Source organism: Notolabrus celidotus, chromosome 7, assembly GCF_009762535.1.
Source record: "Notolabrus celidotus isolate fNotCel1 chromosome 7, fNotCel1.pri, whole genome shotgun sequence".
NCBI classification, from domain to species: domain Eukaryota; kingdom Metazoa; phylum Chordata; class Actinopteri; order Labriformes; family Labridae; genus Notolabrus; species Notolabrus celidotus.
The window spans coordinates 27,419,259-27,703,424 of record NC_048278.1 but is presented as its reverse complement, the minus strand read 5'-3'; the positions used below and the strand labels follow the sequence as shown (position 1 = coordinate 27,703,424).

General features: G+C 40.5%; 8 protein-coding genes across 15 annotated transcripts in view; 2 read left to right on the top strand and 6 right to left on the bottom strand.

The window, feature by feature from the left end:
- radil (Ras association and DIL domains) overlaps window positions 1–12,158 on the bottom strand; it is a 32,241-nt gene extending 20,083 nt beyond the window's left edge. For 6 of the 8 annotated variants that reach the window (XR_004631895.1, XR_004631896.1, XR_004631897.1 and 3 more), the window contains exons 1-9: window positions 11,796–12,158; window positions 8,383–8,488; window positions 8,261–8,279; window positions 8,038–8,155; window positions 6,563–7,067; window positions 2,865–2,980; window positions 2,564–2,743; window positions 1,443–2,169; window positions 703–833 (exon numbers count right to left, since the gene is read on the bottom strand). Coding sequence is in view for 4 of the 8 variants with exons in the window: in XM_034688288.1 (XP_034544179.1) it covers window positions 703–833; window positions 1,443–2,169; window positions 2,564–2,743; window positions 2,865–2,980; window positions 6,563–7,067; window positions 8,038–8,155; window positions 8,261–8,271 (1,788 nt within the window). In the remaining 4 variants the exon portion in view is untranslated. The remainder of the gene's footprint in view (window positions 1–702; window positions 834–1,442; window positions 2,170–2,563; window positions 2,744–2,864; window positions 2,981–6,562; window positions 7,068–8,037; window positions 8,156–8,260; window positions 8,280–8,382; window positions 8,489–11,795) is intronic. The other 2 variants (XR_004631898.1, XM_034688290.1) reach the window with 1 other exon arrangement.
- Window positions 12,159–14,526: 2,368 nt separating this feature from the next.
- LOC117815338 (monocyte to macrophage differentiation factor 2-like) lies at window positions 14,527–26,929 on the bottom strand. Its single transcript, XM_034686991.1, has 7 exons — window positions 26,493–26,929; window positions 22,199–22,280; window positions 21,728–21,888; window positions 21,009–21,083; window positions 20,809–20,910; window positions 19,664–19,733; window positions 14,527–19,562 (listed from the first exon to the last, which is right to left on the bottom strand). The coding sequence occupies exons 1-7, from the start codon at window positions 26,504–26,506 to the stop codon at window positions 19,359–19,361; spliced, it is 708 nt and encodes a 235-aa protein (XP_034542882.1). The 5' UTR covers window positions 26,507–26,929; the 3' UTR covers window positions 14,527–19,358.
- Window positions 26,930–30,518: 3,589 nt separating this feature from the next.
- LOC117816320 (actin-related protein 2/3 complex subunit 1B-A-like) lies at window positions 30,519–38,142 on the bottom strand. The gene is given in 11 exon segments (XM_034688527.1): window positions 30,519–31,055; window positions 31,197–31,287; window positions 31,842–32,041; window positions 33,931–34,006; window positions 34,087–34,223; window positions 34,225–34,324; window positions 34,717–34,824; window positions 34,938–35,160; window positions 36,144–36,248; window positions 37,154–37,297; window positions 37,944–38,142. Coding segments are annotated over 10 exon segments (1,143 nt in total). The 5' UTR covers window positions 37,218–37,297; window positions 37,944–38,142; the 3' UTR covers window positions 30,519–31,016.
- A 3,990-nt stretch (window positions 38,143–42,132) lies between these two features.
- On the bottom strand, window positions 42,133–51,444 carry LOC117815575 (actin-related protein 2/3 complex subunit 1A-B-like). Its single transcript, XM_034687371.1, is given in 17 exon segments — window positions 42,133–42,139; window positions 42,258–42,347; window positions 43,859–43,943; window positions 43,946–43,981; window positions 43,984–44,050; window positions 44,154–44,186; window positions 44,188–44,230; window positions 46,191–46,257; window positions 46,260–46,297; window positions 46,398–46,462; window positions 46,464–46,506; window positions 46,668–46,778; window positions 47,376–47,598; window positions 47,857–47,940; window positions 47,943–47,960; window positions 50,370–50,463; window positions 51,072–51,444. Coding segments are annotated over 16 exon segments (1,074 nt in total). The 5' UTR covers window positions 50,434–50,463; window positions 51,072–51,444.
- A 1,536-nt stretch (window positions 51,445–52,980) lies between these two features.
- On the top strand, window positions 52,981–54,236 carry LOC117815669 (lipopolysaccharide-induced tumor necrosis factor-alpha factor homolog). Its single transcript, XM_034687519.1, has 4 exons — window positions 52,981–53,145; window positions 53,228–53,350; window positions 53,800–53,968; window positions 54,089–54,236. The coding sequence occupies exons 1-4, from the start codon at window positions 53,085–53,087 to the stop codon at window positions 54,123–54,125; spliced, it is 390 nt and encodes a 129-aa protein (XP_034543410.1). The 5' UTR covers window positions 52,981–53,084; the 3' UTR covers window positions 54,126–54,236.
- Window positions 54,237–57,924: 3,688 nt separating this feature from the next.
- On the bottom strand, window positions 57,925–69,268 carry abcg2b (ATP-binding cassette, sub-family G (WHITE), member 2b). The gene is made up of 16 exons (XM_034687305.1): window positions 68,582–69,268; window positions 64,924–65,078; window positions 64,243–64,302; window positions 64,034–64,151; window positions 63,798–63,953; window positions 62,645–62,802; window positions 62,202–62,353; window positions 61,800–61,892; window positions 61,048–61,196; window positions 60,601–60,752; window positions 59,996–60,085; window positions 59,204–59,328; window positions 58,645–58,799; window positions 58,444–58,533; window positions 58,270–58,322; window positions 57,925–58,189 (listed from the first exon to the last, which is right to left on the bottom strand). Exons 2-16 carry the CDS (start codon window positions 65,073–65,075, stop codon window positions 58,042–58,044), a joined length of 1,851 nt encoding a protein of 616 aa, XP_034543196.1. The 5' UTR covers window positions 65,076–65,078; window positions 68,582–69,268; the 3' UTR covers window positions 57,925–58,041.
- On the top strand, window positions 68,686–74,831 carry zgc:77849 (UPF0472 protein C16orf72 homolog). Its single transcript, XM_034687306.1, has 4 exons — window positions 68,686–69,126; window positions 71,629–71,709; window positions 72,660–72,935; window positions 73,034–74,831. Exons 1-4 carry the CDS (start codon window positions 68,931–68,933, stop codon window positions 73,270–73,272), a joined length of 792 nt encoding a protein of 263 aa, XP_034543197.1. The 5' UTR covers window positions 68,686–68,930; the 3' UTR covers window positions 73,273–74,831.
- Window positions 74,832–128,723: 53,892 nt separating this feature from the next.
- On the bottom strand, window positions 128,724–277,611 carry grin2ab (glutamate receptor, ionotropic, N-methyl D-aspartate 2A, b). The gene is made up of 25 exons (XM_034686835.1): window positions 277,480–277,611; window positions 275,295–275,400; window positions 264,348–264,443; window positions 263,836–263,853; window positions 262,532–262,709; window positions 256,748–257,254; window positions 255,708–255,914; window positions 233,963–234,187; window positions 233,703–233,861; window positions 170,102–170,268; window positions 169,852–169,986; window positions 169,670–169,769; window positions 166,551–166,756; window positions 159,235–159,349; window positions 158,912–159,114; window positions 152,646–152,814; window positions 149,728–149,881; window positions 148,179–148,304; window positions 142,705–142,934; window positions 141,819–141,979; window positions 139,053–139,240; window positions 137,963–138,201; window positions 134,569–134,752; window positions 133,377–134,199; window positions 128,724–133,275 (listed from the first exon to the last, which is right to left on the bottom strand). The coding sequence occupies exons 6-25, from the start codon at window positions 256,763–256,765 to the stop codon at window positions 132,276–132,278; spliced, it is 4,809 nt and encodes a 1,602-aa protein (XP_034542726.1). The 5' UTR covers window positions 256,766–257,254; window positions 262,532–262,709; window positions 263,836–263,853; window positions 264,348–264,443; window positions 275,295–275,400; window positions 277,480–277,611; the 3' UTR covers window positions 128,724–132,275.
- Between the last annotated feature and the right edge of the window lie 6,555 nt (window positions 277,612–284,166).

Here is a 284,166-nt window from a genome sequence, read left to right as displayed (position 1 = left end):
TTATTTTATTTTATTTTTTGAGTCGTTTTGAGTTTAGGTTATTTTATTGTCATTTTTAATTTAGTGTATGTAACAATATGGGGAACAAAATGCAGTTTTCTGGAAAGTTGAAATTGTTTTCCATGCAATAAAATAATAAAAAAAATAAAAAATAAAAAATAAAACATCCCCTTTTTTTCTAAAAGGTTGCCCTAATACCCTGCTGGAATTTTTCAACATTTTTTTTAATGTTGTTGCTTCAAAAATAATATAGATTCTAATATTAAAGACTCAGGAGTGAGCTCATAATCAGTATTTTTCAATAATACTTCATTTTTCAAGACAACTAATTAGTACAATTGTTTTAACTTAATATTTTGTCAAGTTGTTTCAGATGTTTAGAACCTTAATCTTGAAAGTTGTTCCACAGTGTAAGAAGCTGTGATGGAGAGAAGTTATTTATTATTCAGAAAGAATACCTTCTCACCAGTTCTCATGTGTTATAGAGCACAAAACATGTGATATGCAGCCCTGTTTAACTATTCACCTGACCTGACACGGCTGAACAGTTTCTCTCCACAGGAGGTCAACTTAAGTAGACGACAAAGTACCTCAGGACAGACAGAACTAGACACACAGTCAGACAGACAGACAGACGAATGGAAGGATGGATGGAAGGACAGACAGAGACATACAGGCATGAACAGACAGGCAGAGACTGACCCATGCAATGGTCTGGATTCGTCGAACAATCTTGAGCAGCAGCTTTCCAAAATTCCCAGGTGGGAAGGCCGAGGCAGAGTGTTGAATACACAGACACAGCAGGTAGGCAGGCGTCAGCTTATGGTCGTCCCCTACAAGAGAGTTTGAAGTTCACATAAAGTTCAGATCACAATATGCATGATATAAGCATCTCATTTACCTAAAGAGATATTTATTGTTTCATGCAGGTCATAGAATTAAAAAAAAAACACTTTCAAGAACAAATGTGACGTGAACTACGTTTGACTGAGGAGCATAAAACGCTTAACAGGGAGGAATGTGGATGAAGCAGAAGACCAGGGACACTGGTTCCTGAGAGAGATGTTGTTTTTTAACACTGTGTTTATCTTTTGACAAGAAATAAAAACAATGGGAAAAATCCTAAGCAAAGAGTCCTGTTTCTCTTAAGAGTTGCATTGTTAAATATTCCTGAATCATTTTTTCCTTATTTCCTTTTTCAATCAAAACAAACCACTAATCAGACACTCCCAAATCCCTGGGCAATGAAATGTACCAATGTGTTAGTCTGTGTTTACTGACAATGATATTCTAACCCTCCTCTTGTTGCTTTGTATTTAATATTCACTGCTCTTCATTGTTTTGTTGACATATTATTGGATGACAATAGATCCGCTGAAATATAAACAATGATTTATTATACAAATGACATCCTCTGGTGAACTGTCAATCAGAGCACATACCTCCTGGTTCGATGAGAGACACAATCCGGTTCAACAACTGGTCTTCATGGGTTTGATCAAAGTCAAGCTGTAGCCTTCTTTTCTGACCTCCTCTTCCTCCTCCTCCTCCTCCTCCTCCTCCTCCTCCTCCTCCTCCTCCTCCTCCTCCTCCTCCACCTCCACCCTCCCCTCCCGACAAACTCAGGGGCCCTGCTGCTGCCGTCCCCCCGCTGCGAGGTTTCACCAGGTGAGGTTTGAAGCTGCGTCTTACTGCTGGAACACTCGACACCTGGGCTGCTCTGTCTTTCAGCACAGAACCACACATCTTACAAGTCTGAGCCCCGCTCTCTCCCTCCTCCGCCCCAATGTCGTACAGCTGCCCCAGGGAGCGGAGGCGTGCCAGGGTCTGAGCAGGAAGAGGCTTAGCGCCCGTTGGGTCCTTATACAGAAAGATGTAATGCGCTCCGAAGGATAGGAGGTCACCGTGTCGCAGCGTGGTGGAGCGCTCGCAGCGGGAGAAGTTCACTAGAACCGTGGCATGGAGAACTGGCTCAACGGCGACACAAAACCGCTGGCTCTCCTCTTCTCCTTTGTTGTTGTTGGCATGACGGCGGGGTGCGGGGACTCGGCGCAGGCGGCAGTGGAGGGGCAGGATGTCGGGAGAAAAAAGGCAGATGTTGGGGCGAGCTGACGGGGTCTCCTGACCAACTGTGTGCTGCTCTCTGTTCAGCAGGTACACCAAACAGTCCTGCAGCACACACAACAATAAATATCACAAAATCAGTTTAACCAAAAGCCACCATGACAACAAATATATTCCTGGAGTGGTGAAAGAATAACAAAAATATGTTGCTAACTTTACGTAAACTCTCTCTCAAGTGGAAACAAAAACTAGGAAAGTAAAGTAAATGTTGGTACCCAGGCTGCATCATTTTTCTCAGAGCCATCTTAAACCAAAGTAACTGTTGTACCCATGTCCTAGATTAGCTCTGAGCAATAAAACATAAAACATCTGTTTTATAAAGTCCTTGTTGTTTCTGCATTATGCCTTAATCTCTTAAAAACATGATGAAAGCTGAAGTTGAAAAAACATCCTCCATGTGTTGGGAAATGGAAACACCTGAGCAGTTTGTTATCATTACCTGTCGATTGTATCCCTGTAGCAGCAGGAGGTGTGGAGACTGGTACAGCGAGTGCCTCACCCCTCCTCCCTGACTGCTCTCCTCTTTCCTCCTGCAGCCTGAGGCTGCCTCACGTTCTCGTGCCCTTAAGGGTCCTGGCAGAGTGGAGTAATAGCGCTTTGGTTCGTCCCCTATTCCCAGCTGCAGAGCGACACACACACATGCACAGACACACAAGAATTGAGGATTTAAGACAAGATGATATCAGGTCCATGAATAATAATAAGCCATTATCCTGAAAGGCTTCAGTGCAAGGTCCCACCTGGTTGAGGCTGGTCTCGCTGAGGCTGCGGCAGAAGGATGAGTTGCTGGACCGGGGCAGGGTCAGTGTCCCTTTCGCCCTGTTCCTCTGGAGCTTACGAGCCTGAGCATTAATGTCTACAGGGAGGAAGAGTAGGAACACGAAGAAAAGCAAGGAGGGGGAGAGAAGGGCAAGAGGGAGAACAGGAGGAGAATATAAAATAGGAAAAGGCAGAGGAAGGGAGAGAGAGAAGTTGAGGACACATGAGAAAAGAGAATGAGTGCAAAATAAGAGGACAGTGTACTTCAGTGTTACATGCACATTGTTGACATGTATGTTTGACTTGTGAGTGGACACACTTCTCAGGCTGCAGTGACACAAAGTGCGGGACAGTCATGTGTGAGCTGAGTGGAAACAGAACCAGTCAGATGAGGTAGATGTTGCTGGATGGAGCAGCACAATGTGGCCGACAACAGAGAACCTGATGACCGAGCAGCTCCTCATGCGATGGCTCACACAGATTTTTACAAACACACACTCACACGGGTTGAATCACTAGCAAATGGGAGTGGCGCTGGTGACAACGCAGGTAGAGGTGGTCTCCATGGAATGACTTGACAAGCCACCCTACCTGAAGCCAGTCCCCACCTTTAGAGCTGGACTGTACCGCTCGACCACAGCGCAGAGGGGAGCTCCTGTGTTTGCCCAGCCCGGACCGACCCATTAGAGCCGCCAGGAATTGGGAGGTTTTGGGCCCTACAGCAGGGTGGGAGGGGTTATGAAGGGGAGAAAACAACCCCTCACCAAAACACCAAGCACAGAAAAACCCCGTATACACGTTACAGCCGCCCACCATACATGCACTATGGAGTTAAAAGAGTCTTTGGTGCTTTTAGTGAGTTACATCAGCAGTTAGTAAAAGGAGATACACAGTTAAAGGTATGAGGTTCATACCAAACTTATTTGGTATTTAAGATTGAAACCAGCAGAAGAAGAAATATAGACAGGATCGTTGAAGGTTAAAAGAACATTTAATTTAGCCGTGATGCATTCATGCCAGTGAAGAAAATCCTCACATACCTTTAAAATGCCATCTCAAAAAGTGTGTGTAATAAAACTCACATCTTACACATGTGCATGCACGCTCACACATACGCAGGGGAGGAAGAAAAGAGCGGAGGTAAAAGACAGAGAATAAAGAGAAACAGGAAGGGGCTCCAGGGTGTGTGAGTTTTCTAAACACTACAACACAAAAGAGAAAAGGTTAGTGTGGAAATGAAAATATGTGTATTAATATGCATTAGTTAATAAATCAGTTTAAACCCTGAGGGCATTCTTCACTGTGATTATATTTTTGTTTGTGTTTTCAGAAGCTGTGAAAAAGAGGTCGGAGCAGCAGTGGAAGTATAACTGGAACGTCTCTTAGTGCAATAAGGAATCTATATGTTTCTTATTAAAAACAAATACAATAAAACAAAATCAACCATTTATCAATCCTATAAATAAGTCCACATAAAAGCATCAGAGGGGCACACTAGACATGTTGCTTGTCCTTAAAATGAGCACAGCCTTGAGTTTGACATATTCAGTCCCTATCTGGGAGTTTTGGTTTTGGATTTTTGCCAGATGATATTTGGAAGAGGAAGGTGGGGAAACATTTGCTCCACCTCTGTCTTGATTCACAGATTGTCAATGTGCTGGCATATAAATGAAAAGGCTGCAATGCCCTTGAGTTAGTTGAGGTAAGCCCTCTTCGCTTTCTGGCAATTTTACTCTAAATGAGATCATTTACAAAATGAACATCACGCTGTACCAAAAAGCCATTGAGACCTTAAACCCCATTGGGGAATGTTTACAGAGGCAATAAATCAGGTGAGAAGTAGGAGCATTTACTCATAGACTTCTACAGGATACTTCTACAGAGCTTCAAACTGCTGGCTATTAACATGTAGCTTTAAAGCAGTGCCAATTATCTGTATTGTGTATTAGTTTTAAGTTATGTTTGATAGAAACTACAGCAGCCTTTGAAAAGACCCACAAGATAGTGGAAAAGGGCCTCAAAGGGAATATACTCCCCAAAAAGGAAGGACCACACTGCATATAAATCGGCACTTGCCAAGATTCTAATTCTTAGATTGAGACATGTTAGATGATGATATAGATTTGCTCAAATTAAGTATACAAAATAAATAAATGAGATTTTCTTGCTTATATTCAGTAAATTTCACTTATAACTGTGCTGTAAGAAGTTTGTTTTCAAGTAGTTTGAGCTAAAAATCAGCATATTCTACTTATTTCAACCCTTTTAATACTTTTCAGAGCATGCTTATTTCTATTTTTAACCATCTCATTTTAAGATTTCTTATCAAGTTAAATTAACTTGCTGCATGGACAGATCATTTCCCTAGTTTTAAGAAATATTCACCTTGAATAAAGTTGTTTTACCCTATATTTAAGCTACCTTTTTTTGCAGTGCTGTTGTTTCAGAAAAACCAAAAAGCAGTTAAAATCCCTATCATGCTCACTAACATTATATTATCAGTTATTCAAGTTGGTTAACATTGTGTTGTGCAAAGTTCAAAGCATGTAAATCTTCTGTTTTGTGCCTCAATAATAAAAACAGTGTTGACTGACTCTAGCTACCACAGAGGTTGACATAGCAACCAGTCAACCGCGGCATGCTTTCATGAGAAATGTTGGAGAGGCTCTGAGGCTGAAAATAGTTGCTCTGTCTCTCTGAACACTATTGTTGTGCACTAACTGGGTGTTTATTATTAAGGTCCTCCTCACAGCGATGGATGGGGTTAGTGAGTGTGACTTTTCATCAATCAGTAAAACATCAGTAAAACAGTGGTCCAAAACAACACACACGTCCTCACACAGAGAACAAAGATTCTTATAACTGCAGTGCAGATATTTAGTCACAGTGTATGTTTAAAAACTATCATTTGAAATCTGAGAGATAAAGTGAAACTTTGATATACCCTAAGAGTGCACAGTTCAGTCGTGCCCACACAGGTACGATGGTAGGAAAATGATATCTCCTCACTGTAGTAGAAATGTGTCATTCATAAAACCAGTAGGTGTCCACTCGTCTACACAAAGGATTCAGCTTTCACTCAATCAATTGACCAGCAATCCATGCATTTCCACTGTGTGTGTGTGTGTGTGTGTGTGTGTGTGTGTGTGTGTGTGTGTGTGTGTGTGTGTGTATTTGTGCTTCTTTACGTGCTCAATTGCACATGCAAGAGTGTGTATCTATTCTAAAACTCGAATAAAACCCAGTCTTCACAGGATAGCACTTCCACATTTAAATACACGGGTAATCATCCAGGAACAATGCCTTCTCTGCAGGATAATAACTGTGACTGAAGCTCTTGCTCTGCATGTGCACACACACACACACACACACACACACACACACACACACACACACACACACACACACACACACACACACACACACACACACACACACACACACACACACACACACACTGACACAGACACAGACACAGACACAGACACAGACACACACACACACACACACACACAGTCTCACAGACACACTGCAGAGGAGGTAACGAGCTGTGCTTTTCTGCTGAGTTTGACATGTCAAGAAAGGAAGGGAATTAGACCAGCTGCTGTGTATGCATGTAGTTGTCTATCTATTTGTGTGTGTGCGTGTGTATGTGCATGTGTGTGTGTGTCTTCCTCACCAGCAGTGATGGTATCCTTTTCCTTGGCGTTGAGTTCCTCCACCTCTGCTCTCCTTCGCAGCTCAAATCTGCGAGCGTGTCCTTCTCGAGGTTTCCACAGCTCTTGGAGCAACAGCGGCTTTTCATTGTCCCCCAGCGCACGCAAACACTCAGTTCGCCATCCCACTCCTCCGATCCCATCTAGCCCCTCAAAACGTCCAATCACGTCACACAGGACGTAAGAGTGGGCAGCATTCTTGTTGAGCGAGTATCGCTCGAGAGCCTCTTTGACCAGTTCCTGAGCACTGGAGCGCGGCGTGGCCAGGACGCTCTTGTAGTTGGCACCGGCACAAATTTCATCTCCAAAAATCTTCAGCACTCCGGGGGCCGAGCTCTGTGTGGAGAGCTCAGCTGGATCATCTGCTGGCCGCTCTGGGGGTTCAGTCGTTGACCGCCGGTCCCCACGAGTGTTTGTTCCAGTTTCTACAGGGACCCGGTCTCTGTAACTCAGAGTGCGGTAGAGGACCTGATGGACAGACAAACAACACTGAACTCATTGTAGGGCCACTTTATCACAGACTTTAAGGAGAGAAGGTTTCTTGCATTTAATATTTAAGAGAGAATTTAACAAAATCTCCATATATCTGCCTTTGAAGCACCATGCCTTACAGATTTTTTTATGTTGTTGTTTGCAGAAGTATTTAAGACTTCTGCCACCACCTCGTGGGTGAACAGACCTTTGTTTGTGTTGCTCAAAGCAATACTAAGTCCTATTTAAACAGGACTAAGAATATGCAGCAATGTAGCACAGCATTAGAGGCCGCATTTAGCCACAAAGGAGCTTATAGCTTCATGTGAAAAATGTGTGAAAATGTTAATATGTTGATGCTTTGAGAGAGTAAGACCATATTTCCTTAGTAAGTTGACGTTTCGTCATGCTAGCTTATGCTGATTATAAGCCTACATTTCATGTACAGATGAGGTTGATGAAAGTTTAACCAACGCATTGTTTAAATATAAAAACTGACTTGACAGTTCTTCATTTAAATATCACTGTGAGCACCACATCTCAAAGTAACCCGCCCAATAGTTGATGATATTTGACTCCAAACCACAAAAATGAATCTTATGGAGGCTGTGGCTAACACGTCACAGGCTCATACAAATTATTGTTATTCATCCTCTTCAATGTTTGTAAAAAAGTTGCTAGTTATTAATAGCTACTGCAGCTATTAATTTAAAAAAAAAGGGGTGCCTTAGAAAATTTGAAGCTACACGGGACACTTCATCTTAACTTTCACATTTAGTGTGAGCCTGAAATTAAACAAGTACATATTTTACCACACAACAAATTTAGCGAGTATTCAAAACCAGGTATTTCTTTTTTTTAAATAAAGAAAATAAAAAATAAAAATTCCTGAGTGTCTGTGTTTACATCTCTTTGCATCAACTGTTCAGACAAAAATATCTGTGTGTGTGTGTGTGTGTGTGTGTACCTGTGTGAAGGTCCTGCTCTGGCGTTTTAGGCGGCTCTTGGAGGGGAGGGACATACTAGCCCCAGAGGAAGAGCCGTAGAACATGATGCTGCTGTTGTTGACTTCACAAACTCCACAACTGGTGAATGAAGAATTCATACATGTTCTTCATTAGAATACACACTGACATGGAAAAAAAGAGTCCATGCATGATGATGAACACACAGATGCATCTTAGACTTACTTTGGAAACATTTGCAGATCTGAAAGGTAAAGAAAATCTCTACTAAATGTATGATGTATGTATACAACCAAAAAACAGACAATGAAAACCACCAAAACTGTTTATTTGCATCAGTCAAGTACCTGTTGGTAGATATCGTCACTCAAATGAGCAGCAGCAGCAGCAGCAGGTCAGAGTTTACAGCTGAGGGTCAGATGCTTTCATTTTATGTCACCGTCACCTTCTACACTGAAAAAAGCAAGAAAAAAAATGATGTTAAAGTCTGATGTAGAACTCAGCAAGGATTCTTTAGTTTCTGTGTAACCTGAGGGGCACTTTTAATCCAGATCTTTTCAGGGTTTCACATGATACTGCTTACTACTTAGTCAAGTACAGGTGTTTAAAGAATGTTTTTTTAAATTGCTCTTGTATTTAAAGGGTCTCTTGGTGTCAGAGCAAGTATCAGGAAAGAAAAAGGAGTATTGGAACATCTCTATTACCAGACATTTCAGACGGATACACTTTTTGAAATCTAAGCTCAGCATTACAGCTACTCTGCCTACTCTCCAATTGCCAGTTGGTTGCAATAATAATTTTACCGAAGCAAATAAGAAATGATCCTACTTTACAGTTAATTTCTTATATGAGTAAACACTGTCCTGATAGGTTGATTACTTAAGATATTGCCTCATGTCTTCTACACACTGCAAGACGTTCCTTCTGTAAATTATAGTGAACTGTACAGTGAAGCAGTGTAGGCCTCGCTGCTCGTCTACACTGTGATTGTGATGTCCATGGAGGTAACACAGCCTCCATATTAGGGTTGCACTACTAATATGGCAGTCATCATCATTATTGCAATACAAGTGTTTTGGAGTCAGGAGGATCATGTTGCAGAGGGACAGCAATAGGAGAAGACTTAAAGTTAATGTGCACTCTTTAATATTAGGTCAAACAATACACTTGATATTGTTACTGCAATACTGGACATCCTAATGCTATATTTTTCTTATACTGCAAATGCCTGATATGTACATAAAGACACAGCATTTATCCGGTCTGAATTCCTATGTTTTTACATAACAGAGATATTCTTACGGAGCATATTTTTCACATTATACACTACCAGTCAAAAGTTTGGCGACACCTTCTCATTCAAGGGTTTCTATTTATTTTAATTATTTGAAACACTGTAGATTAATACCAAATACATCAAAACTATGAAAGAATATATATGGAATTATTTGTTGAACAAAAAAAAGGGTTAAACAAACTAGAATATGTTTTATATTTTAGATTCTTTAAAGTAGCCCCCTTTTTCCTTCATGACAGCTTTGCACACTCTTGGTATTCTCTCAGTCTGCTTCATGAAGTGGTCTCCTGGAATGGTTTCTAATTAACATGAGCCTTGTCAAGAGTTCATTTGTAGAATGAATTGCCTTCTTAATGTGTTAGAGACCATCAGTTGTGAGCACAACTGTATATTTCCCATTGCATTGAATTATAAATCACTAGAAACAGAGTCAAAGGCTACTGAATTGTGCTTATTGTCTGTACCAAAATATTTAGCCAAATTTCCGTTTTCTGTTTTAAAAAAATCTGTCCAATTTGATTTAATATATATTTGTATGCTCCAAAATGATAGACAGAATGGTCCTTAACTTTAACCTCATAATTTACCCAAATCTCATGCTTAACAGGATTGAAACAAATTGGGAGTAGTGATTTATTTACATTAATGAAACGTGTACTTTTCAGTAAACTTGGATAAGAAGACATTAACACACTTAAAAAAGCTAGAACCAAATGTTATTATCGCTGTCATTATTATCTCAATTATTATTTTGTTATAATTGTTTATTTCTTTTTCATTTCTTTATTTTATTTACTTTACTTATATATATATTTTTGCATCTGGTCCTTTCTCTTGGCTTAAATGGATGTTCCTTAAATTGCAATTTTAAAGAAGGGACAGTTGATTTATATTACTGAAAAAGAAAAGTGATTTTAGAATTTAGATATTTGGATATATATTTTCATAAAGGTAAATTCTCACTAGATGTTTTAACGACATCCTATTATCAGTCACTCCATCTTATCAATTGATTTGAAAGTTGTTTTTTTGTTATTTCTTTTGCTTAATACATATTTTGTTTTAAAAAAGAAAGACAATTTCACGTTTTTAAGATGTATTGAAGAGTGTTATAATGATAAGATATCTCAATAAAAAGAGAATTACAACAAAAAGAAAATGCAAAAAAAAAAAGAAGAAGCTAGAACCAACACAGTTTTTGCAATTTTGGTTCATAAATGACTTGAACAATTAATTGCCTGTCACCTTTGTGTCAGTCTATTAACTGATTACCGGTCTAATAAACCTCTCTCCTGTCTAATATTTCAAGGTTTTGTATCTCTTGCAAGAGCATTAACACTCTTTCTAATGTAATATTGAACTCCAAGTGATACACGCAACACATCCCAATGTCTGGCTGCATCCAGGTCATGCACCATATCTACATAATCAGGTGTGTTACTTGCTCATGTCCCTGCAGAAGGTGAGTCACGCTTCACTACTGGTATTGGATGAATTACTTGACTGGTGAGGAGCTTTCATGCAGGAAACACCGGAAACCATCAGCTAAACATTTGAGGCAGCACATTAGACAGCAGATGAAAGCAGCACTTCGTGCAGAATGCAGCTTGTGCAGTTGTCCATTTATACAGTGTATATTATTTTTTGTTCAGCTATAAATAATTGGCAGGCAGCCTAAAAGGTGTTGTTGTAGCTGACTCTGCAGCCACTGGTTGGATAACGTGACTATTTTAAATGCCTGCTAATCCACAGTAATCTGGCTACTTGGCCGCAGTTAACTCAATCCTGGGGCCATCAAACCGCACATATACACACACAGACAGCAAGAAACTGAGAAACAGAACAGAGGCCTACATTTTGCATTACTGGGTTGTGTTTTGTGACCCAGGAGGTAGTGTCACAATTCATGTCACACAGACTGCAACTTCTCCAGCACCTCTATCACTGCTGTCTGTCCTTGTGTTAGACTAGAAGAAGGTCAGGAGAAACGACTGCACCTGAAAACACTTCACAGCTACAGTATCTACATAATGTGGGACAGAACTTGTGACTGCTGCTGTGGCTTCATTCGGTGCCAGTCCGTCTGTTTACGGCTTTGGGCTCACTGGTCGTCAGTAGCAACCGCCGGAGCAACAAAAGGCAGGAGAAAATCCTCAGAAATTAATCCGATGATGAGTCTCGAGGCTCGGCACTAACACACCGGCCTCAGGTGCGCCTAATGATTGGAGTCGAGCTCGTGACACACTGATGAAAGCAATTAGCGTGAACACTGTTTAAACAACACTCAACAACAATAAAATAAATAAATTGAATAAATTAATTAAATAAATTAGCTGGTTTTAATTATAAAGGTGATAACACATGTGATGTAAAAAAATATAGGTCCCTGGAAAGTTGAGGTGTGATTCCAGCAGTGACAAGCCCAGTCCCCTGAGGGCTCTCCTGGGTGTCTGTTGTACTCACGCTGCCTGCAATGCGTGGCTCCATAGTGCTGCTGGGGAATCCTTGCTTTCTGTCTCATTCCCTCTCTCCCTTTGCAAGATAGAAAATCCCAAGAAAAATGTGAGGGGGAAAAACAACCCAGCAGCTCGATCTGTTCCGAGCGACACCCAGCCATCCAGGGCTCCCCACCCACATCCCCCAAAAACAGCCCCTTAACTTGGACGACAGCCAACCGCTGAGGGCTCCTGTTTCTGTGCGCACATCTCCGCCGAGTGTCCAGCAATGCCCGCTGCTGCCTCGGGCAACCGCATTCCCACATCCACAGCGGTTCACTGCCAGAAGCCGAGCCGCGACGGAAACACCCGAGTCCTCTGCGCTGCCTCACCTCGGCGCACCTGCTCTGGCTCTGAGTGTGCGTAGATGCTGCCGACTGGTGGACACCAGCGTTAACAGCCCAACCTAGAGCTAATGGCAAGGTGGTGATTTTCTTTTTTTTATTTAATAAAACTGTAAAATATTATTGGTTCCTGCTGAATGAAACACCTACTTTTGAGCATAGCTGGCTTATCCTAAAAAACAACATGATTGAATATTAGTATATTCAGCAAACTATGAGAAGACATTATCTCAAAATGCTCAAATTAAACTTTGTAATCTTATTTCAAGTACAAGATGGTCTTAAACTTAAACTTACGACCTACCAGCTGAAATAGGGCGTGCTACCTCTGTTCTTAATTTTAAATCACTTCTTAAAACTTTTTTTTTTTTTTTTTAAAAGGCCTTAATAACTTTGTAACATGTTATTATGCCCTGGACATCTTTTTATGTGTTCTCATACTCTGGAGCTCCTTTGTTTATACGTATGTACTGTATGTACTGTATGTACTGTATGTACTGTATGTATGTATGTATGTCTGTATGTCAATATGTCTGTCTGTATGTATGTACATGTGTATACATGTGCATGTCTATGTATGTGTGTATGTATATATGTATGTATGTATATGTATGTGCATGTGTGTACATATGTATATGTATATGTGTATATGTGTATGAAAAAAGGGTTGGGATTATATTTGTTATTATTATTGTTTACTTTCTGTGAAACACTTTGTAACTCTGTTTAAAAAAGTGCTATATAAATAAAGTTTATTATTATTATTATTATTATTATTAAACTTAGAGAAGTGCCGCTATAAAACAACTCAAATTAAGGTGAATATATCTCAAATGAAGAATTTGACATGAAATGTATTAGTGCAAAAATCTTTTTTTCGAGTGAACAAATACTAATTGTTAACATTCCTGGCTTATTCAGAGACACTAAGCATTACAATACTGCTAAAGTATTGCTTAAAATAAGTTTTCCCTGATAATTTTAAGATCAGAGTTTTCTAAATATTCCGCCTTATTTTTATAGAAATCTTACCAAGCGTATTTTCACCTGTTCTACTGGCAGATTGTTTTGCTTATTTCAAGGTAAAAGTTTTTTTTCTTGTTTTTGGAGGGGCATTTTTCCAGTGTGGGCAAGTAACACACCAGATTATGTAGATATGGTGCATGACCTGGATGCAGCCAGACATTATGCTGTGTTGCGTGTATCACATGGAGTTCAATATTACATTAGAAAGAGTCTTAATGTTGATGTCGTACACATAAATCTGAAGAGTTCATTTGCAAAGACAGATAACTCACTAACAAACCATAAAAAAAATGTTTCAACATTTTTTTTCTATTAGGATACCAGCTTTAGGTATTATCAATCAATTGAAGTTGGGTGGCTTTGACTAAGACACAATTTCATTATTAATTTGAGGTATCTTAAAAATGTAACTTCATTAAAATTCTATATTAAAAAAAAAAATTGTTTTTTGAAAAATTTTAAATACGGAAATATCTGTTTTTGCAAATGAACTCTTCATATTTCATTAAAGGTTTATTGAAGATGGTATTATGTAATAGTTTGATTATAACTTCTTCATTCATCACAGTTAGTTATTATTTAAAGATACTATATTTCTTCAATATTCAAGGGTTGATAAAATTATTTAGTTTATTTTAATTTATGTTTAAAAAATAACTTATATTTTATAACATAAAAAGCGTATAAAATGTAGTAAAAAAAAAGAATCCCATTAATGTAGAACATGAAAATACTTTGATGCTCTCAATGTAGCAGATCACCCTCTAAATTGAGCTTAAAAATAGAATACAGAGCTTTCAAATGTATCTCCTTAACTTAAAGCTGCTGTTGGTAGGAATGGTGTAAAAAACATTACTTTTTTTCTGCTGGGTTTGGAGAAAAGGTCATAATACCCAGCAGTACTCATCGGTAAGTGGAGTACTTTGAGACTATTGCAAAATCTCTGCGTTTTCCAATGCCTTTGTATCAAGCAATGTTAATATTACCCTCGTTCCCGTTATGACGGACCAATCAGAGCTAATCTCCAATCCTCTGTCCTGATTGGTTAAGGGGTGGCCCCCATTACATCCTCTGATTGGTTATTAGTCCGGCACTATCATGACTGCACACGCAGATCTGTGTTGGGGGGGTAAGAGGAAATCTGGTTGGGAGGGATAGTGTTGACATTCTAAGTCCCTCTCTCTGAACAGATGTTTACTCTGTGACTACCAACAGCAGCTTTAAGGTCTAGTTAGCAAAAACTGCAGCAGTTTTATCTGCAACAGCTGCTGTTGGCAAAAAGTTGGTTTTCCAAAGAGGTGAAACAATATCAAATGTTGACTCAAGGAATAAACTGCATGAAAAACTTTTTATTACAAGAGAAATAGAAAAGATAAAAGCATTGTTGGCATCATATAGGCTTGTCACAGCACAAAAGCACCACAGACACATACAACCCAATTTGAAAAGTAGAGAGAGAAAGAATGAGATATAATATAATCAGTCTCTTACGATCTGAAAGAAAACACCAGCAGCACTGAGAACAGAGTCAGCAGCTCCACAATCACAGAGTGTCTAGAAACAATGTACAGAGGGTCCATGAAGACATCATGGAGAGTTTATAAATCTCTATACAAAGTCAGGTGGGCACTGTATGAGACAGATATAATAATCAAGACAAGACAGACACACATCAAATAATCAAATACTTCATCTCACCTCCGTGTGTGGAGAGTGAAAAAATACTGGCAATGATAGGCTATTATCCCTCCGAGTAAACACTCCAGAATTTTGTTTCTCAGAGGCTCAAGTAAACCGAGTACAAATATTAAAAAGTACTCTTAGATTTGAGAATAAATATGAAGAGTTTGATTTGAAATGGACATATCTACAGTGATAAATGCCATCTCCAGGCAGCTTTAACATTTTTTTTCACATTAAATTACTCTTTGATGACTGAAAGAACTGAAGATCATAAGATAAAATAACACAATATTGTTTTAAGTAAAATAATATATATCAATAGTTCTAATATTCCCCGGTTCTTTTTGATTCTAATGTTTGCTGACTGAATGTCACAAAAGGAATGAAGAATAAATTGGTTCATTTTTTATGTCAGTGTTATTTTCTACTTGGTCCCTACATAGTGAGGATGGTGCATTCATAAGCTGGTTGATAAACTGTTACTGCAAAATTGTTCATTAGTTTATTAATTAGGTTTAAAATCAAAGACCTTTTCAGGGGCAGTCAGGCAACAAACGAGACAGTTCCTACAAATCTGCTCCTTTCTTTAAAACTGTAGACTTGTTCCATAATACTTTATTTTATACCTCATATCAGTGTTATACCTCTGACAAAAAGGGTAGTGTTGTATTTCCCATCTCTCTGCTCACTTGTGTTTTTCTGCTATATATTATGAAATACTGGACAATTTGGCTATAGTTTGGATGCAAATTTAAATGTTTTATTTTCATTTTAGAGCAAATTTAGTTCAATAGTTCATAATAATAATCCACGGAGACGTCGTGTGCTGTCATATCTCTAATTGTTTGTGTAAATCCCATATTAAATTGAATATTAAACTGACTTAAAGCTTCTCTTTATTTTGTAAATATCACCCATAAGTAAAGCTCAAAGACATTTATGTCTGCTGCTCTAATTGAAAATGAGAGTAAGCAAATAAAGCTGTAAGGAGTGGTGTCAGCATTAAAGAAAGAAGCTATTTGATCATTTTAGTTGCTGCAGACAGCACTAAAACATCGGTTCAGCTTTAGTGGTCCTTGAATGTGGCTTCACAGGCATTTAAGCCCAAATGATCCAAATCCTGAGAGACAGCCAGCAGAGAGATGTCCAAAAGGAAGAGAGGTTTTTCACACTTTTTTTAACACCTGTAATTAAACTGAGAAGGTACAACCTTTTGGTCCTTTAGCCTTATTAATCACTCTATAAAAGCTTGTCCAGTATATCGTGTGCTATCGCATACAGCTTAACACTTAAGAGTACATATATATTTCAAATATACTTTGTATGTGTTCAAGGTACATGCGTAATGTGTAAACATAGACTCAGCCGATTACAGGCTTTGGATTCATGGGAGTCAGATAGTAGAGCACACTCACACTCACACACACACTCACTCACACACACATACACCTGAGATGCCTTAATATTGGGCCAGATTGTTCAACAATACTATAGCTTCAGTTTCCTTTCAAGTGTGAGATGCCTATGGTAGTAGTGTGCTATCAGTAATGACGGTAGGTCTGGCAGTGCTGAATCAGACAGTGGTTCTCCCCTCTGTAGCTTTAATAAAACTAGCAAATGGGTCCCATTCACCAAATTCAAATGGCCGCATTTTCCCTTTGAGGTCAAGCTCAAGGTGGGGAGCTTAAATACTGTTTTAATCGGGTGACCATATGTCCCGGTGTGACCAGGACCGTCTTGTTTTCAAGCTCTGTTTCCAGAGTCCCAACAAATACCTACATAACACTTATATGTCCTGGTTTTGAACAATCCCTGTACTGGTTTCAACCAAATGAAATACCAAAAAAAGCACCAAGCTTGCAACACTGATTTGACTGTATGCCAATCAATGTCATCGCCAAGGCTGTTGATGTTAAAACCAATAGAAAAACATCCCTAATACACTCCGAGTCAAAGTTCAATACTGACTTGTTTGTACTTGTGTTAATCAATTACAGCATGCAGCTGTTGCTTAGCCAGTCCAGCTTATCATACTGACCATGGGAACCCGCTGCAAGCAGCCTGGACCAGGACCTGCTGCGTAACATCAGGGAGGCGAGCTGTCATGCTGAAAATGGGGTGAGCGTTTTGCTAAGAGCTTCAGGATGCAACTCTCTTAAAGCTCTTTTGAAAACGTTTGCGTCAGTGGCACTTTGAATGGTGTTGAAAGGTGAACTGATAAAATGTCAAATTCTACTATGAGCTCATTCCTGTGGGTTTGCAACAAAATGAAAGCATCCCTATTTAGAGGTTTGAAAACATGGTCACCCTGTTGTATGAGGTTGTGCTGCTGTGTTCGAAGCTCCAAATCACCACAAGTCTCTTCTCAATTGATCAACAACGCACACAACTTATAGTTAAAATGATGAGGGCCATCTGACCATATTTCAAGAAGAAAAAGTCTTGATGACCTATAAGTTACTGTCAGTAGACAGTTAACATTAGCATTAACCTACTTTCAACTTATATTACAAGAAGCTATAAGTAGTTCATTGTCATTTATGCTAGCGTCATGTTTGCTAGCAGTTGGTTAATGCCTGTTAGTTGTAATGGCCTGGTTGTACTCACCTAATGAGTCAATAATGGAGCAATACTTAAGTATCTGACATAAAACAAGTCAAGGAGAAATCTATGTTGTTTCAGAGACTCAGGGACATTGAGATAGAGACCCCTTTCCTGTTTTGTGACTTGCAGGGACAAGTTTTTGCGACCCTTAAGTCAGCAGAGCTGAAGGACAGTACAATAAAAGACCAGATGTTAAGATAAGTTTGTGCTCTGTAGTTGGCTATGCCACTGGCTCTCAGACCTATAAAGGGTATTGGTCAACAGCCTTCTGGGAGTCAGCTGATTTGCAGAGCCGTTCTCCCAAGCATTCTGCGATGCTTGTTCGATACTGGTTTTGATTCTTGTAATAAACGTATTACTATGCAAGCAAGCCAGTGTCACGAAGATTCCTTCTGCATCTACACATCACGGGCGGTCAAGATACGACAACACCCAGCCAGATTCCCATTGTAATTTCTCTTTTCAGTTGCAAATTAATAAAGAAGTGGTGAAATGTTAATAACCTGACAGATTTGTTTATATTTTGTATCATTTGAAGCCTTGACCTCAACAGACGAACTTTAAAACTGTATTTGAGCTTCCCACCCTACGAGGGAAAGACTGCCATGTGAACATTGTGAATTCATTTTATGAATAAGTTGAAGATAGCTGACACATTCAGCTCATTAGAAGAAAATATGGATGAATCAACATATACTCCAAATCACTGATAAATATATACTGTATAAATTGTTCTGATGACATCTTCACTCACTAAAACTATAATCACCTACAGTAAACTATTCAAATTCAGCGTGATAAACTACACTGCAGAGCCTGCTAAATGTGGAAGCACACAGGTAAATTCTCCATGTCTAAAACCATGAATATCTGTATGTTCAACATAAAAAGATCTTTCTACAGTCATGCTTGTTTGAAAATCACAGTAAATTACCGACTGAAGCAACTGCTGTTTAACCAGTGTCCTACAGTGAATAAAGCACAACTAATAACAATAATAGTAATTAAACTATCTAGCGCTCTGAGTTAGTTACTGCTGCTGCAACTTCTGATATATAGTCAAACTAAAACAAAACACTCTATTTATTATGATAATTCTATTTAAAATAATGTCCTTAAAGAAATAATGATAGTAAAGTCTGCTGATTCAAACATTGGCCTTTTCTCAACAATGAGACAATGCCTTCAATTCAGCTTCTTGACATTGAATCTGGATGTGCAACACAGACATAGAAACCTCCAAGAATACATGTCTAACCCCTGATCATTTAAATCAAACCAAAGTTACCTGCAAAAATCACTTAAAACTGAACTGAACTGGACCAATAAACAAACTGTTCCAATTCACAGGCTGTCTCCTTTGAAGAGTTCATGCAGGGTTCTTATCTTCGTGTAAAGCTTCCTTCAAATACAGACATAGCTTTTGACACATTTTGCCAAAACAACTTGTGTAATTATCCCCAGTATTTTACAAGTCATGCTAGGAAACTGCTTAATGGTGCCTTCAAATATGTTCATCAGCTCATAAAGTCAGAAATCATCTTCAAACACATCCTATTCACCAGGTAAGTGAGGTTACGTCACCAACAGTCACACATTTCCACTTCATTTATACAGCCTGTGCTGTTGTTACATCTTTGTGGACTAATTCAGTGCAACTTCTGGTGATGAGACTGGCTTTATGAGCTGAGAATGATTACCTGAATGCACCTTTGCGTTTTATTACTGAGGCTTTACTGTGAGTATATTTTGAGTAGGAGGGTTGAGCTATTTACTTTCCAAAGAAGACAGCCCCCGTACCAGGACACAGCTCACATCATCCCCTTAGAGTTGCTCCAATACAAGAGTTACTTCCTGTGAGGTCAGCTGTGATGTCATCTGGAGGTCTGGACCTCATTGGGTGGCAGGGCATAGAGGTATTTCCAGATGGCGTAGTAGTGTATGGAAGCTCCCATCGCAACAAACAGGTGCCAGATAGCATGAGCAAAGGGGACGATACCATCACTTTTGAAAAAGATCATCCCCATACAGTAACAGGCTCCGCCCAACAGCAGCTCACACAACCCCGCCTGCTCCGGCTGAGAAGAGACAGAAATGTAATTATGTTAAAGAGACATTACAATCAGGAAATGGTGAAACTAAGGCAGAGACTGCTAGTGAGACTACATGAGCAGCTCACCATGGAGAGGATGACCATGGCAGGAAAAACTCCCATCACCGTGTAGCAGATCAACTCCATGATCTTATACCTGTTACAAAGAAAGGTTTCTTCGTGAAGGATCATTTTTAGGTTTGTGACACTCTTATCACATACAAGCCTTTTCTGAGCTTTCTACCAGGGACGGCTTTCACTGAGTTCTCACATGCTCTCACTGGTGTGATGCTGCATACCTCTCTCTCTCTATCTCTGTCCTCCTCTTCATTGATTCTATGTTAGACTCTGCGTAGGAGGATTCTCACCTATGACGCTTTATGTTTTAAACAGTGAGACATTCTGCTTTAGTGGACATACTTTTTACACTTGTCCCTACACTGATGCTGACCTTGGTATCAGCTAAACACTCCTAATCCGTATTGGATGCTGAGTTATTTTTTAGGACGATGGCGTTGGCACCCCAGGTTCCTCCCTCTTCATGATTACCTTTTCTTTCAAACTTTTTGTCTTTCTTTTTGTCTTTCTTGCTCCCCTTTGTATGTGTATGTAGCTTGACAAAATCTGTTTAAAATTTTCCTCATGTGCTTTGCCAAATTAATGTGCAGTGCTAACAATACTCTGCTACTTCCATTGTGATGTGAAGGCAATCAGGTTTTAACAGGAAACTGGAGGATAAGGCCAACGAGTGCTACCAAAACTTCTTTATCAGTGAATCAAGCTTTTTTTCTGCTCTCCAAGTCAAGAGGGAGCTTTGTTATTTCACATGAATATCATCTTTTGTATTACATATTTAAAAAAGCTTCTAAAGGAAGAGTAACTTAGTAAACAGGGAAACATGTTCTATCTTGTTAAGAAATTAAAATAGATTTTGAACTGGTGCTTGAATCTTGAAGGATTAAGGTGAGGAACATGCACTCTTCTTAAAAATGCACACACAGACAGGTTTGAGTATTTCAAAAACAAGGAAAAGGGGAAGCAAGTTTTCCACAGTAAGCTACAAAAAAATCCTTGTGTGTAAGTCGCATGATGTCACCTGAGTATTATAGTTATGCTGTGATAAGCTCAAAAAAACTTTTAAGAGGACTTTTGAGCAAAAAGAAATGGTCTTTGAATTAGAATAACAATTAGAGGATCAGAACAACACTATTAGAAGTAATCCATGAACTGACCTCTCATGGAAGAAGAAGACATATGTGGTTCCAAACGAGGCCATGACCCAAACCAACCACCGCATGTGACACGCCCAAGGACCCAGCTCCCGCAGGTTCAGCCTGGTGAGGCACGTTCAGGAAAAATTATTACATAAACAGTTTACAGACACTTCCCTCACAAATGTGTACACACAGATTACACAGGTTAGTAGGCTAACCATGGAGCATAAGAGGCAGCGATGAAGAAGTAGATCACCATCCTGTCACACATGTGGAAACAGTGCTCCACAGACCTGGAGAGAGACAGAAACAGCTTCATGACAATGCTGATGAAACATTTGAATCAGCTTCATTTGCAAAGTATCCCTGCAGTTTTACTCTGGGCTAAACTTAAGCGTAGAGCATTAAACATGCTATATATGTATCTGCAGATACAAATGCATATTAAGAATAGTAATAATAAAACACAAAGCTTGAAGACAGAGAAACATCAGTGCATGGGTCAGGAGTGCAGAGAATGTTGATCCTACATAACAGGTAGCTTTATATACATGAGGTAGATGACAGTATTTACAACACTGTGTATAACTTCACAGCTGTGAGGATTTTTAACATGATCAGAACCTGGTTTGTCCAAATAATGAGGACAAGTAACATGATGTACAGGTACAGAGAATGCGTCTGTTCTTGGGTTATTGTACATGGATTTTCATACAGTTTATAAATGCAGTTTAAGTGTGTTTAAAATCAGTAAAAGAAAAATGGAATGTAGTGATTCTTGTTTGTTCCACTGTGAATCTGTGAGACGAAGAAAACATGCAAAAGAGTGTTCCAGTGCTCCTTTTTTTTCACACTGAAAAAAGAAGCCATGCAGTCCTCTTTTACACTCGAACCATATCCATCATCTGCAAATCATTAAAGAGACGTCACTGTTTACCGTAGGTGGCTCTTCTTCCAGGCCACAGTGTGGAACAGGGTGGAGATGATGAAGAGCGAGCTGAGCCCCGCCCCGTACACCCAGGCCGACAGCCGCTCCCATTGGTCCTCCGACTGGAAGTGCAACACTGAGCTGCCCAGCAGACTAGGGATTATCCATAACTAAAAGAATCCATGACATTAATGAAACATGAGACGCAGATAAGAGGAGGAAAAAAAAACAGAGAGAAGCTTGGGGATAAATTGAGATCTAGTGCAGGATGTAGGTGTAGATTAAAACACACTGATGTGGAGGTGTAGCTTTTTTTTTATCTGTTATGTAATACTGCTGGTTTTATTTTCAGTGTCATTTAGCCTGTGTGAGTACTGATCACCCTCTGTGGTCTGTGCTTCTGAATGTGTGTGTGTGTGTGTGTGTGTGTGTGTGTGTGTGTGTGTGTGTGTGTGTGTGTGTGTGTGTGTTTGCATTTACCGCATGCGTGGCACAATTGGCAGCATGCTCATAATCTGTGGGCTGGTATCTCTTGTTAGGAGGAACACGGTTGTTCATAAACCTGCAAAGACAAACAGTAAAAGAGCATGTTTGAGTTGAAACACCTTGATGCATGTTAAAGATCAGCGCTATGAGACGCTACAAAGCAACATCTGGCAACATGCAGAGAGAGCTTTTATTGATAACAGCTCCAAAAAATCACCTCAAACATCTTTAGCATTTGTATCCATTTGTATCTCAGCGCTGCTCAAAAAATTCCACCCCATCCCTTCCTCTCGCTTAGCAACGCTAGATCATGCTTCAACTTGTTGCCATGACTGCTGTTGCCTGGTAACAGAGGGGTAACCACGGACCGACTGAAGCGGGAGGTTTCTCCTGATGATCTTTTTAATAAACAATTCACATGTGCGGATATTCCTGCAACCACACACACACACACACACACACACACACACACACAAAAGCGCACACATATAGAAAGTCAAATCTCTTCCTTTGAACACGAAACAAACACGGCGCCGCTCAGGAGGTCGCACTCCATCAGTGATGTCACTGTTGTTATGGAAACCTCCGAGCAGGGGGATTGTCTTTTTTTTTTTTTTTCCTTCTCCACACCAGAAAACTCCTCTTTTCTTTCATCTCTCTCTCCTCGTCTCTTCCATCTCCCTCGGCTGCTCCCCGGCCATGTCTCCTTCCTTTCTGCTGCCCGATGATTAAATTAACATGCAGGAACGCAAATGGACAAAGACGTCTATGCAGACACACACACACACAAGCACACACACATACATCCACCAAGGAACCACAACCCCTCCCTGTTCTTATGCTTCATCTTCAGGAGGCAGATTTCATAAGAGACCTAGATTTAAAGATGTCTCTGTGTCTTCCTCCAACACACACACATACACATACACACACACACACAAACGTTCTGAGAATGGTGGATGCCATCAAAGGGAACACCCCCCATTAAAACATTTCAGGACGATCAAGCCTGAAGATGTTTTACCCAACGTTAGAAACAGCAAAGATCCTCAGTTACGCCATCGTTCATGTTTCTGTGTACACTAAACTGAGCATTTACGAGCCATCTCCCGAGGGAAAAAGAGACTGCCTACAGGAAACATTTCACTTGTAGTGTTGTGATGTTAGTCTTGAATTTGTCTTATTTCTATCTCTGTGTCGTTGTGCAACAGAGTGAAACAGAAGAACACGATGTTTCCCTCCTACACATCAGCTGATTCCAACCTGTTTAATCATTTAAATCCCACTGCTGATCCACGAGGTGAAGCTACACTCTGGGCAAAAGAAAGCTGAAGAATCATGTAAATATCTCTCTACAAATTATTCAATGAATTGTGCTTGTGCTGTTTTTAGAGTGACACTCATTCAGAGTTAATAATACTAACTGACCCAGCTCAGAAACACTTCGTCCTGTCCCAAATAAAGAGACTTGCTTGCCTTCTATCCAACTCTGTCCTCACACTGTCTGTCTGCCTGACTCCCCCTTTGATGTGTGTGTGTGCATGTGTGTGTGTATCAGTGCCAGGCCCAGCAGGCTTGGCCGGGTCATTAATGACTTTATCAAGCTGGCTGATAATTAGCAGGCCAGAGGCCAGGCAGGCAGAGACACACTAAGTGGACAGAGAGGAGCAGAGCTGCGGAAACATCATGAGAACTCGTCTCATATGACGGCAGATCGGACAGAAGGAACCTCCCTCCTTCACTCGTCTTATTGAACCATGAAGACCACAACCCAGAGCACTTAATGCTGAACATTCAATTAATATCACAGCACTTTTTTTATGGACAAGCAAGCCCTGATCTCTGTGTAAGTGTTTCAAATGAATACGGGTAGGAGCAATTAGTAAGACAGGTAACAGAAAAGGAATCTGTAACAGTTTCAACCATCAAGTAATCATGTGTGAAGCAAAGATGCAAAATGTTCTCTGATTCCAGCCACTAAGATGTAAGCTTTGCTGGTTTTCTCTTTATTATGTTACTTTAGGTCAAATATGTTTGGGTTAAAGACAAAACCAGCAACATGTTGATGTCCTGCTGTGTTCTAAGATATATTTACACGTAATTTGTATCATCTACTATTTTAAAAGACTGCACAATTCATTGATTCAAGGAGGTGTAATGTGAAAGGGAAATAAAATTAAATAACTAAGCCTCTGTAAAAAAAAGAAAGCAATGATCTCAAAATACAACGTTATTACAAAACTACAGCCTTCAAGTAACCAATAAGCAAATAATATAAAAAGATACTTTGGAGTACAAGTGAGGATATGAATGAGATTAATTAAATCCTAGCTCTCTGTAGCAGGAGACTGTATTGCATGTTTGATCGTGCAGTCAAGAGGTGTAATGTAAAAACAATCATGTAATATCTTAGGAAAGGTTTAATCGTTGTTTGACAACATGTATGAAAAAAATATGTTAAACAGATCTCTTTTAGGGACAGGAGATGTCAATCTTTTGATTTAGAAAATGGCAGAATTTGAGGAATACTAAATTAGACTATGAGGGAAAAAAAAGTCTACATGAGCTTACCTATGAAGAGCTTTGATCAAAGAGTTTTTGACATATCATAATGGAATTACTCTAACAATAATTAAATCCAGATGTATTTCCTTTAAACAACTTTTGATCATTTAATCAATGAATTGTTGTAAATCTAACTATCAGTATGAATAAAACAGATGCCCACACAAAACGAGAATTTTCATATTTTAGGAAAAGCAAAGAAAGCTACCACCCTCCTTTTTTCTGGGATGATCTTGTAAACAAGTTAAAATATGAAAGAAGTGTACTCATGCACAAAACCCCTCACATTTTATAATATTAAACTTCAATGGGGACATTTGCCTGCAGTGTTAGTTTGCAGAAAAACAGCTTTATACACCTAATTGTTTACATATGTGATTTTATGAATTAACTTAAGGGACTATTTTTGATGTGTACACAACACTTTAAAACCATCAGCATAATTCTCTGCATACAGTTGAACATGTTTCAATTATTCATAGAATGTTTTCTGTCATTTTTCATGCATAACTATTTGCCTTTGGTACCATTGAAGGAGCGTTTTTCTGCTCTTTTTGGTTCTCATGTATTAACCCTCCTGTTATTTTTGTTTCTCTGGAACAGCAATAATGTTCCTGGGTCAATTTGACCCGGGGCATATTCAATTATCCAAAAGTGTCATAACTCCAAAAAATCCCAATAAACATTTGTTTTAATCTAATTTTCAACTCCATTACTAACCATTTAAATCAAGATTTGGTCCATTGGTGTTCTTAAATTCTCACAGATCATGGTTTAATGAGGATAACTCGCTCGTTTTTCAGGAAAGTTCATGTTAAAACTTATTTTAATGTACATTGAAAAGCCCTAAATATAAATACAATAGTTTTAAATGACATAGATTGTTGTTTATTTTAATTTAATTTTTGATTTTATTTTGTATGAAGTGATGATGATAAATTAACATGACTCCTGTTCTGTCACATGCTGCCCAGATTTTTATGCTGCATTTACCTGATTTGGAACACATATATTGCCTAAAGTAGACTTTTAAAAGGGTCAGTTTGACCCGCAACACAACAGGAGGGTTAATGGAAAGTGTGTCTGTTTGGGCTTTGCTGGTTGGAAAAACAAAAGCATCTAAATGTGTCAGTCTGAGTTCAGGGGGAAGTTGTGTGGAACACTGTGTACTGTTTCCTTACACCTTAAAGAGGAAACAATTAAAGTTTAAGCTTGCAAATTGATTGTTTCACCTTTAAGATCGAATGCAAAAAGCAATCAGCAAAAACACAAAAACAACTAATAATCAATTTCAATCATATAGCTTGCTGAGGTCGACTCTTTTAACACATACATAAAAACTCAATAACAGCCTGGACCCTAAAAACCCTGAGGGCTTTCATTCATACAACTTAAACACTCAGAGAGAGGATTAGTGTTTAAATGTGGCCTGACAGAGAGGACAGCAATGATGATGATGGTGGTGATGATGGTGATGATGATGGTGGTGAGGAGGAGGAGGATGGAAGTGGCAGGTGTGTGTGTTATTAATAAGGCTTGTCAGGCAAATGAACCCTGAGCTACACGAGTATTACATCATCAGACAGGGGGAAAATGAAAGTGGAGCTGAGTTACTCCTCGAATCATCATTAAAAACCACTACCATCCATGCATTTATTTAATCTCTGCTTCTGAGTCATGAATCATCATCAGTATTAGACTGGCATAAAATGGTGTCACCTACCTTACAAGATTCATTTACAGTGGGAATCAGCAACAGTTGACAGCAGACAGACAGTGTATGGCCAAAGCCTGAATCCCCCCCTTGACTGCTGAGCGATTAACCGATAATTATTCGATCAGGTCGTCTCTAATGGAACGCTACGAACATCGTCGTCGTCTTATCCTCATCTCAAGCAGCATTGGGAGACGGATTCATCCCGACCCAGCTGCCTCCAGAGGCTCCAGTCCGGAAGTGTGGGCGTCGGGGACGGTCTCTCTGAGGGGGGACAGCCGGTTTATCCTGCACGGTGGTGGTCTCTCTCTCTCTCTCTCTCTCTCTCTCTCTCTCTCTCTCTCTCTCTCTCTCTCTCTCTCACCTCATCACGACTCGGTGAGGAAGGTTGTTTTTCTTCACTGAAAGCTGCCACAGCGTTTTTTCCTGAGCACAGATCCGCTTCTGAGGGGGGATCTCTTTCAGTGTGTGTCTCTGGTGGTGGTGCAGTTTTTGGGGTCTGCCTCTAGGTGGAGGTGGAGATGCAGGCGTGGAGTTTGAGGTTGTTAGATGGTTTTAATGTGGTGTAGGGGGTTTTATGTTTTATTGAGAGACTCAGCTGGAAAATTAACAATACATGAAGGAGCAGCAGCTGTGTGCATGAAGAACAAGGCTCTGCAGTATCCTCTGCTCTGGAGAATCTTTGTCAAGTTTATAAATAACCCCGGATGATATCATAGTGATGTCATCAGAGGTGGTCTTATTTGTACCAAGAAAATAAATTTGCCTGGGTTGGGAGTGGAGCTTTATAGCAGGGGTGTGTCTTAAGGGGCAAGGGGTGGCATAAGTCCCCCTTTAAACTCTGATTAGCCACCCCAGGTGCCACTCCAAAATCCTCAACTGTGATTGGCTCTTCGCCTTGACAGAGGCGGGGCTTCTGTTTAATTCACCTATTTGGGCTATGTTGCATAAAGTAGCTATAATTGAATTTACATTTCCATTATGCCAATTGTCTGCGGTGTTTTTTGTACTTAAACATGTAGTCTAGTACAGCAAACAACTTATTTTAAAATCATGTAAGAACCAAGCCAAGAGAAATGTGGATGTGTGTTGTATGTGTATATATGTATGTCTATATATATTTCTGCATATATGTATAGACTTTTTTATTATCATTATTATTAGTTGTAACACTTTCACTTGAATCATTATTTTAAAATGTATTATTATTATTATTATTATTATTATTTTTATTTTTTTTCTATTGATTTATTATTGTTATTATTTGTTTTTATGTTAAAGCTGGAGTCACAAGTGTGGTCATTGTTATTTGTAATGTTGTCTGTTTGACATCAGAAAGTATGTTGTCTGTCACACTCCATCATCTCTTCTCGTACTGACTCTCTGACTGCTGATGACACTATAATGCATATTAAATTATATTATTCAATTATCTTTGTTATATTATATTAAGTTGTACTACATTATCATTGTTTACTGCAACGTACGTTCATATTGTACACCCATATTTATTATATTGCTTAATCTGTCATTACCGAACCACTATCACACCATGTCAACCTGTCACTACTGAATCATTTTTAATACTGCCTGTAATTACTTATATTTAATCCATTGTTACATTTGTATTTATCAAAATTCCATTTGTAACATTTGTATATATCTAAATTGTATTCTATCTTTATTTATATATTTCAATTTTACTTATTTTATTTTACTAATTGAAACTTTTTCTTGATTGCACTTATGTCTGGGTTAATGCAACAACTTAATTTCCCACCCGGGGATCAATAATAAGTAATATCTTATCTCTTATCTTAATGCAGCTATTATTTTTTCTAATATCTCTAATTGTATTTTTTTTAACATTGTCTTAGGTCAACAGGATTTGTGTATATATTTTTTATCTAATCATATACGTACGTATACGTATCTTATACCATTATTGTATAATCCTGTGAATGCCAATAAAAAATGAAATTAAAAATTTTAAATTAAAAAAAAGAACCAAGCCAAGAAGAGTTAAATGTTGCCTCTATGTTGAGTTACTTTTGCAGGAATATAACATATGCATGATACATAAATGTTGGTCATCAAAGTAGATTTGATCAGGGAAGATAGAAGGGTTAGAGGGACAGTTGGACTAGCAGTCTAAGGGTGCGCCCCATATACTGAGGCTATAGCCCTCGTCACAGAGTTCACAGGTTCAATCCCAGCCTCGACCATTTACTGCATGTCCTCCCCCTCTCACTACTCCCCACATTTCCTGTCTCTCTACAGCTGTCCTATCCATTAAAAGGTGAAAAAGCCCCAAAAAATATAATGAAAGAAAAAGATAGAAGGGGTAATAGATGCTATTCCTCACTCAGTGCCCCAGTTTCACCACTACAGTCAGAAGAGTCTGGATCTGTCCCTGGTCAAGAGATGCAGGTGCATGCACATACGCATTAGTTTTTACAATTTAGTGAGTTTGGAAATTGTTCTCTCAGCTCTCTCTCTTGTATGTATGTAAGCTTTAAATTATAATGTTACAACATGGAGGCTATCAAGATGGTGATCAATTGCTTTGCTCAGGGTAGACAACACTTCTCTAGCATTCTCCAGTTTTTGTTTTTGTTTGGCTATGTGGTTATATCTGAGACTTGCTGCTACACCAGTTGCATACTTAACCACAACAAACCCATATACAGTATTGCTTAATCTCGCTTGTCATTAGGGTAAATGCAGAAGGCTTTTCCAACCAATCTAGGTCAATCTATGTGGACAGCAAACCAAGGATTAAAACCATATCACAGTGTTGATGTGATAAGTCTATGTACAAAAGTCAATGTTACTTTCATCTGCCATGGTTGTGCATTTCATGACTTCACAGTGTCAGTGCTGAAGAGGGCGATCAGAGTATTTCTGTTGGTGAGAGACAAATTTTGTTGAGCGTTCTGACAATACACTACAGCAAGATCAGCCGTGGATTGTTTCAGAGGTTTGTATTTGTCGATATAATCTCAGAGGGCCAAATATGCTCCTTTTTGTTCTGCTTATTTTGGAATGCCTACCATGTAGAGTGGGCTGTATCTTTCAGGTCCAACAGCAGCAAATATTGATTTCTGAGCTGTGTGTTCAGTGTGTATATTTGTTGAAAAATGTGTTATTTAAAGAGAAAAAATGTTTAAAGCTGATGACAGGAGTTCAGATTACACCACGAGAATCTAACCCATCTGATTAATTTGATAAGCCAATATGGGGCGCAGCTTGTAAAGTTGTGCACACTGGAAATAACAGCAACAATTCTCCACATTTAGCTCAGAAAAAGGCATAACAATGTAGAGTGAATTTTTAAAAGTCACTTTTTTTTTTATCACATTTAGAGAAATATTTGTGATCTTCTTCACAAATTTAATTTTGTTGTGAGAAATATATTAAGTTAAAATTTTGTTAAAATCCAAATGCTAAATATAAATCTAAATGTTAAATATAAATCTAAATGTTCAACAATAAATCTCAATGTTAAATGCTAAATATAAATGTTAAATGTTGCTCTGCAATCCTAATATTTAGCTGATATGCAAATTCACACTGGCGCTTATCAGCTAAATATTTAGGATTGTGGAGCAACATTTAACATTTATATTTAACATTTAACATTTAACATTTAACATTTAATATTTATATTTATATTTAACATTTAGATTTATATTCAGCATTTGGATTTAACTATGATTTTAACATAATATATTTTTCACTAGAAAATTAAATGTGAAGAAGATCACAAATATTCCTCTAAATGTGATTTTTTTTAAAAAGTGACTTCGAAAAATTCACTCTACTTTTTTATGACGTTTTGCAGCTAAATGTGGAGAAATGTTGCTGTTATTTTCGGTGTGCACAACTTTACAAACAGCGCCCCATAAGCCAATAAAATGATATGAAATTTGCTTTCTCTTGAATCTTTTCTTATTTAACTAATTTATTTAACTTCTCTATTCTCTTCCCACCGGACAGTCTCATTCCTATTTAAAAGAAAGTTCAAACGTCAGGCTCATTTCACTCCTGTATTCAAAACTTCTTAAAACCATTAACTTTGGCCTCGAGTTAATCTGACATCACATGAACATTCACAATGTTAATGAATTAGGCATTATTAATCTCTGCAACAGCAATTGTTTATTAAATGCATATTATGACCAGCATAAGCTTTAAAAAAAAATAAAAAATACTGTAGCTTTTCATCATGAATGATATAAAATTCCAGCTTTAAGCATTCAGCTCAGACTGAGCTCTTTGTGATTAAACTAATCTAACTCATTAAGTACCGTTTGAAGACTGTGGTCACTCACTCTGTTTACAGTGCTGGCTTTAAGCAGCTCAACAAAGAGCTTCAGAGGGATTACAAACATCCACTGACCTGAGTCTGATTATTTAACTTGAATATAAAAAATAGAGCCAAGAAGCTTTTTGTAATAAGGCAGCAGTTTCCTTCATATCTCCAGAAGCGCGTATACTTTGGGCGGAGTGATGTCGACTTCATTTTACACATCAGACTATCTTCAAGTTCTTCATTGAAGACTCCAGACTCTGGAATAAGAAAGTGAAATAATCAAAAGCAATGTTTGTATTGTGTTTGGGAACATTTCACAACATTACATAACTAATATCCACCCACATCAGTGTGGCTCGTATCAAGTGTTTACTTTAGTGGGTTTGTCTGTGTGTTACCTTGACATCCCAGAGACCCATTCCTCCATCCATGCCGGTGGTGCAGAACTTGGTGCACTGGTTTCTTCCTCCTTCCAGCACTGAGATTTGGCTGAAATGTATTGTTTTAAACAAATTATCATTCTGTGCACAATCAAATGTGTTTTAATTCCATGTTTAATAGAGATGCAACCAATTCCTAAGTCAAATACGAATGGTTAAGTTAACTATTAACTATGTTAATTGTGTTTCTGCGTTATTGAGGGGATAATTCCAGGTTCTCTGACCAGTAGGTGTCATGAAATTAAATGCTGTTTGACTGAGATGACCTCCAAACTCCAGATTGTACAAGATTTTCAGATTGAAGCTTCTCTACCTTGTTCCCATCTTCTGGTACTGTCTATTACTTACTGTTGTCTTAGTATGATTCCTCAGAAGAAGATGTGGATTCCCCGAGTTTTGGCTCCTTATTTAGTCTTTTACATGCTTTTTTATGACCCGATTAGTTAATTAATCTCTATCTCTGCCTTTAATACCTCTATTTAAACAAATGGTTCTGAAAGATAGTAGTAGTAGTTGTTTTCTTCTCTAACCAAATAAATAGACAGAAGTCCAATGAATAGTTACATGCTAACTAGACTCCAACATGCATCTCTTCCCTCCTACCTGATGCTGTTCTTGTGCAGGCTATTCAGGTCCTTCTCGGTACCCTGGGTCTCTGAGGCCCGACGGTCCAGGTTCTGGAATCGTTCCCTGGCACTGATTCCTTTCTGAGCCGCCTGCTTAGGAACATCCAGTTTGCCACCAAATGTCAGGCTGCCTTTAGCACTATCATACACGAACAGCACCGGGTAACAGTCATGGCCCTGGAGGAACAGAAACACATGAAGATGCAGTCAAAAAAACCTTCCTTATTAGAGCTACAGTGATGACCTGTGGTTTATTTCTTTATAATATTAAGATATGGATAGAAAGCTCAAAGACAACACAAATTAAAAAGGAGGATATTATTTTGATGACAAGTATTTCTTACAAGTGTCCCTGAGAGTTGCAATGACTTTTATTTGCTGCCACTAGCAGGTGCAGAGTTGAACTGCAAAATACCACACAAAGTGGCCTCAAAGCCCAGACTGTATAAAACATTATTAATAGCCAGTCAATGCTTTAAAACAAGACCACATTAGGTTTTAAAGGAGAAATAAATTATTCTATAAATAAAAAAGTTTAAGCTACTGTGGGGAACTTTCACTTCGTGTTGATTTTGGTCACTCTGTTGACAAAGCGGTACGCCATACCTCTTTAATTTCATTCTGTACATGTATAAGTCAAGTGTCTTCACCTAAAACTAATTATTTTTCTGTTTAACAGTCAAATGCTGCATCCTTGAAAAATCTTTGCTGTGAAAAAATGTAAAAATGATTTTCTGCAGCTTTAATCTGCCTCATCTGACACCTACCCCGTGGCAGCAGTTACAGGCACTAGATAGAAACCATAAATCTTGTCGCTGAGGTTCTCATTTGTTTTTGTAGCTCATAAAGTGGCATCAGTTTTAATTTTAGTCTGAATCATAACTACTTAAAAACTCCTCACTGGAGCTTTAAACTAATAAGAAATACCATACTTGGTGTGGAAATACAACTTGCTAATGTTAGGATATGTTAGCTATCCTTAGTTGACACACTTTTCATTTATATTTCATTTTTTAGTTATATATTGTTTTGGCCATTTTTGCCTTTAATTGACAGGACAGTTGAAGCAAGACAGGCCAACAGCATCCCTATTTTTATTTTTAAACATCATTACATTTACCCTCCTGTTATGTTTGTTTCTTAGGGACAGCAATAATGTTCCTGGGTCAACTGGACCCGGGGCATATTTAATGATCCAAAAGTGTCCGAACTCAAAAAATCCCAATAAACATTTTTTAAATCTCCTTATTAACTCCATTACTAACCATTTAATCAATATTTAGTGCAATATGTTTTTTATTTCTCACAGATAATAGTTCAATGAGGATAACTCACTCATTTATTTAAGGAAAATTCACTTTAAAACTTTTTTTTAATGTACATTGAAAAGCCGTAAATATAATAAGATAGTTTTACATGACATAGATTTTTGTGATAGTGATTTTGTGATTTGACATTTTGAAATTGTTTTAATGCAGTGCAAATGAACATATTTCAAATGTGTGAAAGGAGCCATTTTCACTGTATATGTTGTTTCATAGCGAAATAATACTTCTAACAATTTCTTTTAGATTTTGAACTTGAAATGGGTCAATTCGACCCGCAACATAGCAGGAGGGTGAGTAGGTTGCTCATTTTTTTTCTTTTTGTTTTACTTTTCCTTAAAATTTTAGCAAGAAAAGTAACAAATACACTTTTTTTTTCAAAGAGCAATAAGTAAACATTTTGTGTAAAAAAGTTTGTTATCAAGGTTCTGCATTGTTATTAACATTAAGTCGATATCTGACACAACATGTGGCAGAAAGAAATAAAGGGGGAGATGCCACAGATACACATATACCTACTGAATGAGTCAGAGTTTACATGGTGTCTCAGAGCAGCAGCGCTTTGGTTGTATACATTGAAGGCTCTTGAATAAATATTATTACATTCTTAGATTTGGTTCTCTTGTAAAAGGGATTTAAGTCCATCAGACACACACAAAACAAATCAGAGTAAAAGTAAATATATTAATTAAACATGTAACCTTGTTCAGAATAAACACTTTATATGTCTTGAGTACTTACAGCTGCAACTATGCTGTTCTCAGTGATGAAGGTGACACACAGCAAAGGAAGCGTCTCAGAGCTCAGACTGTTCACCCTGTGGAGTCATCAAAAGGTCAGACTGCACATCCACAACACACACACTTACACATGTACATAGCCCCACTCCTCTCTTACGTGCTGGTCTTGCCTCCCTCTGCGACCGACACTGTGGAGTCATGGGAGGTCCAGGCCAGGCGATTCCCAGAGTGAGAGAAACACACGCTGTGCACCCAACCACCCGCCTCCGCCTGATGTCTGATCAGTAGCCGCAGAACCGCCAGACTCAAACAACATCTCACCAAACGGCATCTTGCTGCCCCATGGAGTGGGTCCAGGTTTCTCCTCCACCTCTTTGATGTAAGCAGAGAACACCCTGTGAAGAATGTAAAGAAGACATAAGGAGGGGAGAGTAGGAAAGAGAGGGATGGTGTTTGATCTGTACTTAGATTGCAGTTTATGTTCATCCATTTGTTCATTTCCACACATGTGCCCCCACAGTATTATATTCTGTATCTATACTTTCACATCTGTTCTCCTTATTGTCTTTTTTAACTTGTGTTTTTACTGTATACTATTTTTACAATGTTTTGAACCTTTGCACTTGTTATCTAGACTATATCTTGTCCTGTTAGGTATATATTCTTACAGACGTGTATTAAAGCAGCTTTAGATATAAGTTATGAAAACCAGCACCTACTTTGATATAATTCATGTGTATGTGACAAAAAAAGACCATGATTCTGTGATATTTTGATTCTCTAATACCTGCATTTGAAGTCACATGACCCAGCAGCCAGGAGGACATTGTTGGGATGCCAGTCCAGACTCAGGATGGTGGAGCGGATCGGCTTCTTGATGTGCTTACACACCCACCTTAAGGCAAAAACACAGCACAATGAAATTACCAAGTGTGTTGTTTATGATAATCATATGCAGCCTGTCTTTTGTGCTAATTAGTGGCAGGAAGTCGTCCTCTAAAGACTCACCAGTCGTTCTCTTGCTCAAAGTAGCAGATGGAGATGAGGCGAGAGCCGCTGCCTACGGCAAACTTGTTCTCTCGTGGCGACCACTTCACACAGCGAGCAGCTCGGTTGATCCTGAGGATGACCAGGGTGGGCTTCCATGCACCTTCTTTCAGGGTCCACACGTAGGCATTTCGGTCTGCTCCACAAGTCACTATACGGTTACTGTCTGTGGCCCAGTCAATACCTGCAGGTTAAAGAAACTTGTTTAAATATTCATCTCTGTGCAGCATCTTGCTGTACAGTTCAGATTATTTATAGTCATGCCACAAGTTTCTGATAATATCTATTAATCAATCAATCAATCAATCAATCAATCAATCAATCAATCAATCAATCAATCAATCAATCAATCAATCAATCAATCAATCAAGCTTTATTTATATAGCACCTTTCATACAAATCAAATGAAACCCAAAGTGCTTTACAGGGATTGAAAAACAAGAAAGGAGCTGAAATAAAACAATGGCAAGACATATTAGGGGAAAATAATAATAATAATGATAATAATAATAATAATAATAATAATAATAATAATGATAATAATAATAATAATAATAATAATAATAATAATAATAATAATAATAATAATTATTATTATTATTATTATATATAATAAATATATATAATAATTATATATAATAATAATAATAATAATAATAATAATAATTATTATTATTATTATATATAATAATTATATATAATAATTATATATAATAATAATAATAATAATAATAATAATAATAATAATAATAATAATTAATAATAATAATATAAAATGTATTGTCACTTACCTCCTCTGAAACATTCCATTGACTGTGTTTGTGTATTAGTTTATATTTTTATTGTTATGCTGCTGAACTGAATTGCCCTTCTGAGATAACATTCTTTGACTCTTTAATTTATCAATGAAGACGGATGTAAAAGCCTATTGTTGAGTTGCACTTTGATGCCTCAGAGTTGTTGTTTGCAGAACTTCAAATAAGCTGGTTGGTAGTTTTGTAACCTTGAGACACAGCTAGACGAACTGTATCCCTCTTCTTTTAGTCTTTGTGCTAACCAGCTACTGGCCCCAGCTGCATACTTACCATACAGAGAGACAGAACTATGATATTTCTCATCTAACTTCTTTTTTGTCACTGTGTCTGTGAATGTGTGGTTGTGTCTCACCTGTCACCTGTCCATTGTGCTCCTTCAACTCATGGATCTTGTTCCACTTGGTGCCATCCTTCTTGTAGATGTGGACCTCATGGTTGTTGGGGCACATGGCGATTTCTGGAGCACAGAACCCAATTTAAATCCAACAGGCATCAAGAGAAAACACAAAAAAATCATTTAAACTCATGATCAGGAAATAGATCGGTGTGAGGACGGAGTGACTGAAGTGAATGTAAGTTTATGTCAGGTCAGAACACAGAGCAGCTGACAGAGTGAGTGAGAACAGGGAAAACTAGAGAAATACAGTATGTATCAGCCCGAAGGCAACACACACGCACACACAAACACATGGTATCTTTAAATAGACAATGTGCGACCTTCCTTCCCATGGTGTTGTAGCGAACCCTGCACATGTTTTAGTCAGCAGATGAGTCAGAATCAGTGTGTGTGTTAGTGTGTGTAAGTGTGTGTGTGTGTGTGTCTGTGTGTGTGTGTGTGTGTGTGTGTGTGTGTGTGTGTGTGTGTGTGTGTGTGTGTGTGTGTGTGTGTGTGTGTGTGTGTGTGTGTGTGCAACAGTGGGGCTGCTTCACTGTGCATTTTTGTTCAGCCTGCAAGCGGAGCAAACTTAAGTGTACAGCTTGCAACTTCAGTGAAACTACAACTGTGTGACTCAATGACTCGGCCACAGCCGCCTGTTACATCCGCTCTGCCCAGAAACTGAAGCTCTGATCAACACAGCCAAATAAGGCCTCAGTTTCCTGCATCTAACAGAGCACAAGAGCTTCTCTGAAAGGCCCCCAGACATCGCCTGCACTGTTACAGGAAACAGGAAATACCTTCAACCACCTGGGAGCCAATCACAAACCTCCAGCTATTATGGCACTTGTACTTTGGCGCTGATGCTCAGTGTAGCAAGATGTTCCATGATGTGTGTGATCTAAACAGTTAATAGAAGAAGTGACTGAAAGCAACTAAAACAGAAGTCCTGAGCAGCCAATCAGAAGGTGGCGGAGCAGACTCACGGGTCCGATCTTTGTTCCAGGCATGGCAGCTAATTGGTTCCAGCAGGAAGCTATGGTACGCCATGACCAATCAGAAGTTAGTACAAGGACCAGGAAGTGGTGTGAGGAACCAGTGGCTGGTGGGCTGAGAAATAACAGTCAGCTCTGAAAAAGAGAAGTAGCAAAAGTGATGAGGAAGAAGCAGAAAAGCAAAGATAATACGCAACAAAGATACAAACTATGATTACATTTAAAGATTACAGTTTTTAAGATTCAGTCACGGGTGGGCCCGTTATTTTAAGCCGTTCAAGAAGTTGATGAGGAAGAAGCAGAAAAGCAAAGATAATACGCAACAAAGATACAAACTATGATTACATTTAAAGATTACAGTTTTTAAGATTCAGTCACGGGTGGGCCCGTTATTTTAAGCCGTTCAAGAAGTTACTAATTAAGTTTGACTTTATATGCACAGACAAACACAGAACTTTTCTCTCTAAAGTTGTGTTAATAAAATCCAGACTTTCAGAGGAATGAGAGGAATGATGCAGTTCAAGGGTAACACACATGCCTCCCCCCAAACAAACTTTACAGCGAGAGCACACACCCAGGGAGAGAAGAAAAACATCTCCATCACAGTCACAAATAACCTCACATAGCATCCTCTCTCTCCTCTCTGAGTAAGTTTGTTTGGGGTTGAAAGTGCCTGTTGCACACTTTCAGCTTCTCCCTGGAACTCACAAAGTGTGTGTGAGTGTGTGCGTCATGTCTGAGCAAACTCAGTCAACTGTTAAATATTTTCTGGGCTACTTACCCTGAGGGCTGGACAGAGATGAATGTGAGAGTAGCTGCTTTGACAGAAAGATAGAGAGAATGAGAGAGAGAGAGAGAGAGAGACAAAGGGAGAGGCAGAGGAAGGTGGCAGATCAGACAAAGATGATGGTGGTGGTGTTCAGCTCGCGGACTCTGGCCAGTCAACGCGAACGCCAACGACAGAGTGAGCTCAGGAAGACAGAGGCTGAGCTGAAGAGAGGGAGGAGAGGTCAGAGGGGGAGGAGGAGGAGGAGGGTACAGTGAGGAGTATGAACGGAGAAACACAGGAAGTCTGTGCCGCTTTAGTCTGAAGGCAGAAAAAAAATCCAGGGTGTAATGTTTCAAAATGTGAAAGAACCGGGGGAAACTTTTCACTTTTTACAGAAACAAAGGGGAAAAGAGGTGAAGGTTTTTCTCTTTGCACAAGCTAAAGGAGAGAGAGGGAGGAGCATGGACACAATACAATGATCTGAAAAAAGGCGGAGGTAGAAGCTCAGGGGGAGAAAAAAAAACTGTGAAGCATGAAAGACAGGAAAAAGGGGAGGGACTTCAGGCCACTTCTGCATAAAGAAAGAGGAACAAGGACAAGAGAGGGGGGAAGAAAAGTGAGCAGTAGAGGAGAGGAAGGGAGTTGGAAAAAGAGTATTCATTATTTATCTTCCAGTCTTTTATTTACTCAGCTCTCAGCATTTCAGATATCCAAACTCCAAACTCCCCACGAAGTTTCCCTCACACGTTTTCTTGAACTGTAAAATGAGAACTGCCTGTTGTTTGAAGTTGGACTCTTTTCTTACTTTTTCAATTCTTATTTGGTGAGAAAGATTACAGGAGTGACATAATGAAAACCTAAAACTACTGCTTCAAATGAAACTCCATGTTTGTGTCATGTGAATAGGAAGGTTCTGAAGTCATCACAGTATTTTCAATGAGGAAGTAAAGGAACTTGGACGACTCAGCGTGGCCTTAATTCAAAGGACCATAAAAAGGCCTCAAATCTCTTTTTAAAAAAAGTTTAATTTGGGGTTTTGATGCCTTTACTTAGAGATAGGACTTATATGGAGAACAGAAGACAACTGAGAGGAGAGAGTGAGAAATAATGTACAGCAGAGGGCCACCTGCCTCGAGAAACGCTTCCTCTTTACATGGGGTGCAGGATTTCACCTAAAAAAAAGCACTGGTGCCCCAAATGTTTCATTTTGTTGAAGTATTAAAAAAAAAAAATCTTTAACATCCAGAGAGAGCATCCCAGTAATTTCTATAAATAATTGTATCTGTTTATGGAATAATAATAATAATAATGATGATGATAAGAAGAAGAAGAAGAAGAAGAAGAAGAAGAAGAAGAAGAAGAAGAAGAAGAATAAGAAGAAGAAGAAGAAGAAGAAGAAGAAGAAGAAGAAGAAGAAGAAGAAGAAGAAGAAGAAGAAGAAGAAGAAGAAGAATTGATAGGACTTAAATAATTCTTTACATGAAGGGCAAAAAATATAAAGAAAATAAAAAACTGAGATGGGGAGGGAGTAGACACAAAATGAATTTTAAGTCAATGAAAAAACATATGTCTGAAACTTGTTGCAAAGGAGTAGGTGTCAGACGAGGTGATTTACTGCATGCTGCAAAGACTATAAAAACCTTTCTGGACCAAAGTCTTCAGTGAGTGACACCTCTGTCTGAGTCAGTGAAGCACATGTGCAGGTAGAAATATCAGCAAAAAGATAAAAGAGACCACTTTGTCCACAGGGAGCACCAACATTTACAAAAACTGAAAGTTCCTCACAGGAGCTTTAATCAAACAGAGTTGCTTTATGTATGAGCTTATGTTTTAGTAACTTATAGACACTAATTTTGTTTTTGAGAACCACTCTGGTCCAAATTGAATTATCTTACAAACTATGAAACAGACTGAAACTGGCACTTTGTGCACATAAATGGTCCTGAAGGAACAGATTCATCCAGACTTTTCTTGTATCCTGATCTGGTCTGTAATAGTTTGGTTTTGAATTACTGCTGAAGTAATGCCTTTCACATTATATTTTTTACTGAAAGGTGGTGGTACTCATTGAACCTGTTAAACATCACCATGCTACCACTGTCACTGTGAGCATGTTAGCATGCTGACATTAGTAACTGAGTTTCATTCATTCTTATAACAGTTTTATTTATTCATTTATTTAGTTTATTATCTGGCCCAAATTTTAGTCACTTTTATTTTATTTATTTTTTCAAGTATAGCATGTTATTTTCTTTTAGTGGTTTAATATTATTTTGTTTTATTGTCTTAGAAATGTATTTTATTTTGGTGAGTTTAATTTCCTGTGTTGAGTTTTAACATCTTATTTTACCTCCAGTGATTCCTCATCAAGACATCATGAGAGCGTTTCCTCAGTTAGTTCAGCAACTTCTTTTTATTTTTCATTTATTTTATTTTTATTGTTTTTTTTTGTGATCAGTTTTTTATTATAATTTTTTATATATATTACAAAAGAGAAATCCAAAAACAAAGTTTACACAGACAACAAAAAGAAAAGTACAGGAGAGAGGGATCATGTCCATTGCCGATTTCAGATGAAGGATAAGGGATTGTTTTTATTATTATTATTGTTGCATATATTGTGTTCTTGACCTTAGGATTGTGGGGTGGGTTTGGGGTTGGGGCTGGGGTTGGAATTAGGATGGGGGGGGGGGGGGGGGGGGGGGGGGGTCTTTTTTTATATATATTTTTCTTAATTTATTTTACTTTAAGCTGTTTTTATGTACAGCACTTTGTGTTACAATGTAATTGTATGAAAGGCGCTTTAAAAATAAAGTCTGATTGATGATTGATATTATTTCCTTCAAAGCATGTACATATCCAGCTACAGCCTCAGAGCTCTGTGTGTGGTTGAAAACACTGTGCTGTTTAAAAGGCAACAGAAAACAATGAAAGAAAATTCAGCTGCAGCACAGAGGAGTGAAAATATGAGTCTGGAGCAGCACTGACATTTTAAGGGTCTCTTCTTCAGCTACTTCCTTGTGTACTTAAGCTAGAGTGTACTTAGCCCAGTCAGTAACAGATGCAGTTAGGTCTTTGAAGAATCACAGGGTTGTTATCTCTAGAGCCCTTGACCACTGGCACAAGTGGTCGTTTTCCTCCAGTGTTAGAGAAACTGAACCATTCCAGGAGACACTCTGAATTTAAGAGCAATCAAATCTGCAGCTGATGTAAACTACTTCCTGCCCAAGAAGTAGATTTAAGCACTCAAACAAACAAAAAAAAACCACTAAAAAAAAATAAAAAAAAACTTACTTCACATACACTCGAGGTCCGGAGTTAAGCTTTTTGTGAGTCAAAGGCAAAGGAAGAGAGCAGACGGGGAGCTTGAGTACTGTAAATGTATTTATCTTTATTTCATGTCTACCTCATGATCAGTTACATAGAAATCCTCCATCTTGTGTGGTTTTAGTGAAGTAGCTACAGAGCCTAGTGCTGCACAGCCGTGACTCCGCACAGAGTTTAGACAGCTGCTTTCTCTCTCCACCATCAGATCCTGTTCAGCTCCCTACAGCTAACCAGCAACATGAGCTCAGAATATCAAAGAACCTGGTCCAAACCTCAACATGGTTTCACCTGCAGGAGAATAAACTCCGGGGAGAGAAAAACATCACGTCCTCCGATCTTCTAAACATTAATATTCAGGGATCATGTTAGGGTAATCTGTGGTGAGATACAGTCGGATTTTTGGATAAAACGCACCTTTTAGTGTTCAACTTTTGGTACAGGAGGTTAGAGAACATAAAAACACACATTTCACTTCACGTTTTAATACGTGTCAGAGGACCTTCCCACTTTGACACCCTGGTTAACCTTCATTTAAAAACAAACAAAAAAAAATCAACAGTGATGTCACACGTCAGCTCAGAGTGTATGTGTGTATGAGTGTGTGCGTGTTGTTACTTTAGTGTGTATTTGAGAGTGCTTTTTTTTTTTTTTTTTTTAACACACCCACAAGAGTGTGTTATGGTTGATCAGTGCTTCAGCAGACGCTCGATAAGGTGGTCAAGTATGTGTGTTACTGGCTGCGTCGCAGGAGCAGAGCGGAGGGGGGTCAGGAGGGAGGAAGGGGGTCGGGGCAAGGGGGCGAAGTGAGGCACGCAGCGTCTTCATTCATTCACAAGATTTCTTAACATGATGCGGCGACCCTGGATAGAAGCTTCTAGACTCTGTGGAGGACAGACAGAGAGGAGAAATCTAGCTGAGAGATTAATCTTGGAGAGGCTTTATGATTTGTGTGTGTGTGTGTGTGAGTGTGAGTGAGTGTGAGTGTGTGCAACTTTATACCTGAAGCCCAAAATGGTCATTGCTCCGTCACATGCCTGTGGTGCAGAACTGCGACAATCCCTTTTGTCTCCTTCATAGATAGACACTTGGCTGAGGAGCAGACAGTTTGAAAAGGGATGTTTTAATATTTATATCACTATGATGCAATTCATAATATATATCTAGTGGTAAATAAATATCCTGATCCTCGGGAACTTTTGGGAAATTAATGGACAAGTTACAAAATCTGAAACATGATGTTCTTAAACTGAATTATTTACACGCATTAATCCTGTGAAAAAGCTGCACGGCTGTTTGTGCCTGTGTACTAGCTATATTCAGAAAAGCTAAGCAGCAGCTGCCTGTAGCTTCAGAACTGCAGAACAGGCATCATGAGTGATTACAAGGAAACACTGTTAAAATATTTAAAAAAACATCTGAACATTTCCAAAAATAATATTACATATACAAGAATGAATACAACCAGTAGTAAAGCAGTTTCAGTACATTTTTTTTATTTAAAAAAAACAAAACAGTGGTGGACAGTAACAAGTAAATATACTTGAGTACTGTACTTAAGTACATTTTTTGAGTATCTGTACTTTACCTGAGTATTATCTTTTGGGGGGAACTTATTACTTTTACTCCACTACATTCTACCAATGCTCTAGTTACTCACTACTGTTGCTTTGCAGTCAGCTCATGAAATTCCTTCTCTTTTCTGAAATCTGTTTGTGTAGTTCTGTTTGTCTCAGTGGTTTAGCTGTACCTGCATATTATGCGTCTCCACGGTTGAATGTGGAGCAAACACAGAGCAATTTTTACTCAGATCATGCAGTTCATTTAGAGTTGGTAATGATGGCTTTAATTCTCACCTGAGCCACCCATGGCTATATCTTCAGCCCGTGTTAGAGGGTTTTTGAAATGAAGAATGATACGTATGGTTTGAAATGTTCTCCCTGTTTCCCACTTCTGCCCAACCTACAAACATTCACAGTCCAACCTGAGGAAAGTGTGTTGAGCTACATAACATTTGTTTCATTCCAGAGAACATTTCAAATAAGTTGTCTGTGTTTGGAGTAACTTAGTGTCTGTTTTTATTCTATGGTATAGTTTTTTAGAGATTTCAAGTAATGGTTTCTAGATAGAACATAATATAATCAAATGTTTCTCCTATGTATTCTTAACTGCACTCATGCTTTGTGAAAATTCAACGTTTTGAGATTTTTTTTAAGAAGTACTTTGAATACTTAAGTATTTTTTAAAAGCAAGTAACTCCACTACTTTAACTCAAGTAATAATTTGACAGAACAACTTTCACTTGTATTGGAGTAATATTTGACCTGGAGTATCTATACTTGACTTAAGTAATGACGGACGTGTACTTTGTCCACCACTGTTAAAAAGTACTTTGGTGCGCATTAGTTGTCTGCATTGTTTTTTTTTCCTCATTTAAGATAAGACTGTTGTTTCAGGACAATATCACCATAGAACTTCTCATATTATGTATTCAAGCGAATACTTTTATTAGACAAAACAGATCTATATAAGGGGTTACAACACACAATAAATATCAATGCAGTGTCTCTATTCAGACACTTATCCTAGTCATAGGGACTTACGTGATGCTGTTCTGGTGCAGTGTGTCCAGGGCAGTGGTGCGGTCCTCGGTGGTGGCTCTCTTGTCCATGTTCCTGAAGCGCTCATAGCCGAGATGTTCCTCTGGATACTCTGCTTGGGGAGGCGAGCTTTGACACGAATGTCAGTGTTCCACCGTCGTCGCAACGGAACAGCATGGGGCAACAGTCGTGGCCCTGAAGATGCGGACAGGGAGTTTATGTTTGCATTTCTATTCATCACTGTCTGTATACATACGTGTGCATGAAAATAAGTCAAAGTGGTAATGTTTATTCTTACCGCAGCTACTAGACTGTTCTCTGAAACGAAAATGGACACTGAGGAGAGGAAGGAACTCCGTCTTCAGCTGTGAAGGACTGAACACACACACAAACACAACTTAGTCATATGGTTGTGATTTACTTTTCCGTTTTGAAATTGTACCGAAAAAGACTGAATAGACAGCATCCTATAAGATACTTGGTGTTTGCTTTTCCACTGAAATTACAGCCGTTCTGTGACCAAACAAAGGGTCTTTAAAAGCTTGCAGCGTGCGCATGTTTCCAGTGAGAAACTCGTTCCAATCACCGCCTCTGCATTTATGTCACCTGCAGTTTGTTGACAACAGCATGTCATATGTAAGTGTAGCTTTGGATCCGGCTCACATGGTGTTTACCTCTACACCTTACTGCCACAATGAGCACAGTATCAGATTACATGAGTTTTTTGAAGGACCAAAAGTACAATGAACACACCTTAAAGAAAACATCTATACATACTTGTTTTGTGTAAATGTGATGGATTGCTTTTTATCATGATGATGCGTGGGAGATTTAATTTTATGTAAACAGGTTACTCATATTCGAGGATGGACTTGCAATTTAACCTACTTCTCATTTCTCCTCTGTTAATTTGACAGATAATCTCTTCATCCTATCCCATGGTTTATAAGGATTAACCACTCATTTTGTATTAGTTGTTGCAAAGGCAAAAAGCTGCCTGGTCCAGTCTTTAAGATCTGAAATTGTTTGTATTGACGAGCGAAATTTGAGAGTTACTAAAAATTACAATGTTTTGGACATTACTGTTTATATAGCAAACATCATCTCACTATAACTGGCAATTTTTAGTTTGATTAAGTATATCACTACTTAAACCCAATGCAGGACGAGAACGCAACGTCTAAATTGTATACATTTTTAAAGAATAAAATTTTGCTATTTAAATTTTGTTTAGCATCAAACTATATCTTCTAACTTGCTTCATGCAGTTGGTAGAAAAAATGAACTAAACACATTAATTTGAATTTTCAAGGTTGTTTTGTGGTTTTAGATTCTATCTGAGAAGCACTGGGGAGCAGTTTTACTAACTGGTTGCCTGATTTTCTTTTTTAAACCTCCTGTTATGTTCGTTCTTAGGGACAGCAATAATGTTCCTTGGTCAACTTGACAAAGGAGCATATTTAATGATCCAAAGTGACAGAACTTTAAAAAATCCCAATAAACATTTTTAAAATCTCATTTTTAACTCCATTAAACCATTTAAATCAATAGTGCATTGGTTTTCTTTTAATCCCCCAAGATCATGGTCAATGAGGATAACTCACTCGTTTTTTATTAAATTCATGTTAAAACTTTTTTAATGTACATTTGAAAGACCTAAATATAAATACAATAGTTTTACATGACATAGATTTTTTTTAAATTTTATTTTACATTTTTAAATTTTTTTTTTAATGTAGTGATGTTGATAAATTAACACAAGACACCTCTTCTGTCATGTGTTGCCCAGATTTGTATGCTGTATTTAGCTGGCATATATAACCTAAAATGGAAGGAACCTCTGAATACCAGTAGCCTTCAGTGGGTTAACATATGAAAAGGTTGATACAAGAATGAACCTAAAACCCGTCTGCTTTTGCCTTTGATAAGAGAGTGGATGGAGTTGTACATTTTAGGAAGAGAAAGTGGGTGTGACATGCACCAAAGGGCTAAGGGTCATCAGAAGCCCAGTGCGACGACTGAGCATGGGGGACACACTCTAATCGTTGAGCTACACCTGCACATAAGACCTTTCTATGGAAATATCCACTGATCCACAAGTGGCAGGAACACAAGTAATGATGGAATGCAATATCTATTTGATTTGCAAATGTTTTATAAAAGGAAGAAAATGCCCTCTCTGTAGTTGTTAAGCCTCAAAGATGAACACCATTTGTTTTGGAGAGTGGTGGAGAATGTAAACGTAACATTAGTGTGTTTAGAAAAACAAACTCCACCCTTGTAACCCGCTGGCGACATATTAATGAGAGTCCTCTGTGCATAGACATGAACATACCTGGCAGTCTTAGAGCTGTCCACCACAGTGACAGTGCTGTCATGGCTGACCCAGGCCAGGCGGTTCCAGAGGCTGAGAAAGAGACTGAGTGGACCCATCCCCTCCACCTAACAAACACAAAGTTCATAAAAAAGGAAGATGTGGTTAGGCCAGAGGGACACTGTATGAAAGAGCACTTCTACCGTCACACACAAAAGACACAGATACAGACCCGCTCCTCCAAATTCTGCTAACACAGCCCCAAATGGCATCTTGCTGCCCCAGGGTGTGGGGGCCTGGTTTCTCTCTCACCTCCTTAATGTAGGCTGAGAACACCCTGGAGGCCAGGAGGGGGAGGGGTGGGGAGAGGAAGAGCATACATTATAAAAATGAGAAAGGGAATAAAAAAAGGAGGGAAGATGATAGAAGGTTTTCAGTCCCTAAATTCTTCTCTTATGCTCATCAACAATCTTTCATTTGATTCACTGTTAATGACACTTACCTGCACTAAAGTCACAGGATCCAGCAGCCAGCAGGATGTTTGTTGGGATGCCAGTCCAGACTGAGGTGGTGGAGCGGATTGGCTTCTTGATGTGCTTGCTCACCCACCTGAACATTCAAAAAAAATAACACCCACGGATGTCTTTAGGATCTAAAAATTTTAAAAACTTCTGCTACCTCTCCAAGTACAAATGAATTACACTGATGCTCCAAAATATATTTGTTTGTTTCAAACGGGAGACAGCAGACGTTGTTAAGAGTAGTTCATCAAAACTAACCTGTTTTATTGTCTATTCTCAGATTAACACACATGACCAAATCAAACCAATGAGATGTAGAAATAAATGATTAAGAGACTTCTGTAAAACAGAGAAAATAATAAATGGGCCAGGTAAAAAAAGACTTATTGTCTCAGTAGCTGCACTGAGTCTTTATTCGGTCATTTGGGGAAAAAAAAGTAAATGTTTTAAACCAGGTGACAAAGAAACTTTGGGGTTGGCACTGTGTCCCAAAGTAATAGATAAGTAGTTACATGGACAAAAATAACTTTACAAATACAACTAAAAGAGTGTAAATAAACTGATTAATACTCCCCTTACACACCCCTAAGTAAAACAATCAGAAACAACAACATGGTCTTTATAATGTGACTACTGTTGTATTAATCACAATTTTCAAGATTTAATATTGTCCAGAAAGTCTCACCAGTCATTCTCAGACTCAAAGTAGCAGACAGAGATGAGCCGAGCACCGCTGCCGACTGCAAACTTGTTCTCGAGTGGAGACCACTTGACGAAGGTGGCGGCTCGGTTGATCCTGAGGATGACCAGTGTGGGCTTCCATACGCCCTCTTTCTGGGACCACACATAGGCGTTACGGTCGGCTCCACATGTCACTATACGGTCACTTTTGGGAGCCCAGTCAATACCTAGAAACACACACAAGAACACAAACTCACTGAGGGACTTGTACTGCGTGTACAAGAACAAGAAGATTATTGGAAACCACTGTTTCACAAAATAATGATGTATTCAGAATGATGTGTGTACTAAATGTGTATCAACTGAGAACAATGTTGTTGTTGTTGTTTTAGACAAGCTTGTTTTGTATGCATCAGGGTTAGTCATAGGAACACACAGGACTGACAACACATTATTCACGAATGAAAAACTGTGCAAGAAAGTACCTGTTATGTGTCCATTGTGCTCCTTCAGCTCGTGAGTCTTAACCCACTGGTTTCCACTTTTCTTGTAGATATGGACTTCATGGTATTAGGACTGATGGCAATTTCTGAAGGAAGAATGGATTCAAAAACAGCAGGTCAACAGCAGGTCAGTGTGTGTACATTATAAACACACAAGACTTGTTTTTGTATCTACGCAAGAGCTGAACTAATCAGAATTAGAATCGGCCAAGTGTGTGTGCACATACAAGCCAAACAAGGAATTTGACTATGTTATTTGTACTGTACAGACAAACAAATATTCAAACTAAGATCAACACATGGACAAGTAGGACAAACGCTTTAACTTAACTATTATAGATACACTTCTTTAATAGATATTGTTCAGAAAAGAAAAAACTTGATAATCCTGCAAAGGTGCTGAAATAAATCTTGTAATCGAACAGGTTGCTTTATGTACAAGAGGTAGATGGTTGTAGTATTATTATCCTTCTATGTGGTTATAAACTACACATGAGAAAGTGGGTAATTTTGGTTGTTATACTTGGACTGTTCCTGACACTGTGACTGAATGAAAGTGCATCCATGTGAAGTCTAAATTCAAATTCATCAATCTTCAAAATAAAAGGCGGAACAATCTAATTGTGTCTGACATTGCACTGCTGTTTGCATTATAATCATCTTTTGTTATTTGTTTTCAAAGGCATCAGATGTAAGTCACAACCTACAAAACCAAAAAAGTCCATCAGAATCAAGACTATTACATAGAATTCATTTTAACGTCTGAAACTTGCTGTAAAGGAGTAGGTGTCAGACGAGGTGATTGCCCGTTGCAAAGACTTTTCAAAAACATTTCTGGACTAAAGATTCTCAGTGAGTGACACTTCTGACTGCGTCAATGAAGCACATGTAGAGGTAGAAATATCAGCAAAAAGATAAAAGAGACCACTTTGTCCAAAGGGGAGTGCCAACATTTACACAAACTAAAAGATCCTCACAGGAGCTTTGATCAAACAGAGTTGCTTTATGTATGAGCTTGTGTTTTAGTAACTTATAGACACTAACTTTATTTTTGAGGATCACTCTGTTATAAATGAATTATCTTACAAACTATGAAACAGACTGAAACTGGCACTCTGCACATAAATGTCCTGAAGGAACAGATTAATCCAGCCTTTTCTTGTATCCTGATCTGGTCTCTAATATACGGTGGCCCTGAAGGACGGAACACATTTACAAAAGATGAAACACTTTTACCATTTCTGAACCAAATTAACATTTCATTTTTACAGAAAGGGAATGTACCAAATACCGGAAGTTATCCGGAAGTGATCGAGTGAGGGGTCATTTAGTTTGTTTTGATGGAGAGAAACCAAACGGAGATGGACATGGTTTACATATTAGGACATCCTCGGGTCTCAGAGAGAGGCGTCAGACCTCAGATGAAAAAGCATCATGTCTCCGGAAATCTTGATAAGATCCTCAGGTGATAAAAACTTGGTAACAGTGTTTTGCTCAGGGTTTCCACTCTTTTTCCATTTCATCATTTTCCAGGAGATTTCTAGGACATTTTCAGTGTTGATCAAGCTGGTATGACAGTCTAAATTTAGTTCCTAATTTAGTTCCTAAATAGTCTAATATGTTCCTCTCAGTGGAAGTCAACATTGAAGACATGCAGTTTATGGCTATCGATGAAATCATCTCTTACATGCTTAAAAATTATGACAAATTGATTACAGAATAATGCAACCACAGATGTACAGCACTTCACTTTATTAGTGCAACCAAGCAACAATAATGGGCAACTCTCATCTCAGTTTTCTCTCTTCTCAAAAAATATAAAATTAGCTAAGTAAAAAACAAAAGAGCCAGCAAAGGACTCTGGAAGCTGCCTTAGTGAAATAGATAAATACTAATAATAATCAGAGGATCAGTGCATAAATTGGCCTAAATAGATCTGAATGACAAAATGGACACAAATGTTGAATGGGGATGATTTTTTTTTAACCTTGTTAGATCGCACACCTGTCATGTTGGAATAATCTTCCAGGACATTTACTTTTTTTCTCCCATTTTCCAGGTGTTTTGCCAGTACTGGAAAACTGGTCAACTTCCAGGTTTTCCAGTTTTTCCAGGACACGTGGGAACCTGTTTGCTGATGTAATTTAGTTTTATAAAATGTAAAAAAATTTCCAAAATGTAAATTTGTCTCCAACTTTGTAAAAGTGTTTCATCTTTTATACATTTGTTTTGTCCTTCAGGGCCACCGTACTAATAGTTTGGTTTTAAATTCCAGCTAAAGTAATGCCTTTCACATTATTTTACAGTACTTAAGTACATTTACTCTGTACTGTCCACCACTGCTGACACTGCACTGCTGTTTGCATTATAATCATCTTTTGTTATTTGTTTTCAGAGGCATCAGCTGTAACCAATCACATATAATCGACACTGATGTTTATAATACAAGTTGGTGATTATTTTATTCAAATGAGGAGGGAACATTTGAGCCTTACGTGTCCTGTCGCGGTTCCACGCGTGGCAGGTGATGGGTTCCAACAGAAACTGATGAAGGGACATGTTGTCTGGGTGTGGTCCTTAAGTGGAACTCTGCGAACAAGTCCACACCAAACTTAGTTTAGCAGCTAGTAGCGACACACTGAACTGAACTTTGCTCCTGTCGGCTGTAAACTGCACAAACGAAGGCATAAAAATAGGATGATAAATAACTCTTATACAGGTTAGCTGTTCGATTCAGCACAATGATACTCGAGAGGTCCATTTCTAGACTGAAGTTCATGGAAAAACATGTGAAAGCTTCTTTAATTAGCTAATGTTAATGATGTTAGCTAAATAAAATGACCAAGCTAGCGTTAGCCACCTTACTATCACAATGTATTATTAATAAAGGCATGTTTCATCAAATACTTTGAAGCCCTTTAACGAGTTTACTTGCTTAGCTGGTTACATAATAATATCATGACTTTGTTAGTTCTCACAAACACGGTTCTACTACCGACCCTAGCAAGAGAACCACACCGAGCTAACACTCACAGGTCGCCGGTTTTCTGCAGGCCTGGTGGACTCACTGTAATTTGTACATTTAACAGCTAGGCACACATTTACTACTAGGCCCCCTTTTCTACATCAGCCCCCGGTTCCCTAACGAAGAGATGCCTTTACTAGCTGCTCCACAAGCCGCCCTGATGCTAACTCACCTCGTCAGTCCGGTCTTCGAGTCTGCTCTCTCGTTAGCCGGTTTAGCTGTGTTAAGCTAGCAGGGAAAAAGGTTAGATTAGGAATGGACCTGAATTCGCGGACTCTGGGCAGTCGACACGAATTCGTCCGGGAGTGATGAGGAATGTCAAGACGGCCAGTACGGACACGACCCGGGAGATCGGCAGCTAACTCAGCGGAGAAACCCGTGGAGGATGCCTGGCTGACAGCTAGCTTAGCATCATCACGCTATAGCTGATACATTCAAGTGAAAATCCACATCGAAGTCTCCAGAGTCAAAGTACGACCAAAGAGCTCCTCTAGTGGATCAAATGGAAACACAGAAAAGAAGCACAACCTGTTCTGATATACAAACACTCCCCTCTAGTGCATTGTTTACACTAAATCAGCAGGCAGCTCAAGGAAGAGGATTAGGGCCACTAAAAACAAAATTATATGTTGTATTATTCCGAATCAACAGAATTCTGAATTTAATCCACTGAAAAAAAAATTAAGGTCCAATATATTTAATTAATGTTATTATTCTGAAGAAAAAGTCAGAATTCTGAGATTAATGTCAGAATTCTGACTTTAATCTCAGAATTCTGACTTTAATCCCCTGAAAAAAAAACAATTAAGGTCAAATATATTTTATTATTGATATTATTCTGAGAAAAAAAAGTCAGAATTCTGACTTTGACTTTAATCTGATAATTCTGACCTTTTTGCTCAAGTCAGAATGCTGAATTTAATCTCATAATTCTGATTTTTTTCTCATAATTCTGACTTTTTCTCATAATTCTGATTTAAATCTCAGAATTCTGACTTAAATCTCTGAATTCTGACTTTAATCCACTTATTATTATGGGAAAAAAAGTCAGAATTCTGAGATTAAAGTCAGAATTCTGACTTTGACTTTAATCACAGAATTCTAACTTTTTTTTCTCAGAATTGTGACTTTAATCTCAGAATTCTTACTTTAATCTGAAAATTCTGACTCTTCTCAGAACAAAAATATAAAAAAAATATATTGGACCTAATTTTTTTTTTTCAGTGGCCCTAATCCTCTTCCATAGCAGTGGCTTGGGCTGTCATAGTGGTCATTTTCTGTAAACTGAGACGAGGGAAGGGCCCCAGATTCCGAGAGGCCCTGAAGGCCACACCTTCCCGGTGTTTTTATTGCTAGTTTTGTTTGACATTATGGGAAATTGCACTGCTAAAGAGAGTACAATAGCTTTAGTCATGGGGCCACTGCTGGATGACTCAATGAAGACATACAAGTCGGCTAGTTTAATTGGAAGTGGCAAGGATTTTATTTTTCAAGACGGATGTTGTAAAAGTTGAAATTTGCCAAATGCGGTCTTAATAAGAATAACATCTTTAGCAAGTCAGGCACTATATCAATAACACACACCTACTTAGGAAAAAACAGAGTGTGATGGGTTCAAATGGAGGAGCAGGGAACAACACATGTTATCTTTCTCCATAACTCATTATGCCGAACCTCACCATCTGTGCAGAAGGGAAAACACAGTGAGAAAATATTAAGATATCAGATATTACGATAGGTCAAGAACATACACAAACACTGCCTTATTCTAGGCACCGTCTTATTCAATTCAAGATCATTTCCAAACGTCTCATCATAGTGAAGAAGCCACTTTCTAACTCAATTTGAGAATAGGATATTCCACAATCTTTCAGATATTTTGCATTCAAAACCAGAGATCTGGAGTCTTATTATAGCATGCAAAACATCTCCATTATTTCAGCTGCACATTAATGTGGCAATCGTGTGCGACTCTTAAAAGACATCTAAATCTGGTCTGCATCACTTCAAAGATCATCCAGCCATTGATTCATGGGTAATATGTCCTTAAACCAATCAGAGAAGAGGGCAATTATTTTCTCTGCATTGCACCTGGGGGACCCTTCAGGTAAAGTGCTGCAGGCTGCAAACGTCAAAACACACTGGTACTCATTTGTCTGTGAAACGCTGCAAACCAAACTGTGAAATGGAGTCATTATCAAAAGCGGATGAGCCATTTCCTACACCACCACCTTACTTCTTACCAGGTAAAATCCTCTCTCAGACTGTTACTTTTACATGTCAGTTTTCCCCTTTACAAATAAACATCTGTGTTTTCTTTTTCCCCAGATGACAGCCAGACAGGCCAAGATGTCAGAATGTACCACATTCACTCACCTTTCACTCCTCCACCACCTCCCTCCTTCTCATTTTCTCCTGGAGTTGGCTGTTCCTCCCAAAATTACCCACAAGGTATGTGCTCACTTCACCCCTCCATTTTGAATGTTTGGTGGGCATGAAGTTCCCATTTTCTTAAATAAAAATAAAACAATTCTGTAAAAGCCATTTCAGTGTCTGTTGTTGAGTTTCCTGTCAACAGGTAGGGTTGCATTGTCCAAAACTATGATTTAAAAGAGATGATTTTGTTCTCAACTATACATTTTCTCTACGCCGGGCTGGAATTACAGGTGACAAATGAAACACTTTATTCAGGATCATGTTGAATAAATGTTTTCTTTGCTTACTTCTATGTACAAATTAAAGTTATAAGTTCTGGGTTTTATTGCTTTTCTAATCCAAATTATTCAAAAGTTTCTGATTATATACTGTCACAGACTTTAAAACTGTATTGGTTAATCGTGTATTTAATATGTAGCCTGAAAATAAGTGCATCTTTTCATCCTCCCTTGTCTTCTCTCTAGAGTCTGATCCATCTACTCCCAGGCCCAAGTTTGTGAGCTATGAAACTCAGTTGTATCGCTACCCGGCTCAGTCAACCTGCCCCTCTTGTCAGGCTCAGGTCACCACACAGGTCACCTACCAAGTCGGCACACACGCGTGGCTCATGTGTCTGGTGTTTGTGTTATGCGGGTGAGAACAAACTCATTTGAACTGCTCCCTGTGTTTAATCTAATTACCCAGCATCAAATACACACACTCACGCACACACACATTCGAAAGGCAAATACTGTCGTTATTTGTGTCTCACAGGTTGCTGTTTGGATGCTGCCTGATACCATTTTTGTGAACCATTTAAGGACGCCTTTCATACCTGTCCTCGCTGTCGCCGGGTCCTTTATGTACACAAGAAGACTGTGCTGTGAATAAACACTCCCAAGCTGTAATGCCTTTAGGTCAATCTAATGTGTCGTCTTATCAGAGCAAAAGATCAAACGGCTTAATGCAATAACATGCATACTGTGTTTAAAAGTCAGTCAGGATGACTTAAATACACAGATTAATATGTTTACATGTATAATATATGAAGATAAACTTGTTATTCACAGAAATGTCACAGATTTTTTAATCTATTTTAATAATGTTTTATAAGGAAACCTTTCAAATAAATGTTTTTCTGAAGCAATCTCTGTTATTAAACTCTGTTTTTTAAAAAAGAGGTTAAAACAAAAGGAATCCTAATGAGCTTGGACATGTGCAAATTTGGGATTTTGCTCCAAACTATTATGGCATTAAGCTAATTTTACAAAACAGTGTTGCCAAGTGAAGGGTAATGTTAGTCCCTGCATGCTACACAAGTATAACATTTGCATTTTTTCTCTTCCCTCTTAACTATAAAAAGATGTTTTACATTTAAATGCTTTTAAACCTTTTTCTCAATTCATCGGGGCTTCTTTTTTGCAATGTTGTCTTTGCATTTCTTCATTCCATTATATGCACAGATTCAGATCTTTATTTTAAATTGAGAATAGAATCAAACTAGAACAAATGAATGCTAAATAAAACAATACATGCAGTTTTATGCATGCTTGATTCTGTTTAGAGACCGTAGTAGTTTTGTAGAGTATCAATGTGTGTTTGACCATAAAGAGAACATTTTAAGGTTAATTTGCAGGATATTTACTTTGGATGAAGATCATGAGATGAAGGCTGTTGGAAAAGCTAGTAACTGACATTCAATCATTCATCACACTATGATACATCAGATCAAGAATGATCCGTCATGCTTTATGTTAGACTTGGTTTCCAACTGTTAAATCATTTCCTTAAGTCCTTGGTGCAGACACTGATTCTCACCTGACTTTCTCTCTAGTCATGATTACACCCTGCGTGGATTAAGCTTGCATGTGCACTTGCACTGGGAGTCATGAGGATTAGAAATGTAAGTTTATTTTAGATCTTTGAGCCCTCAGATCTTGAGGTCGTACACGCCTTTCCCAGAGTGCTAGGCCCCGCCCTCCCGCCTCTCAGGTATAAGCTTTCTGCTACTCCAAGGTAGTCGAGCACCAGTGGATACCAGCAGAGACGTACAGCTGACCCCTGCATGGAGGAGGATGCACCAGAGGACCTCTACTCCCTCAGTGAATCGATTTCCTCCTTAGTGCCCTTTTCTTCTCTATTCTTTCAACATTTTGAGAGCAAAACAGAGCTTCTTTCCTATTTGATCCTGTGTGTTGCCAAAATGCCGTTCATCCCACCTGTGTCGATTGCTCGCTCTGTGTCAGGACTGACGAACAGGGAGAAACATATCAACACCTCTTTGTCCACGAGTACTCTAGGAAAAACAAAGATCCAAAGAGACGAGAAAGGCAGCTCTGTGAAGGAGAGGCTGGCTTCAAACTTAAAGCAGCTGGGGAAGAAGAGTCAACCCAGGAGCCATCTGCAAACATCCAAAGGAGTGTCAGGAGCAGAACTGTATGTAAAGAGAAGAGACAGACTGTTTCCTTCATCACAAACAGACAGTGTCCCTGCCTCCAGCTCAGGGGAATCCCTCTCTAAGCCCCAGCAGCACAGACACACAAGCCAGAGCTCTCTAAAGAGTGAACCAGAGGTGAAGACCAGGGTCAGGCACCAGGAGGAGGCATGCTTCACACTGACCCTCACACCTGAAGCCGTCCTGCTGCTGCAGAGGAGGAACAGCGAGAGACGTCAAAATCCAGCCTCCAGAAATGCTGGAAGTGTTTCTGGAAGCGCCTCAGAGACGAGACGCAGGAGGGAAAACGTCACTAAAAGGCATCAGCAGGCCACGCAGAGACACTCCACTCCAAACAACAGAGTGGAAACTAAAACAACAGTGATGCAGAGCTGGCAGACATCAGCTCATTTGTGAAAATCTCTCAGCTGAACGAGAAACACAAGTATGATGATGTGGAATATGAGGAAGAGGATAACTATGGTGTGGATGAGCGAGTGGTGCTGAAGTGTACTGAGTGGCTTCGTGGGCTGGAAAACTCACCAGTGACAGTGGGAAACGGTCTGAGTAAGAGTGTAGGGGTGAAAAGTTTCTGATGAAGGGATGACTTGTACTATTTATATTTTCCAAAACGAGGTTGAGATACAGTTTCTGTGTTTGCTAGGTGCTGTTTGAAGATGTGCTTGTTTTAATTTTCCCATGATGCTCTGTGTTTCTCTTTTAAATGCTTTTTAAGAATCATCTGAATTGACCCTTGAATTTAAAAAAGGTTAATGGAACGAGAGTTTGGCAAGTTTTTATCCCACATGCTCCAGTCAAAAGGGAAGCAAAAATGATATCTGCACATTTTGAACCATGTTTTGTAAGGAGGTTATATTTTTTTAAATACGGTTTAAATTTGAGCTTCACAGCTTGGTGGATTATATGCAAAATATTTCAATTATTCATTTCCAAGTCACATTTTTCACAATGCTCAGCTGGTTTAAGGAACTACTGCAACATATCATGAGTGACTTTGTCAGAACCTATTTATTCTCTGATTTCTATCAAGGTGGGATGAGAGAGGTTTCCAACAATCTGACACTAGAAAGCGTGTGCTGATAAAAGATGTACAAAGATGACTTTTTTTTTTTGCTGATTACACAAAAATGCACCAGAAAAAAACAACGTGCTGCTGATTGTGCTGCTGATAGTGCAGACACAGAGCTTAACAACCGCAGCTCTGTGATGTGCTGTTCAGGGTCTCCTGAGGCATTTTTTTTACAAACATCCCTATACACTTGACTTCTTGTTGTTTAACTTAACATCCTTGTCAGTGTCAATTTGCTTGAAAAATGAACGATGTAAATAAAAGGTGAACATTACTTGTATGCAAAGCTCTGCAGCAAAGATTTTAGCAAACTGAGACATAACTTTATTTTGAGCTCCGAAAAGGATCCTAAAGTTACCAAACTTCCAAATATGGGCAATCTCTGGGGTTAATGTGTGCATAAATGCTGCACAGGGCATATTGAATATTCCTTTTAAATACAAGGATCCAGACATAATGATCAATAACCTGATCATGGTATGAATATTTTAATCATTATCAAAACCACATAGCTGAAAACAATTAGCTAGTACAGCAATATACAAGCAGTCTAAATATATTGGAACAAGATGATTCTTAATGCCCTGTAATCAAGTTCAAAGCATGGTTTACAGCAGAACTTTATGTCAATAAAGCATGATTTTTTTCTGTGAATCTTGCCTAAAGTTTGTAAAAAATAAATATATGTGACAGTAAAACCACAAAGTGAATTCTTTCACTGTTTCTACAAAGTGTAAATAAAAAGTGGTAATCTGTTATCTGTTGCATGTTTGATTTACTTAAACATCCCTGATAAAATGTGGATTGTGCTCATCTTTTCTACTCTGTAGCTCAGTTAACTCAGTGTAAAGAGCTTATTGAGGACTTAGACATCGGCTTGGCGGTTGTCGTACATTCCCCTCGTGCACACACCAGGTGTGCTTAGTGGGAGGTAATCCACCAGGGCCTCGAATGTTACAACACGTGTGTTTGTTTATGTGTGAGAGAGATAGAGAGACAGATAAAGGTTATTTGACATGAAACTGTAAATCAAATATTCATAAAGGAGAGCTTATACCACGTGGTGCACACATATAAAAGAACAAATCGCCTCTTGTGTTTTATTCCCCTAAATGATGGTATATGTTTCATTTGAGGCTTGTTAAATAAATAAGATAAACACACACTGTTTGGCTCATGGATACAGAAACAGATGTATGTGCCTCACTTCCAGCGGTTGATTCGGCGCAGCTGCACATAGGACAGCATCATGCAGCTCAATATGATTCCCAGCAGAGCCACCTGGTTCCTCCAGAAGCCCCATGTGGAGTAGTCAATCTTCTGGATTTGCAGGAACTCCTCCCCTGGGATGCTGCAGCACAGATGAGAGAGACTCAGTATGTGTGTGTTTCTGTACTAAAACGAGTAGCTGTGTCATGGCTCTGCACTCACGCAACGTCGCCACTGTAGAACAGCTGTCCTGTAAACTCGTTGATGAACGTAGCCTGAAGGAGAAACAGATTGAGCTTAACAACCTCCTAACAATGGAAAAGAAGAGGATTTTCTCACTCTCACAACCACACCCTCTCTCTCTCTCTCTCTCTCTCTCTCTTTTCCATATCTTACATCCAATCCATATTTGAAAATACTGATCCATTTCAGCCATGAGAGCCAGCTCAGCATGACGTTGAGATTGACGAGAAAACCACCAAAGACCTAAATGAAGAGAGAAAGATGGGTAAAAAAAGCCTACTCTATAATGTATATTTCAGGTGTTTACATCATGATCTGCATCCTCTATATTTAATATATGTCCTGGCATCTCACCATCATGAAGACAAATGGTAGAGCGATGAGGATGTTAGCCATGGCGAATGAAGACACACTGGCTGAGACGAGGAAGGCCAACCCGACTCCTGCCAGGCTGACCAGAGACATGGTGAGGGCAAAACACATGAAGGCCGTAAAGGCAGGCTTCAACCCTGAAAGATGGAGACAGATGGATGACAACAGAAAGACTCTTCACAAAAAGAGGACGTGTTGCTTTAAAAAGTTGCTCCTGGTGGGGTCAGGCATGGCAGAGAGGTCAAATGAGAGACTGCAGACAAAAAGTGATCAACAGCAGGAGCATACATTTGTAAAGACATCCAAACTGGACTCAAGCAGCTTCTTGTCATCTAGACTTTACGTCTCAAAACTGAGACCCCCTAGGGATGAAACCAAGCCTCTCCAGAAAGCATCGCACACTGTGCTGCTTTGTCACTTTCAGTCATTTGAGGAAAAAAGACAAAAGCATACCAGAGATAATAGTGAGTCTGCTCCTCTAAATGAAACAGTGTGAGGTGTGTTTGTGGTGCGTAAGTGCTCGTGTGTCTGTGATAATTACCCATCATGTAGTAGGCAATGGCTGAAAACACAAAGATTGGGATGATGCGGTTGGGGATGAGGTCAGCAAAGATCTTTGACAGGAAGTAGACAGAGGTGCGGTAATAACCACTGGAGTTCTCGTGACTACAACAAACAAAGAAAATACTCTTCAGAAACACATAAACATAAAGGTTTGCAGTATTTAATGACATCTATAAAATAAAGATCATATTAATATCACACTTGTGAGCTACTAACATACATTTAAGGTGCATAAAAATCACAATTTACAGTTACTATATGGATAATTCTTACATGCATAGTCTCTTTAGCTACGGTCTAATAAACAGCTGCTTCATCAGCTGTACAACGCACACTGTTGCACTGGTTGACACTGTTAATGTTGCCTCAGTCCTTCACACATATCCTGCTGTTTTAACTTCACACTAGAGCTTATTATGTGGATCTCTTGGGACTGAAAATAGTCCAGACAGAAACTCCTCAATGCTCAGTTTTTCAAGGAATATTTGTATCCCTTTCTGGGGAAATAAAAACAAACAAAAAAACCAATCTTTTTTGTTAGTTTGCTTGTTATTGTTGTTTTTCTCTTTTTTTGGTGGGGGGGTATGTCAATTGTGAGTAAAAAGTTAATACAATAAATAAATAATAATAAATAAATAAATAAATAAATAATATAAAAGAGAGAGGGATACAAATTGATATATGTAATCTATGTAAAAATGGAAAACCGTCTCATCATGTACCTGCTGCATTTCAACACGCACTCAAACAGCTGTTATCTTTCACTCACATGAAGATCGCTCGTTCGTTGATAAAGAGTTCAACTGCAGAGAGATTTCCAAACACCATGTTTATGATAAGGAAGAAGAACGCTCCACTCCTGTAGTCGAGAGGGAGAGAGATAATGATCAATATACTGTATCTGTTGGATGCTTGAGCTGAAAATGTCAGCACATGTCACCCTGACCTCAGTCTCACACCCATACACTTGCACGTATAATTACATCACTGAAGTTGTTCCCTTATCTTGACATCATGGTTTCTTATCTCAATCATTTAGAGCTTTGCAAACTGCAACACACCTGAGCACTTTGTGATCTTTAAAAAGGTACGTATTTTTACTCCTTCCTTCAAGATTTTATTCTTGCAGTCTTTGCTATAGAAGAGATATTCTCAATTTCTGTCTCATCACATTTTCCTGCCTAACCTATGAAATAATATCCCAAACAGTACCTTACACACATCAAAAGAGAAACCTGAGCAAATGTCTCCTTTTAACTGTTGTTGTTTAGTTTGGATCAGCTTAGAAAGGGTGAAATTAGGTAGGTAAGAACTGCAGAGATGGAGTTAAAGCAGAGTTGAAACAAGGTAGGTTGTATGTTCTGTGTAATCTACCTGTTCTGTAAAGCCTCGGGCAGCGTTAATGGCATTTGGTAATAAATGAGTCCCACTAGAATTGCGAAGAAGATGTTAAGAGCCAACTGGGCGTAAGAGGTCTGAGGGTTCCTCAGACTGTTCCTCACCGTCCTGCCACACACCACCCGCAGCTGTCACACACACAGACACACACGTGCACACAAAAACAGAACCGCACACACACATAGACAGAGGGAAATTAGTTTTTTTTTATGAGCCTGATGTCAGATACACACAGGGTTCATTCAGCAGGCATCCAAGCAGAAGTCATAAAAGCTGGCTGGCACCGTCATTAAACCCTCAGACACAACATCATAAAGTCACTTCAATTTCCATCGAGCACAAAATCAGTAAGAACTGAGACTTTGATTCCCTAACATGGATAATCATTGAATTATTATGCAATGATTCGCAGAGACAGCTGACCTGATAGAGAAAGGATGTGGCATAGTCAGCTGCCTTGCCTTGACATTTGGCCCCCTCGGTAATCTGGTTCACATGGTCCAACTCCTCCAGTGTAGTCTGGCACATTTTGGACTGGCGGTACATGCTTGCCAGCGGGTTTTTGCTCTCCTCTGTGGAAGCAGATGGGAGCAATTAGACATTGTCTTAATATAGATAAGAATATTTAATCATCCTTTTCTGTTCTCTATTACTCAGGGTATATGATTAAAAATTAAAAACATTATCAGAACATCCAAGCATACATTTATCTTCATTTTTTTAGTGTTAAGTGGTGTGCCATTTCCCGCAAAGACATTGTTTTATTGACGTCCCGTCAGTGTGGTCATTACTGGGAGGTTTCCTGGCCATCCACTAAGACCTCCGAAAGTCATGCAAGTAGTGGAGGTTCTTCAAGGAAGAGTTATAACAAAAAATCTAAGACAATGGCTTCATACATACATATAATGGTACCTTGATCAACATTTCAGAGCAAAAAAAAAGTATTCTTTGTGTAGTATTCAATTATCCATATTTCAACATATGGCTGATAAATTGTAGTCATTATTTTTTTAGGAATAGTTGCTGAGATGTTGTCAAAGTAAATATAGAAGCTATATGTCTAAATATGTTTAATCCTCTGAACTGTTTGAGCTAAATATGACTTTGATACCTTGATGTTCTCTTACGCTGTTGGTTCTTATACCTAGGTTGTGTGAATGATTCTTAAGGGTTACCTGCAGCAAATGGTTCTAATGTGGACTTTGCTTCTCCATTTGTGATGTCCATATAGAAATCAGCAGGATTGTCGAAGGACTCAATTTGGTAGCCTGTAAAAAAACATGAATACATGGAACTTTTTAAAACTTGTCATCTGTGAAATCAAACTAAATCGTGGTGTGACAGTTAAAAAGTTGAACAGAACATTAGTAAACAAGCCTCGTTCATCTTTTGCATTTTTATTTCACATTAGCTGGTAGGATACTTTGAATGCATATCAAAACAGGAGCTAGATGAAGTTATCTCACTGTCAGGCTGTCTAAAGAAAATATAATATCTCTCCCTTCTCTTTGTTAGGATTCATTATATTTTAATAAAGCACATGAAGGTATTTTCCTTATCACAGTAAACACACATACCAAGGTTTGTGAAGTACTCTAGTGCCTGGCCTGCTGCTCCTGCGTACACGACCTCTCCTTTATGCATCAGGCTCAGATGGTCAAACTGTCTGAAGATGGAGTAGCGTGGCTGGTGGATGGAGAAGATCACAGTCTTACCTCTTCTGGACAGCCTGAACACACACACACAATAAAGTATTTTCACATACACATGGTTATGGTAAACACAAACACAACAGTAAACGCTGAAGATGCTGCTGATTAGCAAGGCAATAGTAATAGTGATGCTGCTTGGCGCTTCACTAAAATAAGTAGAGGTTAATTAAAGCTGACAGTCAGCAGTGCATTGCCCGCTGTCTTACCCCGCCATCTTCTGCAGCAGTGCATGCTTCAGTTGTTTCATTTGTGCCTTATGTGTGAGTCTGTGCTGCCTAATGTGGGATTAAATAGTAAAAGAGTTGTACTTGTGCAGCAGCCCGATGATGCAGTTTGCAGTGTTAGAATCCAGGCCAGTGGTTGGCTCGTCCAGGAACAGCAGAGAAGGAGAGGTGATGAGCTCCATCCCGATGCTGCACCGTTTCCTCTCACCTCCAGATACACCACGCAGGAACTCTGTTCCAATCTGCCAAACACAAACACACACGCAGAGAAATATTGTTTCCAAGCTGATCATAGCTTTACATACTCTCTGTTGGCAATCTTTCAAGTTTGTTTTTTACTGAGAGGACAGAGGATAGAGTCAGGAACAGGGGAGGTGAGTTGAGACTGGGCCACTGTTTTAAGAGTTGAGCCTGAGAACATGGGGTGTCATTTTTCCAATGGGCCAAACCAGAACCCTTTTTTCTTTTGTCACTTGATATATTTTTGTATTCATGGATTTGAATGTTGTTTGTACTTGAGTCTACGTGCATGTGTTTTCTATATGTTTTAAGGTTAAAACTGAGAACATAATTATAGAGTACTAAATGACAAAACATGAAAAGAAATTGAAATAGAAACAGTTTTCTTCTCAAAGTCTTTTCTCAGTTTTTGAGATATGCTTTTCTGAGGTTGAATAGAGGCCATCCATGTCTTGTTTAGAAAGTAAATGGTTATATAAAGATGATTTACCTGAAGATTAGTTAGATGCTTTTGGATTCTAGCCAATACCGAAAATATTGAACATTTCCCAAAAAGGGATAGCAATGAATTTACACAATTAAACACAAACATTTCATCAATATCTCTCTCCAAATTTGAATTAATATTATACTTATTTACACATGAACAAAATGTAATGGAATTTTTTAAAAGGTATGCTAATAAAAGTCTGTCATTACTGAAATAAGAGGGTAGACATGTATTTAATATCCATTTAATTTTATAAAACACTTTTAAGTTAACATTTTCCAACATATTTTGGAGTTAATTTTATGCAACTTATTCTGCTTACACCTGAGACAGCTCTAATGATGTAACTCTAGGACTACTGAAAGACTTCTTTGGAGCTCTGCTGTAATGTGTGAAATTAGCAGTTTTTTGGTTTGTGTGTGTGTGTGTGTGTGTGTGTGTGTGTGTGTGTGTGTGTGTGTGTGTGTGTGTGTGTGTGTGTGTGTGTGTGTGTGTGTGTGTTTGTACCTTGGTGTCTGCACAGTCTGTGAGGCCCAGTTCCTGTATGATGGCATCCACTCGGCTGTTTTTATCAAAAGAGGTGTGGAGTTTTGGGTTGAGACGCAGGTTGGCACTGAACAGTAGGTTCTCCCTCACACTAAGGGTGCCCATTAAGATATCATCCTTGAAGCAGATGTGATAAGAGACATGAGGAATACAAAGTACAATGATGTCAAAGAATGTGCATTTGTTTGTGTTTGTACCTGGACCACGTAGGCAGAGCTGAGTCTCAGTTCAGATGTGACAACTTTCCCGTCCACTAAGACTTGTCCCTGTTTTAGCCCTGCAGGGTTTTTCCTGCCTGCTATCACATCCAGCAGTCTGACAGATGCAGAAAGAGGAAACATTCATGTAGTGTTTTATTTTTAATCTGTGGAAAAAATACCTGTGTGTTTAAATGAAAGTCTCTTACGATGTTTTACCGCTGCCAGTGGCACCCATGATAGCATTCATCCCAGGTCTCATGATGCCGCTGCAACAAGCAATCACATCATGTCAAGACCAATTTTTACAGAACATGCTCTAAAGTAATGAAACAATCTAGTCAGAAAACCTGGTCTCCCTTACACTGCAGTTCTACAAGTGAAAGAAAACAATATCACATTCTCATGTTTTTGCTTTGAAACTGAAAAGTACAAATTTCAGGCTGCTAAATTCCTCTGTGTGGATACATGAATCTCAGATAACCTCATAAAAATATCCATATCTCTCTTTCTGGCAAAAACTGTATCTATTGAGGTCTTGATGCCTTTTCAATCTGTTTTAAGCTTTGATTAAATTATTTACATGTATGCTACATTTCATTAGGTTTAGTATTTGATTCCTGTTGGAATATATTTGATTCAGATATCTGGATTATCTACTTTTATCTAAGATTGCCCTGAAAAACAACAGCCTATTTTTCACCGTTTTTTAAAATTTATTTACAGTATATATAGATAAATAAGTTAAATGAATGGAGCCACAAACTTAGACCTGTTTGGTTTGTTATTGTCAGATAAATTTAATAAAATAATGATAACTTTTAAAAAGGCAAGCAAAAATTAGTCACCTGAAATTCTATACACACTCACAAGTAAAAATCATATCCTACCTCACATCTTTGAGGATGTATTTTTCAGGACCTCTTTTGCAGCATAATCTCGTCTCCTGGACGCTATAGTGCAGGTTACTGAATGTGACAGTTGGTCCACGTTCCTGGAAACACTCCTCGACATCTTCAACAACCTGCTCCTTTTCAGCCATCTTCTAGATCAGCAAAGTTACCAGAGAGGAAATCAGAGACAGAGAGAGGTGTTCAAAGAGAGAGGGTTCAGTCTAACACGGTCACCTGTGCAGTCTGTTGAAGAGAGACAGGTAAGGGAGATTACAACCAGTAATATTTTAAAACGGACTTATTGATCTTTGGACCCCCCCCCAATCTGAAGCCCAAAGCACCTCCTGTGTTCTATAGATAGTGTAACATTGAACTTTCACCCGAGCGTCTTAACTGCAGCAGTAACTCTATACAGACACATTACAGATTATGTGGTAATACTTCATAATAATATATAATTATACAACTGACTATACTGCAACTTACGTAATCCATGTGAAATTCATTCTTACATTAACAGTGAATGTTAATTTTTCTAAATGCATACCATGCTTAGCTTGTCCTTAAAGATAAGATCACGTGAGAAAAGATAAACATTGTAAATCTAACAAAGGGGTCCTACCTCCTCTCAGAAGTCATAAGTAGAGGAGAGGTTGGTAGAGCTTTACAATCAATAAGAAATAAGCTAAAGATTTAAGTTTTTACCTTTCAAAATGTGAAACAATACATTACTCAAATTCAAGAAGAATTAAGCAATATGAGGCACCACTGCAGACAAAAAGGGCCTAACCCTTCTATTATTCTTGGGGTCAATTAGACCCCATTCAATTATTAACGTCTCTAAATGAATGACTAACATGATTTTTTTGGCTTCATATTTCATGACTTTTCCGATTTAATGGGGACAACTGAGAAAAAATAAAATTAAAATGTTGCTATGTTCCAATTTCCTATAAAAAAAATTACGCATTGGTGTTCCTTGGGGTCACTTTGACCCCAGGCTGTTTTAGCTGTATATATAACATAAGAAATATCAGCATTTTACACACATTTGTTTTGGTTGTTTTGGATGATATTGAGGTCACTATAACCAAGGACACTCACTTCCACATGTGACAGCAGGAGCTGGGATCGAACTGCCAACCTTTAGATTGAGATACAATATTTCCAGCCACCATGTCTCTAAAGACATCCAATGATGTGTCCTATGTCATATGTTTTGATAACATAGAAACAACTCTGTATATTCTGTATTATTTATATTATTTAATTTACTGCTAAAGCACTTCTGGTTAGATGCAATCTATATGTCATTGCTTGTACCTGTGACATGCCCAATGACAATAAGTTGAATCTAATCTTATCTAATCTAATCTAACATGTAACAGCCTCAAAAAGTTTTTTTATTTTTAATTATATTTTTATGTTTATTTGTATGCCTTGTACAAAGAGAGCACAGTTTACCAAAGTCAAATTCCTTGTGTGTTCAAGCATACCTGGCCAATAAAGCTGATTCTGATTCTGATTCTGATTCTGAAGTAAGCAGACAAAAAGTGCCCAAAAGTCCATACAAGGTACTCAACTCAACTCAACTCAACTTTATTTATATAGCACCTTTCATACATATGAACATGCAGCCCAAAGTGCTTCACAGAACAACAGAGACAGCAATGGTCAAACTAAAATAGGCATTTTTATATATAAAATACTTAAAAATAAGATAAAATAAAATCAACACAGTAAAATTAATAAAATGAGTAAGAGTGGAAAGAAAAGTTTAAAATAATCAATCAATCAATCAATCAATCAATCAATCAATCAATCAATCAATCAATCAAGCTTTACTTATATAGCACCTTTCATACAAATCAAATGCAACCCAAAGTGCTTTACAGTGATTGAAAAACAAGAAAGAAGCAGAAATAAAACAAAGGCAAGACATATTAGGGGACAATAAATAGAAATTATACAAATTAAAAATAGGAACAACATAAAATAAAATAAAATAAAATAAAATAGAGACCAATGCACACCAAAAATAAAATATGTGTGATTAAAATAAGTTAAAGCATCAAAATTAAAAATACAAATAGTTAAAATAAGTAGATTTAAAAAAAGGGTAAGGATAAGAGTTTGAAAAATAAAACTAAGGCTAAAAATATCAATAAAACTGAGTAGATAAATAAAAATTAAATAAATGAATTAATTAATACATAAAATAGAATATGAAAACAGTTAAAATTACTAAAATAATAAAGCAACATTTAAATCAATATTATAGTAAAAGGTAGGTAATAAAATTGTTAAAGGTGACATATCATGCAAAATTGACTTTTTAATGGTTCTTTACCTGAAATATGTGTCCCTGGCATGTCTACAAACCCCCCAAGAATGAAAAAAATCCATTCTGCCCCTGTTTTGATTTCTACACCTTTCTGTAAATGTGTGTGAAACGAGCCGTTTCAGACTTCCGTGTTTTTGTTACGTAACAACAATATCCGGTCTGTCACGGAGTCAGAGCTCGGAGCTTGTTCAGCCCATAGACTGTATAAAATAATACTGAATCCCTCCCCCGTTTTTCATTACCTGCACAAATATGTGCCAACAAGGAGCTCAGGAGGGAGGCATGCTAGTTGTAGGCTTTCTTAATAAACGCAAAGGTCGGTTTTACTCCCCACGTCTGCAGATTTGAAGATATAGTGGATGATTTTTATTTGTCATGGATAAGTGCTAGCGCTAATTAGCATAGCCACATAGCTATATGTTCATAGCTGTAGCTGTAGCTGTAGCTGTGTACCAAGACACACGTCGACATACTGACAAATAAAACAACAAGAAACACTAAATCTGTGACCAATCCTTCATAAAAGGTCCCGCTGCCTTTCTGGCAGAGGTCGGGTTTACTCCCCACGTCTGCAGATTTGAAGATCTAGTGGATGATTTATCATGGATAAGTGCTAGCGCTAGTTAGCATAGCCACATAGCTACATGCTCGTAGCTGTGTACCAAGACACACGTCTACATACTGATAAATAAAACAACAAGAAACACTAAATCTATGACCAATCCTTCAGAAAGGTCCTGCTACAGGCGCCTCTCCGTCAGGATCAGATTCAGAGGGTTGAAGTAACGCGATCTCTGAGCAGCCGTGTATATTTAGCCAACATGTAAACATTAGATCAACGTGCTGGAGAGCCGAGGCACATCCACTTCCGGAGGGGGCGTGGTCAGAGGGAAAACAGAGTGTTCTGATGAGGAATGAAGAAAAGGACTTTTCAGGCATGCCAAAATCTGATTTCAAAGTGTTTTTTTGAGCATAAACTTTAAATACATGTTTTTGGGACCTCTTAGACCAATATATATTGATGAAAAAAGCATGATATGTCCCCTTTAAACCCTACATAAAAGCCAGACTGAATAAATACGTTTTTAATACGTTTAAAATAAGGTAGCGTTGACAAGATCAGATGAATACAATAAATAAAAAGATAATTAAATGATAAAATAAGATAAATAAATGATTAAAATAATGATGCAAGTCCATGCAGTCCTCTTGCTCACATCCCCATGGTCATGGCGCCCCCTGCCGGACGTAGGGCTGAATTGCCTGCAGGAAGGAATTTCCTGGGTGGGATCAACGTTGTTTTTCTCTGACCTTTTCTCTGTATTGCCGTTGTCCAATCAGGCTTCGTGTTCAGCATTGATAAACGCCTACAGAACGCGCTGCAGCCAATCACTTTCCAGAGAAGCGACAGTGGGCGTGGCCATTGCGAGAAATTCTTCGGTGTTGTCATCGCGTTCTTTAGTTTGGTGTGCTTTACACAGGGCGTGTAGGCGGAATTTAAAATATACACAATGCGTCTCTAACAGCAGTTTGTTTTCTCGTTTCTGTACATTGTTAGGGTCGTGTTAAGTATTTCTCTTATGTGATACGGAAGATAGGTACCTTCGAAGATTAAACAATCCGACATTTTACACGAGCTCTTTAGCTTCTTTCGTTAGCTATGGAGGAGAGGAAGGAGGAGGGAGAAGCGGAGATCCAAGAGCACGGCCCCGAACACTGGTTCTCCAAGTGGGAACGGCAGTGCTTAGCAGAGGCTGAACAGGGGGATCAAACCGAGGAAGAGACGGAACAAAGCCAGCAGAAGCTGTGGCACCTCTTTCAGAACTCAGCCACGGCGGTAGCACAGCTCTACAAAGGTCTGTACCAAGTTCTGGCTAGCTAACTGTCAGTGCTAATGTAAGCTAATCCAAGAGAGACACAAAGGGCACTCGCTAGGCTAACAGCAGTGACTATCCTCGGCCTCCCCTGCATTGTGGTCTTTTTACACGGCTGTACTGGGTGAAACTAGGATGTGTATTCTTTTAATTTTGATTATGATATATTTTGAATCCATTCTCGATTTCGTGACCCCGTTTTCTAGCAAACCGATGGATGCTAACATTAGCAGCCGGTGTTTCGGTTCTAGAAGTGACCCTGTTAAAAGGCGACCTCCAGCTAAATCTGTTTTAGTAACAAAAGCTGTTGAAGCAGTAAAAATAGACAAAGTGTGCGCGTTTAGCTGTAATTTTCAATGTAAGGTCATGTTATATTCACCCCACATGTTTTTTAGTGAGTGAAACTAAACATCCATAACAGTTGGAACAACGCTAACCACTGACATGTCGTCAGTTAACAGGGTCACTCTTCAGACTGAAACACCGGTCACAGTATCAGAATGTGGGGCAGGAGAATGTGGATCACAGTGGCCTGAGCCGTGTGAGGTCCTCCAGGGCTAAACGGATTGATACACAGCTGAGCCCAGTGGCGTCCAAAACACAATCTTGACATAACAGCATCTTTTTTTTTTAATTATTCCAGCTCATTTATCCTGTTTATTGTGGCAGACCCGGTGTTTTAGAGCTAAATGTTTGTGTCCACCCCGTTCACAGTTACCTAGCCAGTCAAAATGGCGTTACACAGGGAGGAGATAGTCGACTGAATACAACCCGTTTGTTGACGGTCAAATGCATCGAGAGTTCACTGTCGCAGTTGTGTTGTAGTTGTTGAAATACCTTCCTAACGTAGAAGGAGAGGGCACTAACTCAGGGGTTTTGATGATGACTGCATTGTTGTAAATATTAGGAACAAAATGGCGAAAGGATTGATGTCAAAATGATCTTAAAGTGTTGTTCTGACCTGCTCAGTGTTTGCACCTAAGAAAGGTACTTTATTGATCCCCAGGGAGGAAATTCAATCTCCCCTAACATAGAAATTCTCTTGTAAATAACAATGGCGGACAAAGTACACAGCTTCATTACTTAAGTCAAAGTATAGATACTTCAGGTCAAATATTACTCCAATACGAGTAGCGGAGTACTTGCTTTTAGAAATACTCAAGTGTTCAAAGTACTTATTTAAAAATCTAAAAAACCTTGTATTTTCTCAATACAAAAGTGCAGTAAAGAATACATAGGAGTACATTCTGTTACATCATGTCTATTTAGAAACCATTACTTGAAATCTCTAAAAACTATACCATAGAATAAAAACAGCAACTAAGTTACTCCAAGCACAGACAACTTAGTTTGAAATGTTGAAATGTTCAATCTGGAATGAAACAAATGTTACGTAGCTCAAGAAGCTTTCTCAGGTTGAACAGGGAGAACATTTCAAACAATACGTATCATTCTTCATTTCAAAAACCTCTAACTGGGGCTGAAGATGTGGACATGGGTGCTCAGGTGGAGAATTATAGACATCATTACCACCTCTACATGAACTGCCTGATCTGAGTGAAATCTGCTGTGTTTACTCCACGTTCAACCATGGAGACGCACGATATACAAGTATGACTAAACCACTGAGACAAACAGATCTACACAAACACATTTTACTGTCTTATGGATCAGATTTCAGAAAAGAGAAGGAAATGCATGAGCTGACTTAAAAAGTAGGGAGTAACTAGAGCATTGATAGAAATGTAGGGGAGTAAAAAAAGTACAATAATTGTCTTCTGTAAAGTAGAGATACTCCAAAAATGTACTTAAGTACAGTACTCAAGTAACTTTACAGTGTTACTGTCCACCACTGGTAAATAACAGGAATTCCTGTAAACTTCTGCTATTACCACACACGCACACACACACACCTTGCAACTGTGTAGTACACTGGGCCCCATTTTATACTGTGTGTTTTTAATGGAGATGACATCGTTGATCAGCAAGTGATTGTTACAAAGACAGTTTTAGAGCTGACATATATATTGCACAATGTTCTCCAGCGACTCGTCAAATGAAGTCACTGATCATCACTGATTATCCTGCTTGGTATGGTCGGTGTTGAACCCTATCGTCTCTGTATGTTCTGACATGAACAAAGCTTCCTCTTCCTTTAATGTTGTACTAGTGACTCACTGAAAGGGTAAACTGTAAACACAACCCCTGCAGCGAGGATGTTAAGACATGATTGGTGGTAGAGAGAAGACATTTGTTGTAACATTTGAGTGTTAAACCCATAACTTTACACTAGTTAACACTCTTCTTCATAAGCTTTATTTCCTGAACATCTCAGCTGTGCCAAAGTGCTCGTCTTGGAGACCTTGACAGTTTTGTTTTTCCCCTCGATGTTTTCACCTGCCAACCTTTTGTTATTTTGTTTGCTCTATTTCAAGTTCACTCAAGACGGTTTATCTGACTAACTTTTCTAAACTTGATTTTCAGACAGAGTATGCCAGCAGCAAGGTCTCTCTCTCTGGGTGCCCTTCCAGAATGCAGCAACAGCAGTCACTAACCTGTACAAAGGTAAGTTTTGTCACTCTGACTGTTACCTTAAAGTAGGGATGTAACGATACACTCAACCCACGATTTGATTCGAATCCCGATTTTTGGTTCACGATGCGATTCGAATCCCGATTCTCTAACGATTTTCAAGAAAACTGGACTGAACTCAAAATTTAAATAACTATTATTTTATTTCATATTCCAGATACAGTTGCAATATATATTTTTCTCTTATTTATTTGTAAAGAAAGTAATCCTTTTTCATTTTTAAGGTGTGTTGTAACTCAAATAAAACCACTGCACAGTAAAATCACCGTACAAAATACCTCGTTGAGGGGCGCTGGTGACCTAGCGGTCTAAGCGCCCCACATACAGAGGCTACAGTCCTCGTTGCAGGGGTCGCCGGTTCGATTCCCGGTCAGTCGACCATCTCCTGCATGTCTCCCCCTGCTCTCTACTCCACACATTTCCTGTCTCTCTTCAGCTGTCCTGTTAAATAAAGGCAAAAAGGCCAAAAAATATAACTTAAAAAGCAAAAAGAAACTTGTTAGAAAATTTCAGAACAATTCTAAACAAATGGAAAGTGAACAATTCCTAAATGAAGGTATTAAATATTAAAACAAATAAGGTTAATCTCTTTAAATTAGGGATGTAAATTTCAAGTATTTTCCGTGATCGATCTTTGGGAATGTTAACAATCAATTATCGTTTAATTATTAAAAAAACTTGGACGTTTTCCATGTCAAAAATAACGCCAAAGGCCCCCCCCCCCCATAATTTGGATACAAATTATGTTGAAACAATTTTTTATCCATCTTTATTTGTATCGATTTTTTACCGTCTTGCGATATATCCTTACATCCCTCCCTTAAAGTAAGTTTAACTTGTCCTGAATGTGCTGTACATTACTGTGATAGATGCACATGAACACTGATAGTAATGTAGTCAAATCTGTCTTTGTCTGTCATCAGAGAGTGTAGAGGCTCGCCAACGGAGCTACGACCTGGGCATCCACTTAGGCTACCAGCGCAGGAATAAGGATGTGATTGCATGGGTTAAGAAACGCAGAAGAACTATCAGGCGTGAGGATCTCATCAGTTTCCTGTGTGGCAAAGTTCCTCCTCCACGAACGACTCGTGCACCACCAAGGGTTGCCATGGTGTCTGCTAGCCGCCCTGCACAGCCAGAGACAGGCAGCTCAGTGGAGACTGACCTGCAGCCTTTCAGAGAGGCCATAGCCCTGCACGGTAGGAACAATTTCACATTAAGAGGGAAGCTGCTGGATTATTAAAAAGGGTCGTTTAACAGATTGTAGTGGTTTCATGTGTATACTTCTCCCCTCTAGGTCTTAGTGGTGCCATGGCAAGCATCTCTGTGCGTTCTGGGCCTCCTGGTTCCCCAACTCACCCTGCCCAGCCTCTCAGTCGCCGTAGAAATGGTCTTCACGACGTTGACCTAAACACCTTCATTGCTGAAGAGATGGCACTCCATTTGGATTCCACAGCCAATCGCAAACGAGGCCCTGCCCCCTGTAGTGATGTCATCACAGACTCACCTACGCATAAACGTAACAGGATGCTCTGAACTTTTCAGACACCACTAATCCCTCCTCTGTCCTCTCCCTGGTGGCCGACTGGACAGCTGATGAGGACTGATGCCTTGGCCGACCATTAAAATCTTCCTCCTCTTCATCTTAGTTGCAATGCTACCAATAAAGGAACTCTTCTATTACCAACCCACATACTTCTCCCCTCCTTCATTTTTCTTTTTCCTCTGTTTGTTCCCACAGTCTCTCCAGAGTAGTGTTCTCCTCTTTTGAAGAAAACTTTCTTTCTTAATTATGTGTGGTTGTCCTCAGTAGATCTGACAGCAAAGCGAGCACACGTCACATTTAAAATCCTTAAACTGCAGAATGTTGCTTTTAGTCATGGGTTTATTTTGCCGGGCTCCTTTTTGTGCTTCACAGCCGATAATCAGATGAACCGGGCTGTTGCTTACTGTTTGCAGTTCTCATCCCTCAAGCGTACTACTTCCTCCTCTTCCTCCTCTGTGGAGTGCTGGCCAAACCAGACTGGACTGAAATGCGGACTCCTTGGGAGGCTGAACCACCTTCCTGCTGTGTGGCTCGACTTAAAACGCTTGTCAGCGTGTGTATCTCATTCTGCTGCTGCTCTGTGTGTTCGCGTATCTGACAGCAGAACTGCCACTTACTGTGTTGTTCTTGTCTTTGCCTTTGAGAAAGCTGCTACAGTATCTCTGGTTGTTGTGCAACAGTGAGAGTGGGAGTGTGTGTGTGTGTGAAAGAAAGATTAGGTGTGTGTGTGTGTGTGGATGCAGGGTTCTGGCAAATTCAGCGCCCACTTGACCGAATAACTTCCTGTTTTACTTAAATTCATCCTATTTTTAGATTCTTTAGTTGCTCTTTTCAGCCCAAATCAGGGTTTTATCACAAAGCAGGTCAGTCTAATTTACACACATAATGGTGACGTAACTTTTAGCATTAACTGGCACTTTGAGTCTGGTAATGGATGGAGACTCAATGTATTTTCAACAGATTAGTACCCTTGTTCTGCTTGTTCTGCAGTTTTCTAATTATATTGTTACTCATAGGTATGGTCATGTTTACAGATGATCCAAATATTCACTGTGTCCCTTTTGAGCAACGTACATTACAGACAAACGGCAAAGTACATCTGACTGACTTCTTACATTTTTGCATCAGGATTAACAACAGTGTTTGAAGCTTGCATGTTACCTGTTCTGTTTACACATGGCCCGCTGACAAGAACTCAGAGTTGGACCAGTTAGTTTCTTGTACTTAACAAAAATTAGGATTAACACTTTTAACACTTTTCATTTCAACTTTAAACCTGTTAGATTGAAAGGGGGGGGGGCAGTGTTCTTGAAACAGCAGTGAACATTTGATATTGTCGAGTTGACTCATGGGCCGTGAGGCAACACAGTTAAGCAAGGCTTTGGGCGAGTGTTTTGCAAATTTCACACACTGCTTTGTGATACAATCTTGTGTAATGTGTGTAAATAACATGTAGGTGCTGTTAAATGTGGTACATATTGTAAAAAGAAGTGCAAATCCATTGGGATGTCCATGTACAATTCTGACATTAAAGAAAAATACAAGCGTTTATCTAAGTTGTGTTTGAGTTTTCTTCTGGCTGGGTTTTTGATTTGTTTCACCGCCTGTAAAATGAGTTGGATGAAGAATTACAGAGATTTCAATGAATTACCTCAGGCCTGCGTTAGAGAAGGACAGATTCTGAGTGCAGCGAGTTGGAAAAACCCTGAGTCATTTAGCTTTTATCTCGTTTCAGCCTGTGTCGGTCTCTGTTTCAATCAGTTATCTCTGTCTTTTCTTGAAAGATCATTTGATATTCATTCATTCAGGGGTTGGTACGAGGGCCTGGAGAATAAAAGGCCTACTGAAAGGAGATTGTACTTCTCACATATCAAGGTTTGATTGTGGGAACTCGTCAAATCAATTTTGAGAGAATCCTGTATTTTGCTGTCATCAACACAAGGGGGCGACATAGGCCACATAGTTTTGAATTGTGTTTTCCCATTGACCTCGTGCTGCTGGTGCATTGACAGAGACCCTAATGCAGGGGTTCCCAAAGTGTGGGTCGGGACCCCCTGGGGGGTCGCAAGACACAAATGGGGGGTTGTGAGATGTCTTCCAGAATGTTTTTTTAAATAATTTATCTAAAAATAGTACATTTTACCCATTTATAGTAGCTTGAAAATAGAAAATGTAATGAGTTTTCTGCCTTTCTTTTCGCCAGATGACTCCTAAGTTTAGGGTTAGTGAACAGTTAATTATCAAAAGCATCAGTAGCAGTAGGTTAATTCATAACAGCACAGGAAACACAGCCACATGCTCATATAGGTAGGCTTATTTTCTGCAGACCAGCTAAATGAAGCCACATTAAATCACTTTGAGGGACAGTGGGGATTGCAAGACTTTGGCACCTATATTTTGGGGGTCGTGGGCTGAGAAGTTTGGGAACCCCTGCCCTAATGTCACAGCAGTACACAGATAAAGATTTAACAGGCCAACGAGTTGAGTCAGGTGAGATAACCGCTATATTTAGATAGGACAGTCACGTTATTTGCTCTTCTTACGATGTTGAACTTTCATCTCCTTGTGTTTCTAGACTGAAAAGTAAAAGCATAATTCACACTAAGTGGAACAAACCTGATCTTTAAATAAATAAAATAAAAAATTCAGGGTGCAAAATTTGACCTGCTCGAAGACACCATGATAGAATCATTCAAATTGCTGCCTTTCAGGTGTCATGTGAGTTGCCCCAGTGCCCAAGTGTGCAGAACAGTCACACTGATGAGTAATTACAGGCAGTTATGTACTCCTGTAGTGAGTGGAAACCTTTTTACCTTTTACCACGGGAGAAAATGATTGTGATTATTGCTGACCTTGCTTAAGAGCTCACTCTAAAAGCTTATGACCTCTGCTGAGAAGGTTGTGTTTTCAGTAAGTCAGAGGAAAACGTTCAAAGTACTTTAGAGATGTTGATTTAATTAGCTGAAAATGAAGATTATGAGCAAACAAGAGGCTTTTTTTGCACAAGGTTAGCACATACACCAAAATTAGTTTCTTTTCCACACCTCTCTGTCCAAATAGGCCACAGCCATTTCCACCTACACAGATATTCTCACTGCTTTTTTTTTTTTTACCACTCCTACAAATTACATCCAATCTTTTGACAATTTATGCAAAATTCAACTCACTGCATTTCTGAAAAATGTGATAGCATTTCTCTCACAATGGAAACATGACCATATTCACTTGCCAGCCATGAGTCTGCCTCAGAGTTTAGCATATTCGTCCTGGGATCTAGGGATAATGTTATATGTACTTTTGATGCAGATTAAAGAGCTGCTATAAAAAGAGGATTGTGTAATCTAGGTAGATATCAGAGCGGTCTGAATCCTTCTAGTTTGATTGTGCTTTGATTGAAGGAGAGTTTATGATATATGTATTCCTCAGAAACATCTTTGTTACATTCTTCTAATGAACTGTAAAGTATCCAGTGGAAAAGATTACCCAAAGCACATCTATATCCAAATCCCTCTCACCCCCATTTATCCATATCTATTGGTCACAAAACTGCTGCATCCTTATGGCATCAGGTGGTCTAGTGTTTTAAGCATGTCTCTTGTACAGAGGCCAAAGCCCTCATCGCAGCAGTCACTGGTTCAACTCCCGGCCATGACCCTTTGTAGTCTTCCACCACTCTCTCCTCCTCACATTTCCTGTCTCTCTTCAGCTGTTCTATCTGATAAGGGCAAAAAAAAACCCAAAAAAGCCCCACACAGTTTTAATTTCTGTCATTTGATATTAGAATTAGAAATGTTAATGTTATCAAACACAGAATACTCAGGCGTGTTGCCTGCCCACAGGGCATGGAATTACAAATATTTCTTCAGTGGAAAAAAAAAAACCCTATCCTGTTCTCTTTGAAAGTTACAACTATTCTCCCTTTTGCCTAAAATAATTGTTTTTCTGTTTCTCTTCCTCACCAATCAACTATGATACAATATGATACCATACGAAGTATGACATTATTTACGATAAATACAATGAAATAAGACATAAAACAGTTCTACACTGATCGTAAGAACCGATAAGAAATGACAAGACAGGATTTAATACAATATGATATGAACCAGTAAACACAATACTATATAATATGATAACACTTTACGATGTGACATGTTACGACACGTAACGATATGACAAGTTACGATGCGACATGTTATGATGCAACACGTTTCTATATGACAAGTCGTGATATGACATGTTAGGATATGACACCTTTCGATATGACAGGTTACAATGTGACATTTTGTGACACGTTACGCTGTGACACGTTGAGATATGGCACTTTACGTTACGACACATCGCAATATAACAAGTTAGGATATGACAAGCTGCGATATGACACGTTGCGATGCGACACGTTACAATATGACACGTTACAATGCGACATGTTACGATATGACAAGTTATGATATGACACGTTACGATGTGACACATTACAATTTGAAATGTTACAATATGACACGTTACGATGTGACACGTTACGATATGACACGTTACGATATGACACGTTGCGATTTGACACGTTACGATGTGACACGTTACGATGTGACACGTTACGATGTGACACGTTACGATGTGACACGTTACGATGTGACACGTTACGATATGACACGTTGCGATTTGACACGTTACGATGTGACACGTTGCAATTTCAGACATTACAATTTGAAATGTTACAATATAACACGTTACGATGTGACACGTATAGTGACACGTTACGATGTGACACGTTACGATGTGACACGTTACGATGTGACACGTTACGATGTGACACGTTACGATGTGACACGTTGCGATGTGACACGTTACGATGTGACACGTTACGATGTGACACGTTACGATGTGACACGTTACGATGTGACACGTTACGATGTGACACGTTGCAATTTGACACGTTACGATGTGACACGTTACGATGTGACACGTTACGATGTGACACGTTACGATGTGACACGTTACGATGTGACACTTTATGATGTGACACGTTACGATGTGACACGTTACGATGTGACACTTTATGATGTGACACGTTACGATGTGACACGTTACGATGTGACATGTTATGATATTATATGTTACACTTCATTGTTGGGCAACTATTTTTGGATTGATACGATATCTAGCCACCAGTTGAACATTATTTCTCTACAAATAAAAAACTATGAAACAAACAATATTACTTAGATTTAAGGAAGCTGATTGGTTATTGATATCAGATACATGCATTAACTGGCATACTTGTTGATACCAGGCCCTGCATTAGAGATTATTTGAAACCTGTACTAATACTGGTACTCGTACTGGAACAACCCTAATGAGGACCCTGCAATAATCCAATCTGATGTCCCTTCTTGTATGGCAGAAGTACATTGCAGGTAGTTGGCTTCTCTTTGATCTGACAGCTGGTTTGACCTCTGCTCTTTAAACTAAGCACTGCCCCGCCACAGGTGGTGTTGTAGTGCAGATAATCATAAAAGAGCTGCCAAAGCCTTAAATGTGCTTCAGCAAAGCTAGCAGGTCAGAAGTACGTATGGTTCAACATTTAACCCATCTGAACGCCTCTGTTAGATCCCCTGACTCCAGCAGTCCATCACCACAGAGGAAGATAAAGAGCCCCACTGTCTCTCCGCCACATCCAGCGAGAATGTGTTCCCTCTTCCCTCCGCTATCACTGTACGCCTCCTTTTGTTTCATCATGTATCTGAAGGCTTTTAAAGGCTGCTATTTGATGGAACTTTTTGGAAGAGGAGCAGAGCTGACCGCAAGCTGTTTCACACTTCAAAAGAAGCACTGTGCATGTGTGTGTGAGTGAGTGAGTGTGTGTGTGTGTGTGTGTGTGTGTGTGTGTGTGTGTGTGTGTGTGTGTGTGTGTGTGTGTGTGTGTGTGTGTGTGTGTGTGTGTGTGTGTGTGTGTGTGTGTGTGTGTGTGTGTGTGTGTGAGGGAAAGAGAGAGACAGACAGAGAGAGGAAGGGAGAGAGCGGGTGAAAGAAAGAGACATGAGGAGAAGCAACAAGTGTCTGAATGTTCCAGAAAAACCCCTCGAAGACGGCCATCTGGGCTGCACTGGTATCAGCTCACACACATAGGTGTCTTCTAGGAGGCAGTCTGGTCTGAAGGAGAGAGTTGCTGGTTTTGTGTCTTGTGAACCATTTAACACACAAAGCACTCACACACACACACACACATACACACACACACACACACACACACACACACACACCCAAACGTCACTTCCATCATAGCAATTGTGTTGCCTGCGTTGGCTTGACCATTAGGGAGTCTTCAATGGCAGACAGCTGGCGATCGATGATGCAGTAGTTATCCCTTGTGTGTGTGGCTGTGTGTGTGCACACAGACACACACACACATGATAGCTGATGGTAATTGCTGCACCAGGTTGTGCTAATTGATAGAGGACAGCGTGCTTATACACTCACACACAAACGCACATTAACACATTAGCACATGCACATAAACAGAAGCCAATCAGGCAGGCTGAGAATGTGTCCCTTGAGAGAGAGAGAGAAAGAGAGTGAGGGAATGAGGAGGTGGTGGAGGATACGGGGGAGGAGGAGGAGGAGGAGGAGGAGGAGGAGGAGAGGTTAAACACTCCCCGGAGACGGCTGCTACAAGTCAGGGCTTTTCAGTTTTTTGTGCTCATGAGGGGCTACGGTAGGTGAGGAGTGCGTGGCGTGCATGAAAACACAAGGACTGAGAGATTGACTCCTATTTTTGTGGGCTGCTGTGTTTCTCCTCTCCACCTCCTCCCCCACCTTTTGATCCCAAACATAAACATGCTCACACACACACATCAACACACACCAGATCTTCAGAGCTCCCTGCACACCATCATGTCCCTGTCTTCAACAAATGCCATGAAAAAAACCCAAGAGCTGATCACCATAGCAACACGTTATATATCTTCCAGCAATATTTATCCAACTAGGAGAGGGAGGAGTTGTGGTGGTGGTGGTGGTGGGGGGTGGATGGAGAAGGGCGGTATAGAGGTGGCGGTGGTGGTGGTAATGATGGGGTTGTGTGCGTGTGTGAGGAGGGGGTCGTGATGCAACTCCTCTAAAAAAAAAAAAAAAAAAAAAAAAAGCCCAAACGGTCATTATAACAGAGAGGGTGCAGTTCAGGTGATTGGCCACAGGGCGGCAGCAGCGTCCAGCGCAGGAGGAGAAACAGCAGCATCTTCAGGCATCATCACTTCAGGACCAGTGGCTTTGAGTCATGTGCCACACAGAACTAACAGGCTTCGGGTTTTCATCCCAGAGCAAATATTACACCAGCAGAATATTCCACTTTTTTATCACAAGGTGTGCTGATGAGTGAAATTGGCTTTTTTTTGGCTTTTTTTTTGGCTAGATGAGAAGAGACGTCCAAAAGAAGAGGAAGCAGCCCCAGCGCATCCTTAAGAATACAGTAACACCCATCAGTGGGGATGCTTGGCATGCGTTAAAGGATGTCGGAAATGATTGGAGAATAATAAAATGAATGGAGGGGCTCAAAGAAAGCAGGAATGATTGCAAGGTCCCCCTCCTCCCCAAAGCATGAGGATTAGATGTTTGTGTGCTGCTGGCTGCAGACGGGCTTGGGCTTGATTCTGTATGCGTGTGCACAGTGTGTGTAGTGTGTGTGTGGGTTTATTTTTTGGGCTCAGGAAGCAGGTTAAGCAAGGAGGAGAGAGAGAGAGAGAGAGAGAGAGAGAGAGAGAGAGAGAGAGAGAGAGAGAGAGAGAGGGAGAGAGAGAGAGAGAGAGAGAGAGAGAGAGAAGAAAAGGGGGGAGTGAGGAGGAGGGAACAAGATGAAAGGATGTAGGTGAGTCTAGGAGGAGAGAAGAGGCCTAAATCCTCTATGAGCTGCTATAAGAGAGCAAGGAGAGCAATGATGATGTGAGAAAAAGGGGAAATATAGATGCAGTGTGTGTGTGTGTGTGTTTGTGTGTGTGTGTGTGTGTGTGTGTGTGTGTGTGTGTGTGTGTGTGTGTGTGTGTGTGTGTGTGTGTGTGTGTGTGTGTGTGTGTGTGTGTGACAGCAGAGACGTGTACACAAGAGAAGAAAGGGGGTAAAAAGTGTAAGTGCAGCGCGAGTCTCCCTGCTCACAGGTTTATATAGAAAAACCCAACAGGAGCTGACAAGAGTCTGATAGGATCAGCTCCTCTATGTGTTCACTCACTCATACACACCTACACACTTGCCCTCACACACACACTCACAGTCCCACTTGCCCTCTCTTCAGCACTGCTCCATTTTTCCACTATTCTGTGCATGAAGTGATATTTCGTTTTGGTACATTTTAAATTTTTCAGCAGGCTTTACCTGGTGTGACTCTGTGAGCCATTAGCCGTCGACAGCGCTCTGCTTGAGCACAACCTCTGCGGGTCGATCGCTCCAATCCGCTGATAACTTAAGAATAAGCCTGCAAAACAAAAATACTCTCAGCCGAGTGGTTTCAAGCATCACCTTGTGTGCTCTTCTGAAGGTCAAAGACTTGGACTTATTTACCTCAGGCCTTTCTTTGAGTAGTTTGATTCAGTCTTAATCATTACAGTAATTAAACACAGCTACATTATCAGCACAAACTTCTCAAACACTGATGTGGAATCAGAGCTGAACATGTAGAAAAGCTTTATGTAAAGTTTGTGGAGTGCTGCTCAAATTATCCATTGTTTTTTTTACGTTGTTAGCTGCCAACAAAACTTAAAATTGTTTGCTGTTTTCATGTCAACACCAGGCTTTGCTGTTTCTCCCAGTATTATATCATTGTCTTCTTTTAATCATTCTGGCAGGGGGTATTTTTTGCTCTGTACTGGATAGCCAACAACAGTAGACACATGACAGGAAATGTGGCAGGAGAGAGTGAGACAATGTGCCTAATGGTCGGCGCCCCGGCTCCCACACCGCCAGGACCTGTCATTTTCTATCACTGTAATATCTGTGGGTTTTCTGACCGTCGGTCAAACATGGCATGCCATTTGAAGACTCCACCGCAGGCTCTGGGAAGAGTGATGAGCCTTTTTTAGATTGGTTTTACATTCTATAGATGAACTGATTTATTGACTTACTAATAATTGAAGCCAGTGTTTTGTAATATTCTTTGAAGCTCTGATGAAAAAGGGGGAAGCTGGTTTGGCCTGGCAGTTAAATTGTGCACCCCATGTACAGAGGCTACAGTCTTCAACACGAATGGCCTGAGTTCAATACCAACCTATGGCTCTTTACCGCATGTCGTTTCCCACTCTTTCTCTCAGTGTCATGCTCTATTCACTGTCCTGACCCTCTAAATTAAGGCATACAGAAGCAGAAAAATAGAAAGTAATATAAATAAAACAAAAAGGGGATCCCTAATGGCAATGAAATAAAAAAGGAACCAACCTTACAGATCTGAGCGCAGCAAAGCTTCTTAGACTCTCATCTTGACGTGATAAATCAATCTTGCTTTGGCCACCTGAGGTGAGGTCATGAGCTGAGGATGCACTCTGTTCATGAAACAGATGATGGAATGCACTAAGTTACTTTTTGTTAGCTTCTTTTCTTGAAGATAATGAAAGGACATTGAAAACAGACATCTAAGATTATTTTACTGAGAAGTTTATTTGAAAACAGAACTTACTGTCCCTAAAACAGCAAAAATCACTCCTCATTTTCAGGAATCCTCAGGAATCCAGAGTGGCACACATGCCACAAGTCTTCCAGATAAAGATTGATCTCCTAACACAATCAAATGAAAGTTAACTGCTCCGTCTGTTTCAATGCAAGTACTGCAAATCCTTTTAATCTGGCTCAGACACATTGCTCTGGTTTCATTGCCTACAGCTCTGCTTAAAGCTCCTATGAGGACCTTATGGTTGATTTTGGCGCCCCCCTGTGGACACCTATTTCTGCTAATTTGACCTGTTCATGCATGAAGTAGTGTTACTGATAAGATAGCACCTCACAAGTATCACACGTTGAGAAACTTTGTGGTGGATAATATAAAAAAAAGACTTATCAAGCAGGTGCTTATTGCTTTGACACCTACCCAGCAGCAGCAGACATTAAAGATAAACATGAAGTCTTCACACTGATTATCTCTTTTTACCAATCTGTTTCATAACTACCTAAAACCGTTTTTCCAGGACCTTTAATTCTACTTGACACCTGTAATTGTACTATAAGCTGCTCGCTTGATGACACACAAGTTGTCGCAGCAGTCTTCGTTTCCAATTTGCGCTTTTATAGATAAGACAGCTGAAGAGAGACAGGTAATGCATGGAGCGGAAAGAGGAAAGACATGCAGCAAATAGTTAAGGCTAGGAGTCAAACCTGCGACTACTGGGACGAGGACAATAGCCACTGTATATGGCGTACGATTAGGCTGCTAGGCAATGGCGCCCCTAGGTTTCTAATTCTAACATTATTCTAAAAATTTGTCCAACTTAATTAAAAAAAATTCCAAAGTGGCTCCAAGACAATTTATGATTTTGTGTCATAGCTTACAGCTTAAGTATCCATTGTTCTCTTACTTAAATTGCTGTTCTCTTGACTTACCGGGCATTGCAGTGGAGCACAAAGCTCTGGATAAGATTGTTTTTTGTTTCACCTATCATACCCAGTGAACATTTTTCCATTGAATACACATCTGTGGCCACTGTTGAACAGACATACAAAATGGTTTGAAAAGTGAACGTTTTTGACATCTATGTGAAGACATTGAATAAACGTCTAGACTATATTTATCTGGGAAATTGTCAGATATATCACACATTCACACAAGGTGGTTTTCAAGTGGCATCTCATATAAATTGCTGCTAAAATGGTTGGGTAAGCGGCATCAGGGTCACTGACCAGAGTCTACATGATCGAGGCATTTTCAATCCCACAACCTTAGCCTCACAGCAGGTCTGACACTCATCACAGGTTACCATCCGGTTCCTCCGACTCGCCTATCCTGTCAGGTATCAATCAACTACAACACCTTCCAGGGGTTGTTCTGCTGTCAGGGATACACAGCCTGTGTATATGCAGCCTTTTTACCTTTTTCAAACTGCACAATTTAAATGTCCCTAGACCTTCTTGTGAACAGCCCATAATATGTTACAATTATGGTTTTCCATGACAAATAAGGTACAGTGAAATTATGTCTTTGCATAGATGACATTTAAACTCCCGCTTGGAAATTACTTTGAATACATCAGAATAACCATTTCCATCCATCTCTCACCCCTAATGTATCAAATTGATTAAACTAAATTGTGATTTCTGACACATTGTTATTGTAACTATAATTTAGCCTACAGTGTTGGGCGCCCAGACCTGATCTCACCATGTTCTCAACCAAAATTGAATTGCTAAACTCCTGGTTAGTTCTCTCTGGGTAGGTTGTGATTTACCCAGCCTCGTAGACATTTACACCAGGGAGTGTGAGGCTCATGGACTGCAAATTGTAAAGGAACTCAATCATCCAGATAATGTCTGTTTCTCCCTGGTGCTGTGCCGGAGAATGTGACACCAGGAAACATCTCAGGTAGAACTTCTACCACAGAGTCATCCTGTAAGTGAACACATCCTTTGATCCAACATGCCTTAACATTCAACAATCAAGATGGAAATAATTCTACTCACATATAAATCAACCTTACTGAGTCACCAGGGCCATTCATCACTTACGTCAGTGTATTTTAAACAACACCAACGGTTTGTTTGCTGTGCTGCTGGAGCTTGCTGGAATACATTGTTCTGTGTTTATAGCCTGTGACAAATAAACTTGAGTTTGAACTTAAAAGGACTCGAATATTTCCCCGAGGAGCTGGTGGAGACCAAAACACTCGACTGAAATATTGGACAGAACATTGGACTTGACATTCATCAGGTTGCTAGAAACATGACTGCCAGCTGAATTTGTCAGTATGCATGAAACCAACAGTCTATAGTTTGTACAACACCTAAAGGTAAACACGGGTCCAGCTGGTCTGTGTGCTCGTACTTCAAGGTTAAAGTGTAAATGTGACAATTATTTGATAAAGGGTGTTCCAGGTGATATTTCCCCTACAGGGTAACAATGCAAACGTCTGTGTCAGTACGTCAGTGCTGCGTTCCTGGCTTGTCCCCAAGAGGCCTCAAAATGTGACCACAAACAACCTCAGAAGCTGCTTGTTGACATGAATGTTGAGTGAAGCTGCTCATAGAAAAGAAGCCAGAGTGAGATGAAGAGAATTCAACAGAAAGGTGTGAGCAAAAAAGGTCCAGTGCAGGAGGAGCTTATATTCATGTGTCGGAAAGCATCAGAGAAGTACAAAAAAATCCTTTTGGTGACTCAGGATGAGGAGGCAGATCAGACCCAGCTTTGCTCTGCAGGTACGGGGACCCACTGATCCTGAGCGAGATTACTGTTTTGAAAGTGGGAGGAAAATTTCCAGGAACTCAAAAACCTGCCAGACATATAATTTAGGAGGCAGTGCTCGAGGATTCGAAAGGGTCTGAGTCCATTTTCCCCAGTGCAGGTCAGGAAGAAAGCTTGTTAGCGGAAAGGGCATAATTTTCACTTCAGCTTTGGGGGAGAGATCTACTGGGAACAGCTCAATTTACTACAATTATATTCATCACCAGCAAGAGCCCTGTGCTCTTAATGGGGCATTATTCATGTGCTTAATATACTGCACATACCCTGTGTCTGGCTATTAATATGACATACTGACCTGAACAGTGAACTGAGAGAGGGGGTGGGGGGCACTAACTGCTCTGACTAACACATTATCTGAGGACATGCAGGCTGTTTTGAATTCAAATGGATTTATTCAATTTATCAGGTAAAAAACATTTCATATAAGGGTTTTCTTCTCACTCTTGCTCCATAGGGATATGAAACCATCACGTGGATTCAGGAAGGAAACAATGTTATATGAAAGATGAACAAAGAAAAAGTCTTAAAAAATGTACCAAACAAAACATCAGGACAATATGTTACATTGATGCTGTTAACTCATTACGTTATTCATTCATTAATGAAATTAATAATGAGAGAAAATCCAGACTTGGTTTATCTGTTATTTAGGAACTGACAAAGAGACTGTTTGTTAATGCAAAAAAATATACTTGATTATCTTTGTCCAAATTAACTTTTTTCTCCTTGTTTCAGGACGGTATGTTTTATCCAGCTGCAAACTCATGAAGGTAAATCAAAGAGTTAAATGATGTAAAATCAGGATAACTGTGCCGTCTGTTAACTGGCCAGCATTCTTTGCTTAAGTAACTTTACTGCTCTGTTATAATTGACAAAATAGAACTTTTGAAGTCCAAAAATGGTGATGCCATTATGGAAATGCAGACCCAACCTAACCTTATATCAACCTGAACAAGACAAAAAGGTGCAGCTGAGGCTCCTGGCAAACAGCTACAACAGGCCCTGCCCGTCAATCCAATCGTGCCCCTAATTATGCAAATGTATGTTCAACTCTCAGCCTTGGTAAAATAAAAAATGACCTAATGAGGATTCTGCAGACAGCCTCAAGTGGACATTCAAGGAACTGCAGTTTTTTGCACCTTTGCATTGGCTTCATATTTTCAGCACTGTAGGTTGCCGCTTGGGTTCAGCGTTTAAGTATGTCTGCAGCCGATGAAATGGGCGTTAGTTGATAACGAGCAAGAAATGTTACAACAGCTATAATTATTGCGCTCATAATAGGATCAAATGACAGGAGGAAAATGGTTACTTGTAATAATAAACATAAAAATCTGCTCCTCTCCTCGGCTTGAGGGGCTTATTAGATAGTTTTAGGACATTACTTAGCTGTCCAACCACATCTTTGCTGTTTTGGTTCACTGTCACAGCTCACATAGCATCAGATTCAGCTGCAGCAGAAGGCTATTTTTAGATTAAAATGTCCAAAAAATAAAACAACCTACCTGCTCAGCACCAAATAGCAGACAGGCCAAGTTAGCAGCTAGCTGGTGAATAAGATGGAGCATTTAGCGACCAAATGTAGCCGTTATTTCCCTCAGGGGTCGGTGGAGAACCAAAAGAGCTTAGAGACAGACTTATATTTGCCTGGTATTCAGAAACACAACCCTGAGTTATATGATAATGTAGCTTAGAATTGCTGGACTGGATGTGTAAAATTGCATCTGGTGTTAACAAGTCCACCCTATCAACTCAAAGAGAGGTGATATGAGGTGTTAAGCTTCTGACTAGGGTTGCCAACTGTCCCAGTATTAGCCGGGACATCTCGTATATTGGGCTAAATTGGTTTGTTTCATATGGGACCTCAATTGTCCCGTATATTGACTATTAACTCTTGTAAATAAAGCAGACTTCACTCTACAGATCCTAGATCAGATAAAATGACAGTGGCAGATCATGTGCCAGTCACACTGCCTGTCATCCAATCACAGGCCCCCTCACGCGCATCAGTTGTATACAGCGCAAATGCGCCAAGTCCTGCAAAAAAGTGTGGAGAGGATTTTCTCTCTGATGGCCATTAAATGGTCAGACTCAAGAAACAGATGCAGCACAGAGCTGATCAAAAATGAACTTCAAATATCTGTAAACTGTGACCTGTCATGTAAGGACTTCTCTCTGGCTGTGCAAAAGGACAAAAGACTGCTTGAGTCGTTCAAGAGCAGCAAAAAGTATCCATGGAAAAAGTACATTTGGTGAGTCATACTCCTCTTTTGCATTTAATGTTTCTTTTGCCGTTTTTTAATGTAAACAGCCAAATTGTGGTTTCTTTGAGGTTTATTCATATGAGGATACATAATGATACAGTGAGGATTAAAGAGAGTATACACACTTTCTGCATTTCCAGCTGAATCAGTATATGAATATACGCTGAATTCACACATCATGCTCACACCACCATGGCACTGTGCACCTGTCCCTTATTTAGTAGTGAGAAAGTTGGCAACCCTACTTGGGACTGATGTTTCCAAGTGGTCGAAATAATATTTATTTCACTCAACACAACCCTTGAATTAGTGTTTGCTCATGTGCACTGGCTTCAGTACCAAAGATATAGAGCATTGTGGCTAATATCTGCTGCCTGCAGCTGTTTTTAGAAAGCTAACTCTTAGCTAGCTTATCAGCTGTGATAGATATCCACTGTAATCTATCTGCTGTGATAACTGAATGGCAAAGATAAACTCTCTGTAATGAACTTAGTGGTCTGCTGTGCAGCTGTGAGAGCGACTATAATGTCTGAACCACAGCCTGCAGGGTCTCTCTCTGTCTGTTTCTCTTTCTCTCAGAGACATCTGAGGAGTGGGGAGATTGCCATGGACACTCTATAGAGTTAATTGAGGGGGATAAATGATTTATATGAAATATTGGGGATGACAAGTCTCCTTTTCTCCTCATAGAATTGCACCTGAGGTAAGTGGAAAGTGCGGGGGAGGATGAGATGTATCCTGACACGCTGTTATGCTTAAAGGATAACTTCTGAATTTTTCAGGCCTATCTTTACACAACGCTTATGCTTCAAGAGTATGTATGTTGTAAAGGTTACTTGTCCCTGTAATCATTCTCCCTCCTCATGTTGGCTGATAAGAGTTGTGACTCCAGTTAAGGACAAGGGAGGAGGGACAAAATCTAAAGCCTCTCCACTTTACCAGTCAGAAATTTGAAGTGTCCTTGGGCAAGACACTCAACCCCATATTACCCCTTGAAGGCACATGTGCTTGGTGTGTGTGTGTGTGTGTGTGTGAGAGAGAGAGAGAATGAATATTAAAATAGATCCTAAGGAGAAGGTTGGCACCTTGCAAGGCAGCCTGGGCCATCAATTTATGCAACGGGTGACTGACATGTAGTGTAAAGCACTTTGAGTGCTCTGAAGACTGCAGAGGTGCTATAAAAGTGCAGTCCATTTGTAGGGTGAAGTTCATCAAAAGTTAAGACAAAACTACAGTGTTCCTTCTTTCAATTCAACAGACATTGTTTCATTGCTGAGCTGTTGGTAAAGGATTGTGACATAATCATAATATTATCATTGATTATTGTAGTATACTGCACCTTTAAAGACCAAGATTGCTTGAGCTTACAATACATTTTAATTAAGAAGGAGGACTGTTGAACTTCGATTTGGTTATGATACTTTTTTAAATGTGAGTGGAAAGGACAACTACCAATGGCCAATGAAACCTTGAAACTAAACCACAAGCCAGCAAATTTTAAAATTTTAGGAGGTTTTGTATTTCTGAGTAATTCCTGGAAAATGCTGAAATAACTCACCCTCTGCTAAATGTAAAATTTAGAAATATTACTAATTTTGAGTGCTCAAAAAATTTCATTGTGAGCTGTTGTCAAACTGGATGATGTATATAATTGAAGCAGAAGCTGCGACTCATCCCAGTGAGAAATAGCCAGGATTTCAATGTTGAAACCTGGTCTGGACATCTTAAACCCAATTTCCAATATTTTTGTCTCTGCATAAATATAGTTATAACATCAATTTGTCCATGAACACAGTTTTGTCTTTCAATTTTAATAACTTGTTAATTTGAGCAATGAAAAGAGGGCTGAAATAAGTATTCTTCAAAATTTCAACACATTTGTTAAGGGAGCAGTTAAATCATTCTCCACAGCAATAGAAGAAAAGTGACTGCCTGTGTTCAGGCACCTCAGCTGTGCAACTCCTTCTATGAAGACTGAAAGAGCCCTGGGTGCTTTAAAAATTGGTTAATATGTTACAGCGATGCAAATTGAGCAGATCCGGTGAAAATGATGATTGATGGATTCACATGTCGTGTGTTCCAGTCTTGGTGAACTGGAATCAAGACCACTGTACATCACTTTTTGGAAGGAGACTTTGACACCCTGCTCACCTTCAAAATCCTTTCAGCCACTAGATTAATGACATGTGACTGTTGACAATCACCGTTCATGTATGTAAGATGGATTTTGTTAGGAGCAGATTTCCCAGTTAGAACATACTGTACATATTGAATCCACGTCTAAAAGTAGATGTTGAAAAACTTTCGCTTCTCAACTATTTATGGACATCTTTCAACGGCAGCCATTGACATTTCTTAAACCTCATTTCAGCAGAGAAATGCTCACTGAGATGTGTCATCCTTCATCTTGGGCAGGGGCGCAGTCATGACCTGACATCACTTTGTCAAAGTTCATGAACCTCATCAGAGTGTTTCTGGGGGTTTGGCCTCATCGATTACTGCTCAAAGGAACCAAAGCTTGGCAGGAATATATTATCCAAGGGATTTGCAGCAGCCCCGACTGGGACTCAGAGCAAGGATGATGAAAAAGGTGGAATAAGTGAGGTGCCTTAACTGTAAAAAAAAAAAAAAAAAAAAAACTATGACTATGCTACAACCATAATTTAACTTCAGTGCTTTTTTTTTTTTTTGGTCATCTGACCACTCACAGCCCGATTGCATTACAAGTCACATTCATCCATTCACACCACATTCATACACTGATGGCAGAGGCTGCTGTGTTAGGAGCCCGTCAGTTCTAACTAATCCCATTCACACACTGATCACACAGTCAACGGGACAGTTTGGGGTTAAGTGTCATGCTGTTCACTTCAGCATGTGAACAGCAGGAATGGGGATCGAACCCCCGACCTTCCAACTTGAGAGACGACCTACTCTATCACTGAGCCACAGCCAACGTCTGTCCATATATCATCCACATCCTTACTCTCTGCTTCATGAGGAATGTTAACTGAAACATACATCTGGGGACCTGAAGCAAATGCTGCTGTGAACCTTGAGTGTGGCAACAGTCATGTGCCAAATAATCTGAACAGACCAAAAGCAAGGAGTCTTGATAGGATGAGAAGCAACATGCCATGATCTGAAACCACGGATGGAAAGCGAAGTAACTGAAGAACATGAGATGACGTTCAGAGGAATTTCAAATCAGAGAGACGACTATCTTGAAGCTCATGTATCATTTATCCTCTCTCTTTTAACTCGTCAGCTGACTCTGGATGTTTCACTCTTGTACGTAAACCAATCACATGTTGCAAAGCACTCATCCACACTGCTGTCAATGTTTAAAGCCGTCTCTCTGCTGCTGTCAGACGTCATTTCAGTCAAATCAATGCGACCATCCTCCACCTCCAGGCCTCATCATCATTTGGCGCCCGAGGGTCCTTCAACTGAGATCATGAGAAGTCCTGCTCCCCGTCACATCCATTTAGATCTTCAATGTTGCTCTTCAACCTTTTAGCACCACCACTACCACCACCAGTGTCAAGACCCCATTGACAGGAGATTCTCTTATAACCCACAGCATCAACACTCCCCTAAGACACTGACACCATGAGGAGCAGGTTGCAAATGACTCCACGTATCTTGTTCTTGTTTAGTGTCATGTCAATACAGGTTTGAGCTCTTTGAAACTTCTCTTCCTTGAAGCTACTGCGAAGAATTTTTATTTTGCGCCAATTTTGGAGACCCCTGTGGACATGAAGTGGAGGGATTGTAATCAGCCTGTCTGTCTGTCTTTTAACACAACAACTTTTATTCACTTCAAGGTCCAGCCCACCCTGTAGGGGTTCCTATAATATAACTCAATGCTGTACATCTTAATACATTGCTCTTAGAGTTTGTGATATTTTCTTTTCCATTTATTAGTCCTGAAATACCGCCTTATCCCATTTGGTGTTTGTTGAATGGCAACTCACTATGCCATCGTACATTTTGTAAATGTCTGTTGTAGCCTACAGTGTCTGTGTCTTTCACCCGTCATGCCTGTTTCCTACTCTTTTCTCTTTTCTTGGAATAAATACATCAACGTCAAATAATCCAGACCTCTTTCTGTGCATTGATATTGCTTTTGTAGTTTAATTTTACCTCCTGTTCCCGTTTGGGGTCACAAGGGGCTGGAACCTATCCAAGCTGCCTTGGGGCGGAAGGCAGGGTACACCCTGGTTGCCAACCAACCACAGGGCACACACAGAAAGACAGACAACCATTCACGCACACACTCACACACATGGGCAATTTAGAGTAACCAATGAACCTGATGAGCATGTTTTTGGACTGTGGGAGGGAGTTGGAATACCCAGAGAGAGTACCCACACATGCACAGGGAGAACTTGCAAACTCCACACTGAAAAGCACCTGCCTGACCGAGGACTTGAACCAGTAACCTTCTTGCTGTGAGACAACAGTGCTACCCACTGCACCACCATGCAGCACAGGTTAACTCTTGCTAATTTTGAATTGACGTATAAACAGTTATCAAAATTTTTGATTAACTGTATTCACCTCTTCTGAAAACTCCTCACAGCACAATGAAGTGTTTGAATTTAAATTTGTGAGACACATGTGTTCATTGATTGTACAACTAAGATTAAGTAAAACATCCTCCTTTACTAAAAGTACGACAGCTTTCCAGTTCAGCGTCTACAGAAGCATCACACTAGTAGCAGTGTTACCACTCAAACTTATGGATAAAGGTTGTAGTAATGCTCTTTTTTTTTTAACCAAACAGCTCTTCAGCAGTGTGGCTCCTTTATCAAGCACTGTGGTAGGGTCCACACAAGCTACACGCATCCTCCATTTCTGGAGGTGCAGCACATTGGAGCTTTCTGCCGCACTCTGACATCAAACTGCCAACAATCAGTAAGTAATACTGCCCAAAATGCAGACATGTATTTGTAGTGACAGGGGCACCTCGTTATGATGGTTACATCCTTACCAATCCATCAGCTGATCCCTACCATGTTTCTGCTGTAGGGAAGCAAACAGACAGGCAACTTGAGTTTATCTGATGGAAAAATGGCAGATGGAGAAAACAGAGAAGCACATGACAGTTGTCATGACCGTACCCTAAAAAATACACAATATCAAGTTCTTTGCAACACCAAGAAATATTATTTCAGCTTACAAGACATCCAATGCAAATGTTAGAAAACTAGTTCATGACATATACAGTAATCCCATATATAATACTGATGAAATGAGGCTAGCTATCAAAGCTTAGCGCAGTCTGTAAGTACAAGCTAACAATGATGGGAATGTGGGGGAAAGGGACAACAAACGAAAAGATAAAAAGTCTACATTCAAAAAGTTAACAAGTATTCCATAGTTTGCAGTGTCTACTGGAAGAGAGTGACTTAGTGACCCTAACCCTAGACCCTAACCCTAAACCCTAACCCGAAACTTAAACTCTAATCCAAACCTTAAACCCTAACTCTAATCCAAACCTTAAACCCTAACACTAAACCCTAAACCTAACCCTAAACCCTAAACCTAACCCTAAACCCTAAACCTAATTTTAAACCCTAACCCTAATCTTACACCCTAACCCTAACCCTAACCTTGAACCCTAACACTAACCCTAACCTAACCTTAACCTAAAACCTAGGTATTGTTTGGTCAAAATGACCAACATTATATCAAGGGGTCAAGATGACCCGACATTATATCACAGGGTCAAAATGACCTGACAATATATCGCTGGGTCAAAATGACCCGACAATATATATTGCGAGGTCAAATGGTGAAAGGCAGACAAGAGGTGGATAAAAGGCGGAAGACAGGCACATTTAAGGTGGAAGATATGGGGATTAAAGGTTAGAAAAAGGGTGGATAAAAGGCGGAAGAAAGGCGGATTAAAATTGGCAGTAACGTAGATACAAGGTGGATAAAAAGGAGAAAGATAGGTGGATTAAAAGTGGAAAAAAGTTGGATAAAAGGTGAAAGAAAGACATGTCCAAAGACATGCTCTGAAGAAGCATCCAGTCCTGGTTTTAAAGAGAAGAGATGGATGAGCTCACTGTTGTTATAAGTTCTTGGTACTCTGGAATTGGTCGGGCCTTCAACTTGACCCCTTTGAAGGTCGCTGTTGTCTGATCATCTGCAGAGGGTGATGCTGGAGAGTGGACTTTAATCAAACCCATAGAATGAAATGTTCATGTCTATATTGTCTCCAACACACTGAGTGACTCTGCAGATAGAGCTTTTATCCCAGCCTCCATGGTGACCACCTGACCAGCACTCTGTATTTCACTTTCATCCCCTGTTGTAACTGATAGGTCTTCAATTTTGAAATGTACCTCAACGTCATAAAGTGTCTGATCATAAGTTCCTTCAACAATGGTACAGAGAGAGCCAGAAGCACTAGAGATGTCGACCCCATTCTTGTCACTTAGGGAGCAGTATTTGTAATCTTGTATCTCTGCCTAGTATACCCTAACTGGTGTAACTTGTTACTTGCAGCTGTAAAGCCTCCATGCCAACCTCCAAACCCTGGACTGGATGCAGGACCCCAGACAACTGATGAATGGAAGGGGGTTCACAGCTATGAGCCAGTTCCAACCACAGACTGTATAAATAATGGACGTAGTATTCATGACGTCACCCATCTGTTCCTGAGCGCTGTTTTGAAGCCAATGCAGAACTCAACCAGGCAAAGTGTGACGTAAAGAGACAGAGTTTGAGCCACCCGGGAGTCAAGTCAGTCATGTCCTTATTTGGGCAAAAAATCGTAATCTTAATATCTTCTGAACCGTCACGTTAGAAAAAACTTCACCCCCCTGTACAGTGCGTGCCGATAGAGAGATTAGATACGTAGAGGCAAGCCGTTTTTTGAACCAGGCTGTAAACATGTTTATTAATGCTGCAAAGATCGTCTTTTTTAAATTGGTGTCTGTGTGGTTTCCGTTGTTTCTGCAGCCAGCCTCAAGCGGATTCTCGATGTACTGTATCCCAGCACTTGGTACTTTGGTAATTATTGTGGTGATGTTAATTGTTGATGATGATAATGGAAGGTCTTAAATTGTTTGGTTGCTTCATTGTAGATGTTCCTTATTTTATTAAGAAAAAAACAAAAAAACAAAAAAACATATTTACTTTTGTGCATTGCCTTTACACTGCTTGGCAGTAACTGCACCCAAATTGACTTAAAGGACTTTGTTACTCTAACTGATCTTGTTTCCTCCTGTCTAGATCTTTGCTTGTGTTGTTCTTGTTTTCGTATGTACGTCGCTTTGGATAAAAGCGTCTGCTAAATGACATTGTAACATTGTATTGCAGTTCATAACACTTCCGCATGGGCTTCATAGTTTGAGACCGGAGGTTACCGCTTGGTTCCAACACGAGAGCCTGTTGCTCTTGAAGAAGCTCATCTAATAATAATAATAATAATAATAATAATAATAATAATAATAATAATAATAATAATATATAGATAAATATATATATATATATATATATATATACATACACAAATTTACACAATAAAGGAAACAAAATCAAAATGAAAACAATATAAACTAACAAAGTGGTAAGAAAATAGAAACAATAAAAAATGACAGTGTAATTGGTGTCAGACGAAGTAGACAGTTTTAAACATGTGTTTTGAGTTGTGATTTGAAATGGGGGTAAGAATCAATGTTTCTGAGTTGAGGTGGTAATGAGTTCCAGAGACGGGGAGCAGAGCGGCTGAATGCTTGGCTCCCCATAGTGGTGAGACGGGTGGAGGGGACAGACAGGTGTCTGTTCACAAGCCGTATTTGTGATGGGGACTGCAGCAACCATGCAGCTGCAAGAAGAATGGTGTGAGGTGTATCTCAGCATGCAGAAGTTGCCCAGGCAGTGCATGCAAGAACCCTTTCCATGATGATATAGAGTCTGGAGAAGACCAAGACTCTTGAGATATTTCGCTGTGTTGTTTTTTGACAGTATTGTTTTGTAACTAGTATTTTGAAATAAACAAATAGAGCTACTTTTTAAATGTATATGTAACGTGGCCGTTTTTCCACCATGGAGTGTTTTTTTGTGCAAAATAAATGTTTGCAATGAATTCATAATCCCAAATAACCCCTAGTTTGACACCTCACACGCTGCTGAAGGCAGAATTACACATTTTCAGTTTTTCACCGATAAGGATAAATAGAAGAATTTCACGTTCCAGGTACCCAAACTTCAAACAGCTGTCACGGATTTTGCTACAGGAGTTGAGATTAAACCTTTAATATGTGTTATTAGAGACCTTAAAGAACATGTTTGTAAAGTTTTTTTGGTAAGGGATGTATTCCCAAATTGGCCAAATATGGGATAACTTTCCCTGACTATATGGCTGAATTTTATACAAGTATATACAACTTTAAAATATTTTCATATTTCATAATTTGTCCCTTTGGAAATAGAAACACTGGCTAACTCAATGAAAATGACTTTGTAGCACTGGCAACAGTGGAGGAGGGTTCCAGAATTGCCTTTGAGAACCAGTAGCTGAAATAAAATGTTTCAGACAGACTAAAATTAATATTTTTTTGTGCTCTAAATTGTAAAAGCCTCCTTACTAAACTATCAGAAGAACAAGCCTGAGAATGAGCACAATACCCCTCTTAAGGTAGAAAAGTTTACAATGTACCATATCTGCTGAAATGAAGTGGCCAGCTTTGGTGTTGATATTGTTCATTTATAGATCAGTTACCCAGAACTTAGTTGGTTTAGTTTACAAATGAAATCTGAGTTAGCTGAGTTTTCAAGCCTGAAATGACAAAAAACTGGTTGCTGTGGCTTTACAAGTAGCTAACCCAAGACTGTGTATGCCTAATTTTTGGAAGACTGGTGCAGTAAACAAGCACAGTGTTGGACAGATTCTATTTTTACACCTGTGCACTCCTGGATAATCAAGTCAGAAAGCAACTGTGACTGTCAGGTTGCGGTGTTAGTTTTGGAAAAATAAAAATTGGGTGATGCAGACTCTCCTATCAAAATCTGAGCTACTCTCCCTTTTTTATTCTGCCGAGCACTCTTCTTTCGCTGCACACCTTTGCCTCCAGCCTCCTTAGTAAGGCCTTTCACTGCAGTGCTGTAAATAAAACTACACTCAACTGTTGATCTTCAGACTCAGGAGGAGCTGTGTTGAATCTGTTTCTGACCACAGAGCAGACGACCAACAGTTTTCCCTCACACAGATAACACAGGAGTTCGGGGAATTTGATAATCCTGAGTAAATGTATTTTCTGGATTTAGAAACAGCTTATCCCTGTTTTCCCCGAGGTATCCTGTCAGAGGTACTGCAGGAGTGTGAGGTGGCGCGGTCACTGCTACGAGCCTTAAGTCGTCTCACCGTCACAGACAGAAAGCTGTGCTCACTCTCCTGGCATCAAGTCAACCTAAACCCTGAAATCCCACAGGGGAGCTGGAAGAAGTTGGAGGAAGTTTCCAAGAGGAAGTAGCAAAGTGGCCTCTAACCAGGATAAAGAGGATGGACGGATTCATGTGGAAGTTTTAAGGTTTCAACCAATTTAATCAGTTTTACTTTTTGTGTGAAAAACATGCCAAAAGTGTTCTCAGCACATATAAAGCAGATCTGTACCATACTGCTTTAATCATTTACTGAAACATGAGTACACATGTGGCAACCGTGGAACACTTGATTTAAACAGGCAGATACTATGAGCAGCAAACTCACAGGTGGAAAGCCATCTGTCTCATCTCTAACTCGCAGCTGCTAAGCTTACACATGCAGTTTTTCTTCAACTCGACTGAAATAATTTCAATTAGAGATTCCATCCTTGATCCTATTCAGACCTGTGACCCTCTTTGTAATATCATTTAACCCTATATCACCATGAGAGAGCTGTTGGCAACAACTGCAAGAAGCAACTTCCATCTAACAGGTAGAAACCTGGAGCAGAACCACAGAGAAGAAATCCACACTAGAAACAATGTTTGAAGATGAACTGACACTGCCACAGTAGAGGAATCTCGTCAGGTGAGAGTAATTAGGCACATGGGAAAGAAGGGAGGTGGGGCTTACAATCAAACAGGCGAGAAAACACAAACAGGAAGTAAACCCCCAAGAAGGCATGGTGAGCACCAAAATAAAAGAGGTAATTATAACAGAACACTAAAATAAATGAAACAAGTAATGACATGAATAATGAGACCTCTGTGTGGCAATGATTAAAAATGCTTTACTGTTTCTGCGACTGTACACACACTCTGAAGTGTTTGTATACAGATATTAAACACTTGAATAATAACAGTAATTTCCTGGCAGAGAAGATTTCAGATCAGCTCTTAAATAATGTCTAACCTGTGCTCCGTGTGTTGTTGGTTGGAGTCCACCTTTAATTACTCCACAGGCTTCATCTTTAATGCTCCAACAAAGGCTTTTCTGCCGCGCTGCAGCTTGAATTTTGAATTCAGAATACATAAATGGGTATCACAGTGCGGTCTTACAGCCATGATCTCCTTATTTATAGCTAATGCATCTGACCTCCAATTACATCCAGCTTTCAAAGACAGAGCGCACTAAAAAGTGACCGCTGCTCCTTGACTTTCACACTCTGATGAACATGATCCATAAAGTAAAGTAACACTTTAATATTAGCTTATGTGACTTATCTGTAAATTCTGCATTATTAAATGCAAGCCTCAGCATTAATTAATGTTTGAATAAATGCATGGCACACACACCCATGAGGGTCCATGCTAATTAAGGCGTGTAATGTGTTCACCACATACTTGGCACATGAAAATCTGACTTAGGATCATTAGCTAACACATGTAAGCGACACATTAATTAGCCTGTCGGGTCAAATGAACCCTCAGCAGTTTTTTTTATGATGCTTGAGTCCGAATGAGGACATACGTCTCTAATTTGGCTTAGTTTCAATTAATCATATCTGAAACATAAAACAATTAAAGTCTAATTTAACAATACAATGATTGATACAGACTTAGACTTCAATTTAAGCAGTCTCCTCTAAGACAAAGGCTCACACAAACACACACAGATACACACACACACACACACACACACACACACACACAGTCAACTTCAATCCAACACTTCTTATTTTATGATTATCAATCAAAGTGTAAATAAATTACTAAATGTAAATATAAAAAAATTGACCACCATTTTTCCAAAAGCTCTCCACATTTTATCCTGATATATTGGTCGCACTGGTGCAAAGTATTTAGCTCACTTTTTTTATGACCCAAACATAAACAGTACGTCTTATACACCAAATGTTACGGCACATGGTTGTAGATTCAGAGTGTTTTTCATCCGTGGCAGACATCTTGCTTATTCTTGAAAATACCTCAAAGTGTTCTTCTCTACAATCGTATTTTCAAACCAGAACACAATGAGGTTAAAAGTCGTGATTGGCTCAACCAAGTCAAAAATAGCTGAAAAAGTAAAAAATAAGACTGTGCAGAGACTATAGACATGCACACTGTAGATATTTTGAATCAATCTGTACACGCACTGTAAGTACCAGAGCAGTAAATCTGTCTCAAACAGGGTTAGGGCCCGCAGCAAGCTGTGTGAAGTAAGAACTGGGTGAGGGTTTTTTTTGTTATTATGACCTATCTTTGTGACCTGCTTTTAGAGATTTCCATCTTCAAAAGGAACAAACATGCATGGGGATAAATTCCACAGAGAGGGAGGAAAGTTAGAAAGAAAAGAGAGGCAGACTTTCACACCGAGGGATTTGATGACAATAAGAGAAATACAGAAAAGATTAAATTTTTTGATTTAGCAGTTTTGTACCAAGAGGAAACAAGGAAGTTTGACACGGATGTGGTGTGAAGTGAACCACTCTTATATACGTACTTTAGGTAGTGGCTGAACATCATTATCTGATTTCATAAAATCAGAAAAATAAGAGTCACCTTGTGGTGGTATTCCTCTGTGAAACACTCCCTTTCGCTTTGTCTCTCTAATTGTAGTATTGATTCAAAATATGGCATTACAAAGAAACTACAAATTTAAACATGGTTGCTGATGAAGATCTTTACAGTAACACTAGTTTTAGGTGAGCACCCTGGTAAAGTGTAAACAGTGTTGTATGCAACAAACTTTGAAATATGATCACAATCTTCTGTTTTGACAATACTGGCTTTAAATAACAGACAGAAAAGTGTTTCTGCTGGAAGACTGATCTCACGGAGGAGTTGACCTCTGACTTGACTAGTCAAATTTACGTGGACTATTATTTCATTCTGATTAAAGATATGGCTGTAAGTAGGGTTTTTTGCCCATTTTTTTATCCTTAATAAAATAAGGAAGTCTTGTCAAATTTTAGATATTTTAAATAAAAGTAAATCACAAGAAAATTGGTCTTTTTTTCTGGTTCATATCACAAAAGTAAGAGTAAGTTAAGCCTTTGTTAATTCACAGTGAAACTGAGGCTGTTTCCGAAACAGCCTGCTAAATGCTACCTACTAATGTAGTAAGGAGTAGGTACTGCCTACTACATACTGCGTTTGAATTTAGTGTGTAGTATGACTGTTCTGTTCAATCTGTCATGCAGCATGCTGAGCCAGACGTCGCTGGATTTCCGGTTTTGGAAAGTGCAAGTAAACAATGGCAAAGCTGATATCGAAACTTCTTCTTTAGCATCCACTTATGATTTAAAAAGTTAGGGAGTGGTTTATATGGAATTTAATAATTTTCACAGAACCTAAAAACTGAGTTCCCCTGTCAAAAAAAGAAGAGGAAAGAAAAAGCGGAACGAGCGCTGTGCATTGTGGGAAACAGTGCGCGAGGCAGACTGGTCCGATGCATACTGTGAAAATTCCCCGAATCAGTAGACATCCGGGGAGTTTTGGCATACTGCAGATTTTGCTCTTGTTCACATACTACATACTGAATTTTGGCTAAATAAGACTTTAATGCTAGTATAGTAGGCGGTTTCGAAAAACAGTCTAAGACTCACCCAAGCAACAACCTCTGGTCTCCAGAAATTAAGCCATTACAGGAGAGCTAAAAGCTGCAGTTTCTTCAGTGTTCACTTGAAGCTGGCAGCAAGAGCACTGGAAGCCACATACTCACATATTCAGCCCATAATAAATAAACATGTTCACAGCCTGGTTCAAAATCAATTTTGGTCTAAATAAGCACACTGTACGAGTTTTGCATAATTAGGGGTGTAGCTGACTTGACTAGCAGGAACACTGTAGCTGTTAGCAAGGAGGCTAAAGGCTCACCACAACTCCACCTTTTCGCCTCTTGCCAGGTCAACTAAAAGTTAGGTTGAATCAATATTTCCAATATGGGGACAGCCTTCAGTAGGCCTCAAAGCTCATCTGTTTTATACATTTTATGGACTCACCAGAAACATATGAAAGAGCATGGTATTTAACAAATTTAAATTGATGGCAAAAAGGATTCCACTGAAAGCATGTTAGCCTCTTAAGTCCTGCACTGTACTGTAAACAATGCAACACATGGAGAGGTAAGCCTTGGCTGGAAGGTGTTAATTGCTATATCACTATATAACGGAGCAGCTGGCCACCACTTGGTAAAGGTATACTGTCAACGGATGATAGCTGAAGGATTCTGATATAGAAACTGAACAAATATCTGATGAAATTCCAAAAACTCTCATTGGTGTGTTTAACAAAGCTCAACATAATGACACAAAACACAGTTCAGAAGTTTACAAAAGAGTGTTTTAAACATCCTTTTGTGAGTTTTTGACAGTGGGATAAAGGTCGCTAAATTAGAATAATTTTGTAGCTGAAAACTTTTTTTATATCACAGCAAAAACTTATTCACAGTTCAAAACAAACAGGCTCTTGTGGTGTAAACTATGTGAAAAGCGAAGTCGGTACAGTACTCTGACTGGCAGAAGTAAATTCACTCCTGATGATAAGTTGTGTACACTTATAACAACTGACACAAAAACAGTATCACCTGTGTTACAGTGTTTCATTTTCACGTTCTCTCTTCTTCGTGTTGCTTCCTGACAAAAATCTGCTTTCATGACAAATTGTTGAAACTCGTGTGTGTGTTTTCCCAGTGATATCAACTTATGTTACTCTCAGAGTGTGACAAGTTTGGTCCAACTGTCAGCTCAAGTTAAAGCCTGAACTTCAGACCAGTCTGTGTATGAAAATGTGTGTGTGTGTGCGTGCATAGGCCTTGAGATGCTGACGATGCTGAGTCCACTGGGGTACAGACTCTATTAGGCTTTTTTTAAGAGCTGTCAGATGCACGCAAACAACACTCACATACACATTTACACACAGCGTGAGGACACTGTGCAGGTACAAACTTTCTTAAACAGTGTCTCCCTCTCCATATCCCTGCTGTGGATTCCAAGATGGCCGTCATTGCTGTCATGCTGTAACCGGTCTGTGACTGACCTCTCTTAGATGAAATAAAACCTGACAGATAAAAAAAAGGAGGTGGACAGCTGGGGAGTCAGTGGGGCTCTAATATCTTGTTGAAGTCAAATCTTTGCCCATGTTGTCACACCTCTTACAATTCTAATCTGACGTCTCTCACCATTCACCGTCCTTCTCATTTCCTACCTTTTTTCTCTCTCTCTCTGTTCAGCAGCTTTTCCATCGCTTTCTTCTGCTCTCTACATCTTTTTTCTTTTTCTCTCCTCCTCCTACGCGCACCCCCTCACCTCTTTTCTCTCTCCGTTTGATCAGTGGAGCAGCATCTCAGCAGGAGTATTTAAGGAAAGAGAAGGCTCTCCTGCTTTATTCTCTCTCTTGTAGCCCTCCGTCTTACATCTCTCCCTGCTCTCCTTTCTCACTTTCATATTCCTTCTTCACTTCTGATTCACACACTTTCTTATCTTTGGCTTCCAAGATTTCTCACAATCTATGATTTAACACAGAAACCACCATGCATGTTAACGTGCATGTGAAAGTGTGTGTGTTTGTGTGTGTGTTTAAGTGCAAACATGAGGGGTTACAGTAGAAGTGTTTAATTACACAGCAGGACTGTTGCCTCTGAGTCACTCAAACTAATCTGGCCTGAAGGTGCAGCTCCAGAGACCCCAAGTGTTTGTGTATTTATGCACTTTGTCTATTTCTGCAGGACTTAAATGTGTGTGATGGTTTCTAAAAAGTACATATGTATATTTTTAAGGGTTGCATGACATTATGGTCCAATAAATTACTGTCAGCAAATAATAAAAAAATGTTTTATTAATATTACAAACTTGAATAATACAGTTTTTATCAGATAAAAAGAACTGTGATTGTGTTTCTTGAAACCAGCATCCCCAGATTAGCTCTGTGATATCTCTTGCTGGTGTTTTTTGGGTGGGTGAGTTATGCCAACAGTCTTTTATGAAACCAACAGTCAGACACTCACATCCACTTCACGTTGTGATGGGCAGCTGTGAAACCAAGAAACTGAGCTGCGAGACTGTCCCTCTTGCTTTTTTTTATGTGTTACACAACTATTTTAGTCACTTTTTATTTGTTTAACAGAGTGCAACCCTCAGAGTGTCTTCCTGGAGATTTCCCAAACTGTCTCCATATTTAAATTATTTTGCATCTCCTCCCGCTCTGTGACAGCTTACTTTTGGGTCTTTTGGTTTCAAGTGAAGCTTTATTTTTCAAGGTATAAGCACTTCACCTTCCTGAGCTCCTTCCTTTTGAGTATAACCAGACTATGATATGCTGTTCGTTTGGGCTTTTTGTCACTGCTTCATGACAATAATGATACCAAACAATTTCAGCCATATCCTATGAGGGTACGTCTGCACTCCAGAGAAGAACACAAGCAGCAGCTGTTTCAGCAAAGACAAAATGTTTACCTACAAGAGACAAAGCAGGACATTTTGTAGGTTTGTTTTAGAGCTATAAAAGTCTGGTGAGAGTGAATAAATGTGTCAACAAAACTGGAACTCTGGAGACTGCTGTTGTTTCAGTCATGTATACAGATTAACACTCGACAAACAACGTTTCTTTCGGACAACATCTTGTTCATTCTCAGTCGCTAAAATGTAAAAATGTAATTTACTGCAAATGTTTTTCGTCACACCACCACTGTACTCTGTGATCCATTGATCGCATAACCAATGCGTATGATATGTGATATTGGTATAACTCTAACTGTCTCATAAAAAAACTATTTTTGTCTAAATATGGATTTATTTGTGTATCAAGAATACATGAAGGCCTCATTCTCTAGGTTCAAATATCATTTGAATATGCATTATGTTGCAGACTAAATGATTACACTTCACCATCCGGCATCACAATTACTAGTCTGTTGTGTGAATCATTAATATTTTTTATTATTATATTTCTGAAATGTTCTTCATATGTATATATGTATATATGTATGTATATATATGTATACATATATTGTATAAATAAGCTGTAGTCTAGCCACCCACCACTTGCCGAGTCTGTAGCTCTAGTTAAAGGCTACTGTCATGATGCCATAATGCTCTACTACTCAGATGTAAACAAGCACAGATGACAGATGACTTCTCTTATCACAGCAGGGTTTGGCAGTATTTTGATCTAGAAAATGTAGGCTGTGTCTAAACCCCTCAGCAATGTGTAACCAGCACAGGTATGGGGACGTTCACCTGCAAGAAGAACCAAAGGCTGGTGGTGCTATATCTGCTATTTGTAGATACACGCTGCAAACCAATTTTATATTGTTTACCTTCAGACTCAGTGATCCCATGTTTATTTGTTTATGCACGCCAATGTGCTCAATTTGGACTGTTTTCTGAGTCTTTTCTTTACTTTTGGTCTAATTTGGTTAGTTGGAATTTAAATTTCCCTTCAAACGACAAGGAAATTAGTCACTGTAGAGCATCCTAAACTTGCACAAATGTAATCAAAAACTGAACTAATGTCCACAGTTTCCTGAGATAATCGAGGTAATCGAAAATTTATTTCTCAATTGGAAAAACATTTATCCCTTTGTTTACATTTTTACAGTTTTCAGTGACAGTGATAGTGTCAGAAAGAGTAGTCCCATATAACCATATGAATGTTGTTAGTCACACACGGCTGTGTGCTTTAATGTGTGTATGTACAGTATGGTATATAAGCAGGTTGTTAGGACTTTGTTTCTCTGGGCTTAATCCCCACTTCAAGGCTCAGGAGACGTTACACAAGACAAAAACTGTTCATCGGATGCGACAACTGCTCGCACCGAGCCGCTGAGCAACGCTTGACAGCCTCACACACCTCATCAAGTATTTAATGCAAACTATGTTTCATGCATGGCTGTCTGCGTGTGCTGTACGTCGCTCCTAATGTGTGTGTGAGTGGAAGAGAGAGAGAGAGAGAGAGAGAGAAAGATAGAGAGAAAGTCACATACACACACACACACACACACACACACACACACACACACACACACACACAAACACACACACACACACACACACACACACACACACACACACACACACACACACACACACACACACACACACATACACACACTTAAAGATAAGGCCTCCAGAGTTCAGCTGGCTCTGCCCATTGCCAAGAGCAGCAAGCCTTTGTGTGGCACTGTATTGTGGGTATTGTGAGACACCAAGGCCGTAAAGAGGGTGGAAGAAAGAGTGAGAAGATAAGAGGCAGAAATTGCGTGATGGAAACTGAAAGCACGGATGTAAAGAGACAGACGAAATAAAGTGACTGTAATCTGAGAGAAAATCAATGTAATATTAACTAAATGTTGCATTTACAGTTAGTCCTAACAGTCAGAGCGAACTTAGGACCCACCAGCTATCATTTAAAGAGGGTCTGTGCTTCTGCAATAATTGCCAATTGTATGGGTGTTCTGGTGTAGCCAACAAGTAGCTATGAGAGACTTTCTCTCTTGTGTGTTGCCTTGTTTACAGTCTAACAAGACAGTGCTGTCATTTCTTGGTTCATTACTTCCTCTGAAGTATTGCCTATACATCTGTTTGTGGTGAGTCTCAGTTTCATTGTATATTGTAATTACACAAAGTCTTCACCCTGGCTTATTTCAGGGTTGCAAACAGGAAAAAGAAACCTATTTTCTTGAAAAATCCTAGCAGTTAATGAGTCTTAGGTTTTAACAACATCATGATTGGGATTTGTAAAAAGTAAAATTGCAAACGTTGACAGGTCAGTCCTCAAGGGGAGAGGAAACAACTTTGAAAAAAATTGTTTTTGAATGGATGTCTGACTGGAAATCATCAATCCAAGATCATTGGCCTCTCTTGCATGCAGATATCTGTTTATAAAGATAAATAAATTGGTGTCAGTCCTGCCAATGGAATTGTTCAGCCTGCTCTTCCTGCAAACACTATGATTAATACAAATGGAAACATGAACACCTCCATATAAAACTCAGATCCCCCCGCCTTCAGATTCTGCAATGATATGTAGAATCTGTGAAATAGAGATTATAGTTTGTGTAATTCAGAGGCAGGGATCATGTTGCTTTAAATGAGTTCCCACCACAATCACACGCACTGTGTGTTTCTGATGACTGTTAAGGGTCTATTAGGCCTGGCACTGACAGGCTGCTGTTTAGCCAGGAGACATCTCACATTACACAACAAATTCATGCCCTGGTTTCGTCCTGAGTGACAGTTTTGCGTGTCAAGCGCTCACACCAAAGGACCAGCGAGTGTGCAAGAGCAGAGAGGTGACAGAGCTCCATGATGAGCTGCTGATCAGTGAGTTCTGAATCATCCTGAGGGGGCTGGTTACTTATGATCATATTTCAGAATAGGACAGAGAGAACCGACAGAAACTGATAGAGAATACATTGACATGACCTTTTATATAACTTGATACTAAAGGGAAATGTTTATAGGTAGAACGAGATGAAATGCTGATGGTTCAGGGTTATAAGAAGAGTGAAGTAAAGGCTGTTCAGAAGCATACTTTTGTCTTGTGTTATTTGTGCAGGTTGGATAACAGGATTATTTCTGATTATTCATGTTGGTGAAACATAACATGCTAATTTTTGGCCTAACAGATACGTCTGAATAAAAACGCCACCCTGTCATCTTTTGGAGGATCACACAGCTCTTTAAATCATAACTATTTCACCAGAATTGTACTTTTCTTAGCTTTAGCGTCACTTCCAGCCATTCAAGGTTGACAGTGGCACAGTTTGATGACCTGTTAGCTGAAGTTTTTTTTTTTTTTTTTTTTATAGATTCAGCAATCAGCTATTAGAGATTTGTTTCAGCTGCTGCTTTGCACTTTGTGTCAAATGGAATTAAAACGTCATCAAAGTACTTTGAGTTTGAGCTCCCACCTACCAGCTAAGCATACAGGTGCAGCTATTCAGACTGCTGTCAGTGAGCAACCACATCACAAAAGTCAGAGCGCTATTTAAGAGTGTGCAAATCACCTCAGACCTGTGAATGAAACTAAATAGAAGTTAACTACAAGGGTGGAAACTCACTGCATCCTCAGGTTGGTATGTTGTGGCCAGTCATGCTTTACTGTCACTGTCAATAGTTTTACATATACAGGACCTGTATGAAGCAGAGGAAGCAATCAAACTGGAACTCCTGAGAAGTGCAAATGTTGTTGCATTAACCGGGAATCACTGGATGTCAGGGAGTCATTAAAATGATCTACATAAGAACTGCTCTACGTTGTTAATATTGATTTTAAGACTCTGTGGAAATGCAAAATAATGGACTTTATATATGCAGTTACAAATGTGAATTTTCAAAGTGATGTTGAGTGCGGCAGACTGACCAATAACATTTTTATTTATATATATATTTTTTTTTATTGTATTTTTCTATTTATCTAATCATTTATTTACTTAATTTTGCTATTTATTTATACATATTGATTTGTATACGCATCTCTTTATCATTTAAATTTTGATATAATATGTACTATTATTGTTGTTGTTGTTGTGTGTCACCGTCTGTGTGCTGTATTGATTTTGTGTTGTTCGCATTTAACAAAATGTCAATAAACATATCTTGGGCACAAATGTGGTTGAATTGGGATTAACTATTCAAATTCTGCGATTATTCACTGTTAGAAAACGTAATCATTTGGCAGCCCCACTTTTTATTCATCTCATTCATTCAAGGTCTCCTGAGGATGAATCCTGTAGACTTTGGTGTAGTCCTTACTGTCCCTATAGTGCCACCATGACGTTAACATGTGCTTTAGATAAACTAGAAATACCTGCATGGATTGACTGAGGTGAAAACTGGTGCAGACATTTATGTTGCTTTCAGGTTGGGTTGTAGTCACTTTGATGAAAACTTGACACTTCATTTGCTGTCCGCCTGTAGGATCGAGGTTTTTATCTTAAACAAAAGAAATGTGGGGTCTTTTAACCAGCAAGACCACGACCCCATCTCACTTCAAACAGCACCTTTCTACATTAAAAGAAAACAGCTGAGGATGTAGTTTCAACGCTCTGAACGACAGTAATCCTAGTCTGCCTGTATGTGTCACTCCTCGATGAAGAACAGAAACGTGTTTGATTTTGAGACCTGCTGCATATCTCCAGTCAGGTCTTAAACTAATAGAGTTTTTGAAGTAATAGTTCAACTAATTCAAGACAAACAGAAAATATAGTTCTTACTTGTTCTCCTGCTCAGTTGAATAATTTATTGACCAAAACCCATTAATGTCTTTCTCTGTGGTTGCAGTCGATAGAATTGAATACCAGCGGCTGACAGGTCAAACCCATATTGTCGCCAGAACAATCACATGTGATGAAGTTGAAGGGCGGTCAGCCGTTTCACGGCCTCTCCTGCTCCCTGAGAGGTCTCGGATTTGCATTGGCCTCTCTGCAGGTGGGGGTCCTCATTCTTCTCACAGCTACAGGTGTCCTGCTGAGCCAGGTGTCAGACCAAATGGCAAACACAATCAGGCACTCCAGGTGCTCTCATACCTCTCATGTCACCTGCTTGTTTATGCTTTTAGCAAACCACTGGGGGAAAAAATGATCAGCAAGAGTTCACATTTCTACATAATCACTGCCATGATGGTGCATAAATAGTTGTTCTAAAGGAATACATCAGTTTATAAGTTTTTATACAGCGTGAAATCATGAACTATTCTTTTTCGTGACAGTTTACTGAAGACCTGACCCCTCAGAGATAGTGAACAAAACATTGCATGACTTGGAGAGGATTTGGATGGCTGGCCTCTAAACGCAGGGTCACTTTGTTCTTGTACCAAAAAAGTCAGGCAGAAATCTGTGCTCTCTCCCTCGCTCTCTCTCTCACTTTGTATCCCTGGAGGATGAGGAGGGAGGCAGGTAGTTCTTGAACCAGCTGACTTGTAAGAGGAGCAAGAGTAACTTCAGCTTAAAGTGAAGGAATAGAAGAAGGAGGAGACTGAATAAAGCTTTGGTGGTGACCTGTTCTTCACACTGGGGACCAGATCTGAACTTCTTTCCTTGAAGAAGTTTTGTTGAAGGTGATTTAAGTTTTGAAAGGTGATTGGTCAATCAGATGATGAATCCAGCAGGTTTTTGCTGATCCCCTGAATTTGCTTTCAGAGCCACCATGAGGCTTCTCTTGGTGACATGTCTCGAAAAAAGTGGATGGAGCATTCTGAAAGAAATTTCAAGATGTTACCTCACAGTGAAGTTTGTTACCTCAGGGATGGATCTTGATGGCTTTGATTATCTCCTTCCTCGTGCTTTAAGGGGCAGATACGCTCTGGTGTGTACTACTACCACTTCTAAATTGAACCCCCAGTTGTTTTAGGACTTTTTAGGTGAACCAGGACTTATGAGCAGCTACCAGATCACTTTCCTGTCCTTTCCATATTACAGTACCTCTTGGTGATTCATAGTAGCACTTAGAGTACATTACCCATGGCACACTACCTGACGTTCACGTCCTCTGGCGTCATGACATGACTCTTATATGTTTGTTTTTGCTGTGGAGTAACGTCAAATTACCGCAAGTCTGAGTAAAAAGAAGACTACAGAGGTGTTAGCCTGGCTCCAAAAGGGTAATAAGATGACACAAACTGAAGCAGAGCTGGATGATGACACAGATCATTTATCTAGAGCTCACATTAGAGCGACATTTGAAAACACACTATTAACGATTTACTGATACTGGCCGCTCACCGCTAACACCAACAAGTAAATTAGGGGAGTTCAGACACTTGTTTTTTTCCACTTAAAGCACTGCTCCTGACCTTTCCTTTAGTATCATAACCTGACCAAAGTTTCACGTTTCTAGTATTTTGGTTCAAGGCCAAATCAACTGATAGAGGAACCAGATTTGTCAGTCAAATCACATTTGGCTGTTCAAGCAAAAGTGACAACTATTATTTTAACTCTTATATCAGCCTACAGAAGTCTCTAGTCTTTTCTCCTAGAGGATCAATTTCCATCAGATGCCATTAGTGTCTGCTGAACAGCCAAACATTTGACTACTGGCCAACCTGCTCTAATACCTGATATACAGCCTCCCCGATGGAAAGGAATCACATCAGTCATTAAAGTCTTACAAAGATTTTACTGAAAAGATCAATCGTACAAAGATTAAACCAAACCTGTCCTAAAGCTACAGTAAGCTGCCACAGAATAAGCACATACCAGATCAGCACACACCTCTCTCGGGTCAATATACGACACAGCAACATCGTCAGGAAAAAATGCTCTGAACCTCAGCAAGTAATGAAGCTCTTACAGATTGTGTGTCACAGCAGACACAAGCAAATAATGTCTCAGTGATTAGGAAGGAGATCTGACACAGGCTGAGTGCTTCCCGGCGGCAGCACAGATCTCAGTCAGCATGAAACTCCTCAAACACCTCGGACAGCTCTCCTTCCTGCTCTGCTGACACGTGAAAATAAGCACCACGGACAGCGTCACAGCAGAAAAAAACCTCTCTGATGTCTCGCACCGAGGGTGAAAAGTCAAACATCATAAAGACCAAGGCCTGACTTTTTCAACAACATAAAGAACAAAACTTTTTTCAGCTATTGTTTTGTGTTTGCAGGAACACAGACTCATGGGGAAAGCAGGGGGACAGTCGTCACAGCTGTCTGGCTTTCTTTAGAGGAGGAAAGTCTGTGCTCCCTCTTCAGCCTGGAGTCTGGCATTTACTTCAGGTTGAGGGAGACTTCAAAACAAGTTTGCACAAGGATTCCTGACAGATTATGGACCTACAGGCTTTTCCTGTCCTTGTAGTGCTAAAAAAGTAAGTAGATACACTGGATAGCTCACTTGGAAGAGAGACTACAGTGTAAGGCTAATTCCTCACAACAACAGCCTGGTTCGATCTTAGCCGTGAGCCTTTGCTCTCCATCGTCTCTCCATTCTTTCCTCAGCTGTCACCTCCTCGGAAAGGCAAAATGCCTGAAAAAAATATATCTCAAAGATGTTTTAGCACTTCAGGGTTCACTTGAACTGCATAGATAACTTAATTTTTAAACATCTGTGTGGTTACAAATACATAATTGATGTCCTCAGTCAGCTGTGCAGAAAGTCGGTTTACTCAGCTGAGGAACATGTTTGACACTGACAACTGCTTTAACAAATCGCTATCTCATTTTTATTTACTAACTTTGAGAGCACAAACACAGGGAGATGCAGTATGTGTTTCACTAAGCTCATGGCCAATAAAGCATGCTGCATTATCTAAAGGCATTTCTGTTTTCCTCTTAAAAGCTTTGTCTACTTTAGAGTTGTTTAAATATAGTTTGTCAGTAACTTGTGACGACTTCTTCTTCTTGGTGTTGGCTCCATGCGATTAGAAAGATTGTGTCATATGATTGAATCTTCAGAGACACTTTGAGGTGACCTTGTGTTGAGATAGTTTGGTGAAAGGCTGCTGTAAAGTAAAAAAATCATCCGCAGTGTTGAAACAGTTATCCTGTTCTGCCCTGAAAGGGAAACTCTATCGATTTTACACATCAAAGTGCTTTAACCGGCCCAGAAGAGTCCCACTGCATCTCAAAAAGCTGTATGAAGCCATTTGTAGCTCCAGCAGGGGCGGTGTGAAGTCTGATTGGTTGGGGGCTGAACACTTTTGTTACAAAAAGAACAAAAGTGAAGAGGTCGGAAGTTTTAAAGAAGTGAGGTTGCCAGACCACTGAGGCCCTGCCTTATCTAGCTGCTCCAGGTTACATCAGCAACCATAGGCTGTTTTTTTTTAAATTAATCATTAAGAGTACAGGTGTTCATATACAGGAAGTAGAAGACAGTAGCACATATAAATCAAGTGAAGACAGATTAAATAATAGGCTGTTTGAAACATGGACGTAGACTCAGTCCATATCCGTGTGTTGGATTTGAAGCCCCGAGCTGATGATCAAGACACACTAGTTCTAAAATAATATTCACCCCACTTATGGAGTGTATGAAAACTTGAATGAGTTATTAAGATCAAAACTGTGCTTGTTTCAGGCATAGACTGTATAAAATATATCCGTGACATCACCCATCTATTTCTGAAGAGCCGTTTATACCAATAGTCGGCGGCAACCATATTGCTTCTGTGGAGCCAGTGTGACGTAAAGAGGTGGAGTTTGAGCCTCCTAGCCAACAACTGCAGCGTTTTCCCGCAGACAGCTGTGCCTCTCATTGGAAGACTCGTAATCTCAATATCTTTGAAATTGCCTCGTAGAAAAAAATTCACCCCCCTCACAGTGAGAGCACATCGTGAAATGAGCTATCCAGACTACACTTGTCTTTTTACCAGGCTGTAAACATGTTTATTTCTGCTGTAAAGATCAGCTTTTTCCCATTCATGTGTATGTGACTTCCGGTACTTCCGGAGCCAACCTCAAGCAGATCCTCGATGAACTGCAGTTTTTAACACTTGCGCATTGACTCATATTTTTAGACCGGAGGTTGCCGCTTGGTTTCAGGTTGTAAACATTTTGAACTCTTCTGCAGAATTTAACATTTTAACATGAGTGTTGATGGGTTTCCTTAGGTTTTGGAGTCAGCCTCCAGTGGACACTCAAGGAACTGCAGTTTTATTCACTTCTGTATCAGCTTCATGTCTCAACACAAGGTTGCCCTTTAGCTGCAACTAGCACAACACAAATTCTGGTCAAACTGTCAGCAGTTGAAGTGCATTGTGGGATATGTAGGTAAATGTATATTGTAAACCTGACAATTGCAGTGCTAACTATGGTGGCCCTGAAGGACAAAACTAATTTGCAAAAGATGAACACTTTTACCAAGTCGGAAACAAATTTACATTTTGGAATTTTTTTTACATTTAATAAAACAAAATTACATCAGCACACTTTTACCACAGCCTAAACAAATTTACAATTAAGAAAACAAATTTACAAAAGATGAAACACTTTTACAAAGTTGGCAAAGCAAAACCTTCATCTTGTGTCAGAATTCAGATGAAGTGGCCGAAGACCACATAGCCTCAGGCTAAACGGAGTCAAGCTTAAAGGAGTCAGACTTAACGGTAAAAGTGTTCCGTCATTTGTAAAAGTGTTCCGTCGTTTGTAAAATTGTCTCCAGCTTTTTAAAAGTGTTTCATCTTTTGTAAATTTGTTTCCTTAAATGTAAATTTGTTTTGACCTTGGTAAAAGTGTTTTGCTGATGTAATTTTGTTTTATAAAATGAAAAACAGTTTTCCAAAATGTAAATTTGTCTCCAACTTTGTAAAAGTGTTTCATCTTTTGTAAATTTGTTTTATCCTTCAGGGCCACCGTAGCTAACAAAGTGGTGCGGCCTTTCAAAGTGAAGACCCGAGAGTGTGTCAGTCTTCAATTAAGAGAGAAAATATGTCACAGTCTCTTTACAGATCAACCATATGCCCTTTGATTTTTCCTTCTTTTCCTCGTCTAACTAATTACACAACTTTGTTAGATACTTGACTGTGATTGGTCAAAACTCAATAAAAATAGTTATTAATTTCTAAAATGGCAAGAGTGACGCCAGGGACAACCAGGTCACACACATCAGATCAAATGAATCCACAAAAAGAACTCCAACACATCCATTAAATTTATGATTTCACCTCTTAATGTTGACAATGACACAAAAACATTTCGCATTTGTAGACAACATGAAGGATATCATCAATATGACTCTCAATTTATTCATGGAGCACAAAAACTTAAAATTAATGGCTGACCAGTCCACAGCAGAGAAAGAAGAGAAGAGGAGGAAAACCACAAATAAATGAGTGAGGGATGTCAAAACACAAAGGAGCTGAGTGAAAGTGATGTCAGCTAAATCGAAGAAAACAGTATGGATTTTGCCAGTGTTACAGGACTGGTTGAGTGAGAAGTAAATGCCAACCGAATGGTTATAGGATCTTATCCTGGTACTGCTATTATTTTCTGGATCTGTTAAGAATGGCAGTAAACACAAAGTTTTGACTGAATGAAAATCCATCTAACTATCTTCTTCCACTTCTCTAAAGCAGAGAAGTGGAAGAAGGGCTGGCAGGTGGCATAAGGCTGAGCAGGTTACCTCCTGCCAAAGCTTTCCGGCTCATCCTGTTGGATTCCGAAATGTTCCCATACCAGACAGGGGATACAATCCCTGGGTCTACCCTGGGGTCACCTTCCACTTGGACATGCTTTGGAGCGAAGTGACAAGGAGGCAGTCTTTATCAGATGCTTGAACCACCTCATCTGGCTCCTCCAGCTCTCCTCTGGATGTCCGGGCTCTGGACCCTCTCTAAGGCTGAGCACAGACGACTGTTAGAGGAAGCTCATATCAGTCGCCTCTCAGCAAGAAGAGGCTAACAGGGACTGAGAGCAAATTTTAACATAATTGGTGGTTTTAGGTTTTGTGATGCTGGGCTAAGTGAAGCTTGTTAATCAAGAAAGTAAGTGGCCTATTATCCAAGTGCATTTTTATCACTTCGTCTAAATATATAATTTCTGTTTTCTGAATGTTTTACTGGAGTCATTCTAATGATGATAATATCAGTATTTGTTAGTTTGTTGGTAATATGACACAGTGGAATTATCTTGACTTCCATCTTTTTTAGCAAGGACCACACTTGTTTTGTTCTTCATGTGACACGCTCAACAAATTTTAAATTGTCTGTCAGATAAATTAAACTTCACTTTTCACCCTCAGTTGCTCTGGTCTGGCAAATTTGGATTAAAAGTGACAGCTTCAAATTATTCAAACATCTCTGGCTTTGTTTTATTTGCTAGCAGACGACAGCAAAACTAAACATTAGTGTTGATGGTCACACTGATAGCTCACAAGGTTGTTCAGGTTATCAACGGGAGTCTTTGAAGAGATGGAACTGGTTTGTGATTTATAGGCTGAGCTCTGACAAAGTGTTTCCAGGAGGTAATGAGTAAAGCTACGAGATTAAAATTTAATGCCATCTTTTACAGCCAGTAATGACTTATATTTTACCTTTTTATGAATGCCAAACTCAATACTTTCAATAAAAAATACAGTAAAGACAAAGAGTGAAATATAGCTAGCGCTGCAGATAGAGAAGGGTTTCATAAGTAATCATTCATTTTAGTCACACACACTCACTATCTGTCCTCATTTGTCTGTCATGAGGCTTAATGGTTTGTGGGTGGGGGTGGGGGGTGACGCCAAGGGGATGATGCCCAGCGGTGAACACTTCCCCCCAGGGAGGCCTGAGTGCCTCTCTCTCTCTCTCTCCCGACTGGAGCTTCATCATTTATAGACGAGACAAAATAAAACAAACACAACAAAACGGCGTGAAGCCTGAAAGCTGCAGCTCCCACATTTTACACCCTCACACACACACACACACACACACACACACACATGGAGAGGAGAGCTGGAGATGCACAGGGAGATGAGTTTGTCCAACTCCTTGTTTCCCGCCCTCCAGCATCCCTCAGTGAGCGGCAGTCAGGTGGAAACCCTCTATTAGAAGAACAGCCACGCTACACACCGCGTGTGTGTGCGTCAGACTGAATGTTACATTAATGGTGTGATTAGCCCGGTTATTAAAGCTAAATTTACTCTAAATGTTCTGCATCTATTTCTGCACCTGGAAGTATCCTGATTAGCATACAGCTATTAGCATAAACATAGCCTGGTAGAGCAGTGTGTGTGTGTGCGTGTGTGCGTGTGTGTGTGTGTGTGTGTGTGTGTGTAAAAGGAAGACAGAGACAGAGAGAGAAAGACAGAGAGAGGAGGTGAGGAAGGACTAGTTGTCATCAGTCACACATGACAACTCTCCACTGTGTGCTTGTGTGAGATTTATAGCTCTCTACCAGGGACGCCATGTTGTCTTTGTTGCTCACTGAGCTGACGGACAGAGACCATGCTGTCAATCAAACATCATCTGTCAAAATTCAAAGCCAGCACAAAGTCCACTTCAGAGCGGTGAGAGGAGCCGTTTAGCAGGATATTACAGAGGGGAGTCTGCTGGTTTCATGCTGGGAAGACTTGGAAAGCTGTCAGAGTCCAATGTCTCCATTAAACTGTAACTCACCTTCAAATATTGGCATGCTGAAAGGAACATATATGTGTCTTACCAAGGTTAACATGTTTTAAATGTATAATATTTAGCAAAATTAAATTCTCTTTCTCATTTGTTGGTTTTTGCTTTAAGCCCCTTTCTTCATAAAATGCTGGTCTTGATAAGACTTCTCTTAAAGGTAGATTTTAATGAGTATGCTTGTGTTAGAGCTGCATGTGGTGCAGTGGTTAGCGCTTTCACCGTAAAAAAGTTCCCAGTTTGATCCCTGACTTTTTTGTGTGGGGTAAGCATGTTCTTCCCTGAGCATCTGTGAGCTCCAGTTTTCCTCCCGCAGTCCAAAAACATGCTTTTTTGGTTAAACGGTGACTCAGAAACTCTGGTTGTTTGTCTCTATATGTCAGCCCTGTGACTGACTGGTGTTCCCCCATCTCTCGCCCAATGACAGCTAGGATTAACTCAGGCCTCCCGCAACAGGATAAGCAGCATAGATAATGGATTGATGGATTTTTGTATTAGAAAAGAAGTGAGCCTTGTTTGACTCCAGGTGAGGGGATATTGATTCCACCTGAGTCACAGAGCTCCTCTCTGATTAGCTCAAAGCAGCAGGTAACAGAGAATAAAAGGTGTGTGAAAACAGCATGCAGGTTGATCTGTGTTTGTCACTCTCTAGGAGAAGCTGTGAGGAGAGCCAGCCTTTTATTTGTTATGATCAATTTTCCTGTTGTTGTCTACAGAGGGTCTTTTGGTGAACTGCTGAGTCTTGAATGAATCTCTGTTTGTCTTTTGTTCTTGGCTTGAATAAAATCTGTGATCCTGCATGTGTGTTCATCTTTTACACTCACACTGCCTGCCACCCAGAGAAAGGATCTCAAATAGTTTCTGGATTCTGACATTGTGGATGTGGTGCATAGTAAACTTTTGTTCTTAACAGAACAAGAGTCCAGTGTTTTAAAATTAGCTCTAGCTTAAATGATAGACCATGTCCAGGCAACAGAACGACCCTGCTGGCATTAAAGGAGATATTTCTTCACATCATTTCTTCAACATAAAACAGTCACAGTCTGTTTAGGTTTTATGCACCAACATGGCAAAATTTAGAAATGCTGTAGACTCAAAATGATAACTCCACATCAACGTTTCACAAGGGAATGAAACCCCAGGACATGAACTCTGGTCTCCTGGGGACACAAACCTTTCATGAATGACACGAAAGGTTGTCTCTTGAGGACACAAACCCGTCTCCTGGGTGACATTCCTGCGTATTTCGATGTTTATACTTCATCACCTGACCTCCCCTGAGTAGGAAGGCTGGAGTATTTGCTTTAAAATCAGAGAGATTAAAAAGTCTGTCTCATATGAGAGGTGTGAAAAAGTTTCACACATGGACTCCTGACACTTCCTGAAATATTTCAGTACATTGAGGGCCTGATACTTACAGGAACTCTCCTTTCATACATGCATCTCACAGCAAGCTGTGACAGTGGAGACTGTTAACATTATCACTTCAAAATGAAGGATGATTCTTCCAACACAACAATTTAACCTTACACGAACAACTGAGACAAGCCCTAAAGAGTTAAATCTGTGAAACTCTGCAAACTGTGAAGCCCAAGATCCACAGGATGCGTCGCGTTACGTTACGGCTGCGCCGCGCACGTCGCAGCAAATAGGTTCCCATTCAAGTCAATGCTCTAGAGTCCACAGGGCGCGCTGCGGCGCGTCTCAGCTCCGTCTCTGGAGCGTTCCGCCGCGCCGCTCTGCCAGAGATACGCGGGGAGTCTATTTTCGCCGCTCCCCGCGCCCAGCACGCGTCAATCGACACAGAAATGATCGAACTATCCCGGAAGTCAGGCACGAGGATCGTATGCAACATCCGCTCACTTTCAAAATAAACACCATGTGCAAACACAAGATCGTAAACTTCACCACTTCTTCAACATTACGTCATAACCTGTGGCATCGGGCCAGACGTCAGTTTCAAAAGATATCCGACACCATGGACGAGGAAAAGTTTATACTGTGTTGTTCTCGCGCGTTTTGGAGTTCTCGAGGGATCTTGAGTTTCCTGCTCCGGAGTGCGCGCCGCTCCAAACACGCATCCTATGGACCAGGGCGAAAGCCCCGGGACGGAGCAGAGCCGTGTCGCAGCCGTAACGCGGCGCACACGCATCCTGTGGACTCCCCGAGTGAGAGTCATTGGGGCCTGTGTCATGAACACTGTTTTTCTGTACTAGCACCTTTTTTAATTAACAAAAGCAATGCAGTTCAATGCTTTCAATGCTCAGTGTCCTGAGTTAAACATGCCCTGGTCGTTGGCTGTTTTTGGCGCTGCGCTCACATCTCTCTCAGAAAGTGGATTCACTTTTGGAATGCTATTTTCTCCTTCCAACCAACAGAGCTGGGCGCAAGCCCGTTAATCTGTTAATGCTTAAACAACAAGTTTCTTTTTTGCCAACCTTTGGCATGGACATTAATTTGAATAACGACAATAAAAAGCTTTAACTTCCGTTAAATTCTGTTTTCTTTAATGTTGTCATTTTGGTAGTGTACCCTGTGGCAGCAGACAACATCTATGCTGAGGTGGAAAGCCAGCTCTCGTACGTGAACGATATGCTGCTACTACAATGTGCCTGAATTATACCTGAGAAAGGCGAGGATTCTAAACCCTGCTCTAACAGTAATATAGATCACAGACAACTTGAGCAACAGCTCTGTAGATTTGAAGTAATCAGGGGATATTTAGGATTATAATGTGTTTGGCTTAAACCTTTTACTGGACATGGATTTTGGAACCGTTTCCATTGCAGCAGAAGTGTGCTGACTGTCAGACTTTAAACAGGTTTTAACAATACGTTAATGTTAACTCCAGTTAATATTAAACAGAATTAAGAGGTTAACTGTTGTTGAAGTTATATTCTTTATTAATGGGTTAATGGTTCCCACCCCTGCCGATCCATCAGAATCAAGGGCAGGACTCCTGATATTTACAAAGTACAAGCCCAAGCCCTGCAAGTACAAGCCCTGCAAGTACAAGCCCTGCAAGTACAGGCCCTGCAAGTACAAGCCCTGCAAGTACAAGCTTTGCAAGTACAAGCCCTGCGAGTACAAGCCCTGCAAGTACAAGCCCAAGCCCTGCAAGTACAAGCCCTGCAAGTACAAGCCCAAGCCCTGCAAGTACAGGTCTTGAGCGGCTACAGCGCTACAAATTGTATCAACTGTTTTAGGTTTTCTTTTTAAAATGCCTTGGAACGAATTCAAGTATGAAGAATACAATGCAATTTAAAAGGGAAGCGGAAGTGCTGCTGGACAACTTTCCTAACATAGCAGCAATGAATGGTATTAAAATTCTGAAATGATGGTTGTGAGAGTTGCCTACACAAACAATTCTGGACACTGTTCCTTACTGTCAGTGTTCCTGACATTTTACCAGGGCTTGGTAAAGTTAGGGTGAACAGAGTTGGCAGCTTGCGTTCACACATGCACGGTATTCAGACAATGTCGGACAATGGAAAATTTCACGAGTGCAGTCCTTGTTGGAAAAGGGCTTCTTTAATGTTAGTAGCTGACAACCTGGAAACCAGAATGGTCCCTTCCTTTCGTGAAGAGTAAAATTAGTTGAACAGTTGATGAACATTTGTGTTGGCCCAATGTACTTGAAATCATTCAGCAAAGCTTGTTGTACACTGGCTTCAAATTGAGCTGTTAAGTAACGGGACATCTGGTGCTATATTGTAAATGCTGACACAAATGGAGTTCCACTTCAGCTGCTGGAGGTTTGCTCAGACAGAGGCACAACTCACGCTCAGGGATGTTACAGCAGATGACAAGACCGATTTTTGGAATAAAAATGTGGTGCGTTGAAAGCTCACGCTTCTTCTGTATTTGTTTGAAATACAAAGGACATCACATGTGGGTGCAGAGGAATAAGAGTTGTTTAAAGCACTTGAAAAGGGAGTACCCGTCCAGCACCAAACAGCAAACAGAGAAAGTTGGAAAATAGCTGGTAAACATAGTGGAGCACAAGAGCCACATATTTCCCCGTGGAGTTGGCACAGACAAAAACATAAAAAGATAAAAGGAGAGCCAATATTGGATTTACACTCATCAAATGCCAGGAGAGAAAGACTCCAAATGAATGTTAATGGTGTTTCTTGTCTGCTGCTCATTGGAGAGGAAGAAACCTCTGACATAACAAGTTCTTTGAAGCCAACAATCAGCAGTTAAATGTTAGCAAGTCATTTAACACGTCAATTCAGCTGTTACAAATGAAGGCTTAGCAATGGAGCATTAAACAAAGATTGTTTTAGCTTTAATTTGCAACCTATGAGTCGTTTATTTAAGGTGAGACCAATTGCCTGTTTAGATCTAACCTGTTTGCAGGTCTTGAAGAGTGCTGCTACAAATGTCAGGAAAGTTTAAGTGCTGCAAAAGTAAAGCAACACAATATTTGATGATGATGGCTGTCACTTGAGTCAAGCTTGAGGGGCTGAAGATTTTAAGTCTGACATTCAAAACTAGTGATAGACATCTAGCTGAAGATTGCATTATGGGTAATGTAGGCACACCTTATTCAGAGCAAGAGACAACATCATAGGTTCAGCTGCATTTATAAAGATCTGTACTTTATAACAACTCAAAATTGTGCAGCTTCAAGCAGGTGATTTATGAAGCCAACTGCTGGAACATAAGCTGGCAGTGGGTATCAAACTTCTATACACAACAACAAATACAAGAAGGCAGAATTCTCCCGAAGGCTTTTTGTTGTGCAAACTCCAGAAAATGATGAAAACTTCCTGAGAGTTATGAAAAAAGTTAAAAAATGTTTTCCATACAAATTCAGAGTATGTTGCACTTTTATTCAATCTACAAAGCTGGCTGTGTCCTATACACAGGCATGAAGAATATAACAGTATAAAGTGGGGAGAGAGGTTTTACCTGCGTTACAGTATCTGACCCAGAAAATGGTGCTCTGAGAAGCAAGTGGCCGCTCCAATGTGCAAAGCATGCTGGGTTAAAGCTAGGGTTGGTAGTCATGGAAAGCTAGCATGAATTTGAATGTGGCATTTCCTCAGGACTCCGTCTAACCCCTCTCCTCGGAGCTCCTCCTAAACGACGCTCCCATTCACATGCACAAGCGCCGCTGATTTGCGACCATATGATCGTGACTAATTCAAAACCGGTCCTCAGCACATCGTTTGTGTTTTGCACTACGTCAACTTATGTCTCACTCAGCGGTAAGAAAACACCAAAACATTATCATAGTGAAAGTTAAATACATAAACAAAGATGAAATGTACGTGCAGGAGGCGTGGAGAACGGCAGGACGGGATTTGATTGGTTTAATAAATTGGACCCTAAAGGCAGGGATTGGTTGGTGTTTTTCCAGGTTTATTCTGGCTGTAATTTTCCTATCTTTTTAAAGAACACATTATGTATTGATTGCCATCTGGACATAAAGATCATTTTAACCAGTATAACAAAAAGTGTATCCAAATCTTACTACCAACCCCGCTTTAAATAGCAATGTGAAACAGACTGGTAGTGTCACTGAATACTGAAAAACATGAATTACCGATGTATCTCGCTAGCCCAGCTAGCACTAGGCTTAGATGATAATTTAGCAGACTTAGCCCTTGCTCCTCTCTTGCTCGAACCGCTCATCAAATCATGGTCGATTTAATTCATGACCAAAATATACTGAACACTTACGCTTTAACATGCTAGTCCTATAGACTGTATAAAATATGGACGTAGGATCCGTGACGTCATCCATCTGTCTCTGAGGCGCTGTTTTGAGGCCAATTGTCGGCTGGAGACATATTGCGGCTGTCGAGCGATTGTTACGTAAAGAGGCGGGCTTTGAGGCTCCTAGCCAACAGCTACAGTGTTCCCACCTGTCAATCAAGTCAACTGTGCCTCTCATTGGAAGACTCGTAATCTAATTTCTTCGAAATTGCCGCGTTAGAAAAAAATTCACCCCCGTACAGTGTGTGCCGATCAAGAAATTAGCTATCCAGACTACCATCGTTTTTTGAACCAGGCTGTAAACATGTTTATTTCTGCTGTAAAGATCGGCTTTTTGGAATTGGTGTTTATGTGGTTTCTGGTACTTCCGGAGCCAGCCTCAATCGGACCCTTGATGAACTGCACTTCCGCATTGGACTCATATTTTTTGACCGGAGGTTGCCGTTTGGCTAGTCTTAAATCAATTGGGTGACTCCACGGTAGCTAAGTCAACTTCTCACATAACTGCGGTCTTAAAAGAGGCTTGGTCTGAGGTTATGCCGTCATTCAAACATCATCTGTCAATATTTACTCTAACCAGCTGAAAGTTTACTGCCAGAGCTGAGAAAGGAGCTCCTTCGCTCTGATTCAGTCGCCCAGAACGAAACGTCTTCTTTGACTTTATATCAGTGCCCAAAGCAAAATCAAAATGAAAACCGGCCGTCCTTCCCACCCCGCTTACCCTGCTGGATGGATGACTTTGACGGTAAAATGCTGTCAATCCCCATTAAATCAGCCTGAACACTGACTTTAACACTCTCACACACACACATAAGCTTGAATGTCAACATGTTGAGATATTTTGAAACCTTTTTTTTTTCTCTTTTTCCTCAAGCTCACAATATCCAGGGAAATGGGGGAAATAAAATTGACGCTGAAACACAGACACACAGACACACACACTCACACACACACATTGACACTCTTACACAAAGTGAGTGTTGACCGCTGGAGGCTGAGAATAGATGTTCCAAGTTGGATTCAGTTGATGTAACTATTATTTCTCCTCTCTTTCTGCTCTACTCTCCCCTGGTTCATGTTACACCTCTCGTCTTCTCTCTCTCCTCCTCCTCTGCTGCTGCTGCTCTCTCATTCCTCTCTATTCATCTCCTCTCTCTTTCTCACTCTTCTTCCTCCCCTTTCCTCCCCTCTGACTAGGCTCAACTCACTCCAGTATTTTTAGTATTTGTGAGTAGGCGTCGCCAGGTCCTTATGAATTTTCATGGGTTTGTTTAGTGTGTAGGCTGACACGCTGCTCTCTCTCTCTCTCTCTCTCTCTCTCTCTCTCTCTCTCTCTCTCTCTCGCTCTCTCTCTCTCTTTTTTTCTTCCTCGCTCTCTCACAACCACAACAGTTTAGGAACACAAGTGTACATGCAAACACACACACGTGTTAAGTGTGTAGGCTGACTGTTGGTTAATGAGGATGTTTGAAGTCTTGGGGAGAGCCAACACGGCCTACAGCAGGCCTGTCAAAATCAGCACTATCACCCTCGTCGTCCTCCATCATCCTTTGCTCCGTCACCTCTCTCTCTCTCTCTCTCTCTCTCTCTCTCTCTCTCTCACTTGTGCCTCTTGTTTTTCTCTGAACTTGTCTCCAGCCGCAGGGACGCTAAGATCAAGTCCTTTTTAATCCAGGAAATTAATTAGCCTACTTTATCTGCTCGATCTCACACCCTTACAGTCTGGCTGTATGTGGTTGAACAGCCGACCTGACATGTGTTGCCTCAGGATCATCTACAGAAGAATACACATGTATGTTTAAGAGTGTGTGCTAAGGGTTGTATGTGACTTCAGGGGTACATGAACATGTATCCCGCTCTTGTTTGTGTTACAGTAATTGCACCGCAGCCTGACATGTAGGGCGGCTCAATTCTATTAATTAAATAAGAGGCAGAGGCTTGCATCTGAGCCAGTGTTGTTTCTCTCTCCATTAGCTATGAGCATATGGATCACGTCAGGAAGAATTAGGCCGCCTTGGTCCTCACAACCAGTCTCAGAGGAAGCACAAACATAGACAAGAACACACAGACATATATGCATTTAATCACACACACTGAGTTGGCCCATGCTGACGCTCAGTGGAGTGTTTTGTGATGTTTTTCCTTCCCAGCCATTTCAAAGAAAGTCAGGACGGCTGCAGCGGGACTCCTCACATCTTTGTTCTCCTCCCTCCTTCTCCTCTGGCTGCAGCTGGTCTATGGCTTGTGACAGATCCTACAGCTCACTGAGTGTGTGTGCGTTTGTTTGTGTGTGTGCTAATTTGCAGCATACATAAGTTTGTGTGTGTGTGTGTGTGTGTGTGTGTGTCTGAGTGTGTGTCTGTCTGTGTTCTCCTCTCTGCTCCCCTCTCCTGTCCCACTTCAGCCCAGATTAGAGCGTCCGTCTCCCGAGGGAGACAAAAATATAAAAATAAAGCTTTATACCAGAACACAGATCTAAACACACACGCACATATATACACGTATTGCACACACTCACACACATACACGCACACACACACACACACAGGCACACACTTGCGCTAAGGGTGTTCTATGACAGGCTACAGAGAGGGGCAGAGAGCCCTTTTTTTCTAGCACAACCCCAAAAGAGCCCTTTAGTGTGAATTGTCAAAACATGCTCAGATAGATAGATAGATAGATAGATAGATAGATAGATAGATAGATAGATAGATAGATAGATAGATAGATAGATAGATAGATAGATAGATAGATAGATAGATAGATAGATAGAAGTTTTAGTACACAACTTTAAAGCCATCTATAAAAACAACTTTTTGTTTGTCTGGTCTTACAGTCTCTTGGGCTTTGGTTTGATTTTCTCCTGTGCAACCTTTTTTTTGGTTATAAAGAACTAACAGAATCACCTCACATGTACAGTTTCACAACTTATCTTTTTTACAAGTTTGAGTCTACAGCTATGCCATCAGCTCTGTTAAACTGTACTGCTAACATGCTAACAATAATAATGCTGATATTTAGCAGGTATCTTTATTAAACTGCTATCCTCTCCAGTTTTGTGTACTAGCATGCTAACATGAACTAAGAAGAACAAAGACAACCAGAACAAGGTACGACTGAAGTGGCTGGGGAAATCATGCATTCAGAAGGTTCCTGGTCATAGAACAAAACATTCAACAAACAATAAACATGAACTCATAATGGCAACGGATATTCATTTATGGGATCACTAGGCTAGCATCAAATTTCATGGTAGTGAATCTGACAGGTTTTTGAGATATTTAACTGAAAATGACACTCTCACGATGTTGCAGGAAAAAACAGAGGATTACCTATGTGTTAGGGTTCATCCTCTGATGATCATGAGTGTTTCCATAAAATTTTACAGCAATCACGGAAACAGTTATAGTGACATTTGACCAATATCCACAAATGGCCAAATAAGGCGTTTTTCGACCGCAGGAACTTTACCCCGAAACTAGGGACTTTACCCCTGAACTACGCGCGTTTTGACCAGAGGAACCAGGGTCTAAATTTAGTTCAGGGGTAGATAATATCCACCCTGAAAAGCCCCTGCTTGGGGGGTAGTACTTTTCAAAAGTCCTGGGACTTTCAGTTGAACGTTATGGTGTTTGTGGAGTTTACACAGTTGTTGAAACACAGAGGGAGTTCCTGGGAATGCATACTGGTTTTTTATTAAGTTTCCAAAATATTATTTAATATAATTTTTTTCTCTCCATACGTCACCGGCCTGATTTGCGCAATCCACCCGGGACTTCAGCCCGCGGTCGAAACGCAGACAACAATGAGGGCACAGGAAGCTTTTAGTTCCGGGGAAAGTAGTTCATGGGGCTAAAAGACCCGGAACTCTTGGTCGAAATGCACCTATACTAGCCAAAGTGTGATGCTAAGGGGAAATGAAGCAGGTATTTTGATTTAATCCTCTGGGCACCATGAATATCATGTAAAATTTCATGGTTATTCATGATATTGAGGTTGTGTCATTTTTAAGAATGATTTCCCCAAAAGTACAGCTTTAGAATTAAATGTTAAAGCAGCATTAGCCTTGTGTTAGGCAGCAGCTTCTGGTGTTAATTATGACCAGAATAACAGAGGACGTTGTGTGATGTAGTATGCAGTGTTATAGTCCCCGAGAGTTGGTCTTGGTCTCGAGGCCGCTTATTTCAGGTCTCGAGACCAGTCTCGGAATTGAAAGCATTCTTACTCGGTCTTGTCTCGGTTTCAGACTGGTCAGACTCCGTATTTTATATCAAGACTGGTCAAGACTACCCCTGATGCATTCTGTGTCCCTGTCATTGATGTGATAAGAGAAAAAAAACGAAACTTAAGGAGTCAAAAGAAAGGCAACAAAGACAAAACCAAAGCTTGTTGTCACTGTCAATTGTATTCAAAGCAAACTTCAATAAAATAAACAGAAGTCTTTTATTTTGTTAATTCTCATGATGATTTTTCCTTGATGGTCTTATGTCTTGGTCTTGTCTCGGTCTTGCCCTGCCTTGGTCTTGGTCTTGACTCAGTCTCGATCCCTAAATGTCTTGGTTTTGTCTTGGTCTCGGTGCACTCTGGTCTCAGACATGCCTTGGTCTCCGTTAATGTGGTCTTGACTACAACACAAGTAGTATGAAGAGCAAGAAACTCAATATGGGTAATTCAGGACTTTCACCCAGATCACTGAGTTCTTCTCCCGTGTAAAACTGCGAGACAATACTGACGCCTTTTTACTTTCATGCGTGGCTTTACCAGTAAATGAAACTTTTTTCTAAGTTCTCAAAGCTTTGCCAAGTAGTTTCGTGTCTATAACTTTGTTTAAACTATTCAACAACTTAAACTAGGGGTTTTTCACGTATGCCCATTGCTTGATCTTCTCTGTCATTCACTTTTTTTCCAATATGTAGTCTTCAACAGGCTTTGTGGTACGTTAATCTAGCAGCTAGAATTCTTAGCTTTCCATACAGACTGAAGACAAGAGATAAGGCTTGCCAGGCTCTGTCTGAAGGTAAGAAAGTCTACCTCAGGTCAGTCCCGTATATTGACTATTAACTCTTGTAAATACAGCAGACTGCACTCTACAGATCCTAGATCAGATAAAACAGCAGTGTGCCTATATGTGTGATCATGTATACAGCGCAAATGCACAAAGTCCTGCAAAAAAGTGTGGAGAGGATTTTCTCTCTGATGGCCATTAAATTATCAGACTCAAGGAACAGATGCAGCACAGAGCCGATCAAAAATGAGCTTCAAATATCTGTAAACTGTGACTTGTCATGTAAGGACTTCTCTCTTGCTGTGCAAAAGGACAAATGACTGCTTGAGTCAGTCAAGAGCAGCAAAAAGCATCCATGGAAAAAGTACATTTGGTGAGTCATACTCCTCTTTTGCATTTAATGTTTCTTTTGCCTGTTTTTGGACGTAAAGAGCCAAATTGTGGTTTCTTTGAGGTTTATTCATATGAGGTTACATAATGATACAGTAAGGATTAAAGGGAATATACACACTTTCTGCATTTCCAGTTGAATCAGAATATGAATATACACTAAATTCACAAATCATGCTCACACCACCATCGCACCGTGCATCTGTCCCTTATTTAGTGGTGAGAAAGTTGGCAACACTAGTCCACCTTGTAAGGCCAAGCTCTGCCCAGAGGACTTTTAAAAATTCTACCCAATAAAAAAAAGGTTGCATCCTACAGATTAGGAAAAACTTCACGGGTATTCTTCTCTAATCTCAAACATGTACAAGTTAAAGGATGTTTAAAACATTGTACATCACTCACTGCAGGATATTGTCAGAAGGCAACCTATCACCTCATGTGATGTGGTCTCCCCGGGGTGTACATGTCATTGAATATGAGATGATCTATGAATGCAGACTGAGGGTGAGATTACCTGTTTTCTGTCGTCAGAAGCATGCTAGTTTGCGTCAGCCACAGGGCAAGAGTGTTGCTCAGAAACTTCAGCTGCTCCGTCACACCGTAGACTTCTCTTTTGTTGGCTGTTGCGGCTCTGCTCTGAAAGTACTGACAGAAGCATCAAAAATAAAATCCTGAATATTAAATGCATTTGACATTAATAAGGCTGCCCTAATGAGAAACAAGCTGTTCAAGACTAGATCGGTGAAGTGTCACATTGCCAGATAATCTGCACTGAACCAGATGTCCCTAGATTTCAGCTCTGATTGTTAAGAAGGGTGAGTAAGGAATAATTTGCTCTGTATTCAGAGTCCTGCGTTACGGCTCAGTGATAATTTATCATGTTTGTCTAAACTGTGAAGCTAAAGAAAGAGCAATTTGTGGTGCATTTGCAAAGCTAAACTGTCTTTAACTTTATTTATACCTTAGGCTTTAAGGTGGTATTGATCCACTCTAAATCCCAGAGAGAAAGCAGTGTAATTATCAGCATGTTTACCAAATGTGTTCTCTAAAGCACCCCTAACTATGACTTTATAAATGGATCTGTAAAGCGTTAAAGATGCTGAGTTACAGGGTAAAAAGACAGATGGACAGACAGCCAGTGAGGTTGATAGAAAGACATATAGATAGATAAATAGACAAACAAATAGAAATATATAAATCAACAAGACCCAGACAAGTAGAAAAATGTAACCTTTACTTATTTACAGATTGTACAGAGGTACTGAGTGACAAGGTATTATTTACAACACAACTAGTAGCTTAGAAACCCCTGAACTTATACACAAGTGAGATACACAGCAGGAGACCCACAGGACTACACACCAACCAACCCACTCCCTCCACCCAGAACTGTGTTTAACATGTGCACACCTGGGCCACACTCAGCCTGAGAACATTTCACACGTGTTCCTCGACAGCGGCCGGCATTGTGCAGGAGCCAGCTGGGTGCCATATCAATGACATCATACACCAGGGGTTGAGGATTTTTAAGCATTCAGGGCTCGAGTCACTAACCGAGTTGGAGGGGCTACGTTGGTGCATGTAGCCCTGGAGGTCAACTCAGGGAGAACTCAGGTGTTGCAGCAAAATAGGTACCACCAGAAACACAAGCACGTCATGCAAGTTAAAAAAATCAGAGAAATCAAACAAAAGGTCGGTGTAAAAATCTGTGATGGTGGACAGAACCAAACTCATTCTTCACGCTCTCGTAACCACGGCAGAACAGACGCAACATGTGTGTGTGCATGTGTGTGTGAGTGTGTGTAACTGTATTTGTGTTTTATGAGTAAGAGCCGGGTCAAATGTTATGTGTGGGACGAAGGGAAGAGAGAACAGACACACACACACACATGCACACAAACACACCACAAACAAGCTCTCGATACAGAAATCATCCTCTGTCTTATATAAATGCCTGCCTGGTGTAAAACACACACACACACACACACACACACAAACACACTCACTCGCTCGCTCTCAGAGGTGAAACAGCACAGACTCGTAGTGGAAGAGAACGATGTGGGTGGGAGGGGGTTTGTTTAAACCACACAGGCTGGACAATCATTATTCATTGAATGTGATCCAGCTATGTGTTGCTAGTTAACTGGTTAGCTGACCGTTAACTGTCGACTAGTCTCTTTCACCAGCAGTGAGGACTTTACAGTGAGGTCCCAACCAAACTACACACCAGAGGAGAGAAGAGGAGAAAAATAAAACCACAAGAATCTAAAACATGCCAGTCTTTTTTCCTTAAAGAAGCAGAATAAAAAGCCACGTTGTTATTGAAATGAACTCAACACTTAATACCATTCAAATCAAACAAATGAAATCAGTTTCTAACATTTAAAACAAAGATTTCTCTGTACAGAAGTATAATATTGCAACCTGATAATTGTGCATATAACTCACACACCAAACCAAAAGAGGGGCAGTGTTCACCGTTCAAAGGTGCATTTTTTTTTACTTCAAACTGTCTCGCATTCTTTGCAGCCAATATATATAAAATAAATGTCTGTGCGCGCTTGTGTGTGTGAGAGAGAGAGAATAAAGAGAAAGAGAATAGAGACAGACGCTCAGCTAATGGGATATCAAGTCCTTTTTCCATCAAAATCCTTGTGCTTGAAAATCAATGCCCTTACTCAGTAGATTATGGATTTCTAGCACACTCATACACACATTGCCGGCCCGTTGAGTGTATGTGTGTGTGTGTGTGTGTGTGAGTGTGTGTTTGAGTGTATGTGTGTGTGTGTGTGTGTGTGTGTGTGTATGAGTGAGTGTTGCCTCTGTAATAACGAGTCACTTTGCAAACTCTCTGCTGTGCCACGTGACTCTCGCAGCTGAAACACAGCGCCGTGTTCTTGCCAGACACAAGAGAGCCACACAAGTAGCAGCTACTCTGACGCCCGTCCAGGAGTTTTAATTTGATGAGTAAATTTGCAAAAAGTGACGCACACAGCCTCTAAATTCACTACGGAAACATTAAGACGGGCCTTTTTGTTCTACATCAAAAGTTCCTAGAAAAAAGTACTGTATCCTACGAGAGAGCCGGTGTTGAATTTGATGAGTTCTTACGACTACTGATATTAAGAGATTTCCAAAGACATGTTGAGATTTTAAAACACCACGACTGAACTTTTATTCTTCTGATACTCAATCTATGCAATAGAAGGAAGCAGGGAAAGAGCAAAAAGGACAAAGGAGCAATTAAGTGAGTAAACAAAAGCTGATGAAGGAAGAAGGAAAGGCTCTAAAAGGAGGGATGAGCACAGTAAATGTTATCAAAAAGAAGAGAGAAGATTAAGAGTTTCTGTTGTGTATACTGTATGAAGTTTGTACCCATTATCTAACACTGTAAAACTTCTGACCTCACAATGGAGAATAACTGAGCTGTGCCCTAAAACCCAATGTCAAAGAGAAAAAAGAGAAAAAGAAAACATCTATCCAGCGAATGATCGAGAATATTCATATTTTCAGTATAAAAGTGTTTTTGGTCAAACGTTTGTGTTAGGTGGCAGGGTATAAAATCTACAAAGTGCACAAAGAGGAAGCTATCTCGTAGCTTCGACACACACACACACCCACCCTAAACTAATATCCTATACTACTGCGTATGTGTGTGTATGTGCATATAGGTGTGTTTGTGTGTGTGCATATATGACCCTGTATAGGAGTTTAACTGTAACACAGGGCAGTAGGAAGCATGCAGTATGACCTGAAGGCTAGCTAAGAGAGGAAGCAAGGATGCTATACTGTATGTCTTTAGATCTAGAAACACCAGAACACACACTCTCTTCCTGATACCGGCGGCCATGTTTGGTCCACTTTTTGGAATGTTCAATTATCTGACATCAACAATAAGAAACAGTCGCTAGTTTCTCTTCGCCTAACTCCCCCCTTAAAATCAGACACAGTGTGCGTGTGTGTGTTCCAGTGTTTGTACATCTGCGGGCAGGAGCTGAAACACTTTTCAGACCCCGGGTCCAGACCAGCTGCCCGCCTTCCAGTCTGGATTATTACAAAGAGTTTCCATTCATTCAGGACAACTCTAGTGTCGTTTACTACTCTTTAAGCCATGCTGGCAGTGCAGTTTGGAGGCTCAGACAACATACGGGTTGACTGCAGAAATCATAGTGCAACAGGAGAGTCCTGGAGAGGGGCGTGTGTTTTAAGGTGAAGTACGTGTGTGTGTGGGTGTGTAATCTCAGAAAAGAAGGGGGTTCTCTGTGTCCCCTTCGTTTCCAAGAGGCTGGTGAGAGGGCAGGACAAGTCGGCTCGTCTTCCAAACACACTTCTTGTATCCTCCCTCCAATCCCACTGTTGGTGCAAAGACTCCAATCTACAGTGTCCCTTTTGATCCCATCAGGTATTCTATCTGTCATGTCAGACGTATTGTCAGTTTGTGCCTCTTTGCCCGCAGCTTGAGGCTAGAACACACACTGACACGCACACACACTCTTGATCCAGGATTGTGCCTCCAGGTGTCCCCGTGGCCCCGCCCTGCCCCACAGAAGGAGAGATAAAGAAAACAAAGATTTATGTACTCAGCATCTTAACCTTTAAGTCTGGAGCACACCTTCTCGACTTTCACCTGTGTGTGTGTCTGTGTGTGTGTGTTTCTGCGTATGTGCTTAGAATCAGAGCTGCCTGGTCCGGTCACACACACCTCTGTCTCGCATGCGTGTGTGTTAGTGTGTTTCGGTGAGAGAGATTGTATCGTGTGTGACTCTCAGACGTCAGATTCGATGCTTGGCATGCGGCGGTAAAGTCGTGGCCGGTTGCCGCCAGCACTTGAGGCTCGCGGTGCTGTCACATAGCTCATTGGCTGAGAGGCAGCTGGTGGGATCATGTAGGCCACCACAGGGGGCTCCTGCTGAGGGTAGAACACCTGTTGGTCGACAAGGCCGCCATGCTGGCTGTTGTGGTGGCTTCCATGGTTACCGAGGGTAAGCGACAGCGGCATTCGCTGCTTATAGAGCTCGTGGGCGGAATTTCTCTGTGGCATGCGTGTGACAGCCTGGGGGGCGGGCTCTCGTTGTGTCGTGCCAGGGGCTGACTGAAGGAAAGGGTTGTGCGAGGGGCGATCGGGGAACAGGCTCTTTGAGCGCCTCGGGAGGGGCAACGGGGTGTCCAGGCTGTGGTGGTGTGAAGGTGACGGAGAAGGGGGGCTGCGGCTGCTGAACGGACGATCAGAGCGCATTGTGAGCACGTTCGCATAAGCACCCTCGTCCAGGGTCATCTCCCGATCTCGATCCCTGTCAGGCAGGCTGAGGCCCCGTAGGTGTGTGTGCGACAGCGGCTGCCGCTCGGGAACACCGTCTGGAAGCACGTTCTCGTAGGAGTGCTGACGACTCAGCTGGAGGTGCGAGGCTGAAGTCGGGGTGGGGAGAGGAGATGGGGAGGATGGGGAGGGCTCGAAGTGGCTGACCAGCCCGTCTCCCTCTCCCACCATGCCCAGCTCGCTCTGGGGTAGGTAGTGTGTAAACATGTCCCCACTGTGTGGGTGAGTGAGCGCGTGGGAGTAGTGTGAATGCAGGTGATCTTCACTGATGTCATACAGATTCCCCAGGTGGGCGCAGGCGTCACAGCGAGCCGTTGGCGAGCGGACGGTGTAAAGGCCGGAGTAACTGCTCAGCTTTGTCAGGCAGGAGCGACAGTGGCTGGGCCGGACCTGTGTCCCTTGTGCTGGGCTGGGAGCATCAAATGATCCCCCGGCTTTCTCCTTCACACTGAGAGAGAGAAGGAGAGAGCGAGAGAGATTATACATGAAAAACTATAAAAGGTTCTAATAATATGTTTGTGTAACTCTGTTTTCTGCCGATCACGATACCTGCTGTGTGTGTAGGTGCTGTATTTCTTGTCCTTCAGAGAGTGCAGGTCGGCCTCAGCGCTGTGACTGTGGTGCAGCAGGCTGGCACTCAGCTGCAGGATGGGTGTGTCTGCCTGGTGGGAGAGTGTGTGCGTGTACGTGCTCTCAGGTGGAAACAGGTCAGGGGGGTAACTGGGCTCATCACCTCCCCCCTGACTGTCTCGCTGGTAAGGAGCAGACTGCAGACTGGCCTGGTCTGAGTCAATGGAGTAGATCTTTGATCCTCTGCCCCCACCTTCCCCTCCCCCTCCTCCTCCTCCTCCTCCTCCTCCTCCTCCTCCACCTCCACCTCCACCTCTCTTCCTCAGCTGATTGATCGGTTTGAACCCGCCCCTCGCCCCCACGGAGTCAGAATCTTTGTGTGATGGCGGCCGGCTGGAGCACTCTGAGATGTCAGAGTGTGGAGGTGGCGGGTCTTCGGGGAGGTAGCGCTGACTCTTCATCTGTGGAGGTCCGGTTCCAGCTGAGGGGGCGGGGTTTGGACCTGGGGATGCAACACTTGGCTGGGTCTTTAATGTCTCCACGCTCTTCTTCCACAGGGCTCTGGGTTTAGAGGCCGTGAGGGCCGCCCCGGCGAGGCGGGTCTTTCCGTTGTCGTTCGTGATTGACAGCTGAGGCTTGCTGGGGCTGGTCTGCAGAGGGGGGGCTTTTTGTTGCACAGGGAATGGTGCAGCATTGTTGAGGAGGTTTTTGTGTCGCCCGGCCAATGACATGAAACCTTGCGGACCAGCGGCGTTGCTATAGAGACCAGGACCCTTCGGGGGCAGACCATGGAGCGAGTTACCTAGGAGACAAGGAGAGATGCACCTCAGACAGCAGATACAATAGATGTATGTTTGGATGGATGCTCAGCCAGCAAGCTGATACTTAATCTTCTGCCCTGGCAAACTCTGTGTGCCATTTAATGTGTTTGTAATCACAAGGTGAGCTCATACATGACCGTCAATCCTGTTATGAGTCCACAGCAAGGTGAAAAAAGTCACCTTTAGGTCTGCATACTTACATATGAAGTTGTCTTTGAGTAAGGACAGAATCACCTTGGTATGTGTGATTAATCTCACCATAGGTTCCACATTTACCTCCTCTGTGAGGTAAAATCAATGTCCTTTGTTACCAAAGTCAGATAAATTAGGAGTGAAAAGAGTTAAAGTACCTTTCCCGGTAATTACATCCATGATGCTGGGCTGCACTAGGACTGTGTTGCGTTTGGGGGAGGACAAAGCCATGGACTTGGCAGACTTCAGCAGATGCAGCATGTTGGCTTGAGGACTGAAGTCCAGCTCAGGGTTCTTTTTCTTCATATCTATGTGAACGCCGTGGATGCAGCTCCATATACCCTGAGAGAGGGAGAGGGGAGGAGAGGCAGAGAGGGAGAAAAAAAGAGAAAAGGCAAAGGAAATTAGAGAGGAGGCAGGGAGGACAGAGATAAGAGAGATAATAGAACAGTTCATTCTCAACCCAGTGACTTCACAAAATAAAAGTTCAAACACACACCAGACTAATTTCCTTGCACGGTTAATTAACAGAGACCTCTTCATCCCTTTTTGCGCTGCATTTACTGCAAACCTTCACCTCATTTTGTTTGGTAAAGAGGCTGGAAGAGATAATCGCCACTTTTTTTAGATGAACCGCTTTCAGAGGCGCCTGCAAAATTAAATTTAGGTGATGATGTCACTGGAGGGGGCCTCTGAGTGCAAGGAGCTGTTCTCCCTGCAGCCACTCACCCAGTATCGCTGCTCCGACGGCATGTGCACACCGAGAGAGAGACACACACTCACAGACACACAACGCACTCTTTTTGTAAAACACTTAATGTGTGAAATGCTGCTCGTCTGGAATAAAAGCCCTGCCTAACACAGAGACATGACATATGAATAATGGAGGAACGGTCCGTCTGGGTTTGCCCATTTCTGTGTGTGTGTTTAAGTTTGTGTATGTGCGTGTGTGCATCTGTCTACCGGTGAGCGTGGTCGAGTCTGTCCCTCAACGCACTGTGGCTGCATCTGTGTTACCATTTTTAACTTTGTTAAACCAGCTTGTGTTTGTGTGTGTGCGCGTGTGTGTCATCCTTTAAGCTAAGTTTGACTCCTCTACCCTGCTGTAACTACTGTATGTGGAGCAGTTACTCATCTCTACCTCAGCTGTGCTCGCCTTCTTCCTTCTTTTATCACAGACAAACAAAAACAACTTAACTGTAATTATTGTGTTTTATACAAATGATACACAATTACTCAGACACAAATGTCCAACGCTTTGTTTTTCTCCATAACTGTAACAATTATTTCAGTTTTTAGCCATTCACACAACTTTAAGTCCCTTCTGCATCTTCCTGTTTGCATTTTCAGCTCGTCTGAAGAGCCGTGAAGATTAGGCAAATTAGACGGATGAAGGATTAAAAATTGACTGCTTTGTTTGAGAAGAGATGTTCGCGCACATTAAAGCAGCAACAGAGTAATGGTTTCTCTAGTTTTCTGTGCGATGTCTGAATTGATGTAATTAAACACCACAAAGGCTCAGCGGCTGTCCTCCAAGTTGCAGTAATGTGGCGAATTTTTTGTAACCACATTGAAACAATTTAGGAACAGAACTGAATTTAGTTTCTCCTGCTGATTCTCTCTCTGTGTGTTTGGCCCACTCCCTCTTTATCTTGTTGTCTTTTAAAGGCCATACACATCAAGAGTAATAACGAAAACTATAATGATAATGATATGAACATCTGCGCTGATGAACGATAACGCTCTGTAAACTGCGGTGCCAAGAATGAAGAGGACTTTCTGGCTGTGTTGGAAGCTTAGGAAAATGAAAATGGATGACCTGTAAATGCTGCAGAGAAAAAAAGAAAACTAAGGGATGTGGATTCATGAAACTGTTTAAGGATGAGACTAATCCATTTCAGTATTAGTCGACATCAATCAGATGGCAGTCTTTCTTTTATCCCATATGAGCCAGGACACAGTCTGAGATCCTCTAGCAGAGCTCTGCTGGCTGTTCCAAGGTCCTGACTGAGGGCCAAAGGGGACAGGGCTTCTTCGGTTAGAGCAACGGCACTTTGGAACAGCCTGCAGGAGGAGATCAGACTTGCAGAGTCGGTCCTTTGTTTTATTTCTTTACATATTCTGTGGTTTGATTTCTTTTTAACTTTGATTTTATTGGTCTGTTTTTAAGTTTGTATGCTCCTAGATTTATTTTGTTGCTTAATTTTTTTGCTTTGCATTTCTGCTTTAGCTGTATTGAAAAGTGCTATATAAATGAAGTATTATAATCATTATCATTATTATTAGTATGAGTATTCTGGCCACCCTCAAAGAGACCTCATCAGCACTGAGGACTTTGGGAAGACTGTCTCAAGTGTAGGGAAGTTTTTGATATGTAGTTTCCAGTTTAACTCTATTGTTGACACTGATCAGACATAACATCATGTCCACCTGCCTGATACTGTACTGGGTTTGGACTAAAACAGTCCTGACCTGACAAGACAGGGCCTCTGTCAGCATCAACACCCCGACCGATCTGCAGCTACACAGCCCCACGCACAACAAACTGTGACGTACTGTGTTGTGACACCTTTCTATCAGAACCAGCATTAGATTCTCCAGAAGTGTGAGCTCCAGTAGCTTTTCCGTTGAATCGGATCACAGGGGTCCAGCCTTCACTCTCCATGTGCATCAGTGAGTCTCGGCTGCCCATGACCCTGTCACTGGTTCAGCGGCTTTGCTTCCTTGTACCCCTGCAGACCGTGAGCACCCCACAAGAGCTGCAGCTCTGACCCTGTCGTCTAACATCACAGTTTTCTCCTTGTCAAAGTCCGGACACATTCTTACACTCGCCCTTATTTCCTGCTTCCAGCACATCAACTCCAAGGACAACATGTTTCCTTGCTGCCTAACATATCCCACACACTGACAGGTGCTACTGTACAGAGATATTTATTTCATCTGTCAGTAGTCATAATGCTTTGTCTGATCGCTCCGTTAGCCACTAGAATAGATAAGACCATCATTAAAGTAAAAAGTTTTTGCTGAACGTTTCACTTAGCGTACATTCCTTTTTCTGTCTTTCTCTCATTCATCCGATCCTTCGCATGGATCCAAAGGTATTGTAGGCCAGTGTCGTTTTTTATTAGATTTGAAGTGTGGACTCTGCCACCCACTTGAGTGTGAGTTTCAACATTTATAGGTACACTTATTTTTCTTGGTGTGGACAGCCCTACCCCTAGAGTAGCCTGAACGTTTGCTTTACTGTTTAAACATCAATAACCTTATAAGGAATTCCCATCCTGAGACCCTGTATTTATATTACAACAACCAAAGCTTCTGAATCAATGCTGTACACTCTCGAGGATGTTGTTTGATCAGTAAACAGCATTCAGCACTACAAATTCTACAAGCAGCATATGAAAGTAATATCTCCAAAACAGAGGGGGCAGAAACCGCTACCCTGGAACTAGAACCCAATCATGTAGCTGCTGTCAGAATGCAGGCAAAGTTCCCGGGGAAAGTCCCTGCAGTGGAGAAAGGTTATGAGAAACATCTCCTCCTCCTCCTCACCCTGCTGATTGTGAAGAGCAGCCCCGGCCTCCCCGAGCACACTCCGGTGAAGCAGTATCGCAGCCTCCAATAGAAAAGGTGTTCAGAGATGAAGGTGAGGATGGAGAGGCCCATGGCTGTGGCCAGCATGTAGAAGACGCCCGCCATGTTGTCCACGTCAAGCTGGCTTGACATCACCTCGTTCTTCTCGTTGTGGCAGATCCCAGTTAGCCACTGGGCCTCCAGCTCCTCCATCTCACCTGTTGGAGGAGTAAAGAGAAGGTTTGAGGTGTTGGCAGATAGGGGTAGGCAGCCAAGGAAACGAAGAGAGAAAGAGAGAGAGAGAGGAGATAAGAAGTGGAGGCAATAAGAGGTGTGTTGAGAAAAAGGTTGTATCATTAGGAGGGAAGATGGAGAGGAGAGGGGAGGAGGAGGAGTGAGGTGAAGTGGTAAATAGATCGTAATGGAAAGGAGACAGGAGGTGGAGTGAAAAAAAGGATTGTAGGAGGGGAGGAATTGATAGTGATGGAGTGATAAGGAAAGATGGAAGGAATTATTATCAGACTGAGAGCGTGCTTGGGTGTCACATGTGCATGCGGCCGTTTTGCCCTGAATAAGAAGGGGCCGGGTGTGAAGCGGAGCGCTTTAGTGGTTTCAGCAGTTTGATTTCTGTCTGGCTCATTCTTTTTCTTCCATTCGCACCATCTCACAGCTTATTATACAGAACAATCTAGAGGAGTAAACATAACGGACCGCAGTGGGCACACACACACACACACGCACACACACACACACACACACACACACACACACACACACACACACACACACACACACACACACACACACACACACACACATACACACACACACACACACACACACACACACATTCCGCCACATGGAGTAATGATGATGAAATGGTGAGTTAAGACTAGCCCCTGATAGCTTTCTGACAGAGGGAAGGAGCAGAGAGGGAGAGTGTTGGGAGAGGGGGGCGAGAGGAGGGAAATCTGAGCAGCTGTAATGACACTAAAGGCCTGAAACTACTTAAAAACTTCAGTGCAAAGGAACTGAGTTCAAGCAGAGTGTGTGTGTGAGAACATCTCACCGTCTCCAATGATGCCCAGGATGGCCAGATCCACCAGACGCTTCCAGTACGATCCTTTCTGCAGGGCGATGCCGTAACCCGTGGTGGCAAAGATGTAACCGCTGCCGATGGTGACCAGCTTACAGCCATCGTCTCTGCCCGCCATGTAGTTCAGCACAGCGGCGTCATAGATGAAAGCATCCAGTTTTCTGCAGAAGGATTAATATAATTAATAACCGTTAAGTGCAAAAAGTGTCACAAGTACACATTGCTCATTTGTAAGAGGTAAGAAACCAAGCCCTCTCTGTGTCAATACCATGAGGTATAAAGAGTTATTAAAAGGTTGCAGTTGTTGCTGATGTTTTTCTTTTGGCCATCAGAGCAGTTAACCCATGTAGTTGTTGGCTTGACGGAAGGTTCTTTCAGCTTGTGTTTCTAGCAAGCAGCAAACTCCGACCGAGGGAGTTGAAGCCAATGCGTAAGAGTTAAAAACTGGAGTTCCTCGAGAGTCCGCTTAAGGCTGGCTATGGAAGTACTGGAAACCACATACACATCTATTACAAAAAAAAAAAGATCTTTACAGCAGAATTAAAGATGTTTACAGCCTGGTTCAAAAAATGAGCTTAGTCTGAATAGCTCATTTCTCTTTTGGGCACACACTGGGGGTTAATTTTTTCATAACCCTGCAGTTTAGAAGATGTTAAGATTACGAATTTTCCATAATGAGAGGCACAGCTGACCTGACTGAAAGGCGGGCACCCTGTAGCTGTTAGTAAGGAGGCTCAAAGCCCACCTCTTTACCTCACACTAGCTTGACAGCAGTTAGGTTGTGTTCAGCATTTCCAATATGGCACCAGCCGACGATCGGCTTCAAAACAGTGCTTGATGGGTGACATCATGGATACTACGTCCATTTTTTATACAGTCTCCGGTATCTAGTCACTGACTTTGTTTTTATTTTTAAAATTGTTTTAAAACTTTTCATTCAATAACAATAACTGGAATTCCAAAAACAGGAGGAGGAGGATGTTATGGATAAATAAATATTTTACAATGTATTCACAAGCCTGAATCTAAAACTGTAAAAAAAAAAAAAGGCAGCAGCAAGGCAGAAGAAGTGTCTGTTCCTGCATCCTGGTACATGTGGGTGCCGCCTGCACTGCTTCGCACGCAGCAGAATTCAGTGCTGTTGGTCAGTGTAGACAGATTTTTCTTCAACTGACTAAACCAATGATCAGCATTGGTGAGACATCCGTACCAAATGTGCTGAATATCTCCTTTAAAGGGAAGCTCATGGTGTGGCTTTAAAAATACATCAAAGCTTAATTACAGCATCCATACATACATGGCTATGAATTACTTTTTCAGCATAAATCATTGAATGCATTTTACTTTCATGAAATATTAACAAGAGCTATAATGTATTTAGGGTTCATCTTCGTTTGTTAGAGATGGTGATGTAAAATTCACTCTGACCTCAGTTTAAGAGATCAAACATGGCAGAACCTTTGCTACAGAGTCAAACGTACATGTATATTTGTGACAGTAACAATGTTCCTCACATCCTTAAACAAACAAGTTGGTTTACACACAACGCTCTGTGTTCTTGGAGATAGACTGTGGCTAAGTGTCCTCTCCGTTGTGCATGCTGGTTCAGTAAATATTCCAGCACACGAGGATGCCTTTGTTCACACAGCGCTGTAATCTTTTTCTCGGTTTGTCATTATTCTGACCTGACACACTGGATTCAAACTACGGGAGCGCTATTTGTATCTGACGCGACAATCCCCTATGTGGGCCCTGATATGCCTTAGCTCAGCGAAAAAGAAAAAGAGCTTGATGTATGACTGTTAACCAAACACAATGAAAGAAGGAGTCGATATCAAAGGCCTCTATAGAGGCAAGAGCCTTTTTTGAACTACATCATGAGCAAAAAATGGTTTAATAAACCCCAATGAAAACACCCGGTGCTAATCAATCCCCCTGAGGCCTCCATATTAGATATGTATGCATGAATATGAAAACACGTTGAATTAAACTGTTCACCGAGGGGCATATGTTAAGTAGGATCATTGAGCAACTCTTGGTGCAAAACTGCTTGGAGAGTTTACACAACATCTCAAGAGCAACAGCATTTGAAAACAAAATACTACACATTCAGTAAATCAAAGAGCATTTCCGCTGTTTTCCCTTCATATTACAACTCGAGTTATTGCTACAACCCTCAAGTGTTCACACTTTCTTCTGCCTAGATTTTCCTGAAGAAATAAAATTGGCTGATTATTTTTTCTTAAGGCATTTATTATACAGTTGTCTCTGTTTGAAATTCTGTATCAATACAGTCATTTCAACAAAGAAGAAGTATATGGTAAAATTGATATGGAGGATAATACCCTAAAGATCAAAGCACACAAAACTAATGAACAAATAAAAGCAGTGCATCCGTCCGTCCGTGCGTTAATGTTTGAGTTTAGGAGGAAGATTAAACTCCAGAAGACATGACTCTCACAATTTGAGCAGCTTCATCTTTCCAGCAGCATTAATGAGCACTTACAGGCAGCGGCAGCACTTTACCGTCAGTGACAGAAGCACAGAACGCAGATACAGATGTTTTTTAGCATGAGGCAGTGCTGCGCCCAATGGGGCCTGATTTCTGTGTGATGCAGTGTTTTATTTTTGTTTGTTTTCACATGTTTCTAATCATACATGCTGTCAGCAAACAGAGTTATCCTCTCAGGTATAATATATCTCAACTTCAAGTGAGTTGGCTTGACAAGAATACAGTACCCAGTCTTGAGGGTGACTAGCGCATCCACAACGCCAGTCTGATGGTATTTGGTCATGTACTGATGCATATCTGGATAGTTCTTCCTGATGTTACGCTCTGTGCTGCCGTTAGGAACCGTCCCAAAACGAAATGGAGGGGAATAGGAGTATGGACTCTGGAACTGCAAGGACAGAAGGACAGAGAGCAAAGAGAAGAAGATTGTTAAAAGAGGAAACTGACAAGAAAAGACAGGAGCACTGAGAAAGAAAGAAAGAAAGAAAGAAAGAAAGAAAGAAAGAAGAAAGAAAGAAAGAAAGAAAGAAAGAAAGAAAGAAAGAAAGAAAGACAGAAAGAAAGAAAGAAAGAAAGAAAGAAAAGAGACTAAAAGACAAAGAGGCAGACTGAGTGACAGCTAGACAGGACAAGGTAAGGGGAGAGGAAGAAAGGGAGTCCATGTAAGACAGGGAGCAAAAGTATGAGACTCACAGAGGGGAGGAGAGTGGAGAGTGACAAGAAGAGACAGAGGAGAAAGGAGGAGGGAGAGACAGTGGAGTGGACTCATCAGTCATCATCATTGTGTGTCCAGTGTAGCGTAAGACTGGCTGGAGTTCTGCTGACACCGCCAGCCTCTACAAACTACACACACACACACACACACACACACACACGTTTTTGATCTATACAGCCTGTGTGTTTGTGTGTGTGTGCCCCTGGGTCTGCTGTGCTGGCAGTGTTAGCGTGGTGACAGCTAGGGCCAGAGGGGTTGGACTGTTGAAGCCCAAGGGCACTCCCAAGAGAGTCCTGTCTGGCCGCAGGGCCGGCATCCATTACAAGAGCAACACTGACTGTGAATGTATTTAGTTTCTTCTGTGGGTGTTTCTGAGTGTCCATCTGCTGTAATCCCACCTTCTTGTCAGACAGTCCGGTGACTTGGTCTACGAACTCTTCCTGGATCATGAAGGCAGCCAGGTTGGCAGTGTAGGAGGCCAGGAAGATTACAGCAAAGAAGGCCCACACGGATACGATGAACTTGCTGGTGGTGCCCTTTGGGTTCTGCACCGGCACAGAGTTGTTGAACACCAGACCCCACAGCAGCCATATGGCCTTACCAATGGTGAAGGAAGGACCATGTGGGTCTGAAAGAGAGAGAGAGAGAGAGAGATAGAGAGAGAGAGAGAAGAGGGAGAGAGAGAGAGGGATAGAGAGAGAGAGAGGCAGATGGAGAAATTAGGAAGAGAAAATTTAATAATACAAAGACCATGGGCTGAAGAACCAAGAAACCCTAAAGCAGCTGAAGGAATGTGAAACTTTACACTCACATTTTCAGACGATAGAATGAGGGTGCTTTAGAGGAAAAACAACAGTCCTCTTTAATGAACATTACAGAACAAATTCACCTCCATTACCCAGTTTACATCGTCCTTCAGAGGGTGACACTGTAAGTATACTTCAATCATGCGATTTCACTGTCCATCATTTTTATTTATGCGTACACATTTGGCAGCAGTCAATTTGGACAACAGACCTTGTCTTGGGTAACCAGAATAATCGTTATCTGAAAACCAAAAAGCTCTTCTCGCCAGTTGAATAAAACCCTTTAAATAATCAAGTCAAAGCCTTAGTTGGATAAAGTTAGTGGACCGCAGTAGAACTAAAGTTTTAGGATGTTTTTCACTCTGTATTCTCAATCCCTGTATTCAGTGTGAGTCAAACCCTAGAACACTATCACTAAAATTAGTAACACCATCACTAACGCCGGGTGTTTTTTACCTGATATAATATACCCAATAAAAAGTACTTCAAGTCAACAAAATATATATAAATACGACAATACATGACAAATTAGAGTAGTGTTCTTTTATTTTGAACTGTACCACGTCTAACAAAATGAAAATGCTCCAAAATTCCTGAAAATTTGGAATCAAGACTGAAAATTTCTAAAACACAAAAATGATGAAACTGGAAATTTGGTGTTGGGGCAACCCATTCCTGGCACATTTGAGACTTCCCTGGTGAAGGCACAGTCTCCTTGACATCCAAACAGCTGCAGGAGGGAGAAACAAAAAAGGGTGAAAATCACCCGAACACGTGCCTGTAGGAAAAAGCGGGTTTCTGAATAAGGAAACACACTCGCCTTCAAAGACGTCAAAGGCTATGCTGAAGCTACCCAGCGACCAATGACACTCAGACAAACGCAACATAATGAAAATCATGTAAATGTGTTTGCTTGGGTGAAAATCACCCGGCGATAGTGCTCTAGGGTTAAGAATGTAAGCAGCTGTCCAGTTGACTTTATCTTGTTATTCTGGAGCCTTTAACACAATTTATTATACTGTAACATGTATGGTTACAAAACTCTGGCTAATCGTATTATGAGTATTGATCAGTATCAATCACTTGACTGGTGATCAATTGTCTTCATGTTTGTTATATTGACTGCATACAGTAACACCTGAGTTTTGTTTGTGTTGTCAGCACTGAGAGCACATTCACGTTGGTTGAGGGGACCACATGATTCCACAGCTTTGCCTCCATGTGCACAGTACCTGTTGTGATGGATATCACTTGTCAATCAATCAATCTTTATTTATTTATATAGCGCCAAATCACAACAAAGACACTTTTACAGACCATACTCTATGTTATATTGTTAACAAAGACCCAACATCAAGACAGGATAAGATCCAGACCCATCTTACAGACAGGACTCAGTCTGATCTCATCTTAATCCACCATGAGCAGAGCACTTTGCAGCATTTAGCAGGTTAAAGTGGCAAGGACGAACTTCCTTTAACAGGCAGAAACCTTGAGCAGGACTAGACTCATGTTAGACAGACATCTGCCTTAACCAAACTTAGAATCAGTCATTTGTGTAATTTTACTTTAAAGTGAGGACTGCTGCTAGGTTGTATTTGTTGTTTCATGGCTTATCTTTGCATTGAAATACTTGTGTTAAAATGATCTTATTGCACTTTTTCTAAGTGTGTATTTTTTTCTCTTATACTCTTGTTTGTAGTAGCCACACACATGTAAAATCAGGAAAATGAAAGGTAATTGGTAAATGGACTGTGTTTGTATAACGCTTTAGTCTTCTGACCACTCAAACGCTTTTTACATTACATTTCATATTCACCCATTCACACCACATTCACACACTGATGACAGAGGCTGCTGTATAAAGGATCCATCAGTTTTAACTAATCCCATTCACACACTGATGACAGGGGCTGCTGTATAAAGGATCCATCAGTTTTGACTAATCCCATTCACACACTGATTGCACAGGACCGGAGGCAGTTTGGGGTTAAGTGTCTTGCCCATGGACACTTTGGTATGTGGACAGTGGGTCCTGTGATCAAACCCCGACCTTCTGATTGAGAGACAACTAACTCTACCACTGAGCCACAGCCACCCCTGAGTGGATGAGTGAGTGGAATCTCAAAGAGAAAAGTGTGTTGTTACCAGACAACCTGTGGTGATTGAAGATCCCCATCTCATATATTCAGGTCACAAGTGTGGTATTCAGAAAACCCTCAACTCTTTTATAGTAGCAAACTCAGAATAGGGATCAATCCTGTTTCATATTCAAGCTTCTTGACTGCTGAAAAGTTAAGGAGTATGCCATGTAACGGTTTACAGTCTAATTCCGGCTGCAGACCTTAGTTGCATGCGATACTCCTCTTCCCCCCCTAAGTCTGTTTCACACATCAAATGAACTCCTGATCTTATTTGGACATTGTCCGGAGGGGCTGCATGTGAGATAAACAGTTGACATCAGTTGAAGCGAACATTAAATACATTTTACCCCGGCAGCTCCCGACCTCAGAGTCTGTAACGCTGAGCAGATGTGTGAACGGAGCAGGTCTTAGTCCAGAGCTTTAACAGTGATTGTCAAAGCTCTATGCTCTTATTTGTCGGTGTGTGCATTGCTTTTAACTCTTTAGCTGATACCACTGATATGACCAAATATATTAAATTCATCTTAAATCAAAATTAATCACCATTATGGGGTCTCCCTCCTCCGTCCTCACTCATGTCCCTCATGCTACATGTGTGAAAGCACCACTTAAGGCAAAGTTTGGACTTGATGTTGAACGTCTGGAGTTAATGTGTGAAAGCTGCTCTCATTTCCTGTCTGGCTCTGTAATATATAATCCATCCACCTAAGAAGAAGAAGATGAGGCTTTACTTGTGGTCAACAATGTGAAGATGCAGCGGCATATATCTGAATTAGGGATGCAAACTTTCAGTGTTCTCTGTAATTGATCTTTTGGAAATGTGAGTGATCAGTAATCTATTACACATTATGAAAACGTGTTTTTTTCTTATGATAAAAATATTACTAAATGGGTTTTTCCCTGAGTCATATATTTTCCACAGCAACATGATGCATAACTGACAGTTTTGCATATCTACAGAACATATAGAGGTGTACAAATTGTTTAACAAGCTGAACATCAGCATGCAGAGCTGGCTCATAAAAATAATCTCTGCAGACATATCATCATAAAATGAGGCTCAAGCTACTAAATGTGGATTTGCTACAATAAGAGAACTGAAAAGAAAGATATGTCAGATCCTCAGCTTCCAGTTTTCTGCCTACTTGTTCTTATTGAGAAAAATGAGCATGTCCACATTGCTGGATGTCAGGCAGGAGCAACATCGGGTCAGAATCAGTCCAGCGGCAGAAAACACACATTCAGGAGGCACTGATGTTGCTGGTATGCAAAGATACTGGGGTGCTAGCTTTGCAAGTCTGAGAAATCTCTCTGCATTCACTTTCCACCAGTCTGTCTGCTCTGTATCCAAAGATTGGGTAATGTTTATAAAAAGTTCTACGCCTCCGTTTCAGTGTTGTTAGTGGGAGGTGTTGCGTATTGATACCCCCCAAAAAGAGAGCTATTTGTTACACAGCTGCAGCCCTTGCTAAGCGTCTCCACCAGGGGCATTACTTTAGCTATTTGGTTAACATCGAAACACACGTTAAATGACTCCACCCTGATAGCTGAATGTAGCATGAGACCACATTGTTTATCGGTTCCTGATAGAACATTAAACAAAAAAGCGTGTTTGAGTACTTTCACATTCAATTACTTGATACTCGATTACTTGTGAACATCCCTTATCTGCATATCGCTTTGAATGCATAAGGTAACCATTTAACTAGTCATTTTTTGTAAAACATGTTTAATCACTGAAGAGAGAAGAAACAGTTGATGACACCTTCAAGTAACTACACCAAACATTGAGCATATGCCAGCAGCTGACTGTCCTTGCTTAGCATGAACGGTCATGAAAGGTCTCAATGAGTACCAGAACAAATTGGAGCTGAAGATAAGAACAGGAGTTATTTCACTCAAATCTAACGTGCAGTAATGATGGAAAAAGTGGTTTAAGTCTTAATTTGCATTTTTGTTTTCTTATCCATGAGCCATTTCATTTTGCAAACGCAGCTATGTTGATTTATGAGTAACCTTATGCGGTCGGACCTTGTTGTTGAAGCAGTCTGAGATGAAGTTGTCGACAACAAGCAAACAAATTAGCACCAGCTCTAGCTGACCCGTTGTTAAGAATAAAAAGCAAATACTGTTTCCGTTGCTCTTCCTGTGCTGGGACAGAATCGAGACATTTGTGCTAGTTTTTGCAACCAACATGCAGCTGGCCTGTCTGGCTGTAAAACAACAACAGTATAGGAGGAAGTAGAATGCTCAAAGAGTTGCATGCATGACTCTACAAATCCCTCCTGTCATTACATCACCTTGGGAGAAAAATCAAACCACCTAGTAGAAGCTATGTTTTCCTAAGAGGTGGGCTACAGAATGATAATAGACTTTTTGACTTCCACTTTCTCAGTGTTTCTTGGCTGGAGGATGACTAAAGTATGGATGAATAGGCAAGGAGAAATGTGATGGGATCTCTAAAGATACTATTTCATTGAGTGTTTGAGCTTTTTACATTTTTGATGTTTGCTGTTCAGTCAGTGTGTAAGTTAAAAGCAGGACATATTGTTAAGATTAATTTACCCCTGTCCAGGGAGGCTAAAACAAAACAAACAAATATTACAATGTGCTCTTGCACACTCGACTTGGTCTTTAGCTTGTATGAAAGTTAAATTCCTCCAAAAATGCACTTAGTTTGAACATTCATCTTCAAAATCTCAGTCAGCATGGCAGCTACAGGTTCAGACTTCTATGTCATCTTGGATTGAAGTATCAGTGACTAACTCTGGGATAGAATTGTTGGAGCTGAATTGTCTGAAGTCAGAGCAGTAATAGGTCACTTCTCTTGCTCCAGGGGAAAGCTTGGATTTTTTGGCTTCTTGCTCTGGGGAGAAACGATTGGTGTGATATTCCTGATTGTCTGAGAGTGTGTGATCCTACCTTTGCCTTGGGCCAAGTTTCGGTTGAAGCCCAGCGGACTTACAAACTCAAAGAGGAAGACGGCGATGGCTGTGACGATGAGCAGCATCACAAACATCATCACCCAAACTGATGCACTGAAGGGCTCTGAAAAAGAAAAAAAGAGGAGAGAAATAAGAAGGAGAGTTAAAGAGAAAACGAGCACATGAGAAAGAGACAGACACTAAGGAGGAGCAGGAGATGCAAGAAAAGTGAGGGACAGAAAGAAGGAGGAGACAGACTTGATAGAAGACAAAAGAGACAAGGGGGAGATAAAGTGAGGAAAAGATGATAGACACAGAGATGGGGAGAAGAGGGGAGACAGACAGACAGGGGAGGGGAGGGAGGAGGGGGAGAGTTAGTCACAGAGAGTTTGACGGAGCACATTTCCATATTTCTCATTATTCCCTTGGATGAGAGAGGGAGACGGAGAGGCCTGGAGCGGGGGAGATGGAGAGGGAAGGGGTGAGAGAAAAGAGAGAGACAGGGGGTAAGAGAGAGAGGGAGAAAAGGAGGGAAGGAGAGAGAGGAATCAAACTCCATGTGATCTGATGTGCCCTGCTGTGGGCATGTGTATGTGATTTTTTATCTGTGATCATGTATATATGTGTGTGAGCTTGCATGTGTTTGGAGTGTATCAGGGCAGGAGTTCAGAGCGCAGGATGAGTGCCAGGGACGCCGAACCCAGACAAATTATATGTGTGCCCAAGTGTGTGTGTGTGTGTGTGGACTATATGTGTAAGTATGTGACTGCCAGGGTTAGCCAACCCTGAGAGATTGTGCACTGAGGTGCCTCTAATATGAGTGCGAGAGATACTGAACCGTCACTGATACCCTGGCCCAGGCTCAACACACACACTCTCTCACACACTCACACACACATTAATACAATACACTTTCATATAAACACACACACAAAGCATTCACCCCTTAGCATACATACGGCCAAAGCACACTCATTCTCCACACATCCTTGATTCAATACGCAAACGTTCTAATTTATTCCTGCTATATCACACACACACTCTTCATTTCTGACTTACACACACGCATACTGACACATGGCTTGATACACAGGGACCAACACACGCATGGTCCAATACACCCCCTCGCTCCCTGTCTCGCTCCAATGGCAATACAATACATTAGGCGAGCACGGAGGAACGCTTCAGTTTCTAGTCATCTGAACAACTGGAGGAGGAGGAGGAGGAGAGAGGAGAGAGGAGGGTAACAAGAATGCTTTGTCTGGGCTGAGTTTTCAAAAAACAGCTGGCACACTCCACTTCCTCTTCCCTGCTAGAAATATTTATGTGCTCAGGGTGTTGAGGCCCAGATAAAGTCAGGGTACAAGTGGAGCTTGGCCAGCACATACTGTCTGAATAAAATATTCCACTTTTCCAACATGTAAGCCCCTCCCTTTTTTTCTTGTTTCTCCTACTAGTCAGCTCACGAGGGGACAGACGTAAAGACAGAGGAGGGAACAAAAGAAGAGATTTTTGATTATGAAAGAGAGAAAGAGTGAAAGACGTACCAAGGAAGGCAGACGGAGAGACAGTCCCATTGCTTCGTGACACCATGACGCTGATGCCAGTCTCTACAAAGGGCACGGAGAAGTCAATGGCCTCTGACCTCTCCTCATTGATGGTCAGCGAACCTACTGCCATCACAGCCTTCTTGTACACCACCTGGTCGACAGAGAGAACAAAATAACCAGTCAATGCGTACCTGCGCGGACAGAGATAAATAAAGTGAGCTTTGTAAATATTTAGACAACATCAGACAGTTCTACTTTGATTTGTTCCCTTCGTTTTATTTTGGATGTGAAATATCACAGTGACTGAGGCTACAAGCGCAGAATGTCATTCAGAGTTGGAGGGCATTTTCAGTCATATCACATGAAAAGTAAAAATACAGCTGTCTTTTTCATAGTGCCAACGTTTCTGTCCGTCTGAATGTCTCCTGACAGAGAGATATTTGGCTCATACAGATGTCGTTTTTAGTGTGCAGTTAGATTTTATGCTTTTTCCAGATTTAATTGTCTAAACTGAGGCCTTTAGCTTCCAGCTCCCAGAAAACATTACCGCCATCCATGGATCGCATTGTCAGGTTCCATTATCAGACATTTTACATTTCAGCTCTGACCTTTTAGAATTCTACCACGACAGCACTTGACTTTCATTTAATCTGTGAATGAATAAATCATTTCCACAAAAGTTGAGCCTCGACTTCAAGGTTTGTAATCTGAACCCTTGAACACTGATTTCATATGAATTCAAAGACCAAATCAAACATTTTTACTGACCACATTAAACAGGTATATCACTGTAAGACTTAATTATGACAAATGAGCTTCTCTGGCGCCTCTCATGTGAAGACATAAATCTTTTTCATCCTGAATGATTGTTTATGAAAAAAACGACCCTTTTCCATCCTCATGAAACATATATCCAGTTTTTTTGTATAGTGTCACAACGTGTGTCTCTTTAAAGTAGCAGCTTCCAGTCCGCTGTCTCAAGGTTTTGGCGGTGTTATGACACGGACCCCTCTGTTTAAAATTGGATCACAGATTGCGGCTTTAAAGGATAAGTCTGGCTATAATCCATAATTTTCTTAAAGTCAACAAATCCCATGAAAAGACCAAAGCCAACAATGAAGTGATTCTTCTATTAAGTATTGTGTGTGTCTCCAAAGCCTGTTATAGCTTATTCATCTGGGCCACAAACCTTCATTGTTGTATATAAAAGATTAAAAACACATCAGCGAGACACTTCTGTAGTAGGAACAAAGAGGCTTAGGGCTGAGTGCCAAAGACAGGACAGAGATGTTTATGGTATTTGTAGAGAGGGGACAATAACAGAACGACACCTGTGTTAACTTCACAATGATTCATTCATTTTAAAGTCATTTCCTGTGGGAGGGATTTAAGTTGACATAGGAAACAGTGACAATGCGGCAAATGTGCCATTTTTACATGAACATAATGCAACAGAATAGTTTGACATTTTGTCAAAATTATATACTCATTTGCTTCCCTGCCCTGCTGAGACTGGGACAAAAGGATACATTTTGGTACTGTTTCTCTCTCTCTCTCTCTCTCTCTCTCTCTCTCTCTCTCTCTCTCTCTCTCTCTCTCTCTCTCTCTCTCTCTCTCTCTCTCTCTCTCTCTCTCTCTCTCATTATTTTATTGTATGTTTTACAGATTTGACATAAAATTGTGATCTGTAGGTGGGGGCCTGGAGTGTAGAACACTGCCAGGTGTTCTTGTTTTCATTTGTAACAGAAGTAGTATTAACCAATCATCTGTCAGCAGGCTTTGGCGTATACAGTTAATGGTCCTTATGGAGCGCAAACAAAGGAGAAACCATCCGCTGTGACTACATTCAAATGTGGATGATGACTCCCGTCTGCAATAATCTGACTACTAATTATTTACAATCCATTCCAGATCAAAAAGTTCAGCTTGAGCAATAGATCTGCCCGTCACTGTGACGCACCGGCCAATCAGAGGTTACATTTCCCAACGCGCTAGAATGCATAAAAAATAATCCAACTTCTAGTTACCAAACAAGCATTTCTAAAAGTTGTTTCTTCTCTTCTTGTGAAGATAAAGCTCACTTTACTTTTTAAAAATCTGCAGCATGTTGTTAGATTTCAGCAAAACTAAGACCTGATCTGTTTAGTTTTGGGAATCATACAGCTGAAACAAGTCAGAATAAAGCCTCTGTGTAACTTGTTATTCACAGTGAAACTGAGACTCACCAGACACAGATAAATGGGTGCTATTCCCAGGGACACAATGAACCAAGAAAATAAATTGTGTATTTACAGACAAATCTGGAGGGACGAATTTCTCATCACTTATGATCTGAGCACAGTAATGTGACTTGAGTTGTCAGTTGGACTGTAAGCAATGCAGGGCACAGCAGCGCTAACTGGTGGCTGTACCAGGATGCCAGAAAAGTTCACCATCATTTCCAGAGGCTGCATCGTTTGATAGCTGATGGGTTCATTGATCTAACAAGTGCTGTGTGCTGTCACTGACTGATACAGCTAACAAGCCAGTGCCTAGTTTTGAAATGATCTGTAGTGTTAGTTAATGCAGTGACACTGGTTTTAAAATAATGTCATGCTATTAATGCCTAAATGTGGAAGACTTCAAGCACAGTGTATTAAAAGAGTAATGCAGAGAAATCAATTAGATCCAACCCTAAGGAGTGACTGTTGTGTAAGCACTACATCAGCTGGAAGAGTTGAAGGTGCTGCACGACTGGACAGCACCAGGCTTCCCTCTGTGTTGATTCTCCTAGGTCCAAGTCCTCACGTTAAACTAAGCTTACCAGCAGAATCAATCTTCCCATCTTACTTGGCGAGTGCATAAAGGTTTATTAGCCACTACATCAAAAGTGACAGAGGCAAACATATAATACTGTCGTGAAGTGAAGGAAATACCTCTCCAACCATGCCGTTCCACACATTGTTGATCTTCTTGCCGTGTTTCCCGTTTGTGACCAGGTAGAGGTCGTAGGTGAACTTGACGTTCCTGGCTATCTTCTTCAGAATGTCGATGCAGAAGCCCTTGCAGCACTTCTTAATGTAAGCGCCTCCTGATGTGCTGTTACTGCAACACACAGACACACGAACATATGCCCAAAATAATTAGGTCATAATTTTTCATATCAGAGGCCGTTTTCAGTGTTTAAGAGGCGAGTGTGTGAAGTGCGGGTGTAACTGCGCTGTCGTTCCTACACACTCCACATCTGCTGGTTCCATCACACAGTAAAAACTAGAATTATGACAGTGCAGTGTAACCATAAATACAGCTGAAGGGCAGAGAGAGCTTGTACAGTGTGTGTATGCGTGTATATGTGTATATGTTTGTGTGTGTTTCCCTTAGTGCCTGAAAACTCAGGGGTACCGAGCAGATGCTGTCGGGCTTTAAATAGAGCTGGGCTCTGCAGAACAACCAACCCACATGATTAAAATATCAGCTGTCCTTCCCCTCGTCTCTCTCCTCATCCTTTTTACGCTTTCCTTTCCTCCCCCCTCCCTGTGTGTTTCTTTGATTCTGTCCGTAAGGAGGAATCTCACTTAAACTCGCAGCACACCTACACATGCAGCACTGCAGCCACGCAGACATGATGCACAGAATTAAAAAGGATGTTTAAGTAAACTTTCCTGACAGCCATCCCAGAGGACCTCGGAGCAGTGAACTAAACTGAATTGTCAGATCAAATGATTCTCATGATCTATTAAACCCTTCCAGCATCTTCTAACGTATTTTCATGAAAACTTTATTCCACTCCTATGTCAGCCATCTTCTGAAATAGCATGTATGGATTGGAACAGTAACTCTGACCTTTTTCGCTCAACGTTTCAGCTGACTCCCATTCAAAGCAAAGTTCAGAGAGAAGTGAGCGGTCTGCACACAGAACGAGGGAAACGACTGTCAGAGGACCAACCATCAAAGGGTTAAAAGCATACTGTGTGTGTGTGTGTGTGTGTGTGTGTGTGTGTGTGTGTGTGTGTGTGTGTGTGTGTTTGTGTGTGTGTGAGATAATGTGTGAGAGAGTGCATAGTATACATAGATACATATGTGCAAGTCTGTATGTACAGTAAGTGCCCCAGGTGTTTTAATGGACATGAACTGAATGCATTAGCTCTTCCCAGCTGAGCCTTCTCCGTGTCCTTATGTCACTATGTAAACACACACACATATATAATCACACATAATTACACACACACTCACACACACAGTCATAACAACAGACTCTCTCAGATATACATACATACAGAACAATTGTTCAATACATGGTTTCCATTTGTAACAGCAAACACACAAATGGAAGTAGTGACTTGGTAAATGTAATGCTTATGGATGGTTGGATGTCTGTATGCGTGTATGATCACATGGACGGATGGACAGCAAATGTTAACGTAAACAAAGGCCAAGAAGAGGCTGGTCATCTGTCATCACTTTCACCTCTGCAGCGATCACAAAACATTTTATCAAAGGTTGACTAAACGGGTTACGAGTTTAACTGGTGACTCTGCGACACACAAATAACACGCATCTGTTCAAGTTCTTCCTTTAAGACGACCGCTCTGAATCTGGAACAACCCGATCATTTAATGAAGTGTTCTGATTAATCCCTGAATCAACAATGAATCAGCCATTTAGTGGCACAACTACTAATGACTCATGAAATACTAATTACTTAATTATGAGTCACCCTATTTGTGCACCCTTAAATAAAATGACACATCATGCTGAGCAGTTAGTGAGGAAGAAGTGTGCATACATCATGTAACTAGAGAGATAAAGTTATAGTAATGATAAGGTCATCATCAAGAAACAGGTTACTTAGTAAATGTTTGGATGATAAGAGCCTCAGGAAATTTGGCTTTAATAGTAAAAATTATTTGATAGTATCAAAGCTGCGAGTCTGATAAGTAACCAAAAAAAGCTGTGTTAAAATGTTATTTACAAAATAAAAATGCACAATTTATCAGTTATTTGGTACCTCCTGCTTTATCCTATCTAATCATAGACTCTATAAAATATGGACGTAGTATCTGGGACGTCACCCATTTGTTCCTGAGCGCTGTTTAGAAGCAAATCGATGGCGGCAGCCATATTGGAAATGCGGAACTCAACCAGGCAAAGTGTGACGTAAAGGGGCGAAGTTTGAGCCTCCTAGCCAACAGCTATGTGTTCCCAACCGGGAGTCAAGTCAGTCATGTCCTTATTTGGGCAAAAACTCGTAATCTTAATATCTTCTTAAACGTCACGTTAGAAAAAAGTTCACCCCCCTTACAGTGTGTTTCAATAGAGAAATTAGCAACGTAGGGCCAAGCCGTTTTTTGAACCAGACTGTAAACATGTTTATTAATGCTGCAAAGATGGTCTTTTTTGAATTGGTGTGTATGTGGTTTCCGGTGTTTCTGCAGCCAGCCTCAAGCAGATTCTCAATGAACTGCAGTTTATAACACTTCCGCATGGGCTTCATAGCTTGAGATCGGAGGTGGCCGCTTGTCTCTTACTTATTAGAAACCAGTCACTTCTTTTCTCTAAGGGATTTTAAGGGTATTGTTATTATAATGGAGCTGAAGCACGTATCAACAAAAAGATTAAACAATAAAAAGTAAATAAATGACAAACTATTTTGATTATCAGCTGATCTTTTTAGGTAATGATGTCAAACATTGCATTATTCAAGCCTTTTAAGTGTCCGGATGTACTGCTGGTCTTTGTCAATTATAGTTTTAAATGAAGAGTCTTTTGGTCTGAAGAAGCAATTTGAGGAAGAATACACCCAACACAAAGGCTGCTAATACACTGGATTGTGTTTGTTTAAAACAGATAATAAATCTTCAAAAAGAGTAATTACATTTGTGGGTTTTTTTTTTCGCACTTCCCCTGTGGCTACCACTGACTGGTCTATCCAATCTTATCCTAACCTAATTACTATCTGAACAAAATTCTAGTATTTTCCACTGTCTGTCAGAAATTTTGCCACCATTGAAATTATTAGACTCAAGCTGTCAGTCATGAGCAGAATACTTGAGAAAAACTAGACTTCAGCTGGTCATTTGACTGTGTTGAAGCCAAGTGATCAATCACAATCACAATGCAGATACACAACTGAGCCAGTGATGAATAAACCTGTAGCACTTAAGATTAATGTCTGAACTGGTTGTATGTGGAAAAGCTCACATATGAGCTGAATGCTAAAAATGACTTTGTATTATGAAAAAGCTGCCTTCTCTAGTCACGCAGAGTCTCTCATTGAGCTGTCCATATACAGACAATAATTGGAGCAAAATCCAAGATACCAAAGAATCCAAGGAAGTTTCTGAGGGAAAGTTTTACTTTCACTGACTCTCTGAGATAAATATGTGTGAAATGTTTACACACAGGATCTTCAACACATTTCAGCCACTATGAAAATGTCTTTTAAGTATTTTTTCAAAGGAAAATTTTCTCATATTGTTTGACGTGTTGCTGAGGAAGGAAGGCTTTAAAGCTTTAGGCTTGGCTGATTATTCAAAGGAGATGTGTTGAATATGGAACACTACCCTGAAGTTACATTTTAGAATGAATTAAGTGACAGAAATCACAATTAGAAGTCAAATTATGAATGAGGTGCCTACATAAATCTATAAATAGATCACCTGTGGCTAAATTAAAATGTATAATTTAACTATATAATGTTGATTGGGTTATGAGGGTAATTTCCATCAACATAACTTTTATATTAGGGTGATTAAAGGCATTCAGCCCACTGCTGTTGTTGCAGCAGATAAAGTGATATATACAGTACGCAGTCAGGTGGTGAGTGGTGAGGTGGGAAAACACTGTATATATAGATAAAGATAATCCAATTTGATGAAGACGCACAACAAAGTCGATAAGAATTTTGTAAGCGTTTTGATTCACTCTCTGATACTGTTATCACAAGAACTTAGCGCACTGATAACAGATTAAATATTCCTGTGATCCTGAATTGTGCCTGAAGAAGACATGTGAGAATCAGGCCTTAAAAATACACATAAACGGTTCAAAGGGAGTTTCTTTTTTTTTTTTTAAAAGCAGGTGCAGAGTGAGGGTATGAGAAACGGCGATATTCATTCAGGGGAAAGAGGCATTTTTTAGAATGGGAGATGTGGAGTAATGCTCCTGTCCCGCCTGGAGTGGGAAGGACATTTCACTATTGAGGAGCAGCAGAGAGAAGAGTCAAGGCCAGGTGAAATGATGATGTAGCTGCCGCAGGGAGTGGAGAGCTTAGCTGGTTGTAGTAAAGCACAGAGCGAAGGCTGGTGAGTACAGGTAGAACGTAGCCCGCAGATACGAGCATGTGACTCCCAGAGGAATCTTCACTGCCAGGACCAGAATTCAGAATTTGATGTGAACAGCCACCGGCAGCCAAGAGGGGAGGGAGAAAGGGGAAGGGGAAGCAAAAAAGACGAACTTGGGGAGGTTGAAGACAGGGCAGACCAGAGCATTCTGGACGTTTTGTAGCTGCTGAACAGAATAGTTTACGAGCCATGCCTGGTGGGAGTTGCAGTAGTCCAGATGGGAGATGACAAAAGGTTGGGCAGCGTCCCACATGAAACCCCTTTTGATTTTCTGTCTCCAGGTGCAGCTCAGGCCGGGATTTATTTATTTACGGTCTTTGCTAACAGGAACACTGAACATTCATAGACATGCAGTTACTGAAGCCAGAGCTAGTAAAAGGTTGATTTTAATACCTAGTTTGGAAGCCAGTCAGTGAGAATATTAGATTTAACTATAGAAGCAACTGATTCTGAGCATTCATCACAGCTGAATGTTAGCATTTAAATTTTACTTACGGATAATTTCAAGTTGTGCAATTCACAATTATTACTTTCATTTATATATACTTTTAAATCTAAGTTTAAATCTCTTCATTTATTGATTCAACATCTCATTCATCGTTCTTTCACCATAATTTGAAAAATAGTAAGGGATCTGTTTTAGTCTCCAAAGCCAGCGGTGGTGACCTCTTCTTTTATAGCTTCTGCTCTGACATTTGCCAATCATGTTCATAACCATAGAGTACTAAAACCTTGAAAAATATTCCTTTAATGTACATTTAGAAGAGATAAAAGAATGGGTGATTAATGTGCTGACAATCATCGGATAATGTGGATTCTAAAAATGAGTTGTTTGACGGCCCAATGTGAACACAAAATTGACAGAGGAAAACACTGAGCACTCATTTGACTAAACAACTGTAACACTCTAAACAAACAAGACGCTCACGACATCTAAAAAACACACAAATCACACAAATCAGACCGCATTGATGGGACAATAAAACAACCACATTTGAGATGCAATTAAAGTGGTAGCTGAAAAACAAAAATCAAGCACACTGACAGATTGGCATTAGCATGCTGACAGCAAATGAGAGCAATTAATTATTAATACTGACAGAAGTGATTATCTGTGAGCCAGACAAGAACTACTTTGCCTGTGTGTGTTGAACTCACTTACAGAAGTTGGGATTGAGTTTTACTCCCATACAACACTGACAAGGAGCATAAGATAGTTGTAATGTGTAGGGAAATCACTGATTAACATCTTGGCTGCCTCAGTTTATATGCAGACTCGTTACGTATGAATCAGAGAACATCTACACTGAATGAGACATGAATACTAATACGTATACTCTCCCGATAATCAAGACATCTGGGGCTGCACTGAGCATGTACTATATGTTGTGACAAGTGAACTGTAACAAGGACCATGGGCACCCATGTGCCTATATTACATTGTCAGCCACATACAGTACATTTGGATTTCAGTCTGGAGGACAAACAGATGGTGAGTCATTATTATATAAAGTAAAAATGAGTGGGCCCAGTAGAGATCCTTGTAGAACAAAAGGGGACAAGCAGAGGGCAAGTGATTGACAATTATGTTCTTAGACAAACTGAGTTAGAGAAGTGCCGATTCATTTTGTCGACTGAAAAAATAAAGGTAGATCTAATTGAGTGTCAAACACACTCCTGAGAACAAGACACATTTTCATCCTGCTGCGAGTGAACTTATCCTTAGAACAAACACATCCAACACCTCCAGATCAGGGATTGTCAGCTTTTATTTTAGTAGCTTGTGTGGTTTTTAAATTGCTCTTCAGCAGTGTAGGTGTTGTGTATTTGTTCACAATGTATTATGTGTATCTACTTACTCTTTGACATGCTTGCGGCAGGGCACAGAGTTCCTCATGCAGGTGCCGGTGAGGATGTCCACATTGTCGACGATGACAAAAGGTTTCTCCTCCAGCGTGACTATGGAGAGATGATTCTCATCTGCATCTTCGTCCCCGAAGGAGTTATACCTCGGCCACACTGGGAACATCAATGACAACGTCCCGTTCTCCCAACGGCCCATCTGATTGTGCGCAAACACACACCAACACACACAAAATCAGGAACAGCCGTCTTCATTAAAAACTGTTTGACATTTTAATTTCCTCGCTGTTGCCGTAAATCTGCTGTTTTCATTTGTTACCTTCTCCCAGTTTCTTTCACTATTCAAGACGATGACAACCAATTTAGGGTTGGCCTGGTAACCATCTGGAGTAAAGGATAAGTCTCGCTCTTCGTTCCATACATGCATCATGTGTCTGAAACACACAGGGGAAAAAGGAGAAGGAAGATGTTATTTGCTTTTGTTTTTGCATTTGTTCGAGTGTTTGCAAGTGTGCGTTCAGAAGAGCAGATATATTTGAAATAACAAGTTAAGCACTCTGTAATCACTGCAAGAGTATCCTCTTCAAATCAATGCTGTCTTCACCCACTGCGTGTGCATGCATGCTTGAGTGTGTGCGTGTGTGTGTGTCTGTGTGTGTGTGCGTGTGTGTGTCTGTGTGTGGGAGGGGGAAGAGTCAGAGGCCACATATCTCTCCCATCAACATTCTGCATTGATTTCTCCACAGATATATGCCTGAAAGACAAGCCACTGGTGCAAAAAGGCTGCCCTCACTCTGTTACTCACTACAGTTATCTCGCATACGCAAACAGATCCTTTGCTGAAACATTTACACACTCGCTACAGTGAAGCGGCAGAGAGGAGTAAATGAGCCAGTCTCACACACAGTGATATGGGGATTAAGAATACACTCGCTCCAGAAAAACAATTTTTAGAAGGGTAGGATATTCTGAGCGTTAAGGTTGAATAATAGCATGAATTCCCACTCTGGGAACAGAGTGATGTCTAAGGAAGTTTACTAAAATATCCACATCACAAAAGCAGATGCAGGAAACACACAACTATTTTCTCCTATATCTTAGAAATGTATAATTCATTCTGACACAGAGTCAAACGGGTCCAGGGATGCTTTCTGCAGGATTATCAGACTAAAACATTTCAAAAGCTACAAACCTGCAGCTTAATACCACTAAAACATTTCTGATTTTGAAACAAGTCCACTTTTGTGTATACAGAGAACAATTTAGGACAGGTGCCTCTTTCTATCATTACTTATATATAAAGACAGATTAGACAGATGCATTCAAAACATGCTTAAGGCACTCACAGCTATTTCTTGTAAAGCGATGAGTTATAAAAAGGACAAAAAAAATCACTCCCGTTTTGTTTGTGAGCAGGACACGGCACACAGCCACGAAGACTCAGGCATAAACTAACATTGCGACAGGAAGTCAAGATGCATAAAGGGAATAGTTTGAGTGCTGTTTAGCATGCGCCCCGCAGATGAAAGCCATGATAATAACACTGATTCAAACAGGTGGGTTTTATGTCGTCTCATCTGCAGGAAGGATATCAGAGTCGACACATGTAAACATTTGCTGTCGGGCAGTGGATTAGCGAAAGGTGCATTAATCATTGTTTTTATAAAGACTGGGAAACGGGCCTGTGCTCTTTCAAATCAGGCTCCACTCACCCTGAGTAGAGAGTAAATAAAAGGTCCCTGTCTCCCTCACATGCGGGCACAGCAAAAAATACCAAACAGCTCTGCTGGGCGTAGAAACTCTCTCAGCAAACACGAATAATTCAATCTCAACCTACAAAGTAACACGTAAGAGACTGATCTGTGCTGTACAATAGAAGCTGCCTCTGTCACAATACATCACACCGCTTTTCACTATTAGTGACATAGTTTTATATTTCTGTGTTAGAAAATCTTCATGGTGCAGCAGGTGATGCCCCTGTCACAGTGCATTGCCACAGCTGAATACATATAGCAGAAACACTGTAGCAGTCTATTCTGGGGAGCTGCTGTCTCCTCCTATTTCAAGTTTGTTAGATTTTTGGGGGGAAAAGATTTTGATCTAAATGGATGTGGCTGGTATTTCTGAGGCAAGTAAAACAGGCAGATAATGCCTCATATTTGTTCCCACATTCATATTAATGTACTTTTGTGATCCTTTGTTATGTTAACAAAACTTACTGTGACATTAAACAGGGGTTCAGTGATTTCTAAATTAATGAATGCTAAATAGTTTACATTTACTAGATATTCAGCCGTGGTTTCAAAAGCACCATCAGACACAAGCAGATGTGAAAAACACCAGCTGTTCTACATGCCAGTTTTAAAATATGGGTCCCTTTACGACTGTCTGCGGAACATTTTTCTATTATTGAAGTACTATTCATTGTGCAACTACTCCAAAAGTACAAATGATGAAAGATGGGAGGCTTTTTCCAAATCCTCTATTATGGCAGGGTGCATCCTTTCTGGAAAAAAGTGACAGCTTAGGGGTTTGCATGGTACAGTGGTCCCATCAAATAGAATAACCTTTTGAAATTTACTGCAAGGACAAACCTCAATAAAAATCTCTACCATTGTGAAGCCCAAATACGCCCAATGAGAACCCGAGATATTAATGCCTGTCAGGCAAGAATGGCAGCGAATCCAGCAGCGCTGATAGTGTCTTTTAAGTGCCAGATTATGTTGTCCTATTCCTCTCCACCTCATGCTGTTTATATGCACACTGCGGCAAGATTGTATCTAGACTAATGTATGCAGAATTCTGATCACCGCCTCACCACTTCCAAATCAGGGTAGGGAAATCCAACCTGTCAGTTTATTATCACAAAAATTGGCTGCAGTTGTTTTGACAAATATGCAAATTCTATCTAATAACTTAGTGAGACAAATGAGGTACCTCTGACAGGGAGAAAAAACACTTTTCCAAAAAAGGCTTCAGCTGCTACTGAGGTCTGGGTCATATTGGATCAAGCTGTCAACAAAGCGAATATTGTGTATGCTTTGATATATACTGTAATAGCCTAATAAGAGAGAGAAATGGAATAATAAAGCCATAATGTTGGCTCTTATTCTAATGAGGGAACTCATACGTCATCATAGATGTGCAGAGCCTGGCAACCTGACCTTCATGTTTTCAGTCAGCTCTATGTAGACTTCTGAATTTATGATCACATTCTAAACACTGCATGCCTCATATTCAAGACGTAGTTCCTACACTGCAGCACAAAATATCAGGGATGTCACCATCCCAATCGGATTGGAGCCAATCAGGGCATAGCTTTAGCTCAAAAAATATGCTGAAAACATTACATGGCCGATTGAAGCGGAACAAGCAACGATAGATACGCATATTGATCGGCCATTTGAGTCGATCAGTTCACCCTGATCATTTACATCAGCTGTCACTGAGCCCAATTTACGACAGAAGATAAATGCGTGCTCAGCCAGCCAGATTAAAGCAACAACAACCGTTATACAGCCTCCAGTAACTCTCCAGGGACTCATGGGTCAAAAGGCGAAAAACACATCTTAAACACGGGACAGTCTGTTACATTAGCATTAGCAACCCTGGGGCTGAAATGTTAGCAGTGTGGAAATATTCTTTACAAGTGAGAGCCGTCCAATAGCCACTTGCAATATATGCAATAGAAGTAATAACAGTAGAGCTGCATTCAAACAACATCTGAAAACTAGACGTTCAATGGAAGTCACTACAACAACAGAGCGATGGCTGCTGTGCCAACACAACAAACTCTGAACTCTAAAGGAAAGATAAATATCCTCAAGAGAGCGAAAAGGTCAAAAGGTCACAGAGGAGGTGGTTGAATTCACCACTTTGGCCAACCGGCCCATCTCTGTGGTAGAGAATATTTTGGATCCACAGTATGTCCTGCTGTCTCAACACTACATTTCCGACACCACCTTACCCGAACTGTACAGCAAAATCTGTGACAACCTATCAGGCTATTTAAAACATGATGTGACGATAATTTACCAACACACGTTTGGAGCTCTGATGTTAGTCTAATGTCATTGCGGAGCCTCGATGCACACTGGATTGATACAACCACTTTTGAGTTTAAGTGTGCAGTATTGCATCCACACCAATGTCACATGCAAACAGATTATATGTGGTTTACAACAATGCTAGTGAAATGGAATAAGCTTAGGATATCTTGTAGTTATTTTGCTTACTTTTGGTTATCTTTTTAGACTACAAACAAACAAAAAAAGGGAGCTCCATTTCAGCAAATACAAGAACCAGAACAGGACTCAGTTTCTCCAGATACTCAATATTAACACATCTGATCTGGATAAGGGGCTAAAAAGGCTGATGATGACGTCCCCACAAAGTATAAAAGAAAGAGATATGAAAAACATGTCCAGTGTTTATGCTTTGACACGATGAAAGAGCTTGCATGCGTGTCTGTGTGTGCCCATGTGTGCCTGTTCATGTTTGAAGAATTTCACTGTGTCCTCATCACAGAGACTTTAAAGAAGAACACACACACACACACACACACACACACACACACACACACACACACACACACACACACACACACACACACACACACTGTTCTACATATGTGCATGTGTTCTTGGACCTACTAGCACATGCATGCCACCCACAGAGCCACATAACAAGAGAAAACAGAGGAAGAACAAAGCTAGTAAAAGCTGCTTTAATCCTGACTTAATGACGGTGAATTCAGTCATGTGCAGCAAGGTGCAGACACACACTCACATACACACACACACACACACACATAAATACACACACACAAGGCACATACTAGGCTCTAGTTGACACAGGGCAGCACAAAGACAGAGGTCTGCCTGATGTTCACCTCATGGTCTCTCCACTAAGACAGCAGAATGAGCTCATGCACTGAACAGCAAAGTACAAGAGCTAATAGTGTTAAATGTCATTAGACTTCACAGTGTTAAACACTGCTGTCGTCTCTGCTTCTGCCCCTCTCATTAGTACATTAAAAAGAGTTATGTAAGACTGCTCAACCCTCAGCTACAAAGACAAACACAGTTATGCAAGTCCCCAGACCAGAGGTCGCCGACCTGCGGCTATGGAGCTGCATGCAGTGTTTCAGCCGCTCTCCAGTGGCTCCCCGACGCTTTGACAAAAATGATGTGGTAATGAGTAACACTAGTGTTTTAGATTTTCATTTTCATTCATCTCTGTTGTTGGCTTTAAGGAACCCTCTTAGTGTAAAATGTGTAACATGCACTAAAAAATTGTTTCATGAACTTCAATGTGAATCACACGTCTACAACCTGGCACCAAAGTTTGTAAGCAGAATGGAGCAGCTAGAATCCTGCTCGCTCGCTGGGCTGTTCATTCCCTCTGCTTCTCCATTCACAGTCACTCCAGTCTGCTCTGCTCGCTGCGGCTCCATGCTCGACTCAGATTTTAAACTGCTAACTGCTCCCTCAAAAAGGAAATAAGCTGTGCTGCTTTTTTTAGATTTCACTTTCAATAAAAGCCAGACTTATTGACAAATAAATCAGGAGCTTTGCAGAATCATTTAGGTCCTGCACAGACTAATTTTATTTTAATCTATCTCCTCTAAATGTTCTCTTTCATTCCTTGATAGAAACTAAACTGGCCAATACTTCACTTACAAACATTTAGGGGCTTGACAGCTGAGCTTGTAGATGTTGCCTGTAAGGAGGCTTCTTTCCCTCATCACCAAAACTACAGCAACACTGAAACCTGAAAGCTCTAAGTATTAATTATGTCATCGCCCTGAAGAAGTCCTGCCCATTTTACATCAACAAACGTGTGTGAAGATGTTTTCACAAGCATGAACTTCATATATTTCAATATATATTGTTGGATTTGCTTTATAGACGAGAACATGAAGTCATGTGTTAAGATACATTCATATAATGTATATAAAAGTTTTCACCGACTGTGAAGGCCAAATATTTAGAGCTCCCCCTGCTGACTGGCTGCAGTATAGGTCATGAACCCTGCCTCCCCCATGTTCACAGATAGGACGTGAGTCAGACTATAAGATATGAGTATGCGTCAAATTAATTTTTGTCAACCATGGTTTCTGTCATTACAGTTAGTTCTCATCATGCTGATTTATTCAAAAGTGCTCATTTTTCTGACTGGTTTAATTTTCATTTGTTATTTGATGTTGAAAATATGACTGATTGACAGTTCTGTTGACAAACGCGGTCTCCTGCAACGTTCTGCACCTGATTAGCAGAGTAGAGGAGGAACGACAAGGGAACACTAACGAAAGATCTTTGAACTTGTCTGCTTCAAATTAACACAAGAATGTTTTCTGCTGCTGAACTTCAATGTGTCATTGGTGCGTTGAATGCATTTTGGAAAGGATGTGATGTCAGTCCTGCAGCTTTACCAGCCAGGACGCTTGTGCATGCACCAGTGCAATATGTCAGCACCTGTTGAGGCGGCCTTTTGGCTATACAGCTCATAATGGGTGGAAATCAAGCGGCAAACCTCTGGTCTAAAGATATGAGTCCAATGCAGAAGTGCAAAAACTGCAGTTCATCGAGGATCTGCTTGTGGCTGGCTCCGGAAGTACCGGAAGTACCGGAAGTACCGGAAACCACCTACACACCAATTCAAAAATATAGCTCTAGATAGCTCATTTCTCGATCGGCACACACTGTACGGGGGTGAATTTTTTTTCTAACGCAGCAATTTCGAAGATATTGTGATTACAAGTCTTCCAATGAGAGGCACAGCTGACTTGATTGGCAGGCGGGGACACTGTAGCTGTTGGTTAGGAGGCTCAAAGCCCGCCTCTTTACGTCACAATTACTCGACGGCAGCAATATGGCTTCCGCCACAGATTGGCCTCAAAACAGCGCTTCAGAAACAGACGGGTGACGTCACAGATCCTACGTCCATATTTTATACAGTCTATGGTGGAAATTAAGGCACATTGTCTGTTTTATATACAGCCAATGTTTACATCCTACAGCACTGATACAAAGATTATGTGCAATAATTCTGAATCACATATCATTTTTAACAGGGAGTTTTAGTGCAGAACAGTATCTTTCAGGTCAAGTTGTGATTTTGTCAGTGAACTGAACGAGTTTAGGCTGATGTGTGTTTTATTCTCAGGTTAGAGAGAAAAGAAAAAGGATCATCTCACTGAATCAAACTTAAGTCAAAATGTTTCTACACCTGACCAATTTCTTATTTTATTATTTCTAAAGCAAACTAGTCTATCTGATCGGTTTGATTCATGAACAAAGTAAGCAACTTTCATCCCATTTAGTTGCACAAATGTGGGAAGGACTCCAAGTAGGTAACATATCTCTTTATAGCTAATAATGTAAGTTTTTCTATTCTTCTTTTTTTTTATTCTGTAATAGATAAAATAGAATAAAAAACATGTTTTCATTACTACTTCTGTAGTTTAAAAATTCAAACACACATGGCTATTAGAGACTTCATAGGATTCTGTTTTTGTGGCTTCAGATGGACCTTTCAAGAAGACTAAAAACTACAGTGAAGGTTTCAAATCCCTGCTGCAAACCTTGATATCCTCACACTCTTACACACTCTTACACACACAGACACACATACCTGCGCAGGGCACTAGGTGGGAGCTTCCCTGGGCTCCTGTCTGATGCGGTGCTGTAGCAGCTGCTCTGGGCCTCTGGCAGCTCCCCCCTCTCCCGCAGCATGGCAGTGGCTGCAGAGGTAATGATGCCCACCCCATCCCTAACCCGTGTGTCCAGCGGGTACTCCCAGTCGTCATAGGACACGGAGATCATCCCCAGGGGAAACATCTGAGAGGGGAGCAGAGGAGATCTGAGAAATGGCACATATGGTGTGAAAGATTCAATTTGACTTAAATTTCACATTTTTTAAGCCCAATTTAAAAACATCCATATGTATCTTTCAAAGGTGTCAAGCAGATGACTTATTGGTTTCATGTGCTTTCCCATAATAATTCATATCTGGGTTTTAAATAAGTGTGAGCAGACTGTATGTGCACAAGCATGAATCATTCACTCATTCAGTTATCCCCTATATCTTGGTTCTGTCAAAAAGATCAGATTTGAGAAACTAAATGGTTCACCAAGTTTATCTTTCCATACCAGAATAAGCAGATGTCAAATAATGCCAGCAAACTACTCTGTCATTCTCCCTTTCAATGCTTTGGGTTTTTTTTACTTTAAATTGGCACTAAACTGTGGAATCAGATCTCTGTCGAGGAAAGAAAACAGAGGCATGGAAAACCAGCACAAACGGGAACTCTGAGCGGAGAATACTGATAAACTAGAAAGGGAGGAGAAGAAACATTTGAGAGGCTTTTGAGAGAAGGTAGGCAAACACTGAATATCTCTCCATTTGTAATGTGTGTGAAGAATTTGAGCTGATTATACCTTGAATTATTTATATTCATGATATATGCTATTTGGATAAAAGCAACCTTGCTGTTCTACACATTGAGAGTCAACATGTTTATAATTTTATCAGACATTCAATACATATTTTTGTTTAAAGAGACAAATATAAACGAAGCAAACTAAAAATATGATATCATATGAATTATAGCTCCACAGACACCCTGATTTATCTGCATGCTGTCTCAGACCTAAGTCCAACTACTTGGGAAATTTGCTTATTCACTATGTGGTGGCAAAAGCAGATTGACGTCACTCATTCATCGAGGGAGGGTAAATGCGAGGACGGCTGCCTTTTAGCTTACCTGAGCACATAGACTGAAAAACTGGGGGAACAGCGAGCCTTGCTCAGTCAGAAGGACACAAAATGCCTACCAGCATCTTTAAAGTTCACTTATATACATGTCATGTCTTGTTAGTTTAACATGAACAAAAATAGAGTATATGAAAGAGGTTGGTTTGTGCAGGACTATTGTTTTAAGAAGTAACTGTCAGTAGACTACAGCACATACCACAATTTAAGATCACATATTTTCTCCCACAGACAATAAACTCAGTTATTGTAGTATGCAGATTAAACTGAGAGTAGATTATGAGAGAAGGAGGGCTTGTTCTAATACTAAAAAGTACCCTGGAATAATTACTCAGATCTTTAGGCACAGAAATAACTGCTCTGAAAATGACTGAAGCAAAAGTTTAAAGGCATCAGCCTTCAATTTTGAGAGCCAAATGAAAAGGTATTACTATGAAAAATGTCCTATTTTATTATAATGTAATTGTAATTTTTGATGTCATAGTGTGTCCATCTCTTTATTGTTGCAGCTGAGAAATATGAAGCTCATTTTTTAAGCTATTTCAATTGTATTCATTGTTTTTATATATTGCTGGGTAGCCTGTGAATTATCCAAAGGAGATTTTGTTTACACAATTTCATAATCTATTATATTTTCTAACCTAAAAAGCGTAAACAACATCGGGCAGGAAGATTTTCCATCCCTCAGACAACTATCCCTTGTCTCTTAATGCTAAGCTAGCAGCTACCAAAGAGGCTTTATATCTAAAGCTCCTCTGGAGGAGTTTTCAGCTGGTTGGAAACAGATTGAAATTAACATCTATTTATTTTGTTTAATTGTTTATTTGACAGGGACAAACGCATGAAACATTGCTTCATAAAATACACAAAGTAGATGCCATGCATACTAGTTTCCAGCCATGGCTAATCTGCAACCTCTGTCCCTGGATCGGCGTCCACAATTCAAACAGAGTCCTGAATTAAATATACCACAACCATTTGAAGCATACAATAGGTAGACTTCAACAACATGCAGAGAGCGTAAATAGAGCTAAAAGAAAAACTGTTAAACAATGAACACATTTTTAAATAAGTATGTGCTCTATCATTTTGAAGTGGGCAGAAAGGGTTCACAGACTTTCTGCAGTTTCAGCCATTTCTTTACATGTGTGTTAAAAACCTGACGTTCTCTCAGTTTCTTAATTTCAGATTGTAAAACATCCCATAGTTTTATACATCTCACTGAGAAGGATGATTGCTGTTGGACAGTTTCCACTTCCTGCACCTCTAGCTCAGATTCCACTACTTTTTTTATTCCCCAGTTGACAGAATATTTCTGGTGCAAGGTTGTTCACACACTTAAAAATTACTTTTATGAATGAAAAATTAACAAAACTGTCAAAGCTCAGTAAATTGTATTCCTGTAGAACGAGGCAGGGATGCCATCTGATACCTTAAGTTGACCTAAAGTAAACAAGAGAATCAGCATGAAGTGGACATGTCTGGGTAGTTATTTTTAACTAACCACGGGAGAGGTGTCAGACAAAGTGGTTAACAGCACGCCATCCAAAACAGATTGTTTTTTTTTGTTTTGTTTTTATGATTCTACCCCAAAGATTGTCAAAGAGTGACATATTTGTCTGTTCAAAGAAACAGGATGTGTTTTTTTTTGTTAAAAATGCGACTTTTATGTGCAAGACAAAATCAGCCATGAGATAAGAGAAACTGATTCATCCACAGGAGCCCCAAAACTGACAAAAACTGAAAGTTCCCCACATGAGCTTTAAAGGCTTATTGCTACTGATCCTGTCATCTAAATTTCCCAAAGTGTTAAAGTGTTTCTTTAATTCTGTAGTTCGTATTAACAAAAGAGGAGAAAGGAGATGGAAAATCCAGGCGAGGTTGCAGATGACCTGCAACAGCCTAGAAATATTAACACAGCTTGTCTTGTCAAACCCATCAACACTGGCCACATGTTGCTACATATGGGGCCTCAGTACCTCGGGGGTGAAGTCTGGGTTGCCAGTGGTCAGACTGGACACAATCCAGATGTAACCGGCTCCTATCAAGCCCAACGACCGGGCTTCTTCTAGTATGTATCTGTAGAGGAGAGTTAGAGAGTCAGTGAGGGTTCACTGCAGGAATGTGGCAGTGTATCACAAAGAGACAGAGAGACACTCACATCGCCTCATCCTTGGAGCAGTACAGCAGTATAACGGGACTCTGGATCCTCTTGAGGGCAATGTGTGATTTAGAATTTGGGTCTCCGTCTATAGCATCAAGAGTCACTACACTCTGCATGTCCCAGCGCACAAAGCTGTAACAATACACCATTAAATTATACAAGGTGCTTAAAGCTGTCAGCTGCTGTAAATAAAGGTTAAGGATGAAAACAGAGAGCGTGTCTGCAATTGTCTGAGCGTATTCATTACCTGTGATCCACAGTCGTCTTCAGTGTACTGATAAAGTCCTGGTACCCGGGGAACTTGGAAGTGACAATAGAAAAAACATGCCAGTCATACTCCTCCATGATGGAGAGCATGAGAAGAGCCTCCTGCTGCAGAGCGGCGCCGAACTGGAAGAACGTGGACTTCTCATCCTGCAATGACACGGAAGGCAGACATCAGACACAGTCAGCAGATTTGTCATAGGAACTGAATTAATTGCAGAAAAGCAAAAGGAAAATACAAAAGCCTCAAAGACTCGAAACCTCGACGGGCTTAAAAAAAAATAAAAATTCAAATTTGCAATCAGTGAGTCAGACGCGGAGAGTGAGGGAGATAAGAGAGGGTGTTCAGTGCTTGAGAAACTAAAGAGCAGAGAGAGAAGATGGGAAAAATACGAGGAAAGAGAGATACTGAGAGATTTAGGGAGACTATGCTGTGAGAGAGTGACTGCTGACTACAGGGGGGGCCTAATGGTGTAGATAACTGCCTCATAACTCACAGGTTTGACTCACTTTAACCCTCAGTAGCCTTTTTAACAACAGCCTGGCATCGTCTTAAAAACCAAGTGAGACAAATAAACAGAAGCTTTACCTGGTTTTGTGTGGGGCTGTAATATTGAACGTGCTTGTTTTCATTGTCAAAACATCTTATTCATACATTTTCGATGATGTCAAATATGTGAAGTAATTTAAAGATTCCTTCCTGATTTACTGTAGAACGTTCATTCAGAGCGCCTTGTACAGTCAAACCATTTAGTCGCAGAAATGGGAAGAAAGGTAAGGTCATTGGGAGAGGAAGACACAACAGAAAGCATTACTAAAAAACAAAGCAGCTATTAAATCAAATGAAACCCACAGTGAGTGTGAAATAAGTTGCTAATGATTGCAGAATGTATGTTTGCATAAAGTGTAAGCTGAGTTTCCCCCTTGGGACACAACAAATAGACAGCAAAGCAGCACATCCAACAGAGAGGAATGAAGAGAGCGGAGAGAGGAGAGAAAGGAGGAGGAGGAGGAGGAGGAAGAGTAGACAGGGTGAGAAAAAGAAAAAGGCTGAAGGGGAGAGTAAGAAGAGAAAAAGTGTTGCAGTCTTGTGAGTGAGATTGAGATACCTGCAGCAGAAAAAGGTGGAGAGAAGGAGGGAGAGTCTTGGGAGAAAAACTAAGATACAGAAACATCAAACCCTCTCACAGGGTCCTTATTTTACCCATTTTACACACATGCACACACAGCTCATGCACTCGTATCCTGTGACACCCCTCCACAGAGGGCATCAAAGAACGTGACACATTAAACATCAAAGCCCTCATAAACACACATGGAGAATCAGCTGTCAGCTCCCGTCTCTCCACCCCCACCATCTTCACCTTTGCATGTTGTGTGTGTGTGTACAGTATATTCATGAGTGTGAACCCAGTTTTGTCCATCAGTCTAACAAAAAGCCCTCAGCTCTGTCCATCACACACATAAAGCGAGCCCTGCAGAGATTTAACTCTGCCTCCCTTCACCGCGTACAAAAAGAGAGAAAAGTGGGAAGGAGAGAGGATGAAATTGTACTTCAAAAAGATCTATCTCACTGTTCCCATCTCTCTGTGTGTGTGTGAGCGTGTGTGTATGTGTGCAACTGTAAGTGTGTGTGCCTTTACACATTACTCAGCTTTCGAAAAAGGTAGAAAACAAGAAAGAAATCTCCTTCTGTGTGGCAAAAGGCACATCCTCGGTTTGCCCAGATAACACCAACACTCAGGCACAGATACTAAAAACACAAACACCCACTCACACCTTCGCAAAAACACACACAGCACCAGTGTGGAACGGTTAGTGCAAACAAATCAGTGCTGAAGCAATCTCTGTGTTTAACAAATAATCAGTCTTGAAAAGAAGAGTAACTAATAATTCAATAATTACACAATGATGTGGTCAAGATTTAACAGCACTACTTAGCTCTAATACATAAGTCTGTTTAAAGGATAGTTCAGTTTTTTTTAAAGTAGTGTTGCATGAGATACTTGTCAGTAATAAGTGTATTATCCACAGGGGATGTCTGTTTGCTCGGCCCCTTTGGTTGAGTGTCTGGGGATCCTCAATGAACCAAAGGAGCGAGGAGAGAGACTTCTGTGCTAACTGGAGAGCAGGAGAGATCCCAGGTTACCAAGAGAGCGAGCTGCTGCTGTCACAAGTGGGACTTGGCAACAACAGTATTTCAAGACCTTTCTGAATCACAGGATACCAGCAGCTCCCAAATGGCTGGAGTCTGCCTCACTCCCCGACCAGACTTCCCTGCTGTACTGAACGCTGCTGTTGTACCCACTTCCTCCAGTATTCAGAGGTTCAATCAGAAAACCAGCAAAGCCGAATAGAAGTATGTCTTCAGAGTAAGTGCTCTGTTCTCACTGTTTTTTTATTGCATAATGACAACCCATTGTGAACATGATATGTTAGACTAATCAAAATACACTGTGTTAGCAGTTGAAGGGGAAGTAGGAGCTGGAATAAACTCTACAGACATTACTGTGTCCACCAGAAAATCACAAGCATTTGGTGCTTGAAATTACTTCAAACTGAGATGCAGAAATATACAAATTGACAACATACCAGTCACTCATACATCACATACCTGAACAGCATTGCACTTTTCTGACAGCAAAGTAAAGCGCACTGAAAAATGTCCAAATGGAGCACACACTTCCACTGAAGTTAGGTAGTAGTCAAGCGGCAACCTCCAGTCTAAAAATATGAGTCCAATGTGGAAGTGCTAAAAACTGCAGTTCAGATCCGCTCAAGGCTGGCTCTGGAAGTACCGGAAACCACATACACACCAATTTAAAAAAAAACGATCTTTACAGCAGAAATAAACATGTTTACAGCCTGGTACAAAAGACGAGTGAAGTCTGGATAGCTCATTTGTCCATCAGCACATACTGTACGAGGGGTGATTTTTTTCTCGCGCTGCAATTTCGAAGCTATTGAGATTACAAGTCTTCCAATGAGAGGCACAGCTGACTTGATTGAAAAGCGGGAACACTGTAGCTGTTGGCTTGCAGACTCAAAGCCCGCCTCTTTATGTCACAATCACTCAACAGCAGCAATATGGCTGCTGCCGACGATTGGCCTCAAAACAACGCTTCAGAAACAGATGGGTAACGTCATGGATACTCCGTCCATATTTTATACAGTCTATGGTAGGAGTTCGTTAAAGGGAGCTAAATTATGTGCTTTTCGTAGCTCAGCTTTTGTTGCAGTTCCCCGGCCGCTTTCTTAACAAAGAGGCAGAGCTGACCGGCATGTCCGATGGTAATACATGTACTTTTGACAAGTACCTAAAACAACCCCATAATAAAAAAAGAACTATTCCTCTGATTGCTCAATATTAAAACTGTATGGTCTGTTATTACCGTACAGCAGACTGCTCTAATGAATAACAGACTATACAAGTGTAAACATGTCACCTCGAAAAAAAAGCACTGTTAAAGGGTCACTAAATCTACAAATAAAACATTTATAAAATAATTATTACATTTTTCAACACTATATTAGATAAATATGGGTCATACCTTTGTGGTAGGTAATATTACACTGCTCTGTTAAATGTCCAATCATGTCTTGACATTCTAGTCTGTTATTTTTATATAGCAGACCACTCTCTGAAAAACAGATTGTCGAAGTGTACAAATGTGACAGCTCACAAATCATTGCTGAAGCTAACATCCGAAATAACAAACAACCAGGCAACAAAACAATTAGAAAACAGCACAGGTCTGCTAAATAATCAATTCTGATCGGTCAATGATGGCTTACTATGGTGTGTTATGTCTGCATGGCAGATTGCTTTTATAAATATCTCATCATGGCAATTGACCCAGTTCTGAGGACTGATATTAGATCACATCTACAGAGAGAAGTCCTGTGACCTTATAACTTCTTACTGTGGTGAAAATATAAAATATAGGAAAAAGATGTTGATGAAAATATATTCAAAAAGAAACAAATATGAATGACATTGAGCAAATGCTAAAATCCATGAAGTGGGCTACAGCAGTGTTTAAAGAGTGGTCACAGGAAAAGAAAATATCAACAGACTTTGTCATTAACGGGTCAGAGAACCTTGATCAGGAGCTGCGGTGACTCATTCAGTCCCACTGCAGTTTGCCTTGTCTCACGTCAGCATGATTGGAACTGTACAGTTTAATGGGAGTTATAAAATATAAGGAGGCTATTTTAAGCAGACATCAGAGTTAACTGCTGCTTTAGATGCAGTTTCAGCTGTAGATATGTAAGGGACTTTTTGTGGAGAGAGAAAAAAAGAAATCACTTTTGAATTTGAAATGTCAGGGTTTATTTTCCACTATAACAACACATTCCCTGTACATTCACCTCTGCTGATTACTTTGTACTTTCAAAGCAGTAGATGAGATGAGCTCCCTCACCATATTCAAAAGAGTCCATGGAAATCATCTTAGCAGTCACAAGATGTGACAGGCTGTACGGGGAAAAACAGATTAGCCAGATTACCCGAACCACATTATTCAGAGGTAAAATGCAGAGCGAGTCCACGCAAATCCAGTGTTAGTGGCTGGACTAGTGAGCGTGCCAGGGCATTCAGATGAACAGCTTATCGAGCCAGTGGGGCCAGTCAATGCAGTTTAACTTAAGCAGATAAGTATCTGCTCTTAGCTCTGGTGAGAGCAGAATTCAAGGACAGTTTAAAGGTGCAATGGGTCAGAGAATGGTGTGCAAAAGCTATCTGATGAAGCTAGTAATTATGTGTAGGTCTTTTGGAGCTGCAAAGCACGAGCAAGGATGGTGGCTGGAGAACTGAGCGGGCCATTACATACAGATTAAACTGCTTATCAAGCCAGTGGGGCCAGCCAATATAGGGTGGATACCAAGTAGATACTTGAAAAGCACTCTGAAAGCTCTTTCCTTTGATAAAGCCGATATTCCAGACCTCTATGAGATGCAAATCAGTAATGCATAGCTGGATATATTTCCAAAACTAAAGGAAATATGTCAAAATGTGGATTTCTTCGGCTCAAGCTTCATCATCTCAGTTGTATAGCTATTGTTGGAAATAATTCCAATGAGGATGTACAGTTTTAAAGGTACAGTGTGTAGAAATGCAAATATTTAGCAATATCTATTGGTCAGATTCTGGACTAAAAACGCTCCCGGTTCACCTTCCTGTTGGTGTAGCAATGGTGGCCTTCAGGGACAAGAAGCTCCTGTGAGGCATGATAAGTATGATCCTATGTATCCTATGTAAGTATGATTAGTTTTCAATATCAAAAGCTTATTTTATACAAATTCTTTGCGCACATCAACCACCCTCTTCTTCATCCTCTGCTAACCAGTGCATTTCACACAGACACTCACTCAATACAAAAACATGCATGTTACAAGTTTGTCCATTCTACGGTACCGTAGGAACGTGGCGGTGCAAGATGGCAGCCTCCATGGAAGGGGACCCACTCCATGTGTAGAAATAAACGGCTCATTCTGAGTTAACAAAAATAAAATGATGTTTATATTCAAGTGAATGTATATTGTATTTCATTTCTACCAAGTTTGTTCTGCTAAATGCTGCTAAATATTACACTGCACCTTTAATAGCCAGAATGATGTTTAGTTATGATGTTGAAATATGTGATGATTAGACTGAAAGAAATCATGAATTTAGCTGCTAGTTATTGAAACCACTTGTTTGGCAAATCTGTCTGTGAAGGAGAACATTTCATTTTATCCTTTACTGGATGATAAACCTGCCATTTCAGTTTTGGTAAATATGAATTCCTTCAAAAACTGACCAACCAATTTTCTGTAGTCCTGCTGCCGGACAGATAAACTAGCTCCTGATCTGAGGTTATAAGGCTCGGTCAAGCTGCCAACTATCTGCTCTTTCCTTGGGTGGGCGTACGATTTAAAGGGAACATTAATGAACGTTAGGTCAGCGCTGGAGAATGTGTCGCCTGTCTCTGCCCCAGTAGATTTATGATTGCACAGCCTGACACCCACTGCAGAGCCTAACGATCATGTCAAGCATCATTTAACATGACTGCTTGAGCCTCAATAGCTATGAACACCCAACTTTTATGTATTGATAACTGACAAATGTCAGTAATTTTTCTTCATTGCACACAATAACTGTGAGCACTCAACTATGGCCAGTAAGAAAGGTCGAAGTTAAACCAGGAGATCCGTCTGTAAATTATGAGTGATGCTGTTAGCTGACAGTTTGGCCAATAACTGTGCTGTTCACCTTTGTTTTCCCACGGAAATCAGTTGAGCTTAACAGAAAATCTGTTTGAAAACTTGTGATTATTTTGTTCTCATGATATTACATAATAATCCAGAATTATCCTCTGGGTTATTTATCAGGCAGAAATGCCAAACATTTGCTGCATTTGCAGAAAGATGATTTGTTGTTTTTGTGTAGACATGGCCCTGGGTTTGTTAGATGAACAGAACTTTTCTGAAAATGTCAACTTGAGCTCTTAGGGCTTATGGTAGACACTTTATGCATTGAAATAAAAAAGATTTTTCAATCAATAATGAAAACAGGAATAAGCCTTTATAAGCAAAGACACGTACATGGTGTTAGGTGTACCTTAGAGATCACACAGAGAGCAGGAGAGAGGTTAAAATGTCAGTTATCCACAATTCAAAATTCATCTTAGACATTTTATAAATGTAAAGAACCGTAAGAGCACTCACACAGTGACATTGGCATTTATATGGTGACAAGATGATACCGCAGAGACTCTGCAGCATGTTGTATATGTTCATAACATGCTTTTAACATGTTTAATATTTACATCTGTCATGGTGGTGGAACCCACACAGTTCCATTCAAATACAAAGGAGAGGAGAGGAGAGGAGAGGAGAGGAGAGGAGAGGAGATGAGAGGAGAGGAGAGGAGAGGAGAGGAGAGGAGAGCAGAGGAGAGCAGAGGAGAGCAGAGGAGAGGAGAGCAGAGGATGTGAGACGAGAATTTGGAATGAATGAGGTAAGAGTCTTTTTCGAGGACTGAGGGGTGAAAGGGGTAGATGATAGTTTCTGGTGGTTGCTGAATAATAAAGGATAGAAAGAGACGCTGACACAGACCTGCATCTTCTCATCAAATCACACAAGTCCACCAAGAAGCTCACATATGAATAATGCACATGTGCACACTCACACACACACACATGTATTTTCACATTATAACCCCACATACCTAGAGATTTACTGATGACATTGTGCATCAATTATACAAACAGAGTGAACTTCATGTAGAGTTTCACATCCACCCACGTACGGGCACACACAGCATTCACACACTCGCCTTTGCACAAAGGCCCCTCAAAATATAGCCTTACTCATGAGCCAGCACACCAATAAATAATACACCACCTAAACCAAGACAGTGTTTCAGTGCTCCCTCTCCCCCCCTACACACACACACACACACACACTCACCGAGCACATGCTATTTCACGTCAAATTTGATTTTTGTTTACAGCAATCAGCTGAAGTAAATATGAAAGTGTGGAGAGAGCTTTACAGATCAAGGCTAATGAGGTACGAACTGACACATTTCTAGAAATTGCTGGGAGAAGGAGTCATGCGGGCGGCAGCAGGAGGAGCTCTACCCCTGCTGTATTTGTTTTAACACCCTGTAAAGCACATTGAATCTCCTGGTGTATGTAATGTGCAATACAAATAAGTTTGCCCTGCCCCGTCTGTGTCCTACAAGTAGTGAAGGTGGAGGAGGAGAGAACAGGCAAACAAAAGATAAGCAGCAGTATTTCAAGGGCTCATAAATGCGTGTATGACATGGGACAGCACAAAGAGGAGGACAGAGCCAGCATGCAGAATAATGAGAAATAGATGGGTATAAGAAGGAAGAGGATGATGATGAGGCCAGCAATGTGCTATATTAATATTTAATACAGTAGGTCAGTTAGGATGGCGCAGCTGCATTAAGTTGGCCTGACAAAGTACGGCCCCCAGATGCTGCTCAGCACCATCACACTTAACTCTGCACTAAAGTGCAAACAAACCAAAATGGCAAAGTAAGTCCTGTGTCGACAAAGTGAAACTCGCTGCGGCTTCAAGTAAACAGGCAAAAAGCATAAACAGTCAATCACCAAAAAAAGAGGTCAGACTGGCAGTGCCACAGATGCAGCTCTTCAGACTGATCTGCTGCCCAAAGTCGTGTTTTTGAAAGATTAAAACATGACTCCACATTTTGCTGGTGAGTAAAAGATTAAAATTCTCTGGCTACACAGTGCGCAAAAGTTTCCTCCAAGTCCCAGAGGTTTCAGGCTCAGATTTAACTGACAAAACACAAAAAGTGGCTTTTAAACAAATTATGATTTGAAGGATATTCTGGGGATGAGCTGGGTTCAAAAAGCTCCTTTGAGACAAAGGTAGCCTCTGCAGTGGTAAAAGACATGACACAAGAAAAAAATACTGATATGACTGTGCGTCTATCAGGAGGAATATGAAAGAATAAAAGAAGAATGAACTTTAGGTCAAGACCATCACACTCAGGTTTTTCCCAGGTTTCCCAGGTTTACTCTGGCTGTAGATAGCGGATAAAACAAAAAGTGTATCTAAATCTGACTTCCAACCCCAGCTTTAAAGGTGACATATTATGCTCTTTTTCATTAAAATATATTGGTCTAAGAGGTCCCCAAAACATGTCTTTAAAGTTATCCTCAAAAAAACACTTTGAAATCAGATTTTGGTCTGCCTGTAAACCCCTCTTTTTCAGGCCTGGCCAGAACAGGCTGTTTTCTGTTTCTGTGCCTTTAAATGAGAATGAGCTCTCTGACCACGCCCCCTCAGGAAGTGGATGTGGCCTCGGCTCTCCAGCACGTTGATCTAATGTTTACATGTTGGCTGAATATACACGGCTGCTCATAGACCCGCGTTACTTCAACCCTCTGAATTTGATCCAGAATCTGATCCTGATGGAGAGGCGCCTGCAGCAGGACCTTTCTGAATGATTGGTCACAGATTTTGTGTTTCTTGTTGTTTTATTTGTCAGTTTGTCGACGTGTGTCTTGGTATACTGCAACGAACATGTAGCTATGTGGCTATGCTAACTAGCGCTACACTTTTCCATGAAAAATAAAAATCATCCACTAGATCTTCAAATCTGAAGATGTGGGGTATAAAACCGACATTTGTGTTTATTAAGACAGCCTTCAACTAGCATGCCTCCCTCCTAAGCTCCTTGTTAGCACACATGTGCAGGTAATGGAAAACGGAGGAGGAGTTGAGTTGTATTTTATACAGTCTATGGGCTGTACAAGCTCAGAGCTCTGACTTCCGTTTCCGGTTTGTAGACATGCCAGGGACACATATTTCAGGTAGAGAACCATTAAAAAGTCGATTTTACATGATATGTCACCTTTAAGTCTTTCCCCCATCGTGACGCTCATAAGTGGCGTGGTAGGATTTGTAACATGTTGCAACGCTCTATCAAAGAGTCTTAAAAATAGACATAGAGGCACATTTTTCAAAGACCAAATCCAACAGGTAGATGACTCAAAATGTCAATTCATACAAGTAAAAAGAGCAACAGTCAAACCATGTTCACTCTGGGAACACGCTTAATACACTTTGCTGTAACAAGATTTTACCTGAAAGCAGGTGTTTCAAGCAGATGGCTGGTCTTGTAATCAGAGCTCTCTTAGATCCTGGCTTTAAAGCACTTTACATGGCAGACATTTTGACATGAGCGTAAAAGCACAGGTGTAATTAATAACACAGATGATTGCATTCAGTTATCCATCGTTAACATTATTAGTTACACCTGTGCTTTTATTCCCCCTGCTATAGTGAGTCAGAATGCCTGCGGTGGAAAAGGCTTGTATGTTGTACCAAAATCCAAACTGTAGTTACTACTGAGATAGAATCTGAAAACAGAATATAATGAGTACAGCATCTGAATTTATCATGAACACATGCCCCAAAAAGGCAAGTGCAGATGCTTCTCTGACTCTGAGTCTGGTGCTACAAACATTTTAAGCAATGAAGGCAAAAGAATAAGAAAAATAAGTTTCTTTCAGTACAAGTTTTCATAAGCTGAATTCTAACCAGTCCTCTGAGGGTTTATCAGTGTAATAAGGATTAATCTAACACTGCAGGTTAGTATGTTAGAGGGATAAAAGGAAGGCACACTAAAGAGGGACCTGTGAAATATTAAAACTGCACTACAAAAGCTACACACGCAGACAGGACACGCTTTGTGTTGCAGCCTGTTTGTGTGTAAATGCTCAGCAGATGTTCTGCAAACCCTCTTGCTAACAAACATCGCTCGAAATCCATCCGCTAACAAAGAATTAGCTCAGGAAAGCCACTTACAAACAAACACTCAGGATAGCCGTGGAAGAGAAGCTGCTGCCACTTGACCAGAGTCAGAAGTAACACAGCCGAAGAACACCCATTCAGAGACAGTTTGTGAAACTGAAGCTTCTGAAGTATCAACACTATCCTCTCACAAATAAATCTACACACACACATTGATTTGTTAGGTTTTAAAGTGTGCTGCGACTTTAGTAAAGCTTCCAATAGCATAACGGTCATACATGTGACATCAAACATCTTTCTTTGAACATGCTGATATAGCTGTGAACAAGGACAGCTGAAAACCTCTATAGCAGACACACACAGCAACAATGATTCCCTCGACAGTCACAGAATGTAAAGGCAGGTCTCTCAGCGGCTAACAAGCAGCACTCCCTGAAGCTCTGAAAGCTCTTCAGTTTAAGAACACAGAGACAGGTCCCAGAGCTCACATCTACATAACATATACGTGCTACATTCACAAGAGTGACAGAGAACTATAGCATTTAGCTCTCAGATGTTGGCTTCCCATGCTAACAAAGACTAATTCAGTATTTAACAAGAGGTCAGTCCCAATGCTTAAGACTACTGTATATTTAACATCCTCGCAGTCCCCAGGCAAACACAGAATAGCATTTAAAGCAGCGCAGAGCCCCAAAGCTAGCATAGCCTAGCTCAGAGTAGAGAAGCATTAGGTCTAACCACTAACTCAGAGAAGCATGTAATGACAGCGGTCTGACAAAGCGCACAGCATAACCACTGAATGTAATATTTGAGTGGAATACAGCACGTCCCCTGACGCTTGAAAACACATTTTCCTCCTCTGACCTTAAAAGTTTCTTTTTCCCACACAAAAGTTGAAACAGGCTTATGTTAATAGAGAGTTACTCAGTGCTCTCAGTCCAAGCGGACCAAGAGGCCTGCATTTTTCAGAATTTTAATACTGTGGTGGAGAAAAAAAAAAAAGCAAGGCTGTATCAATTTGAATTTTATAAGGCACATGTTTAAGATAAATGTTTAGAAGCAGACTTTATTAGTCTGTGTGGCAAATATAGCGGTGGTTTCAGAGGTTTTAAAGCCATTAATGGGAAAGGGCGAGAAGTAAAAGTCTTCTGCCCCTACACTCAGATGTTTTGCATTAAAAATTCTCCATGCAGCAGATCGCAGACTCAAATTAAGTGTCTAGACGTGAGGTGAAGTATTTTTGCAGGGAGGAAGAAGAGGTGGTAAGAATTTGAATCATGAACATCAAATCATGACAATTAACAAAGACTGTTTTTGAAATTTTGAAACAGAGATAGCTGTAAAAAGAAAGTTTGTTAAAACCACTCATGTCTTGAAAAGTTGCATCGAGTAACTTCATGTTACATAACCTCTATCTTTGTCTAAATGGACGATCACTACTAGCCTCATCACTATTCATGCTCAATAGATTGTTCTTGGTGGCCTAAGTGTTAGTTTCTTTATTCTATCTTGAATTGTTGTGTCTTAACAAGCTTGAGGTGAATCTTAAGATCTACAAAATATACATATATATTTCTTTGCTGTTTTAAAATATATACTTTATAATACTGGAAAATTGTAAACTATTTAACATAAAACCAGGTTTCTATTCCCTCTAAAACACCACATTTGATGTCAAAGTCAAATAATTCTGTGTCATAAATTGACTGCTATTTAGATATAGGCTGTAAGTGTTCATTAGCAGTTAAATTAATAACGTTCAGTTGCGTGTAACATTCAGATAGTTATGGCCGTCTTTGTGCCTCCATAGAGAGATACTCCACCTGTCGTACACACACTTAATTTGTGTCTGAGATGTGCTGCCTTGAGCATTTTTCGTGCAATACCATTGTAATTTCCCTTCTTTCCAAGCTTCATTAATGACCATAAAAATTCTGAAGCCACCACTGTTTGCCACAGTCGGAGACTAATACACTCTGTTCTACTGCAGGTTTACCTTAATTATCTCAGGGAAGTCATAAACTCACATTTGTTTTCAAAAATCCATTAGAAAGAGCTCGCAGACATATTGAAGAACAAACAGTCATCCATCACATCCATGTAATACATTTCTTTCCTGTCAACGCATCAGTCCTAATATTTTACAGTTTTGTTGGGACTTTTTAAAGTGTAGCAAAAACAAGCCGATCAGTTATCAATAAATGATCTGTTAAGCAGGGGATTAATCATTTATAGACTTGTTAATGCATCAGAGCTGTGAGGGATGGAAGTGATTAAAGCAGGAAAGATATCTCTTAAAAAACAACCATCAACACAGCCTTTAATCATCTTATGTGGGAGTTTCTGTGAACAATATATTTCAGCCTTACATCAAATGTATATCTAACATCTGAGACATTAGACTTGGGTTAGAGCAAAGCAGTTCCTTTTCAATAGATTTGTTTACAGGGACCACAAAGACCTGGAATAATACCACATGCTTCATGTAAACACATCCATTGGAAGAGGCTGGTCTGATTTCAGCACATACAGATAGAATTTCCATTCCAAATCACAGGGGTGGTGTAAACTGTTGTTGTTTGGATAAATGTCCATGGATGTGTCTGAAATCACAAACTCATCAACTACTCTGTCTTCCCTGGCAGGTGGTTCTCTGTAAAGAACTATAGAGCTCATCGACGCCAATAATGACGTTATTGCTGCCGCTCAATTAAACCTGTAGTTCAACACCAGCTGGGGATCAATAATGTTATCAGCATGACGTGAAGTATGACTAAAATGATATTGAGCATATCTTCACTAAATAATTAGATATGATAAATATATTTGAATTAAAGTTTTTTAAATGAAATAGGAAACCATGTGTTCACATCTCGATTCAGTTATTTGGGCATGCAGATGATGGTCTTGAGCCTGTCATCATTGTGAGGAAAAATGAACATAAATAATCTGTAAGTCTTTATAAACAGCTTGATTCTGTTAAAAATGCCAACAAATATGAACTTTTCTGATCATGCTCCCCTCATCTGTCAACCATTTTCCTTGCACAGCAATGCATGATGATGGTATGCATGGTTTAGTCAGTGATCATCATTACTTTTCACAATGTACTGTATAAGGTATAATAATTCATTCACATTTCAAAATGGCAGACTTCCTTCATAAGGAGTATTGGGTGATTTTGGCCACAGAATCAGTAAACTCTTGATTTGATGGTTTCTTCCTGGTTGTGGTTAAACTGTTCCCACTGAGCGTGTCTGATCCACGTGGTGTGACAGGTTTCAGCTGTAGTTATGTCATTAAAAGTATGTTGTTATGTCATTAAAAGTATGGCAGTCATAGCTAAACTTGTTTGTAGCCATTGCAGCTTCTTTGTCAGAGACTTTAAAAGAAGTTGTAATTGTTGTTGCAGGATGGTCACAAGAGTTGGAAACACTGCACTGTAGTAAGAGGTTCATGAAAAGTTGATTGAAGCCGATGTTCAGTCGAGATGTTGCTTTGTCTGAAAACTGTGACCAGTTCGCACCACCAAATAATGTTAAATCATCAGATAACTTTTTATTACACCACTACTCACTCTATTGTCAAAGTACAGGGAGCAGGTTTTTGATCTAATACTAAACATTTATTTGGAATTTCAGGAGAAGTGTATCTGAACAGACTAATATCCCAAGTAATGCTATGTGCACATGAGCAGACATGTCCTGATCCGCCAGAACCAGAACACCCTGTTTCAACCAAACCATTGACCATATCGACAACCACTCCTACCTTTGCTAATCCCAGCAGATGATACCAGCAGGGTGACTCTGAGTCTGCTGCACGTGTCAAAATGCATTTTATTCTGAGTAAATGATTGATGCATGTATGCACACATCTTAATCTGATCATCTTGGTAAGTGGGTTGAAGAAAAATTGCACATGCGAACATAGCTAATTAATTCTAAATGATTGATATCATCCACTAGTTGATGAGTACATCTTTACATAGTAAAGAAACAGCAACCCTGAAGTTTGGGTCACCTCTATCCTAATTATTGGTTTGTGTTATCTGTTTGGGTATTCAATGAATACTTAAAAATATATATATTTTGTGCACTAAGTTTTGATCATCTGCACTGATCTAAATATAAGAAAGGAAAAAAGTAAACATATAATCATTTCTGTAGAGTTAAAAGAGAGTGTTGTTTGTTGCTGGCAAATAAGGAATACAAATATGCAAGTGAGACAGCCTACTTTCAGCTGGTGACTGAAGTACAAACAGGCTGCTACAACAGTTTGATTTAATTGGCAAAACTTCTAATGCAGATGTTCTTTGGAGCAGATTTAGTCCCTAATTGGGACTGTACAGCAAGCTGAGTGGTTTGTTTTCCTAATAGTGTGGATAAATTCAAATTCAAACCTGATAATCAAAATACTTACAAAGGTTAATATATTAATTTGGTATTAGAGTGTGTTCATAATTATCCTTGTACAAAGAAGACTGGCTTTTATAGCTTACATTGTTTGTTTTCCCAGAAAATAATCCAACCAACTGTCCTATAAATCAAGAGCAATACTCTGCAGTGCTGACTCTATGAGATACGGTGCTACATCAGCATGCAAATAATTAATCGTATATTGCAAAGAAATGACACAATTACTTGGCTGTGGAAAGAAAATTAATTTCAAGCAGAACTTCAACAATAAACATTGTATTGGATGGTAAAAGTGCTCTTGCCAAACAGGGCCAGTTAAATCCGACTCCCGTGTGGTATAGCCGAAGGTTGTGTGCATGGTTGGCCCTGCCTATCCAAGTGTCAGAATGCTGCTCACGGCGGAGGCTAATCACAACACCTGTTTAGAAGAGATTACAGCAGAAACCGCCAGAGTGCTGAAAGGCCTCCGCTTTATTAAAACTGAAGTGTCTGTCCAGGCTGTGACATCCACAGACACACACACACACACACACACACACACACACACACACACACTCACACACACTCTCACACACACACACACACACACACACAAATACACATGCGCATGCGCACGCACACACACACACACACACGCACATACGCATCGGTGTGGCAGGAGAAAGAATAGGATGTGCGGTCTTTATATGGTGTGTGCTGCCTCTGCTGTTTGAGTAATAATAACTGTTTGACTTATGGAGCTTCAGAGAGAAAGAGATGTTAATGTTATTTCATCCCCCTACATGGGAAATTAATGACACAGCCAAGCCTATTCCTCCCTCACTTTCTCTCCTTCTCTGTCGGTGAATGAATTTAAAACAGCTCAAGAAGCGAGCGAGACCCTGCATCCTCCTCTCTGCTCTGGCAGCCTTCATTGGCAAATCAAAGAATTGCCAGTTTGATATTTATAGCTGAAGTGCCTTTGGGTGAAAAAAATCCCACTCTCTCTCTCTATCTCTTCTACTCTCTCTCTGTCTCTCTCAACCCACTGATGGTGACTCTGTTGGACTTTCGAAACCTTAGGCCTGGTTTAAAAATGGCAGTGTGCAGTGAGTCAGCTGGTCCCAGCTGACTTCCTCGTTGATTGCCGGACCTTGTTAAACACGAGGAGTGCCGCAGGTATGCGAACAGGATGGCTAGTCAGGGTTATCGTCAGGGCGCTCGTCCAACACCACTGCAAAACAAAAGGATCTGGCTGGTGTAGGAATGCCACGAGCCAGAGGATTAATTAGTCAATTCATAGTGTGTTAGTCTTTCAGCTTTTAGAGAAGAGCTGCAGGCCCTGCTGAATACTAAAACATTGGTTTATCCTCGTTTTGGTTAAAATTACATTAGCCCAGTGTTTCTGAAGAGAGCTGTTGACAGTGAAAGCATTGTGTTTTCTAAATACCGCCGAATAAGTTTATACAATGACACAAGCTTCCAGAGGGCATGTCGGCTGGGTGCAGGGAGGATACGCTGGAAAAGTGGTGTAGAGGTTTTGCAGAGATTGTTTGCGTGGTAGGAAGAAGGGGGGGTTAGACAAATCTTTAATTCTGCAGAGGAAAGAAAAAGGTTAGCTGAAGGGGGCTTCATTCATTATATATAAGCCTTACTCAGGTCTGCGTAAGCCTTTTTCATACCAAAAACACTCCCACAACACTATTGTGAACACGCGCCCGCTTTCTGGAATACCCACAGTAAAATCTTGTTGCTACATTTAGTTAAAGCAGCAACAGGCTAACACTCGCTAATCCTCTCTCTCTCTCTCTTTCAGCTTCTGCTGAGTCTGTCCCCATGCGAGTCCATTTACCGCCCAGTTTAATACCACTGCTGCTCCCCTTCTCTTCCCCCATCTCCCCCATCTCCACTTCCTCAATCCCTTTTTCCAATCCAGCCACTTCTTCTCATCGCTTTTGTTCCAGCGACAGTCACCATCCACCGTTACCATGGCAAATCAATGGTCAGTTTACAGATGGGAGCGGATTCATTTCTCCCTAACACACACACACACACACACACACACAGAGAGAGAGAGAGAGAGAGAGAGAGAGAGAGAGAGAGAGAGAGAGAGAGACAGAGAGACAGACACTAATACACACACGCCTGAACACTCAATGTGTTTGCTTCCTGCTTTGGCATTCCACCACACTGGTAATGGATAGGTGTCGATGTGTTGCGTGGTTGAGTGCACGCAGGCAGATGTGTTGTGTGTGTGTGTGTGTATGTGGCCAATGTGTCAAAGATCAGATAAGTAAATCTATTTCCTTTACTAATTAAAGGAAGGCAGTGCTCCTCAAGGAAAAGGGAGCATACCGAATGTCAGGGCATGGTGTGTTAGATGTGATAGCTCACACGTACACAAACAACACTACTGCACACACACACACTCACATATGCACAAATTACTTTTGGCGGTGTGTACATTATCTCCATGCTGCATCTGTGGGGGTGGGTTGTACATGTGTATATGTGTGTATTTGTGTGTGTCTATGAGTGTAAGAGCTAAGTTGCTCAGTGTCCATTGGGGGAGTTCGAGCAGCTACATGGCAGATGCTTAAAGCCAGTGGCTATTAGACAGCAGAGCAGAGATAATAGGCTACGGCTGCCATTACCTACTACGCCCTATTAGCCAGTACCCAACCTGGAGACAAACAGAGACACACACACAAACGGAGCAAATTCAAACTTCTGTGCATGTGTTTTTATGTGCGTAACTGCGGGTGTGCATGAACACACTCTATTGGGCAGCACACGCTCAGAGAAAGAGATGGGAGAAGGAGGGAGGAGACAGGAGCGATAGAGAGGAAGGATAGAAGGGCTAATTTACCAGGCCTCCTATTAGTGAGACAGATCTTCTCCAGATGGGGAGGGAGGAGGAGGAGGTGGAGGAGGAGGAGGAGGAGGAGGTGAGGTAAAGGCAAGGCTGCGAGGAAGTAGAGGAAGTGCTAACACATTCAGAAAAACAAAAGTGCATTACAGTGCATGTAAGCAAGAAGATGAGCTGAGAGTTGACAGGAAGAGAGGTGGGGGGAGAGTGACAGAGAGAGAGAGAGAGAGAGAGAGAGAGAGAGAGAGAGAGAGAGAGAGAGAGAGAGAGAGAGAGAGGTAAGCGAGAAAACCCCTCCGTGTGACATTCAATAAGAAGAAACAAGAGAGAAAACTCAGTTCCAATATCTGAGTGTCTGCAACTGACGTTTCCTTGTGTGCATGCTTGTGCTGAGGAGAGTGCGAGAATGACACACATCACATGCTGGCTCTGTGTATCCATCTGTCTATCCATCCAGCACTCCTTCCATCCTTCTGTCACCAGCAGGTTTGATGCCGCAGCGCTCCATGCGCACATTGGAGAGAAGAAAAAAACCTGGTGGAGGCTTTGGTTGCTGGTGACTGTGGGAGGAGGGGGTTACTCCAAGAGGAGGCTCAGTGATGATGATGATGATGATCATGATCAGGCACTGGTCTCTCTTCGCCTCCTCCTCTCCCGTCCTCCTCTCTCTCCTCTCTTCTGCCTCTCCCCCTTCTCCCTTACTGCTCAACACACTTTACAGAAGTTTGAGCCACTGGGAGATCATTAGCACAGGATCAAACCCCGACACTCACTGTCCACACACTCACGCACACACACACAGATATACACAGAAAAAAAGGAAATGGGGGCACAGCTCTGCAGCTTAGAATCCAAAATATAGACTGAGGCTGACAGTGTGTTACTGTATGTGTGTGTGAGTGTGTGAGGTTGAGGGGAAGGAAATGGGATTGATTGAGCACTGTTTCGCTTCTGAGAAGGAACAAAAACGAGCTGAACCACCTAATCTGAAACACAGAAAATCCACATTTACTTGAACAGACTTGACAGACGTGTGTGTGCGCCACATGCACATAAACTGAGCAGCCACCCACACATCACAAGCTCATTCAATGACTCCGAGCAGCCTCCCTCTCTTTCTCCCACACTCTTTCCAGCACTCAAAGAAAAAATAAAGTTAGATTCACACACTTGCACCCAGAACTTATATTCGACTTATATTCCTCACTGCCGCTCTCGAGACAAATGCACCCATGCACTCTCGTACGCGCACGCAGAACCGCAGCGCCCAGACTAGCAGAGACACACACAGTCACAGTCAGTCTCTCCATCAGGAGTGTGTTGAATTATTCAGTCTAAGGGAAGTACACAAGACTGTTAAGAGTGTATTCAGTGTTGGCCTGAGGGCCGGCCTCTGCTCTAAAAGCATGATGTCACTGCCAGCCTTCTCCTCAGTCCCTTTTCTTGCTCTTTTTATCCGTGTGACGTGAGTTTTCCACCACCTCGCTATTCTTCCACTGGTTAAATTTGGCTTTGATGGCACATTTGATGCTTAATTGGGTCCAAAAATTATGATGTGGGTATCCAGTCAAGCGTGTGTGCAGACCATTTTAAATAAAACAAGAAGTTTACACAGAATAAGAAGTGGTCATGCTTTAAAAAGTTTATTCCAACAATCTGTTTCGAGTCCGACAAGCCATACTGGTCTTTTAACCGCATGCATTTCTGTCTCTCCTAATTTTCCTCTCATTTGTTCCATTTCACCCTTTTTTTTCTGTGCACCCTCCTTTTCTCCCTCCCCTGCCTTCTGCAGGTTTGCCAGCTGTTCTGCTGATCCACCGAAGCCTCGCTCAGATGTAGGTCACTCTCTCAATTAAGGCAATTAGCAGCAGCCGGGCGAGACTGTGAACGAGCCGCTCTCATTACAGCAACAGGAGCCATAGGCCTGCATCACATGGCTAGCACTTAACACTCCACTTGGCACCTGCATTAGCCTTGCCTAGCGCCAATCTGGCAGTACTGGTGCCCAGCAATACTGGATAGTACAATTATTTACTTGTACTAGCACTGAACTGGCCCCTGAAGGATAAATGAGCCACGTTGTTCGATCAATAACACTATTCAAACGGGATTGGTTTTACTAGGTGCGTTATTTCACGGCCCATTTGTACAAGAAATAGAAATTCTTGCTCACAGGCTCGATGTAAAATGTTCTGATCATTTCTGCTCAGTCAAAGGACGACTTTTAAAAGACGACCGATAAAATTCAACACTTCACAAGAGAGGAGACCTCTACCAGAGGCAGTGTTTGCTGAGGTCAAAAAATCTCACTGCCCAGAGTACATGTGGAATGACAATCTGCTGGCTGCCACACAGTAGACCTATTATTGAGATTATAGTGGTGTCACTTTGAACTGGATTGCTCTTATCAGATGACATTTCAGAGGGCTGTTCCATCTTTTTTCAGCAGACTCTACAGAAAAACCATGAAATGTGGTTGAACGGGTTAACAGAGCTTATAAAAGACTTTTATCTTAGATGAACATACCAGCAGACAGATTTATACATGGTTTGAACGATAAACCATCTTGATAACAAAATTCTTAGAATATCTCGCAATGAAACTAATCAAATGTGAGCATAATCTGTATGAAGATGGTCAGACATGCGATGTGAGCATCCACGGTGAGCTCATCTGTGAAGCAATCACTTAGGATGTGTCAGGCTTGTAGCCCCGCTGGCCGTCATTAACTGGCTGCAGTGATGTAGGCCTCTCTCAGATTACTCTGATCCAAATCCTCTGCTAGCTAGCCTCGTACCAATAACAGCTGATTAGCACTGGTCTGGAGAACAATGTTCTTGGATGCATCACCATCAGCTAGCCTAGCTGCACCTCTGGCCATCATTAGACTGCTGCAGCGAGGTGGGTCAGTTTTTCTTCCATATTGCTCATTTTCTCATCAGACACACACACAGAAACACACACACACAGACACACACACACAGAGTCACACAATCATATACTGCGAGGGTGGAATTAGTAATGGCTAATTTATTTCAACAACTTAACATGCCTAAATAGTTGGGATACATTGTCCTCCAAACAAGTTTATATAGACAAATGTACTTTTTAAACTTTCTTATTCTAAGTCCCCCCCCCCCCTCACACACGTAATTAGATCCCAAATCTCAAATGTCCAAAGCTGAATAAGTTAACATTCATGCTATTTGAACGGGAAAGGTCAGCATCTTTTTATTTTTTATTTTTTTGGACTTCTCAAATTCAACACAGCCATATTGCAATAATTCAATTGCATTGAGAGTAATAGTAGTATATAATGGGATATATGCAATAAGCTGGCTGACATTTCATGAGTTTGTGTTAAATGTTAAATAAGAAAAAGGCACATTAACATTTTGTTAATTGTAAAACGGTTGTTGAATGTAAACGTGGGGGAAATTCTTGAAGATAATTACATTTAATATTGTAACACTGTTTGTGCACGTGATGTCGCATTGTTTGTGCATCAACACACAGCAGGTACAGGATTTGGATCCGATGCCTGCTGTGCCTTGGTTTGATTGAACTGCTATTTGACTGACAAGTACTCTGCACATCAGGTTTTGGAAGTTGATGTGTTATGCATCAATGTGTGGACTGTTGTAACACATTATTGCATCATTACTTAAAAACCCTTATTAGACTATTATTAATGTTAAACGCAGCTGGGAAAAGGAAAAGGACTTGGGTGTTCAGTTTGATGTGGTGTACAGTTTTGAACAGTGCAAAAAAAAAAATATTAATCACACGACACACAATATAAGATAATGAATGAACTACATGCGACTCCTTAAATCTGTAGTAAAAATGATGATTCATGCACTGCAGCATGTCGCAAATGTCAGAAACAGGCATGTATTTTTCACGTAACGTGGTGGTCAGGTCCATTGATAACATTATTCTGGTCTTCTGTCCAGACAGATATTGAGACATTTCCTGGCATCAAAACAGAAATGGATCCAAAGTTACGTATTCTTGGTGTTGGCTCCACGTCTGTCAGTATCATGTTTATGTCCGTCAATCCGGCACGTCTGGCTTGATGTACATGAACATTGTCAGAATGCTTGATATATTATCATCTATTGTTCCTTATGAGAGGTTATTTCATGTACTGCAAGGAACCTTTATGAAAATGTGTTCCCCCCTCTAAGTGTATGTACAGTGGGGCAAAAAAGTATTTAGTCAGCTACTGATTTTGCAAGTTCTCCCACTTAGAAAGATGAGAGAGGTCTGTAATTTCCATCAGAGGTACACTTCAACTATGAGAGACAAAATAAGAAAAAAAAATCCAGGAAATCACATTGTAGGATTTTTAAAGAATGTATTTGTAAATTATGGTGGAAAATAAGTATTTTATCAATAACAAAAGTTCAGCTCAATACTTTGTAACATAACCTTTGTTGGCAATGACAGAGGTCAAAGGTTTCACACTGTAGCCGGTATTTTGGCCCATTCCTCAATGCAGATCTCCTCTAGAGCGATGATTTTCATAAAGTCATCTAAGGTTCCTTGCAGTACATGGAATAACCTCTCATAAGGCCCCACTGTATATATATATATATATATATATATATTGGTACTGAGTGGTTAGCATCTACCTGCACTGGAGTAGACTGAGATTCTTTATTTAATTATTAATGTATTGCTACGATATCTGCCCCTTTAAGTATGTGTTTGTGTGTTTGCATGTGTGTGTGTGTGTGTGTGTGTGGGGGTGGGGGGGGGGGGGGGTGGTAATGTGTGTGTGTGTGTGTGAATTGTCTTCATGCATTTCTTTATTTTCTTCTTTTTCTTTAAGTTGTGATGAGGACTATAGCCTGTGTATATGGGGTGCACGCTTAGACTGCTAGGCTAATGGTGCACCGTCTATATGTACTTCTATAAGTACTCATTAGGGATGTCAACAATTAATCGAGTATCAATTAATTGATTGTTAAGAACTAGAACACATTTGTTTGTTTCGATTTTATATCATGTGGAACAAACATCATGTGGTCTTATATTTCGTTCAGCTATCAGGGAGGTGTTTTAACTTTAAACCAGGTTTGGATGTGAATCAGCTGTTGAAGGTGTTGCGCACAGCGGAGACACTCAGCTGGGGGCTGCAGCTGAGTGACAGGTCTCCACGAGCTCTTTTGTTCTTCGGCGCCGGACTGATTATCACCTGGTTGCTGACACCTGACCGCATTTATATGCTTATTTGTCAATAAGAATGAATAAACAGAAAACTGGACACTGTGAGTCTAAAATATGTTTCTGTTCAGTTCACTTGTTGTAGTCTGAGCCTTCACTTTTAGGATTATATGTCCGTGGAGATTATGAGCCCGCTCCACACGTTGATATTCAGTGTGTTTAACATTTTGAACACCTCAATACGAAATGCTACTTTTTTCTAGGCTGCATAAACATTACACAGAAGTGACATAGCTATTCAGTCCTGTCAGTCTTTACATTGTATCATGAAGGAAAATTTGATTCAGGGGAAAAAACGCATTTGGCATTGTTTTTGACATAGAAAATGTTTGTTTTTTTAATGATTAATCGATAGTTTATTGCTAACATTTCCAAAGATGGATCACGGAAAATACTTCAAATTGACATCCCTAGTACTCATGCAGGGAAAGCAGTGTAAAAGAGAAATATTTTATTAACTTGGTTACCCTTTCTGTATGCTGATCTCCAGGTATGATTTGTGGTGTTCCATACATAATATACTATTTTTTTAAAAAATCCTTAAAGTGTACAACACAGAGAAGTCTGTGAGGCTTTATTTTAAGCCACTAAAGGATAATACTGGTAACTGATGTAAAAGTTCCTCTTCATTAGAAGTCTTAATCCAGAGGACTATATCGTAATCACAGCCGTCATCACTCTTGACCGTAGACTTCTCCAGACAAGAGGATAATTGCACTGCGGTGAAAGAACACGGGCAGATTTCCTATGTACCATTTTCAAAGACAGGGACACGAACTGTGTGATGACTTGATGATAACCTAATAATCTTGCATCTTTATTTTCTATATTTTGCAAGTTATGGTTGTATTCTGAGTGAATCAGCCAAATTTGTATCTGGTGCCTTCAGTCTTTCATCACTGTTTGATCATTACTAACAAGGTTTTTGTGAATGTGCATCAGAGCCATGCTTGATAAACCGATATTTGCCAATGTAATACACTGACTTAATTTTGGGAGATACTGTAAAAGGATTGGTCACTAGAGAGATAGGATTTTACAAAATAAGACAAATGAAATAATAATGATAGAAAACAAATCAGTGTTTTCGTATAATTTCTTACAAGGCTGGATGTGCAGCTCTTTTTATTATCATCTGTTATTGCCACCCTGCCAGCTACCTATACAGTAAGCTCAGCCTAGCATTGATTTTTCTGAGGTACCGACAGATCCATTGCCCTGAAGTAGTTCACTAAGAACTGAGGAGTCTTTTCAATCAAACCAGCACACCATAAAGTTTGCTTACTTAACATTATACCATTTTAAATACATGATCATGACCTAACGAGGGAGAAAAGCTTGCTTCCTCCAGTGCCATCTTCTGTGTAAAATCCTGCAACTTAATAAAAAAACACTTTCTGTTTTCTGTTCTGGCGTTAATCAAACTGCTTCACAGGTCACAGCTCACCTTTAAGAGGACAAAAAAAGTGATCAGATGTGCGTCATATACACCACATTTTACGGTACTTGATCCTGATTGGTAAATATTCCAGCACAAAGGTCTGTTATTTCTTGATAGTGAACTGTTGCTATGATGAATACACCGTTACTGTGGATATAGCTGTAATCACTGAAGACAGCCAAGTGTAATTAATTCATGAGCCGAAAAACAAGTCAGGCTAATTGGTTTCGGTTTGTTTATGGTGAGCGTTTAAAGACACAACAGAGAAATGTGCAAAACTGAAGATGGCACATGAAGTGAACACCAGTGTGACACAGTGTGGGATACAGCTGTGTTCAAGGACTGAATAAATGAAAAAGAAATGCCACAGACTCTTGCAGTGATAAGGTAGGGAAACTCCAATCATGTGCAGCACTGATTCATGCCGTCCTGTTTATCTTATAACAGCTCAGTCAGCTCATTTAAGGAAGGCCGCAGAGTTAACTGATCCTATAGATACAGATTATAGATTAGTTAACCAAGTCAAATAAAGTCCCTTCTGTCTGAACAGCTGGTTATGTTGACGGGAGGCGTCCACCAGCCCTCACCTTTCTGACGCAAGAATTGCAGGTTAGTGTCTGACCTTTTTTTAAAGTGTTCAAAAACAACAATCTGACATTCACACCCACTTCCACCGTGATCGACCAGCTGGTAAAGGTGAGAAACAAGCCAGAGCTTGACCTTTTCCTTCATTCTTTATTTTTATTTTATTTTCAAAACAACTATTTGTCCTTTTCATGTGCATAACGCTTTACACGTCTTTGACGAGATGTTGTCTAAAAATGTGTTCTGTCCATTTATACATCCATTTTTATCGCTTATCCCCGATCAGGTCTCAGGGGCAGCAGTTGAACCAGTCATCCCTCTCTGCTACAACGTTTTCCAGCTCCTCCTGGGGATCCTGAGGTGTTCTGAGAGCAGATGGGATATATAATACCTCCAGGAAGCTCTGGGTCTACCCTGAAGCCTCCTCCTAGGTGAAGCGTCCAGGAGGCATCCTTATTACATGCCCAAACCACCTCAACTGACTCAATTCAATGCCAAGGAGCAACAGTTCTGCTCCGAGCTCCCTCTTGACCCTGTCTCTAAGACTGAGTCCAGAAGCCCTCTGGAGGAAACTCATTTTGGCTGCTCATTTCCTTGATCTCATTCTTTCAGTCACTTCCAACAGCTTGTGACCATCGTGAGGGTTGGAATCATAGACTGTATAAATAATGGGCGTTGTATCCGTGATGTTACCCATCTGTTCCTGAGCGCATTTTTGAAGCCAATCGTCGGCGGGAGCCATATTGGAAATGTTGAACTCAACCAAAATAGTGTGACGTATAGGGGCGGGGTTTGAGCCTCCTAGCCAACAGCTATGTGTTGCCTCCTGTTGATCAAGTCAGTCATGTCCTTACTTGGGCAAAAACTTGTAATCTTAATATCTTTTGAACTGTCGCGTTAGAAAAAATTCACCCCCTGTACAGTGTGTGCCGATAGAGAAATTAGCTACGTTTTTTTAATTGGTGTCTATGTGGGTTCTGGTGTTTCTGCAGCCAGCCTCAAGCAGATTCTCGACGAATTGCAGTCTATAACACTTCATATTTTGAGACTGGAGGTTGCCGCTTGGTTGGAACATAGATCGACTGGTAAATCAAACGCTTCTCCTTCCAACTAAGCTCCCTCTTCACCACGATGGTCTGGCACAACGTCCGCATTACCACTGACACTGCACTAATCTGCACGTCAATCACACAATCCTTTTTGACATCACTCGTAACAAGACCCCAAGACACTTAAAGTCCCTCACTTGGTGCAAAGACACATTGACAAGTGTCGTATAGGTCACTGTTATAATGATTAAGGCATTGGGATATGTGGGGTTTGAGGGAAAGTGTGTATGTTAAGTATAATGTCTAATCTGTTAAGGCTGAATTCAAATCAGAAAAGTCTGCTGGTATCTCTGATGCACAGGTGAGCAAAATGATAGGAGGTCTGCTGTTTGGCAGTGACGAGCTGCTGCAGTATCTTCACACATTCATCATCTTTCCCCTGACTAATGCTGATGGTGTCATACAAGTACCACCCAAGACAGGCCATCTCATGACACCACACACACACACACACACACACACACACACACACACACACACACAGACACACACACACACACACACACACACACACACACACACACACACACACACACACAAACCCCCTCTTCCTCTCTCTCTCCCTCTCTGAAGGGTTCGTACTGTACATCTTCACATCCATTTCTCTCTCACACTTGTTCTTTCTCTCTCTCTCTCATCCTCTCAAATCACCTCATACTTAACTGTTACCATATATGGTTCAATTATTCTTCAAGCCCTCTCAATCTCCTCTCTCTCTCTCTCTCTCTCTCTCTCTCTCTCTCTCTCTCTCACTCTCTCGTCTCTCGCCACAGTTCTTTTCTCTCTGCTTTTCTCTCTTCCTCTTGAACATCTAATATCACTCTGATCAACTGTGTCTCTCCATCCTCCTCTTTCTCTCTCTCTCTCTCTCTCCCCTGCTTTGCTTCCCCCATGCGTCCCCCACTCCTCCCGTCTCCCTCGCCATCTCTTCCTCTGCTGTTATTGCCTCCCTCATCCTCTCTCTTTCTCTTCCTCTCTCTGATCTGCTCTGAGAGTGTTATTTATACAGCAACAACCCACGCAGAGTGGAGCGGAGCAGAACAGAGCGGTGAAGGGAGTTTGACTTGCCAAAGTGGGCACCACCTCAGAAACACAACAAAACTCTTCCCTCCTTTACTCCATCTATCCTTACACCACTCTGTTCCTGTCTCTTCAGCTCATCACTACTTGGCTGTTCAGACTTTCTTACTGAGGCTGTGCACAAAATATTTAATAGTTCAAGGGCAGAGGCTCAAAAGGAGGAGGGAGCATCAGAGGCACATCCACAGCAGAGGCAATGAAAAATAGAAATATTACACACACTGGATTCAACAAGGAACGCTGAGCTTCATATGCGGAGATATAACGTTATATCAAAGGAATGTGGGCACATTTGAAGTCTAATGAAATATTTTTTTTACTGTCGAGAGGGATTAACAGCATACAGTTATTACAGAAAGCATCTGTCATGTTATCTAAACCAGGCTGTGGTAGATTCTACAGAAAAATGTAGCGTCACTTTCTCTAGCACTCCCCCCGCATTAGGATATTGAAATACCATATTATGTGCAGTGAGTCAGAGCTCTGTATGGAGGTCAGAGAAGTGGGACTATGACTCAAAGGTTGCTGATGTGAATTATTGACTGGCTGGGAAAAATTTAATGAAAAATAACATGCATACTCAGTCAGCTTTACCTGAAGGAAAAAAATTAAAAATAAACCCCAACGCCTCCTCATGTCTACCCCACCAGAACTCATCTCTGCAGTCTTTAGCTGGTTCAACTTTGTCTATTCTCTTCATTTACCTTTGTGTCTTTCCTCTAGCTGACTCCCAGATGCTCATTCACAGTATATGTTACAGGTAATATCAGGATTATGTTTGATGAGCCTCCAAGTACTGTAACACCTCCAATAAAAGCCTACCCCAATTAAAGGCAGGGTCCAGGTGTGGCTGTCTGTCTAACAAATAAAGGGCGGTATCATTCAGATGCGTATACTTTGACTGTTTTTCTGGCAGTCTGTGCAATGAAGTGTCTGGCGTTTGTAGTTTAAATATTTTTTATTGAGGTAGCAATAACAAAACATTCAATATTACAGATATTTGCCTCCTTAAACTAAGGAAAATGAAGGAAAAAAAACAGACAAAGATACAAGTCAAAAGGTGCAGTGAGTAACACTAAATGAATAACGACAACAAAAAAAAAAAAAAGGGAAAAAACAATTCTCAAAAACCCTTCTTCAAATATATTGAAGAAGGGGAACCCAAGACTTGTTGTATTTCCCTAGATTATTTGTTGGCGAAAGCTGAGGTGTCTTATTTTTGTACTGACACTGAAACGCCACATGTCACTTTTGCTGATCACCACAGAGTAAACAGGGGGACCTGAATGCTGTCAGGCTGTCCATTCAAAAAAGTCAGTGTCAAAAAAAGCAGCAGGAGGAGCCTTTTCTACTGATTTTTCAGAGAATTGGAGAAAGCTGAGTTTTAACTTACGTCCAAGCAGAATGGAGGGAGGAAGAAGGTTAACAGGCTGATCAGGAAGAAAGGCGAAAACCAGCAAGTGACGGGGGACTTCACTGCTTGTGCTAGCTTTAGAGATGGAGGTAAACAACAGAGAGCTCAACTGATGCGGGCAAAAGATTTGTTCAAAAATAATCAAAAGCCTCTGTCCTATTGACACCTGTCCCAAATAAAGGCAGGGTTTACAGACTGCTAACCGATGTTTTACAGTAGACTTGTTTTTTATTTATATGAACTGTGATCCTGGTAGACAATGTTTTCAGGCTTCATATTTATTTCAGATAACAAGACCAATTGGGGTTTGGACTGTAACTGACAATTGTTTTCCTTATTGATGAAGGTAGCAATTATTGATGTGTATAAACATGCAGTCATATAGTCTAAAATATTAAATAATGCAATATTCTACAACTCATATGGACGACATGATGTGTCTGACTAAGACAAAGAAAGAAAAGCAACAAACAGCACAGTTTTCAAGCTGAAACAGAAGACATTTTAGAAGAGTTTCAAGATGATTTCACTTATTTACTTGTTTTACAACCAGTCATTATATTGTCAATGACTTATTTTCTGCCAATCAACGTTTTATCCACTATTTCATCTCTGATTTGGGTGATTCTCGAAGCCCTCAGCTTGCATTGTTCACATTTAACAACTGCAGCAACTGCCATTTCACAAAGTGGTATCATCCTCTCATCCATTTTCTTTGGCTTCTTTTACTATTCAGGGCTGTTGTTAAATTTGAGCTAATATGACAGCTAAGAGAGACTTTTACCAAGTCACTTTCTCCACTCTTCCCCGGGGATCTACTTTAGAGGGTTTTTTAGGCCAGATGGAAAGGCACAGTCACGTAGCTTTATTTTGTCTTACTCAGTTTCTTCCAAGGTGACATCTTCGATGGGAGGCACCAAGGACGCACTGTAGCTGGACACGGAAACCATGCGGGCTTATCTCGCAAGGCCAGCAAACCTCTAGAGAAAGTCTTTTTTTTTTTTTAAGATAGTTTTTGCTTTCTTTATTTGACAGTGAAAGCTGTGGAACAGAGGGAAAGCTGAGTGAAGCGAAAGGGATGACATGCAGCAAACAGAAATTGCGGTAAGGACTCAGGACAGTGCTTTTTGTTAGGCTAGTATACAAGATTTAATTATTTCTGACACAACCCACAGCTCATTAAAACAGGTGGGGACTGAGGACTGAAGCAGTAAATTGTCACCCTTATACAAACAGATCATCTCCTTTACCACTCTACTTGCCACAGCTCCGTCATTGCTGAAACAACCAGCAGCAATGTCAATCTCCTGCCCCCTCTTACACTCGTACATGACTGTGACCCCGAGCTATTCCGTTCCTTCCACTTGATACAGCTGCTCCCCTCTCATCAGAACACAGTAAGCCACCTCGTTTTCGTGAAAGATACACGACCTCAGATTTGAAGGTGGTAACCCTTTCCCCAGCCGCCACGCACTCGCCAGTAAAAAGCTCAACTGCACACCAGAGGTCACAGGCTGATGAAGCCAGAAGGACAGCACCATCTGCGATTTGCAGGGAAGACACGATAACGTCCCCCGAGCTGGAGTTTTCCACAGCACAGCTGCAATTCACTTCCATTACCATAAAAGTCAGGAGGGCAGAGGGGGCACAGCAAATCCTTCATCTGTCATGAACTTTTAGACTTAATGCTAGGTAAGAAAGGACAGCTATCACTGTGGTATGATGGGAACAAAAGACATGGATTATAGGCTATAACACCCAATGTTCCCATATCACCTCCCGGAAGGTACTGAGGGTCGCCCATTGTGACATTGTCAAATATACATGCTGATAAAGCCTCAATATAGCAGATTCCTGTTGCTCCTTTTGACAGTGTTCAAACTGACAATGGCTGTTGTTTGTACAAGCCCCATTAACCACATTAATTCAGCAGCTATTTTCCTCTGATTCAATGATCAGGTAGGACAGCTCCAATACTGTCATCATGTTTTGTTGCTGGTTGTTAGCTGTAGGAACCCAGGGAACCTTATCATTGTAAGGACCCCCCCAAAATATTATGAAATTAATAAAAGCATGATAATTGTGATAATTATGACAACATGACCATATCATTAACATCTCTAATCACTGCATTCTCAGTCACCATTTCACAATTTGTCCTTATTGATCAGCAATTGAAGACAGAATGGAGGGACAATATCCTGATGAATATCTGGCCATATTTCAAGTTAAAAACAACATACTTTTTTACACGTAAGCTACCAACAGACAACAGCCAATGGTAGCACCATAGACTGTATAATTAATTGACGTAGTATCCATGACGCCATCCATGTGTTCCTGAGCGCTGTTTTGAAGCCAACCGTCGGCGGGAGCCATATTTGTAACGCTGAATACAAGCAAATTTAAGCTGTTTTCAAAACGACCTGCTACATTCTACCTACTAATGTAGTAGGCAGTAGGTACTGCCTTTATTAATTTTCATAGCACCTAAAAACTGAGTCCCCCCGTCAAAAAAAGAAGAGTACAGAAAAAGCAGAAGGAGCGCTGTGCATTATGGGAAACAGTATGTGAGGCAGACTGGTCCGATGCATACTGTGAAATTTTCCAGAATCATTAAACATCCAGGGTGTTTTAGCCTACTGCAGATTTTGCTTTTGTTCACATACTACTTACTACATACTGAATTTTGGCCAAATCACTGCGTACTGCTAGTATAGTAGGCAGTTTCGAAAACAGCCTTAGTGTGACGTAAAGAGGCGGGCTTTAAGCCTCCTAGCCAACAGCTATGTGTTCCCGCCTGTCAGTCAAGTCAGTCATGTCCTTAAATGGGCAAGACTCATAATCTTAATATCTTCTGAACCGTCGTGTTAGAAAAAAATTCCCCCCCGTAGTGTGTGCCGATAGAGAATTAGCTACGTAAACCTAAGCCGTTTTTTTAACCAGGCTGTAAACATTTTTATTAATGCTGCAAAGATTGTCTTTTTTGAATTGATGTGTATGTGGTTTCCAGTGTTTCTGCAGCCAGCCTCAAGCAGTTGCTCAATGAATTGCAGATTATAACACTTCCGCATGGGCTTCATATTTTGAGACTGAGGAGGTTGTCGCTTGGGCAGCACCAAGACACTTTCTAGAACAGAAAAAAACAGACCTGCGAACAGGAAACCATCAACAACAACAAAAAGATAATAAGAGAGCGCTTGAAGTCCTTTTCATCGTCATGGTCGAAATGATTCAGAAATAAAAAGAAAGCACTATTTAAAAGTTGTATTTGTACTTTTAAAAGTTAAAATTGAAAAAAAATATTATTTCATAAATAACTTGTAGTAAATAGTAACAGAACACGGAGTCATTGACATCTCCACACAATTTAGTTCACACATGAAGAAAAATCTTTGTGCAGTCCCTTGCAAAGCCTTGACACTTATGGTTGCATGGGGAGGGTGTGAATGTTTCTTAATTTAAGAATTTAATCATCTAAATGCTCTTGGGACAAATGATTTTATAAATATTTTTTGGTGGCTGGCGTAATCTGAAGCATCGACCTGATGGGAGCAATTCTAAGCTGTACTATTGTAAATTACAATTAGGCCTGCACCATGTAAGAAAACTGTGATGTGCAACAACAACAGTAATGCAACAACAACATGCAGTGCAATAAACAAACACAAATTGAAGAGTGGATATTAGCTCTGACTCGGTTTCTATCTGCTGGTCTTAATGTTTTGAGTAAATCCAAAAAGCAGTTATTTTAACCCCTAAATGTGCACCAATTAATCTAAGGGTGGGTGACAGCTATTTTCAGCTTCATCTGACTACATGCTGTGAGAGTGTGTTTATTATACCCAGGCCTCCACCCAACAGCTAAATGTAACCATAGGCGCTTACTCAAAGCAACTCTGCAACAACCGTGTAATGAAGTTCTGCCATCACTAAGCCTTTGTATTTACTGTATGTGTTACAAACTGCAGAAAAGGCCTAACAGGAGTGTAAATATCTCCTTTCAAGATGATGATAGGAAAGAACTTCATGTTGGGGGAAAGACCGAAGGATGATCCAAGTGCAGATTGAAAATAAAAAGGTTTTAATCCACAAAAGAACGAAAGGAAAATTTACTTATTTATCCCTTACTAGGGCACAATACTTTCATGTTTCTACAATATGACAGGAGAAGCCTAGCTAAAGGTAACATTAGAACTTTAGAAAGAATTTTGTTCAGTGCTAACATTAGCCGTTGTCTGATGGTGGCTGATTGGTTTTCAAATATGTTAATTTGAATAAGTTCAGTGTTGGTCAGCCTGTACTAAGTTGAATCATATATAATTTTTTTCTTTTGTATGTGGGGCACTTAGACCGCTAGGCCACCAGCACCCATATTTTATAACCTTTCAAAGGGTTATATAAGCATTCTGCTACTTCCTAGCAAAAATGAAAGCTATAAAGTAGCTGAATGCTAATGCTTTTGTTTCAGTGTAACTGACTGGTATTTAACTATCTTAACTATCTGTCTTATATTCAGGGTTTAATAATTAAATATCAGAATTTGTTACAACACACAGCGCCGCTTACCCCTCAGCTGAGGCTAGCTGTGACTCACTGATATGGTGCCAGAGGGATGAATAATAGAGAAACAAGGTACACAAAGTTGGTTAAAAGGAGGACAAGTTAACCAGAAACTTAAGTTGAGTTCTTTTAAATGCTTTTTTAATTTAACGGGTTTTAATGCAGCAGAGTCATTAAACAACTGTCAAACCGTTGAGTTATATAGAGTCATAGAGGGTGGTGGCAAGTCAGAAACAAACATTTTAAAATGTGTGCAAGCAAGTTACTGAAAAATAGATCAACGGTATAACCATTACCTGCCCTGTCATCCATTCAATTGACAGCAGATTATTTTAGTTTTTCTATTCAAGATTCAAAGATTTTTATTATCAATTTTCACTGTATATACGAAGACATACAGGAAAATCGAGATGCTGTTTCTCTCTTCCAACTCTTAAGTAGCAAAATTTTTAATATAAAATACAATAAAATTATAATAAAATACAGTTAAAAACAGCCTATGTACACAGTGCAGGTAGTGCAGTGCTGTGACATGTTAAAAATTGACAAATGTAAATAGATAATATATAATAGATAGATTATATTAATATGCTGATCAATAAGAACTTAATTTACACATGATCACAGTATTCTGTATAAATCGGACAAACCTTTCAAAAACTGTTATCTTATAATCAAGGTGTTCTTATATTTGGGCCAATACTTAATGTTGTTTTCCTCTTAAATGTGACCTGATGTCCCTGTGGATTTTCACTCTCCCTTGTCTTTTCAGTTGGATATCAGTCTGAAAGTTTTAAAATGATGATGATTTATTAGATTCTATTAACACCATGTAGAACCTGAGCATAACATCATTACCGTATTTGAGTTTCCTACCCTGAGCATAATGATAGAATACATGTGTGTGACTATGGTTAATGATGCAAAGCATGGCCACGAGCTTTACTCTCCAAGCCTCCTCGTTAATGCGTACTAACTTGCACAATTATGTAGAGTAAAATTTAACCAACACAAAACGTCTACTTCAGGAAATCAAACTGAAAAGGCAGCTTTTCAAACAGTTGTAGCAGCCCCACGCAGACATCTGTGAGTGTCATGTTAATTGTAAGTGATGTCCAATTACTTGCAATGAAAGGAAGATTTGCTGATGGAGAGGGGGTAGATGATCTAAAGCATATCAAGCAGATGCAGGTTTTTATTCCACCTAATGAATATATCAAATTATTTCACTAATGTATCTCAGCATGAAGGTATCAGCTGCTCTGACTATTAAATCCCAGGATGCCAAGAGAAATAAACCGTAAATGATCCTGAAATTGATCTCCTCCTGAACACGTACAGTGATACTTCCCTGCATTCTGAGACCGTCTCTAAGCTTTACTTTGTACATGATCGATGACTTGACATTTCAACTCTCTCTGCACTATAAGCTAGAGACTAAATAAAATGTCATGGGGGGGGACTCAAGGACAAATATTGAGAAAGAGCTCCATTGTTTGGTTGGATGGAAGTGCTGCACAGACAGAACTAGGCTCTCTGTGGCATATAATTTGGCATCCTTGCTGCATGTATTGTTATGTTAACAGATCCATCACTCTGCTTCTGCTTTTTCTATCTCATCTTGTACCTGCCCTCGATTTTCTATTATTACTATTACACTTAACTCTCCTTGTTCTCTGTGTGCCCGTCTCTCTCTCAGAGGGCCAGCTGGTGCTTTCCCTCGGAGGGAGAGAGAAACTTCTTAACATGGAGGAAGAGAAGTGGAACTGACACCAACATGGTATGCGTCTGACACCAACTTCCCTCAAATCCCTCTATCTTTACGCCTTTTCTTTAACTCCCTCTTTTCCTCCACTCCTCCTCTCTACCTCTGTCCCAGCAGAACATGTGAAGCACATGGGTGGTGGATGCCTCGGGGCATGTTCCTGTTCTCTTCACACATATGGCTGCCTGTCTGTGTAGTGGATGGGGGTGAGAAGTATTGCTATGATGTATGTATGCAAGACTAATGCCCTATTGTATCTGTCTTTTATGTGGAGTGGCATAACAGCTTATCTGTGCAACTATTTATGTCAATATTATGAACGCTTGTGTAACTACACCTGTCATCTAGCTGATGGAGCATTGAGCTACTAAAACAAATTGCTAGTTCTTAACACCCCTATGTACCCATTAGCATTTTATGAGGAAAATGTCGAGGCAAGCAGTTCAAGGAAAGCGTTCTGTGCAATCACGATCTGTGATTTAGCCTTAACTTCAAACAGGTGGGGAAAGTGTGCCTCTGTATTATCAAAACTTTGTGAATGGATACAAAGAAAACTCAGAACCAAAAAGAACAGGATGTATGGCCTTGTTTAATGTAGATACGAGCATATGAAAATTGATGTCATTTATCATTTCATCTGCAACCACAGTTTGGAAAACAGAACCTCAAAATGCCTCTTCCTTGTTTGCACTTGAGAGATGATTGATGAGCGACAGTGAAGCTGTGATAGCCTCTAGTCCCTCAAGTCTTTTGCAACTTTGTCAAACACTTCCCTAACTGTGATTGATTGAGGTTGTATGCCTGTTGCAGCAATTGGCTTATTAGACAATTGAAAAGTTAGCAGGTGGAAGGGTACCTTTAGTGAGTGTTTGCTCTGGAGACTGCATCCCTTTGTCCACATACCAATTACAGTGAGTGAGTGTATCAGCAGTAGCTGTGCAGATGTGTTTAAAGTTACAAAACTTTCAGCCTGCCACCTTTACGTTTCAGAAACGTACTCAATAGTCATGGTTAGGGGTGTAACGATTCATCCACTACATCGATGCATCGTTTTATATTCCTATGATCCGACTTCATCGATCTGTGCTCGGCAAGTTGGCCTTCCAGATGACATATATCGTTTTAAAAGGTAATAAATCGATTGTATTGATACTAGGAGATGTGTTTTTTTTGCACTTAGAATGATAAAGACGTTAAACGTTACTCAATTCAGGCTGCCTGGCTTTGACGTCATCGCCACGCACCAGCAGACAACCAAACATAGCATGGCCGATGGCAGAGGAGAAGCCGGCGAGCAAGAAATGATTAAGCAACCATTGCGGTCCAGTGTGCGGAAACACTTTGGCTTTTGCAAAGACGGAGATGTTCTAAATAAGTCACTCGCTGTTTGTAGGATATGTAAAGGTCAAGTAAAGTACCACAGCAACACGACAAATCTATCCAATCACCTACTAAGTCGCCGTGGGATTTCACACAACGCCGGCCGTCCAGGTACCTCTTGCAGCGTTCCCGCTGCAGCAGTGAACATCAGCTCTACAGAAGCCTCAGGCCTTGTTTGTTTATATCCATAATTAATTTATTCCTGATTCCCTTACAAGAAACAACAGGAATCTAGGACTGTCCAGTTTCAAGGTGTTTATTTCACAGTCACACTGGTTGAATTTTTGGCTGAAAAGTTACTGAATCGATTTGAAGTCAGTGAATCATTTCAGATCGTGTCGTTCTAAATGAACCAATATCGTCCTTTAATCGTATTTGCAACCAAGAATCGTGAATCGAATCGAATCGTTGTTAAAAAGAATTGTTACACCCCGAGTCATAGTCAACACTTAGATCCCTCTGTCTGCTGATGGGCGACTCAAGGACAGTTTCATTCTCAAGTCTAAAACTGAGGCTTCAACATTGCTGTCAGAGTTTCTTGAGGACAAGGTACTCCTCATCATCTGCATGAGATCTGTCTTTCAACTCGGTCTACTTTAAACTCTTGAAGGACCTCAAAGATTGGTGATCAAAGGATTATGGATTGTTGAAGACACAGGACCTTCACCCAGGAGAATGTGGTTCTAGTTTAAAGGAGACCAAAGTGAATGTCTAGTTACTGCTGCAACCTACCCAATTAATTTTTCTCTAACTTACCCTGTGGCACTCCAGAGCTGATCCATGCCCACTCTGGTCAATGCTTGTGTTGCCACAGGAAGCACTGTGGCACGTCTCAGCTCCATCCCAGAAGCATCTCTCTGCTACAGTTAATATACAAGCCAAGTTTGTTTTCCACAAAGCCCACACCTAGCATACGTCAAGCTCGACAAAGCAGATCCACCTGGACAGGAAGTCAGACAAGGTGAACTTCAAACTAAACCAACACATAAAGACTCCTGACTGTATATCACACAGAAAAGAATGATTACTGAGGATGGATATCTTAACAAATCCGAAACAGCCACATGTCCATGATCCACGTTTTTTACTACACTTTTAGATATGAACTTTGTCTGTAGGTAACAGCACTACAATATATCATATTTGTATAAACATTAAACTTGTGAATTATTTTGGGCATTGAAGAAGCACAAAAGTGACAGAATTCTATCCAAATGAAAAGAGTACATCAAACACGGAAAAGTATAGTAACCAGTTAATCTCCATTGTTGTTATTAAGTGATCCAAATACTCCTGCGTGATCTTCTGGAGTTCTCACGTCATCTGCTTGAAACTGCACCCTTCTGCAGTCATCATCCTAAAAACGCTTTAAGTCAGGCAGGGCGTGCACCGTCAGACGGAGCAGAACCCGTTTGCTGACAGACGAGAAGACGGCGAAATATCAAAATTTCGTCCACTTAATTCTAACCACGTTAGACACAAAAGGATAACTTGTGTCTGAATAAGGAGATTTCCATCAATTCTTCAAGGTATTTAATAACGGTGTAACAGTAAATCCAGGTTGAATCATTTCCAAAACTGAACAGGCCTTACTCATTGACGTAAAACAGTTTAGTTCCCACATTATTACTAACCTTGAAGTTCACTCAGAAACAGTGATTTATGTGTACTGGTTTTGGTTCTTTAAAGGTTTCCCAAGTTTTTTTTTGTAAACCAACATAAGTTGTTTGTTTACAGTTTCTCAACAAAGTACCTCAATAAAAAAAAAACACATTAAGTGCATTTCCTTCTCGATAAAACACTCACAGATCCCATTTATCAAACAATTCTAAATCTCATGGTCTATATTCATATTTGCTCTCTGCAATGTTTTTCCTTCCATGCCTTTGCTTTCACACTGAAACATATTTTGGTGTTATTGATTACACATTTACTTACAGCACTACTGCATGAAACCACAGGCAGTACTTCACCACATCTCAGTGCATGCATACAGAATCAACAAAACAGAGACCTACAAAAAAACTCCTTCAAAGCAGAACTTCAAAAACTTTGACAAACTATCAAGAAACTGCAAAATGAAGTGGGAATGCTGACTCTGCTGTTTCACATGTTGCTATAACACTGTTATATACCTGCAGCATCACTGCATTCAGCTTGTTTGGGAGGTCATGGTTCCTGAGTGAACAGTTTTCAAACCATAAAGTTGAAGGAATCTTGAATCAGATCATGGTTCTGTCTTTTATTGTTAGGAGTTTGTACAGTTTTTGTGCTCATGAATCGTTTGAGGCATTGGTTTTCTACTTCATTATAAAGACATGAAAGTAACACGGTTTAGAGTCTGCATCAGTGTGAATGTCAGTGACGATGTTCACTCCAGAATGAGGCTGTTAGGAGAGATAGATGAACGATAGGAGGCAGTATGGGGTAGTATTGCTCTGGCTTCTTGTTTATAACATATTTGGCTCTAATTGTTTGTCCTGATTTGAAGTCCCATGAAAGCCTCACTTCACTTCTAACAACTTACTTGGGAAATATATTTTCCCAACACAGATACTTTGGGTAATGTTTTTCACTCTCTTTTTTTCATTTTGGGATTCAATGCATGTTAACACAAAAATAAATGTTACTTGAACCAAATATTAGAGAATGTATTAAAAAACAACAATGAGAGTAAACTCCACGTGATTATTATCATTTTAGATGTAGATCAGATAATGCACACAAACACTCGCTGCAGTGAGCAGCTTTGTTTTTCAGGGAAGAGCAACTTTAATTATACAGCAGATGTTTGCATTATTAATGAAGATGATGTTTTTTTCTGTACCTGTGTTTACTGTTCATTAGTATGTTTCTATATTATATGAATATTGAATAAACAGAACTTTTTTTCAATATAAATATAATTACAGTAAACTATCTTCATGCATTTGTGATAACTACAACATGCTGTTCTCTCACATCAGTGTGGAAAAGGCTCTCTGGTCTTCATGGAAACTTATCACCATCATCATTGTAAATGCTGTTATAATGGGCACTGTTTCTATAACCTCTTTATCCTCATTATTACAACCCACATCCAAGAGAACACATACGATGACATAAAAGACTTGAGTCTTTCTTAATAGCCCGTGTCAGTGGCATGAAATCATCAATGCCCTTTTTTAATGGTGCAGAGGAGAACAGTCTCAACACACAGGCGCACATGAAGGATCAAATCAAACAGAGTGAAGTATTAAAGAAAAGAAAGGGGTTTTGAGTCAGGTTTGATATCAGCAGATGAAAGAGCTGATCCTAATAAAACAGGACACTTTAATAATCGAGGCAAAGCAACAATTAAGGTGTTTACTTCCTTGAATCAAAGCGCTTATGTGACACGAATCAAAAGCTCAAAATTTAGAGGAACAAAAGTCTCAAGGAGAAAAAACACATTCAGAGATTTTTAAAAAAAGAAGAAAACAAACTAAAACCACCATGGTAGTCCTCCAATGGCAGACCTTACAATGCCACATTGTGCCATGGCAGAGCCAAAGAAAGATAGGCCAACAGGGACATGTGGGGTACCTTTTTGGATGTATTTGAAGCCTGGCAGGGATGTACTATTCTAGCTGCAAGCAGAACATGGAAGACGAACAAATGCACATGTGCAAGAAGTAATCCAGTGGGGAGGAGATGAAATACAGAGGCTCAAAAGCTGGAGCTGCACAGTGGATGATGTGCTGTAGATGCCCACTGCTCCTAATAATGTTTGAAGGGTTACATGCTGCAGATGCATTTCATCATGAGGACCAGAAAAATGTACATTTTATAAATGTTTAAGTGAGTTACACTTTGTTTGGGTTTTTATGTTCTTTAAGCCTAGGTTTCTTTACAGAACCGGTGTGAGATGCTATTCAGGGAATGTACGCAGGGAGTAGAGAGAGAGAGGTGGGGGGGGGTTGTCTGCTGGATTTTCGATAGCAGGTGGCAACCTTATGTAGACAGAAAAAGAGAAACGCAAAAATGCATCTTTAACAGCAAAATCTTAATCTGATGCCACCATGTCTATACTCCTCTCCTCAGCAGCAGATCATTTCCCTCCGGGATCAATAAAGTATTATCTTATCTTATAAGACATGTAATGATGGGGGCTCTGTTGGCCTAGTGGTTTAAGTGTGCACCCCATGTATAGAGACCATAGTCCTCATTGCATTGGTTGCTGCATGTCTGCCCCCACACTTCCTTTTTTAAGCTGTCCTGTATAATAAAGGCAAAAAAAAAAAAAAATGCCCCTCTCTAAAAGACTTTAAAGAGATGTAGCGGCCTCTGCTGTCTAAAAAGGTAATGAGATATATTATTCATCTCACCCATTTGTATTGGCCCTTAGGTGTAAAAAAAAGTCTTACTTAGATGTTGACCTCACTGGAGAATAATATTGAGCTCAATGTTAAGAAGCTGTTTTTATGTTCTTCTGTTTGACATTTAATTTGTGTTGAAGACACACAAAGGCTGTGTTTTGTGAAATCAAAACTTGAATGAATAAAATAAAATTATGGTTAAATATGTAGATAACTCAAATGTGATGAGGATGCACTGAAAACTGATGTCAGTTAAACAGGACGTGACTTCTGTCCCCTTGATAAATCTTCAAAATGAAAAACAGTTGTACATTTACAGATTCTTGATTTCAAACATCTCACCGCCCATTTACTAGTATTCAAGTATTTATATCCATCCATAAATACTCAACTGCTTATCTGGGTCCAGGTCGCGCAGGCGGCAGGCTAAGCAAGACATCCCTCTCTCCAGAAACCTTTTCCAGCTCCTCCTGGGGGATCCCGAGGCATGCAGGCCAGATGAGATATATAATCTCTGTAACATGTTCTAGATCTACTCAGGGGTCTGCTACCAGTTGGATGTGCCTGGAAAGCTTCCGAATGAGGGCGCCAAGGAAGGACGGCAGCCAGGAAGTATTTATATGTATGTAATTAAACATGTCTGGTGGGGATTTTTTAAGATGTAGAAGTATTAGTATAGATCTGAGAGTCAGTTCTACACTAAATCGACAGATTTTGTTACTCAAAAGACTTTTCAAAACAACATTTCAGATGCTTTTTCTAATCTTTGAACTGATCATATGATAGTGTGTGTGTGTATTTACCATGCACAGTTGACTGGATGGATGTTTAAGGTTTGATCTCCTGTGAGGCTGAAGTTTGCAGCTGCACACTCCTCCTGAATAGTCAGGATAGGTCAAATGCAGAGGACAAATTCCCCCCCTGGGATTATTAAAGTTTGACTTTAATTAACTTAGTGGGACATTATCCTCTAACTCGGCGGTTAAATTGAGTATGTAGAGCTGCTGTATTATCCAGGTTTTACTCTGGCTGATTTAATAAAAGACCTCCACAGAATGATCCATAACAATCCAATCCCCTTTGTTCTACCTCAAACATAATTTCATTTCTCTCCTGACACTTGAAGGAAACATCATGAGGAGTTACAGATTTTCACCTGTGAGGCCAGGATTAATATCTTTTAAGGTCACAGGTATATGAAAAGAAGAGTTTCAGTATATATATGGGGTTCAAATACAGTGATGTTCACTCTGCATCATCTGGACAGAAGTTTGAGGTCATTACACAAGAAGAGACTTTGATACAGACAGTTTTCTGTAAGATGCATAAATCAGTGAGCCTTAGTGGGAACTATTGCTGTACATAAACAGTGAACAGAAATGTAGGTCTGGATAATGTGACTCAATGGTGCAGAAAACTAATGCAGAAAGATATTTTATTGGGAATTGAACCCTGAGGGACCCCATGAGAGATCTGAGACAAGCAGATGAAAAATTGCCCAAATGGTTCTGTTCATCGAATATGACATATGGGCCAGGGCAGTGCTGTTTACACCGGCCCTGTGCTCAAGACACTCAATTATAATGGCATGATTTACCATATTGGAGGCAGCCCTGGAGTCTACGAGGACACGAGCGGAACAGTCAGAAGCAACAGTTAGGAAAAGGATGTCTGAAATGAGTTCTGACAGATTTCCATCCACGAAAGTTTGGATGCATATATGACAACAGCTGACTTTGTTTGTGTCATCGAACAAGAGACAGGACTACTGCATGAGTCAGGACTTAACAGCCCCAGTGGTCATGCAGCTATTCACAGTGGAGATGACACTTTGGCCAACAATATCATGGAACCCCTTAAGGAGGCTTGTGGGGATAATGACAAGAGGCAGGTTGTAGATTTCATGTAGTAAACAGTCTCTATTAAGAAAGGAAGAGCTCCAAGCAGCAGAAATTTCCAGTGAAATAAAAATGTAAGGGGACAGCTGGAGGGCACAAACTTATGCCAGTATGAGGAAGGAGGGCAGGACACATTTATTAGTGTGGAACAGGACCCAGAAGACTGTCCAATCCAAGAAACAACAGCACTGCTCATTTATTTAAACAGCTTAAAACAGCCCATGGTCATGTTCGGTGCTAAAGCAACCAACAACAGTTTCAGAATCCTGCATGTTTTACATTTATGACTGCTGGAGTTACAAGTTACATCTCACACACAATACCAACATGGTGTTGCAGATATGGCGTGTCTATCTCATTTCCAAGGAGGAGAGAGCAACAGCAATCAGAGCTGGTGATCACAACACCAGTGAGAGGCTTTAGGAACAAGTGATCACACCTTACATCAACCATGAGTGTCCAGTGACCACTAGTGATCGGATCTCACTTCAACGCTTCAGATGCAAATCAACAGGGAGCCCGTTTCACCTTCATTAGACTTTAAAAACATTCAATGGTGATAACAAACTTTTGTGCCAACACAGTGTGAAGGCTGCTCTCTCTCTCTCACATGCAGACTCAGAGCAGGGGGGGTGATTACTGCCTGAAGTGATGACGTGATATTAAATTTTGTTTGATTACATGAAGCTTGATGTTCCTGGTGTTACAGTCCTGTGGTTTATCTTAGATTAAAATGACGGCACAGCAGGCTGGAGTCTCTGATAACAGTGAGAGAACGAACAATAAGATTGACGTCAATAACACACAGATCCACGTAACGTCTCATAACTGTTCATTGTTCAGCTCTCCTCCCGCCTCATACAGCATGAGGGGGGCACTGATCATGTATTTTATCAGGCTGTGCACTGAAATACAGGACTGATCACGGCGTTTATGCAGCAAGCATAAAGAGACACAGCATGAAAAGCAGACAGACAGCTCAGAGTTAACATGAAACACTGATACTAACTCACTGATCACAACTGTTACCTACTTCTTCTACTCTCCTCCTCGGTGCCGGATCTTCCCATGCTGAAATATGTAATGCAGTCTTCCTCATTGAATAAATATAAACATTATATATGCCCACACTGTCCATTCATTTATTTATGCAGGGAAATATGAAATCAGTCATGTATGAACAGAGAGAGAGAGAAAGAGAAATCCACAGGTCACTTTTCCCAATCGTATCATCCGTTTATTTATAGTGGGCGGTTTGCAGAAATAAGGGCAGATTGTTTCCCTGGGTCATGCCTGCGTAGGTAGACGACAGCTGTCAGAAAACTGGCTGAGGTGTTTATATGGCACAGCATCCGGTTTTCTTTCAGAGTTCTCTAAGTAGCAAAACCAGGATAAGGGCTTACCTGGGTTTTCAAATCTGGATTTAGTGTTCAAATGCAAAAACCCTAAAACAGGAGACTCAAAAGCAAGGTCAAACCCAAAAATGGGAGACTCAAGAGCACAGTCAAACCCCATAACAGGATACTCAAAAGCACAGTCAAATCCCAAAGCAGGAGACTCAAAAGGAAGGTCAAACCCCAAAAACGGGAGACTCAAAAGCACGGACAAACCCCATAACAGAATACCCAAAAGCACAGTCAAATCCCATAACAGGATACTCAAAAGCACAGTCAAATCCAAAAACAGGATACTCAAAAGCACGGTCAAATCCCAAAGCAGGAGACTCAAAAGCAAAGTCAAACCCCAAAAACGAGAGACTCAAAAGCACGGACAAACCCCATAACAGAATACTCAAAAGCACAGTCAAATCCCATGACAGGATACTCAAAAACACAGTCAAATCCCATAACAGGATACTCAAAAGCACAGTCAAATCCCATAACAGGATACTCAAAAGCATGGTCAATCCCCAAAGCAGGATACTCAAAAGCACAGTCAAATCCCAAAGCAGGATACTGAAAAGCACGGTCAATCCCCAAAGCAGGATACTCAAAAGCACAGTCAAATCCCAAAACAGGATACTCAAAAGCAGGGTCAAACCCCAAAACAAGATATTCAAAAGCACGGTCAATCCCCAAAGCAGGATACTCAAATGCACCGTTCAATCCCAAAACAAGATATTCAAAAGCACGGTCAAACCCCAAAAACAGGATACTCAAAAGCATGGTTAAATCCCAAAACAGGATACTCAAAAGCACGGTCAAACCCAAAATACTCAAGTTCATGTGAACACAGTCATTGCATCAGTTCGGCCACCCCAGTCTGAAAAGTCTCAGCGGTGAAAACTACTGTCACTCCAGCTTGCTCGACCACTGCTGGGTGATGGACAACATTTATGAATTTTCATACTTGTGTAAACTGAACACGCAGTTCATAAAACAGACACCGTTTTAGTAATTAGCATCTTTCAGCACATTGTTTTATGACCCAAAACGCTGCTGCGGTGATTCACACTCATCGATGTCTCTTCAGTTAAAAGGTTACTTTAAATCCACTGCACACAACAAACATCACATCAATCCTTGTAAAGACATAAAACCTCGGGTGACGAGCTGAGAGATTATTTAGCAAACTACAGTCGACTGATCCCCTCAGGAAAAAGGGATCAAAGCAAAGCTAAAAGAAGAGCAGATATTAGATTTATGTTGCCACAAACACTGAATCCAATTGAATGCTAATGATGATCAGTGCATGCCGGATGTGTAAATGGGCAGCAATTTGCTAACACGCTTGCTCCAACAACTTTATTAGGCGACAGGATATTAGAGCTGTATTTACAGCTTGTTTTGTTGCCACTAGAGGCCTAAATGACTGCTGCTTTAGAAATAATTCATCTGCAGACCTCCCAAACATTAACCAAGCAGTTAAAGGAGAGGCAGCAGATCATCAAACACTGCATTCTAGGCCTGAGGACTTGTGGAGCTCTTGGGGTTTTTTAGCTACTCCTGGAGGTGAGGTCAGGAAAGAATATTTCTGTCATGACCTCGGCTGTCTCTTGGTGCTTTTCAGCAGTCCATTAAATAAGTGAAAATTTCTCCTTTTTCACACCTCTACCTCCCAGGAGTACAGTTGCAGGCACTGGGCCAGGTCTGGCTTCAGAGAAATGGCAGACCATGTGCAGAGTCCGCTGCGCCAGTGACAGATTTACATATGAGGAAAGACAAGAGATCAGACAGTTCAGAACTGGAGATATTATATTGCAGAAGCAATTATGAGCGAGCAATATAGTCTGAGTCAGGTTTATTGTCTGCTTATTATCTGGAGAGGCTGCCTGTTTTATTAACATGACATCAGCGCTGCTTCTAAATATTCTACTTGACTTTTTCCTGGAGATCCTAACATTTATGTGACCCGGCAGAGAGGGAAAAAGAAACTATTACGTAGAGAAAATCCGCAAATAGGTTTAAATTTAAACCCATGCAGTCAGAGAGACTTTTGTTTTCCAGCTATACAAATCTTCTACATTGTTAAAGGCCTTGAATTCTTGTCTGTGTGGTTTGGAATAATTTTAACACGAACCAAATAACTGCAGCGAGTTGAGTTATCAGCTGGTCTGGCAGGAAAAATAAACACACACATACAAACATTCCTCACACACTCTCTTTCTTTCCAAACACTCAGCACACAGTACATGGACAAGCTTTCCCCTTGAAGCTTCTTTGAAAAGGTTTATAGAATCTTAAAATAGCAGTGTGGTCTGCGAGCACAGGGATTAAAAAAGAGAGAGCTACTATAGAGCTGCTGTAGTGTGACATCACGCAGACAAACATGCACACTCTCATACACACACAAACCACAGCCCTGCCATTGCCATCTCATTGTACTCCCCAACTGGGGCGTGAGAGAAGAAGGAGAGCAGGAGGGGGGGGGGGGGGGGATGAAGAGAGAAAAGGAAAGGGGATGAGGTTGGCAAGAGGTGAGGAGAAGAAAAGGGAGTGAGTAAAAGACATGCAGGATGACTGAAAAATTAAAGGATAAAAGGGAGCGATGCAGGGGGAGGCTGGAATCTGAGGGGGAGATAAAAATGAAGACAGACGTATTAATATAGTGTCCTGGTTTGTTTGGGACCTCTGTGTGTGTTTGAGGTTGAGCAAAGATGACTGCTGACAGATATGAGGGATTTGCGAACACCGACGCACACACACTTTTCATGAAAACACGCTGGTACAAAGAGAGCAGGTCCAGCTAAGGTGATCCTCTCATTGTGTGTGAGACAGAGGGACCTGTTGGCCGCTGTTCTGACACACAGCGCAGACAGACAGCAGGACGCGCCAACGCGGACCGCGATGTATGCTGAACAGCTGCAGCGGCTCTGCCGAGGAGAGATTGACATCTTCAGCAGCCGTTTTCCAACGAGCAAACAACAATAAGTGAGAGACGCTGCCAACGCAGACAGATAAACACAACGAAGAGACACATAAACAGACATCTACACAAGTGCTGTTACACTGTCAGGACTGAGCTCCAGAGAAATTTAAGACCAGTCTTTAAATCAACATGTTTGAAGTACACTCAAATAAGTCACTGAGTTAGACGTTTAAAAAGGCTTATACTCCTTCAACTCTACATTAGTAGACAGTCCATGAGTGCCTTCCGTGGTAGTATTTGCTCATAATAATGTCATTTCTATAATTATGTATTAAATGCGAATTTACCTAGAGCCAGTCCCACCTGAGCTATGAAATTGTGTTAGTCAATAAACTATGGCAGTTATTATAAAAAGATTTATTCAAGTTTTTTTTTTTTTTGTAGCATTATGGTGAAAAGAAACTCAAAGCACATTGAAACAACATTATTACTGATGTGGGAACATGATGAAAAAAATCCATACACTTCAACAATTTTGACGAGGCACATTTTGAGTTTCTGAGGTGTGCTTGTTTTTTATAAAGAAAAACATCAAGGTCCTGAAGTTGTGTCTAAAACTGCAAATTATTTTCACAGTGCCTACATTAGAATGTGAATAATTTTGATGTTATTTATTTTAGAGTCCAAGCTGAACTAAAGGTTTTTTTTTCTTTCAACGCATCAATCTGTATTAACTGTGTATTTTTTTTTTCTATTGCATTGCTTTTTGTGTTCTTTCAGCACACCATACATTGCTGCAGAGTAACAGCACCACTTCCCTTTTGAACAGAACATTTCAGGTCAAAATATCCATTGCTGTTGACAAGTCAAAAGTAATACGCCTTTTGTGTCAACCAGAAATAAAATATCACTTTAGTACTTTGAGTTTGAGCAACCACCTATGAGCTAAGCATGCAGGTGCAGCTAATGAGACTGCTGTCAGTGAGAAACTGCATCACAGAAGCCAGCAGAGCACTATTTTGGAGTGTGCAAATTGCTACAGACCTGTGTTTATATCGAAGGCACATCCTGAGGTTGGCATGTTGTGACATTGACTGTATATAGAAATGGACAATGTGTCTTCATTTCTGCCCATTGTGAGATATGAAGCCAAAAGGACATTCACTTGGTCGCTGACATATTGTGCTGGTGGAGCCGAGGCATGCCCAGGAGCAACCTGGCTGGTAGAGTCGAGAGACTGATGTCATACCCTTGCATTGAATTACAAAAACACTCATTAAACTGATAAAATGGCAAAGATCCCTCAGGTGGGTACAGTCCACAGCAGAACGGATTCTTGTGTTGATTTGAAGCAGACACTCATGGCTTTAGAAAGTTCAATGACTCTTCTATTAGTGTTTGTTATGTTTCCTCTCACCGTTCCTCCTCTGCTTTTCTGGCACAGGACACTGCAGAAGCTGGCATTAGTCAACAGAGCTGTTAATCATGATGTCACATCCCCTCTTTTCAAACTCAAATAAACAAATAAAACTAAACTTCTAAAAAAAACAACAGCACTTGGACATAAATCAGCACAATAAGGACTAACTATAGTACCATGTTTGAGATAAATGTATTCGACTTGTATTTCACTTTTATAGTTTGACCCTCGTCGCATCTGCTAGAATGGGGGAGACCTTTATGACCTATAATGCAGCCAGTCAGCAGGGGGAGCTCATAATCGTTTGGCTTGCATAAACCTATTGTGTCCATTTTAGTATGCAGTCTATGGTTGTGACCAGTCATGCCTATCTTTCATGGGTAAGAGGAGTTTAATGCCACTAGGACCTGTATGAAATAAAGAAAGCAACCAAACTGGAACTACTGAAAAGTGCAAATGCTGTTGCACTAACAAGGGATCCCTGGAAACCAGAGTATTCAAAATTACCTCTGGATGACTGCACACCATAGTGACTGGATGCTTTGTACATACACTCTTGCATATTTCTTAATGTGTAAATGTGTTTTTTTTTTAAATACATAAGAATACACTCTGTGTTTCACAGAATACGTGCTTTGAAGCTGTCTCCACCTTAGCCATGGTTTCAGACCAGTGTAGCAACACAGCATTTATTTGAATGATAAATCCAGAAGTCAAGATCATAAAGTACATGTCATTGCATTCATCTGATTCAGACACTGGTAAGAAATGCTTTACATTGTTACTTTAAAAACTGTTTCAAATTAATTTGAAGATTAACTATTGAAATTCTGCAATTAATTGATTGACAAAATGAATCATTTGACAGCTCTAATTTTAACATAGTGGAACTCATTGACTTGTTACACAAACTCACAACATGATGTTGTGAATGACATTGTTGAGGACTTGCATGACGCATTCCACCACAGACATGAGCCTCAGCTTTCCACTGCAACAAGGACGAACGCTCTCATGGTTTTGTTGTCACGGATTTTCATTATAAATAAATGATTTAAACAAAATTAATAAAGCATCCAATCTCCCACAGCTGCCTGCAGGAGGTCCTTTTTCATAGGGTTAACTTCTGAATGTGTGAACTCAAGTTAATTTGAGTGAGTTTATCTTATTTGATGTCTGATTCATCAAAGCAGCTCGGATCAATCTGCAAGTTAATCAGGACAGCTCATCATGAATCTGATCGTCTCTGACTCATATTGAATTTGGACATCTCGCATGGACACTTTTGTTTCCCAGTCAAGTGTCACTCGTGAAGAGGGGTTTGTTTCAACTATTCAAATATCAGTGAGTTGACCGATTAGCTCCCATTGCACTGGTTTATTCATTTTAATTATTATCTATTCTGGAAATAATAAAAAGGTTGCATTTTAATGGCATGTAAAATGTGCCACATTTTATCTGGCTGTTAAACCAGTTTTTACTGGTTAGCTGGTTTCAGAAAATAAAAGACATGATCCCATTACAACCCCCAATAAAAACAGAAACACTCAATCAAACCAAGACAAGGACAAACCATAAACAGCTGCAAAGACAGAAGAAAGGACACACTGGAGAGGATTTGAGTAACGTGGATAAGATGATTTATGTGAGTCAAATCTGTGGTTGCAGGTGTGTCCTGACGACACATATTTTTACTGCTTAAGTTTGACAGGACATTTCATTATACATTTTGGTGTATGTGCTAAAACATAATTTCTGACTAGAGATGTTTTGGTACTGAAATAACTTCAAATTGTAGTTGTTGGAGGGGAGATATTATTCAGGATGCACAAGAGAAATGCAGTGCTTAATCATTCTTATTTATGTTTTTAAAGAGTGAAACATTAGATTGTGAAGCACGTGCTGATGTGGGTCCACGGTTGCGATGGTTAAAGCTCTTTGGTAGGGGACCAAACTGGTAGATGGTGGTAAATTGTTTCAGGATGACTGCATGTAGCGGTGAGTCAGAGGCGGAACAGGTAAGATATGAACTGAGCTTTAAAAATATACAGGTAAAGACTTTTTATATCTGAAAACAAATTCTGCTGTGTTCTGTGTTCTTTGGGTCTTCTCTTATTTTGGAATAATAACTGGAACAAGTTTAGGTGATGTTCAGGTTTCGACCTATATAAAAGTTGCAGCACGTAGCATACATATATATATACATATAAAAATATGTACAGTTTGTTCAGGCAGTGCTGAAAATGTTCTCTCAGTAATATTTGCAGCGTTTTTAGCTACACAAGTCATAAAGTTGACATATCTCTTGTAAGTTATCAGTGTGACCAGATGTAGCAGAGCCGTTCAAATCCGGTGACATATTTTGACTCAAGTAGATTCTGAAAGAACTGCAGGGGGAGTGTTTTTTTTAGACAACATTCATCTCTCTCTCTCTCTCTCTCTCTCTCTCTCTCTCTCTCTCTCTCTCTCTCTCTCTCTCTCTCTCTCTCTCTCTCTCTCTCTCTCTGACTCTGATGAACTGGGGGAACTCAACTCAACACTGGCCTTTCAGTCAGCCAAAATGACTCCCCACTATAGTCTCACAGATGACTCTATGGATTATTTCACATTTAATAACAAGTTGTCGCCAGCGTTCTGCAAAGGCTTTTTTTTTTTTTTTGAGGCATGACTTGAAAAAATAATGAAATAAATAAAACAAAAGCCCTAACTCGAACTCAGCTGAGCCTGAGAAGGTCAAGCCCCGTGAAGGGGCCAGGGCAAGCCATGAAAAGTTTAGATCGCCAGTTGAAAAGGGCAATTTTCACCCAAGAGGAAAAAGGGCAACCCACTCCTGCCCCCATGAACGCCACTGGTCGTCAGTGTCAAAGCTGACTTGTTTGAGCCAGCATCACTGTAGGAGTAAAAGCAGAGGCTTAGGTTGTTGTGATTGGGCAGAAGCACCGCTAGCCAGGATCATAAAGAGCTGTCGGATATCAGCTGTGACTGACGGTATTTTTGCTTCAGTTGCCTCACCGATGCCAACAGAAAGCAACTCACTTTGATGCTGAGAGTTTCACCATGGGCTGTTTTTGTTTGTGGAGTGTGAATCCAACACCAGTGCATAGAAAGTTTTTTTGTGATACAATGGGTAGCAAGGCACTTTATAGCCTGACAGTGAAGGTTAAATAAAAAAGAGTGGTGTAACACAGCTAATAAGCTACTATGGCTTGGAGCACTTAATGTTCTGCATATTTTAGTAGCCTAATATTGGCTGTGTATTCCCAGCAATAGAGTTGTTAATTTGATGTAGTTATAATTACTACAAATAGCAAACAAACAATGAGCACGTTAGTCAACTGACCCCACTCTGGAACACACAAATAGCAGTGCTTGTTTGTTCGGTTACAAAGCCTGCATAACCAATTGTGTCTGCATATTTGCCAGGCAAGCAGAAAAGCATGCTCTCCATATTTGGACGTGATTACCAGCTCACACTGACAGCCAGGTAAAAACACTCATTTTCCAGATTGGCCCTGGTCTTGATAATCTTGCATACTATAAATACAGCTGCACACAAGCACCGGGGGACAGGCCCCTTTGTGTGGGTTAAATGTGATTTCTCGGGCTCTATAAAAGGCCCCACAGTGGGAACAACTTTAGTGGATTGTGTTGAGCCGCCAGATTGAAAGTCCACATTATTAGATGCAAATTTTTTTCCCTTAAAGCAATAATGTGCTACAGGGTATGTGCAGAGTGGGAGCAGAGTGGTGTGATTATGCCTGGAGCCTGAAGCAGCTTTTTTTCCCTTCTTTTTTTAAGTCGAAGCATTGCTGTTCTCTCATCCTCCAAGACACTGATCCATTCAGCAGCATTCAGATATAATGCAAAGCAGTTTTGTACTCTGCCTACATCTAAGATGTTCTTACAAAATGAAAAAAGAGATCTCTTTGCCAGGACAGGGTGTGCAGGATGTTTACATGGCTGGAAGAGATTTTTCCTTTGTCATCATCAACATTTTAGTAAAAGCTGCAGCGAACTATAACAAAGAAAACCACTTCAGACAAAGCAGCAAAGACGACTGCAGCAAATTATAAGATGTAAGTAAAGTGCACTTTACCGCTGCTCTGCAATCCAAAACGCACACTAAGGGGGCCAGAGACGCAATAGCAATATTATTTGTCAAAGGGTTTTTGTTATCTCACTGCTGTCCCTCGGGTCCCTTCAGCTTCAGCTTCAGCTTCAGCTTCTTTTTCTTTTTTTGGCATTTAGTAACTTAAAAGAGAACCAGTGTAATAACCCGGAATCAGACAATCATATACTGAAAATACTGGACATGTTTTTATCTTTTCAGGGTTATTATCTTGTAGAAGGATGAACGGAAACATCTTCTCATTTCTCTTCTATAAAAAAAAACAAAACACAACTAAACTTGAACAATTCTGGGAGGTATTGTCAATCAATGGGTATGCTTATATAACTTCTTAGCAATGCCCCTAACCAAGGAAAGTGAAGTCTTTTCTGTGGTCAAGTATACAAATGTAATCTGCAAAGGTCAGGGAGAAATAAAACAGCTGTGTAGGTTGCTGTGAGCGGTGTTATTGAAAGAGAAGAGGCAGCCTGCGGAGAGACGAACTTTATCAACAGAAAATTTGAGAAAATGGAAAAGAGGGATACGCTGAAAAGAAAATGCCTGTCTCCAAGCCAAAGGTAGAGTGAATATCTCCATTCAAAGATGAAAAGCACTCAGTGTTAAAAAGGAGTGATGAGGAGTGACAGTCTCTGAGCCAAAATTACAGCAAATATTTCAAATGCCCTCCAAAGATGAAAACAACTCCCAAACAGAGCGTGGAAAGGAGTGATGCCACAAAGTGTCTCTTCCCTTTCTGAATTGTAACCTCAGTCTAAACCTTGTGCAAATCCAAATAATAATAACTTAATGTAAAAATATTTTACACACACAGAGAAGGTGCAGGTGAAATCTGTATTTCAGAAACATGAACTGGAACATTACATACAAATAACTTTCTTTGAGTGAGGGTTTTAATATAATGTCTTCAAATGTTTGATTAACAGCCTGGTCAAATAGACTCAGTTTATCTAGTCACATGAGGGACGGATCAAATATTTAGAAGAGAATAAACATTTAGAAAAAGACACACATGGACTCATGGATATTACACAATCCCTTTTGGGCCATTTCTGAATACATTCAACATTTACTGATGCAACTTATAGTTCTAATTATCACTTTAAGCCCTGAATGGGACTTACCCCTGAGTATATTTATGAATGTTTAATCCCATATGGGCCTAAGTGTAGCCCGAGATACTCCGGTGGGTTCCTCTGAGGGATTACAAGATCTAGATTGGAAACCAGGGGGGACCAGGCCTTTGCTATCAGAGCCCTGTTGCTCTGGAAAGACTCGCCAGAGGATATCAGGCAGCTCTCATCTCTGTCCTCCTTTAAATCTCTTTTGAAATGCATTTTTTAAAATCTGCTTTTTCTTCATTTATTCCGGGCTGTGCATGTACAAAATGAAATCTATTGTTTTATTAACAGCATATCTTATCCTAAACTTTATTTTAGTGTTATATTTTTGTTCCCTACATAATGCTTCTGTGTTGCTGGATTATGTATTTTTATTTTGTTCTGAATCACTCACACAAATAAAATGTACTATCATCATTTCCTTAATGCACACAAGATATTTTTAGCCAAAGATCTTTTTATCAGGATTGCTCCGCCGTTCAAGTTAATTTTGGGAAACCACTGACACAGGAAACACTGCGGCAGGAAACACACTTTGATCCATTCATCCAATAATATAGATGTCTGAAACAGCCAAATGCTACATGGTGATTAGACAGCACAGTCTCCAAATGTATTTATTACAATCTATTCTAGTTTTTGTCAGGGGCAGGACAGAGTGTTACATAAGCAATGCTCTTTGATCTACTGTAGCTGTTAGCTGACAGCTAAGTCGGCAGATGTTTGCTCGCTCTGCAGATGGAGATTTCATTGTGCATTTAGGTTGAAGCATTGTCTGTTTTTCAAGTCAATGTGATATTCATGTACTTAGTAAAATGCAACCTATTTTGAGGGTGACCGCTTTGTGACCCATAATATTGATCAGGTTTTGACTGCACTAGGTTAGGAAGTCCACACTGAACACACAATGTACAAAATACAAGCTTTTCTCCATTTCGGCTCTCAGTCCAAGTAAGCTTTTTATTTATTTCAAAGGTAAGGTTTGTTAAATTCTCCAGCAGAAAACTCCAGCTATGCATTTAAATGTAGATGAGAAAATGTGAACTTCTGTAAAAGGGCTCGTCACAGGCTGTGTGGCAGTTCATTTTTCCACTTAGATCACTGTGGGGAATTATCCTAAATGTCAGTACGGCCAATAGTGGAAGAGTCTTTGTGATTTAATAGGTGGTTCAACATCTTTGTGAGTATGGTATTCTGATTTTATGCCAGGAGTGAGCATCTTTAAAGCTTACTGGTACACTGGTACACTTCTTGTTTTAGGTGTAAAAACCCAGTAACTGTAAAAACAACAAGCCTCTCAAGTTTGCGGTTCAAAATTAACAAAGACAACACGTCTCCTTGAAGTTGAAGTGTGGGAACAACACTAGCATAATCCTTTAAACACATCAGCTGTTATACAAATACAAATTCAATTAGAATGATTCTATGCTAAGCTAACAGTCGAGCACAACATCAGTGTGAAAGACGTACTCTGTTTTTGCAGGCTCCAGGAAGTGTGGGTTAAAACTGTATCCCTGCGTTCAGCAATATGAAGTATCAATGCAGATATGTAGCTCCCTCTAGTACCTTCTGTTACTGCCACCCTGCTAGCTACCCTTTCAAATAGTTGAGCACAGCCTACTATGGCATTTAAGCCGTTGCATGTAGTACTGGTAAATCGGACACAGATTACATTTAAACGAGAAAAAAGTATTAAAAGGGTGTCCTATGGGGTGGGGGCGCTGGTGGCGTAGCAGTCTAAGCGCCCCACACACAGAGGATGTAGTCCTTGTCGCAGAGGCTGCTGTTTCGACTCCCAGCCGCGACCATGTCCTGCATGTCTTCCCCCCTCTCTGCTCCCCACATTTCCTGTCTCTCTTCAGCTGTCCTATAATAAAGGCACAAAAGCCCAAAAATAGAACTAAAAAATAAATTAATAAGTGTGTCCTATAGGGTGCCATTGGCCTAGCGTTTTAAGCACACACCCCATATACAGAGGATATTGTCCTCGTTGCAGCAGTTGCAGGTTCGACTCCTGGCCTCAACCATTTGCTGCACGTCCTCCCCCACTCTCTACTCCCCAAGTTTCCTATCTCTCTTTAGCTGTCCTATCCATGAAAGGCAAAAATGCCCCAAAAATATTTAAAAAATAATAAGTTTTTAAAAAGTGTGTCTTAAACACTGAATTTTACAGTAATTCAAAATATGGTACAAAGACGGTATCTCCCTATCAATCCAATTAATTCAACTGTAAGTAATATTAGTGTTTTTTCTCCAAAGAAGTGTCAAAGTGTTCCTTCAGGCTATGTATCTATGTTAGGTATGATGAAGAAGTAACTACTTCCTGGTCGTTGTTTGTTAGACCAAATAACCAAAAAAACATTTTGAAAAAACCTAAATTGTGAGGTTTCATTAATACCAAGTACACGTTTTATGAAGCTGCAATTAAGCATAGTCCTCTGCTTCACCCATGATCAGGATTTTAAAATTAGCCATCTCAGTTGGCTGGAGTTTCTCGTGAGATGACAGGGACGTGATCCCTCGCTGGCATTCGTGTCAACATCCACTTGTCTTACCGCTAAGCTGGAACGATCTGGGCATCAATACCTGCGGTGTGAGCGAACCAGAGGAACCTGAGCAGCAGGCAGAACAGAACTAAATGCTCCATTCTGGTTTAGTCACCATAGTAACCATATTAACCCAGCTACAGTCTTCCTTCCTCCTTCCCTCTCTCTCTTTCTCACACTGACACACAAACCCATCATCCAATCTTGCTTCATGGGGGTTCAAGGATAGCAAGATTTTCCAAAGCTTTCTAACATAGCTAGCTGTTCCTCTCTCAGACCCGAGCCCCCAGAGGATAACAACTGTGGACGCAAGTGCAGGAAGACACGAGGAGACAGAGAGCGACAAGACAGAAAGAGAAAGATGGGGTGACAGCCAGGATGGAGGGGAGAAGGAGACAGATAGAGACAGGAGAGGAGGAACAGGCAGAGACACGGGGCTGCAGGACACAGAGAGACGTGAAGTGAAAAGTAGCAAGCAGGAGAGAGAAATTAGAGGTGAATGTGGGGGAGGACTCAGTGAGTGAATGACACAGCAGTGTATCTTCTGCAAGTGACAGCAGGTGTGGGGAGCAGGTGTTAAATATTAAAGCGCCTCAGCAGAGGAACCTGGGCAAATGGCCCCTACTGATATGGGACATCCCAGGCTGAGACACACATCATCACACGCACACATATACACACATGCAAATACGCAGACACCAAAGAAAAAAAAAGAGTAGCATCCAACCACAGTGGCAGAGCCAAGCAGAAAGAACATGCATGTTTAATTCACAACCTTCCATTTCAGCATGTTCGTGTTCTTATGCTATGCAGTGTGACCCCCAACCCCCACCCTCGATTCCCCATCACACCGAGGAGGGAGAAGTCAAAAGATGAGATGAACACTGTTGGCGGAGAACGAGTGAGCGCATATGGGTTTGAGAAAAAGCCAACATTTCTTATTTCCCAATGCGGTACCTCTGTAATGGAAGTACAACGTTCCAAACTAATCCTGCTCCTCTCCTGGGCTTAGACATGCCCTTTCTCCCCATCAATTCTGTGTTCCCTAAACATGTCTGCCTTTGCACAGCACACCATCCAACCGCCTGTAGATTACGCCTGACTGTTCCTCACTGACATGCATTGCAGGAGGGGTGAGGAGGGAGGGAGGGAGGGAGGGAGGGAGCAGGGAACGAGTGAAGAGGAGGGAGTGAGAGACGGGGGAGGGAGGTTGGACCTGTTGTGGCATTGATCCATTTGTTTTCATTTAGGAGGAAAAATGGGTTTGCGGTACCAAAAAAAAAAGAATGATTGTTTGATTTGTTTGTGCTGATCCAATTGTGTTGGAACTTATTTCGAACATTTCAGATTCTGGCAGAAGTACAAGGAGAGGAATGGTGTAGGCAAAACAATGAATGGATTACAAAAACAGGACCAGTGTTAGCAGAGTTTACAAAGATCAATCCTTTGTCAATAGATCAATATGTCAGCAAGGAGATCCGTATTCTCACTTCCTAACCCTCCTCAAGTGTCATCTTTTGGACTCTGTCTCCAGCTGTTAGGGGCAATAGATGGATGAATGGATCTTGGATCTAACAATGCATATTTATCAAAACCAGCCGACCCAGAAGGCTCCTTTTATCATCTTGTTTTGAAGCTCAGGGCCGCTAAACAAGCTGCTGTTTGTGAAAAGATTTTAAAACGCACAACACACAAAGCTGGCTACTTCCTGTAGATCTTTTTGTTGTTCATTAATATATTCCCAACACAGTTTCTAAATTGGAATTGGCCTGTGTGTGAAGGTATATTTGTGTGAGTAATTCCAGGACATTTGTACACCAAGCACGAAAGGAAGTTGTTTCCATCCCCTGAAGTCTGTTCATGCTAAACATCTGTGAAAGCTGGTTATACAGGGGTCTGGGGCCTGCTTCATGTGAACTGCAGTTTGGTCTGCAATGTGCATCCACTGAGACTTAATTCAGCCACGGAGATGAAAGATGGTGTGGCAGAATCATATAACAGGAGGCTGCTGCTTTAAGGTTTGAAGCTTTTTCTCAAATGACGCATATTACAACAAAAATATCACAATGTTACACCATTTTTTAATTCTAAAACTATTTATATCTGTGGTTTGATCAGGCAGACAAATAACAATGCTGTCAAGAAGTGAAGCACGAGGTAAAATCCTCTACAGGCTGACAAAAAAAGAAAGAGCTAAATCCAGCCTTGGTAATTGGAAGCAAACCACAAACAACTTAACAACACAACCCCTGTAACTGACAAATACTCTAGTTTCTCTGAAAACAGCTCAGCAGTCACGCAGGAAATCATGACAAATGAAAAGTGTCCGTTTAACTCCAGGAGTCGTTGCAGTAAGTTACTGGTGTCCACAGTTTGTTTATCTCCATTTTTCATCTGTTTCTGTGGTAGAGTGTGATGGCTGAGCAGACAGCTTCTGATAAAAATGACAACTAAAGAAAGAAAGCCTTCCCTTGAAATGTGACATAATCATGACAGTTAAGTTTGCATTTTTGGCAGCTTTTTGCGGCTTTAACACCAAGTATTTCACACTTGCACTGCCCACCTCCATGTATATCCATTATTTTAGAGCACTTGCCTGCCTGCTGAAGTTTTTTTTTCTTGGCACCATCCTCCTCCTTCTGTTTTCTTCCTTTCTATCTGAAACATGGTGTATAGACTCGACTGGTCTGAGCCAGGATAACCAAGGTAACGGGGGATGAGCTGCTCATTTCTCCCTCACAGACTATAGACTTGATTGCTACATTAAGAGAATGTATGGGAGTGTGTGGAGAGATGGAGAGCAAGAGGCCCGGCACGCTCAGGCTGCAGAAAGCACTGTATTGTTTGTTAGCCCACAGTAATCAGGCTGAATTGTTACTAGCCCACTGGGATTTCTTTCAATCCTCCAGATTACCGCTGCACCACTGACAGCAGGTATAAAAGCAACAGACGCACAGCCAAGACGTGAAGCCGTGTAGCAGAGGCCAGAATTTACAGAAAGTGTTTGCTGGGTTTGGTTCTTTTTATCCTGAGCGTTCACACCGTTGTCACAAACATTTGTAAAATGTGGTGAAATTATTAGAGGTGTGAAAAAATATCGATACAGCAATATATCGCGATAAATTGACCTCGGCGAAAAATTCACATTTCAGCCGAGTTGGCACTAAAATACAACTTCAGTATTTCAAAAACATTAAAGGGGAAAAGTTGTTTTCAATCAAACAGTTTTGATTTAATTTGTCCTTTCAATTTTGAGTAATATTGTATGATTTACATTTACACCATCTCAATTTTTTCTTAGTTTACTGTGTTGAATATCGCAATATATCACAATATTGTGATATCGTGATAAATCGTCATACTATCGTATCATGACCCAAGTATCGTGATACGTATCGTATCGTGAGGTTCTTGGCAATACTCACCCCTAGAAATTATAGGACCAAAAAGGAGCAGAAAACAGGGTCAGCATGATGAGATCACCCTCATACTGTGAGTGATTGCTTTTACTCTTTTTATTTTACCAGGCAAGATAAGACTGTACAGCTCAACATTAATAGATTGAAGATGTATTTATTGGCTATCATTAAGTCACTGTGAAATGATTTACTTCACTGCTCTTTCTTTTAATTAAGTTATCAAGCCAAAAACAGAAACACTGCTGGTAGAGTTCTGGTTTCACAACACGTTTCATATGTCTGTTTTTCTGATGATCTCAGCCTTCTATCTCAGAAGTTGTTTATTCTTCTTTTCATTGACATTAATAACAACTCTATCCATCCACTCAGAGACATGCAGACAGCACACACACAGCAGGTTTAACACTGAGGAAACCCAAAACCAGAAACAACACCATCAGGTATGGTTAAAATTATGCAGTCAGCCATAGCCAGTTCAGAGATAATTAGTTGGACAGAAGGAAATCCACCCCAGAGGGTCCCACTGAGTCAGTGCAACACTATGATGTTACCCTCCTAACATCATGCAGACTACATGATGTGTTTCTGACCACCTTTGTTGACAATACAGACACAACTCAAGATGTGGTTTGTAGCCTTTGAACATGTTCAGTGGTTGAGTGTATCCTCATTAACTGTTTCCTTTGTGTGTTTATTCTCTTAATTCTTCTCTTGACATCATTAAAAATGAGGGCAAATCCTCAATGATTCCTTGATATTTAAAAAAGGTTGAGTGAATTCATGAATATCCAATCAAGGCAACTACTTCACTTGCCCTCAAGAAAGTGACTAAATGTGTGGATCAAACCAATTATTTTCAAATAGCATTACACAGATAGAGGAGAGAGTAAGCCAGCTGTTCCCTTCAGTCATGGTGTATCATGTGGCTTAGGTCTCTCACTCTGTTTCTCTGTGTCATAGCTAATGAAGGAAATGTGTTTTCATTCATTCTAAGCAGCATCCGCTGGTGATGGAAAATGAAGCTGATGCAGAAGTGCCAAAAACTGCAGTTCCTTTGGTGTCCACGAGAGCAGGGGTTCCCAAAGTGTGGGTTGGGACCAAGCGGCAACCTCCGGTCTCAAACTATGAAGCCCATGCGGAAGTGTTATAAACTGCATTTCATTGAGAATCCGCTTGAGGCTGGCGGCAGAAACACCGGAAACCACATAGACACCAATTCAAAAAGGACCATCTTTGCAGCATAAATAAACATTTTTACAGCCTGGTTCAAAAAAAGGCTTGGGTCTACGTAGCTAATATCTCTATTGGCACACACTGTACGGGGGGTGAATTTTTTTCTAATGCAATGGTTTAGAAAATATTGAGATTACAAGTTTTGCCCAAATAAGGACATGACTGACTTGATTGACAGGCGGGAACACATACCTGTTGGCTAGGAGGCTCAAACCCTGCCTCTTTACGTCACACTATGCCTGGTTGAGTTCCGCATTTCCAATATGGCTGCCGCCGATGATTGGCTTCAAAACAGCTCTAAGGAACAGATGGGTGACGTCACGGATACTACGTCCATTATTTATACAGTCTATGGTCGGGACCCCCTTGGGGGTCGTGAGATGTCTTCCAGTTTGTTTTGTTTTTAAGTTATCTAAAAATAGTACATTTTACCCATTACAGAAAAAACATATCAACAAAAATAGTAGCTAAACTTGAAATAAAACCTTGCAAATAGAAAATATAATTAATTTTCTCCCTTCTTTTTGCCAGATGACAGCTAAGTTTAGGATTAGTGAACAGTTAATTATAAAAAGCATCAGTAGCAGTAGGTTTATTCATAACAGCACAGGAAACACAGCCACATTCTCATATATATATATAGGTAGGCAAATTTTCTGCAGACCAGCTAAATGAAGCCACATTAAATCACTTTGAGGGACAGTGGGGGTCGCGAGTCTTTGGCACCTATATTTTGGGGGTCGCAGCTTGAAAAGTCTGGGAACCCTTGCACTAGAGGCTGGCTCCAAAAGTGGAGGAGATCCCATAGAAGCCCCATGTTGAAATGTCTGTCTTTTCAGACGTTCAAACATGTTTACAGTCTTGTACAAAATTCATTTATTCATTCATGAGAACCCTCCCCTACCCGTTGTGTTTATTATACCAAGGCTGAGCGTTATAACTAATAGGCTAAATTAAGGGTGTGGCTGATATGACTGACAGTTCAGTACATTGTAGCAGCAAGGCCAAGTCTCACCTCTTTACAAGTTTAAGGTTAGCCAACTTAGTTGGAATCAGCATTTTCAAATGGTGTATACCTCTTCAGAAACGAAGAGAAGTCAGAAGTGTGTGACATCACTGAGACTACAGGTCCAGGTTTCATGCAGTCTGTGGTCCATCAATGATCACATATGAGAAGTTTTCAGCATTTTGTAGCGTTGCAACTACTCATAGCTGCCCTGCAGGAAAGAGAACATCATCTAAATATATACCTAGAACACAGGGATGGAAAATCATCACTATCCTCTCTCACCATGTTTGAACTCTGTCCTTCTGGCAGGTGCAGATAAACAAGAAGTGAACGAGCAAACACATCAGAACTTCAGAAAAATATCAGCAATACTTCTCAATGATTTACTGCCTCTCTGAGCCTCCATACCTTCATTCCGGAGTGCAGCTTTTGCCCTTCATTTAAACCCGCCAGGAAGACCTTTTTTATCTCCAGGACAGGGGTGCAGGAGCATTCACAGGGGGCTGGTTTGTTACAGGTACACACTAATGCTCACACCTGGGAGCTGCCAAGAGTGACCGCATCTCCTGCTTCTGGCCGCACTGAGCTCTTCAATTAGAGCAGCTGGGGGTTAAGTACCTCGTTTAATGGCACATCAACAGCAGCGATTGAGCACAATTTATTTATTTTCACTATCATTATAAACTCAGAGGGGGATTTAAGCCAGTGACCTTCATGTTGCATCCCAACTCCCCGAACGTTGGAGCCAACTCTCACAGCCTCCTTTACCTTTCTCTGTTTCTTGTCTTGTCTTTTCTCTCTCACACATACACTCACACACAAAAACACTGCATCCCCCATCAAGTTGTACTTCAAAAGGCTGCCGTATTGCAGCAGTTATTGGTTCCTGTGTTTTGGCTGTGGTGCCCTGAGAGATTTAAAAGCTAAAGAACAGTTGTGTTTTTATCAAAGCATCCTCAGTCTGCCTGTCAGTCAGCGAGGTCTACAGAGTCAGGCACAGGGAGAGAATTCAGCTAAGAAAGAGATGTACATTTCTAACTCTGCACCGAGCATCACGCCAAAATAAAACAAAATCTAATCTATGAGGATATCTTCTCTTTTTTTCTTCTCTTTAAGAACAAGCAATCTTATTTTTCTGGCATCCCACTGAGCACTGGATGTGAAACAACTACACAAAACCCAGGATTTCTTTGTTGTATTTTTTTGGTTTTGTATACCCCAGATTTTAGACCAAGCAGAAAACACATTAATACATATTTAAACAATGCTTGATCATCTTTTTTAAAATAGAAATGTTGTACCAGGGAAACGCTGCACATTCTCTGCAAAAAATACTACTGACCTTATTACTGTACTGTAAAATGTGCACCATGCAACCTTTGATAAGGCCAATTAACATAAAATCTCTGAAGCTGACTGATAGAAGCCATCACTCCAGAGTGTCAGCACGCTGAAATAAAATGATCCCACAGCAGCCTCTGTATCACAAACACGCTTCAAAAAACCTTCTTATGTGAGATTCTCTAATCTATAACATGCTGACTGCAACATCCTCAGACAGTTTATATATGACGCAAGAACACCATGTCCATCCTCAACTCAGACAACCTCAAAATGTCCACATTTCAAAGAGCTTTAAGGAGGCAAAATGGAACATTATCAAAAGCTGTGGTTTTACATGATTTCATATTCCAACCAGCTCAGGACTTATGCAATATCTTTAAAACCTGAAAGTTAGCATCTTGTGTTTGATTTATGGAGTGTTTATTTGATGCTGCAGCTCAGTGGCTTATGCAGACTCACAAGCTGCATTTACAGCTGGACTTATGTTTTGAAAACCAAGTCAATGAAATCTGTCTCTTAGCTAATTGCAATTAGCATGCAAGGAAGACAGTGTATGTTTAAAAGCATTACCCAAAGTCAAAGGTGTCTGACAGGAGGGATTACACCTCCCTCAGCTCCACAACCCAAACATTGTGTATCCACATAAAGCAGGAGGTTGTTGTGTGTGTATTTTTGTTTAGCAATCACTCACCTTGTCAGCCATAATCATTGAGGAGCCTCCATGGACTCCCAGGACTGGAAGCTGCGTCTGAACGGAGAGGAAGTCAAGGATCTGAGCAATGGCCTCCTGATCGGTGCCATCGGCAAACACGATGCCATGGAGACGAGTGCGTGTCAGGAGCTCACACACCTTAGAGCAAAGCAGACAAAAACAGGTGTCAAACAAGACTGTGTGTGTGTTTGATGGCTAGCATGTGTCGAGGAGAGGTGAATGTACTCCGCTTTTCTTACCTGTGTAATTACAGACTTTGGGTCCGTCTGGTTGATCCTCAGTACCACCACAGAGACGTCAAGGGCATCATCAGGGCGCCGTGGAGGGCGGAGCTCCTGATCGGAAAGGTAGCGCGTCTGGCCCATAATCACACCCACACTGAGCCCTGGAGGCTTCTGGGACGCCACAGGCACCATCATCTGGGAGAGTAGGAGCAGCATCCAGCCCACTACACCCATCATACCCTGAAAAAAAAAAAAAACAGACAGAAGAAAGATGAACCCAGAGAACAGTCCTGAGGAGAAATGGTGACAGGGTGCTTCATAAAACCAGACAATTTCAATCCTGGAGTTATTTTACAAAGCTCATAAACTAAGGCTGAAACAATATTTTCTATACCTTGACAGTTTATGACTCCCCTCAGCAGCCTGTCACAGTGCAGGTGAGACATATACACTCGCAGTAGCATATTGACAGTTGGATGCCCCATCCCTCCTGTCAAAGTGTCCTTGAGCAAGAAGGTGAACAATGCTCCTGAAGGAGGCAGGTAGCTTGCTTTAGATAAAAGCAAGTGTCAATGCAGCTGTTCACCCTTTACCCTGCTGTCATGATTAAAAACGTGTTTTATGTGCTGCTAAAAACACATCAAAAATATGAGTCCTGGATAATGAGTTCATGGTTTTCTAATCCAACAGTGTTTGTTAATAAACAAGGAATAGGAAGAGTGGGTAAAACACTTTGGATCATGTATTAAATGCTTTCAGTTCATGAATAATGGATGGGAAGAGAACATTGTGTGAAGCTGTAATAAAAGTAACAAGATGACATTTCATTTGTTTCTACAGATGAATCCTTCATAATCGTCTTTGTACAACATTTCCCTTTTTTTGTTTTGGTGAGGATGATAACAGTTTTCCCTGCAACCTTCAAAACAAACAAGAAGCGCACCCCCTTGCCATCTTTGTTTGTTTGAAGGAAATTGAGTCACACCTTGTGAAACAAGTATAAAATCTACTTATCGGTGTCGCGGACAGAATATATTGCAAACCATCTCCGTCTGTGAGACTCGTGCATTCTGAACATGTCTTCATAAAACGCAGTAAGTGCTGTAAAACGACCCGCCGGGGTTCTCAGAGATCGGCTTGTATTTGTCTTTGATATAAACAGTGACTCAGATATGTGACTTGAATGTAATTATTAGAGCAAGTCTCAAGTGCAAAAGCAAAGATAACTAGATAGGCGCAACTGAGGCTGGAAGTTTACTGTCCTCTTTCTGTCCTCCACTGTTCACGAGTCCCTTTCAAATTTGGGGAGCATTAAGAGAGCGGGGTTAAACCTAACTTTATTTTTGCTTAAGCGCTAATCAGCCTTCACGAGACGCCCTGAATCTCTCCTCCACTGTCTGCCTTTATTTGAGCATAATCTAAGCCTGTAGGCAGTGTTCAGAGTAAAGTGCCAGCTATTAATGGATAAAATAACCCTGAAATAAATGTAATCTGATTTTACCCCAGTCGTGTGGGGTATGGAGAAAAAACATTCCACATGGCTACAGGCACAAAAGTGTCTGCATCAATCAATAACATTCACTGAGATGAAAAATAACATTTATTTCAACTAACCAAGTTCCAGTCTGATACAGTAGAGGTTCAGTTCCTGTTCCCAGTTCAGCTGAGTCTGTTTTACCTTTTCCTGTAATATGTGCAGATCTAAGAGAAGCAGATGAGCAGAGGAAATGCAGTGTGAAATGCCTTGGGCTGAATGAGAACTAATGAAACCATGATGCGAATGCTACGTTGCATCTCAGCCAATTTCTTACACCACCACAGTCCAGCAGAGCTGAAAAACACCCCAGGAGGAAACATCACGTTCACCGAATTAACCCACTGTCTCTGTATCTCTTCATCCTCCCTTCACCTCGTTTTCTTACTTTTTTTTTTTTTTTTTTTGCATCCATGAATGCTAATCTTCTTTACCTACTCATGTCCTCTTAATATATTTATTTTTTTACTCTCTAATTCTGCCAATCTGTCTTTCTGGTCGGGTTAGTACGTGTATATGATCCATGTCATCTCACACCCGGTCTAATCAGGCCAGTTAGTCAAGTCAGTACTTTCCCAGCTTGCTCTCTCTGCCCTGGTGCCCACAGACTAGCCTGCAGCTCCAGCAGCACTTAGCATACGCCGCTAAATCACACACCGCTACACTCCTGTCCCAGGGAATTAGCGTCAGCTCTAACCAATGGGACAAGATTACACTAACTTTCCCTGGAGTTAGCATCAGAGCTAACATAAGTAGGAGTTGGAGTGTGCTGTGCCACAGCTCCCAAAATGGTCAACGTAGCTGGAGAACTTTAGGTCACTGAGTGTTCCCGCTGTCTTATAGGATTTGCATTCAAGCTTAAAATCCTATCCGCTGACTCTTGTGATTAGCTTCCACAAGAGATGTCATGATGGGGAACTGTTTGCCTCTGTATTAGCATTTATGCTAATATTTCCACGAAACTGAAAAAGCAAGATTTTAATAGTGTAGCAATATTCAGTGGCCTGATTCTCTTGTGTCCTGCCAACCCTTAAAGGGTTCTTACTCTTTAAAAACGTCTTCTAAAGGGTAAGAGAGTATTTATTCTTTGATTTCTCGCAACCAAATAGACTGAAGGGAGCTTTTATTTGTCCTCGTTTTAACATATCTCCTTCATTTGTACATATTTGCCTCTAAGCAGCAAACTGGACTTGTCCAAAATGGGGTTTTTTTTCTTGCTTTTAGTTTAATCCAGAGTTATGAAAATTATGTGTGTCAAAGCTGGAAACAACACACCCGGTGCTCTAATGGGTGCTGGCATTCAGAGGCCCTCAAGCTGCTTCAGTGACAATGAATCAGAGGAAGTCTTTGTGCTCAGTGTAACTCAACTCAGGGTGATTTTCCTCGGATGTAAGCACATTTTTCGGTTCAACAATGTTAGCCCTGATTTCTATTAAATTAGATCTCATGTGGGTGTAATTGTTTAAATCAATCAGTCCACACTTTCACTCTTCCAGGCGTTTGGTTATGGGGGCTTTGTTTCAACACGAAATATCTTAAAGTGATACTCCTCCTAACATTTGTCCTTCAATAACAGAAACTTTAAGACTAAGGAATGAGGCTGAAAATGTTGTTGTCTCCTTCACTGGAGACCAGTTTCCACCCTGGACCAAAAGATATAAACTCAAACCTCTCTGACTTCTGTAGCACACTTTTCTTTTCACTGTCTATTAGTATGTAAATCATGTTCCTGTCACTCTTTTTTTGTCAATATGTGGCGCCTGGGTCCAGACATTTAATCCGTCAAGTTGACTGATTACCCTGGCAACTCATCTGACTTCAAACAGTGGTAGTAATTGATCCAATAAGCTCCGTGGGGGGACATATGATTATCCAATCAGGGCCAGGGAGGGGAAATTTTGTCATTAACAAGCAAATTGAGGCGGTGTGTTGGAATCAAGTTATTATTGGCGACCGCTTTGGAAAACAGGCGTACTTCTAAACACAAAAGTCTCCAAAAAACAAGTTTGTTTGCATGGCCACACAAAAGAGTCAACTTAAAATAATGTCAGATTCAGGTGGAAATGTTGTCTCTTGTGACTGGTTAGAGCAAATCAGATCCCTCTCCATAACAGGGCATAGTCATAGAGGAGGCGATGTCAGATTGAAGTTGAAAAGCATATAAAACAGATTATTAAGTCTGATGATTGCATGGTATCATCTGTGAGGTCTAAAGATATATTCATTTGTGATGCTAACCTGTGACTAATCTCTCTCTGCTGTATGTCTGTTATCTCCTTTTAATAATATATTGTATATGACTATTGTTCAGCTATTTTTCTACTTTATAAAAACAACATGATATCAACGTGACAGCTTAATACTGAATTATTTGATTTAGATCTGAGTTGCTGGTGGATCCTTACAAAGGAAACAGAAGAAAAGAGTCGGAGGGTGATACATAAAAGCAGAGTGGGGAGCTTCTGGAGAGGGATTAGATGAAGTGGAAGTAATGTTTCACCAAAAGAGAAAAGGTCATGTTTATCTTGATGGAAATTTGTGGTGCCCCTGCATTCAGAAAGATGTTATTAGAGTACCTGAGAAATGTGTTGTTAAAGCTGGACATATTTTGTTCTGAGAGCATATATAAGTTGTCCCTCTCAAATGTAGTTATTTTATAGTTAATATTTGCCCAAGGGGTTCTCTTGAGTTAGATTAAAGGTCAAACTTCACTTGCATTAGATATAAAAACGTATGCCGACTGTGTTGTATTAGATAACAATTGGCTGTATGCCCTCAAGATTCTCGGGGTTGAATAATTAAGTACATCAAATCATCATTTCTTTTGTGTGCTGTGGCCAAGCCACTGGGGTTGCGTACAATAGCAGCTGCTAACCTAAAGTAATGCCCTGAAACCTAGTTTTATACCACTTTTTATTCTTAGTGGCACAAATGCATTCTTTTAATCATCAAATCATTTTTTCTGTTTTTTAATTCCCATAAAGCCCATTTCCAAACTCTGAGTGTCAAGGCCAGAATTATGCACATATTTCTGCTCCCAATCTGCATGAAATTAGCGTCTGAATTACTAAAGCAGTGGCTAATTATCAGTAACTGGGACTGTCTTTTCGGCTCTTTCAACACATAAACAAGATCTCCAAAAGATGCAGCCCAGTGGTGAGATGGGAATGCGATGGGGTAATAAATCCTGAAAGAAATCAAGCCCAGAAAAAGATATCAAGTGTAGAGATGCTGAAATTATAATTCCCATTAAATGAAACTTAACTTTCCAAATCATTTACTAAAACTGTGATTAAACTCTAGCTTACAAAATCGAGTATTTATTACCTTTAAATAGCCTGAAGTTTGTAAAACCAATAGGGGTCATTAAACATTACACGTTTTTTAAAGATACCACTGCAATTACATGCATCACTGAACAACTGCGAGTTATATGTGTATGAGTGGTAATGGTTAATGGTTAATTAACTTTCCAATCTACCTTTGTTGAATGTATGAAAAAAGTGTCTTTTTGTGTTTATTTATAATTACTGCACTACTTCACTTCATGAGAGGGCGTCACTCTCATTTTTAAATAATCCACTGTCACTCTCCTACACATGTTTCTGCTGTCAGCATGATTTCTGCAGAATGCAGCATTATTAATTCTCCCCCACTGCAGCCTCCTCTTGTTATACCATTTTTAATCTGCACCTGCGCTGCACAGGCAAAGGATTTCTTGGTGTAAAACGGACCCTTGAATATTGGTAGTGCCTTCATGAATGTACCAGAATGTGCAGTCAGCCACATTTATCAAAATCTCTTCTTTTATGTGTGCAGTCCTCCTCTAAATGCAAAATGTATTTGCATGAAGAAGAGAGGCACACTTCACTGATCACACGCAATCTATGCCTCAGATGACAGGCTAACTATGTTTCCGGGCCGCTGCACCTGTTTGATAATACCATGCACATCAAGTGAACTTTATGTTGTGTGGTGCTGTTGATTTTATACTTGCTAAATAATGAAACTTGACAACACTAGAGAAGTTTGCTGTTGTTGTTGTCCAGTAGCCGGTACATAATGCATGTTTGATGCTTGTGCAAATGCATGATCTGATGATATATTGTATGTTTAAATTACTCTTTGAATTGTATCAAAAAACTGGAAGCAGTGTTGTTTTTACATAAATTTAGATAAAGGCCAAAACTGCATCAGAGTTCTGGGAAAAGCATATAAAGAAATGAACAAAGTTAAAGAAAAAGGAAGACTTTTCCAGCTCATAGCATAGACTTGATGTCTCTTTATAGAGAAAAGCAGCTCATTGTTATGTTTGTTAGCCACCCACCTTTATTGTTTCTTCGTTTTATTTGGCTACATTAGTGCTGTGAGAAGCTAGCCAAGCTTGTCACATTAATGGGTAGTCTGTGCTAAGTTGTGTTTCAGTTGGGAAAAAAAATTAAAACACATTCCAGATGGTGGTGTGGATTCTTCGAGGACAAACAGGGGAATGTTTAAAAGGTGTGGAATCACAAGAAAAGAACTATCTGCATGTTTGCTTTGCTTGTATTCTTCTTTTGTTAACCTGACAGTGGCACTCACTGCCATTCATCAACAAACAAATGATGTGGATCATTTCAACAACGTTCACTGACATCTTGTCTATGAAAAATATTGGACTGTCATCATTTGTAAAGAATGTGTTTAACTGTGAGCGAATGTTACCTTTACCAGTTTCTCATTGGAGTGCACACACACTAAAGTGAGACTGAGTCTTTTATGTGTCCAACTGGATCAGAGTCTGCTGCTTGTGGTGAGCATGCCAGAAACTGTATGGTCTGGAGTAGATGAACAGGTGAACCAGATTAACACCCTCTACCTCAAATGAGGAGGAGGGGGATTGAGGGATTTGTAAAGGGATTAAAATAGTATCAATCAAAACCATGAAATATAAAACATTTAAAGTAAACACATTTCAACTTTCAGAAACCGTAACATCAAAAACTGAGATCTTGTTAACAATCAAGCCACATCTGTACACTATTTGTGACAGCATCTTCAGAGACAATGCTGATGGAGGACTATTGAATGTAATTCTGTGGGAATATGATGTTTACACGGCATAGACTTGTTTGTGTGTTTAGGGTTTATGTAAATTCTAATAAAGCGTGCTAGTGAGTGTTATTTTGAGGAGAAGGGGTGGAGAGAAACCGAACAAGTAAATATAAAAGAAAGGCAGACACACACACACACACACACACACACACACATCTTATTTGAATGTGTTTAAATAATCACTCTGATAGTGACAGCTTAACAGTTATCCAGCTGTCATTTAGTGTTTAATCACTTTAATCTGACAGAAAATATATAAAAAAGTCTGAAGAAATATTCCACTTGCAGCTGACATAACTCTTCTCACGGTACTGAGCAGCTATTGCTCTGATGCTGGAGTTTTTCAGCTTCAGTTATTATCTTGTGACTTTATGTATCTGGGGCTATTGCAGTGAGCTCTGTATGGGGCATAGGCTTAAAGGTTGCCTGTTAATTTCGCAGCTGTTTTTGGCAAGTCGCCTAAAGTCATCAGCCCCCACAACTCTCTGCTGGCACCAGCACTAGGTGGCTGGATTAGTCCAAGAATTTCATCTATTTCCCCATTTTCAAGGGACCTTTCTAATGCGTATTTTGCACATTAACCCAATCCTAGTTTTGCTGGGGGGGGGGGGGGGGGGGGGGGGGGGGCATTTTTTAGTTTTTAGAAAACTTTAATGTCCTCAACGAGGCAATTTGTCGTACAGCACAGGTTAAAAGACACAACAACATGAAAAGGTACATAAAACATACACAACAAAAAATGATCCAAACAACCCGTAGTTGCTGTTTCTCATTACTGCAACAAAACTACTTCCACAGACATGACATAACATTCACAGTAGTAGTCATTGCTCTCCATAATCTAATACAGATAAATGAAATAACACTGAGTGTACTTATAGACAACCTTAGTTTAAACATCAGTTCGGAGAGAGATTTTGAAATGTCACTACCCCTTCCCACCAGATTTCCTCTCACTCCCTCCCCCTCCCATCTCTGCTCCCGTAACCCCGCCCACAAAAGATTGCTGTGCGCATTCCAGCCCAGCCAATCAGGGCGACAGAGGGTCGGGGAGTAGCTCTGATTGGTCTGTGATAACGGGAAAGACGGGGAATAATAACATTGCTTGATACGAAGGCATTAGAAAACACAGAGATTTCGCCATAATCTTAAATTACTCCACTTACAGATGAGTACCGATGGGCATTGTGACCTTTTCTCCAAACCCAGCAGAAAAAAAGTAACATTTTTTACACCACAGCAGCTTTAATCAGTAGTGCATATTATTTAATTGAGTTTTTGCCATGAGGATGAATGACTTTTTAGCACAATTTGTTCTTATCTTATCTGTATCTATATCTCCGACCAGAAGGGAGTAATTGAAACTCCACTGAGAGTGGGTGTGATGACTCCCTGCAGACTTTGTTAGTCTCCACAGCTAGCCTGGTCAGGTACAGCTGCTGCAGGTCAGCTTGCTGCTCCCCCATAATTTTCCCCCAATCTTAACAATTTTTGCCAATTTGTTTTTTTTGTGTAATTTTTCTACATTTCTCTCTTCTAAAAAAACTATGACCACAACTTCTCAGCACCAGAGTTGAAGAATAGTTGGCGGGAAAAGAAACTCTCTGGAAGTAAATTTGACGTCAACAACAGGCTTTAAAACAGTTGAGACAGGGGTGTTTACCAGTGTGTTGCATCACCTTCTCCCTATAACAACACTATAGAAACATTTGGGAACCCAGGAGACCAGTTTCTGGAGTTTTGACAGTGATAGATGATGTCCCAGTCTAGTGTGATACAGCATTTCAGCCGCTCAACAGTTTGGAGTCTCCATGTTGTGTTTTTTGGTTTTATGATGCCCCAAATGTCTTCAGTTGAGACAAGTCAGACTGTAAGCAGGCCAGTTTGACACTCGGACTCAACAACAACTACTAATAAAGGGCCATGCTGTTGTAATACAGCAGAATGTGGATTGGCATTGTCTTTATGAAATTGCAAGGTCTTTCCTGGATAGCAGCATGTTCCTCCAAAATCTCATTGTTCAGCATTAATGGTGGCCTCCCAGATGTGTTAGCTACCCATGCCGTGGACAGTTATGTATCCCGATACTATTCGAGTTGGCTTTTGAAGTGTGCCCTAAATACAAGTTTAGTTGTACACTACTGTCCACGATTTCTAGAAAGAATGTCAAAATTTAGCTTTGCAAGAGTGCAGGACAATTTCCTATTTTGCCTTGGTCTATCTTAGAAAGGTTGTCAGCATTTTTGAATCATGCATCTATATTGGATTCCTTTTTGCATGGAACAGTTTTAACCCAGATTTTTTGGAAACAGCAACTAACTATTTTCACAGACAGGGTTTTGGAAGTAAATAAAACCAATGCAGTGATTTCCACTGCAGAGTCTTGTCTATTTTTGATGCAGTGCCACCTGAGGGCCTGTATTGGTTGTCGGCTAATCCATTTCCTTTTTTTTTTTTTTAAATCTCTCAAGATTCTCTAAATCTTTGTTATTAATATATAGTATGCACTGTAGATGATTAAATTTGCTCACTCAGTCTCTCACTGAGTTGGGAACCTCTTCTTATCTTTACTTTAAAGAGACTCTGCCTCTCTAGAATGAGGGCCATGCCTCTCTTTTATATCTAGTCATGTTGCTAACCTGTTCAAAATTATAACACAACTTTTTCAGTGTTTTCTTTCTCTGTACCAACTTTAGCTGTTAGTAAAAGTAACCAATTCTCTGTAATGAGAAGACCGCAAGGGCAATATATTACTCCATATTCACAAAATATACTTAATTTTTCAATATATTTACTTCTTGTATCCTCTTTACTTTCTAGCTTTAGTCTGAAAGCAGAAAACTTGGTGACAACCACAACACCATCACTGATTATAAAAATGTTCTCCTGCTGACGTAACTAATAACTCACTAACGTCAGTAGAAAACATATCACTTAATAGGACCCAGAGTTATCTCTGAATCCTCCACATCCATAGCTACAATGTTTGAAGGTACTGTAGTTTAACAAGCATGCGGCCCTAGAGCACTGCAATTTAGACGGGTTTATTGATCCAGTGTTGTTTTGGCTAGACTGATAATCCTGAACAGAACCCTTAAAACTAAAACAAAGCACATAACAAACTAGTTCAGAGCCAGCCTCCGGCATTAATGGCTTGATGTCACACTGTCAGGTGTCAGTACAACTTAGAAGGCTTACAAGGGAGCACCGAGTATGACATCATGTCATATTCAATTAAACATAGGGTTTTACATCAAAGTACTCCAAGTTACTTTAAGTTATCTGAGAAAGGTATGCAAAGTAAGCCTTTGGATATTGTGCTATTTTTTCCTTTTTCATATCTTAACATTTGAATCTTTATATTTTTGAATCTTTATATTTTTGTTCATCCTGACTAACAATGTTGTGATTCTTATTGTTGGTCTATTTTGTACACACTATATCAGTTTCAAGTATATCAGCTCTTCCTATTCTCTCTTTTGTTCCCTGAGAGAGGTTCAATTTTGTGGCTTATAAGACTGGGCAATGGGATTCAAATAATGATGTCTTAATATGATGTTTCTATAATTGAATTATCTTGCCCCCACTTTCACATTTTTTTAATATCTGCATATAACACCTGTCTTAGTCTTCAATACGACTCGTGAAATGTGAGAGCACCAGGGATAATGAGAGTGAAAAACTTCATCATTCTATCCCTGACATTTTTTTTGTACTCTTGCTTTATTTCCTGAGAAATTCTGTCAAAAACCCGACTATACATAAATAAAAACATCTCTGCTCTTCAGCCTGCATGCTTTGCAGCATCATACCAGAGGGTGGTATGATTAATTGTATGTTTAATTTTAGGGCACAAACAGCTCAGTAAGGTATGAATAGGACATTTTGCCAGGAAGAAAGTCCCTAATTATTCAAAGTAATAACATGACTGCCCCTTCACCTCTCCTACAGCTACAAACAATGAATAAAAAATACTTCACTTTATAGCACTTTCAAGGCTTCCCCTCTAAACAATCTTATCACAGGTGCACTTAAAAATAATAAGCTGGAATTTGTTTTGTCTAACCTGGGAGTGCTAGGGTTTATATTTTCAAGAGATTGCCCTGCATTAACCAAAGCACTGTGTGTATCATTATCCACCCACCCAGACACTGAATTGCAAAATACAAATATTTGTTGTACTGGTTCCGCAGCGGAAAATGGTGAAAAGGTCTTGTTTGAAATATCACATTTTCATTTGTTTAACATCAACGCAACTTTCAAGTGCCATCCTCCTCGTCCTCAATAAAACCGCATGCCTGCTAAACAAAGTCTTCTAACAGCCCATCAGCCTTTATCCACATCAAAAATTCAGAGATAGAGAGATGTGTGTGTACATGTGTTACGGGAGACACTTTTTGCCAATTTCCTTTTTTTTATTGCATGTCTGTGGTTTTGTGTGTAATCATGGGAACAGAAAATGTCGGAGAGAGTTCTGTCATCCATATTTCATTGGTAATATAATGAATAAACAAGGACAATGCCAAATGCCAGAAAGGACACACTCCCGTATTCATAGGGGGACTGCATAGTGTTTTCATAACTATGTTTGTGTGTACTTCTTTATCTATAGGTTTATGCATTTGACTTTGAGGGTTTTTGTGTTTCCGTGCAGCAGGTTGTAAAGCCGGAGAAAGTCACAGCCCCAGCGGAGGATATAAAAAGGCAAAAGGTTAAGGTTGGGCACGATGAGGGAAAAAAGGGCATGAAAATGAAATTATTATGAAGCCATTATAAAGCCCTGCCAAAGTACAAGAGTGTATCGTCTTTCAAGCAGGATTGTTTTCACCTTGAAAGATGGCGTGAGTGCACTGTAAGGGGGCTTGATGTTATATATAGGACCTGAACTTTACTGTAGTACAGCTCTGAAGTTTAACATATAAATCTATGAATGCAGAGTCACAAAACAACTAATATGTTTTGGTGAATTTGACTTCTACTCACAAGTTTGAGGGATTTGTTTTTTATGACAAACTGAAAGTATGTATATGTCGAAGTTTATTAATTTTTTATACGTGCCTTCAACCTGTATAAATGCCAGGGTTAGAGGAACACAGCACAGTATAAGCGGAGACTTTGCCATCCTTATGAATATACAATGTGATTTGTTTTTGCTTTCAATTATTGAAAAGACCTGAAACATTAAAATGACAACAGTTGTAGACAATCATTGGTAAGCCTTGTCAGACGATCTGATGCTATGATGGAATAAATTCTTTGTTTAAATTTTAACCAAAAACTGATTTTGTACTCATTTTAAAGCACGACAAGTGCTCCATTCTCTTGGAAAATCTATAATTGATTTATTGGTTTCTAAAACTTCTTCTGTTCTACTATAAAAAGCTAAGCATACAAGAGGAGTAATCTGACAGTTTTGATCATGACATGTAGAATAAATGAGTCATTTATGAACTGAGTTTCTTTATCTGATGTCATATAGGAAGATGGTCTGTGCTCATGCAGTAATTGTTTTCAAAGATGTGTACAACCCCAATTACAAACATTGTGTAAAATGTAAACAAAGAGAATTTGATGGTTTGCAATTTATTCAAATCCTTTATTTAATTGGAAATCGTGCAAAATGGCCTATCAAATGGTAAAAAAATTTATTGTTTTATGAAAAATCTATACTTATTTTAAATGCTTATCTATTTTAGAGCGGAGCATCCGTGATTTGCTAAAAAAGAATGTCAAATTTTGGTTTGAAAGACTGGAAGACAATTTCCCACGTTGCCTCAGCCCAAGGTCCAAGTCAGGAGAAGATGTCAGCACTTTCGGATCATATATGATTTCCTCTTTGCTTGCTACAGTTTAACCTGCATATGTGGATACAGCGACAAACTGTTTTTGGAGACAAAGCTTTTTGGAAGTGATTTGGAGCCCATGCAGTGAATTCCACTTCAGAGACATGTCTTTTTTTTAATGCAGTGCCACCTAATAGCCTGAAGGTCATGGCCATTCAGTAATGTTTTTTGGCCATTCCCTTTAAATAGGCATCCGAACTCTGTATCTAATAAACTTTAAAAATGATGTGAAGCTATATTAGGGATTTTACTACTTGGAAAACTGGCAAGCTTCCCCCCTGCTCATGACTATCATAAATAAAGACTTCAACTGCCAAATAACTCTTAAATGATGAAGCCAGCTCTTACAACATTCAATCATCATTTCCATCTTATCACGGTCTTCAGCAGTAACACTGCACCAGGGCTCTGCACTGTAGTGTTCCTGTCATGTTTGATACAGTTATTACGTAGAGGGAAGCTACAGCTGAATTTAATGGAAAAACAGATGGATGAATTCAGAGGTTTTACAAATTAAGTGTCAGAGACATCGAACTATCAAACAATAACGATTTTGGTGGCTTCAAAATGCCACCAACTATAAGATCTATCCCTGAATATATATTTCTGGGAACCGGTGTCTGGTCAGCATATGTGTTTTGATGTGTTGCTCAGTGTTGTTAAAAACCACACTTGGCAGGAGGAGACAGAGGCTTCATGTGTTCCCACATCACCAGATGCCCCGTCTGGCTGAGACAGCACCTGTCGCCAGCATGGAAGGTGGCATTATACCTGAACTAATATATGTTGAATGATTTGCGGATGTTTGGGGAATATTTTTGGCCTCTGCATCTTGCTGCTTGGCAGAGTGCTCAACAAGATTGTGTAGCAAAAAGTGAATATAAACTGACTACCAGCTGACACAGTAAATCATGCAGTGATGAAGGTCCTTTCCAAGTAGCATTTCATTTGATATTGCATTAAAACCAAAGGGAGATACATCTCAGGTGATTTACCATCAATTTGTTTCTGATCTTCCAAGTAATCAGAGGCAAAGGATCAATTTCACAGTGTGCTGTTTTCACGTTTGTTTCATACATCACATAGTTTTATTATGTGTATGTGCATAATACAGGTTCCTGTTTTAGTTTACAAATGAAAGAGCGCGTTTAAAGTAGGCATATCCTCATAAAATGGGGTGTGAGTCTAAACATGTAATCAAGTGTGCCTTTTAAATCAAGGCTTGGACTGTGTAAAAATTGCAAATATTAATCTTAATATTAATCCCATATTACATGATTAAAGTAAAAAACATTTGTACGTGTCACTTTTCTTCTGTGCTTCTCAAACGGAAAAATAACACAGATAAAAATCAACAGCAGAATCAATAAAAGCACAGCTGAAGCTCCAGGAAGTCTCCAAGGTGCTGTGTTTGTACAAATTGGAGACGAGAGAGAGACCTTTGTCTGAGGCAAAAACACAGTAACAGCAGTCTAAGTGAGCATGGATGGCTTTTACCAAATCAATAATGGATTAAACTGCTTAATTTTAAAAAACATTCCTCTCTTTGAGACACAGTCTCAAACCACTCTTGGATAACTCTTCCCCAAACATTGAATTTATATTTTATTACTTTGCTCATCAGCACGGCAACGTCTGTACATCTGCCTGTTGCCTTTAGGTAGATATATACGTATATATAGGTTAAGAAACTTTTTGCATTAACATCAAACATTTTTGTCCAAACACTATTTACATTTAACATCTTCTTCCTCACAGTAACAAGGTGACAGCAGGCATGACAATGATGTATGGCTGCAAATGTTAGCGTGCTAGAGTGTTTATTTTTTAAACATCCCGGCTCAGTGAACAAGCCAGAATAAAAGCACACTAACAGTGTTTGATAGCCCTTTGTAGAAGCTAGCTTAAAAAGGGATCAGTGAGGCCTCAATGGCAACTTCCAGTGTTTTAAAATGAAGTCATTGCCAAGCACAAAACAAATATATTTTTTCACTCACCCTTTTGAATGAAATGACGGCCAAGCATATTTGGGCGGCGCGTCCCTCTTGACTGACAGATGGCTTGTTGTAGCTGTTAGGAAGCTAAGCTATGAAGCTTTGGCTAAAACTCTACCACTTCACTGGTTTCTGGAGTAGCCAGAAGTTAGTATGAGCCTGCATTTTAAATTTGGAGCCATCATCTTTGGGCCTCAAAACACCTCTTCAGAAATCAATGGGTGATGTCATCAAGACCATGTGTTGTATGTCCATGTTTTAAGGTATGGTGAGGCCCCATGTACACCTGGTAGTGACATCTCTATCTGAGTATCCTGTGAGGTGTCTTTAAACATAGATAAAAAAGTCAGAGTTGCATTGTAATAGTCTATACAGGCAAAAAAAATCAACTGAACAGAAGCACAAGAAGGATTGTTTTCAAGTTTGAAGCTTTGAAGCTTGACTCGGGTCATTTTGTTCAAATGTGGATTTGAGTTTTGGACTGGATGGGATTCAGCAAAGGTACCAGGCCGGTACAGTAGTTGAACTTGTCTCTCACTCTTGAAGCACATAATAGCCGAATGAGGCTTGAAGAGTAAAGACACTTCTTTCATAAAAAGAAACATGTTTTTACCAACATGACAAGCAATTTGATCTTTTTTCATGTTTAATTGATTTTGTCTAACGTGCTGTATGCTGTCTAATTGCTTCCTGAAATCTGTCATTGATAATGCACATAAACACACAGCAGGGGTTTATTGTCTACTAAAGCTACTTTACTGAAATGCCCGCCAACATTAGACACGCGCCCACTAACAAGACAAGAGCTTTTCGCCTGTAACTCTTAAATCCATTCAGAAAACTTTCCCCGCACACATAACAGTTTAAGAGAAAGTCTGTTTATATTCACACTCTTTAAAAATTTCAAAAAGATTATTTTAAAAATGTAAATCCACACAATGTGGGTTTGAGGAACTTCTTTTTTCAAAAGACAAATAAAAAGGGGGATAATGAAGCTATTTTACATTTTACTTGTTCTGCAGCTGACTGAAGATATTCCATATGGACTTAACATCATTGGCACAGCTCGTACTGAGCACATAGTGCCAGACTTTCCTTTTCGCAATGTAGCTGCAAGCTTTTCAAGAGGATTACAATAACTATTCTTTTTACACTCTCTTTTGGAACCGGGGTTATGGTGCTACAGCAAAAAAAAAAGGTTTTGTAGCTATTTAAAGAAAACCCTACTCTGCATTATCTCTGCTGATATAACAACGTCTGATACTTTGTAAAAAAAAAAAAAGAGTTAATCACCTCTGTGACATGCTGAGCTAATTGTGCCCTGACATATGTAATACAGGAAGTGAGTGACAGCCATCTCTCATGTACTCACTGAGACCTCCGCTACTAACAATGATCCCTCCAGTGGGGGAATAGCACTGATACACTTATGTGATGGATATGTTCCTCGTCGCTGTGAAATGCTGAATCCAATTGGATTTAAAATGCTGAAGAATGACTTAACAAGGACAGTGTTGTATCAGTCTGAAGCAAATCTGGTGTCTGTAAAAGCATAAAATTGGAAAATGGATTTTGGGTGTTAAGTTGGCCAAAATGACAGGACAGGCTGACCGCACTTATGCACCTCCTAAGCTTCTTTTCCCAGCTTGGAAAACCCTCAGACAGACACTGGAAAAGACACTTTTTAAGGTAGAAACTAAACCTCCTAGGAGACTGGAAATGTTCTCCCTCTCCAAGCCACATGTTGTGCCTAATACTAATCAAGCTAATTCAAAAGCACACTATTCAAATAGGCACAGTGGGGGGTTACAATCCAAAATGAAACATCCAGAATCTTGAAAGCCTGAAGCTTTCAACTGGGAGATGAACACTGACATCAAAGTAGAGCACGTATGTGTGTTTCTCTTTTTAATGATGACCACTGACTATCAATACCGAGCATGCAATCTTCACTACTCAAGCATAACAGAAGGTTTTAATATCAATACTTTGGGATTAATAGTGGATCATCACTTCAGCTTAACTACTGTTAAAGGTGTTTCTTGTTACGATGAAACCACAGATAATTATCACCCAAATCTGTTTGTTCCTCCCAGATCAAGGATGTGTTTGCAAGTGTTTTGGATCAGTCTCTCATCATCTCATCGAGCTCATTTCCAGCCACAAAGGCAGCTGTTAGGAGTGAGAGTGCTCTAATAAACCTGATGTGTGCTACCTGCTCTGCACCACACAGCAGTCAGGAACCGGCCAATAAACACAGCAGAGCATTTACCTGCTACACAACCAGATGTTTCATCCACCAGTTTGTGTAGTTTGGTGAAGACTAAGCAGCAAATAATGAATATTGGACTCACGTTTATCTGGATGCAAATGTTCGCCTCATGTCCACTGAGCATGGAGAGGCAGTGTTATGTATGTATGCTGTAAGTATGCAACAACTTTGTAAAGGTGATGATGTACATGATGTGTTAAAAGCGTGTGATACTGCTATCAACTGGCCAAAAAATCAATGATTGCAGCTTTATTTGCTGAGAGAAACTTAACCCTAGAGATTTGGATGTTATCAGAGAGGAGAACTTGATGAACAGCAGGCAGTGTGAACCAGTGTTAACATCGCTTTGAGGTGTTAAACAGGGACTAAAAGCATTCTCGGCTCCTGACCTCATGTGTGTGTATCGCCTGGTTCCTTGATTACCCACACCTGTGCTCATTAAAAACCTGCCCCTGATTTTTGCCATCAGTCAACCCCGCCATTGTTTTCTTTTTTCCCTTGATCCCCTACCAGACTGTCTTTGTTCCACCCTGTGTGTTCATCTCTTTCCAGCATTCTTTCAAGTGTTAAATCTCATGGTTTCTGACTCCTGGATTTTTGCCTTCCCCCTGCCTGGATTTGTTTGCCTTGTTTGGACCGACTACCAACGTATGACCACCTGTTTCTGTATTAAAGACTGCAGCTTCAGCTGCTCTCCACTTGAGTCTCTGTGCTGCTCTGAACCGTCACACTATGACTGTGGCATTTTGGAGATCATTAGGTTTGACTAAGTGCCAATACAGATCAATAAATGTCTCAAACGATCCAACCTCTATTCAACTTTTAACTTGCCATCTCTTGACCTAATATTATTGATAATAGCATTCTGCGTTGACAGTATAAATGGCAGTATCTGTTTGAAAAGACTGTTCACTGAAAAAAATATTTTAAAAAAACATGTAAAGAATAACTAAATGGCCAACATAATCCAAAACAAACCTGCTATACTAAAACAAGTTAATACATTATTTTACAAGTACCATAAAACCCTGCAAACATAGATTAGTGTTTCCCACACGTAGATATTTCCTGGTCAGGCCACCCAAGTATATTCTCTGACTATTTCTCCTTTCACCATCAGTAACCTTTGATTTAGGAGATCTTGTGTCAGAGAGAGAGAGAGAGATAGAGAGATAGAGAGACAGAGAGAGAGAGGAGGGGGGGAACTTAGTATAGAACTTTTCATACTGCTGTTTTTTAAAGTGATGTGCAGCTGGTTGCTGCCGATGTCTCTCAGCTTTGGATCATTACAAAAGGCTTTATCGTAAACAAGCCAGGTTCCCACACTAACACTAACACACACACACACACACGCACACACACACACTAACACACGCAAACGTTATAATGTTATAACATTATAATGAGTGACGCATTTTGAACTGCAAGTTGTTATTTGGGCGTCTTTATAATCATAATAATAAAAAAAGAAAAATGTACAGCTGTATATTCAAACAAACTTATGAAAAACAGAAGTTCAAAAAGCAAAGTTCATCCGCTATACAGCTGGTCGCCCATCTGCGGTAGAGACGTTTGGGATGTACAACTGTCTACACAAATTCAAGACAAACATGAAAGATGAAATGTCTCTTTTAAATCAAACAAAGATGTATAGGCTGCAGTTTCTCAGTAACGGGTCTATTGTCCTTGTCTCTAAATCCACTCTGAGACCAACTCTCAAGTAGGATCACGATGGTCCTGTTTCTCAGCTTCCAGACCATCTGCCTCTCACTCATGAAAAATACTGTTTGAAAACGGATACAAGTACAATGTGATGTCAAAATCCTAGCCTGAGCCATGGGAATTCTTAGTTTTCAGGTTTCCAAACTTAAATTTACATTTATCCTAATTGGATTACTTCAGTAACGAGTTGAAAAACTGTTCTGAAACTAGATCAGTCTCGTCTATAATAACCAATTCAGGGGAGTAAAAGCCACAAAGATTTGATCAAACTGCTGACTGAGGCAGTTAATGAGTACGAAACAAGAATCTCCAGCTTTTCACGTCATGGTTGGTTCAATATTGACTGAAGAACATCCAACGAGACGTAAACATCTTTTAGAATGAAGAATGTTAGCCACGGATGTTGCAAATTTTAGATTTTCAGTACTCAAATCACATGAAAGACAGAGCACTTTTTAGGAATCAAACGGTCATGTTGACAGATGTAGAGCATTATAATCAACATGAACCTCTTTCTAAAAATAAGAGTTCAAAAACCTGTTTCAGTCCAACCCTTCGTAATATCACTATGGCTCACTAACTCATTAAATGAGGCCCCCAACTGTGTTTTGATTAAATGATTAAACAGTGCACGTTCTTAAGAGGCTTTTGGGTTATTAACTTGTGTCTGAGGCTGCACCATCACACATCAAAATACAGCAGATCAGCGGGGGTCAGATCACTCATTATCATATGTCACTCAGTGCTTTTCACTGGTAATTGCTGGGGAAAGGAAAATGCTCATTTTCATCATCTCAAGCCTCATGTGAGAACCATTTGACCTGGGATCATACGAACGGCAACAGCAACTGTGAGGGCAGGGTGTCGGATTTTGAAATTCTTCTAAAAGTGGAGAAGAAAAGAGTTAAATTTGTCAGACACAGAGTCATATGTAGCCTAATTTTGTTGTCTGAGGTTCGTCAGGATAAGACAATCTGATGCAGAGCGGTACAGGCACACTGGCAGGTTTAATTGACTTTAGAGAAAGCACTCACTCAGCAGATGACAGCTGAAGCTGAGGGCCATGCCAGAGGCTCTGCGGCTTCACACGCTTTGGCTGTTAATGTTCTGGGCCGAAACCACACCACCCTGAACCTTATTTTCAACTTCAGTGGATAGTGTTCCACAGCCAAAAATACTGTGCCGATACAGGGATTATTTGCTGTTGCTCTTATCCCAGAATATGTCAATACCTCCTTCAGGACAAAAACAGCTACAACGCAGGGCAGGAAGGTGCACATACCACCCACAAGTTCTTTGGCTTTTCTCTTTTTTAAGCCTCTTTATAATTATTCTTCATAAGCTCTACAATGCTATCTTGTGTGTGTGCGTACTCCCACCTAAAACCTTCTACATGTTCATGGAAACAAGAGTGACAAAAAAAAGAGGATTTGACAATTCTTAATGCTTTAAATCTGCCACCTGAGATTCAAGAAACTTGACATGGGCTGGACTGAACAGCACAAACTAACCAAAGATAAAAACTAATATTTCACAGCTCAGTCATGTTTTCATCAAACCAACGTTTGATTCTGCTAAGCTATTCTCTGAGACTGTGTCATAGTAACACACTGTTACTGCAAAAACTTTTGAATCACATCACTGAAACAAGCAGTTCAACAGAGGTAAAAACTCAATGTATCTTTCATGAAAAGAAAAAGGCTTCTGCGTGAATGCTCTCTGTACCCTTTCCCACTTGCAGGCATATGTAGATTTTGGGCTAATTTTGTGCACCAGCTCTAAAAAAGTCAAGCAAGAAACCAAAACACTGGAAATAGGATGACACAGAAGTCTGCTTGCTCACCTTTAGCAGCCTTGTCCTTGTAAAACACCTCTCTCTCTCTCTCTCTCTCTCTCTCTCTCTCTCTCTCTCCTTCGTCTCTCTCTCTCTCTCTCCTCTCTCTCTCTCTCTCTCTCTCTCTCTCTCGAGCCTCTTCTAAAACTCAACATTTTTCTTTTCTACCAGAAAATTGTGTTTAGCAGCCAAGCAGGAAAGACACCTTTTAGATCTTTGCTACTAGCAACGGTACAAGAACGCAATGTTTGTGTGAACCTCACCAGTTCCACTTAGGTGCCATCAAAATAATCTCAGGAGGGCCATCTTGTTAAAGGCGGCACGAAAACATGTTGAGAAGAGCTCATTTAATGTGAGGGATTAAATAGCCTTAACTGCAGAGGAGCAGAACGACACAGACTCACTTCTGGCTACACTGCCGAAGCTGCTTGGAGACAATGAATTCTGAACTACAGTGTCTGCTTTGCCAACATAGAAACGGTTGAGTGAACAGCTCAGTGAGATGCATCTCGACCTATAATTTCAACACTATGTCAGGCACAGCCAGGATGGGTCTTTGAATATGATTTGCACCGTACCACTGAAAACATTTCATACTGCTTTTCCTGTTTGGCTTTGCTACAGTTGTTGGTTAACAGTGAACTACAAGAGATGGAAACACGTCTGATTGTGCAGGAAACGTCTCTGAAGCATTAACAAGGAAAAAAGAAAGTGAATAGAAAAGTAAACCTTCAATAAAATACTGATGAGGTTTTAAAGGTACTATGACATCACCCCTGAATTCATTGCAGCTTAGCATAGGATATTTATATTAATGAAGATAGCAACGGCTCTCCACATTCTCTGCTCCCCACTCTATTGCGTTTATGCCCTACAGAGTTGATCTCCTTTTGTGTCATCCCACTATTCAAGAAAATAGGCTACTGCTGAGCACATTGGCACTCTCTCTCTGCAGCTCTCTACATCACACACAATGAGTCTGGTATGGCATGCATGATAATTTGCTCTAAATGATGATGATAAATGTGCACACATACACATGCAGTGTATTAAAAATGATGGGCATTCCTCTTCCGCCACCATGATAAGTCTGACAGAGAATTATGGGAATTAGAGCCTTATATTCTGTCATGTCAGACTTCTGTGCTCCTATAGAGTTACCCCCCATGTAACATCTGTGTGTGTTTATGTGTGTGTGTGATTGCCTCCATGTCCCAGGGAGGAGGAGAAGACACTTCGTGTGTCAGACTTGGCACGGAAAGCGGGAGGAAAACGGAAGAAAATGTGTTTCTACAACGTGACTGCATTCAAAGCCTGAAAACTGTAATTTGAGATATGAATTCATTACATGGCCTCTCATCAGTGGCCGCGCATAATGTGATACAACAGCGCCGCTTAGCGTCTCATTGCGCAGCGCATGAGCCGCTCTGACGGACAGTTTCTCCAGAGCCGCGGTTCCTTCCTTACCTTCGGTGTCACAAAGCGTGGCTGCTGCAGGTTTGCGGTCGCGGAGGTTTTGCGCCTTCTTCTTCGGAGTCCGTGCGATGAATGCTGAGTTTTGCCGCCGTGGTGTGAGGGCACGTGCAGGCAGCCACCATGACCCGTTCGTTTGCTGGCATTTTGGTGCCCTCTCACAGCGTCAGTGAAGCCAGAGGAAAAGTGTTCAAACTTGATCTGAAAAAGAGAGAAATAAGAGAAAAAAAGCTCTGGCTTATTGACTTGCAGCCCTCTTAAGTGCAGACTTGTTGAATTTCACTCTTTTCCACAAAAAGACGCGCGCTCCTGCAGGAAGTCACCTCTGTATTTGGGTTATAAACATTATTACCCAATGTCATTATGGTCCTCATGACTCACGCGCATTTTTACAGTTTGAATTGCATCAAAAAAACCATCATATTCCAAGTGGTTGCGTGTGTTCTGTGTGCGTGCGCGCGTGTTATTTTACAGGCTGTGTTTGCGTACGTGGGAGAACAACTGCGCGTGCATGCGTTGCTTTTTTTAGGATGCTGAAACACGGGCTTGTTGAATGGAAAGCTTTGCATGACGTACAACAGAAAACGAGTTAAATTCAAAGGTGAGTTTGTGTACGGCGAGAAAGACAAAATTGTAACGTTACTCTCTCTCTCTCTCTCTCTCTCTCTCTCTCTCTCTCTCTCTCTCCTACTCTCTCTCCTACTCTCTCTGCGCGTTTGTGACGAAAGGAGAGAGAGAAAGGAGAGAGAGGAAACGTTAAAAACAGCCTGTGGCTCCTCAGCGAATATTCCCCTCACGCTCCTCTCTCCGGTGCCGGGCTCCTCTATGTAGGGCATGCAGCAGGTTGTGTGTCGGTGACTCGGACGAAGAGAGGAGCACAAACAGTCACCCTCCTCTGCTCCACTTTGAAGTGGAGTGTGTGCGGCAGATATTAAAACCACTGAACCCCTTCAAAATACCTGCTTCATGTGTGCACCTCCCATTAAGCTGCGAGAGTTATAAGCTTAAATAATATACTAATTCAGCTAACTCACCCCATTCCCGTGACACATCTCTCCAGGCGGCCAGGTGGAGATGACATTGCAGCCTGTTACTCCATTCGTTTGCCCTCGGCAGGAGTGGGAATCACATAAACGACTGTCCACCGTCAAATTAATCCATCAATTTCTCCTTCATCCAGTCCCCCCCCAAAAAGACACCACCACCATGCATAAATCCACCTGTCTGCCTCTGAAGACCTCCCTCTCCACCAGCACCTCTCCCCAGTAAAAAAAAAAGGTAGTATTCCTTTTGGTAAAGACGTCAAACACCGTCCACTCAGCGGCAGAGACTGGCCGGGAAAATGGGGAAGAGAAAACCAATGAAGTGAGGGGAACAGTTAGTCTCTAGCATCCAAAATAACCGATGGTTTTTGGAATCTCCAGCGGCAGCCCCGCGCGTTCCGCAGTGAGGGCTCGTGGACAGGTCCGCGCGCCTCCTCCTCCTCCTCCTTCTCTCCTGTCCTCCTCCTCCTTCTCGCGCCGCTCGCAGATTCTTGGAGACTGAAGAGGGGATTCCGTCACAAATAACATCAAAACACACACACATACGCACACACACACACTCTCTCCTTCTCTCTCCTTTCCTCACTCACCCTCTTTCCTCTTACTTCTCCCTCACGCGCTCTCCGAACGAGCAATGCTCTCCAAAATAACGCACTATAACAATTCGGGACAAGTTGGAAAACGGGTCGAGTTATTTTTGTATCTTTCTACGTCGCACCGCGGAGATGATGCACCGGGAAAGGACCGAGCGCCCAGGCGGAGAGGAATAAGAAAATATTCTCCGGCAGCCTCTTTACCCCGCAGCCCGTCCGCCCACGCTTCGCTGGCTGAAGGTACTTACACATCAGCCTAGTTAATTAAACATATGGGCAACGGGCCTGAATGGGAGAAGAAGGCTGATGTGGTGGTAGGGGGGGCGAGAGGTGGTAAGGGTGACTTGGGTGACTTCATCTCCCCATTATAAAATATCAAAAAGATATGTGGCGAGTTAAGAGTGCGCGCGCTTGGGAGACTTCGCCATGTCTCCAAAAACAGCAACTCCAACTTCAGAGCTCGTGAAAACTAAGAAGGCTGTGTTTCTTCCTCTTGTATCTCTCTCGGATCTTTTTGTGTCTCTTTGCGGGTCGCTCTTCTCCCAAAAAATGAAGAGGCACGAGAGGTATGGCGCACCAGTGGATCCTCATTCGTCGATCATGGCATCACCTGGTGCCATCTCGCCAAACGAAAACCGCGTGCGCGCATTTGAGCTAGGATATCTCTCCCTTCCTCCTCTTGTGTGTGTGTGTGTGTGTGTGTGTGTGTGTGTGTGTGTGTGTGTGTGTGTGTGTGTGTGTGTGTGTGTGTGTGAGAGTGTGTGTGTGTGTGTGTGTGTGTGTGTGTGTGTGTGTGTTTATGCGTGTGTGCTGTGACGACTGTCTCGGCGTCAAACGAGTCGCGGCGTGGCGCCTCCGCTCCTCAGAGCATCCACTGCTCAGTGATAAAATATTTCAATATCCGCTGAACTGCTTTAACCTAATCAAGTGGTCCCAAGTGCACACAGTCCTTTTCCCCCAAAATTAAAATACGGATCCCTTCAAAATAAATGCAGCGAAACATTTATTAGTGATGATGTATCATGTTCCCTTGTCAGCCCAGAGTTTGTTAAAGGGGTAAGATAAGGGAAATAGAGCCAACCCTTGCGAATTACAGTCTCAATTAAACATAATTAGCAGATCAAAAGTGCAGCACAGGGGGTCCTCGGGGAGGGCTGACAACACCCCCCCCCCCCCCCCAGCCCTCCCTCTCTGCATCCCCCTCAGAGCGTTGCCTTGGAGTCCCATTGCAGACAGATGGTGTAGATACAGCATGGGGTCATGTTAGCAGGCCAGGGATCTACTACTGGCTGTCATAAGCTGAGTTACACACAGAAGCAAAAAAAAAAAAAGCAGCTCAGCGTAAGCAGACCAGAGGGCTTATTATAAGGGATGGTTCACTACCTCCCCTTCCTCCACCACCTCCACCTCCACATCCTCCTCCTCCTCCTCCTCCTCCTCCTCTTCTATCCCTAGAATAAAAATCTCCACCTGTTGAGGTCCTCTATCCTCCTCCGTCAGAGCCCAAGCCTCCCAGGCTTGGAATAAAAGAAACAGACGATTGCATAACGTTGACATAAAAGAGAAGGAGACAGACCAGAGGAACAGTAGATGATGGTCTTCTTTTCTTTTCAAGAAAAAAAATCCTGGGGGGCCAAATATAATGACTTTGCCTCTCTTTTATACAATCCCACCCACCTTCATCCCCTCCTGATATTTACTCATTAGAGGAATCCTGTTGGGACAGGCCAGACCCAGGACAAACCATGTAAGGACTGAAGATGACTCAATGAGGTGGCTTTCATTTTTGTTTGAACAAAAATTCCCCCTAATATTAGAGAGTATGACCAGGCTCGTCTTATTCTATATTTAAACGTTAAGCTGTTGCCAAGGAAATAAAGTCATATGTTCTTCTGGGCCACCATAAATAAGCTTTAAAAGATGTCCCTTTCTTTGAGTGTATTCTCATTCAAAGCAGGGTTTTCATGCAGACTTCCCTGAAGAAAATTCTGAAACTGTGCCTTTGACAGGATTTTTTTGGGTGAACATCGATTCAGGAGTTTCTCCCTCGCTCATTTGGTTGCTTTCATTCTATTACTCACGCACAGCACAAGGACAGGAGAATGTCTGCAGACAGTCGTAGATATTTAGGCAGTATGGGAGGAGCCCATAGTGTTAGAATTGTCTGAACATGCATCCCTGTTTTTATGACTGATTTATCACCATTGGGCTCAGTACTCATGCATCTTTCATGGGCCTTACAGCACGTTGAGCAAAGTTACTCAGGCATTTTGAGCTGCAGAGGAGACATCAAACACACTAAAACACTCACACACTCCTACGTACGGACAAACAGCTCAGGTTGGAATCTGGCGCCCAGCATCCCAACACCTGATTGAGCCTTTACCTCTTCCTTTCTGCTGTTTCTTTTCACCAGATATGTGTTGATAGTTTATAGCAGTGTGTGGTTATGAAAAAACTTGAGAAACAAGGGAGGGCCATTATCACTGTGTAGTGCGTCAACACTTTGCTAACTATTTTGTTATTACTCCGTATAATTATTGAAGACAAAAGCTCATTCCACTAATGTTGTTTGGCTAATAGTCAAAGCCCAGAACTCCAATACTCCTGGAATGAACCCGAGGAAAGGAGACAGAAAAAGTCCAATTAAAGCAACTCCAACTATGAAAGCAGCAGGCAGGCTCACAAACAAACCGATAAGTAAATAAATAAATAAGTGCATAAATAGATAAATTACAGGGGAGAGAAAACGATTACACAAGGCCTCTGACAAAAATGATGTGGGCAATTTTTGTATCCATGGTAACTGACTTTTTCAGAGTGTCACCACTTTTGTTTTGGCAGAGGCGCATCTCAGATTTATGTGGTTTATGTTTTTGGAACTGTGCTGGACTAAACGTGTCCCCATTCATAAACAACTGGTCTCGCTAAGTGCTACAGGATTCCGGCCACTCATTCACAGACTGATGTACACCCACTGGCCCCTCTGATCACACCCACCCACCCACCCACCCCCCTTCTCCACACGCAGCTCCCCTGCAGTCCGCTCACCGCTGATGCAACTAATATGGAGATCTTTTAAGGCACACTGCGCTAATTAGCTGCATAGCTAACTCAAACACGGTCCATAAAAGCATGTAACTGTCAACTTTGCTTAAAAATCATTTTAGCATAAAAAAAAAAAAAAGAGGGCATTGTTTCCATGACAACAAGACCTAATGGCACACTTTGGGTTGTAGTTTTACTATCAGTTCGCATGTGCTTTCAAGAATAGCACAGTGAATTTTATGCTTTTTTGGCAGTTGCACCAAATCCTTATCCTGCCCCGTCATGCTCACATGGCCCGCCACCTTTCAGTTGTTCCGGTTGCAACATCCACTCGCCCACTTTCATAAAATGCATTGGCATCATCATACCAGCACACACTAGAGCTTATCTGACAATCATCGGGACTGATGGACAGCAGATACAAAAGAAACCCATAAAAGTATGATTCACTGCAATGTTTCTGTTAGCTGCTTGGTAAAGAAAGTAGGTGGGCTGCATTCAGCATAATGACTGCATGATGAGCCGACAAGACACATTTCTTGTCTTGTGTACAATGATCACAGACTGAGGCAGTGCCACAGTGGAGACATTGCATGGTAGCTACAGTACATGGCTTTATATAGACCCAGGAAATGAATCACTGCGTCAATAAATGGCAACAAAATAAACAGGACTGCATTCAAGGCTCTCTATCTGGGAAAGAATGGTGTGATAGCTGGCTGTTATCGAGTTATAGATACTCTCTCTCTCTCTCCCTAGTCTGTCATTTCACTTTGTCTCCCTCCCTCTCCTGCACTCTCCACCCTCTCTCGCTCTCTCGCCCACAGAGAGTGGGTGACCTGGAATGCGCTCTCCCACAGACAGGCACTGCTTCCCACAGCCAGGCAGGGGCAGTGTGTAGTGCCTGGATCTCATGCAAGCTTTATGCTGCCTCTCAAAGGTCTACCTTGGCAGTATCATCACCCTATTGAAATTTATGGGCACCTTTGAAAGCCGCTCATCTCAAAAATTGATGGGTGATTACTTTCTGTCACAGTGCTGATCACAGTGAAAAGTTCACGAGAGCAGCGGCCAAATCAATTAGTGGGGAGTGATGCACTGCTGTGTCTTCTTCACTTGGCCACACCAGCAATTATCTTTAGCTTGAAAAGGTCATTCAATATTTAAATAATTAATTGCAAGTAACGATTAAGAAAGTTTCACAGGTTTATGTAGAACTCTTCACATGAAGATCATCTGACCTAATTTTCACAACAAAAACCCAAACCACTTTGAGCTGCAGTGGTCGAAGCGAATATGCATACATACAACAATGTGTTTACTAATGGGAAGAAAATTCTGCCTTTTTTTAATCAAACAACTAACCTGCGAGAAAATCTAAAAAAGAAAGTTTAAGGTTTTAATAATTAATATTTGCATACATTATTGCCAACTAAAGTCATATATTCTATGAGTATAGCTGATTTAGCTTGACTTTACAAATGTATACAACTTCCATCCACAGGAGTTCAGCTTGGAGTGGTTATTACAAAATAAAGGAGAGAATACATGAAAAGACAGTAACAGCTGACTACACTTGTGCTGAGGGAAAAATTTCAATTTGTGGAGACACTTGTTTCTGTTTTCATCTACTGCCAGCACAGAGATTTGAAACAGGGGGGAACAGCTAGCTTGGCTCTGTCTACTATCAATACAAGCAGGCTTTAGCACTTTCTGGGGCCATGCAAAGGTCTAAGCGCAAATTCAGCAGGCTGTAGTGGCACAGGATAGCACTTGCAGGACTATTTCTTCCTGCTACAGTGTTTCTGTGATGTTGGCGAGGAAATCAGAGGGTACTTCTGAAAGTTACAGCACATGGCCTCAAAGTACTTTTTCCAAAATAAAAAACAACCCTAAAAAGTAAAAAATTACAGAACATATTTGTGCACTTCAGTTTCCCCACAGATTACATGAATAAGACATACCATGTTAAATAAGGGAGCTGTTGAGTCGGGCAGGATTCTGTTATATTTAGTTAAACTGAGTTCAGCTTCCAGGCTAAAGCCCTATATTTACCATACAGACATGAGAGAGGTATCAGTGATTTTTATGACAGAAGCAGCAACAGCTCTTGCATTGACATTCAAGAACTAACCTGTAGGTTTCATGAGGTCTTGACTCTAACCCGGGCATCCAAGCATGCACAAGCTGACAATTAGAGTGATATGGCGGTCACAGACTTCCATTACTGCTGCATCATGTCATCAGGATCACAAACATAGTGAAGCAGAGAGGACACTGATTCCTCGATGTGACCCATCTCGTATAGCAGCCTGCAACAAACAACAAAAAAATGTAGAAATTATATCATTCAGCTCATCCTGGTACACAACACATTAAGACTCTGTTCATTAATTTGCACCTAAAGCACCGGGGGGAGACTCTGATGCCCTATTTGACAGCTAGGCAATCCACAGTGCCAAAGGAAATCCCATTAGTACATTCAGAGTGTTAAATTCTTTGGGTTATCACAGCGTTTGTTGGGTACTTATGGCACAGTGGCTGAGGAGTTGGTGCAATAGAGCGTTGCAATGTTGGAAGCTGCAGCCAAATCAAACTAATTGGCCCGGTCCAAAGAACAATTTGAAGGAGCCCATCTTGAGGCCGCAGCTTTTTATGGCCATTATGTTATCAGCATAGCTAGAGGGAGCATCAAAAATCCCTGTGGCAATAACAAAAGCCTGACTTTGAGATTGAAGAGATTTGAAGAGATTGAGATTTTATCTCTTGATAAAAAAGACAGACTGCATGACCTTTAAATATAAGATTTACTGAAAATTTTAAGGGGTTGTCAGAACTTATTAGCTCTTCTAGGTGGAAGACTGGGAACTGGGCTGTTTGTTTTGCAGTGCTGGTGAAATGGTGGTGAGGCAGTTTGTCTGTGAGCACACAGGATCAACTCCAGTGAGATTGCTTGATGGAAGTGGGAATGAACATGTGAACCTGCAAATATTTACCGCTGAACTATGCCACTCAATGGTGTATTTTTAGGTCCCATTTCAGCTCCTAAAAGCCACAAGCACACTTGTTTCACTTGTTTTCCATTAACATGAACAACTTGAAAGCAGAAAAAAGTGCATGTAATGGCTTCAATCAGCAGACTAGTTTAAACATTTAGTGTTGCTGATTAAACACAGATTAGATTGGAAAAGACTTTACGTGGGATAATGCCTGATTATGGGGATGAATCCAATAGTCAGACAATAGTGTAAACTCCCAGCTTGGCCATCATCCAAATCCTGATCGAGTCTTTATCCCAGAGCTGGTGGGGTATGCTGTGGTTATAAGCTGGCATCAGCATATTGGGTTAATAAAGAGAATAATTATCACTTATTGGCTCCACTGTAAGAAAAGGTTGTTGGTGTATTTGTTTGGATGATGGGAACCTGAGGGACTAACCTTTTGTACTTTGAGAGTCTTAGAGGGAGCAGTTGAAAGATGAAAAAGGAAGAAATAATTGAAATGTTAGTAGTCTATCAAAATTAAATTGAGGCTAGAACAAAGGGAGGGGTTGAACAATAACAAATGTACTGCCAAGTAGTACATGTTCTGTCCACGTATGCACTTTGAGGTGTAAACATGACTTAAGTAAATCTGTAGATCAACTGATGAATCATATCAGAAATAAGTGGATTAGGTATAAGATGACAAATCAATAAGTACTTGAAAAAGAAGAAGAACTATAATTAATAGTTAATTTCAATGTAATAATTCAATTTATCTCTTTAATCTTAAAATAACACAAAATAGCAAAAATTATTTGGCTGGAACAAAAATTACAGACTTTAAAACTAAAAAGAGGGATGCATGATATTTATCAGCCTGATAAAGGGAAAATGCTGTTATTTATTATTCTAATAATACAATTTTGTCAGATAAAAGCTGTGATCTTTACCTAATAACAAGCTTACCCATGCTGACACAGTTCCTTGGCGGTATGTGATCTGCCATAGCAGACAAGACGAACAAGCTCAGTCACAGCATCAAGACAATGAAAATGGCGTCACCTGTGTGGATGTTTATTACTGTTTTAGAGGAAGATAACATGACTGCAGTTTGCTAAACATGCGTCACAAGTTTTCTAAGAGGAGGGTCCTCAAATTTTAACACTCACACTTACACGCTTTGTCGCTTGGTGTGTGTGTTCATGTGCTTAGTGTCAGTGCGCAAGTGTCTCATTTCTCCAAGAATCAAAAGTGCAGTGCGCTTGATTTTTACTTTTTCTGCACTTACAATATGACCGTAGCTTAGCGGTATTAGCTGACCAAGTTTTTATCAAGCACCACAAAATCACCACCTGATGCCACCAGCAAACTTCGATGTAAGAAATATGTTTCAAAGATACAAATGTTATAACTTTTTATTATATTTATGTTAAAAATATAATGGTATATATACAAGAAATTGCCTAAGCAGAGCAGAGTGCCAAATAATGTCATTTTTTTTTATAATTTTGTGTTTTTAGCAACCTCAACTTCTCAATCTACTGCACAATGAAAATAGGGATGGTAAGTGTATTCCAATTGCTTTTTAATATCCTAGCGCACTTGTCCACTTAATACATGCTTATATACTACAGGCAATACCAAGTGAGTGCATAACTGAGCACACTCAGCTAAGTGTGGAGAAATGAGACAGCACCACTGAATTCACTTGATGACCCACCTTTTCCTGAGATGGAAGATCATTTAGATCATCACTACAGACGTATCCCTACCTGCCCTCAATGATTTGACCTCTACACACAGTCACAGTCTGATCGACAACAACGTCAGGTTTTACTGCAGATATGGACTTCTTTCAGTACCCTCAATTTCACGGCCCAGTGGCTTAATTAAGACTTGAGGATGACCTTGTTGCATGCACAGGAGTGCAGGGGTTAACAGTAAAAAGATCTGTGACAATTGAAGAGTCCGAACTGTTTGGTGTGTTAAAAAAAAGTGACTTTCATTAGAATTAGTGAGTAAAGAATAATATGTAGACATCTTTGCTCAATAAATCTTTCTTACCCTCAAGTGAGCGTGATCTACAAAAATTATACACAAGAACTACACTTTTTTTTTTAAATGTGGTGGTAATCTTATCAGTATCGGCCATCAGGAGCAGAATACAATCGAGTATCAGTATTTCCTTATGAAATCTGTATTGTGTTTTCATACAAAATCCTGTAACTCCGGGTAACTTTATGGTGCCTTCCCCCTGAGGACTATAAACGTACCAATGTGAATTATAGGTTTGCATGTAGATGTAGGGATAACTACATGCATTGGTGTATTGGTACATTTGCATAAATGTATGAATACAAATAAGTCCATGTTGATGAAAATGTAGATGTTCTGAAATACATGTCTGTAATTACATCTGTTATTACTTTTTTGCCTCTCCATTGGGTCGGGGGTAGACGGTGGGGGATGATTGAACCGTTTTAGAGATGAGCAGATGATATGATCTGTGGTTGCATTTAAATTATGATGTGAATATATTTCTTTGCATATGCTTGTTCAGAATGTGAAAGGTAATTGTTATGCGTTTGTAAATATATTCCAGCTAAAATGTTGAATTACAGCAAAAATATAAACCATAAGCTCTCTATAATTCCAGATGTTGATTTTTATATGTTTACTTTACAATCCTTCTGCGATTGAGGGAATAATGAATCAAGTCAGTGAGGTTTTAATAGGTCCACATACTTTGTTTTATTATCTTATCAATGATTTCCACATTTCTTAAGTCTTCTATTACAGATGATTACATCTGTAGATTACTTTCTCAGTCAGTCAATTAAATAAATGTTGCTCAAATGGGCTTTCATACTGAGTGTATTAGTATAAATCTGTTAGTGTGCTGGTATGTTTTAGCCTGAGTCCCTGTTCGGTCATTTTATAATCTCATGCAGTCTGGTTTTGGGGACATTTTTCTCCTGAATGGGAACTTGTCCATCTGCTGCATCTCCTAAAGGACCACTGAGAGTGAGAGTGAAAGAGAGAGGGAGCTGGATGGCTACATTACAGTCTTACACACAGTTGGATACACACACAAACACACACAGTTACCTTTGTAAGGTGAAACTGTGTCATTTTTTTGGCACATATGGTCCGGTCGATGTGATCAGTGAAGGCCTCATTTACATGGTGCAGAGGGACTATTTGTCTCCCACGGAAGGCAGTGTGTTTTCAACCTGCTGTGTAATCTTTTGTGACACGTTGTATGCAGATGCCCACAAGCCCCTATTAACCGTCCTTACACACCATCATGGGAACAACAAAAACAGGTTGTTATAGACTTTCTGACTACCAGAAATGTTACAGAGAATGATATCAGTGTGATGACTGCACTGATGATGATCATCACTGTTACAACATGAAAACTAAACATACCTTTTCATCTTAAAAATGTGTGAAATTTATAGGAAAATGTAGATTTTTGTGAAGAAGTTCAGAACATTTGTGTGTTAAATTCCCCCTTGTCCATTCACTGACTCACAATATTCCCCTGGTGGACATTTCCCTCTGACGTCACACTCGGTGTTGGATACTAAAATGCTGATACCAAAAGGATCATTTTCCAATCTCTGTGTTCCCCGGGTTCAAGCCATAAAGATGAATTTGATACATTTTCATAATTTTCACAGTTTCTCTCAGGTCTGCTACTGAAAATACATGCGTATAATGAAAATGTGAAGGGACAGAGGATGATATTTTAGGGTAAATAATGTACTATTAGCTAACATAAGACAACAGCTGACATTAGCATTCAATAACTTCTGACCTAGCGCTAACATTTCTTACTGAGCATTACCAAACTCTAATTTCACTAACTCTAAACTCCTAATTTGGTGTACTTTGTAGTTAATTGGGACTGATTGCTAACACAGCACTGAGGTCTGTTTAGTAAAGATGAGGAAAGCGTTTGATAGAGCAGTTGTTGAATCCTTCTTCATTTGTAAATATTTAAGAGTGGAGTATTAGGAATTTTCTAAGCTTACTTTTGTTTTAATTCCTTAAATGTGCAGAGTCTGGGTTTACTGTAAATCAATAATCTTACTTAGTGCCTCTTCAGCACATTTTTAAATCCAGGCTTCAAAGTGCCAAGTTTTTAAGAGGGCATTTCAACAAATTGGAGAGAAGTGTGACAGCTGTGAAGTTATTCCTTCAAACTTTTTCACTCTATTCAAAGGTCACTTGAGTATCTTTCATTAAAGTCCAACAGAATGTCATCGGATGGATAAACGCACCTTAAACAGATGTTTACAGAGCCAAATTGTACATCCTGTCACTCATAGCTGCTAAATTGTCCTGTCAAACGTGTTAGTGAACACACACGGGATACACGCTGCAATTATGTAATCAGTTGGGTTGAATTCACATGAGAAACAGCAGCATAGGCAGAAATGTGTGTTTGTTAGTGTGTGAACGAGTGAATGTGTCATGTCTTAATGAGGTGAACTCACTCCAGCTGTGTCTTAACTCTTCCTCTGACTTTCTCCAGCTGCTACCGGCAACACCTCATCACTAACTCGTCCCACAGAGGGGGCTGGGAAAGAGACAGGAAGTACTGAAAGTGTAAACAGTTTTTACTGAATGTCTATGCTGATCAATCATGAGCCAAAGTCGGAGTAAGGTGTGGATAATTAGCTAAAAGAAATCAATGCGGTGGCTCCCTTTCCTCTGTATCCTGATACTGATTGGTACTGCCTGTGTATTTCTGCCACTGGTAACAACACTCAAAGGCGTAGGTGGACTGACCATCATGAGTGGCCAACAGGGACCTGCAGGCCAGCAGTGAGCAGTGAGACCCGTGCCTTCCCCACGGATTAGATATGTGGGATGTGTGGGGGGGTTTGAGTGCATCTCTGGTATATGTTTCTCCCCATCCAAATATTGTTTGTTAAGTCCCTGGAAACCTTTCCTGGAACAGCATTGTATAAGTAGTAATATGCTGTGATTGGCATGACTTCATCTCACATAGTTCTACATATATGGGTCTTGTTCGACAGTCACTTAAGTTAGATGGACAGTAGTAGTTAAAGATGTTGCTAATTACTCAACAACTCATTGATGGTTTATTTCCAACAGAGACACACACATCAACAACATGGCTACCATCATTAATCAAGAGTGTGATCCTGAAATCATTTTTTTGTAACTGGTGCTGTTTGGTGGCGTAAGACCTTGAACAAATCACAGTCTGCCGCAAAAGTTTGTTCAAAGACTGCTGTAGCTAGAGACAGCAGCACAACCAATTTATTTCAACATTTGAAGCTTGACCTTGCAACTGGACTTGGACTGTGGAAATTCCTCTTGATGTTTTACCTCTTCTCCAAAAGGCCTCTTCTTACCAGACTGTTGGACGAAGCTAGAAAGTTTCAGCCTCTAAGAGTAGTCAGTGTGGTAATAGTACCATTACCATTAGCATACTGACTACTCTTAAGGCTGATTTATACTTCTGCGTCGAATCGACGGGCGTAGCCTACGCCGTAGGTCCGCGTAGCTCCCGTACCTATGCAGAGACCTACGCACGTAGCTGACGTGCACCTCCTCCAAAATGTAACTACGCGTAGAGCCGACGCGGACCGCAAGCTCTGTGATTGGTCCGCTCGACGGCTTTGTCTTGCCGCATTCACAGCACTTCCGGGATCCCGGACATCGGCCACACATCGGCCGTGTATTTCATCTCCTCCTCTCTATTCTTCATGTAATCATGTCTGTATGATAAACAGCAACATGTATCAGCTGTAGATTAACTTAACACGCTCTGAATCGATGTGGAAAAGTAAACAGAGATCGTAGCAGGACCGGAAGCAGGTGACCGGAGACCACACTGCCCTCAAGCGTTTCGGAAGGAGAATTGCTGCGCGACACGGACACATCGACGCAGAAGTATGTGGGGCTCATGTCCGCGTCAGCCCTGCTGCGTAGGGGCGACGCGGAAGTATAAATCAGCCTTTAGAGTTGTCAGTATGCTAAGAGTCGTCAGTGTGCTAATGTTATGGTACAATTAGCATACTGACGACTCGTAGAGGCTTACATTTTCTAGCTTTGTCTACCATTCTGGTTTGAACTGAGAAACCTTTCCCTCTAATCGAGTTTGGTTTGAAAATTCTGAGGTTTCCATTTTTGGCCATATTGCCCAGCCCTAGCATCTTCAATAAAGAGCATTAACTGACAATACACCTGTCCAGTAAGTAAGCAGAAGTGCAGGCTTACTGTTTCAAGGTTAAACTACACACCACCTACCCACACTCAGAGGTTTTGGACAGCACTCAATGTGGCAGACCCTCTACCTGAGCACGCAGACAGAATAAGAGAGTGTGTGTGGAGAGGGTGTTGAGGGTAGTCTGAGAAAGGTCTTGTTGGATGTCTTAAGAATAGCAAGTTTGGTGTGTTAGAGTACATTGACCCTAAAGCGCTAACCCCTGCTGTCATCAACTGTAACATCCATCATTTTAACTGACTGCTGCACAAATATTGCATTTGCAAAGCAGCGTTTTCTCCTGTTCTACCAAATTAAACCTAACTTCATGTGAAACATCAGACTTCAGTGACTTTGACCCTCGCTACTTCCCTGACTTTTGGCTGCCTGCCTGGTCCCTTGGTTCTGTTTGCCTCCGCTGACTGCCTACCTGTTTCCGACCATCCTGCTTTTTCAGTGCTGTTTTTTTTTTTTTTTTATAACTCCCACCTACTGATCCTGCCTCTGGGTCTCACTCCAGAATTGTTGCAGTGATATGTAAATTTTAAAGCTGCAATATTGTCTCAAATGGGGAGAACAATGTATTTAGTCTAACAGTGTGCGTTATGGTGATTCATCTATCTTCTGCTGTGATTTTATGCGCAGCTATTTCTCTTCTAAAGTGTCCATTAGGCCGGACTCAGACCACAGCAGTTTTAAATCCTAACTGATTAAAAAGTCTGGTTGCAACACACACAGAAGGAGAAACTTCACATATATTATCTTCTCTGATCACAGCAATGAGCACTATGTAAAACATAAATATAGTGGCCCAACTCCCAAAATAGAATATTATTAAGATTATTGTGCAGGGAGTGGAGGGGTATCTATCACCTTGTATGAACTTGCATGATCTCAGCTGACCTGGTGGTGATGTAATCAAAGCAAAACCTGACGACACCCTGCTCTTGTAATGCTCTGCGGGGAGATAGAGACAAAGAGGATTGCTTAACATATTTGGATGACAAATATTTGGGGGGACGCTGTTGGCACAGGTTATCTGTTCTTGAGCAAACACACAAGATGATATTAAACCTGTCCATTTTTCGTCATGCTCAAAATGCTAGCCATGGGACTACCGTTGCTTGAAAACACCATCAACAGCTCAATCTCCGTCTAAATCTCTCTCACTTGTTGGCTGTTTGGTTCTGCTCAGAAAGTGTTGATGTAATAACCCAGGTTTCCAATCTTAAGTATCAATGATATTTAACATTATGGAGGAGATTTAAACTCTCACAACAGCAGATAATATAAGCCAATACCAAAGAAGGTCCAAATCAGATTTTCTGGAGGGCAAAATTGAGTGAAAAATCAAACTGATCTTCCTGTAATCTGAGTCCAACCTCAAATGCCTTAGCATGTTCCCCCTTTTCCATCAAGATCCTCTTCTTTGTAGAGGATCTTGATCTTATCTTTACTCTCCAGGCTTTGCCCCATCACTCTATCAGGCAAACACCAAAAACTACCAAGTCAGTCTCTAATATTCCAAATTTTCCACAGCAGCCTTGTTTCTCTATCTACCTTCCTGCCTGTGTTGGTGCCTTTGAACCAAGCAAGTTTTTTGGTATCTTGGCTGCTTGCCTGATCCCCTCTGGTCTTGTTTGCCTCTGCTGCCTGCCTACCTGTTGCTGACCTATATTCTCCCTTTTGACTAGTAAAGGCTGCTTTTGCACTATCACTCCTACCTGCTGATCTTGCTTCTGGGTCTCAATCCAAACTGTAACAGTGATAACCTAAATTTCGAAGCACCAAATTTTTTTGCAAACATAGAGGCAGAGAGCACAGAAACCATGCCAACAATGGTAACAGCAGAGTCTACAAATGGTCTATTATGCTGATTTCCAACCATACTTAGCTCACTTCTTGTCAGGTCCAGGTCATTGTGACAGAAGGTTAAGCAAATTGACTAAGTCATCTCTCTCCACTGTCTTGAACTCCTGTTTCTACTGAGGATTGATTTTGGATCTTTATTCCAGACAACAGCAGTGGAATACAATATCTCTTGTCTATTAAATTATTTAAGTTAATATAAAATTCAATTTTATTGAAGGTATTTTTCCAACCAAACTTGTTTAGCTATGTCTGGTATTTGCAGCTTCTGCACCAGAGGGGAGTATTATATTCCTCCTGTTTTACTGCAGGCTGTGAGGTTAAATGCAAAATAATCTAAACTCATCCAAATGTTAAATTTCACATTAAAATTCATCACCCATTAGGGTCATTAAAACGCCAAATTTATCCCCGGAGTTCTATTTTTATAAAATACATTTTGCAATGTTTTTTGTAGACTGGTCTTTGTTTCAGTGTGTCTAGAGTGTGAGTAACAGAATGTGGGGTCACTGCAGGTCAGCTGTAGTCAGCCCTTCTGAATATAAACTTGTACAACACTCCAGTTCCCAAAGCATCAGTATGCAGAGAGCGAGACAGAGCGATTTGATAAATTACAGCTGTACATCTTCCACATATTATGTATAATGTGAATAAATGTCTCAAATTGCACCACAATTAGTCAAAGCACCAAGTCTGCCAAGTGTGAGGTCGCAGGTGTCCTCTCTGCAGCGTGTCTCTGCTTTGTGTTTGAATAGAAAATCATCAACAGTGCTTGGACTGCCCACTTTCCTCTATTTAAATAGATCTTAAATTGTAATTTGGCTTAATCTAACAGGCTTATGAGCTGCATCAGCTTTCATATAAACTCCATTGCTATCTTTCTGCATGCCAAGGCAGGTGTTATCTCCACTCTACAGCACCAACCCAACATGAAAGCATGATCTCAGCACCAAGTGGTTCCTGATGATCAAATAATCGCCTGCTGTGCAGGAAACAACATGATAATTTCATCTTGGTTGCCCCTTTGCTCTCGTACACTCCTGAGTGGAAGAGATCTAAAGCAGTGCTAAGCGAAATCCTCATTCTGCTGTGATTTCAAAACACCCCGGATGAAAAGATGTTAGATTCTTTAAGCTGTATCATTATGTTTAGCTGCCATTTAAAGAAATGCTCCCACATACTGAACGTACCCTTGTAGATCCTGTATGAATGTTTTTGTGAAATACAGATAAATACAGATTTATGTAGAGATTAAAGAAAAACCTTGCCACTGGGATTTACTTTCTTTTTTATCTGTGTTCAATCAATCCGATATCATCCAGTGATGTGAGAAAAAGACAAAGTGTCACAGCTGTTTCACATTAAAGTCGCTGTAAAGCTGATGGACATCTCCTATGTCTAATGCACTTTAAACAAACTCCCCTCCCCTCTGAACATTATGGAGGTTCCTAATCCCCAATGTCAAGACAAAGTGACTCATAATCTTGTTTATTCCCTTGAGGCTGCAGCACCTTAATACCCTGCTAGTATGAACTCAAAGCTCTATAAACCTTAAATAGACAACAGAGAGACAACTACAGTATTTATCTTATGACTGGAAATTATTTGTCAACATTTGTGACAAACAGTTTTGATGGCTTTTCCAAGACAAACTCACAAGTCATTTTTTGGTTTCAGCTTCTGAAATGTGAATACTTGCTGTTTTTTGATGGCTATTTGTGATACTACATAGACAGTGTCTGGGTTTTGAACTGCGGGTTGGACAAAAGTATCCATTTTAAGAGATGACTTTGGTCTCTGATACATTTTTATGACCCTTTGTATTTTCATTTTTTCTACAGCTGTGGCTCAGTGGTAGAGTTGGTCTTCTCTTGATCAGAGGGTTGGGAGTTTGATCCCAGGTCAAGCCGTCCAAATGCTGAAGTGTCCTTGGGCAAGACACTTAACCCAAAACTGCCCTCTGTGGCTGTGTCATCAGTGTGACTAGGATTAGTCAAAACAAATGGGCAATGGACAGAGGCATGCCACAGCAGCCTCTGTCATCACAGAAAGAAGCATAGTGTTCTGTTCATCTATAGGGCACTTACAGGTTAACTCCCTCCTTACTTGACATGTTTCTTGTCTCCAAACTCTTCAAACCATACAACCAGATCTCAAAATTGGATTAATTTAAAATTACAGAGGTTTAGAACTGAATGGGGAAAGTCTGCTTTTGCTATTCCTGCTCCCATCATGTGGAACAACTTTAAAAATAACAGCTAAACCCCCATCTCTGATATCTGATGACATATTTTAAGAGGTAGCTTCTGAGTTACTTAAAGAAAGTACTTGTAATTGTTTTAAAACAGTTAAGCATATAAACTGGTTGGGTTTCCAAGTATGAATGTGTTGTTAAAGTGTCTGAGACTATTTTTAATTGTGTTTCTATGTGTTTTTGTTTTGTTAATTGTATTAATTGTATTGCTGCAGGGCAGCTCTGAAAAGAGACCTCGGTCTCAGTGGGTCCTCCCTGCTAAAATAAGGATGATAAAAATAAAGAGTGTATGAGTGTTTCTTTTTTCAAGAAACTCTGGTTTAATTTTGGGCAGCTGAAATTTGATAAACATGTCGAGGCAATGATTCAGTTCTGCTAGTTTAAGACTATAACAAAAAATCTGTCAACTGTCATCTCTCTACCAGCTGGAAATGGTTATTCATGCCTCAGTGTCCTCGTGAATAGACTGCTGCAATTAGGGCTTGTTATTCCTGCGTAAAGTGAAGTGCTGTTAACTGGTTATAGTTCATCCACAACTCAGGAGCAAGATTCCCCACTAACACCTCATAACACACTCCTATCAGCCTGGTTTAATGTGTCACAACACTTGCTTTAGGCTTCAGCTAAGATCCTTCCCTTCATCCACATGGCATTTTAATATCTTGCTCCATAGTATATCTATAATGATTTACTGCACTGTACCCCTCTAGTTCTCTGAAATTGGTCTATTAGAAGCCCCTCATTCAGGACTGGAAGCATGTGAGGACTGCTGTCCTGAGTCCCAGTATGTGGAACAGTGCTCTCCTGGGAGTCAGGTCAGCAAACCCTCTTGGGTGCCTCCAGTCACAGCTGAAGAGCCTTCTTTTCTGTGTTTTTGTTCTGGACTCATTTATAATATTTACACTGTCTCCAACTGTGTTTGTATATCTTGTGCCATGTGTCCTGTTCAAATGTAGGTTTTAAAAAGGGATGTAGAAATCAAATCAAACTGAATAACTTCACCCTAACATATATTATGTATGCCAGTTACCAAATGTTTTAGATTCATGTTCATTTTAAAGTGGTTTAGCCTGTACGGAATGTCTTAAGTAACATATTGTACCTACTATCTTGCAATGCCAACAATTTATATACAGGTTGTATGAAGAAGATTGCTACCATGCGTCATGTTTTGTAATCTGTTGGTTATTTTGAGCATTTGCAGTGCAGGTGTATGGTATCAGACCAGAACAGAACAGTATAATATATTACATCTGTACAACAATTGGTTTTGCTGTCTTTTGTATCATCTCTTTGATTAATGTCCTTCATTGCTCTTTATAACTCTTTGCGGCTTTGTGTAACTTTCCCCGATTGCAAATATTTCACTCCTCTCTCCTGCAAGGCTCATCTAATTCATCATATAAGTCCACAGATACATTCTGGTGTTATGTATTCTTCTGACATTCATCTAATATTCTACAAATGCAGCTTCTTATCCTCTTGAAGACTATTTGTCATTCTCTCATACCCTGAATACACAGAATAACTTTGGAACGCTCACCTTTGCTTTATCCATCTTGGTGCGAGGGTGCTTCAGTAACAGTGAATGTTTCAGGCAATACGTCCATGCTTACTACTGCTGAGCTGTTTGGATGCCATAATCTTGCCTGTGGAAAAAGACAGATGCATTATAGAGAGGAACAGGAATATATTCACTGAAGTTTGGAGTGCAACAGCCGTCAGGTGTGTCCCAGAACAGGCAGGAGTTCAACATGTGACTCAAGGACGCTTCAGCAGCAGCAGCAGGGATTGTTTGAAACTGGTGGACACACAGCAGGAGTCTTGCTACTCCAGCATCCTCGCTCTCCTCCACTTTCCAGTATTCAGGTGGATCCTCTATTAGGTGGATATGGATGAATGTAACCTGCTGCTTTTCATCTATCTCTTTCTATCTATCCATGCATTTTTGATATTCACTTTTTGCTGTCGTTAACAAAACCACAGACAAAAACAAACATGCACAGGTCTTACTCTATACCAGGGGGAGCTTTTTGCAGTCACCCTCTGACCGGCTGCAGAGACTGTGTGTCTCCAAGCTGCTGCTCCAGCTTCAGACTCAGCAGACTCCTTCAGGAGGAAAACTAATGTTGGTGATCCGCTCACTGATCTGTTGCCTGCTGTCAGACCAGCAGTTCCTAGTAGTGGGAAAGCTCACGACTGCATCAATTTCAAATTAAGAAGCAATGAGCCTGGTCTTTCATTTCTGTTTGAAGAGATCACTATTTGCATTTTTGTTTTGTAAACGATTTAAAATTGTTGTCTTAAAACACTCTGATGTTATTCTTTTATGATATATGTTCTCTCAAATGCAACATTTTTCCTGCAGAAATATCACTGCATTCCTGGAAAAAAAAAGGTTTTGCTGTATCTAATTCAAAAAAAGAGCATGTGCCTGCAGGATGAAGCCATTACTTTCCTTGAATGATTCACAGAGCCCAGAGCTGGACAGGCCCCCTGGAACCTGTCAAGTATTATAGATATTTACTGTTAAGGGCCCTGAGCTAGCTGATGTCAGGGGGCAACAATTTCTAGTAGCTGCTCCTGTTGTAAACACTGCTTTCACAAACACCAAATAATCCAGGTAAGGCATGCTACCAGGAAAGAATAAAATAGCTACCACCCTGTAGACCTGCACAATCACAGCGGAAGCTCAGAGAAAGAGTCTGTTTTAACCTCAGATTGAAATCATTTAGTCCAGTGGTTGCTGGTGTTTATCATAGCTTTCATTGGTAGCATGAATCTTTGTGTGACTAAAAGCGTTTTTTTCAGTTGTTTTAGTTCTGTTGGATTTTTATTAGGGGGAGAAGTTAAATTATGCAGTAAGTTACAAAGACAATGACACTAAAAATAGAAGGGAAGTCTGAGCAGAAACATGCTTTTCTGCTTCTTGATGGTCTTTATACAATGATAGGGAACCACAAGTTTATTCTAAATTACAGTTTAACATTAAAAAAAAAAGATTGGCCTTGAATTTTGGATTTTTTCACAGCATAAATGTAGTTTAACTACCCAACAAACTGTGTGAATAACCTAGTACTTGGTTGTATTTCAGTGACAGGGATTGAAATTAGAAGGGAAGTCTGAGCAGAAACATGCTTTTCTGCTTCTTGATTGTCTTTATACAATGATAGGGAACAACTAGTTTATTCTAAATTACAGTTTAACGAAAAAAAAAAAAAAATTGGCCTTGAATTTTGGATTTTTTAAAGCATCATTGTAGTTTAACTGCCCCAAAACTGAGTAAATAACCTTGTTCTTGATTGTATTTCAGTGACAGGGTTCAAATAAGAAGGGAAGTCTGAGCAGAAACATGCTTTTCTGCTTCTTGATAGTATTTATTCAATGATAGGGAACCACTAGTTTATTCTAAATTACGGTTTAAGATAAAATTAAGAGATTGGCCTTCAATTTGGGGTTTTATCACAATATAAATGTAATTTAACTACCCAAAACTGTGTATAACCTAGTACTTAGTTGTATTTCAGTGACAGGGATTAAAATTGAAGAAGTGCCCTGGTTTTGGTTGGAAAACAAGCTGTCAGACTGAGAACTGACCCCGACTTTGGCTGCCAGCTGCAGAATGTCAACAGTATATGAAGCCTGTTGACCTGAAACCCAGCAAATTTGCCTATTGGTGGAAGTCTATGTATATCACTGTTTTAGGAACAGCGCTAAAAATAGCTCACATGTGGCCAAAGGCTTATTCCTCTGAAGAACCGGCGAGGTCTTGCGTCGTGGCTCTCCACGGTAGGCTTTAGTATCAAAGCCAAAACCTGTTTGGAAACGTGATGTGGGGGATACTGGCAAGGTCGTCTGGGTTATGGAGCGGATCCAGTGGAGATGCAGCAGTTTTTGTGGCTCTATGCTGTTTGTTTGCTGTCAGCCGGGTCCATCTGGCGGACAACAGCAGGATTACTTATGAGGAGGAGACTCTTTAACTGTATACTCGTGTTGTAGCGCTCACCTTCGTCTGTTATGCTCCATTTACCCCTTGAGCCATGACACACTTTCACACCATGTTCAGTCCGGATGAGAGGAAATGTTCTTCATCCCAAACCTTGCAGAGTGATTCTGCAGACAACAGTCAGGTGTTTACAGGGCAGAAGCGAGGCGAGGGGAATGTGATAGGCACAGCTTGGGGGCGGGGGGGTGCTGTTCATAGCAGGTGCTCATGATTTCTTCTGCGGCAATAGGAATTAAACTTTCACATCAACAACGGGATGAAATCATAATGGATCGTTGGTTGCTAAATTTAGAAAGCAAACACATTAATTTCCGTGCGTTTCTGAATGAAGGACACAGAAAAAGCTTTTAAAGTTTAAAGGCACTATGAGGAGTTTCTAACTGGCTGAGAAACCGACTGAAACTGATACTGATGCCTCTTTATGACCCTCAAAAGCAAACAAGACCATCTACAAAAACACTGATACCTTCTCTGTTGTCATTTTAATGCCTGAAACCACTCTGAGGGGGTAGGTGTCAGAACAGATGATTGACATCTCGCTTTAGAAACACCCTTTTTTGGTTGTTTTCATTGCAAATAATCACATTGTGCGATAAATCTAAATGTTAAAAAACAACAGGATGAGGACACTTATTTTGCATGTACAGGACAAGGGATAAGAGGTATCACTTTGTCCACAAGGTGGCGCCAGAATTGATGCAAGCTAAAAGTTCCTCACAGCAGCTTTAAAGAAACGCACCAACAATCACAACCTGAATCAAAGTCACAAATTTACCTCAATAAAAGCATGCAAGGATTTGTAAAATACTGCAGCCTTCTTCAAAAACGTCACTTCTGTTCTTGGGATAGAAACGCAGTCGTCACACGGAACTATGCAGACACTGGAACACAACTCTGCTGAGCTAGATTTAACATTTTAACATTAGCCTGAGGTAGAGGCACAAAGCAGAAGCTTTCTTTAAATTTACAACAACAACATACAATATTAAAACCTCGTTACATCTTTCACCCCTGTCCTTCTCGTCGTTGGGGACAAGGTAAACAGCCCATAGCATTTGCATGTTTTGCAGGCAACATCATCCACTTTTCCTTCTTCCATGGGACGACCAAAGTTTATCACAAGTTTATTTGAACACAAGGTAAGTTTTTTGTACATTCAAATTTAAGCCTAAGCAATTCATTTATATGTAACATGTGTTATAATTTGATTCCATTAACATTCTTATCATAAAATTATTTGAAACATTTTTTTTTGTGTTAGTTTCCTTGTGGTAGGGGGTCGAGTAGAGCAACCAAGCGGCAACCTCCGGTCTAGAAATATGAATCCAATGCATAAGTGCTAAAAACTGCAGTTCATCAAGGATCCACTTGAGGCTGGCTCCGGATGTACTGGAAACCACATAGTGGCGATTCTGGGGAGGGGCCAACAGGGGCCAGTGCCCCTGTAAAACTGAACCTGGACCCCCCTGTGGCCGCCCCCCCTCCACACCAAAATATTATTATACAATAAAAAGAGCTTCAGTATCGCGCCAATGTTACAGGAGGAACACATGCGTGTGGCACTTGGTTCCAGTCCCTTAGAGCACTAAGGGACTCATGTTGAGTGTAAACAGCCAAACAGCTGCTGTCAGTCTGCATTTTGATATAGTACACAGTGGTCTATATGTCTTGGAGGATGCATTTATGTTTTGCCAGTTTGTTCTCAGCCGGTCCTCGCCCTTCTCAGTCTCTTTTGTCAGGGTTGAATGTGTCCCACAGACAACACCCTTGGCCCCAGCCTGGCCCCCCCAGTAAAATTGGTCTAGAACTGCCACTGAAACCACATACATGCCAAATCAAAAAAGATGATTTTTACAGCAGAAATACACTTATTTGCAGTCTGGTACAAAAGACGAGTGTAGTCTGGATAGCTCATGTCTCGATAGGCACACTGTAGGGGGGTGACATTTTTTTCTAACGCGGCAATTTTGAAGATATTGAGATTATGAGTCTTCCAATGAGAGGCACAGCTGACTTGATTGACAGGCGGGAACACTGTAGCTGTTGGCTAGGAGGCTCAAAGCCCGCCTCTTTATGTCACAATCGCCGACAGCAGCAATATGGCTCCCGTAGACGATTGACCTCAAAACAGCGCTTCAGAAACAGATGGGTGAATCACGGATACTACGTCCATATTTTATACAGCCTATGAGAGCAACGTTAGCCCCGTCCTTACCTCAGCCATTGCTGGCAAAGCGTCTTTCCACTTTATGCATGATTTTTATGTTGAAGCTACTGTTGGTAGGAATGATGTAAAAAACGTTACTTTTTGTCTGCTGGGTTTGGAGAAAAGGTCATAATGCCCATCAGTACTCATCAGTAAGTGGAGTAATTTGAGACTATTGCGAAATCTCTGCGTTTTCCAATGCCTTTGTATCAAGCAATGTTATTATTCCCCTCGTTCCCGTTATGACGGACCAATCACAGCTAGTCTCCAATCCTCTGTCCTGACTGGTTAAGGGGCAGCCCCTACTACGTCCTCCAATTGGTTATGAGTCTGGCACTATCATGACTGCACACGCTGATCTGTGTTGGGGGGCTAAGAGGAAATCTGGTTGGGAGGGATAGTGTTGACATTTGAAGTCCTTCTCTCTGGAAAGTTGTTTACTCTGTGACTTTACCAACAGCAGCTTTAATGCATGGATCTTATGTTAAAAGTTACATTTATACGATTAATTTTGTCATAGTAATACCGTAATGCCTAGCTTGTTTATTTACCAGTATGTACATCAGTGTGTAACACCGTGTAACCAACATTGCCCACCCGCGGTGCTTCTCAGCAGAGTGTGTGGAACTCAAGCCCCCGGCAGGTCACCGAAGAATAGTGGTCGTTAAATATTCATCCTCCGTCCCGGTGGCACACTTTTCCCTTTCTACTGACCGACCCCTGCTGATTTGAGCTTGGCTGGAGGAGAAACAGCATGAGGAATCGCGTGAGCTGTTTGAATTAAGGAATTTTGAAATGAACTTTGATTAGTATTTGCTCTACATTTTTTCATATATTTTCATTGGACCAGTAAGAGGATGGAGAAACGTGACTACGGAACTCCAGTGACGTGAGAAACTTCCATGTGTGGATGTGCTCGAGGAAAGGTGAGTTTTGAGAGTGCACCCAACCCTCCTCCTTCTACCCTCACTTAAACAGTTCAGTCATCTGTTTTCCTCCACACATTGGTAAATCCACCTCTCTCCTGTGAGATAAATGTTTAGCCTGGAGTCAAACTACTTGATAAATCTTCTTATCACTCACATTAGAAGGCTACATTAAATCACAAAAGCTTTGCAAAATGTTTAGGTTTGCTTTGTGTTATGCAATCTTTACAGTAGGTACATGCATATAGCTACCTGATACTACCAACTTAGCTATTAGAAGTGCTGCAGGTGTAATGCTGGTCCACTAGATAGCAGCAGATTGCTGTGTGTGTGTGTGTCTGTGTGTATGCGTGCGTGTGTCTGTGTGGGTGCATGTGTTTGCAAAGTGATGAAGATGGTCTACTGCTTCCCCTCCAGGCTCTGAATGATTTTGATGAGCCTCATCAAGTCCAACTCTGTCACAAGTCTACTTGTCTCTCCCAGGCATGTATCCCAGTTTCTCTGTGTTGTCTCTCTTCTCTACAAATTCTATCAAAAGATGGGGGACCACCTGCCAGCAGCGATTGCTTTGGGAAGAGGGAGACAGTGGCTGCAACTCAAGAGCTTTTTCACGTTTGATAGGGTCTTTTCATTTTGCATCAAAGGCGGATGTACGGGCAAAGACAAACCATGGGAAATCCTGGAAAAAATACTCTTTTCATCTCGCTTTCCGTCTTTTAAAGCACCCACTCAAAGACATACTGTAACTCAGTGCGAATACTGTGCTCACATGCACGCACACACATATACTACATGTGCTCCTAGCTGCTTAGTAATGATCAGATAGACTTACACACTAAGACCAAAAGATCAGGATCTGGCAACCCAACACCTACACTCTGTAACAGGACAGATCTGGCAATCCGACCCCTTCCTTCTGGAAGAGGAATAATTTGGTTGATGGCACTAATAATCACAGCCCTGTTACCGATCCTTCACTGGCAGTGTGTATGTGTATGTGTGTGTGTTTGTTTGTGTGTGTGTGTGTGTGTGTGTGTGTGTGTGTGTGTGTGTGTGTGTGTGTGTGTGTGTGTGTGTGTGTGTGTGTGTGTGTGTGTGTGTGCTTGTGTGTGTGTGTGAGAGTGTGCGTTGAGAGACTCAATACGCCGTTACTGATACCTAGAACGAAGACGTCACATAACTAACAGGTGGGAGTTTCTCTTCCCCCTGCTTCTTCTCCTGCTGTTACGTATGTGGATGTGGGTTGTAGGCTGCCTGTGCTGCTCATGCTGATGCTGTTTCAAAATATTGAATGATACATCACCTTTCCTTACTCGCAAACACTCATGATAGCATACCGTATGTTATTGCAGAAAAGAGTGCTAGACAAAAGATACTGTAAGGATGAGACTATACTCCACTCATGCATAAGTGTATACATTAAATAGTTTAAGCAGAAATAAAAGGTCGGTTTTATGGGAGATTTTGGAGATTTGATGACATCTTACTGCCAGGCAAGCTTATCTTTTGCATCCTATCTCTCTCTCTCTCTCTCTCTCTCTCTCTCTCTCTCTCTCTCTCTCTCTCTCTCTCTTTCTCTCTCTCTACCTTTTGTATTATTTATGCCCCGCCCCCTCTGCCGCCGAGAGCTCTCGAGTTTCACCTGTTGAGCCAGATGACAAATTAAGACTCCTTCTACGACCCGCCACAAGGAACTCCTCAAATGCACGCAAACACATACACATATATGCATGGAAACACACACACAAACTCACAGATAGGCAACTCATCTGCCCTTCTCTCTTTTCCCTCTCACACACACCCTTCCTCTAAAACACACACTAGCTGTCACACACTCTGAGGAGGGCAGTGAGGACAGACTGCCGTGTTGAGTGAGGGAATGTGTTGTAGTGAACAGCCGAAGAAGGAGTAGGTCAAAGGAAGAAGCAGAGGGTGACCTCAAGAAACTATACTGGAGTTTTCTTCTTTTTTTTGTAACCTGCATATGAGGAGAACCCCTGCAAGGACCCAACCAATTTGAAGACTGCAGAGATTCTGGAAACCAACACATTTGCTCTTCTGTTCTGTTTGTCATTGAATGAGGAGGTGACTAAGATGGAGAGCTGGCGTGATGAATGCGTGTGCTGACAATGCCACAAGAGTTTGTGTTTTACTGCAGCTATGCTGGCTGGACCACAGAGAGGGTAGAGCTTGAGCTGGAGTATCAACTGCATGTTTTGTTTGTGTGCTTTTAATGATTATGTGCAGTTTTACAGAGTGCCTCAGGGATCACACTGTGTTGGAATTAGCTAAACCAACACAGCAAAAAAACTCCTTTGTAAGAGTTTGCAGTGAGGTTAAGCTTGATAATGGTGTCAATGCTGCATAAACAAGCTTATAGTAGGTGGTTAGAGCTCTGTTATATTTAAACGTTTATCTTAAAGCGGTAACTCTAGTGACGAATAGGGAGATAGAGCTTTGAGAGATACAGATGAGCAATCCAGGAAGGGTTGGAATTCTAAAGTAGGGTTTGTAAGGAGTTTGAGATCCTTGCTGAAGCAATGGTAACCCAATTTAACAAGATTTCAAGTAGTTCTCATTGGAAAATGTAGGTTCCAAAAACAAGCAGTTATGATAAAGACTGAGGCAGATTTTTGTAAAAGAGAGCCATAGAAAGCTTACTTATATCCTAGCTACTTTTTGTAATATATAAAAAGATTTATATTCACGTGTCTTTGTATGTGGATTAAAAGTTTTCTGGCATTTAACTTTGTTTTTCTTGACAGGAGCCTTCATGGGGACCAGACTTGGGCAGTGTAAAACTGCACTGGCCAGGTGGACCTGTCCCCACACAGATACTAAACCTGCATATAGTGCCAGAATAAAGTTTACCAGGCATATTTAAACCAAGGAAACTTTTAAAGGTCAGACTACTTATCATATGTTCAAAACATACCACATCATACAGAATTTTCTGTAGTTAAACTTTATTTACCTCTTAAATATTGCCCTCTATAAAGACTGCTCATAATATTTGTGTTAAACCTTTACAGCATAGCAAAAGGAAGAGAGGGCATGGTGTGTTCCTAGCCACTCTTCAAAATGCCTGGCAAGAAAGACACCAAGAAGGACACAAAGAAAGGTGGAAAACCTGAACCAGAAAAAAAGAAAGAGGAGGAAAAGAAAGACACCAAGAAGGGAGGAAAAGAAGACAAAAAAGCTGGCAAGGATGACAAGAAAGGTGGAAAGGATGATAAGAAAGGTGGGAAGGATGACAAGAAAGGAGGGAAGAAGGGTA

Excerpts from the sequence above, each read along its gene's own strand:
- LOC117815338 (XM_034686991.1), bottom strand. Across the intron at positions 20,911-21,008 it reads GCTGCCTCTTATGCTCCATG|GCTGAACCTGCGGGAGCTGG; the intron begins GTTAGCCTACTA and ends GTGCCTCACCAG. Across the intron at positions 19,734-20,808 it reads GTCTTCTTCTTCCATGAGAG|GTATAAGATCATGGAGTTGA; the intron begins GTCAGTTCATGG and ends TCTTTGTAACAG.
- LOC117815669 (XM_034687519.1), top strand. The coding sequence starts at position 53,085 with ATGGAGTCATTATCAAAAGCGGATGAGCCATTTCCTACACCACCACCT. Across the intron at positions 53,146-53,227 it reads ACCACCTTACTTCTTACCAG|ATGACAGCCAGACAGGCCAA; the intron begins GTAAAATCCTCT and ends CTTTTTCCCCAG. Across the intron at positions 53,351-53,799 it reads CTCCCAAAATTACCCACAAG|AGTCTGATCCATCTACTCCC; the intron begins GTATGTGCTCAC and ends TCTTCTCTCTAG.
- abcg2b (XM_034687305.1), bottom strand. The coding sequence starts at position 65,075 with ATGGCTGAAAAGGAGCAGGTTGTTGAAGATGTCGAGGAGTGTTTCCAG. Across the intron at positions 60,753-61,047 it reads CCACATCCTTTCTCTATCAG|CTGCGGGTGGTGTGTGGCAG; the intron begins GTCAGCTGTCTC and ends TGTGTGTGACAG. Across the intron at positions 59,329-59,995 it reads AACGAACGAGCGATCTTCAT|TCACGAGAACTCCAGTGGTT; the intron begins GTGAGTGAAAGA and ends TGTTTGTTGTAG.
- zgc:77849 (XM_034687306.1), top strand. The coding sequence starts at position 68,931 with ATGGAGGAGAGGAAGGAGGAGGGAGAAGCGGAGATCCAAGAGCACGGC. Across the intron at positions 69,127-71,628 it reads GGTAGCACAGCTCTACAAAG|ACAGAGTATGCCAGCAGCAA; the intron begins GTCTGTACCAAG and ends CTTGATTTTCAG. Across the intron at positions 71,710-72,659 it reads AGTCACTAACCTGTACAAAG|AGAGTGTAGAGGCTCGCCAA; the intron begins GTAAGTTTTGTC and ends GTCTGTCATCAG.
- grin2ab (XM_034686835.1), bottom strand. Across the intron at positions 169,770-169,851 it reads TGCTCCAAGGATGAGGCGAT|ATACATACTAGAAGAAGCCC; the intron begins GTGAGTGTCTCT and ends TCTCCTCTACAG. Across the intron at positions 152,815-158,911 it reads TGCCGCAAGCATGTCAAAGA|TAACAGCACATCAGGAGGCG; the intron begins GTAAGTAGATAC and ends TGTGTGTTGCAG.